This window comes from Dermochelys coriacea, chromosome 6, assembly GCF_009764565.3.
Source record: "Dermochelys coriacea isolate rDerCor1 chromosome 6, rDerCor1.pri.v4, whole genome shotgun sequence".
Classification (NCBI taxonomy): domain Eukaryota; kingdom Metazoa; phylum Chordata; order Testudines; family Dermochelyidae; genus Dermochelys; species Dermochelys coriacea.
Genome location: NC_050073.1, coordinates 111,716,399 through 112,004,756, shown reverse-complemented (window position 1 = coordinate 112,004,756; position 288,358 = coordinate 111,716,399). Strand labels below are relative to the sequence as shown.

General features: G+C 44.7%; 3 protein-coding genes and 2 long non-coding RNA genes across 9 annotated transcripts; 1 reads left to right on the top strand and 4 right to left on the bottom strand.

Moving 5' to 3' along the window:
- Window positions 1-52,235: 52,235 nt before the first annotated feature.
- Window positions 52,236-121,251, top strand: AHNAK2 (AHNAK nucleoprotein 2). Of its 3 annotated transcripts, none has more exons than XM_043517742.1 (8): window positions 52,236-52,410; window positions 92,971-93,035; window positions 93,855-93,950; window positions 96,024-96,086; window positions 99,211-99,352; window positions 99,963-100,144; window positions 101,246-102,412; window positions 104,720-121,251. In XM_043517742.1, the coding sequence occupies exons 4-8, from the start codon at window positions 96,072-96,074 to the stop codon at window positions 120,182-120,184; spliced, it is 16,971 nt and encodes a 5,656-aa protein (XP_043373677.1). In that variant the 5' UTR covers window positions 52,236-52,410; window positions 92,971-93,035; window positions 93,855-93,950; window positions 96,024-96,071; the 3' UTR covers window positions 120,185-121,251. The 3 variants fall into 3 exon arrangements, with proteins under 3 accessions (XP_043373677.1, XP_043373675.1, XP_043373676.1); XM_043517740.1 differs by having other exon boundaries at window positions 101,246-102,451; window positions 103,601-121,251; XM_043517741.1 differs by having other exon boundaries at window positions 52,249-52,410; window positions 93,855-93,966; window positions 101,246-102,451; window positions 103,601-121,251.
- Window positions 64,833-66,723, bottom strand: LOC122460847. Its single transcript, XR_006282406.1, has 2 exons — window positions 66,511-66,723; window positions 64,833-65,073 (listed from the first exon to the last, which is right to left on the bottom strand). It is a non-coding gene; the product is annotated as an uncharacterized LOC122460847 (long non-coding RNA).
- A 38,129-nt stretch (window positions 121,252-159,380) lies between the features above and the next one.
- PLD4 (phospholipase D family member 4) lies at window positions 159,381-177,059 on the bottom strand. Of its 2 annotated transcripts, none has more exons than XM_038405971.2 (11): window positions 176,907-177,059; window positions 172,531-172,620; window positions 170,219-170,427; window positions 169,691-169,874; window positions 168,393-168,513; window positions 167,833-167,960; window positions 167,393-167,593; window positions 166,569-166,708; window positions 163,498-163,663; window positions 161,333-161,429; window positions 159,381-159,837 (listed from the first exon to the last, which is right to left on the bottom strand). In XM_038405971.2, exons 1-11 carry the CDS (start codon window positions 176,907-176,909, stop codon window positions 159,620-159,622), a joined length of 1,557 nt encoding a protein of 518 aa, XP_038261899.1. In that variant the 5' UTR covers window positions 176,910-177,059; the 3' UTR covers window positions 159,381-159,619. The 2 variants fall into 2 exon arrangements, with proteins under 2 accessions (XP_038261899.1, XP_038261900.1); XM_038405972.2 differs by having other exon boundaries at window positions 170,219-170,421.
- A 4,336-nt stretch (window positions 177,060-181,395) lies between these two features.
- On the bottom strand, window positions 181,396-279,782 carry CEP170B (centrosomal protein 170B). Of its 2 annotated transcripts, XM_038404864.2 has the most exons (20): window positions 279,316-279,782; window positions 274,949-275,084; window positions 254,351-254,440; window positions 251,423-251,501; window positions 247,215-247,273; window positions 245,679-245,817; window positions 228,841-228,954; window positions 227,528-228,004; window positions 223,495-224,258; window positions 220,735-220,923; window positions 219,304-219,427; window positions 215,909-217,705; window positions 211,560-211,806; window positions 205,184-205,343; window positions 189,624-189,662; window positions 188,838-188,981; window positions 188,349-188,437; window positions 187,504-187,597; window positions 186,372-186,423; window positions 181,396-185,577 (listed from the first exon to the last, which is right to left on the bottom strand). In XM_038404864.2, exons 2-20 carry the CDS (start codon window positions 275,051-275,053, stop codon window positions 185,342-185,344), a joined length of 4,998 nt encoding a protein of 1,665 aa, XP_038260792.1. In that variant the 5' UTR covers window positions 275,054-275,084; window positions 279,316-279,782; the 3' UTR covers window positions 181,396-185,341. The 2 variants fall into 2 exon arrangements, with proteins under 2 accessions (XP_038260792.1, XP_038260793.1); XM_038404865.2 differs by lacking the exon at window positions 189,624-189,662.
- A 2,359-nt stretch (window positions 279,783-282,141) lies between these two features.
- LOC119856836 lies at window positions 282,142-286,515 on the bottom strand. Its single transcript, XR_005293436.2, has 3 exons — window positions 286,321-286,515; window positions 283,691-283,815; window positions 282,142-283,368 (listed from the first exon to the last, which is right to left on the bottom strand). It is a non-coding gene; the product is annotated as an uncharacterized LOC119856836 (long non-coding RNA).
- Window positions 286,516-288,358: the final 1,843 nt, after the last annotated feature.

Sequence of the window (288,358 nt, the reverse complement as noted above, 5' to 3'; positions counted from 1 at the left end):
ATGCATGGTAGATGATGAATGATAGCTTTAGCTCATTATACATCCATGGGTTCTGGCAAAATTAAGGCCCTCCCCCCACCCGTGTCTGATTTACATAATACACTGCACATGCTACACCATTGGCATTGAGTATAAACTTGTAATGCTATTTTCTCTAAGTGATAATAGTACCATCAAAGGCTACATCCTCATGTCCTTCCTAAGGACTGGATCATTCTCTCTAGGGGTGAAACCTATCTTTTTAGGGAAACTTAAACTTTGTGAGGCTGCTCTCATGGAGTTTCCTCCAGGATCTCCCATTCTCAAGGTGGGGTTTGCCTTCCTCATGGAAGAAGCAACATAGCTGTCTCCCAAGCCTTGCTGATTCCCCCACCAAAGTCCAAACAGATGTCAGAGTGTCTATCCAAGGTTAGGGTCATCCGTGTGCATACCCTATACCACTGTGCTAGTTCCCAGGTGTACTGCAGCTCCTCCAAACCCCTGGCTGGCTTCCAGGCCTTTTTCCATGAGTGGATGTCCCTTGAACCACACTCCTTCCAAAAGATGTTTTCATTGCACGTAGGTCTGGTGTATCACCTCAGTGGTTAAGTTCTCACTGGGTGGTGCTGCTGGTGGAAAAATATGCAGCCTCCTCGGTCCCTTCTCCATTTCTGGACCTGAAGAGGGAGCTCATTTCTGGGGTTTGGGGAAAGAGAGAGCTACAATCCCATAGCAGCACCCTTCTATGCAGGAGTGATGGCCTCCAGGCATGGAGGGTCCTCTCCATGAACAGATGTACAGGACTGACTTTCCTCCCTTAGCTTGTACGCAGGCCAAAGTCCCATTGACAACAAGTAGTGGCTTACTAGAGTAAAGGCTGAGTACAATCCATGTAAGGACTTCGGCTTTTGGCCCAACCTCTGTTATACAATGAACACTAAGAAGAACACTACCCATTATGAAAGGGGCTTTCCAAATAGTCAAGAAGTGGCAGCTTCTTCCCCAAAAGAGCTCATACGTTAAGAACAATATTTCAGTTCCTAAGTCAAAAAACTAAGGGACCAGTCTGGCAATATATTAAACTCTAGATAGAAAATATATAGAAGTCAATGGCAAAACTCTTTTCCAAATAAAATTCTGGATTTAGGAATGCAAAAGGGGTCCAGTGATTTGAATATCTAATCTCAAATGAGTCATATTTCTCCCCATTATGATGCAGAGCACATGCATGGGTTCAAACACGGGCATACTGCCTCCCCCCCACACCCAGTTCAGTCCTATGCTAAGGAAATGACAACTAACAAAATGAACTAGCAATTCAGACTTGGGTAACTGCATATAATAAGATCTATAAGCAGCTTTTTCTCTTTCTCTTAGCCCCAAAGAGTAATAAAGACCGGGCACTACTGTACAATGCAGTAATTCCCAGGCTTTGGCTGGAGATAAACACTTTGTGTAACTTGAGCTCTTGAAGATAGCTAATTAAAACAGTGTCTGCCTGTGCCTTTCGAAAGCGTAGATGCATTTCTTGGCAGTATTTCACATGTTTTTCAAGACAGATTTCCTGCACAGATTCAGGCACTGGCGGTCTGCCATGAATATAGCAGCTATAAAGTTACCTGTTCAGGAATCTATAAAAGGACCAAGCAAATGATTTTGTTTTTCAAACAGAGTAGCTGTAAAATCTGATCAAACAATATGGAAGTTGTTACTGTGTGATATGGAGAGGTATGAAAATCATAACGGGACAGACTCATGCTGGGCATGCAGTGGTTATGCAAAATTATGTGGCTTACATACCAAAGAGCAGAGGTATAGCAGCAGCAACTCAGAAGAGACTAGGATAACACGGTTGCACCTCCACCTTCTTCATGGGACTAAATTAAGTGCTGGTCTAGACAGGATCATTGACTTTAGTGGGAGATACACCTTCTTACCAGGGATCTATCCCTGCAGCAGAGTCATAGAATCATAGAATATCAGGATTGGAAGGGACCTCAGAAAGTCATCTAGTCCAACCCCCGTGCTCAAAGCAGGACCAATCCCCAACTAAATCATCCTAGCCAGGGCTTTGTCAAGCCTGACCTTAAAAACCTCAAAGGAAGGAGATTCTACCACCTCCCTAGATAACACATTCCAGTGCTTCACCACCCTCCTAGTGAAAAAGTTTTTCCTAATATCCAACCTAAACCTCCCCCACTGCAACTTGAGACCATTACTCCTTGTTCTGTCATCTGGTACCACTGAACAGTCTAGATCCATCCTCTTTGGAACCCCCTTTCAGGTAGTTGAAAGCAGCTATCAAATCTCCCCCCTCATTCTTTGCTTCTGCAGACTAAACAATCCCAGTTCCCTCAGCCTCTCCTGATAAGTCATGTGTTCCAGTCCCCTAATCATTTTTGTTGCCCTCCACTGGTCGCTTTCCAATTTTTCCACATCCTTCTTGTAGTCCATCAGATGATTTTTGTCCTCTAAATTTTTTTCAGTTTTTTCTCAGTAATTCCCCCAAACCAATCCAATTTTCCCCTTGATTCATACCTCCTCAACTCTTACACACCTTTCTTCTTGTTTCTTATGTGTTCCCTTACTCCTGAATCCGTGCCCCCTAACCCTCCAATTATATTCATATCTTTTCCTGTTTCCATTTTGAATAATTTAGCCTCTACAACCATTATAGTATTCTTATTCACTTTCCACCAATGCTCAGCCCTATCGAGTGTATCATTTAGATTACTGGGCAGAGGAGTATACTGATGCATGTCATCTTTACAACCCTCCAGCAGTACTTCAAGAACCGTATCCAGAAATGCTTGCTCCTCCTTTCCCCACTAGTTAGTCTGGACATTTCTTAAAGTTTGCCACCAGTATAACTGTTCAGCGAAGTCACTGGGAGATTCCTCATTAAGAGGCCGTAACGTAGTCGATTCTAAATGTACAGATGTTTTCCAATAAAATAAACATGTTAATCTACCAGCTGCCTCCCTAGTGGATCCTATGAATCCAACCATATGTGATCATAAGGGTCCAGTAGCATGACAGAGCATAATACCCCAATCTTCATTTGTTAATTAGACAGCCTCCCCTAGATCCAAGCCTCAAGTCATCCATTTAGTAAATTTATCCCAATTATCCCTAGGAAGGCGACCCCATTCTTTTATAAACATTTGCACATCAGAAAATTTAATATGCGTAGTGGCAGTGGTGCTGACTAAAATGCATTCCCCATTTGCTCCTGCACCATGATCATCAGTTTTAACAATCTGGGCATACACCTTCAAAGGTCCAATGGTCCCTCCCAAATAATTAGCCAATGAAAGGCTCAATATTCCTCTTCCCATTTTGGCAACAGACATTCAATTGATCCTGAATAGACACCACTTCATTTAAAATGCAATTACGTTCTCATGTTCCTCCATGCTGCCCAAGTAGCTATTACTGGCTGTTAGAGCATGTAATCCAGTGGTTCTCAAACTGTGGGTTGGGACCCCAAAGTGGGTTGCAACCCCATTTTAATGGGGTCATGAGGGCTGGTGTTAGACCAGCTTGGGCCAGGGCTGAAGCCCGAACACCACCACTGGGGTCAAAACCCAAGCCTCCCCACGCAGAGCCACAGCCTAAGTGTTTCAGCCCTGGGTGGCAGGGCTCAGATTACAGGCCCCCTGCCTGGGGCTGAAGCCTTGGGCTTTGGCTTTGCCCCTCCCTCAGGGCAGTGGGGCTCAGGCTTTCCCCCGCCCCCAGGGTCATGTAGTAATTTTTGTTGTCAGAAGTGGGTCACAGTGCAATGAAGTTTGAGAACCCCTGATACACTTCCTTTTGCTCAATATTGTCTGCTAACTGCTTCTTCAGTTTATCCTTCGCTGATCTAAGAGCATTATTTTCCCAAACTAAGGCTTGAATTCCCAACATATAAGGCCTTGTAGAAGAACTCCCCTAACCGAATGTGGCATATCAGGGCACAATCCAGACTAATGAGTAGCTGTGTCTACTCTAAGCTGGTATGCCCTTTACTATGGCCTCCAGCCTGAATGGTTCACAAACAGCCTCCAGCATGTAAGTCACTCTCAGCTATTTTTGTGTGCTGGCTGCGGCCGGCCGGCCAGCCAGCCAAGGCCTGGCTTTTACCAGCCTGGGTTATACCCCAAGGTGACCCCCAACACACCCCAGTCCCAGATCTTCCCTCAGAAATGTGTCATGTCCTGTGCTGCCCAGCCCTCTCCTGGACAGTACAAATATGTCAAAGCCATTATTCCTTTAAGGGAATAATATGCATAGAATTTGTTACCCCAAATGCAGCTACCCAGACACTCCAACTTAAACACACTGGACTAGATAAAACAAGTCTATTAACTATGGTAACTCCTCACTTAAAGTCATCCTGGTTAATGTTGTTTTGTTGTTAAGTTGCTGATAAATTAGGGAACACATTCGTTTAAAGTTGTGCAATGCTCCCTTATAACATTGTTTGGCAGCCGCCTGCTTTGTCCACTGCCTGCAGGAAGAGCAGCCTGTTGGAGCTAGCTGGGGGGCGGGCTTGGAACCAGGGTTGACTGGAAGCCCTCCCATCAGCTCCCCTCTCCTCTAAGTTCCCTGTGCGGCTGCCACCCCGCAGGCTATCAATTGTTCAGCTGTTCCTCCCACCATTGACGTGCTGCTCCTGCCCTCTGCCTTGGAGCTGCTTCTGGGAGCCTTCTGCTTCCTGTGCAGATGGGAGGGAAGAGGGGTGTTAATGTCAGGGTGTCCCCCTCCCTGCCGCTCCTGTACTTCCATCTCCTGTACCTTATATTCATGTGGGGGGGACACTACAGGGCTTAGGACTGAGGGAGCTTGCTGGCAGCAGCTGCTGTCTCAACTTGCTAATCTGCTTAAAAAGGCAGTGTACTTTCAGTGGAGTCAGCGTACTTAAAGGAGCAATGCGCATCTCTCTCACACAAGGTATATGTCTCTGTCTCCCTCTGCCATGCTGTCTCTTCCCCCCTCCATTCGTGCTGCCTTGTAGAGTGTGAGGCTACATTAACAACAATGTGTTAACCCTTGAGGGTTCAGACGAGTACCAGTTCATCATTTAGCAGTAAGGCATACCCTGGGAAATATCCCACCCCCTGACTCACTCCACCATCTCAACCAAGCTTCACAATCATCATTGCTGTGTTAAATTGTTTGTTTAAACCAGTATTAAATTGTGTGTGTGTGTGTGTGTGTGTGTGTGTGTATATGTATATATAGTCTTTTGTCTGGCAAAGATTTCCCTGGAACCTAATCCCCCCATTTACTTTAATTCTTATGGGGAAATTGGATTTGCTTAACATTTTGATTAAAATAGAATTTTTCAGGAACATAACTACAATGTTGAGTGAGGAGTTACTGTACAATGAGGTAGATTTTAAGTGAGCACAAGTAATGAGGCATGAAAGTCAGAAATGGTTACAAGAAAAATAAAGATAAAATGCTTATTGGTGTCTAACTTAACAAACTACATTAGATTTAAAGCAAGGTTTTCTCACCACATGCTTCAGCAGATTACTGGCTGAACTCTTTAGGTCAGGACCCTCAGGCCACCAACAGAAATTCTGGGCTTCAGGGCCAGGGCTGTCCCTGCAGTGGGTGGGGTCCAGGGCAGAAGTGATGAATCTGTGACCTCTGAGACTGCACATGCCAGCCCGTGGGGGCCCCCTCCAAAGTGCGGGGCCCAGAGTGGTCGCGCATGCCCAGGTGCCCTGTGGCCGGCCTGGGCAATTTAAAAAGGCTTGGGACTCCCGGCCGCCACTGTTACCATGGCAGCGGTGGTGGGTGGGGGCCCCTGGGCCCTTTTAAATCTCTCGGGGCCCTGGGCAATTGCTCCCTTTGCCCCTCCCTGTTGGCAGGCCTGAGGACCCTCCCCCAGAGTCCAACAGCTGCTTCCTTTGTCTCTTCAGGTGCAGTGAATGCAATGGGCAGGAAGAGAGAGAGGCGTGTTTTGGGGTGTCTGCCCCTTCTGTATATAGCCACCCCTTTAAGAACATTTCCAGCTGGGAGCAAGGTGATTGCGGCAGGAAACTTCATGTTGTTTCTTTGCTCAGATGTAGGTTTTTGCCCCTGCCCTCTGTCCTACCAAAGAATGATCACTTTACGGGTAACGGTCCATCATACTTCTTTACACGTGGATGAGGCATCAGCTTGCACTTTGCCTCTGAGAAACTGGTTTGGCCACTCTCCAGACTTATCTGGAAAACATATTTTTAGTCATGATCTCAGCTCATGTTTATAACTTTACATATAACACTGCTACGTGCATTTTGCCATGTTATTACTGAACAGCAAATTATGAGTTTTAAATGATGCCTCACAAGGCATACCTTATACCAGTGGTTCCCAAACTTGTTCCGCCGCTTGTGCAGGGAAAGGCCGGGCCGGGCCGGGCCAGTTTGTTTACTTGCCGCGTCCGCAGGTTCGGCTGATCGCGTCTCCCAGTGGCCGCGGTTCGCTGCTCCAGGCCAATGGGAACCGCTGGAAGCGGCGTGGGCCGAGGGACGTACTGGCTGCCGCTTCCAGCAGCTCCCATTGGCCTGGAGCAGCGAACCGCGGCCACTGGGAGCCGCGATCGGCCAAACCTGTGGACGCGGCAGGTAAACAAACTGGCCTGGCCGGGGCTTTCCCCGCACAAGCGGCAGAATAAGTTTGGGAACCACTAGCCTTATACAAACATTATTACAATAGTGTTTAGGGTGTATTCTGGTATATATGGGTATATTCTGTCACACCCAGTCCTTCTTTTGTTTCTTCTGTTTAAGAAACTTTTCAATATCACGCCAATCTGAGAAGGAGTGTCGAGGAAACCCAGAAGGACCTCCCTTTCATTGGACCCAACCTTGCAAAATTTAAACCCTTCCATCATTTCCTTACTAAAATGGAAAGTATTGGAAGACAGCATTGTCTGTCCTTCTGTCCCAAATTTGAACCCATCGTTGAGGTTTCCTTCCTTATGCTTGCTCCAGACAAGTGGGTCCCAGGTGTTTACATCAAGAAATGTTGGGGGAGTCTGGTTATTGCCATCTCTTTTCCTTTAAGTGGTAGTTATCCCCTCAGGTTTCATCTGCTACCCTCCTGATCCGTAGAGGAACTGACTCTTGGAACTCGGGTAAGTATTTAACAAATTCTTTATTAAAGATTTGAGGCTATGGACACCAGAGCTCTGCTGACCAGGCAGAGGCAAGGTGAGGTAACCTAACCAGCAAATAGCTCCAAAGAACTGATAACAGCATACAGTGTATGTATATTATATTATTCTAACATGTAATATAATTATATATGATGTGTTATATAAATATATAATATAATCGGTCAATTGTTAATGATTGGTTAATCTGTTTACCTAATGACAGCTCCCTCACGTGGCTCTTTATTGATTGGTCAATTGCCAATATATGGCAATTGACCAATCAATAAAGAGCCACGTGAGGGAGCTGTCGTTAGGTAAACAGATTACCTAAGAACAGTTATTGATTGATTGACTAGTTTAACCAATCAAGAACTGCTGTTTGGTGAACAGGTAAAGATTCTGAATTCTGTATATCTCAGGCCAGGTGTCTCTTCTGTACATATGCAGACCCACAAAGGTCACAAAATGGATACCTTAATTGACAGCTCTAGGCTGCACTTTCTCTACTGCCCACATCCTGTTAGCACAACCTACGGAGTGGTCAAGTGCTTGGAAAACAAGACACGGGATAGGAGCATGCACTTAAAAAAAACATTTTAAAAGGGCCATTGTAGGAACTATTTTGAGCTGTGCTCCTTAATTGCAACCACAAGAGTTAGTGCATCCATTTTTGCATCCAGATTTGCATGCACCATTAGCAGTTGTGCATGCCTGTAAATATTTTCAGAGGGCTGTTGAAAACTTCCTTCTCCATTCTGTTCTTGCAATATTGCTTAAAGCAGTGAGAGTACAATATGACTAAAATGAATGATGCATCCATTTGGCTCCAATGGACTTGGTTGCTTTTATATTCAAATGGCAGTTATGCCAGAAAAGGCTGGTATGTATGAATTCAGAACAGCCCTCTACGCAGCTTTTACCTGGTGATGCTAATATTGATTGATTGCTACAGGGCTAATATTACCTAGGCAGGAAAATGTGCATGGTAGCAAATGCCACTATCAGAGAAAAAATGAACCTTTCTGTGACACATGAAAAATAGGATACAAAATAGCTAATATCTCGTGTCTCCCCCTGAAACAACCAAAACCAAAAAAACCCAGAGATGCAGCAGAGTAATGCCCCAATTCAGTCAGTAATGCAGTGGACATCACTCTATCAGTCATATTGCCTCCTAATATTTCTGGCCTGGAGTTGCTAGTCTTAATATTAGCCAGAACACAAGTCTAACCAAAAAATAAGGATATTGACCATAAAGGCAAATATTCTGTCACTATCAGAAAGTTATCGGCAAAGTGAAGGGAAATCAGAGAAGGGCGAGAAATATTATTAGGGACTGGGGAGGCTTGGCTGATGCAACGAAAATGAAAGCACTAAGCACTGTGGGCCATATTGGGCCTGGCCCTATGTGGTGGTGCAAAGGGTGAGGGAAGGTGCAAGGAGTTCCCGGCTACTTTACCTCTACTGAACAGGGGGCAGGCACAGTTGTCTCTGGATTACAAGGATTGCTCCTTCTCTCTTGCCCAGCTTTCAAGCCACCCCAGAGGGAACACAGAAAAGGTGAGGCCACCATAGCAGAGTTGGTAGGTTGAGGCGGCGATGCACATTGCATCTTCCTAAGGGCATGGGGCAGTGGATGAGTTCCACACTGCCCCTAGTCGGCCTTAATGGCACATTCTAGTCCTGGGTATACAGCTTGGCTATGCATTTACTAAAGGTGTGTCATCACTAAGAGGAGAGAAGAATTGTTTAGGGTAGTAAAAAGTATGACTGGGAGAAAAGGGTGGAAACAAGAAAAGGAAGATGTAAAATGACTGAGGACAAAGTTGCTAAGACTGAGATTGTAGACAGGGAAGCCCTTTCACTTAAGAAATTAAAATCTAGAGCAGCTAAAGTGCTGGAAAATATATTGTAAGGGCCAATTTTGCACAGCCCCTTTGGAGCTGGAGTAGAATGGTCTGTTGGTTCTCCTCCACCTTTAAATTCAAAGGTCTAAAAATATTCCCAGTATAATTCCAGTGACTGCAATGAAATTACATTTGGGAGAAATTTAGCCCTGTGAGTCTCAGTAGTTTGAAAGTGATAAGGGTAAGAAGAGTGCTGGAATACTTTCTCCCTATAACATGATTCAAGTGTTGTGCCATGGGAAAGATACCATTCAAACACAGCATCAGTCCATGTACATTCTGTTGGGACACAGTGAGGCCTAAACCAGCTGAAATCACAACCTGTGGAGAGGTCACTTGTAACAATTCCAAAAAGCTGGTTTCTAGTGTGCCAATTCTACGCTGGTAGTTTTATTTTAAATGGGAGTTTGGTGTCGCTATTAAGCTTTATATCCCCTGGCTTCACTGTGAAATGGTTTTACATCTGCTCATAATTAATCTGCCATTCTTTGCTGTGATCTCACCTGGCCATTGTGCTGCTGCATATGGTGCCCTGTGAACACAATACAGAGGGAACTCGGCGTGCAGGGACAAAACTATAAATCAGACTGGAGGCATCCTACCTTATGCATGAAATGACAGCTCCTAGGCTAAATTGATTTGGAAATAGATGTTTAGCAACTAAGTATAATTACTGTTACCAGCCACTAAGGAGATCCAAGAATAGACACAAAACAAAACAAATTGAATGCCATAGCTTTGCAGTATCATTTCCCCAATGTGTTGCCACCACTTCACCTGAAGATGTCAGTCATCTCAACAGTTTCAGCCTTTCACTGCCAGAGTACAGCTCACCACCTGATAGTGGCAATCAGTGTGAATGGGTAAGTGACCAGACCTGTTTAGTAGATAGGGACGAAACACTTCATGACAACCTGGAGATGAAAGGGAAATGAAACATCCGCAGTATATATAGGTGGATACTGAGAGACTTTGAGATGGATCCAAACTTCCTCAAATCCAAGGGGAGAGGTTGATCTTGTGTTCTAGTTTAGCTTTTCGCTATTAAACACATTATCTGGTAACCGTTATCTGGTAACTAGGGCTTGAGCCCCCACCCACAGCTGGACTCCTACTTCTGGTTCTGATAAATTAAAATATAACCTCCCTGATCATCTCTGCAGGTGGGTCTTCCCCACTCTCAGTCACTCGCAGTCTGTGGGAACATGGGACCGCAAGTACCTTTTATTTGGGGGAAAGGGGAAAACCAAATAAAAGAACCATTATAACCCTACATATAGTTACAAATGAGCAAATGACCAAAACCCCGTCGGTGTATTATGAGTGTGGCCAACCCCAGAGGTCTAATGTAGTAATTGGCTGGCTTATTGAGGGCCAGAGCTCTTAGTCACAAACAGTCCCCACCCAACTACCACCTCACTCACAGATCCATTCAGACCAGTGGTTCTCAACCTGCGACCCAATTAGCACCCAGCTGTGTGCTTAAAAAAAAAAATTCAAAATTTGCAGTGCTAGTCTGGCAGGGAGCAGGTCTGGCTGAGTGGGAGAGAGAGAGTAAGGCAGCCTGCAGGAGCGCATCTGCCAGCAGGGGGATCTGGTGGGTGCGGCAGAGAGCGGGAGAATGGGTCTGCAGGTAGGTTTGTGGGGGGAGGGGGCTCTGTGCAGTGAGGAGGTAAGGGGAGCTGGGATCTAAAGTTTTGCACCACCCCAGGTTTTAAGCAGGGCTCCGCTCCAGGAGTTGGGTCTGTCTGCCCGGCCCCATACTGGGGCAGGGTCCAAGTCCGGCTGCCAGCTGCCTGGCCCCTCGTGGTAGGGTCCCAGGGTCTGGCTGTCTGTCTCTACACGGAGGATATCTGGCCGGGTACCAGGGTCCAGCTGCCCAGCTCTGAGCGGGGGTGTCCCACAGTCCGGCTGCCTGGCCACACGTGCGGGAGGCGGGAGGTCCAGCTGCCAGCCCTGTGCCAGGTGAAGGGTCTCGCAGTATGGCATGGAGGGTCCAGCATCTGGCCCCGCTGCAGGATCCAGGGTCCAGCTGCCTAGTCCCAGGCGGGGGTCCAGGTCCCGGCCCAGCACTCTGCTCCTAGCCCTGCTCTGGCGGGGAGGTTCTAATTATAGGGGATTGTGGAGGATGCCATGGTTCTCAGCCTACAGCACACATAACGAATCACTGATTTAGACACAGTGGTAGTTAGGGAGCAGATCTCTACTACTTGGTTCGGTTCTATGATATCTGCTACTGGTCCAGTCAGGCTTCACTGCAAAGTCAGCTCTGTGCTACTACTGCCAAGTCAGCCTGATCTACTCCTATAGAATTGCTCCAGACCAGGTTCAGAAGAATCTCCCAATGAGGAACTCAAAACATGGTCATTAGACAACACCCCTGGAATAGAACTCCTAATCTTTAGCATAGATTCTGCTAGCTGGTCCCTGAATCTTGTTCTCAAACCAGAGTCCATTCCTGTAAGGTCAGGGTGAACCACTCACTCTCGGGCACATCTTGCACAATTCATATGCTTTTTTGAAAGCAGAGTCCCAGTAACAATCTATTCTCATTTACACTGTCAGAACTTAGACAAATTCTAACTAAAGCAACAAAACACATAAGGTGGAACTAAGGGTAAGCAATGTTGTAATTTATGTAAATAAGGTCCAATATGGATTTTCCCCTAAAAAAAGGAGCAGAGAGTTCTATCCTTCTAAACTTTTTAGCTCTGGGGCTTACAGTATCATGAGGAAGGGTTCGCAAAAAGAAAAGGAGTACTTGTGGCACCTTAGAGACTAACAAATTTATTTGAGCATAGGCTTTTGTGAGCTACAGCTCACTTTTTCCTTGTCTATTCTTGTTTTCAATCTCAAAGGGAGCTTTACCACACAGAAATTGCTTTCTCTGTTCTTTTGTTATCTGTCAATTTTTCCATGATGCATATGTCCCAAAGCCTGAAGAACCAAGCTGTTAAGCCAGGGGGTTCTTTTGGTTCTGAACACCTCTCTGAGGTTAACAGGTGTGACACTAACATGATGTTTCCAGAGGGTATGGCAACACAAACAGAGGGTGCATGTATTATTATAAAAGTAACATTGTGTCTTTATTTACAGGTAAAATAATCTCCCGGTTGTACAGAAAGGTAGAAGAGCTGGGAATAGGCTAGAAAGTAGTAGCTCAGATTTTGAACCTGTGGAAATTGGATAGTAGATTTCTCTCTCTTGTTCTGTAGCAACTGAAGGTAGATTACTAAAAATCTCACTGCATCTGGCTGGCAAATACAAATTTCACTCCCAGGTGGCCTGTAAGAGCAGCTGTATGTGTGCAATACAGTTTCCAAGGCTTGTTCTCCTTCACTATTAACTCAGACAAATGCACGTGCCCACAATGGTGAAGTTTTGATAAGATGTAACAATGTCCTGTACATCAGAGGAGTAGAAGAAGAAGAAGATGGAGGAATAAGTTTGTATATTTCTGGAGAATAAAGATCAGTTTTTCACAAAAAAATAAAAGAATAAAGAAAAAAGAAATTGCTGCTACTCCCCCATGCAGAGACACTGCATGCTGGCTCAAAGGGGAAGGAATTGCTGACTTTTCACTAGGTCCTCTATAAAGGGACAGTCACTTCCCCTGTACATATGCAAGATCAGGCCTATCAGAAAGGGCTTTACCAGCAATGCAACAGGAACTCCCATCATCCTGCCAACAGCTGCAACTTCCGCTGAAGCGTGTAAGATGGCTGGTTTCCTAAAACCCTTCTGCGTTATTCTTTAGTCAGCTAGCAGAGGGATATGTTCAGTATCCAATGCACTAGCTTAAGTGGTCATTCATTTCAAATGATGTAACAGGTATGTAGCTCAGTGTCCCAACTGGTGCAGATTTTACAGATAGTTTTGGGTAACCTCATTTAGCTAATGATTTAGGGACATTAGACCAAATTAGCTACATAGCAGATATATCTAGAGCTGGATCAAAATCTCCAAGTTATGACTATGCTTCTGTTCCTCCCTACACAATTTATCAAGTAGAACAGTTATAGCCCAAGCATATACAGCTTCTGCTGACTTCAGAAGGAGTTTTTGGTATATGATACATCAGAAAATCAGGCCAATGAGGCCAGATTTTCACAACACCACAGTTCCACTTTAGGCACCTAAAAAAGGGCCAGATTGTCAAAGTGCTCAGCAACCAGCAGTTCCCATTGACGCTTACAGCCAGAGTTTCAAGAGCTCAGTATCCACTGTGCTGAATCTGTTTGAGATTTTGGCCGCTTGTTTAGATGCCTAAATGGAGAAATCAGGATCTTCTGAAAATCTGGCTGTAGTTGTCAGTGTGGAGCCCTTCCAGTTAATGATATCTCTTAGAGCTTGGCCTAAGCCAAAGCCTTAAATCCCAACAGCTCTGAACTCAGGGAAGTTTGTACCCAGATACAGCTCTGCACTTTGACTCAGGGGGTCCAGAATTGTGATCCCAGTGTGACAAAGTGGGAATTTTCTGTAAAATTTGTATGAAGCCCATATGTGCCTCAGTTTCTCCTCTATGCTGAATTGTTACCCAGTGGGTGGAAAAGGACTGATTGCTCTTAGTGCAGGTATGAATGTCACTTACTTGTCTGAGGGTTTGGCTACACTTGCGAGTTACAGCACAATAAAGGAGCCCTGGGCGCACTAGCTTACCACCCATCCACACTGGCAAGGCACGTAGAGCGCTCTGACCCTGCAGCTACAGCGTTGCTGGTACTCCTCCTCACGGAAAGAAATAATGTTTGCTGCACCCGCGCTGGAGCGCTGCGGTACCAGTGTGTACGAGGTGTTGCATTACTGCGCTCTGATTGACCTCCAGAAACGTCCCATAATCCCCTAAAGTCAAGTGGCCACTCTTGTCATTGTTTTTGAATCACTGCAGGAATGCGGATATGCCCTTTGAAAGCTCCAGTTCTGACAGCCGGCTGCTTATCTGCTCCGAGACAAAGCAACCATTACTGTGGAATGCTGTGTGTGAGAGAGAGGCGCAGGTGGGGCAGGGTGTCTGCTGCTGTCTGAACTTACAAGACAGCATACTGATATGCTCTCAGCCCCCCAAAAACCATCTCTCTCTCTCCCCCCACATACACACAACATACTCCCTGTCACACTCCACCCCACCCCCATTTGAAAAACACGTTGCAGCCACTTGCATGCTGGGACAGCTGCCCATAATGCACCTCTCCCAATGCCGCTGCAAGTGCCGCAGATGTGGCCACACCAGTGCGCTTGAAGCTGTCAGTGTGGACAGATTGCAGTGCTTTCCCTACTGCGCTCTCCGAAGGCGGGTTTAACTCAAAGCGCTTTGCATCTGCAAGTGCAGCCATGCCCTGAGGCAGGTTGGGTCATTAAAAAGGACTGGCCAATGTTGATGCCATATCCATGGAGAGTCTGAGAGGACAATGGCAAATCCAATCACCAGGACATTCACACCTAGCAACCAAAGACCCAGAGGCAGATAGATTTCCCCACCTAACAGCTGGGAAGCTGAGCAACATGCTTCAGCCGAAGAACAAAGAGCTGGAGAGGTGTGTGGTGGGGGATGAAAGTTGGCTGCTGGAAGAAGTCAGGGCTCTGGTCTGGAATCTGACTGTGATGTTATATGATTAAAATATGACCATGTAGATCCATGTTGCTATCGCTGTTATACAATTGCAACTATGCTTGTACAAAGCGTGTCATGTAAGGTGTCAATGAAAAAGTTATGGTTTGCTGAATGATTATCCTATTTGTATGCATGTTTCATTTTTGTATATGAAGTTATGAATATTGACTACGTATCTGTATTTCAAATGTGTTTGCTCCTGTGATAACATGCACAAGGTAGTTTGCATCCAGTCTAGCCAGTACATTGTGAATTGACTAGTCAAGTTGATGGCCCATTAATGAACACTATGGGCCATGGAAGTCAGGTTTATCCCAACCTGATGGACTACTTTGTGGATGCTTCAGCCAGAATATGGGTAATGGCTGCTATGACTCATCGAAGCATGCAAGGGCATGTGACTAGACCCTGTGACTCTAAACTGCATCTTTTCCACTGACTGTAGCAGCCCATCACATGGAAGAAGGTATAAAAGGTGCTGGAAGCATCTCCATTTTGCCTCGTCCTGGCTCTGATCTTTGGACTATGGACTTACACTAATAGGAGCATTACAACCAAAGGACTGAGGACCTTCCAATCTTTTGGATGTTACCAGAGACATTATAAACCATCAGTTTATTCCATCACTGCTACAAACCTGATACAAGAACTTTGCAATGAGTGTATGTATTTGATTCCTTTGACCATTTTAATGCTCTCCTCTTTATTTTCTCTTATAAATAAATCTTTAGATATTAGATACTTAAGGATTGGCAACAGCATGATTATTGGATAAGATCTGAGTTATATATTTACCTGCGTATGTGGCTGGTTCTTTGGGATCAGAAGAACCCTTTGATGAAATTGCTTTTAAATAACCACTCATCATTAAGTCTAGTGTCTGGGTGTTGAAAGGACTGGGATACCTAAGGAGGCTGCATTTCTGACTTCTTGTTAGGCAGTGTGGTGAGACAGAAGTTTTCTTTTGTAACTGGTATGGTATATTTTATGGAAGAGTAACCACCAGTTTGGGGTGAGTCTGCCCCATTTCTCAACAATTTGTCCTGGATCTGGTATTCTCAGTTGTGACCTACTGAGGCACGGCGACACTGACCAAGGAGGTCAGACTGAGAGACACACAGAGCTTAACAGTGGAGTTCCCAACAGCTTGGCTGGGTTTTGGGCTATGTTTAATCTTCAGTTCTCTATGCTAATCTAAGAATTTCCTAGGCTGTATTTCAGTTGAGTAATAAGCCCAACTGTTCTGACAACGCTGTTGGAGTGTCACTGCAAATGTTTGGTGAGGTGCATTAATCCCTGAAGAGTATACAAGTCCCTAGCAGGAGTCTATCTTAGTTGGACTCACTGAACAGAGCTCATGGTGCGAAGCAGGAGTGGAGTAAGCCCAAAGGTTCAGTCTAAGGAGATGGTGACTCTGGAGGAAGAGTGAGATCCCTAGGGAACACTGAAGGGGTTTCTCCAAGAGACTGTTTCAAAGCTGGGGGCTAGCACCAGTCCTGTGGCTCCATGATGCCTAGTTCTGTCACTTACATGCTACATAGTCTTGGGCAGATCACATCACCTCTCCATCTCTAAAACGGTTTCCTCCCCATGAGCTTGTTGTCCAGCTCAATGCTTTGAGCACATTACATATTGTGAAAGTTTGGTTATTATCTAAACACCCCCAAGCTTTGAAGAAGTTTGGATCTGGATTAGAACATTATAGCTCTTGCCCATCCAGAATATTTATTTGGAAATATTTATATATTCACAAGTAATACACATTTATTCATCCTGATCTTAGAATCATTGAAGTCCTTGCCTCATTTGCTTTCTGTATTGGATGGATGACAAAGAGGGGAACTGCACAAAAATGAGGACGCTAGTTAAATGGAAATTAAAGGGAACAATCAGAAGAGTGAAATGCCTGGAAACTGGATGGAAACTTTTTAAATATCATATTGCATCTATATAAATCCATAGTATATCCACATTTTGAATACTGCGTGCAGTTCTGGTGTTCTCATCTCAAAAAAGTTATATTAGAATTGGAAAAAGTACAGAAAAGGGCAACAAAAATGATGAGGGGTAGGGAACAGCTTCCCTAGGAGGAGAGATTAATAAGACTGGGACTTTTCAGCTTGGAAAAGAGACGACTACGGGAAGGGATAGGCTAGAGGTCTATAAAATCAGGACTGGTGTGGAGGAAGTAAATAAGGACGTGTTATTTACTCCTTCTCATAACACAAGGACTAGGGGCCACCAAATAAAATTAATTGGCAGCAGGTTTAAAACAAACAAAAGGAAGTATTTCTTCACACAACGCAAACCCAGCCTGAGGAACTTGTTGCCAGAGGCTGTTGTGAAGACCAAGACTATACCGGGTTCAAAAGAGAATTAGATAAGTTCATGGAGGGTGGGTTAATCAATGGCTAATAGCCAGGATGGGCAAGAGTGCAAAAACATGCTCTGAAGTTTCCCTAGCCCAGAAGCTGGGAATGGGCGACGGGATGGATCACTTGATGATTCCCTGTTCTGTTCATTCCCTCTGGGGCACCTGGCATTGGCCACTGTCGGAAGACAGGACACTGGGCTAGATGGATCACTGGTCTGACCCAGTGTGGCTGTTACAATAGATGCTCAAATTAAATGTATACCCCAAATTTTAAAAAATAGTAAGAGGACCAAAAAAAAAGCTAAACAACCCAGAGTAACAGAGGCAGTCAGAGACACAAAGGCACCCTTTAAACATTAGAAGTTAAATCCCAGTGAGGAATATAGACAGGAGCATAAACACTGGCAAGTCAAATGTAAAAGTATACTAGGCAGGCCAAAAAAAGAATCTGAAGAGCAACTAGCAAAAGATTCAAAAACTATCAACACCCAGCAGCTCCCATTGATGCTGATGGCCAGAAAATATCATAATGCCGCTATATGAATCCATGGTATGCCCACAACTTGAATGATATGTGACCCATCTCAGAAAAGATATATTAGAAATGGAAAAGGTACAGGGAAGGGCAACAAAAATGATTAAGGGTATAGAACAGCTGCCATGTGAGGAGAGATTAAAAGGACTGTGACTTCAGCGTGGAAAAGAGACGACTAAGGGGGACTCTGATAGAGATCTACAACATCATGAATGGTGTGGAGAAAGTGACTTAGGAAATGTTATTTACCCATTCACAGAACACAAGAACCAAGGGTCACCCAAGGAAATTAATAGGCAGCAGGTTTAAATCAAACAAAAGGAAGTACTTCTTCAGACAATGCACAATCAATCTGTGGAACTCATTGCCAAGGGATGTTGTGAAGGGCAAAACTATAACTGTGTTCAAAAAAAGATTAAATAAATTCCTGGTGGATAGGTTAATCAACTGCTATTAGCAATGAGTCAGGGATGCAACCCCCATCCTCTGACTGCCAGATGTTGGGAATGGATGAGAGGGGATGGATCACTTGCTGATTTCCTGTTCTGTTCATTCCTTTGAAGCCTCTGGTATTGGCCACTGTTGGAAGACAGGATACTGAGCTAGATGGACAACTGGGCTGACCCAGTATGGCTGTTCTTATGTTTTTATGATACAGTAGAACCTCAGAGCTACAGACAGCTCAGGAATGGAGTTTGTCCGTAACTCTGAAATGGTCCATAACTCTGAACAAGATGTTAGGGACTTTAGCCATGGGGGAGTTGGGTCTGCAGCCACAGGGTGGGGTTGGGGTGTCAGGGCTCTGGGCATGGGGGTGAGGGCCTCTGTCCCTAGGGACTGCCAGGGCTCCTGGTGCGGGGCTCAGGGCTTCTGCCACCTGGGAGCACCAGGACTCAGGACTTTAGACCTGGGGGGAGCACTGGGGCTTCAGCCCACGGCTCCATTCCTGGCTTCAGCCTCACAGGGGGTTGCCAGGGATTGGGGCTTCAGCCCCACAGCTCCATTCCTGGCTTCAGCCCTCACAGGGGGTTGCCAGGGATTGGGGCTTCAGTCCTGCCACTCCATACCAGGCTTCAGCCACACAGCCACTTCAGCCATACAGGGGCTCAGGGCTTTAGCTACAGGGGTGCGCTGGGACTAAAACCGACGCTCCCCTTTTACCTAATGCCCCAAATCCCGGAACCTCCCACTGGGCTGAAGCTGGGAGTGGAGCCACAGGGCTAATGCCCTGAGCCCCAGTACTCCCCCTAGTCTAAAGTCCTGAGCCCTGGTGCTCCCAAGGGTCAGAAGCCCCCAGACCCACCCCTGCCCGAGCCCTGAACGCTCCCCATGGGTGCAGCCCCAACCCCGCCATGGCTGAAGCCGTGAGTCCCAGGGCTAAAGCCTGGAGGCAGTACAATATTTGCTGGGTTGTAGGTATTTTTTCTCTCTGCTGCTGCCTGATTGATGACTTCTAGTTTCACATGGTGTCCGGTTGACCGGTAAGTCTGTAACTCTGATGTTTGTATCTTTGAGGTTCTACTGTATATATTCTGCTGTTATATCTCAAGCTTTTCATGCTGCACATATATACTGGCAGGCAAAAATAAATTGAACCAACAGGAACTTTCAACAAGCAAATATTTCAGGGTTGTGACTGAAACATGGTTGAAGCGAGTAAATAAACAGAGGGTTCCAGCTGAGCTGCCTTCCTGGGTTTGTTCTGCAACAGTTGTCATCTTAAACTCAATGTTAAGCTCAAAAGCAAATTCTGTGAATGATTGTCAACAGGGACGGTCATGGTTCTGTGTTTGTGTAGTGCCTACCACAAGGAGGCCCTAGTCTAGTAGTGGTCTCTATAGTTATTCAAATAATATATAATAATAATAAATAGGAAATAGCACTTGGATTTTTCTTTCCCTTCTCCACTAACACTAACCCATTTGTTGCATGCCACGTGCCTATTGCTCATACTCTCCAATCAGCTGTCTCTGCAAATATAGAGGATTCACATCAGATGCAACTGGAAAATCTGTGTGAGTCACTTCACTGTATTTTCTGATTCATATTTATAGTATTCAGGCTGTGAGGCTCAGAGCTTGGAATGGCCTGCCACTACAGGGCTGTGCTCAGTAAGGTTTTTGAGACAGAGAATCTTCTTGCCTCCTAATGGGACAGATGCATCACTGGGTTAAGGTTCTGGAACCTCTTGTGCAACATAAAATTGTGCAAATGTAATACACTGGCAAAGAGTGCGTTGTCTCCTCATCTAGTGGCTGGATCTCTAAAAGCTAGGAGCCTACTACTGCTCTCAGCTAAAGGAGCTACCCTTTTAGCTCAAGTGGTAGAGTTCTATGCTATGGTGTTCAGGCCCTGCTGATGATGCATGTGGATGTAGAGGAGGCATTGCAAAAACAGTTTGACTAGAACCTTACAACCACTCCCATATTAAGGTAAATTCAGATTCTGGTCCTCTCACGATCATCAGTCCAGAACCATGAATGTTTGTGAATCTGGGCTGATGTATTTCACATAACCTCTGGCCCCACAGTTCTGGACCTTTACTTGGCCTCCCCAGTCTCACTTTATCCTCAACATTTGGAGCCCCACAGACTTTGTAAAGAGAGCAAAAGCCTGATCCCACACATCCCATTTCGGTCAGTGAGCCCTCCCTGGAATCTTCGAGCGGTATCAAGTCTCCACTCTCCCATCTGGGTACTTCTATGTACTTTAAGTTGACTATAGTCTTCTTCACTTCCTGTCCTCTACTCTTGTCTATCACAGGTCTATCCGTTGTCATCCATCTTTAGTCTGAGACTCTGAACCTAGGACCTATCTTCTTATCGTCATTATGGATTCCATAGCAATGTTCCCAAGCAAGCAGCAGAGGTGACTTGGCTTGCTCTCTGATTTGCATAACTACAATCTGCCTTCCTAAATTACCCACATTTATATATTGTTCACATTCTGTGATACATTGTTTATTGCTCTTGGGCTCAATCCAGATTACACTGAGATCAGTGGAAAGACTTCCACTGATGTTAGTGGGTGTCAAATCAGACATTTTGCATTGCTGTTAAACAGCTGCCATGTTCTGCCACAGAGGTGGCTGCATTTGTGGTGAGCAATGTCATTCCTCTGGATCTTCTATAAACAATTAGTAAAGATTGTAAAGGGCTTTGGGATCCATCTGGCTGAAATGCACTGCATAAATCTGGCTGAAATGCACTGCATTATTATTATTCCATAGAACCAGCACTGTCATGTAATTCACACCCAACTGTATTTCACCCTTGATGGCTGTTAAAAGGGCCACATGTGAAATTAGTTCTCCTAATGCATTTCTCCTTCTTTTGTTAAGATACAGATGTTTAAACACATCAAACAGGTTTTAATTAGTCGAATGGCCCAATCGACAGGCCTACTGAAATCAATGAGAGTCTTTCCACTGACTTCAATGGGCTTTGGATCGTGCCCTAAATATCAAGGAGCACAAAGGCAGAACACTGGGGTGTCCATTCCCCTGCAATAATGTTTTTTTCAAGCTCCTGCTTCTCTACAGTGAGACTAGTGGGACCTTGACACTTGTAGATACACGACATGCCACCATCTCACTTTCAGGCTGTTCACTCACTTTCAGCTCTCACTACCTCACAGAAGCTGCTGCACTCCCTCTGTCAGTTTGCTCTCTCAGTTTCAGCTACAGGAAAGCAGTAGCGAATCAGGTGAGTGAAGCAGATTGGGTCTCTTCAATCAATTTCCCTAAGCCTCTTTGGTCCCTGAGAGGAGTATCTACATCACTCTCTTTTCTTTCTCTGCAATGACCTGAGACTCCAGCACTGCAAGCTGTGATCACTCAGGCACAATGCAAAGCAGGCCAGCCTGGAATAATTTGGTTGTTATCCAAGGAAATACATTTAGAGATGAGTAGGGAGTGTGTCAGCATTTAGTTTCAGTCTAGCTGCACTTTTCCTGCATCGCACAATCATAAAGTCTCCGTCTCCTCATCTGGAGTAGGATTGATTCAACATTCGGACCCTCTGAAAAGACAGAGTTTTCCTCTCTTATTATTGACGTGCCACTGCAATCTACCAAGATGTGTGACTGCTTTCATCTAGTTCTTCCTAACTGGCAAGGATCTCCAGCCAGTGGTGGGCTTACTTTTTCTATTCTTTGCTGTATTCTGCTTCTGCTTTACTGTGCTTTGCTATCTGCAATTCCTTCTCCTTTGAAGCAAAGCCTGCAGCTCCTAGGGTGTGGCTTTCTCTGATGCAGCATGAATTAGATAAGAAGGAATAGAATTAAGAGACTCCTGTAGTTATTCAGTCTAAACTTTCCTCAATTATGCTGGAGCCAAGTTTAAGGAACCCTCCAACACTGTGTATGATTAAATGAAATGCTTTCTAAATCAGATGTTTTCAGACTGCATGCCTTAAATGAAAGTTTGCCCTTCATTTCTCATAGCTCCTAGAAAGTAAACAGCAGGATGCAGTGCATGATGCAAACAAGCTGGCTTTTACTGTATCTAAAATCCATGTTGTATATTGTGATTTTTAACATTTCAAAGTGTCCTGTGCTTCGTATTTGATCTGATGAGTGAACAGTATGGCATTCCAGAAGGTTTTTCTCTCTATTTCTCTTCTACAGAGTGGAGAGAAATCAGAAATTTAAACTTTCTTTTGAAAGAAAGTATTGTACAAACTTTAGTGTAAAATAATTCTGAGACAGCACAGCAGTGACTGGATTTAGTCCAAAGACATTAAAAACTATAGAAAATATCAAAAACCAAATTCTAAACTGGCTGAAGCATGTTGATATATTAGAATTTTGTCCTCTAGTGTGTAGTTAGGTCAGTACTCTGACAAGCAACTAGTAGTCTTAAAGCTTTGCCTTCATTTCTTCCCAGGATCTCAGAGTCCTGTAGTACCTCCTTTTATCTTAAAGCATAAATAAACTGCATTTATCTATATGCTGCATTAAACTGACCTTTATTCATTCTGGGGGGAAGGCCATTTAAAGATTGTGTGTAAATGTTTTAAACAGATATAAAAGGGAGTGGTTTTTTTAAATTAACGTGCTTGAATGTTTCTGTTTTCTGTTTTGTACATATTTTAGTATTCTGTTTTCTGTTAGGGGGCTTATTCCTTCACCCACTTACTTCCCTGGTCCTTCTCGCATGAACAGAGAGCAACAATACCCGAAGTCCAAAGGTGCAAACAATTCGATGTTTATTGGGGTGAACTTCCAGCAAGCATGATTCCAGTTTCCTTCCTTAGTATCCCCCTTCCCAGCTCTGACACCACAGAGCCTTACAGCTGTGTCCCCGTTCCCATTTCCCCCTTTAGCAAATAATGATTCCAATTCCCCCCCGATTCCCTGTTCCCATCCCCCCCCACACACACTCACCCCCTTCCTGATTGACTGCAGACTACATAGTAAAACTTGAGTTCTGCTTTGTTATATCTTAACCAATCGTTTTCCTGAAATTTAACTAAGCAATCCTAACATATTGTAACATGATTATTTAACCAATTATTTAACCCACCACCTTAATTAGCTTACACCCAAAAAAATTAATTATACAGCAGACAGAAACAATCACAGAACCAGACAAAAAGAAAAGGAGTACTTGTGGCATCTTAGAGACTAACAAATTTATTTGAGCATAAGCTTTCGTGAGCTACAGCTCGCTTCATCGGATGCATTCAGTGGAAAATACTGTGGGGAGATTTATATACACACACAGAGAACATGAAACAATGGGTATTACCATACACACTGAAAGGAGGGTGATCACTTAAGATGAGCTATTACCATCAAGAGAGTGGGGGGAGGGAGAGAAGGGAGGAAGAAAACCTTTTGTGGTGATAATCAAGGTGGGCCATTTCCAGCAGTTGACAAGAACGTCTGAGGAACTGGGGGGGGGGGGGAATAAACATGGGGAACTAGTTTTACTTTGTGTAATGACCCATCCACTCCCAGTCTCTATTCAAGCCTAAGTTAATTGTATCCAATTGGCAAATTAATTCCAATTCAGCAGTCTCTCGCTGGAGTCTGTTTTTGAAGTGTTTTTGTTGAAGAATAGCCACTCTTAGGTCTGTAATCCAGTGACCAAAGAGATTGAAGTGTTCTCCGACTGGTTTTTGAATGTTATAATTCTTGACGTTTGATTTGTGTCCATTTATTCTTTTATGTAGAGACTGTCCAGTTTGACCAATGTACATGGCAGAGGGGCATTGGTGGCACCTGATGGCATATATCACATTAGTAGATGCGCAGGTGAACGAGCCTCTGATAGTGTGGCTGATGTGAGTAGGCCCTATGATGATGTCCCCTGAATAGATATGTGGACAGAGTTGGCAATGGGCTTTGTTGCAAGGATAGGTTCCTGAGTTAGTGGTTCTGTGGTGTGGTGTGTGGTTGCTGGTGAGTATTTGCTTCAGGTTGGGGGGCTGTCTGTAAGCAAGGACTGGCCTGACTCCCAAGATCTGTGAGAGTGATGGGTCGTCCTTCAGGAGAGGTTGTAGGTCTTTGATGATGCGTTGGAGAGGTTTTAGTTGGGGGCTGAAGGTGATGGCTAGTGGCGTTCTGTTATTTTCTTTGTTGGGCCTGTCCTGTAGTAGGTGACTTCTGGGTACTCTTCTGGCTCTGTCAATCTGTTTCTTCACTTCAGCAGGTGGTATTGTAGTTGTAAGAATACTTGATAGAGATCTTGTAGGTGTTTGTCTCTGTCTGAGGGGTTGGAGCAAATGCGGTTATATTGTAGAGCTTGGCTGTAGACAATGGATCGTGTGGTGTGATCTGGGTGAAAGCTGGAGGCATATAGGTAGGAATAGCAGTCAGTAGGTTTCCGGTATAGGGTGGTGTTTATGTGACCATCACTTATTAGCACCATAATGTCCTGGAAGTGGATCTCTTATGTGGACTAGTCCAGGCTGAGGTTGATGGTGGGATGGAAATTGTTGAAATCATGGTGGAATTCCTCAAGGGCTTCTTTTCCATGGGTCCGGATGATGAAGATGTCATCAATGTAGTGCTCTCCTTACAGTGTGTATGGTAACACCCATTGTTTCATGTTCTTTGTGTATATAAATCTCCCCACTGTATTTTCCACTGAATGCATTCGATGAAGTGAGCTGTAGCTCACGAAAGCTTATGCTCAAATAAATTTTTTAGTCTCTAACGTGCCACAAGTACTCCTTTTCTTATTTCAATGTGACTAGTTTGGAATGTGAGGATGTGACCGGTCACTTCCCAGCTTATGGCTGCCTCTGTTGCTTAGCCAGAGATCTCAGCCTAAGAACAGGGCCTCAGACTGTCACAGTAAGAGAAGGACCTTACACCGGCAGACAGTGATTTTGATTCTTTCTTTTATACCTCTATAACTAGCTAAGTGATAAGAATACACCTAAATTCTTAGAGTATAGGCCTTTACAGACAGGCCTGAATATCTATATCCTAACACTCCACCCCTTTTTTTTCTTTTTCTTTTGGGATCCTCCTGCCCAGGTATCCCTGGAAAAGCATATGGCGACACATTTCCTGATAGGGCCAGGCACCAAGGTGGAAGGTATTAATATTCCATTTGTCCCACTGCCCCTTGTGTAGTATAGTGCCCTGCACCTTCTCTCGTACAGGTATACCACACTTATTCCAATTAGTGTTCCAGACTTCCCATTAGAGTGGGCCCGAGAAGGTTGGGTCCGGGTTGTCTAGTACACTGCAGGGTTTGGAGGGTTTATTACTTATAGGTTATCTCCATATGCAACGTAACACAAGTACAGTTAACAATACAAAAACCACAGCAACACCGAGTCCTGACCACTGCAGTATGGTCCAACATCCGAGACACCCCCAAAACACTGCCTCTCCTCCTTCGACAGGGTCATGATCTTGTGTGTCCAGTTGCTGGCAGTTGCAACAAGCTGCCCCTGCAGGTTTTGCTTGCTTTTGTCCATATCATAAGTCCACTGAATGTTCACAGAGAAATGGGATATTGTCCAAACCAGGTTGACCACTTTGTATGGAATCAGGCAGTATGCCTTGGTTTGATTATTCACAGCAATAAGATTTACAGATCCATTTGTGCACCAAAGTCCAGATAGGGGCATATAGATGGGTATAGTTTGGTTATGGGCTGGTGTGTGCCCCAGTAATATGTACATTCCCAGCAAAACACCTTATACACAATACACCCAATTGTCCACCCCTTGCATAGGCCATTGATCCTGCTCCTCCATAGTCACAGGAGAGGGGCACATCCAAACATCTTCTGTTGATTTACACTATTTTATACACCCTTCCATTGATTCCCAGTGAGCTCCTCCCCTTCTCATTTTTTCCATAGGGCTTGTGGGGACCACCTTAGTTAAAATTCCATTTCCAGGTACCATGGTAGCTATTACACAGGTGCTGGCCTCCTAGTTGAGCATTTTGCATTGCCATACACATCTCCCCCCCGCAGGTTAGCCTTTTGAAGCCATCCCCCACTAACATCATGAGATTTTCTGTTCATTAAAACACAACAATGCTAGCAACAAGACAAACACCACAGACAAACACAAAACACAATCCATGGTATTGTGGGTTATTTTGCCCGCTGGCCTGAGCTTGCTTGTAGAGTGTCTGAAAAACAAAAGAAACAATTTCCACATCCCGGTGGGGACAGACTATTGCTTAATAATAATACCACTTTCTTTTACAAATTTCCTTGCTAATTGCAGGAAAAACAAAAGAATTACCTCCAGGCTGTCCTTATTTTGTTCTATAGTCAGGCTAGTAAATTACCCTTCTCACTGGTCCTTTATGAAATTCATGAGGTGGTGTACCTCAGTTTCCCCTCTTGTACAACAGACCATGTTTGCAATAGTTTCTCTGCTGTACCAAGCTTTAAGTTTATTCTCAGGTAATAGCTGAGACACAGTTTCAGATTTTAGCACTGTACACATCCTGGGGAAATGCACATTCCTTCCAGATAGTTTAACCTCCATAACATTATATTAGCCATATTAATTTTACACAAGGTGTAACTGCCTCCCCCATGCCCATAGAGTTTTCATGCACACCCACCAAAGCAACAATCTGATCCCCCAGAGCCACCACAAGGTTCAATGTTCCCATCATTCCTCCCCTTTTCCTTTTTTTTTACCTGTGCGCGCACACAAAATTCTTTTTTGCCTAATATCCCTTGCACTGTGATTACTCTTTTACACAACTGTACCCCGATTACACTTCCATCTTTTACAACTAGACACAACCAGGGGCAGCCAAGTTAAGTTCCAATAGAAACCCCTTACATCCTTTAGTGATTTTGATTACATTACCCAATAGTCAAATAATTTTGATCAGATTCTCTCTCCGCCTGCTGCCTGCAGAAGTCCCTTATAGACCATTTCTGTGGGAAAAGGGCCCATTTTCCCTCAGAATAGCGGTAAAGGCTTCTGGAGACAGAAGCATAGTGGTGGTAGTAGCCACTCTACCTCACCCGCTTGGATAGTTTAATTACCAAGCTTCCATCCAATGTGGCTGCACAGAGTTGCACATACAGTTACATTTATATAACTAAAAAGAAAAGGAGTACTTGTGGCACCTTAGAGACTAACAAATTTATTTGAGCATAAGCTTTCGTGAGCTACAGCTCACTTCATCGGATGCATGAGCTGTAGCTCATGAAAGCTTATGCTCAAATAAATTTGTTAGTCTCTAAGGTGCTACAAGTACTCCTTTTCTTTTTGCGAATACAGACTAACACGGCTGCTACTCTGAAACCTATCATTTATATAACTGGGTTTTATCATTAAACAAAAACATCCTTCTTGTAACACCACAACTGTTAGTCTTTTAACATCTTCACAACAGTTACCTTTTACCATTTCCACAACTCCTAAATGTTTACTTTCCTACAAACCCTGTATCATCAATTTTTGCAAAAGCTATTTGTAATTTTTCACTCACTTCTTTAAATCACTTACTCCTACATTTAGTTCTTTAAGGTAGTGCAATTTGTCTGTAACAACTTAGCCACCAAGTACAATTATTGCCACACAGCTGCCTTAACCTGTGCTGTGTTTACCTTGAGATTGTTCAAAGAGGCAGTGAAACATTTGTCTCCATGGATGCCCATGGATCATTTACTCCAAAAATTTCAGTGGAATACAGCAGACCTCCTTCATACTTTGTCCAAAACCCCCCCAAAACATCTCACATAAGTATCCAAAGAACCCTCTATTAAAACTTCAGAAAAACAAAAGTGTGGAAAGGCAGGGGGAAGAGGTGGAAATAAACCAATTAAGCCTGTCAGGACAGTTTAAAGTATAGGCTACCAGCAGCAAATTAAAAAACCGAGAAAAGGAAGAAGGAAAAGAAGAAAAGGACATAGTTAGCTCTGAGCCAAGAGTAGCCTCTGTGGGTTCAAACAGTTGGGAACCCTTATCCCCAGGTTCTCATTCTGGCTCTGGGAGAAGAGCGGGGGTTGTTACCTGCTCCTGCAAACCCTGCCATTTTGCACTTTGAAACTTTTTTTTTCCCCTTCTTTCTCTCCACTCCCCCAGGACCAAGTCCCAGCCCCAGTCTCTAAAGGTAGTCTGTTAACTCTGCTTTTGACTTTAAACCCTCTTGTGCCAAATCATCTTTAACCACCCCTAACTAATTTACAACCCGTCAGCAGCCCTTGCTGAAGCAGCACCAAACTTGAAAGATTACTGGCAGCTTCCCATAATGCTACCCTTACTTCAAACCTCTCACAAGCAGACTGAAGTGCCTCCTTTCCCTGGAAGGGATTCAGTCCCCATGGGCAGGGACCTTCTTCCACTACCCATATACCAAGGAGGGTGGGCTCATCAACCACCCTGCATCCCTCTGGGTCCCCTAATACTGCCTCCATTTCCGTTTTAATTTCATCCCAGGTTGACCCCTGCACCTGGTATGGGCCCTGGTTCTTCCTTATCCATTTATCCAAAAAAATCCTTTATCCTGGCTTGCCAGAACCCGCAACTACCATCACGAGAGTTCGCTATAGCCCCTCCAAGCAGCTGCGTGGACTGTTGGGGAAGGGGACTTACAGGCTGCCACTCACCTATCCGATGCGATGCATCTGAGTGAGTCACCGGCACCAAGATGTTAGGGGGCTTATTCCTTCACCCACTTACTTCCTTGGTCCTTCTTGCATGAACAGAGAGCAACAATACCCAAAGTGCAAAGGTGCAAACAATTCGATGTTTATTGGGGTGAACTTCCAGCACGCATGATTCCAGTTTCCTTCCTTAGTATCCCCCTTCCCAGCTCTGAGACCACAGAGCCTTACCTGTGTCCCTGTTCCCATTCCTGCCCTTAGCCAAACATGATTCTAATTTCCCCACCCCCGTTCCCTGTTCCCATTTCCCCCTTTAGCAAAACATGATTCCAATTTCCCCACAAGATATTAAGGAGTAGCTTGTCTTATCCTTATTTGTTGAACAAAGTAGTACATTACAGCTTGAGTAGTCCCATTAAAATCACTGGGATGGCTCAAGATGTAAATTATTCCTCAGCATGAGTAAGGGAATTACAATGTAGTCCTCTATTAACTCATTGATGTTTTGTTTAGACTGTTGAGTCAATAATTGAAGATTCTCTTTTAGAACTATGCACAAGCACTCATTTCATTTGGTTTACTTAAAATATACCGTACTTATGCTTCCAGAACATTGTTTGATGGCCTTTAAGGGAAGATTTTCCTTTCTAAATGTGACTTTTTCAAAGAACAACATTCTGTTGGTATTTGCTAATGTGTTTATCTCCTTAAACAGGGTCACTTATTTAACAAAGTCACCACCTTTGCGGGTATTAATATTTCCCACTGTCCAAAGAGTATTGATTGTGGTCTCTAGGTGCTATGTAATACAGCTAAATAGGAAAAAAAAAATACTAACACACCACTCTCACTTCACCATTTGGGCCTCACCCATAACTGATACTTCCCACAGCCATTACCCTAAGAGATTTTGTGTTAGCAAAACAATCATTCTGTTATGCCAATGGTGTAGTTTCCATAAAATTGCTATTCATGTACCTTAAAAATGAATGATCATCCATAAGGTAGAGGGGTCTCAAATTTGTATATGAGATTTGTATGGATTTCTTAGGCAAGCTATGTAATGTCATCTCCCCTGTCTAGGATATGACAAACCTTGCCAGATAAGGAAGGGAGGGGGAAGATAAGTGTGATTAGGGGCGAGCACATGTTGACCAGAGGGCAGGGAATTTCAGTGCAAATAAGGAACTTCTCAAGAAGAGCAAACAACACATATTCCTTCCTTTTAAAAAAATGTTGAAAATAGATAAGATTCATAGTTCTTAGTCTAGGTCATTGCATTTAGCTTCGCTGTATCATGATGATACCTAACCCAGGTGGCAAAAAGATAAACTAATGTTTTGCATGTTTCCTGTATCAGAAAGGGAAGGACACATTTGTGATCAGAGATCTGGGGGAGGGTTCGGGACACATGCTTGCTGCAGATTTTGGAAATGTTGATGAACATTGATGAAATGTTTTTCATTGATTAATTTTTTTTAAGTTTAAAAAATAATAGAAGAGAAATGCTGCTTCAGCAAAGCAGGGAAATCCCCAAACCCCCAAATCCCGACCGTTAAAGGGCTTCGCAACACAATGTTCTTTTAACTTCCCATCTCCGGGAACTTCTTTTGGGGCCTGAACCAAAGCCCACTGAAGTCAATGGGGGTCTTTCTAGGCCAGGATTCAACAAAGCATTTAGGCACATGCTTAACTTTGAGCGCGTGCATGTCAGTGGGATGTAACAAAGTGCTTACTGTGTCGCACATTCCGAACTTCAAGTGCTTTGCTTAACGGAGACTTCAGTTCTCAGTGTTGCTGCCTCTCGACAGCCAGCTTCATCTTTGCCCTGGATGGGAGGAACATGCAATTGGGTGTGCCAGTACACCATGTGGCTGATGTCCACAGCAACTATGAACAGGGCCAGAGACAGAATTCTAATGCAAGTAGTAAAAAACGAGGAATGACAAATAAAAACAGAATTTCCTTTCCCCTTTGGCCAGATTGTCTTTTCTGTTATATGATACCATTGGCCCACTGAATTTTTGGATATCCACTATGAGTAAGAAGCTGCTGACTATGGGCATCAACTTTGCCGATTTAAAAGTAAAATAATAAATACAGTTGATGGAATGCCCCTTTTCTCTGAAATTCCCTCTGCTTATGTTTGTCTATTAGAAGCAATGATTTAACATCATGTATTCCAGTACAGTTAGGAGGCAATGATAAGGAAAACATTTTATGCTATTGTAAACTGGCATAACTCCATTGACTTCAACCAGCTGAGCGTCTGTCCTTCTGCCATGTTTCCCTTTTCCTTATTTAATTCATTCAAAGTGAGTATACCTGTGAAAACAATACTGATCCTTTGCATTTTCAGCAGAAACGTTATTGAATCTCAACTCCCCATCTCTCCAATAAGCCGCCACAAATCCGTGCACACTTGTATTCATGTTGACACCAAAACAACTGAGTGTCAGCATTGTCTGCAAAATAATCGGATTCATTTTGGATTCATTTTGGCTTCTTGTATGGTGATGGTTGCCAGCTCAGTGGGGCAGCCTATTAAGTTATCTCCCTATGGGCTCTTTCCCCCTCCTTCCAGGGTCATCTCACCACCTTGTATGTTTTACTAATGATTTTATGTCTGTGTTTCCACTGGACACCCTCCGGTTCTTTTGTACATTGGTAAATGTATTAAATACCATGTGGAATGGAAACCTCAGCACCACAGAGGCTCATAATCAACAAGATGTTGTTTGTCTGTCATCGCTGTGCAGTAAACACTATTACTATTTTGTACTTAATTGGGCAAAAAAGGGATGGTATGTTCTAGTTAGTGGAATAATAGGTTGCCACTGCCAAGATTTCTGATTCATAAGGGAAATGAGCCTGATGTAGGAACCATTCCAAGCTGAATGAAAACGGGGATTCTCCTTAGCATGTTGTTTAGAAACTTCAAGAAAGGGGGACAATTTCTAGAGGATCCACAAGCAGTCTTCGTAGCAAATTTCCCCCAGAACAATTTGTCTTTGAGGTGGTAAATGCTCAGGCCTCATCTGCATCTCTCCAACCTGCTCATTATGGGAAACTGCCCTCTTAAATATTGTTGTTACTGCACAAGAAGTCTGCAAATGCAGGCCCAGGGCCAGGGTTAGGGTTTGCCAGCTAGACCGCTGGGGCTGTTGTGATTGCTACTTGTAATGGTGAAGGCTGTTGCTGAGTGAGATAACTGGTGCCCTTGATTCCCGTGACTATCTGCTATCAATGGAAATAATCACATTTGAAGTTCTTAGGGCCTGATCTCCAGCCCACTGAAGTGACAAGATTTCTTTCTGTTGACTTCAGTGGATTCTGGATCAGGCCCTTAAAACAGTGGTGCCCAAACTTTTCCTGTTGCACCTCCCCCACGTTTACCAGTAATGGAATCTGTTCTCCCCTCCCCCAATGCCGCAGAGTCAAGACTTCCTCAGCAGAGGAGCTTGGGCTGAAGGCAGAGCTGGGGAAAGAACTGGGGATAGGGAAGGAGCCTGGGGCTAGAGGTGGAGCTGGCCCGTGGGCGGAGAGGGAATGAGGGCAGAGCAGGACTGGGGGTGGAGCAGGGGGTAGAATAGAGCTGGGGGTGGAGCTGGGCTGGAGGTGGAGCAGGGCTTGGTGGCACTCCCTTCCTGCCCTTCGGGGGGGCTGGCCCGGGCCCCACCGCATGCCCCAACCCGAAAGTTTCTCTGTGCCCCTTTGTGGGGCATGCCCCTCAGTTTGGGGACCACTGCCCAAGTGAATGCTGCAGCTTTAACCCATGCCACAGAAAAAGTGACATCTTAAGAACATACCTTTGTTTCCCCCTTTAACATGGATGTTTATGTCATCTGATTTGGTTACTAGACACAGGCAGGTTTTGAAATATCCGTTTTGTCCTGATTTGATATTCTTACCCATAGAATACCAGGTAATGGAATAAACTGGTTTATGGGTACTGAACTATGTCTGAGACAGATAGTAACTGATCAAATTACTGTGTCTGAGGGCTTGCTTCAATGGGGAAATTTACTGGCAGAACTATAGTGATATAGCAATACCAGTATAAATCCCCATCTGGATGCTCTTATTCTGGAGTTATACCAGTACTGCTATAGCAGCATAAATAATTATAACTGTATGGTTCTGTTGATAAATTTCCCTGGGGAGACAAGCTCCCATATCTTATTGCTTAAGGGAAAACAATACGTCTCTTCAGTTGTCCTGTGTTATGGTGGGACTTTGTCTCACCTCTAAATGGATTCTCTCTCTTAAAACATGCAGTTGGCATGTTGGGTGCTGCCCTGATGCCTCAGCGTACTCATATGCAGATGTGCTAATTCGGGTTACGTTCAGATCACACTAAAAGGAAAAGAGAAAACAGCCCTGTCACCTTCATCATTCTTGGAAGCACAAATCAGCGGTGGCAGGTACTCTGAATAGTCTGGGAAGTTTTTCAGACTCATTTTTTAAAAAGAGAGCTCAACACAAGCAGCCCTAAACTGAGTGCTTGAGTCCAGAGCAGCACCATGAGTTGCATTGGAGATGTGCTCTGCATGATGGATGGATGAATGTAGAAGACAGTCTGAGGTGTCCACAGTCAAGATCACAGTTTCCATTACACAAAGGCATTCTCTGACACACGGCAACCTTTCTGCATGAAAATATTCTTCCACTCAGTCCAGGCTTCTTTTATTTCACGAGTATTTGCACTCCATTTTGGAATCAGACCAAATGTATCCCTATGGTCTACAGCATTTACTGTGTCTCAGAAGAGACACTAGCAGTTTTGCAGCAGCCATTGTTACCATGGCTGTTGACGTGTGCGAGTCGGTGTTGTATTTGGTTGGAATCGGGGACTGGGAGTAACGACTGCTAAATGCCATTGATTAATCTGCCACAAACCATGAGCCTGACCTTGCTTCCAGTAAAACCAATGGGAGTTTTACCATTGCCATCAATGAGAGCAGGACTGGGTCCTAGACATGGCTTTGGCAGTGTTGCCAACTCTTGCGATGTGATCAGGACTCTAACAATTTTGGTTCTTTTTTTCACTTGTCTCATAAAAAAAAATGATGAAAGGCGCCAGCTCACTCACCTTATTCAAAATGGCCACCATTTCCTGTCTCACCATCTCATGACAGTCTATGGGGCTGAAGCCAGCAAGAAGGCTACCATTTCCCTACGGTCTACCTGCATGTGGGAGTTAATAAAGTGGACTGCCAACTCCCACTGTTTTGAATGAGATTTAAGTCATGCTCACAAGCAACTCTATGGCTGCCACTCTACGGTTCAGGGGGCTAGATAAGACATTTTCACTGCCATTTTTAGTTGCGCGAGCTACATTAAAGCTGGTGTGGATGTGTCTCCTGAGCCGCAATCACGCCTCTGTTTGCAGTGTAGACATACCTTGGGAGAGGAATTTGTCACACAGTGAGATTTAGTGGGTGGGATGAAGTCAACAACTAGTAAAAAAGACTATTAGTCAAGGTAGCAAGAGCTGTATGTGTAAATTGGAATAAGCTGAAGTCAGTGGAGCGAAGTCAATTCACCACAGCCGAGGAGTTGGTCCAGTTAATTGTAATGGTATCTGTACATTCAGAAGCTGGTCTGTGAGTTACGAAAAAGAGCAGAGAATCTTGCTGGGGTGGGAGCAATGTTCCTTCTAAGTTTTGACAAGCCGTGTGCGCAAAAAATTTCTTCTGTGCAAATTTGTGTGTGCGTGTTGTTTTGCCAGGTGCATGGGGTTTAGGATCTGTGTGCGCGCGCACATGCACACAGCTTAGAGGGAACAGTGGGTGGGAGAGCAATGGCTTGGTCTCCAAGTCGAATGCAAAGGAAGGAGGGAAGCAAGAGAAAGCTTGAAATTCAGAGCTCTCAGATGATGAGCAGTGCAAATAAGGGAATAGTACAAAAGGAAATAAGAATAAACAAGTCCTAGGAAAGTTCTGTCATGGTCAATCATGCAATATATGTCAAACCACCTTAATGATTCGTAGTAAAGGGAAAGACGGCAGCTGCACTGACAAAAGACTAAGAACACAGCCTCTCTCCTTGTCTCTCTTCCATCCTCTCTGTGTTGTCTTTTGGCTTTGAGTCACATTAGTATAGCAACACAAGGATGCTGTAGCTCCACCTAGCCAACTCCCAAGGTGACTTACCTTCCCCATTCTATTTTCATGCCTCCACTTCTTCTTTACATGTGTGGTGTGCATCTCTGATGCTCTTTTCTACACCTTATGAGTGACAATAGAGAGTAGGGACAGGAAGATGCTTTAAACTTTCCCCAGCTGAACTGACCAGTAATGGGGGAGGTCTCACAATGCCTTTGCTTGATTAATTAATTTATTTGCTAATTAGAAGGAAGCCACCATTTGCACATGAATATGTTGTTAATCAGCAAAGATAGAAGAAAAACAGAAAACACCAGTCCAGCAGTGTTGTAGCAAAATATTTGCTGGGCTAGCTGTATAGCTAAGCATCAGGACTGCTTGTGAGGGGGTCACAATTTTCACCCCCCGAGTGGGTTTTGGTGTGGAAAGCAAGGATGGGCAATGCTCAAAAGGTTCAGAATCAGTCCCACTCAGGTAAACCCTTAAAATACTGGATATGCTTGAAAATCTTCTGGAATCTCTCTAAATTGTTGGTCTCTCCCTCTTCACCCTTCCCTCTGTGCTACCTGTTATTCTTTTCTCTTTCTTCTCACAGTGCTATGGACTGGCTTTGTGGGAACCAGTGGAGGCTAGGCAGTGAGGATGGGGAAAAGAACTAGAACTCCTGACTCCACATCTTGCTCTATCATTGACAAACCGTGTGACTTAGGCAAATCACTTGACCCCCTGAATGACTCAGTTTTCCCACCTTTCGCCTGTGGACAATACCACTTACTTACCCGTCCCACAGGGAGGATAAAAATTAATTAGTTAATATTTGTGCAGGACTTTAAAATATAAGGTGCTGAACCTTAATTTGCATTCACTGGAAGCCCAGCAGGATGTTTGAAATCAAGGAACAAGCAAACAAAACCCTGGCTTGTGTTCAGAGACAATACAGACACATCAGTGTTCTGTAGTCTTCTTACAAAAGCAGAAAAGCTCATCAAAGCCAAAATGATATTAAAAAAAACCTAGACAAACTGAAATGGCTTTTGAGAACTCTGTTAAATCTCAGATCGTTCACATGATGCAGGGTGTGGTTTCAAAACTAAAAGCACCTCACCCCATGTTATCATTGCAGGAAACTGCAGATGAATAGCTAAAACACCTAACCCATTGGGGTGGGAACATCTGGCAGACTGTGGCTAGAAAAGTATCTATATCTCCTCCTCAGGTAGATGGTCACTTTTCACCAGGACATGCTCAAACTTTGATGGACTGGTTCAGTCTTTTATGTTGTATTCACTCTTGTAGATAAAAGGGCTAGTCAGTAGCTCTTGAGAGACTCAGTTTCATGCCTTTCTGAGTGAACTGCATATTGGTTGGAGCACTAGTGATTCTGAGTGTTGGAGAACTCTTGATTTTTGTAATTCTTAATTCGTCTGCTGTCAGGTTGGCATATTTTGCTGGATATGTGCCCAGATTATGAGATTTTTTTTCTTTTTCTTTTCAATGACATTTCTGCAAGCTGTGGAAAGGATAATCCCACTGTTCTGATAGACAGAATCTACCCATTACTGTGTTATGTAAAAGTGCTCTCTGAAAGAAGAGAAAATGGAGACGAGCGTCTTTAATTGATTATGAATCATTGAACCTAACTGGCATCTAGCCCTACTCTAAAATGGGGAAAAGGTAGCTATTTTTAAAGACATTTGTACATTCCATTAAAAATACAAAGTACAAGTTATCACTACTTGTCTATTTGTATGGCCCAAATTCAGAAGCGAGTCTAAGCAAGTCTAAGAAAGTCAAGGGGAGTCAAACTTGGAGTAGCTCACATATTCTTTGGCTGTTGACAGTGAGTATGTGTTATAAATTTATACTCCCTCTGGACTTGCTTAGACAGCCTGTAACTTAATTACTTGTTTAGGCTTTCTTCAACTCACAGGGCCAAATGCATGAGTTGGATCCTAGTACACTAGTTTGGGGCTGGTGTACACTACAAAGTTAAGTCTGCTTAACTACATTGCTCAAGGCTATGAAAAATTTTACACCCTGTGTGATGTAATGAAGCCAACCTAAGCCCTGGTGTAGATACTGCAAGGTAACTGAAGAATTCTTCAGAGAGGTGGATTTACTACAGTGACAAGAGAACCCCTTCCCTGACTGTAGTCAGTGTCTACACTACCCCACTGCAGTCGTGCTGCTATAGTGTTTCTCTTGTAGAAGGGGTGGGGATTAATACTCTCACAGAGACAAAATGTGTGAAAAGCCTCTGAGAGAGGAAGTATGGTCTTGAGATTAGCCACATAACTAGAACACAGGAGGTCTAGGTTCTATTGCTTTGCCACACAATTCCCATATGATGGCACACACTTTGAAACGTGCCCACTGAATTTGGATACCCTCATTTTTTGAGGTACTTTACCTGCCAGAGGTTAGGCAAATGAAAATAGAGACACCCAAAGTTAGTGGACACTTTGGGAAATTCTGGCCCCCGTACTGCAGTCAGGTGTATGTAAGTGGACCGTGATCTGGGAAGCACAGGTGCTGTTCGCTTCTTTTTTTCCTCTGGGGAGGGAGGTTGCCAAAAGGGGCTTGGGTGGGGCAGGAATAAATTGGGGTCATGGTCCCTCTGAATCAGCCCCAGGAGAGTTTTCTGCTCCATCCCAATGGATCAGCCATGGAGAGGCTGCACAGTATGGGGAGGAGGTGAGCAGCCCTCAGTGGTGAAAGAGCAGGTTAAGGGCTACTTAGAAAAGCGGGACATGCACAAGTCCATGGGGCCAGATCTAATGCATCCAAGGGTTCTGAGGGAGTTGGCTGATGTGATTGCAGAGCCATTGGACATTATCTTTGAAAACTTGTGGTGACCAGGGAAGGTCCCGGACGATTGGAAAAAGGCAAATATAGTGCCCAACTTTAAAAAGGGAAGAAGGAGAATCTGGGGAACTACAGACTCACCTCAGAAGACGTGCAACCAGGAATATAACCCTCCTTGCCAGAGTTGGATTGGCTCTGCTGTGCTAACAGGAGTAAAAACTAGTAAAACCTATCCTTGTCCCTAAACTCATCAAATTGGACTGACAGGGCAGAACTGTTGATTTCATTTGCAAGCAGTGGCCCTGTACCATATTTACCAGGCCCTGTACCATATTTACCAAATTTATATTGTTCAGGTTAGAGCTCAGCTTTAAAGAGAAAGACAGGTATTTCTATTGATGGGGCCAATTGTCAGACGTTGTAAATCAATATAAATCCACTGAGACCAGTGGCACAACACTGATACCCGCTGAGGGTCAGGCACATTATTATCACCCACAAATTTCTTTTACTCACGAGTTTTACCTTTTAATTTTCCATTCCCCTGGTTTGCCTTATGCTGATGAGTAATGGACCATTTACAGTGCATCAAAATAGTACAGCTGCGTGATGACAGCTTCGTTCCATTTAATCTGTTCTGACAGCTCATACAGCAGCACACTTCCTTCGTTCGCCAGATTATACCCCTCTAATGTGAACCCATTGCCGAAAGCCACGTCCTATTTTTGCAAAGAGGACCCCAGCCTGGCAGCTTCTTCCCACAAGATCATGTCTAAAAACGATCCTCTGCCATTTTAACAGCTGGCAGTAGCTGATTAAATAAGAGGAGCCCGGGGTAATGAGAGATCCAGTAACTGATGCACAGCAATCAGCGGTATTAACAATTATAGAAGCAAGAAGGCTTCAGACACTAGACATCAGTTTATCATAAGGAGAACTGAGCAGACTCAACAACTGTAAATAATTGTGTGGATAATCTTTATTACATCAGAATAAATAAGCACCTGCTATATAGCTTTGTTCTCCTGCATTAGGTTGATACTGCTTCCACTGACTACTGTATGTAGTTCTGTTGGCTCTCATGGGGCTACATGCAGACATGCAGGACTGAATGCTAATTACTCATGTATCAAACTGAGTGAGATGACTTCAATGGTAGATGCTGGTAGATTTAGGTACCCTTAATGTTTATTTTGTTGTATCTATAATATGCTTCTCCTGATGCTTGTGAGTAGTCTTAAGGGCTAAAAGATTGTAGGATCAGATCTTTAATTCTTAAACTCACAGCACAGACTTATTATGGTTGTGCCTATAATGATAGGGTTTTCTTTTCAATCATAAAATTTCCCTCTTCTATATACTGGTTATTGCAGAAAAATGAGTATTTGCAAAAGGAAAATGTTTCTGTGAGTATAAGAATATTTCATGTAATGCAGGAGATTTTACTTAATATACTGCATCAAGGATTTTGCTTTTGGAAACATATGGTCTGATCCTCTAAACTCTTGCAAGAGGTGTTCAACACTTGTTAGAGTAAGGCCATAAATCATACTCATAGATGGCACAAAATGGGAAGAATTAGTTTTTGAATGTTGAGGTGTTATATCCTGAGTCATTCTGGGTCTCAAAAGCATAAGCTCTGATCCTACGTGTTTCTGCACAGGTGGACCTCTTGTTGCACCCATGTAGAGTCCTTTGGAAATCAATGGGCGCTGTGTAAGCAGGCAAGGCTTGTCTGTGAACAGCTCATTGCAGGATGGAGGCCATAAGGAGTACATGTGCACATTGGCTCTAAATTCATAAGTCATTAGAGCTCACTGAAAAAGGAAAAATCTGAAATTTTTGAAATAATTTGTGTTGTGTTAGTTTATGATCAGAGATGACTTCTCATGTTGTGACATTTTTCACATTTGTATTGATATTTTTATTTTTGAAAAAATTATGCATTTTTCATTTTTAAAATAGGAAATTTTTAAAAAAATGAAAAATATTCACCATGTGCCTAAGATGATTAATCAAAACTTTACACAGCAGTAAAGCAAAAAAAGTGGGGAGGTGGAGGAAAGTGAAATTCTCTCTTCTTTTCTCTGTGCTAGTGTATAATCTTTGATTGATTAGCTTAGACACATGGTTGAATTTTTAATAAATAAACATTTCTGAAAATTTCCTGTTTTGAAAATAATTAAAACATCAGAAAGATTTTAAAAATGATAAACACTATTAAGTTTTTTGAATATTTTTTTTTACAAAAATTTGATTACAATATTTGGAAAAAAATCATTTCCCTCTCGAAATGTTTTTTTGACAAAAAACAAAAGTTTGAAAAACTTCAACCAGCTCTAAAAGCCATAGATTATAAAAAAGAAAATCAGTAGCTATCCTGGATGATGGGCTCTGGTGACTGTATACCAGAAAGGGTTTGTTTCCCATTTTATGAGCCCTCCTCCTTTCAAAGTAAGAGCTCCCCTTTGTTTTTGACTTTCAGCCCTTTCTGTCTGTATGGTCTTTCCATTTAACACCACTTTGTTCACTGAGTTGATGTAAGAGACTGACATCAAACTTTTATGATGAATACTTCTGAAATGTTTAATCTCTTTTCCCAAAACAATATAAAGTCACTATCTCTTGTGGTTCATTGATTTCTGTCTATGAACAGCTGCAGACAATTGAACAGAACAGCATGCACTATAACTATTAAACATTAGCTCAGTGCACCACTTCCCTATATCATCAAATCATGTTTCATTAGTTATTAGCTCAAGAGTTTGTTCTAGGGTGGATAACAATGGCCATTCAAAAGTCACTTACAAGCAGTGGCCAATAGACAAACTGAAATACACCAAATGTAGAGAACTTTAAAACAAAACAGAGGACTTCTTGGGGCTGGCCGGGAGGGAGGAAGGGAAGGGAAGTGGGGAAGCAATGAGCAAAAGAGATTTCTCAATATGTCAGAATTATAAGCAGTCCCTCCTTTTGGTGAACACTACCTGACACAAGTTGTGCCACTGATAAGCATCCCACTTCAAACAACACAGATTCAGTTCAATCCACCAGACGCTATGATTGTTCTGTGGCTCTGGCAGATACCCAGTGCATTTTACTTATCACACATAATCATGTCTTAACTCTAGTCATAATCACATCCTGGACCTTCTACTTACCCTGTTTGAAGTGACTCTCATGGCAAGCAGCATCTAAAATCATTAGAATTTCTGGCTGCATACATAGCAACCAGATGTGCTTCAGTGCTAATCACAATAAGAATATTTTACTCTTCTATGGCACCTTCTTTCTGAGGATTTCAAAGAGATAAAAACATGAATGAGGTAGATAAGCATTGTTCTCCCCATTGTTCAGATGGAGAAGCTGAGGCAAAGAAAGCAGAGGGCTCCACTCTGCTCCCATTGAAGTTAAAGGCAAAACTCCCATTGACTTAAATGGGAGCAGACATGGGACTCTAAGAGCCTGGTCCTACAAGATGCTGAGCACATCCTGAGAGACTCAACTTCCATCAATTTCACTGGGACCTGAGGGTGCCTTAGAATCTCACAGGATCAAGTCAACATCAGCAAATCTGTTGCAGAGCAAGCAATCCTATCTGGACACTTTGTTGCAACTGCCATTTCCCACAGACTGGTCTCTAGGGCCCTCTCTTAGCCAGTCCAGTCAAACCAACAAACCAAACAAGCAGAAAGCAAGGAAATGTGTAGTTCTGAGCTATCTTGCACAGGATCCTATCATCCTGGCGTCTTCCTCCAAAAGTGAGTTCCTCGCCATCACAGGTCCTAGAGAGTTTATTTACAGTATGTCATATTCAGCCCATGCAGTGAGCCAGCCCAAGACCCAAAGGCGATGCGTGGGAGGGATATGGGGGGGGGTCAGGTGCTCTCCCCAGATTTGCTGCTTGGCTTGTACTGAGCATACTCAGTGACATTGCTGAAGCCGGTTGCCCTCACTCTGCCCCCCACCCCACACACACACACACTATTTGCAGGCTCGGTGGTCTCTGCCTTGGCCCATGTCAAGTCAAGTCCTATTTTGAGGGCTTAAGTGGGGCATGGGGCTTTGGGGTAAATTTCACTCCATTTGATTATAAATTTCAGCTCTCAGGAAATCAAGACACCTCCAATCCTCAAATCTAATTAATTAAAATCATATCCACATCCCAGGGATGTCGCATACACAGAGAATTAACATGAGCAGTGAATGCCAGATCTAAAACATCATGTTTCACCGACACATGAATCTAGCCAGTTCCATGAATACCAGGCGGACACTTGACACCGATGAGATGACTCATTTTATTAAGGCGTAAATCCTACCTGAACTACTGACTTCAGAACGGGAACAATAAGTCCTATTGTCACTTCCTGAATCTTTCCACCTGCCTAGGCCATGTTCACCCCCCCCCCAAAAGCATTGGATACAAAGCCCTTCTACTGGGTGAGCCTAGGGGGAGTCTCGCTCTGAACAAGCAAAATGGAGTTGTGTTAAGCTGTTCTCAGTTAGAAGGTGCTCCTTTAATTTCTCTCACTTTCTTTGCTTTCTAGAGCCCCTCTTCACTCAGGCACTAGTTCCTTCCTTGCCACCAATTGCCAAGTCTACCAACTTATGACTGCACACCCGAGCAAAACTATGACCCTTAGTGATCCAGTAATAAGTGAAGGCAAGGTTATGACCTCCTAGGTTCTGTGCTAAAGCTGTCTCTGAAAGTAGTCACTGTGGATGAAATTCACCCCGGTCAGAGAGCCACCACAACGGACCACTTAAAAAACCATGCAAGTCCAATTCTGATTGGACTTAGTGGTGCATAGGCCGAATCCACCGTGGTGTAATACCACATTACAAAATCCACTTCAAATAAAATAAAAGGCTACAGCCTGATGTTCGCCCTCTGCATGGGGATCAGCTTCACCCTTGTTGCATTTATAGCACCTATTCCACTGCTAATGCCATATCCAGATGAGGCCCCCATCTCAGGGTAACCCAATCGTTTTCTCTTTCTTTCCCAATTATTCCTTTGCCTTTCTCATGTCAGCATGTCCTCTATAGATTTCATGGGAACCCCAGTGTTTAGCCCTTCTTTGCTGAGATCTTTTGATTTAGGGAAAGGACTGAAGAAGGATTAATTCTGAATCACTTCCACTTCTGGTTATAGTCTTTGTCATATGAGCTGATTGCAGCCGTACCACTGTCAACAGCTTTACTTGTGCAAGAAGCAAAATGTTTAACTCTTTGTAAAGCCTGAAAAGGACAGGAGAGCTCAATCCCAACGTTTGATGCTTACCTTATTCCTGCTCCTCTAGCTACAGCTTCAATGGTTTATAAAAACAAAAAAAGGGTGGATTTTATTCATCAATTATTTTATTTATTGCATTTCCATAATAGGCTACTTAGACAAAGCTGTAAAATTCCATGGAAATTTGTTACATAAAATATGGTAGTTAATTTACCATATAAGATGTACCAGTGAGAAAACACAGATACATAGCGATGCAGATGTACAGAGCCCTCCCCTCCAATTACCGTACAGCATGGGTTCAGTTCCTCAGCAACTGTTCAGTTCAGCTGAGCTCAGAACTTAGTCAGGGTTTTTGTTTTGGTTGTATACGTAACACTAGAACTATATCTGTACGTAACAGTGAAATATGGACAGAGGGCTAATGACAGGTAGCATTAAGAAGAACACACCAAGTATCAGTAAGAAGACGAATAGGGGTACATGCACAGCTGGTAGATCTGGAAGGTGGTACGCAATAAGAAAAGTTTGGGAACCTCTGAACTAGAGCATATCTTTCGGAAGAACATTTAGTGTAGATTGAAGAATCATGGTTAAGCCACCAACATTCAAAACGTGTGTTTATTTAATTTGATTAACTCCTTAAATAATTATTTTTGTTTTGTTGAATACATCCATAATCTGGCTCCAGGTGGTTGCACCATGTTAAACATATTTTCAAAAGAAAAGCATCTCTCTCTCCTAGCTATGTTCTGTTCTACTTTGATATATGATCAGGGAATACCAGTGACAAAGTCCCTGGAACTGTCGATTTGATAGAAAAAGCCTGTTGGTCAAAAGCAGGGTTGGTTGGGAAAAAAAGCGGGAAAACATTTTTAAAAGAATTCTTACCCTTTTCTTGAAGAATCAAAACATTTCAAGCATTCAAGTGTAGTTGGTCAAAAAGAACAGAAAAAAATGAGAGTTTTATTTAAAAAATGTCTTGGTTTTTCCCCTCAAATTTCATTAAAATTTCAAAAATATTCACCAGCTCTAGTCAGGAACTGGTAGTAAGAAAAGAGCTGAGGCAGTCAAATGCTATATTGATTAATGACATTGTGCAAAACAGAGAAATCCTTTATCTTGCACCACTCTAATTTCAGTGGTTTGAACACTTCTGCTTAGGTCACTCTGGGCAGGGACATTTGTAGGGAGCCATCCCATTCTGGTCTGTTTCCTGCAAGAGAATGTTCTTTTTCCTGTGATGCCCTAAGTTCCTCATCAATTTTCTCTTCCCAGGTGCAAGTCTGCTTACATCTTCAGTTTGCCAGGATAGCTTTCAGGTGGGGATTCCAGGCAGCGAATCCTGAACCCAAGTTGCCTGAAGAATTAAGATAGATGGGACAAGTAGGGGAAACAGGAAAAAAATAATGACAGGTTTCAGAGTAGCAGCCATGTTAGTCTGTATTCGCAAAAAGAAAAGGAGTACTTGTGGCACCTTAGAGACTAACAAATTTATTTGAGCATAAGCTTTCGTGAGCTACAGCTCACTTCATCAGATGCATCCGATGAAATGAGCTGTAGCTCACGAAAGCTTATGCTCAAATAAATGGGTTAGCCTCTAAGGTGCCACAAGTACTCCTTTTCTTTTTAGGAAAAAAATACTATGGAATAAATTATGCCATTTAGTTGCAGCCTTTTACTGAGGGCAGTACAGGATCACATCACTACTGGGGGAGCTCCCTATGCTCCCAGGTGAGTATGGGGATTACATTTGGTACCATCTGGTGGTGTTCATGGCCTGCTCTACATTCAGGTGTGGAGAGTCACCACACTATAGCCCCACTTCCTCCTCTCCCTTTCCTGCCTCTTCTGGGACAATGTGCACCCCATGGGTGCACTGAGAAAGCAGCCCTGGCACTTCCATGAGCAATGGGACTTTGATTTGTTCCCTGATCCCTATCAGGAACTTGCAAGGCATTGGGAAGTTTCTTTAAATCAAGAGCTGATCTTCTCGAGCCTCTGGGCATCTACATAAGAGCCTGGAACAACTGGGCCATAGGCAGGGGGTTCGTTACTGAGCAGGAGCTTTAATCATAAACCAGAATAGTTTGTTGCCATGGTTGCAATGTCAGTTGATCCAGTTGTCCTCCTTTTTCTGGTTCACTCTGATCTGGTCTTTCTGGTTTCCTGAGGGTCTGTCCTGGTGCTCTAATGTCCAAGAATTCAGGAGAATCAGAGACCGAGAGTAAAAGAGAGAATCAGGACAGGACAAAGAGAGAGACTGTCCTATGTGAGATCAATTTTTCCTCTCTTCTCTTTCAGGATATTTCTGGCTCATTCCAGAAATTTTCACACTTTGTTGTTTCATTTCTAGTTAGCTGCTTTGTATACGCTATGTTTACATTGCTTAATAATCTGAATATTTGGGTTTTAGTTTTTTACTCATTAGTAAGGATAACACAACCAGCACCAAACATATATTTTGGGTTTAGTTTATTCCAGAAAAGGACTTTTGACTGTCTTATGATACAGGTATGCAGTATAATTGTAACCATGTTGGTCCCAGGAGATGAAAGACAAGGTGGGTGAAGGAACATCTTTTGTTGGACCAACTTCTGTGTGGTTTGAAAGCTTGTCTCTCTCACCAACAGAAGTTTGTCCAATAAAATATATCATCTTGTCTCTTTCCGATACAGGTGTCTGTTTTTATTTATTTTAATTAAGCTCTTAATGCTTAAAGTTGTGTACTGTGGACTTCTTGATGTTAGTTTATCTTTCCCAGAGATCTGAATATCTGTGGCTTTATCTGACTGGCAGAGCAGTGAGTGATTAGATGAGATTATAGAGATTTTAGTCTCACTTGAGAGACATATATAAAGGAGAGGACATGCAAGAAGATTTGGGACCAGATTCTGATCTCAGTGACACCACTGTCATTGAATGATATACCCATTAATTACACTGGAATTACTCTGAGTTTACCAGCATCAGAATCATGCCCTTGATCTCTAACAATAAGACTTCTTGAGGGAGACAGCATTGAAACCTAACTTGCTATACACAAACACTCATGGTTTGTGAGATTATATGTCTACATGCCATCAGGTTGATTTTATACAAGAAAGGCTGATATGGAGACATTAGTATTGTAGCAATAAGTGTGTGTGTTGTATAGTGGTTATTAGTATTAAAATTAATAAGTTTTTTTAAATGTAACATGCACAGTAAACTAGGACCATTCTTGTTCATGGGTAAAATTTTCAAAAGCACCTAAGTGACTTCCTAAGTCCAATTTTCAAAACTGCCTGATGCATTTGGTGTCCTAAATCCCATTGACTTTCAGTTAGGGCTTGTCTCCATTGCCCACTGGATTGACGGGCAACGATCGATCCAGCGGGGGTCGATTTATCGCGTCTAGTCTAGATGCAATAAATCGACCGCCGAGCGCTCTCCAGTCAACTTTGGTACAGTTTACCTGACGCCTGAGAATTGTACTCTTGTTAGTCAGTAGCCTTAAAAGTTGTATATGCATTCACTATAGAGACTAATTTCTATTTCCTCAAAGCAGCCTGCAGAATGGCTTCTGGTTTTTCCTTCCTATCTATCTGTGACAGAAGTGGAGTTGCTTTGTAGTAGTTCATGAAGACTGCATGTTGACCCAGTATTTGGGATCTTTAGTGTATAGATATATTGATCTAGTTTAATTGAGGGCTGTAAGGAAAAAGCGGCAGGAAAAGAATGGCTCAAGATAAGCCACTCCTCAGCAAACATTGAGGGTTGTTAAGGGATAATGGCAGAACCACTGGCTCTGAGGACTGTGATCAATCTTCTGCTGAGCCTACCAGATTAGTTTTGTCTAGAAGGACCATAGCCAGGGACACAGAAGAACAAAGGGACTATAACGTTTTTAAAAGGGGTTCGCTCTCAAGAGCAGGGAAAGTTGTTCAAGGGCATCCTGGTTGAAATAGAGGCATCCGCTGAGACATCTGAAGAAGCTAGGCCTACCTAGATTACCATCAGGGGCTAGTAAGCCTTTAGGTATGATAGATGAGTGTAGACTGTTTTCTAAAATCCTTTTTTCTCTAAATTCTTTGGTCCTACTGTTAAAATGAACAATACACTGGTTGTCTAATCACTGTACACCTCTGGTCACAGACTACCAAAGGAAAGAACCTCAGACCTGCTGGCTAAGCACAGTTGATGCATAGGGCACTACAGTCCAGGACTGGTCTAAGACATTGGAGAATTGTGAAATTCCACTCCAGACAGATAAAGGCACAAGGCCTGATGACTGAGGGTATGCAGAGAGACCAGGAAAGGGACAGAAATATAGCTAGCCCTGTAAGCGTGACACTGTCTATCTATCTAGGTTTTCAGAGTTTTCTCATCTTTTCTATCCAAATGTCCACAGTTCTGAAAAGAATGAATCAAACATTCACATACTTCACATGACATTATGTTTACTTAGAAATTGAATGTGGTATATTTTGTTATCTCTCTGACCATGTTGTTTCCATTTTTTTGCAAATATCTAACAGGTTATTTTATTATAATTTCTATTTATTTAGTTAGTTACAGAAAAAGATAATTGGAGAAACTTCCCATTGGGTCTAGTGTAAATCCAAGGGCATCGGTGAAGTTACACATATCTGACACCTGATCAGCCCATGAGGGGTTTGGTATTATAATGAAATTTACGTATAGAATGTTGGTCATTCTTTTACATATTCCAGTTTTCCCATGAAACCTGAGTGAAGAGAACAAATCTGTAAGAGTGAGCCATGAAAATGCTATTGGAGTTGGGGCAGAGAAGGGGAGAGGAAAGATCAGATCATGTAACAAATCTCACTGGCATGTAAATGCAGAATCCAAGAACTTTCATCATTGCCTCTGCATGCTGCAAAGAGTTTCTCTTTAATTTTGAGACATCTGTCAAGAAAATGCAAAGAGACATTTTAAAAGCTTTATCTAGAATCCAACCCTAAATTAGAGCAGCTTGACAAAGTAAACTCAGAAGAATAGGCCACTTCTATAGAATTGGAATCATTAAGGGAATTAGTTGTGACCAATTTGAAGTAATCATGACTCAGTAGGGAAGTTATTGATTACATAAACCTATGCTGCTTCATCACTTGAAGTCTCCTTTTCTTAAGGCTCCTATGCTTTAGCGATAATATAAAATGGCTTAGTACCAATAGAACAATGCAATATAGACTGAGATTCTACTGTAGCATAGTCCTGCCTGTAGCTAGAGCTACGAATACCTTGGAATGGAGGTTGTTCGTAATTCTGAAATGTTCGTAACAACAAAACGCTATGGTTGTTCTTTCAAAATTTACAACTGAACATTGACTTAATACAGCTTTGAAACTTTACAATGCTGAAGAAAAATGTTGCTTTTAACCATCTTAACTTAAAGGAAACAAGCACAGAAAGTTTCCCTACCTTGTCAAATCGTTTTTTTAAACTTTCCCTTTTTATTTAATAGTTTACATTTAACACAGCACTGTACTGTATTTGCTTTTTTTAATCTCTGCTGCCTGATTGTGTACTTCCAGTTCCAAATGAGGTGTGTGGTTGACTGGTCAATTCGTAACTCTGAGGTTCTACTGCATCTATTAAACCAGTGCAATAAACTAATTGAAGTAGTGGGATTATCTGCATAGCACTGATGGCCATCTGTTTAACTCTGAAATCAAGTTAGAAACAAGATACTAATTGATGTGTACACACACACACACACACACACATCTATATCTATATCTATATCTCCCCAAATATCCTTAATACAGAACATGTTCATCCCCCCCAAGTTCATTTGTGTTTTGGAGAAGCAGCCTGCTTCTGTAAACAGAGCTGTCAATCTCTTTTTCTGTGTTCAGTAGGAAATCTACCCCACAACAAAATATTTAGTAAATGTTGTTGGAATAGACTGTTAAATGGGAAAGCATGCACACTGCTGCTTTTACAAATGCCATCAGGGCCCTGCTAGAATACTGTGAATATATGTGTGTGTATATATGTGTGTGTATTATGATCTGGGTTAATCCTTGTTATGGGTTGACTTAAAACCATATTGAAACTGATGTGTGAACACGCCCTTCATTTAAGATAGTTGTAGGAGTTAAAGGGCCATACCTAAAACAAGACTTAACAGAGTCCCCAGAAACCAGCATCATGTGGGCACGGGGAGTGGGGTGGGTGTGTCAGGGAGAGAGAGAGAGAGAGAAGCAGCAACCTGTAAGCACATTGTGACCCTGGAAAAAAAACTAGAGAAAGAGCTTTTGGGTCTGGCATTGGCTAAAGAGACTTGGGGCTGTAAGGTAAGAAATTACTTCTTTTGCTTTTGGTTCCTCCTGCACTAAGAGAAGCAGGAATTTTGTACATTCCTTGTTAATAAACAAGACAGCATCAAAGAACATACTATCCATTTTACTCCCACCTAGAACATCCCCAGGGCCTTGAAATTTGACTAGCCAGTCAGGTCAAAAATAGGCAACATATAATGGTTGGCTCCAAAGAGTCAAATGTCTGAATCCAGCTGAGCCACCTTTGACTTCTGTCAGTTTGCGGTTCTTAGTTTTGCAGTCTGATGTGAGAAATCTGTCACATGCTATCATCCTCCTGACTGACTAGTCAGAAAGGCTGCACCAGATGTTACATTTTCATATTTCAAACAGCGAGTGCCAAGGATTGAAATGCCCAGCTCAGCCTGTGATACCGACAAGTAACCATATTATCTGATTCACCCACCAATAAGAAAAGGCTGGGTGCATGGTATCCAGACAAAGGGATATTTCTGTGGGAATTGGGCTGGGCTCATGACACAGTACAAATGCTCTTCCTTGGGTTTTGGACATGGAGAGGAAGGAAACTAGCTAGTTATTAAAGAGCCCTTGTTCAATTTCTCATCTTCCAGAGTTCACTCCTGTTATTTCTGCTAACTTCACCGAAACTCTGTTGCCCAGATCTTCAAAGGTATTAGGTGCCTAACTCTTATCGAGTTCAATAGGAGTTAGGCAACTAAATACGGATTCAAATCTGGCTCATTTGGTAAACTGGGTACAAGCAAACGATCTGTGTTTTAATATAGCGAAATGTAAACGTGTACATATGGGAACAAAGAATGTAGCCACACTTACAGGATGGGGGACTCTATCCTGGGAAGCAGTGACTCTGAAAAAGATTTGGGGATGGTAGTATAGAATCAGAGGAATACGAGCTCCCACTGTGACACTGTGGCCAAAAAAGCTAATGCAATCCTGGTCTGCATAAACAGGGGAATCTCAGGTAGGAGTAAAGAAGTTATTTTACCTCTATATTTGGCACTGGCTCAACTGCTGCTGGAATCCTGTACCCAGTTCTGGTATCCACAATTCAAAAAGAATGTTGATAAATTGTAGAGGGTTCAGAGAAGAGCCATGAGAATGATTAAAGGGTTAGAAAACTTGCCTTATAGTAATAGACTCAAGAATCTCAAGCTACTTAGCTTAAGAAAGACTAAGTCAGGGGTGACTGGACTATAATCTACAAGTACCTACCCGGGGAACAAATATTTAATAATGGGCTTTTCAGTCCAGAAAAGGTATAATAGTACCCAGTGGCTGGAAGTTGAAGCTAGACAAATTCAGACAGGAAATAAGGTATACATTTTAACAGTGAGAGTAATTAATAATTGAAACAATTTACGAAGGGTCGTGGAGGATTCTCCATCACTGACAATTTTTAAATCAAGATTGGATTATTTTTCCTCTAGAAATTATTCTGGGGAAGTTCTATGGCCTGTGTTATAAAGGAGGTCAGACTAGATGATCACAATGGTTCCTTCTGGCCCAGGATTCTGTGAATACCTTCAAAGATTTTGGGCCCATGCTCTTTTTCCCAATGCCTGAGACCATCTTCATGCTGCCTCTGTACCATAGGCCTCACATAAAAACACATTACTTTAGGGAGGCTTATAAATCATAGCAATATACCCTATATAATAGACAGGTGTGACTGACAGGCGCACTGCTTGCTCAAGCATCCACCTAACCTCACCCTTGGTCTTCCCCTCTCAAACTCTTCCTGCATTTGCTACCTGCACCTTCTGTATTTGTCTTGGTTTCAATGGTAAATTTGTTAGGACAGGGATTCTTGGTCCATAAATACCTTTAACATAACCATATAACCTTAACCTTTACCTTTAACTTGGCACTCTGCCTTTATTTGATTTATAAAGTGCCACTTGCGGTGTTATATAAACAACATAATTGGTCTTATCCTATACACATTTCAGTGTTTGGCACCTGATTTTTATAAAATAAAATAAAAGCACAAAATAAAGCACAATTATACAGCTGGATTTTCATGAGCAAGTACCTGTTTGCCACATGAGATGCAATAAATGTGTGCGCAGATTAGGCACACCTCTGTTTTATAAACTCAGGTCCAAAGAATATTTAGTATATCGAATTCCTCATGTTTAAACATCTTTAAAGCTCTAAAAATGCCAAACTGTACAACAACTGCCCTGATGTGAAATGAAGCTACCCGGCAAACAAAGCATTTCCCCCTCGCTAGCATATTTTTCACCTATTCCAGTTCTGATCTGGCGTGTTGGTAAAGTAGCTGGACACATTGTGGGACACTCCCAACTCTCTCTTTGTTTCCAGTTTTCATTTTGCAGTATCCCCATGGCCCGTACATGTTTTAGAGAATGCAAAAATTAGTACAAATCTTTGGAGGAAACAATGATGCATTGCATTTCTTTTGCCCTGATTTCTGGCAGCGTAATAGTCGCTGTCATGTTATCAAAGACTTCTCTTAGGGAGAGGGGAATTAGAAAACAGGAGGAGAGGGGAGGAACTCTGAACTTGAGCAAACCAGTTTTTGCCAATGCTAAGCAATTTTTCTCATGTATTAGTATCCGGACACATTGCCAAGACAGCAGTAAGAACATAATGCCACTCCCTAGCTTTAAGTCACAGTACCACATAAGGGGGGTAAGCAAATGGTGCAGCCAGATCTGTTCGTTTCAGTGTTCAATTTTTAAGAGTAATAAGCTGTTGACAATAAAAAAAAATCAAAAGAATTGTGTGTTTGAACTGAGCTGGTGTGAGAAGCTATATCCAGTACAAATATATTGTTAATGACGCAGTTATGCCTGGGAACGGATCGCAGGAAGAGAGATGTTTGATTTGCTTTCTCTCTCCTACCCAATGTGTTTTCAGTCACAAGGAAGTTGTGCTGTCTCTCCACCCTGTATGCATACAAGTGCTTGCAGTCGTAGGCTCACAGTGGTACAAAGACAGAGCATGTATTGAAACCCACACACCACTTTCCTTCTACACCCCAGTGTGAGTTCCTAGCAAGGAACAAGCACAGAGTTCAGTCCTGCCCTAAATGAAGCATTACAGCTGTTGCTTCAGTACAGCGGGTATTGAATTTCACAGGCTGCAACTGCACTCTTTGGCTTGGGGTATGGCAACAAGCCTCACCGGGGCTCAGCCACTCCCTTTCTGACTGTAGAGAAACGCCTCAGTCTACATAGAAGGAAAATTGTTTTGCTGGATTTCTGCACTGCCCTTATTCCAAATGCAATAGAGAGACAGGGAGAAAGAGCAAGAGCTTGGGAGAAGGCTCTGGATTGGTGTTCTGGGCTATTTCAACTTCAGGGCAACTTTTGAGAACTTCAGTTATTTTTGGTAAGTTTGTTTAAACATCCTCTCTCTTTCGATGAGGCAGTTTGCTCAAGTTTGCAATAAATGAAGGGGATCTTAAATTAGAATTGTAGCTGTGTGTGCTTTGATATAATGAGGGTCATAAAGGTGCCATGCTACCAGCTACGCACTTGATCAGTGAAACATACACAGAAATGCACATTACCGACCATCGGAAATCTGCTGATACTGAGGGAGGAAAATAGCTGAGACTTAAAATAAGATGCACCCAAATATAACACATGAGGCTGCATGGAGAGTTAAACGCTTTCACATCTCATTTGTCTTGTTCTTGCATTTGGAGAAGCCGTGCTACAAATTAGCAAGCCAGTTCATAGCACGATTGAGAATGTTCTGATCTGATTTCTTGATACAGGTGACTTTGCACTCATGCATATAGATATCAAAAGCTTTCAGTGCATGATCAGCTTTGAGTCTTGCACACATCTTAAGATTCAACAACTTGTCTATTTCAGTCACATTTCTGTCCCTCCTCCCCACTTTATATACTTTACAGTGAAACCCCTCATAGTGAACAAGGACATAGTGAAATTGTTTATACCGAGTTAAAATCCTACTCCCAAATTGTTTCAGTGCACCACAATTTGCAATTTGCTTGCAAGTGAAGTTGTCTTATCATAAAGATGATTCTTCTATATCTGGTTTCCACTGTATGCATACAGTTGAGTTTTACAGTAGATAATATGCTCCCACAAGAGGGATACTGTTATATGTGCACTATATATAATAAATACCATATGCATAGAATCATAATATATGTGCATGGCACTAAGCACCCTATATATTGGTAGTACATGAGGCTAGAATCAACCTCAAAGCTTTTAAGACAGAGATGCACAACCTTGTTGGTGCAAATGGGATCTCAGATATCTTTCCTATGGGAGATTGGTCCAGCAAAACCTGCAAATAAAACCTGCCTAAGAGCTGTCTGTCTACCTATTTAGGTTCTTATATAGTCCCATCAACACAGTTACTGTGCATCTTAAAGATCTTTGATCAGATTAACAATGTTAAATTCAATGCCAGGGGATTTGAAGTGGGGCAGCATTGCATCTGTGGCTACTGGTAGAAAGATCTGGCAGTTTTAAAGTCTTTGATAGAAAAGAGAAAATATTCAAATTAGAAAACACCAGATGGATGGGTCTGTACCACAGAAGTAACAGTTCTTCTCTATGATTTGTGAAACAAGACACTCTGAAGATTTAATTTTACTCCATATAATCATCATGATTGGTGTCATGATAACTGTAATTGTTTTTCTTGTACAGGTTGTTATACTAAAGAATAACGGTATAGAAATTATTCACAGCCCTAAAGAGAATTTCCTCCCAAAACTTTATGCTAGCATACTCCTTGTATATACAGTGTTTTAGGAATTTAAATCAGCACCACAAAAATGCATCATGCTTGATGACTTTATTGGGCTGCTAATTTTTTTTTCTTTTTAAACTGACAAGTGGGATTGAAACATTTATTTGCAATAACCTTAAAAGTTAAACTATAAAACAGCACTAGTCCTGCTACAGTGTTCATAAATTCTATGCTGGCTTTAGCTTCTCTGTTGGATAATGTAGATTTTTAGCTGAAATAGCATAAACAAACTTTCTTTGATCTCGTCATTTTACTATTTTTGGTGTGGCACTCTTGTAAAGTACACTCAACGATTAGGTTTGTGTAAATCTTATTAAAGTAAAGTCAGTTTGACTGTATACTCTGCACTTAAAAGTAATTCTCTGAAGATGGCTAAATTCCAATCCACTGTACAGCTGTGTTTAGTATGAAAGATGGCAAAGTCTTTCAATCAGAAGGGGTGCCTGTAAGGTTGTTAGAGATAATTCTCCAGGTTTTGAGACAGTGAATATTTTAGGTTATCAATCATCTTGAGAGATCAACCTGAATTCCCCCAAATGAGGTCAACATGCCTTTATTCACTTTTGGCTGAACATGGAGCTCAACACTGCAATGAAATCCAGCTGTCTGTCTATAATGTAGCATCAAAAAGAAAAAGGAGTACTTGTGGCACCTTAGAGACTAACAAATTTATTTGAGCATAAGCTTTCGTGAGCTACAGCTCACTTCATCGGATTCATGCAGTGGAAAATACAGTGGGGAGATGTATATACACAGAGAACATGAAACAATGGGTGTTACCATACACACTGTAACAAGAGTGATCAGGTAAGGTGAGCCATTACCATCAGGAGAGCGGGGATGGAAGGGGAACGTTTTGTAGTGATAATCAAGGTGGGCCATTTCCAGCAGTTGACAAGAACGTCTGAGGAACAGTGGTGGTGGGGAAATAAACATGGGGAAATAGTTTTACTTTGTGTAATGACCCATCCACTCCCCATCTTTATTCAAGCCTAAGTTAACTGTATCCAGTTTGCAAATTAATTCCAATTCAGCAATCTCTCGTTGGAGTCTGTTTTTGAAGTTTTCCTCCTTTCCTTTTTGCGGCTACAGACTGACACGGCTGCTACTCTGAAAAATGGCTTTAATGGTTGCTGAAAATAATCCAGACTGGTTCATATGCAGAAGCAATAGAGGATGGAACTGGTGCAAGGCCTTATCTTGTTCCCCATGGCAAAACTCCCATTGACGATTAGCAGAGCAAGTTCAGGCCCACGATGACAGCGCGTGATCGCAAGCCAAACTTGAGAGAGCAGAAACATAAACACGTGACACAGTAGGTGCATCAAAGAGATTGGTTTCATCTGCCAAGTAAAGACTTCTCGGTCTCTGTAGAAAGTAAATCTTTTTGCCCAATTGCAAATAAAAGTAATCAGATTAATATAATTGCCAAGCCAACTGAAAAACACTCAACATTAGAAAATGGTCCAAGGGGATTGTAAATATCCAGTCTGCTGTCCACACAGCAGAATGAATATGCCCTCCACTTAACTTGGGTAGCATTAGGCTGTAACTTTAGTATACAAAGAACGTAACTGTAACTGCCATGTCATCACTGCAGCTGTCTGGTTTTAAAGTACAGCTTTACCTCGCTTCTGCCTTCGTCCTTGTTCCACATGCTGAGAGCTAAGGACCCTCCTGTTGAGAGGTGAATCCTCTGAGGTGCCTGCTGATTGTGGTTCTAGCTTGGCTTCCCTCTGCTCCAGAGTTAGGGATCAATCTGCTAAACTTTTCTCTCTCCTTGTTCAGTACCAGGCAATCTGGCCACCTCCCCTAAGCTTCCTAAATTAGCTTAATGAAGTAAAGACAGTTCCCATGGCCATCAGTATTACCTGCTGTACCAGAGCACCTTGCAAGCTGCAGTCACAATTCCAGAAATCTGATGTATTCAACTAGTCCAGCTACCCATTTCCCCGCCCACTCCCTATCCCTGTGGTTCTGCACTAGTCCTGGAAGGGCAGCCTCATTCAGCTTCTCCTTAAGAATCTCCCTGAACCCCTCACATGCTCTCTTTCCAACTGTCATAGAATATCAGGGTTGGAAGAGACCTCAGAAGGTCATCTAGTCCAACCCCCTGCTCAAAGCAGGGCCAATCCCCAACTAAATCCCTTTCTCCCAAAACTTTCACCCTAAGCCAGTGCTGATCTAAAGTTCTTTACCATTCCACCAATGCCCAGATGCCCAGTCTTTCCTTGCCTCTGCCATGTCTGGATCTCCTGCTGCTCCAGCCATCCAGCCCCACCAGAATTATTTGGAGGGCGGTGGTGAAGAATATGAGTCTTAGACTAAAGCGAATTCTCCAAGTACATGTGCAAGAACTGAAATCCTGTGGGAACTGTGATATTCCCTTACCTGCATTGTGAGGACTATTTAATTAATAGCTGTACAGCATTCTGAAGATGAAAAGTGAATTAGAAGTAGTAGTTAAATCATTTTTAAGTATTGGTTTTATCCAACAAATGTTAATAACAAAGGTTAAAACTAGTTGAAAGTGAACCTCAAGAAGGTTTGAAGTGTTCATTTAGTTCAGATAAGCATCCAAAAATATCTGTATGTGAAATGTACCCAAGTTTATTAGAAAGTCCAAGGTCAGAAAAAAAAAACAGTCCAGAAATTTCAAAAGAAGCAGCTTTCTCATGAGATGGCTAACATTTTCTGGTTCTGACTGAGCCTTTCCTGTATTATTTCTGCTTCTAATATCAACTGTAGGCAGATTAGAGAAGCATGCAAAAATGTCATTAAACATTTTCAAAGCTCAGGCAAGGTCAGATTTTGGTGTGGTTCATGTTTTAGGTGAAAGTTTGAGTTGATTATTATTTCATCTGAACTGTGTCTCCTATCACTAGTTAAAGTTGACATCTTGCACATTATGGGCCTGATTATGAAAAAAATAAGGCATGTAATTGTGCAGAGAAATGTGCATACAATTCTGTGCCTAACTAAAGTAAACAGTTACTCTGCCCCCATTGTATTGGCAGACTGAGTAATTACATGACTAATAACACAGTTGTGGTAGTGGTGTACAAATTAGGTGTGCCATTGTGAACCTAACTTTTTATAAATCAGGTTTCATATTGACAGCTATTCATCGCTAGAAAAAATAAGAGCGGCTAGTGAGTGGTGACATGTCTCTATTAAACTCTTAACACATGATTGCATTGGGGCATAATATGACCATTAATTAACTATTATAATAGGGTAAGCAGTCGAAAACACGATGTTTTTTAGAAATGTTTCACACAAAATATTCATAGAGGGAGATTTCAGTTACTTTGGTGATTTGCAGAGAACTGGATGGAAACATTGCATGGAACAATTGTGGAAGGCATAAATGTAGGGATACCACTTAGTAAACCAGTGTTAAGTTAGATCCATATTTGGGTTGTATATCCATAGTGGATTTAACAACTGCTTCAGTCAGTCTGGCAGGAATTTATGAACAAAATGGATTGGATAAAGTTTACTCAGGAGTGATCAACCTTCACTTTAAAAACTGTCCCTCTTTAGAGGTTTAAGAGAAGCTGATTGGCATAATTGTAAAGGCGGATGCAAGGAAATCAATGTCTCAAATGTTATGAGACCAGTTACAAATTAAATGGTAAATTTTATGTTTTATGAGCCAAATATGTAAACCCTGTTTACCCAAAAGAAAACCAAAAAGCCACAAAAGGAAGCCTGGCGCTTGCAGATTAGTTTCAGGGGTGGGTAATCTCCTGCGTATACTGATTTGTTTTTAGGAAAGTAAATAGAGACTCTACTGTATGCAGCTACTAACGGTGTGACTCTTGTAAGAGGAGGTTACTGCAGAAAGTGACTCTGTAATAGCCAGTTATTTACAGCAAATATCACTGGGCATGCCAAGCCTTTTGTTTGCAAAGGAGCTCTCTGCCTTGTTTCTCTCCTCCTCCCGACCTAGGACTATTAATCCCGAATCAGCAGAATTGCCCATTTCACAGCTGCACAAGTCCATTTTAGTCCACAGGACTCCTCCTGCAGAAGACCGGAGCAACATTTTCATACTATTACCAATGAGAAGCACAGTATGGATGGGAGCATGGACATTCAAAGAGTATTCTATTAGACGGTCCTGTTATACAGGGAATGTTAGAATATAAAAAAACATATAGTGGAAATGAGAGGTTACATTTAAATATAGGAAGGAGAGGAAGGACAGCGGCACAGATGGCTGTAGAATAGCAGTGATTTGTAGGTTCCTAAGACTGAATTCTAAGGAGAAGTACTTACAATCTATGACATTTCCCATAGCAGGGGCTACCAAATGTGGCTGATGACAGATGCAGTAGCATGTAGGTACTGTCATTTACTGTAGGTCTGCACAGTGTCTGGCACAATGACATCCCAACTTAGTTAAATCTCCTGGGCACTACTGCAATTTAAATGTGAATGCAGCAAGGTACACATCTGCCGATTAAAAAACGAAACACTCCTTCCTGCTAAAGGGTGGGCCACAAACACTATGAGAAACAATTTCACAGCAAAGTATCAAGCAGCAGCAGTGAAGGACGCTGGATGGCAGATGTATTTTCAGCTGTGTTACCAACAGGAAGAATTCACTATGTATGCAAATGTGTGATGCAGGAATCTCATAGATAGCAGGATTAGATGGTAAGATTAGATGCCTCTGAAATAGATTAAATTAGATAGATAAGGGGGATTTGAGGCAAGGTGGTTTTGGGGGGAGAAGTTGTTCAATTTTTTTCCAGTTCTGACAATGCTCTTGTCAGAGATTTCAAACTCATGCAACGTCTGAAAAGAAGGTTATTATGGGCCCAATCCAGCAAGTTCTGCACACAGAACTCCCGAGTCAAAGACAGCTAACCCTGGATACAGAAGAGCGTACCAGGAAACCAGAAGAGAATAAGCATTGCAGTAAGAATGCCAAATAGTTACGCCCATTGAAAGTTGGCAAGCATGTTCGCTTTCAAACAGAGAAGCATCTGGCGCCCTGCCAAAGTAGCAGCTATGTCATGCACACCAAGGTCACATATCATAACTACTTGTGAGGAGCACTCCCAGAAGAACAGAAAACATCTAAACCCAGCCAAAGATAACTCTGTTCTCTTTTTCTTGAGGACGGTGAGAATGCTGACAGGAGTAACACATCCCAGTCAGTGACACTGGAAAAGCCTGCAGGCAGCAGTCTATGGGCAATGGATCCACCTCAGCAGTCAGACAAGCCATTGCAGAAGGAACTGTGTTGAGAGGTGGCCATGTGATCAGAGAGCTTTTGAGGTTCATAGACCATATGTACTAACACATGGCCAATAAGAAGCAACATAATTCTCTCATCAGTCAGGAAGTTCAGGTCATTTGCCCTGACATCTCCATTTGTGTTTGATTAATTGTCCACGTTTGCTGTGCTTGGACTTTTTGGCTGGTTTACAATTGATTTATTTTTTTAAATGGCAGCTGTAACAGTTATCACTGGAGCCTGCAGATACTGACCCCTGCCACATGACGGGTGCGTGGTCCTTTTGTAACGCTGACTGAGACATACGACTTGGACAAGGAAACAAAGTTCTGTCTCTTACCAGCACTCCTGTGGGGGGGGGGGGGGGAGAATACAAGTAAATTCAGGTGCTTTAACACACCAACTGACAGCTTTATTGGTGCTTTAAAGCACAGCCTCAGAGTAGGTTGGATAGAGAACTGCAAAGCCCCAGTGAGTGCTCCCAGAGATACACACAATGTGTCAGATTCTCCCCTGCCCTGCACCTTGCAGGGTACTTTACCTGCTGCAAAGTGAGTGCAAAACAGGTGCCACCAAATCAATCAAAATTTGACTCCCCCACCTTTTTCTCTTTTAAAAATGTATATTAGTGAACAAACACCATTCCTTCCAAAACTGGGCTACAAATGGCTGTAACAGCCCAGCACCTGGGCTGGCTGACATGCCAACAACAAGCAGGCTGTGCTGACTCTGTTCTTCTGAGATTAGCAGTGATCAGATTTTGATGCACTTGCTTGCTTGGAGACACACATGAGTCTAGTCAGTTTCAAGCACACCAGGCTCACAGAGAAGGGAACCTAGGCATCATGAGTTCGTAGTGGGAGAGCCTGCCTATGTACTAATTATACTACCTACCTCTGACCTAGTGCTCTTCATCATCCGATCTCAAAGAGCTTCACAAAATTAGGTCAGTATCATATTTTACAGATAGGTAAACTGAGGCACAGAGCAGGCACATAACTTACCCAAGGTTACTGTTCAGGCTAGGGGCAGAGCCAGGACTAGAATTCAGGTCTGCTGACTCCCACCCCAGTGCTCTGTCCACTGAGCCAGGACTGTAGCCCTATTTCTGAAGGAAGGACTAATAAAGACTCTTCAAAGGGTTAAAAATCTAAGATAGAAAATGTCCCTGTGAGGAAGGAGGAGTCAAATCTGGGGTCTAGTAAGCTTGTTATTGTTTACAGAAGAGCAATAGTCAGATTGCTTATAGTCTTATTCCGATTACATCTTTCTACTGATTATTTATATTATGATGGCACCTCTCAGAACCCCAAACAAGGATCAAGGCCTTCATGCTGTTAGATGCTGTACAGACATATAACAAGACAGTGTCTGCCCCACAGAACTTACCATTCAAGTATCAGAAAGGTGGATAAAACAGACAAATGGGTGGTGGAGGAGAGGGTGATTATATATATATATATATACATAAAAGCAAATAGAGGTTTAGCAGAAAAAAATCTTTTCTGGAGGTGTTGGGTTTGTTTTACTATCTGTGGGGCTTCCAAGAACGCTCAGTGATTTCTAATCATCATTGGCCCCTGCTGCTTGGGGGAAAGCGACAGCTTCACTTATTCAGTAAATCCCTTAGTGCAAGTTTTTCCTCTCAGAGCCACACAGTAGAAGTTAGGTTTCAGAGTAGCAGCCGTGTTAGTCTGTATTCGCAAAAAGAAAAGGAGTACTTGTGGCACCTTAGAGACTAACAAATTGTTAGTCTCTAAGGTGCCACAAGTACTCCTTTTCTTTTTACAGTAGAAGTTAGCATCAGTGTTCTGATCCTGCTACACGGGGGGCTGTCATATAGAAGAGCAGAATGTCAGACCCGAGGGCTACCTTTGCAGCACTGACTTCTCTGTTCAAGAGAAATCAGGAGTGCAGGATTTTTGTAAAGAAAGCATTTTACGTGATCTGCAGCTTTCCGTGTCAAGTGTTTTTGTCAACACCAGCAAAAAGGTGGGGGTCATAAAATGCCTGTTACCTGCATCTTCCCTTTTAACTACTGACCAGCTCCTCTGAAATAGCCTTTTGCCAGAGCTACAGGCAATGAAGTTACAGCAGCAGCACCACCAAACCTGCCTGTCCAGCATTTCTTGATTCTTATAGTGACTGGCAATAACAGTGAAATGGCATTTGCCCTGAAAGGAAAAAAGGAAGGCAAGTAATAGAATACCCTAGCTGATGATCACCCAGATATCCAGGCTTACCCAGACAGGAATATATTGGGGATCTTGTACGGCGCTGAAGAAGCAATAGATACCAACACGTCTCAATAGAAATACACATCTGTAGCTCCTGGGAAGGCTGTGAGAGTGACCCCCTAGACAGATACTGTGTCGTATGCTGTATTTTAAAGGGGATGTGAAATTAACACTGATCGGATCATCAGTTTTTAAGGAGAACTCCTCACTGAGGTCAATGCCAGTGCCCCACTGCTGTGGCCCACCTCCCCTGCCAGCACAACACAAATGCATTGAAGATTTTTTATGATTGTATATAATAAATCCTAGGGCATAGTTACCAAATCTTGATCCAATAGGATTTGAAAGAAAGGGAGCTAGATCAATCATATCATAGAATATCAGGGCTGGAAGGGACCTCAGGAGGTCCTCTAGTCCAGCCCCCTGCTCAAAGCAGGACCAATCCCCAACTAAATCATCCCAGCCAGGGCTTTGTTAAGCCTGAGCTTAAAAATCTCTAAGGAAGGAGATTCCACCACCTCCCTAGGTAACCCATTCCAGTGCTTCACCACCCTCTTAGTGAAGGTTATCTTTTATCATTGTTATTATTACTGTCACACCGAGGGGCCCTCATTATATTCCAGGACTCCAGCGTATTAGGCGCTGCACAAACTCATCAAATCTCCACAAGAATGTTTTAATAGTAATGGAGACAGTGTGGTCAGCTGGACTGAGCACTATACTAGGACTCAGAATACCCAGGTTCTATACCTGGCTCTACTACTGGCTAACCTTTGGCAAGATATGCCCGTGCCTCAGTTTCCCCATCTCTAAAATAGGGATAATGATACTAACCTCCTTTGTAAAGTGCTTTGTGATCTATTCAGGAAAAGTACTATATAACAGTTAGGTATTCATTATTATTTGAGTAAATACATTGTTTTCAGTTTTTTATATAATTAGAGGACTCTTTCTATAGCTGGAAAAGAGATGGTTTCCTAGCTCTCTATTAGGGCTGGATTCAATAAAAATGCTAGCTGACTTCCTTGCCAGTGTTGGAAATAATTGTGTTCTCAAGGCTTGGTTGGTACAGTTTCTGTTGACAAAGGGAGAGCGCGGAAGACATGGAAGAGTGAATATGAAGCATTTCCTTTCCCCAGTGAGCTGAGGGAGAAAGTGTGGTCCTTTGGAGCTAGCCATGAGCTCCAACACAGCTGGCTCTGCCACTGATTTCTTGCTAGTCACTTCACTACGCTGCCTCAGTTTCCATCACTGTGAAATAGAGATAGTGATACTTATCTTCCTTTGTAAAGCCCTTTGAGAGCTATGAATGAAAAGTGCCCTATAAGATCTAAGGAACAATAATAATAATAGTGATGTTAGGTTAGTTGCTTGCACTTTTCTCTCCAGGAGGGAACAAGAGTGTGTTTTGCGGACCACCTGTCACCCATTCACAAGTGGACCACCTCTACCCCCTTTTTGATTGCACAGACTATCTCCCCTCCTAGACCTGACTATATGGCATCCCTCCATCAACCATAGCAGTTGTTGATGTGGATAAATAAACAGCATTAGGATATTGAGCTATTTTTAATTGTTATGCTGGTAGCTTCAGTACCTGAAGGTGCTTTCAGATTCTTGTTCACAGCATGGAGCCTGCTAGGCTGGTACTTTTTCAGACATTTAATGAAAAGCCTGAGCATCTGTAGAAGCAGCTGAAAGCGGAGAGATTGGGCCAGCATCCTATGACCTATCAGCTCTCCACAGACCACCAGTAAGTGCTCCAGAGTCCTGTAGTGAGCGACAGTCCACAATTCGATAAACCACTGCCTTATAGCTATTGGTGTTTGGTCTTTATTTTGTACCTGACTCAGATGCCTCATGTTAGTTGCCCTATAAATAGGGCCCTACCAAATTCTTGGCCGTGAAAAACGTGTCACAGACTGAAATCTGGCGTCCCCCGTGAAATCTGCTATTGTAGGGGTGGCCACAGTATTACCACCCTTACTTTTGTGCTGCCTTCAGAGGTGGGCAGCTGGACAGTGGTGGCTGCTGGCCAGGCACTGAGCCCAGAAAGCAGTGCTGCCACCAGAAGTATGGTATTGCCACTCTTACTTCTGTACTGCTGCTGGTGGTAGTGCTGCCTTCAGAGCTGAGTGCCTGGCCAACAGCTGCCACTCTCCAGCCGCCCAGCTCTGAAGGCAGTGCTGAAGTAAGGGTGGCAATACCGCGAAGCCTCCTACACTACCCAAGGATAGCCTTGCAACCCCCCAGTCTCTTTTGGGTTGGGACCCCCACAGTTACAATACTATAAAATTTAAGTTTTTAAATTTAAGTTTATCTGAAACCATGAGATTCAAGATTTTTAAAAATGCTATTTTTTAAATGGACAGTGAATTTGGTAGGACCCTACCTATAAATGAATTCAATTAAGAGTTAAGGAACAAAGTACTTTAACTTTGAATTTTTGTGAAAATATTTAACAGATTCAAAAGCTAGCCTTAAACAAATTCAGTAGTTATTACTGGGTACAGGATGGAAATGATCATGTAGCTTCCCCTTAGTATTTAACGTGTCATAATATCAGTTCCACAGGAGTCCAGTGAAGCTTTGCTCGACAGAATGAAATCTGGGTAGTGGAGGATTTGGTCCTATGTAATTAAATGATCAGCAGCTACCATAGAAGTCCCATGAAATGTACATTTCAAATTCTAGCACTACCCTGTATCCCAGCCATTTATCTTGTGTTCACTAGTAAAAAAAAACAGACACTTCCAAATGTCTACAGGGAAGTCAATGGCCATTTGGTATCAGACTTTGTTGGAATCTCTCTCAACAGAGCTATACATGGAGCTCAGATCATTTTCCACCAAATGATGAGACCCTTTGTTTTGATAACGGAAACATTCTGGACAAAGAGGCAGCATGCAGGCAGGGGTCAGATATCTAATGTCAATAGAAAATATTGATTTTTTCTATAGACAATAATACCTCACCCTGACATTTATATAGCCTGGAAGAAAAGGAAAGGAGGACTTGTGGCACCTTAGAGACTAACAAATTTATTTGAGCATAAGCTTTCATGAGCTACAGCTCACTTCATTGGATGCATTCACTGAACTGTGACGCAGGGCACCAGGGTTCTGTCCCTGACTCTACCGCTGAGCTGCTGTGTTGAGCAAGTCACATCAGCTCCGTTTCCTCTCCTGCGTGTGCCTCGTCCATTTCGATGGTAAGCTCTTTGGGAGCAGAGGCTGTCTTTCACTTTGTGTTTGCACAGCGCCTAGCACAATGGGACTCTGATCTTGGTAGAGGTTTCTCGATGCTACCAAAATACAAATAATAATAATAATAGAAACTGAGAAAATTAAAACCATTGGCTTAAGTGTCATTGAATCAGATAAAAGGATTTTGAGTGAGCAGGCTGTGAATGCCTTGGGGCCTAATCCCAATCGGCCATTGATTTCAAAAGGCTTTGGATCCATCCCGTAATGCCTGGTGAGAGCTCCCAGTACTGCTCCCTGCACAAATAAGACAACTTTCTAGGATTCATTTTAGACAGAGGCTCTGTTTGGATCACTGTAGGTTAAAGTCAACTCAGCCACACAGTTCCCCATTTCCTAATGTTTTCCACTCTCAGTATTCTTTTTAATGTTGGGGATCCTGTGCCAAAAAAGGTGTTTCCTCCCACAGTCTCCTCAGATTGTTTTATAATTCCATTTTGCAGCCCCCAGAGAGTAAAGGTTAGTCATAAGAATGCTTTTGGCTATCAGATTCATGTGTGGTTCGCTATAGCAACAAACAAAAGCATTAGTCAGAAACTGGCAGGGAGCTATAAACACATATTTTTAGAGATATTACCCAGAGTTTGCTTAATTTATGTGGTACTCCGTTGCCACACAACAGCACCCTTGTGGGGCTGTTTATGCTTTTTGAGTAAAAACCTTAAAGAAAATTTGCAAAAACATTCTACAGTGAAAATAAAGGGGTTTTAATTGATGCTGTAATTTAAAGATCACAGGCCAAATTCTGCCATTATACCCATGTAAATTCAACCCTGTTATACTAAAATCAGTGGAGTTGGTCTGAATTTACACCATAGTACCAGAATATGGTCCTAGACACATTAAACGAGAGAGGCATAATGAGTTAAATTAATCCTACTTCTTTGCTGTATTCTCCTCCCTAATTTGACTGCAGCCGGATTAGGTATAAAGGAAAGTGGTTTGCAATCTGTGGTTTAATCTCACTGCAGACATGCTTGGAAAAGAGCATCTTCAGCCTTGCGGTGAGAAGCGAAGAATGATGAGCTGCAGGGGCAGCATGACTTAGCAGAGACTGTCTCTCTGGTCATGCTGCAGCCCAACCATTTATCTTCTCTTTAGCTCCACTACTTCTGGAATCTAAACCTTTACCTTTTTCTGACAGCTTCACTTAATAAGAAACACATGCATGTCAAATGTATCTTCCAGCATCCTTGGGCTGGAACTGTTCAGCAGGGAGATTCGCATGTTAACTAGAAGCCAGATGGGTACATTTTCAAATGGCTCCCTTCCTACAAGTGGTTGCACAAGTGTGCATGCATCTACATGGGGAAAACATCTCTGCATGGAATTTCAACAGCTTAACAGCTACCGGTTCCCTTTTGTTAGAATTTGCACTTATAAAACTCATTGAGCCCGCTTGCACCTGCAGTAGACTATTCAAAGTGTGCGCACAGATGTTAACGTTTTTCAAGCATGTGTGTAGGTGTTGTACATGTATATGTACAACATGCATTGCACACACACATGAAGGCTGTAGGAAGGCCCACTGGAAAGTTTACTTCTAAGTAAGGTGACCATATTTCCCTATGCTGAATACAGGACAAAGGGTAAAATTACTCATATTTAAGTGAGTTCAATGGCAAACGATCAGAACTATGAAGTACAAACGTTCAAATTAACATCAAGTTGACTGAGCCCCCATTAAAAAGAAATACCGCGTAGCTGGATTCTTTTTATTTACCTTCTTATCTTTAAGGATTTAGGGTTCACACAGGGACACACAAATTCCTATTCCTCCCCCCCACACACACACACACAGACAGGGAGAGGGGTGTGTGTGTGTGTGACACCTCTCTCATACAGGTGGGGGAGTATGACCAACTGACCCGACCCTCCCTGCCCGGCGATCTCTGCCCTCATACCTGGCTGGGACCCAGGACAGACCCACCTCTCCCAGTACCTGGTGCTGCATCTTCCTGAGGCAACATGTGGGGGGTGGGGAGTATGCAAGGTCACATGCTCCCCCTCCCCAGATTTCTGCTAGGGTTCGCAGCAGAATGTGGCCAGCAGCAGCCTTTCGGCACTGTGCAGGAGGGAAAGGACGTGAGCTACTTCCAGCTGCAAGGGAAGACAGTGAGGTGCTGGGGGAGAAGATGACCTGGCCTGTGTCTTTGCAGAGCTTATCTCTTCTGCACACCCCACCCCCATCCCCACCCCATGGCTGGAAGCAGCTTATCCCTTCCTGCCCGCACACTTGCACAGTGTCAAAAGGCAGCCAACACCTCCAGGATGCTGCTGGCCACCGACATAACCCAACTGCTTCCTGTCTCCCAGCTACAGCGTGGGCAGGAAGGGGTTAAGCACTAAGGATGCATTGTGCATCAGGGAACCTGATTGCGGGGTCTTCAATGAACCCAGACAGAGAGCTGGCTCAGCAGTGGAGGGTGTCTAGGAGACAGAGCAGGCCCCTCCCCCCGCTCTCTGGGGGCAGGACCCATGGTGGGGGAGTGGCATGAGGGGGTTAAGAGGGCCCAGGAGGCTGTTGTGGAGCCTGCAGGTTCAGGGCATGAACAGGCTGGAAATCCCCACCCCACCCCCCTAGAGCTTATCTGAGGGGTAGAGAGGCTTCCTCATGTCAGCTCTGTGCGGGGTTTTGGCACATGCAGGGCTTGGGTCCTCCTGGCCAGCCCAGCCAGAAAAGAAGGAGGGAAAGAAGGAGCCTGCTGGCCAGGCTGTTGGTGAACTGAGTGCTCTGACCAGGGGCTGGTGCTCCTGAGAGCACTGGGAGCGGGACATGCCCTACCAATGTGGATATGGAGGAGCAGCAGGACTGGGGGGTGAAGGGGCAAAGCAGGGAGAGGACAGCGAGAGGGGGAGCATGTAAGGGGTGGATGAGTGGGCAGCAGAGACAACATGTAACTGGTTTCTGCCTGGCACATGCCCACACTCACCGGCCACTGCAGCTCACACTGCGCAGCAAGTGCCGGCCAGAAACAGGACGGGGGGGGGGGGAGGGGGAAAAAGCCCTGCTGGCCAAGAGCTGGCACGCAGCAGGGGCTGCGCTGATGACCAGCAGAGGAGTGTCTGGCCCCATGCACTGCATCTTCGCCCCACCACAGCTTTGCAAACCCACCCGCATCGTTGGCCACTAGACCCCCACCCCCACCCCTGCAATCACTGCTGGTGGCAGGGCGTCTGGCAAGCGGGGATCTGGTCAGCAGCAAGACCCACCAGTACTGATTGGGGGCGGAGGGGAGGAGACAGAAAATATGGGACAATTTGCCTGTTTTTAAGAAAAAGTCAGAACGCCTGCAGGAGGGCTTAAATATGGGACTGTCCCTTTAAAAACGGGACATCTGGTCACACTACTTCTAAGACTCCAGCCATGCAGAATAGAGAATCTGCCAAGTAATCATGGTCAAAAACAAGTTTCAGAAGTAATTAACTCTTTTCTCAAACTGAATCCACTAAAATGCATCACAAGTCAGTGCTGACAGATCAGTGTGGTCTGAGCGCAGGAATGAGGATCAGGAAATCCTGAGTGCTAGTCCCAGCTCTGTTCTCATTCCTTGAGAAAGTCATTTATTGTGTGTAGAGCACTTGAAAATCTGCCCCCTTTGATTCGATATTCGAGTGCTGAGCACTTGCCACTTTTACTTAAGGCAGTGAGAGTTCAGCTTTTCTGAATATCAGGCCACTACTATCTCAGTCTCAGTTTTCCCATAAGTAAAATGGGCATATAACATAGTCAGATGATGATTAGGTAATGTTTCAAATGTGCTTTAAAGATGAAGGGCCAAATTTTATTCTCAGTGACATTTACATAAATCTGGAGTGACACTTGAATCTGGCCCAAAGCATACAATATACAACAAAATATTTTAATTATTGGTAGAAATGTTAAAATGCTATTAAAATTACAGTTGAAGTAGGAATCCTAAAATTGCTGCGTCTAAAAATGCAACAAGGGTTCAAATTTCAGATAATTTTTTCCTCCCTTATGAAAAGCAGATTGGACAATATCAAGCTAAGTGGTGCAATCATTTTTGTTAGTTTTTGTTGTTGTTTTATTGACCGGGAGCCTAGTCTTGTAAACACTTGCTACTGGGCCTAGTGCTTAATATTGGATGTAGTCCCATGGAAATCAATGAGGCTTTTCACTGTACAGAGCATTATGCCTGACAGTAAATGCATGTAGGATCAGGCCCTCATTTTACCAAGCATTTTTAACCTGTTTCTTTTCTTGATTTTATTATTTCCATAATATCTAATGCCCAATGTTTTGTATTGTTTTTTTAAACAAATGGAACTGAGAAGAGATGCATTGATTCTTATCTGCTGACCCTGGCCAGGAAGCCTGGAACCTTTGGCTCACTAGAATTTAGCGCCAGTTGTGTCATCCTAAAGGCAGGATAGCAGTTTCTGTAGGATTAAGTACAGTCTGCCTTTGCAGTCCTAAGAATAAAAGAAAATAGAAACATAGGACTGAAAGGGATCTCTTCAGTCACTAAGTCCAATCTCCTGCTATCGCAGGCAACCCTTTCATATAACACCTGTCACAAACTTATCAGGCTCCATACTAAAACCAGTTAGGTTTCTTGCCCCCACTACTTCTATTAGGAGGCTATTCCAGAATTATGCGCCTCTGATAAGAAACCTTCTAATTTCCAGCCTAAATTTACTCATGGGAAGTTTATATCCATTTGTTCTTGTGCCAACATAGTCTGTTAGCTTACATAGCTCTTCTTCCTCTCTGGTGTTTAATCCCCTATGATAGAGAGCAATCAGCTCCCCTCTCAAGCATTGTTTTGCAAGAGTGAACAAGCCAAACTTTGTCCCTTCTCAGAAGACGGGCCCTCTATCCCTCTGCTCATCCTAGTAGCTGGGCTCTGTTCCAGTTTGAATTCATCTTGCTTGAACATGGGTGACTAGAATCCTACCCAGTATTCCAGTTGAGATTTTATAACCAGTGCCTTGTAAAATGGTATCAGTACCTCCCTATCTCCACTGGAAATACCTCACTATCATTCTCTTCCTCATCCCCACTCAGAGACTGCTCCTCCTCTACTTCCTTAAGGGAGCAGCTCAAGGCTGACTTCTGGATGGACTGTTTTTCCCCTCCATCAGTTGCAGGTTGAGAACAGAGGAGCAATGCTGGTGACAGGAGGGTGTCAGACCTCTTGCCATCACTGTGCAGGCTGGCAGCGAGGACCTCTAGTGCATGTTGCTGCTCCTTTGTGAGGGACCAGCATGTGCCTCGCTTTAAAAAGGAGCTGTTCACTGCAGTTAATGAACAGGAAGCTGGGGTCGTGGCTATGTTCGCATGCTTGCCAATCATGCCTCCTTGAAACCAGGGACTAAGGCAGGGTGGAAGAAGGCATAAGTTAAAGTAGGCCACCCTCTCCTATAACCTACACCTTACAGTTCCTTGGTGAGTATATTACCCACTCTTCCACTCAAAGGACCTGATTTTCCACTGCCTTGCGGTGAAGTGTAGTCATTACAACTGTGTACAGTGGGTGTAAATCTGTTTTGAACTGGGGTAAATGACTACATAAAGTGCAAGGTAGTGGAAACTCCAGCCCACACACTGTTAAATAGGAGTCTAAAGGAGTCTGAGTCTAAGTGGGTCAGATTCTCCTTTCACTTACATTGGTGTGACTCCATTGACTTCAGTGGAGTCAATCTTGATTTACAATGAGATCAGAATCAGGACAAGGAGTCTAATTTACAGTCCTGGTTGAGCTCCCCCTGCTCACCAGGAGGTTGTGTTTGGGTCCCAACACACCAGCCCCCTGTTCTTTAAGCTGCCTGAGGGCTTGTCTACACTTAAAAGACTACAGGGGCACAGCTCCACTGCTGTAGTACTTCAGTGTAGACACTATGAACTCCAACAGGAGGGGTTCTCCTATCGATGTAGGTAACCCACCTCACTGAGAGGTGGTAGCTAGGTCAATGGAAAAATTCTTCCTGTCTAAACCATGTTGTTCAGGGCACACCCTGAGCAACATAGCTGGGTTGACCTAACTTTTTAGTGTAGACCAGGCCTGAGGCTGGTAGGCTCCAGCACTGTCTCTTTCTTTGACTTTTCTAACACACTCCCTGGGTGCAGGCTCTCTGTCTGTTACCCCTTCAAGGAAATTGGGCCACACAGTCCAGCTGTCCTAGGCTCTCAGGGTGAGTGCTGAGCCCCAGAAGACTCCATAGTGTCTTACACACACTCTCTCCCAGAGCACCAAACCTTGTGGATGTGCTAGTTTACCATTTAACTCGTCAGGGACATGCGATAATTGTTCTTATGTTCACATAACCCAACAGGTTTGCAAAAAGGGAATCTAAAACAATTACTCTTTACATTAGATAGCAGAAAAAAGATGCAGATTCACGCAAACTGAGAAATGTCCACACATATTTCCATGCCTCAGTTTCCTTACCACTTTGGAGAGTTCATTGGGATTAAGGCAGAGTTCTCTAGAGAGTGTCCAGATACCCACTCCTGCAGCTCATGGCTTCTCTGAATCATGGAGTCTCCCTCTCCTTCTTTTCCGAATCAGTTTCCTTTGGTCTTGCCCTGGGCTGAATTGATCCCTCAGTCAGAAAAGTCCCTCTGCTACAAAAAAAATGCACCTTTGTTCCACCCTCATAGAATCATAGAATCATAGAATCATAGAATATCAGGGTTGGAAGGGACCCCAGAAGGTCATCTAGTCCAACCCCCTGCTCAAAGCAGGACCAAGTCCCAGTTAAATCATCCCAGCCAGGGCTTTGTCAAGCCCGACCTTAAAAACCTCTAAGGAAGGAGATTCTACCACCTCCCTAGGTAACGCATTCCAGTGTTTCACCACCCTCTTAGTGAAAAAGTTTTTCCTAATATCCAATCTAAACCTCCCCCATTGCAACTTGAGACCATTACTCCTCGTTCTGTCATCTGCTACCATTGAGAACAGTCTAGAGCCATCCTCTTTGAAACCCCCTTTCAGGTAGTTGAAAGCAGCTATCAAATCCCCCCTCATTCTTCTCTTCTGCAGACTAAACAATCCCAGCTCCCTCAGCCTCTCCTCATAAGTCATGTGCTCTAGACCCCTAATCATTTTCGTTGCCCTTCGTTGTACTCTTTCCAATTTATCCACATCCTTCCTGTAGTGTGGGGCCCAAAACTGGACACAGTACTCCAGATGAGGCCTCACCAGTGTCGAATAGAGGGGAACGATCACGTCCCTCGATCTGCTCGCTATGCCCCTACTTATACATCCCAAAATGCCATTGGCCTTCTTGGCAACAAGGGCACACTGCTGACTCATATCCAGCTTCTCGTCCACTGTCACCCCTAGGTCCTTTTCCGCAGAACTGCTGCCGAGCCATTCGGTCCCTAGTCTGTAGCGGTGCATTGGATTCTTCCATCCTAAGTGCAGGACCCTGCACTTATCCTTATTGAACCTCATTAGATTTCTTTTGGCCCAATCCTCCAATTTGTCTAGGTCCTTCTGTATCCTATCCCTCCCCTCCAGCGTATCTACCACTCCTCCCAGTTTAGTATCATCCGCAAATTTGCTGAGAGTGCAATCCACACCATCCTCCAGATCATTTATGAACATATTGAACAAAACGGGCCCCAGGACCGACCCCTGGGGCACTCCACTTGACACCGGCTGCCAACTAGACATGGAGCCATTGATCACTACCCGTTGAGCCCGACAATCTAGCCAGCTTTCTACCCACCTTATAGTGCATTCATCCAGCCCATACTTCCTTAACTTGCTGACAAGAATGCTGTGGGAGACCGTGTCAAAAGCTTTGCTAAAGTCAAGAAACAATACATCCACTGCTTTCCCTTCATCCACAGAACCAGTAATCTCATCATAAAAGGCGATTAGATTAGTCAGGCATGACCTTCCCTTGGTGAATCCATGCTGACTGTTCCTGATCACTTTCCTCTCCTCTAAGTGCTTCAGGATTGATTCTTTGAGGACCTGCTCCATGATTTTTCCAGGGACTGAGGTGAGGCTGACCGGCCTGTAGTTCCCAGGATCCTCCTTCTTCCCTTTTTTAAAGATGGGCACTACATTAGCCTTTTTCCAGTCATCCGGGACTTCCCCCGTTCGCCACGAGTTTTCAAAGATAATGGCCAAGGGCTCTGCAATCACAGCCGCCAATTTCTTCAGCACTCTCGGATGCAATTCGTCCGGCCCCATGGACTTGTGCACGTCCAGCTTTTCTAAATAGTCCCTAACCACCTCTATCTCTACAGAGGGCTGGCCATCTCTTCCCCATTTTGTGTTGCCCAGCACAGCAGTCTGGGAGCTGACCTTGTTAGTGAAAACAGAGGCAAAAAAAGCATTGAGTACATTAGCTTTTTCCACATCCTCTGTCACTAGCTTGCCTCCCTCATTCAGTAAGGGGCCCACACTTTCCTTGGCTTTCTTCTTGTTGCCAACATACCTGAAGAAACCCTTCTTGTTACTCTTGACATCTCTTGCTAGCTGCAGCTCCAGGTGCGATTTGGCCCTCCTGATATCTTTCCTACATGCCCGAGCAATATTTTTATACTCTTCCCTGGTCATATGTCCAACCTTCCACTTCTTGTAAGCTTCTTTTTTATGTTTAAGATCCGCTAGGATTTCACCATTAAGCCAAGCTGGTCGCCTGCCATATTTACTATTCTTTCGACTCATCGGGATGGTTTGTCCCTGTAACCTCAACAGGGATTCCTTGAAATACAGCCAGCTCTCCTGGACTCCCTTCCCTTTCATGTTAGTCCCCCAGGGGATCCTGGCCATCTGTTCCCTGAGGGAGTCAAAGTCTGCTTTCCTGAAGTCCAGGGTCCGTATCCTGCTGCTTACCTTTCTTCCCTGCGTCAGGATCCTGAACTCAACCAACTCATGGTCACTGCCTCCCAGATTCCCATCCACTTTTGCTTCCCCCACTAATTCTACCCGGTTTGTGAGCAGCAGGTCAAGAAAAGCGCTCCCCCTAGTTGGCTCCCCTAGCACTTGCACCAGGAAATTGTCCCCTACGCTTTCCAAAAACTTCCTGGATTGTCTATGCACCGCTGTATTGCTCTCCCAGCAGATATCAGGAAAGTTAAAGTCACCCATGAGAATCAGGGCATGCGATCTAGTAGCTTCCGTGAGTTGCCGGAAGAAAGCCTCATCCACCTCATCCCCCTGGTCCGGTGGTCTATAGCAGACTCCCACCATGACATCACTCTTGTTGCACACACTTCTAAACTTAATCCAGAGACACTCAGGTTTTTCCACAGTTTCATACCGGAGCTCTGAGCAGTCATACTGCTCCCTTACATACAGTGCTACTCCCCCACCTTTTCTGCCCTGCCTGTCCTTCCTGAACAGTTTATAACCATCCATGACTGTACTCCAGTCATGTGAGTTATCCCACCAAGTCTCTGTTATTCCAATCACGTCATAATTCCTTGACATCACCAGGACCTCCAGTTCTCCCTGCTTGTTTCCAAGGCTTTGTGCATTTGTATATAAGCACTTGAGATAACCTGTTGATCGCCCCTCATTCCCAGTATGAGGCAGGAGCCCTCCCCTCACAGACATTCCTGCCTGTGCTTCCTCCCGGTATCCCGCTTTCCCACTTACCTCAGGGCTTTGGTCTCCTTCCCCCGGTGAACCTAGTTTAAAGCCCTCCTCACTAGGTTAGCCAGCCTGCTGGCAAAGATGTTCTTCCCTCTCTTCGTAAGATGGAGCCCGTCTCTGCCCAGCACTCCTCCTTCATGGAACACCATCCCATGGTCAAAGAATCCAAAGCCTTCTCTCCGACACCACCTGCGTAGCCATTCGTTGACCTCCACAATTCGACGGTCCCTACCCAGGCCTTTTCCTTCCACGGGGAGGATGGACGAGAACACCACTTGCGCCTCCAACTCCTTTATCCTTCTTCCCAGAGCCACGTAGTCCGCAGTGATCCGCTCAAGGTCATTCTTGGCAGTGTCATTGGTGCCCACGTGGAGAAGCAGGAAGGGGTAGCGATCCGAGGGCTTGATGAGTCTCGGCAGTCTCTCCGTCACATCACGAATCTTAGCCCCTGGCAAGCAGCAGACTTCTCGGTTTTCCCGGTCAGGGCGGCAGATAGATGACTCAGTCCCCCCTCTTGCCCCAAGCTTACTTTTTTTTTGATTCTGAGAGTGTTTGTGCTTATAAGTAGGGCCCTACCAAATTCACGGCCATAAAAAATGCATCACGGACCATGAAACCTGGTCTCCCCCATAAAATCTGGTCATGTGTACTTTTATCTTATACTATAAATATACCCGATAACAGAGGGTAAAAGTACACAGCATTTCTTAAACTGGGGGTCCTGACCCAAAAGGAGGGATCTCAAGGTTATTGTTGGGGGGGCAGGAGAGGGTCACAATATTGCCACCTTTACTTCTGTACTGCTGCTGGTGGCAGCGCTACTTTCAAAGCTAGGTACCCAGCCTGCAGCTGCTGCTCTCCAGCCGCCCAGCTCTGAAAGCAGCCTTGTAACCCCCCTTTTGGGTCAGGACCCAGTTTGAGAAACGCTGAGTCTTAAGGGCTTTACATGTTTATATTTTGCCATTTTTAAATACAAATTCATGTTTTGTTACAACACCATGAAATTTAAGATTTAAATATCTGAAACTATGAAATTAAAGATTTAAAAAATGCTGTGACTATGACATTTACAAAAATGGACCATGAATTTGATCGGGTCCTATTTACAAGGTCCTACCACTAACCCTGGTTTCTTTGTTTCCCCTTTTCTGCTCCCAACCCAAACTTCCTTCAGAGAAGCTGGAGAAAACTAGTTCTAGTTTCAGCCACCCTGTTGTATTAAGGTGCTTCCATCCGAATGGGAGCCATTCAGGTTAACGACTCTCCATTGTCCCCAGTCTGGGAGAGACATGCCACAGCCCTGGTAGCAGAGGGTGTCATTCAGTAATGTAAAATCAACCAGAATTCATAAATAGTACATAGATTCCCCAAATCATCACAGCTCTTGTATATATTACGTCTGAACACGGCACTACATTTTTTTGTGAAGAAAATGTTAACTATGTAGCTCCAGGAAGAATGCACTCTGAAGTTATTTTAATTCACAAAATATGTTTAACCTTTACATGCAAATAGTCCTCCATGCCAAGCTACATGATAAAAAGACAGCAATGCATTTTGATAAAGATGCCATTATTTTCTACTTAATAGAACTGCTTTGTACAGCTGGAACTATTATACATCAGTGTTACGATTAGTAATGCAAGGCAAGACATGATGTTTTTTAGATTTTTGAAACAACCCCATCCCTTTCAGTTCATTCACCGCCTGCTGGAGCTAGAAAGTACAGTGCAATTATGTTCTCTACTATATGAGACTTAAAAGGAAACCCAAGACCTATCAAGGAGATATTTTTTCATAGCTTTAAAAATTATTTTCACTATTTTTATAATAACCCTTGCGAAACATACAACTGAAGTCTGATTCCTTAACTAAACCATATTTTTCTCCGTTGGGTGTGAACATTGGTTTATTATTTTTGGGTGCCCCAGCTGTGCTGGATTGATGGCACTGACACTGCTTCCAGGGAGCAGGGAGGGAGAGGTGCAGGGTGAATAACATTAAATTATTTACAATACCCACACAATGTTTCACATGGACTTTGCAAAAAACTATAATAAACTGATAAATTAAATTTGTGATCTTCAAGCTCAAGCACTGTCTGTCCCTCTGTAACAGCCATGATCTTATGATCCTAAATGTACTTTCTAATCACTTGAAGATAACTATCTAATTTCCAACAATGTAACTGCAAGTTCAGAAAACAGATTATGATTATTTAACAAATACAAAAAGGTAAGTTTGTCAAACTACGTCCTTGCGTGGTTAGAACATAGTGGGCCAAGTTTACCCCCTGTGTAACTAGGCCAGATTTTCAAAAGAGATCAGCTCTCATTTAGGAACTGAAATAAATGGTCAAGATTTTTCAGGAGAGCTATGTTTTGAGTGCTTTCCTTTTTTGACAATGTGGTGCTTATTTAGGTGCCTAAATACTAGCTGAGGTTTTTTGAAGATTGGTGTCACTTGGGGGTTCTGAGTATTTGCAAATCTGTCTCCCTTCAGGTCAACCCAACCAAACTTCAATTTTGTTTAAGTCAGCAGAATTGCACCAGGGATGAATCTGGATGCATCTAGATTTATCCGTAAATCTGGATTCCCTTTTGTGAACCCAGAGTTTGCAGTTTCCGGAAACTTTCTGAATTTAAAAGTGTTTCCTTCCCTTGAAGCGCATACAAATAAAGCAAGGTGTTCTGTGCCAAATATTATGTTGCTACAGCTTTGGTCTCTTGGCAGAAAAGATTTTTATCTAACTTAAATTTAGGAAACTAATAACTTTGTCAGCGATATAAAATATTTTCCTATAAAAAATTTCTGTTGCATTCCCCCCCACACTCAGACTCTCTCATTATTGCTCTTAAAATTGAGTAATTTAAGTTACAAGTCTTTTCTTTTGTAATGTTTAAGATCAAAACAAGTTGCTTTCCTCAAATAACAAAGCGGTTTCCAAGGGCAGATATTTATGAGTCTTTACAAATGGTTGTACAAAAGCTACAATGTTTTGATTGCATTCCTGTTTTGAAAGGGAATGTTCCTAGATACCACAATGGTGTGCAAAGTATCATCACCTGACTAATGTTCAAATCCAGAGTTATGGGTGGCTGTGATGTAGAGTCCATATGTGCTACATTTGCTTTTATATGCAATATGAATTGATGCTGTCAGTATTATTCCTACTGGACAAATGTCCACGCCTCAGCAATCACCATTAGAACTGGTATTAACTGGTGTGTGTGTGGGGGGGGGTGTTTGGTTGGTTGGGTTTGGTTTTATGGCCATAGAGAGGACAAGAATGAGTTGCATTACCTTGTTGCCTCTCCAGGTCAATGCTGAATCACATTTAAGAGGACCGTGGAAGCTTAAAGCTATGCTCATACGGTACTTGTTCTCTGGTTAGACAGAAAACTGCCACCTCTAGGGCTGCCAATCTAGTACGCTTCAAGCAATACATTCATTTTTTATTTGATCGGTATTTAAATTGGAACTAGGCTGAGCTTTGACATTGAAACAGGAAATCTATTGTAGAAAAAGCTTGGTTCTTTGGCTCAGTGGGTTGGAGATGCACAACAATGCAGTATATACAACTTGCTTAAGCTTGAGGGATCTTATTTCACATTAGATACCCACCTGCCTGCCTTTCTAGAGGAGTAATGCTGAATTCATGGCTATCTAGAAGGCAGTATATTAGGGAATTATTCCACTACATTGTGGAGGAAAGGCAGAGACTCAGTTTTACCTGAATAGACTGTTTTGTGATACAGATCAAGGATTAGCTTAATGAGAATCAGTTTAACAAAAAAAGGCTGCAATTTAATTAACCAAAATAACTAGACAGTCAGTTTTGTGACAAGTTATAACTCCCTTGTAATTCCAAAATTCCCAAGCCTGGTGAGACAGTAAGCTCATACACAAGGTACATAGCCCTGGAGGGCCTGCCTAACATACAAAAATCTCAATAGGGTACTGCCACAGAGTTCCACTCACCATTGGGCACCTCCTTGTGGCCACATCTGGTGATTAACTCCACTCAGGTCCCATATCCCTTTCCTCGCCCCATGTGTGTCTCTCTCTCTCTAGGACTTGGTGTATTCCTTCTTTGTGACTCAGCCCTCCAGCCAGGTCACTATAATCCTCCCTTCCAAGGTATCAAAATCCCATTGGACAACTGTCTCAGGCAGTCTTTGGCTCCACTGCCCAGTCTGTGCCACTTCTCCAGCAGCTGGTAGGGGATCCTAGGCCTGGCCTGCGCTCTGGGTTCCGATCCTATGTCCAGCAACTGCAGTCTGCTTGTGCCCTGACCTTGTTGCTATTATCCCTGGACTCCTTCCTACTTCTCTGCTCTTATCTTCTGGCCCCCACAGGTTTATCAGCCCAAACTCCCTCCTCTCAGGGAATAACTGCAGACTACCTAATACCATAGCCCTGAACACATCTCCCTTCTTCCAGGCAGTGACTGCAGACTACTTCCCTATCACTCCTTTCTGCTGCCAACTTCTGGCTTTATACCAGCCCAGCCTTCACCTGCACAGCTGAGCTTCATCTTCCATCAGTCTTTCAATCCCTGGCTCTCCCTCAGTTGCAGTCAATAAAGTTAATTAACCTTACTTAACCTACTCTGCCTTGTGTGCGATGGATATCCCATCACAGGTATAAATTCCAAGGGCAGAAGGGACCATTGTGATCATCTAGACTGACCTCCTATAGGCCATAAAACTTCCCCAAAATAATTCCTAGAGCAGATCTTTTAGAAGAACCTCCACATCTTGATTTAACAATTGTCAGTGTTGGATAATCCACCATGACCCTTCATAAATTGTTCCAATGATTAATTACTCTCACCATTAAAACTTCATGCCTTATTTCCAGTCTGAATTTGTCTAGCTTCATCTTCCAGCCACTGGATCTTGTTACACTTTTTCTCTGCCAGATTGAAGAGCCCTTTATTAAATATTTGTTCCCCATGTAGGTACTTACAAACTGTTATCAAGTCACCCCTTAATCTTCTCTTTGTTAAACTAACTAGATTGAGCTCCTTGAGTGTCTTACTAAAGGCAGGTTTTCTAATTCTTTAATAATTCTCGTGGCTCTTCTCTAAACCCTTTCCAATTTAACAACTTTCTTCTTGAATTATGGGCACCAGAACTGGACACAGCATTCCAGCAGCAAGCACACAAGTGCCAAATACAGCAGTAAAATACATTCTTCAGTGCTACTTGAGATTCCCTGTTTATGCATCCCAAAATTGCATTAGATCTTTTGGCCATACTGGGAGCTCATGTTCAACTGATTATCCACTACAACTCCCAAATCTTTTTCAGAGTTGCTGTTTCCCAGAATAGAGTCCCCTGTAAGCGTGGGCTACATTTTTTGTTCCCAGATGTATACATTTATATTTAGCTGTATTAAAACGCATATGGTTTGCTTGCACCTAGTTTATTAAGCAATCTAAATTGATTTGAATCAGAGACCTGTCCTTTTCATTATTTACCACTCCCCCAATTTTTGTGTCATTTGCAAACTTTCTTAGTGTTGATTTTATATTTTCTTCTAAGTCATTTATAAAGATCTTAAATAGTGTAGGGCCAAGAACTGATTCCTGCAGGACGCCCACTGTAAACAGACCTGCTCAATGACAATTCTCCATTTATAGTTATATTTTGAGACCCGTCAGTTAGCCAGTATTTAATCCATTTAATGTGTGACATGTTAATTTTATATTGTTCGAGTTGATATAGGCTTGATTTCCTGCAAGAAATGAGCCATCTCCCAGACATGGCCATTAAAAACACAAAAACATTGGGTAGATTGACTCCATCCTACCACTCCCAGCTGTATTCAAACCAATGGAGAAGGGGAAGAACCAGAAGAGACATATTCAAAGACTTACTATGACTGAGTGGTCTTTATGTATCTTGGGATATTACTCCTCATTCATTGGTTATAGCCTCCTGATGGTCCTGCAAACGTGGGGATATTCCCTTAATAAACTTTTGCTGAAGTACTTGTTGCCAAAGGCTACATTACCTCTGGAAAACAATTTTAGTTTTGGGTGTTAGCCTGAAAATGTTCTATTAATAACAGAGATTTCATCCTGGCAAACACAAGAGTTTTGTGGGCCGCACCAAACTGCATTTCCTATAGAGATCAGGAGAGAAAGTGTAATCATGCTGCAGTATTCCTCAGCCAGGTGATGAGGAATGGACGTTCTAGAGGTTGTTTGATGAAACACTTTAACCCAGGACCTGGGAAACTTAATTTTGACAATAAAGAAAAAAAGGGGTTGGAAAAAACTCCTACTAGCATACTGTCCTTGTTTAAAATATGACTCATGCTGAGAAAGCCTGTGTATAGCCCAGCCTGAGAACATTAATTCTCGTGCTCCGAAATATCCTCTAAGTCTGTCAAGTTTATCTTCCAAAATACAGTATAGATGTGCCACTGTGCCAGGAAACAGCTCATTCCTGAGTGAGCGTGTTAAATTCCTGGTTCCCATTGTAAATGATAGTTCTTTTCATGAGCAATATGCCTTGTCTGGGGATTTTATTTGTTAAGAAGACATATCAGTTAAAACATAATCATTAATAAAATCATCCACCCCCCCTTTCCACCCTTGGTTCGTTAGATCTTGTACTTAGAGTAGTGTGAATATCCATCCTGCTTTGACTTCCATGTTTCTATCCCTCACCTTTCACTGATAGTTGGTTAAGCCCAAAGAAAATGTTTTACAAGCTGTACGTTCTTTGGGATAAGAACTGTCTTTTTGTTCTGTTAAAAGCACCTAGCACAAAGGGGTCCTGACTGGATGTCCTAGGTGAATTGGTCATAAATAAATAAATAAATTAAATAATAAAAGATCCTCCAGAGGTCAGTCCAACCCAGTGGTCCCCAAACTGGAGCACAGAGGAATGTCCAAGGGAGTGGCAGGGCCCAGGCCAGCCCCCACAGAGGATGGGACGGGAGAACCACCTAGCCCCGCTCTGCACCCTCCCTGCTCCAGCCCCCACTTTCCGTCTCAAGGTCATTAATAATCACTTCCCCTCCCCCCACTTTTAAAAAAAATCCTATTCTCCAGTCACACAGTACATGGGATGTTCTAGGAAATCTCTACTGAAAATGAGTCTCACAGTTCTTGGCAGATATTTCCAGAGCTTTCCTAGAGATGCATATTACAATATTCGATTAACCTGTCAGCATTCAGTTTCAGGCATACACTTACCACATGAAAGCCAGGTAAGCATACGTGCCTTACAGCTCATTGTAGTTTTATCACGAAAAGCCAATTATTGTTGTTGTTTTTTTCACAAATACATTTTACCTTCAGCAAGTGAATCTAGAAAGATGTTTCCCTAACAGCTGAGATTGCTGATTGTCTCAGGAGGGGCACCTGACCAACCAAGACACCTCCAACCCAAACATGTATCCAAACAGCCTAGAACTTTGGGGAAATTCATACTGGAATGTCATAGGCTCATGCCAGTGCATAGCCACTAGCACCGCTAATGAAAGTGGGAATGACACCCGTGGTAAGCAGGAAGTTCTCCCGGTTTCTCTTTCAAGCAAAATATCCCACTGGGAAGAGGAAATACTAACAGGCAGGCGCTGAATTACCCTGTGGTTGTAGATTGTATTGTTCGTGTTTCTGTGTTCAAACAACATTGTCCTTTAAATAAAAAAGGCTCTCAGCTGAATGGTAGCTAAGATGTTTTAGTATCAGTTGAATCAGATGCACTAATCAGTCATGTCATGGCCCTTCAAGACTGCAGTATCATTAAGTGAATCTACAGGGGTTTTCTTTTATAACAATAGATCTGGAAGCTTATGAAAAAGTGTTGGCTTTTTTACTCTTCAGTGTAGCAATGGGCCATCATTTCATTTGAAACCTGAGCAAAAAGAAAGAGGGCAACCAGGAGGAATATTGGAATATTTTAGGCACCTGATTACAATGAGTACAATAACTATTTTTATGCTGTACATACCATTTGCACAGCACATTTAGCAGATGGACTGGCAAATGCTGACTAGTCCAGCCACATGATGCAATTAGGAAAGAGAAAGTGATTCTGCTTATTGATTCATGAATCTTTATTACAGTAGATTTTGGAAAGTGCAGAAAAGGAACCCAAAGAGCTGAGAGTAGTTTAAATACTGCAGATTCACGCTTTTGCTCAGAAAATGGTAGAGTAGGAGAGATGATGAGGTTGGTCTGTTTCACTATTGTTTTAACATTGGTTTGGTTTGTTTGTGATGCTTTTTAATTAATTAAAAGTTCCAATTTAGGCAACTTTCAATTATGAGAACTTCAGGGAGACCAAACCCAAGAATTCACTAGTTTAGTAGAGGCTGGTGGTTGACTGACTGTCCAAAGCACTGTTGTGATTGGCCACATGAACCTTTTGGAGGATGGCTCAGCTATTCACCAACTCCCCAAAGGACATTCTGCGAGGATCTCACCATTGAAACACAAACAATCCCTAAGCCTATTAAGTTAATGGGGAATAAAGATAAGGGCAGTGGAAGGGAATGCTGGAGGAATGGGTGAAAAGATACAGCTAAGGGGCTGGTGAAGGGCTGAAAGAGAAAAAGTAGCAAATTTGAACTGCCCTTATCACCACTTCCACCACAAAATGCCCTTTCAGCTACAGTTAACCCTCTTACTATTGTACAAACAAAAAGCCCAGATTCAGGACAACCTGCCTATCCAAGAAGGGCTCTTACGCATGTGTTTAAATCCCATTGACAATAGTGAAACTCAAGCACATGCTTAAAGTTCAGCATGGGCACAAGTGTTTTCCTGAATCAGAAGCTAACCTAGGAACTGTTTCATATCCTAAATTTAGATTTCGTCAGAGAAAGTGAATTGAAATTGGCCGTTGGGCCATAAACCGCAGCTGCAAGTGCAACTGGGCTTCTGAGGCTTCTAGAAGGAAGAGTTCACATAGGAAGGACACTTTAAAGAAAGAGAAAATGGGCTGAGAAAAAACAACAAATAGCTCATATACTAAAAATAATGGAGAAAAGGTCTTAAAAACATTTCTTAATTGTTCCTACTTGTGCTTTTAACAGACACTACTCCTCAGAGCGGAGGAATACATTGCACTGATTGCCACAATATCATATTTTGAAAAAGGGTTTTCAAATAAAAAAAATACATAGAATTACAGAATTGTTCACTGACAGCAATCAACCCCTCAAGTGTGTGAGTTAATAGGCACACATCTGGGGTAACTAAAGGCATGGAGCTAAATGCATGTGAGGTGCTTGCACCAGCGTACTACTAATGCACACCTTGAAATGGCTTATCGATACAAGAGCTTGTTTAAAACCTTCAAAGATGCTAATTATGCAGGTCTTCTGTCACAGGCTCTACTCACTGCCAGTGGCACCTCCTGCTGGCAATCCTGGGGATTAGCTCTGGCCAGGCATTGCACCCTGGTAGTGTCTCTCCCACCATCCTCTCACCCTGCAGACCTCTCTCACTCCAGGAACTGCAGCCTCCTCTTCATGATTCGGCTCTTCGGCCAGGTCACCATACGTATTCCCTACTTCCGGGGTATCAGAGTACTTCTTGGCAAATGGGCTCAGGCAGTCTTCCTGCTCACTGCCCTGCTGGTGCCACTTCATCAGCTGCTAGTAAGAGGACCTGGGCCCATCCTCTACTCCGGGGTCTGGCTCAGGGGCTCTCTCATCAGCAGCCAAGGTTTGACCTACCTCATACCTTGCTGCTCTTTCCCCTGAGCCCTGCCTACTTCATAGATTCATAGATACTAAGGTCAGAAGGGACCATTCTGATCATCTAGTCCAACCTCCTGCACAACGCAGGCCACAGAATCTCACCCACCCACTCCTACGAAAAACCTCACCTATGTCTGAGCTATTGAAATCCTCAAATCGTGGTTTAAAGACTTCAAGGAGCAGAGAATCCTCCCTCAAGTGACCCATGCCCCATGCTACAGAGGAAGGCGAAAAACCTCCAGGACCTCTTCCAATCTGCCCTGGAGGAAAATTCCTTCCCGACCCCAAATACGGCAATCAGCTAAACCCTGAGCATATGGGCAAGATTCACCAGCCAGATACTACAGAAAATTCTTTCGTGGGTAACTCAGATCCCATCCATCTAATATCCCATCTCAGGGGATTAGGCCTATTTACCCTGAATAGTTAAAGATCAATTAATTACCAAAATCCCATTATCCCATCATACCATCTCCTCCATAAATTTATCGAGTAGAATCTTAAAGCCAGATAGATCTTTTGCCCCCACTGCTTCCCTTGGAAGGCTATTCCAAAACTTCACTCCTCTGATGGTTTGAAACCTTTATCTAATTTCAAGTCTAAACTTCCTGGTGCCCCGTTTATACCCATTTGTTCTTGTGTCCACATTGGTGCTGAGCTTAAATAATTCCTCTCCCTCTCCTGTATTTATCCCTCTGATATATTTATAGAGAGCAATCATATCTCCTCATAACCTTCTTTTAGTTAGGCTAAACAAGCCAAGCTCCTTCAGTCTCCTTTCATAAGACAAGTTTTCCATTCCTCGGATCATCCTAGTAGCCCTTCTCTGTACCTGCTCCAGTTTGAATTCATCCTTTTTAAACACGGGAGACCAGAACTGCACACAGTATTCCAGGTGAGGTCTCACCAGTGCTGCGTATAATGGTACTAAAACTTCCTTATCCCTACTGGAAATACCTCTCCTGATGCATCCCAAAACCGCATTAGCTTTTTTCACAGCCATATCACATTAGCAGCTCATAGTCATCCTATGATCAACCAATACTCCAAGGTCCTTCTCCTCTTCCGTTACTTCTAATTGATGCGTCCCCAGCTTATAACTAAAATTCTTGTTATTAATCCCTAAATGCATAACCTTACACTTCTCACTATTAAATTAAATTTCATCCTATTACTATTACTCCAGTTTACAAGGTCATCCAGATCCTCCTGTATAATATCCCGATCCTTCTCCGAATTGGCAATACCTCCCAGCTTTGTATCATCTGCAAACTTTATTAGCACACTCCCACTTTTTGTGCCAAGGTCAGTAATAAAAAGATTAAATAAGATTGGTCCCAAAACTGATCCCTGAGGAACTCCACTCGTAACCTCCCACCAGCCTGACAGTTCGCCTTTCAGTAGGACCCGTTGTAGTCTCCCCTTTAACCAATTCCTTATCCACCTTTTGATGTTCATATTGATCCCCATCTTTTCCAATTTAACTAATAATTCCCCATGTGGCACGGTATCAAACGCCATACTGAAATCTAGGTAAATTAGATCCACTGCATTTCCTTTGTCTAAAAAATCTGATACTTTCTCAAAGAAGGAGATCAGGTTGGTTTGGCACGATCTACCTTTTGTAAAACCATGTTGTATTTTGTCCCATTTACCATTGACTTCAATGTCCTTAACTAATTTCTCCTTCAAAATTTTTTCCAGGACCTTGCATACTACAGATGTCAAACTAACTGGTCTGTAGTTACCCGGATCACCTTTTTTCCTTTCTTAAAAATAAGAACTATATTAGCAATTCTCCAATCATTCGGTACAACTCCTGAGTTTACAGATTCATTAAAAATTCTTGCTAATGGGCTTGCAATTTCAGGTGCCAATTCCTTTAATATTCTTGGATGAAGATTATCTGGGCCCCCAGAAATTATCTGGGCCCACCTTTGTGCTTTGGATTAGAACAGTTCTTAGCTGCAAGCATCCTTATTTCTAGTAATGTCTCCTCTACCTCCCTGATAGGTTGTCCTCTCCTCACCTACTGAGTGCAGCTCAAATATTTGAAAGTTGACTCTGGGGACATTAGTCCTACCAACCTGACAAGTGATTCCAAAGCGGTATAAGATTCTTAAAGCAGAGGAAAAAAATTGGAAACTTCAGTCTGTTCCTAGTATGAGGTCAGGTCTCAAAATGCAATTCCCCATCCCACAACGTATCAACACTACCCAGAGAAAAAAGGAATTAGCTTAACTTGAAGTCTTTATTGAGACAGGTTTCAGAGTAGCAGCCGTGTTAGTCTGTATCCGCAAAAAGAAAAGGAGGACTTGTGGCACCCCAGAGACCAACAAATCCACCTGAGCACAAGCTTTCGTGCTTACTTCTCTGGCTTTCCCCCTTCTCTGGGTTTGCAAGTCCAAACTCTCCCCTCCCAGAGAGTAACCTAGGCTACATGCCTCTAGCCCCTGACACCTCCGTTCTCCCAGGGAGTGACTACAGAAGCCTTTGCTGCAGCCCCTTTCTGTTGCCAGCTACCTGACTTTATATAGGCCTCTCCTGTTCCTGTTCAGTAGAGGATTAATCTGATTAATCAATTCCTGCTTCCTGGCTTTTCCTCCCGGTGCAACCTGGAAAGTTAATTGGGCCTAGCTGGCCACTTTAACCCCTTCCAGTCCTGGGTGGAATGGACATCCCATCACATCCTCCTTATACTGTGAAATTATTTATGTGCGCTAATTTACACTAGCTGAGGATAAATACATATTATGGCTCCCATCCTGCAAAGGCTTACACAAATGCTTATATTTAAACATGAGAGAAAAGGTGGGGGAGGTAACAGAAGCTGATCCAAAAAAAGCTATTACCTCCCCCACCTTTTCTCTCTAATATCCTGGAACCAACATGGCTACAACAACACTGCATGCATACATTTAAGCATGTGAGTAGATCCAGTGACGTCACTTGACATTTATTTATACTGTTCATGATTTGCAAAATTGCTCTGAAAATCCAGCCCAGGCTCAAAAATATGCTAACTATTATTATTTTCATTATTGTATTATATGCTCAAAATGTGTTAGACCCTGTATAATATGCAATATAGGAAAACACAGTCCTTGCCCTAAAGAGATTGCAATTTATGACTGTATCCTGCAAACACAATGCACAATGTACTCCATCTGAACTCAAAGTTAATCCCATGAGTAAGACTGCATCCACATCATGAAAAGGGGTGTTTTCTTAGGGTGTTCCCTAACATGTAAAAAAAAATCACAGTGAAGACAAAGCAGTTTGTAGTTTTCACACATTAACAAGTTGAGGTAAACATGAGAGGGGAGCGTAGCATTTATCTGCTAATATGCTTTAAAACTACAACAGCCTTGTCTTTACTTGTGTTAGGTGCCACATGCTAGGGAACACATGGTAAGAACACACTTTTTTTCCTGGTGAAGACAAGGCTTGAGTGTTAGCTTGATTCAGGCTAAGGCTACACTAGGAAAAAGGTGAATTTTTACCCCTTGTTAAACTAACCCCTGTTAATCAACCCATATTAAAATCCTAGTGAAGACAAGAGAATTGAAGTTTTAACTCATGGTAGTGAGGTTTTTTACCATGAGTAGCCACAGGCTATGTCTTCACTGCTCAACAAAAGTGTGTATTTACCACGGGATAATTACCATGCATTAGCTATAACGCTGTAAAAACATAGTGGTGACAAGGCACTGTTAAACGAGGTGAAGTCAGCCACACACAGGGAGTATAGTATTGACATCACCTACCTACCTCATCATAAAAACTACAGATGCCTTGTCTCCATTAGGATTTTACAGTGAGATAACGATCACACATTTGTTATCTTGTGGTAAAAATACCTTTATGTCAGTGAAGACAAAGCCTAAGAGGCTGATTGTACAAACTTTTATGCACATGTGTAACTTTAACCCTGTGAGTAGACATAAATGGAACTACTTAAATGAGCAAAATTACTCGCATACATAAAGTGTTTTCAGGATCAGGCCCTAAAAAGACAAGACAACAGAACAGGATTGGGAGAAGAGATACAACATGCAAGCAAAACAGAGAGGATGATGACTGGTACACATGCAATTCATTCAAGTTTTTAAAATATACCTTTAATGACATTTTATATGAATTTTCTTGTTTTTTCTTATTTTCTTTAAAAATACGTACATATTATTGTAAATTAATTTCCCAGTCTCCAAATTAAATCTAGATTTTAATTAAATGTAAATGACAAATTCAAGCATGACTGACTGTTAGATTAGCTGATATTGTCACACTTTAATTTGACATTTAAATATTGCTTTTTTAGAAATTGTTACATCGGTAGATTTGAACATTGAAATAGTTACCTGGTTTTAAATTTTTGCTTTTTTTTTTCCCCCTTCCCAAAACAGGCAAATTGAGCTGGCCACACTAGAAAGAAATTATCAGAAAAACATATTTTAAAAAGCTAATGTGATTTTGAGTCTTATGATATGAATTTGTTCTGTTCAATACAACTCCTACTCCCTACTTTAAAAAAAAATTCCTCTGTTCTGAAATCAGTCCAGTAGCTATTGGAAGTGGTTACATATATGAATTCCATTTTGTTTATGAAAACATTTTGGACAAAGCAATGATTGTCAAGGATTTATGCAAAGAATTAAAACCTATGAAATGTTGGCATAACTGCTATTTAGAGCATGAAAATGACATGCACACAAATCACAGTTTCTTGGCACAGTTATTTATATATATTAAAAAAAGCTTTGCTTAAGACAAAATTAATCAGCGTAGTTCTCATTTTTATAAGTTTGCATTTAGTGACTTGTGAAATAAGAAAAATTTGGGCCAAATCTTGGGGCTAGTTTTACTGTGTCAGAAAGGGACGCATTAGCCCCAGATGGCTGCATAAGGAGGCTGGATACAAGGCTAACTGATCTGGAGGGCAACTGGCCTATGAGTAGGCAGAGGGCAGCAAGGACAGATTCATATTCACTCAGTGGCAGGATGTCCAGAGTTTATTGAGAGGTAGGATATTTGTGCAGGAGACCTCCTCTCTCCATCACCCAAGTCATTTCTATATGGGTAAGATGAGATTGGGTTTCCTAATTTTTTCATGAAGTAAAAGTAAATAATTTTAGCAGTACTTCAGGAAGAGATGCACAGGGGTACTCCCTCCCTCACTAACCAAAACTGAAGAAAGAGGTCTTTTTACTCTTGGGGATGGATTTGCTCCTTAAAATACATGGCTGCATTTTGGTGTATCTTTTGATGAATCTCTAAACACCTCTATGTTCAGAGAAAGATGAGGGTTTTGCCTGTCAGATGTACAATACCCCTGAATGAGTCAGAATGATGGGAGATATCTACTATCTGTAGAAAGAAAACTTTTATGCTCCTTTTAAGTACTCCTTTTCTTTTTGTGAATACAGACTAACACGGCTGCTACTCTAATACTATCTGTAGGTTGGTCAGGTATTTGAAAAATACCTGTGGGTATCAGGTTTCCCCACCCAGTTGACCCATCGCTGGCAAAATGCAGGAATCTCCTTTTGCTCCATCACTGCTACAATCCACCTACCTGCTTGTGCTTACCCTGGAGAAGAGATGAACTGAGAATTCAGTCACAGACAGTTCACATCAGAATTAAAAATAGCAGTCAAGGTTGGGAGTTAAGTGCCCAACTGTCACTGAAAAGCAGTAGGAATGAGGTGCCTAATTCCCTTGGGCCTTTTGAACATCCCAGTCTTAGTGCCTAGTCCTCTAAGGATTAGGCTAGACTTGCAGGTGATAAAAACCTATAGTAATTATAGGTTTCCTTTGTTTAAAGCATGTGGTTTAACATGTTTTGTATAGTTTCATTGTACCTTAGTCAGAACTTCTAGTGTAAATGCATCCAGTCACCACATAGGACAAAAAAAGGTGTGGCTTTCTGCCCAGCAAACCAAGCCAATCAGGTATAGTTTATAGGGCCATTCTGGTTTTGGAAACGGAGGGCTTGATTCCCAACTGCATTGATCCTTTCTGATAAAGGGGTAATTTCACTGAAATCACTAATGTCATACCGGGGTAAAACAGGAGGAACAGCAGGGTGAATCAGCCCTACAAACTGTACAGAGAATTTCTTCCTTTCTGTCTTCCAGTAGCAAATGACAACATTATTGCCAACTACCCACACTCAACACTATAATTAACCTAGCCATGGCAGGACTTCAAGTGCTACATTTGACATCTCTGAGGAGCAAGTGAGTGAAGAGACTGAAATGATAGTCTCTGAAATCACTTTGCTGGCCACCTGTGCTTGTGGGTGTGATTTTGTTTTTGTTTTCTAAGTGAAAACACAATAATACAAAATGTCCAAGAAAACAGTGAAGACTTGGGCTTACGGTAACCACCATAAGACTAGGTATCTGCAGCTGCATCTTTAGAAGAACCAACCAAACTAAACGCTCTGGGCTAAGGCCTATAGCCATGACACACACAAAACTCTCATTGAATTACAGGTGGGTAAAAGCTCCCACACCCCTGGCCCTCCCAGGTCAAAATTTTCAAACTTCAGTGCCCACATTTAGGCTCCTAAACACACATTTAGGCTTCTAAACAGAATTGTATTGATTTTCAAAGATGCTGAACCTTTGCAATGCTCATTAACTTTCACGAGATTGATAATGGCTCAGCACCTTTGAAAAATCAGGCCCATATAAATGATATAGGCTCTTAGGAGCCCAACCTGCGTACCCGCTTTCTTTGAAAACTTTAGCCCAGAATTGTTTTGGATATTTATATTTGAAGAACTCTGTTCTCTTCATTTAAGTGACGCTTTTAATCCTTGATCAGATTGTTTAGCTGTTTTTGAGTATTATTATTTTATACCAATAATATTATCTAAATAATTTTTCACATGCAAAGAAAAAACAGATTAGGAAAAATGAAACAATAGCGGGAAGAGCCCTATGAAGATGAGCTACCAACAACAACAAAAAAGTCATCTTAGAAAACAGATTAGCAATATAGAGGGTTAAACATACATAAGTAGGGCTGGCCTGTTCACACATCCCGGTTATCATTCATCAGACTGTACATAGGAGATTCTTCACTCAGAATGGTCAGTAAGTTGGACCATTCTGCTTGTGGGTCTCTTTGCCATTGTCTGAACTGCTCATAAATTTATTTGACATTAATAGGATCATTTGTGAGTGAGAACTACTCACATGAATGACAATTGGACCCTAAATGTGGCATAAAAACACAAAGTAAAAAAAAAAATATAGAGCATGAGGTTTGATGGGGGGGGTGGGGCAAGAGGAGTGACTAGAAAGGACAAGAAGAAAAGGAATATTTGCTCATGGGGGAGTATTAGTGGAACAATGTGCACATCAGAGAATATGCAATTCTATCACACCATCATAGATTAGGCCTACATTTTCAAAAGTGACTAGTGATTTTGGAAAAAGAAAAGGAGTACTTGTGGCACCTTAGAGACTAACAAATTTATTAGAGCATAAGCTTTCGTGAGCTACAGCTCACTTCATCGGATGCATTTATGCTCTAATTTATGCTCTAATTTATGCTCTAATAAATTTGTTAGTCTCTAAGGTGCCACAAGTACTCCTTTTCTTTTTGCGAATACAGACTAACACGGCTGCTACTCTGAAACTAGTGATTTTGGGTATCTCAATTTTTGGGTGTCCAACCTAAGGCACCTAAAAGGGGTCTGGTTTTCAGGAAGTGACAACAAACAACCCAGCCTCTGAAAATCAAGTTTTTTAGAGATGTTTCAGTTTGGGCACCCAAAACTGAGGGGTTCAAAATCCCCAGTCACTTCTGAACATCTGGTGTCCTTAGATAAGTGATGGAAAGCCTTCAAACGTTAGGAAATTTGGTTCCACCAGACAAAGATTTAGTTTGCTTTTTATTTTGTCTAGATAAGTTCAGCTATCCCTGCCATGGCTATCAGATACTGACCAAGAACAGCTGAGTCTTTTTGGTTATCATGGCCCTAAGCACTCTGCACAAAGCTAGACCTATATTCCACAGCAAGGCCCCCTGGTTCTCTGATATATCCCAGCACTGAATTTGGAGCACTTTGTAAATTCTCTGGCAGCTTCAAGTAAATTCAAACTCTTATGCTTTTATTGTATCATATTTGAAAAATAAATCTTGCAACCAGCATAATATTCCATGTGCTAATGATTTAGGTACTAGAGTCACCTGATTTTATACTGCCCCCAAATTTTCCATTCACAGCAGATTTTTATATCGCCAGTGCATAACTGCATCAGAATGGTGGTGGCTTTGGTAGAAAGAGAATTTTAACCCTTGAGAATCTGTAGGCAGCAGTTTCAGATTTCATATCCACAAGGCAGTTGAATCTGTTGTCAGTAAGGAAGTTCTGGACTTCCTCTTTCATTCACCCTGAGAGGACAAGGTTAGAGGTGACTTGAACACCTTGGAAAGTGGAACTCCAAGTTTCCTACTCCAGCAACCAACCCCAACCCCCATCTCCAAGTCTCAATATCCTCCAATGCACCAAACAATTATGAATAAGCACATTAGCTAGATGCTTCAGCTAAAATGATTTGTGAAAAATAGTTAATGTTGATATTTAAAATGCCATCATTAAGCTTCAGCATTAACACCCACGACATGAGGCAATTCCCACATTTCAGGAACTATTATTTCAGGCTACCTGACTGCTGTATGCTTTCCTGTCTCTTTGAGTGTGCAAGTCAATTGAAGAGCTTGGAATAGAACTCAGAGGTCCTGATGCTTAGTGCCTGTCTCGAGCCATTAGGCCACAATCCTTCCCATTAATTTAAAAGATTCCTGCCAGCTTGTAATGTATTTTTCTAGGGTTCTTTCTTCTTTTTTCTTTACATAGTTTTCATCAGTGGAGGTGTGACTATTTTTTGTACCTTTGGGAAGACTAGCAGGATGAAATTTGAGAAACCGTGCCATAAAGATTGGATATCAGGCCATTCTGTGACTTTCCATAACCATACTGCTCTGTAAACTTTATATTTGTAAAACTCACTGCCTTGTGCACTGAGTTGATGGAGCGGCACCTAGATTGATGGCTCATATGTTGTTTCCAGGTTCTGGCATACAGCTGAGACCAGGGGAGCCTGAGGTTGAGGCTGATGCAGAAGAAGACGATTCTGTGAGTAATGTTACTGTTTACTTCTGAAAGCTTGAGAATTAATATTTTATTTACAATTTTTTTTCACAAAGATGTGTCTATTATTATTTCTGTTAAGGAGACATCCTGACAGCCAGACTGGCCTTCTGATAAACTGATTTTCAGATATACAGAATTTCAAAGGACAGAATTTGGGGCAATGTAACATGCATTAGAGTGGGGCTCTTTGCATTAAAGGGAGGGCTTTTCCCTCTCAGAGATTTCTAACATGCCAGTAAAAGTTATATTCTATGATATAGCAAATTCTCGTTTTCATAGTGGTTGAATTTTTGTTTCAAGGATGGTCTAACTTGTCCACTGGCATGAGCTTCTTCAGAGACCCCAGAAGGAATTTTGCTGAATCAGCCAGAATTCCTCCTAGGAATTCTAACTGCTATGAGGCTCCACTGCACATCTGAGGTTACTGATAATTAAATTATCTGTACATCTGCACATCTGATAATTTAGCCCCAAAACAAGGGGAGAAAGTCGTCATAAGCTCTTGTGATCATTATTTCTGTCTAATCTGTCTGGATTTCAAATTATCCTTAGTTCAGAAAGACATTGTGAAAGCATCATTTCTGTTTCCAAGAACTATATCCTCTGTTATTTACATCAAATTCTTAAACAGGAATTATGTTTGCCCCAAAAGGAAATAACGAACGGCCATTCTGCAGCTACCATCACTGGTATCAAGCTTGCACAGAGAGGAATTTTATATTAAATTCATTGCCTCCCAACCAATAGGGATTACTGTTTGCTAAATGATGACCATTATTTCCCCTCATTTCTTTCTCGCAGGTCAATGAAGTGACAATAGAAAACATACGGCCAAGGCCACAAGGATCCTCTCCAGTTTATGAGTATTCCATAGAAGAAGAATATTTTAACAAAAAGGCAAGACATAGATAAGGTTTTCATGTTACACCCAATTCATTTTTAGCTAAATTCTCATCTTTTGGGGCTTATTAGCAAAAATCCCATTGACTTCTGTAGGACTAGGATTTGGACCTTTATGGAAAAGTACTTTGAAATCCACATCCTCACCTTGTCAATCCTTTCCTAGCCCGTTTAGTTTACCAAATAGTGCATATTACTTGTATTTATGGGCAGGAGAGTTTCAGGATTCAGCTGACATTTCATTATGAAGAAAAAGCATGATCAGTAATATATACATTACATTAAGAAAATATTTGGTTTTCTATATGAAAATGTAAAGCATTAAAGGATTTTTTCCTCATTCTTTCCTGATTGGAGGTGGGGTGGAGAGTATCAGGAAACAACTTTCTGGAAGATATAACCTGTAAATAAAAAGCCTAAAATCAAGTTTATATAATATAGTCGTTGGAATTATCTGTATTTCTTGGATAATTAAAGGGTAAAGATTTAATTAGTGTGATGCTGTACAAGTGTGACTCACCACTGAAGCAACCTCTTGTGGCTACATGAAATGCCACAGGATCCTCCCTCTCTTGCCTCTGACAAATGGCTATTTAGGTGCACCACCTCTTCTTGTGACTCAGCCCTGTGGCTGGAGCATAGATAGTCCGACCCTCTTTGGGGTAACCCAAGAGTCCAACAAACAACAGTTCACCAACCTCATGTTGGGTTTTCAGCCCAACTCCAGATTCATTAGCCTGAACCCTGGGGTAAGGGGGCTTTCCACACACCTTCCTCAACCTTCCCTTACCCTCTGGGTTCCAGTCCAGGAACCCTTTAATAAGCAGCCAAGGTGTGTCTACACAGACCCCTTGCTTCCTCCTTGGATCACTTCCTTCCTCCACCTGTCTTGAGCCTTTCCCACAGCCTTGTCCAAGGCTCATTGTCTGTCAGCCTCTCTCTCTCTCTCTAGACCCCTTTCACAAGCTCACTGCAGAGCTTTAGCACTTTCTGCCACTCATGTGGCTTTGCTGCAGGAGAGTTTCTCTACTCCCCTAGCAGGGTAGTTCCTGACCCTGAGGGAGTTTTCCTGTCCCACCACCAGCATGCAGAAGCCTGGGAAACTCACTTCCTCCATCTTGCCTTCACAACTGCTTTGTACTCCCAGTTGCAAGCTAGCCTGCCTTCCTTCAGGGAGGCTCTATCTACCAGCAGGCCAACACAACTACCTGGATGCAGACAGTCTCCTGCCCCTGAATCAGAGCCAGATATCTGCTCTCCTTTCTGGTCAGTACCCCACTGAGCTTTTAGCTCCTCCCTCTAAGTTTGACAGCTACTGCAGGTGTAGTGGGGCGGAGCTGATTGAGCCCACATCCTTCTTGCTCGTTGTGGGGTTATACACAATGCCCAGGGTTTCCCAGGATTGTCCCTTTTTTGAGGTAGCTGTCCCAGATAAAATGGTTAGATATCCCCCCCCCTTTTTTTTTACCTCAGACATGCATGTTTAGACGAGCATGATGGATCCACAGCGTGACTGACGTACAGTTTGTTCCGGCAAAAAAAAGTGAAATCAAAATATTTGGGAATTCTTGTTGGTTTCATCTAAATGGCTTGGTTGTAAAAATATTCTGTAAAATGATTTCTCATTTTGAAATGTCTTTTAATTTTATTTACAATATTTAAAAATGTTAAAAATGCTCAAAACCAAAATGAAGCATTGTGTGTTTTGACTGAGCTGAAATGATTTTTTTTTTGGCTTTTTAAGTCACCAAAAATTCAAAAAAATTTGTTTTCAGTTTGAACTGAAACTATTTTCTTTAATTGCCAGCAAACCGAACAAACTGCACAGCTCCTATCATGTGGTTAAATCCACACACACTGAAGTGAAAATTAATATTATAGACTCTAATGGAGACATCCGCTACTGGTTTTTAAAACAGTAATAGACTTCAGTGTGAATTATGAATTTTAGCTCTCACCAAAATATAGGCTAGAGCCCTGTTTTGAGCAAGGCAGAGGCCATATAATCTCTGTGTGAACTTTACAGTACTATCTTAGCCGAACACTAAATAATTACAATTGCTTTTCCAGCTACAAGAAGATACAGAGAACAAAAAATATTCTACAGAAAAACAAAAAATGAGTCATTCACAGGTGAGTTTAAAAGGTTACACAGAAAGCAAATTTCATTAGAAAGTACAAATATGGCAGGAGTAAATAGAGGAGAAAGAGCAATGGATTCAGATGAGTTTTGGCAACCTGCTAAATAAATAAGATTCCTATTGTATACTTTTGCATATTGTATACCATGTAAATCACAAGAAATTACTGCGTCATGAAAATGTATGCACCACTGATATTTTCCCCTTCCCAATGGAAAGAACTTCGTTATAATGTAAAGCTCCTGCCTTAATGGGGTGGGGTAAAGAGAGAGTATGATCTTACATACCACACCTCTGTAAAAACCCCAGAGCAATTTTTTACAGTTAGGCTCATTGTTTTCTACAGTATAAAAGCTTCACAGGTGTGTGTGACACACCAGGGTACAATCCAGACTAATGAGCAGCTGTATCACCCCTGCCCTGCAACCTTGGGTGCCTTACAATGCCTTGCTAAAGTAGCTCCCACCTGGCTGCTCACAGTCTTCCAGCATGCAAGCCACACTCTGAGTGTATGTAACTGTAGCCTGCTAGCTACATGTGGGTGACACTCTGGTTCGCACCAGCTTTGACAATACTGCAGAGTAACCCCAACACGCCCACCCCCATCTTAGATTTTCCCCAGAAATGTATGTCCTGTACTTGCCAGCATTCTCCTGGACAATACAAGTTATATTAAGTCCATTATTCCTTTATGAGACTAATATGCACACAACTTGAACCAAATGGAGTTATTCCCAGACACTTCAATTTAAATACACTGGATTACATAAAACAGCAAAACAAGTTTATTGACTACAAAGGAATAGATTTAAAGTAAGTACACCTAATGAAGCATAAAAGTCAGACAGGTTACAAGAAAAATAAAGATAAGATGTTTACTAATGCCTAACGTAACAAACTATGTCAGAGTCAAGCAAAGTTTCTCACCACATGCTTTCAGCAATCTTACCGACCAAAACCTGTAAATCAGGACCCCTCTCCCAGAGTCCAACAGGTGCTTTGTTGTCGCTTCAGGTGCAGAGAATGTGATGGGTAGGGAGAGAGAGGGGTGTATTGGGGTGTTTGTCCCTCCTCTTTACAGTTTCAGTCCCTCTCCTGAAAAACCTTTCCAGCTGGCACTAGGAGGCCAAGAGTCTATGTGGAAGGATGTTCCCTGCTGTTTTTTCCACCTGTTTGAACTTCCGTTATATTCCTTTCCTGCGTGAAGACTGTTTACAGCTTACATGCAAATTAAGCAGAGCACATATTCCTTTGTTTAGGACAGACCTGTTTGCCAATGTCTGCTTGGGCAGGACTGTGGGGTTTGGAAATGTACACCATACAGGGAAATCTTATAAACTTACATACAATGTTGCCACACATATTTTATCAGGACAATACTGACCAGCAAATTATGAGTTTTCAAATGATGCCTAATAAGACATACTTTGTACATGTAGTGTGTAGGGTGCAAATACAGGGGTACATTCTGTCACTGCGAGTACGTGAGGTGATGGAGATGAACACACAGAATAAAGAAAAGGAAATAAGATGACAACAACACTGCAAATAACCTTATATTTTGAAAAGTGTCTAATTCCATCTCTGTCATTTGACAGCTGACACTTGCTTTCAGATGTGCCCTCTAATCCCTAGCTGGGAATACAGGTACACACTCTTCTGCGATACCCCCCTCTCTTTTATTTGCTCGGCTGATCTCAGGATTGCAGTATTCTAAGAAGAGTGAGTGACCTCCCACATTTCTTATAGGTTGCTGCCATACATAGACACATAAAAGCCAATTTTCTTGGTATGATTGTCATCAGACCCTACCATTATTTTATCTATTTGGGGGAAGTTTAATATACAGCCTTTTTAAAATAAGAGTCTACATTTTTATACACTCAAAACTCACACTTGGGCAGATCATCAGCTGATATAAATGGAGCTATGGTGACTTACCCCGGTCAAGGATCTGGCCCATTCAAGGAAATACAGGGCCAGAAACTGACAATGGAAGATCTGAATGGCAATAAAAGAAGGATTCATTAACAAATTAATATAATTGTTATCTATTGCTCACTTCTGACCAATCATATAGAGGAGCCAACATAATCTGATGTCTGACACATTCCTGAAAGTGCATTATTATTTACTATTTGTATTATCGTAGTACTTAGGAGCCCTTGTCATGAACCAGGACCGCACTGTGCTAGATGATGTACAAATACAGAACAAAAAAACATTCCCTGCCTCAAAAACCCAACAGCAAAGAACTGTGGAGAAGGCCAAACTCCTGTCAAAGGGTGCTGTGAGAGCAGGAAGACAGACCCTCAGGTACTCAGCCCAGCTTGGCATAGGCGCCGACTCCATGGGTGCTCTGGGGCTGGACCACCCATGGGGAAAAAATGATGGGTTTTGAGCACCCACTGGGAGCCCCCCATCAGCTCTCCCCACCTACCCAGTGCCTCCTGCCCATTGGTGGGACCCGCTGTTCAGCAGCTCCCCCTCTGTCTCCGCACCTCCCACCTGCCATGATCAGCTGTTTCACGGCATGCAGGAGTCTCTGGGGGGGAGGGGGAAGAAGCGAGGGTGTGGCGCGCTTGGGAGAGGGGGTGGAAAAGGGCGGGAAGAGGCGAGGTGGGGGTGGAGTGAGGGCAGAAAGAGATGGAGCCTTGGGGGAAGGGATGAGTGGGGCGGGGGGCGGGGCCCAGGCAGAGCCAGGGGTCCACCACCCCCCCAGCACATTGGAAAGTTGGTGCCTGTACAGCTTGGGCCTGGGGCAAATGAAATGAACTTTAAAGAGAGGACCCAGCCCTTCCTCCCTGAAGCTCTGTCTTTCTGCTCCCCCAGCAAGACTTGAGCTGAGCAATCTGCCCCCTATCCAACACAATACTTAAGCATCTGCTTAACTTTAAATATTTGCACAGTCCCACTGGAATGGAGTCAAGGTGTTCAGCACTTTGCCCATATTGTACATATAAGTTCCCATTTTTAAGCAATCTTTCTTGAGTGAGATATGGTAAGTATGTCCGAAAGTGCTCATTTTTTGTGTGAGAGGAAGATTTCAGTATAGTTTCAAGTGGTCGGTGTGAATTAACAATGAATTTAAACATGACATCTTTCTGGGCATCTAGGCGTCTATGGAGGTGACCATGAAAACAGAAGTGGCATCTGGTGCTAGTGGTTTTAGTGTGACTGGTGGAGGAAGTGAAGGAATATTTGTAAAACAAGTGGTCAAGGGATCCCCTGCTTCGAAAATATTCAGTTTGAGAGAAGGTACAGTCTGATATTCAGGATTTTTTAAAAACAGTATTATCTAGAAATTTGATAAAAAATAAAAATCACAAAGTTTGTGTATAAGTACACACACACAATCATATTTTCAGATACTAGTAAAAATAGGTCCCTGTCCTGCAAACACCAATACACATGTTTAACTTTACTCCCATGAGCAGTTTGCAGACTCAGAACCTGAAATAATAATGAAATATGGATTTCCTATAAATCATGGAATACACTACTCTTCACTAGAACTAGTCAGTAATTTTAGTCAATTTAGTAAATTTATATATATATAAAATACAATTAATTCATTAAATTTCAAAGGTAAAAGTAACTTACATCTATGAAGACTGTGGCCCAATATGCAGTAAGCCTTTTATGAACTATTATGTGCATGAATACACAATAATACAATAAATAATACTATTTAAACAAATAAAACTCCAAAGCATACGTATTAAAACAAATCATGATATGCTTTATATAATCATCATATGTTTATGACCCTTCATGTTTATATGATCATCAAGAACAATGTGATTTGAAAAACCGCATGATATAGCAAACTGATATTTTAAAATAAAATGTCTGGTACCATTTGCAGGTGATCAGCTATTAAGTGCCACAATATTTTTTGATAATATCAAATATGAAGATGCACTCAAGATTCTTCAATATTCCGAACCATACAAAGTACAATTCAGTCTCCAAAGAAAATTTGGTGGGAAAGAAGAGCTAGAAAAAATACATTCTACAGAACAACCCAAGAAGGAAAAAATAAGTCAGGTAAAATTATTTCTGTATCATGTTAGAAAGTATAGGAAAATACTACAAACGTCCATTATATAATACCATTGGAGATGGGAAAATACAGGCCCTTGTCCTGCAAACACACACATGCTTCACTTTACTACCTTTATGATACTGTTGGACAAAACCTACAGTGCTCACTCAGGGTGAAATCCACTCCTATGCAGAAAGCCAGCACAAAAAGTATGCACTTCTTCAGTCCAAATTAAGTCCTGTCTACAAGGGAGTATTTCACTTAAGTCCTTAATCAAGCTAAACTTACATTGAATATGATGGGTTTCAGAGTAGCAACCTTGTTAGTCTGTATTCGCGAAAAAGAAAAGGAGTACTTGTGGCACTTTAGAGACTAACAAATACATTTGTTAGTCTCTAAGGTGCCACAAGTACTCCTTTTCTTTATTGAATATGATGGTAGTTTAGTTTTGTTGAAGGTAGGACTCAGAGCCTGACCCAGCTTCCATTACAGTGAATGGAAACAAGAACAGATCCAGAGTGTGAAAGGGATTTGGTTCTTCGACTATAAACTAGTGATAGAGAAAATATAAAATCATCAAACGGTAAGGACAAATTTTTAGAACATATTTTTAGTCACAATGTTTTAGAGTTCAACTAGGTATCCTAGGGATCTGAGCCTGCTCCAAATGAAGTCAGTATTAGCCATGGTTGGAATATTTCAACATATAAAATGTCAACAAAAAATGGCTGTTCTTTTGAGCACCTATAGTCAATACTGATTTAGTCATTGACATCTGTCACAACAGAATCTAATCATGGGTCTCCATCTGATTAAAATGTATCTTATTTCTCACTTTGCAAATTGAATAATCTCAGAATAAAATATATTTAGGAGTTGCTGTTGACTACAAGCCAGGATGTTTTATATAGAATCTAGACTTCGGTAGCTATATACATCTATTAACTTAATATAATAATTTCATTTCATGTAACTTTTGATTGTATTGCACCCACTATTTTTAGTGTGTTTATATGTCCAAAAAGTAGCTGATTTTAAACAAAAGAAGATGAACATTATACACATTTTATATTCATATTTACAAAAAACAACCTCTTCTTCAGGAAAAAGAGCTTAATGAAAAAATTTGTGGAACAACACTGGAAATTTCAGAAAAGATTATTTCAAAAGAAGACAAGGAAAAGGAAATTGTAAAACAAAGGTTGGGAAGAACAAAACAACCCAGAAAAGAGAGATTGTCATGGCCCAAATTCCAGTCAATGAAAAATAAAAAGATTTTGGGGCACAGAAGATCTCATAGTACATCAGATGCATATGAGCATGCTATACAAGATATTTCCCCAACAAGCACTGACACTGAGTCACAATTACAACAAGAAGAATTCTGTGCTAAAGAGAAAAAAGGAAGCCAAAAGAAACAGAAGTTCCCTAATATTGGATTCAAAATGCATAGAACAAAAGCAGAAACAGAAGAGAAGCAGAGATTAGAAATAAAAACCGTGACACCAACAAAAAAGGATAAAATACGGAAAGAAGATATCAGCATGGAAACTCCAGAAATACTAACTGTACAATATACTATGTCTTCTGCATATGAAACAAAAGCAGGTGAAATACAAGAAAATGTCAAAAAAGACTTAAAAGACATGGAAAATGGCTTACCAATCTATACAAAGAAGTGCCCTGAAGTTGAAATTAACATTAAAAAACAAAAGGACCAGATAGCAACATCTAAATCTACTACTAAAACAACACCAATAACAAAACAAATATCAAAATCTACATCAGAAATACAAAAACCTAGTCTCAAAGACACACAAAGCAAACAAATACCGCAAGCATTACCAAGGACCAGAAAAAAGAAACAAAAAGGTTCATCAGAACAAAAACCTACCAAAATTCTTCTACAATATCCTGAAGAAGGAATAACAAATAAAGAAATGAGGGATCACCTAGAATACGGTTCGATTCAAATAAAAGGTCTAGAAATAAAAACAACAACAAAAGAAACAGGAAAAACAAAACAAGAAAAAGAGAAAAATGAAGAATGTGAGCAGGATAAGATTCAAATATCAGATATACAACAAGAAAAGTTTGGAATTTGCATCAATAAGGGAAAGCAGCCAGAAAGTGAAATCACATTACACAAACTGGAAACTGACATACACGAGAAAACTATAAAAATGGAAGGACTGGAAACTGACAAGAAGGTCCCAAAAGCACCAGTGCAAATTAATCCTGTGACAGAAGGCTCAGGCAGGAAAATCCAAATGCCATTACTCAAAATGCCCAAAATGCCTAAAGCAGACATTCAAGTACCAAAGATGGAAATCACCCTCCCATCAGTAGACGTTTCTCTTCCAAAGACAGAGGTGGACATTCAAGGCCCAGAAGCAACAGCTAAAGCGGTAAAGATAGAAGGTGAAATAAAAGCCACTGATAAAGATGCTAAAGGAAAAGAAAGTAAGTTCAAAATGCCAAAATTCGGCATGCCTTCATTTGGCTGGTCCACCACAAAAGAGACCAGTGGTGGAGCAGCAGGTGTTGAAGCAAGCGTGAAAGAGCCACAGGTGACAGTGCCATCAGCTGGGGCAGAAGGAGAGATAACAGTGTCAGGACCTGCCCTCCAGGCTCCAAGTGCTGAACTGGAAATCGGGACTTCTGCAGGAAAAGATGGTGAGAAGGGGAAAATTAAAATACCTGACGTTAAGCTGCCGAGTGTGAAGCTTCCCAAAGTCAAGGCTCCCCAGGTACAGGTTGGTCTTCCAAAGGTAGAGGCAGATATTTGCCTTCCCAAATCACAAGGCGAAAGGAAAGAGGGGGGATTTGAAGTGAAAGTTCCCAACATGGAAAGCAGTATTGAAGTTGAGACAGGGAAAGCAGAGGCAAGAGGGATGAAAATACACATGCCAAAAGTCAAGGTGCCTTCTATGGGATTTTCTAAACCAGAAATCAAAGCTCCCAAGGTAGACGAAGATGTTACCTTAGCCAAAGTCGATGTCTCACTTCCCACGTGTGACGTCAGTCTTCACGAAGCTGACCTGAAAGCAGCCTCCGTTCCCGGAGATGTCAAAATCTCGGCACCTGGAGTCAAGATTCCCAAAATAGAAGGTTCCATTGAGCTGAAGAGTCCAGGAATTGAAGCAGAAGCACCATCCGCTGAAATTGCGGCGGAGGGACCAGAGGTGAAAACTGCCGGTTTGGAAGGGAAAATTCAAATGCCTAAATTTGAAAAGCCAAAGTTTGGAGTTTCACTTCCAAAAGGCAAAGTGCCAGAGGGCGAGATCAGCTTACCCAAAATGGAAGCTGACATTCCCAAGCCAAAAGTCAAGGGCCAAGTGGGTGCATTCGACGTGGAAACCTCGACACTAGCAGTGGAAGCTGATGTTCCTGACGTAGAGACTGAAGCTTCCGGCTGGCAAATACAAATGCCATCAGTCAAAATGCCTAAAGCAGATCTTCAAGCACCAAAGGTAGACATGACCCTCCCATCAGTAGATGTTTCTCTTCCAAAGGCCGAGGTGGACATTCAAGGCGCAGAAGCAACAGCTAAAGCGGTAAAGATAGAAGCTGAAATAAAAGCCACAGATAAAGATGCTAAAGGAAAAGAAAGTAAGTTCAAAATCCCAAAATTCAGTATGCCTTCATTTGGCTGGTCCACCACAAAAGAGACCAGTGGTGGAGTAGCAGGTGTTGAAGCAAGCGTGAAAGAGCCTCAGGTGACAGTGCCATCCGCTAGGGCAGAAGGAGAGATAACACTGTCAGGACCTGCCATTCAGGCTCCAAGTGCTGAACTGGAAATCGGGACTTCTGCAACAAATGATGGTGAGAAGGGGAAAATTAAAATACCTGATGTTAAGCTGCCAAGTGTGAAGCTTCCCAAAGTCAAGGCTCCCCAGGTACAGGTCAGTCTGTCAAAGGTAGAGGCAGATATTTGCCTTCCCAAATCACAAGGCGAAAGGAAAGAGGGGGGATTTGAAGTGAAAGTTCCCGACAAGGAAAGCAGTACTGAAGTTAAGACAGGGAAAGCAGAGGCAAGAGGGATGAAAATACACATGCCAAAAGTCAAAATGCTTTCTATGGGATTTTCCAAACCAGAAATCAAAGCTCCCAAAGTAGACGTGGATGTTACTTTACCCAAAGTCGATGTCTCACTTCCCACGTGTGACGTCAGTCTTCACGAAGCTGACCTGAAAGCAGCCTCCGTTCCCGGAGATGTCAAAATCTCGGCACCTGAAGTCAAGATTCCCAAAATAGAAGGTTCCATTGAACTGAAGAGTCCAGGAATTGAAGCGAAAGCACCATCCGCTGAAATTGCGGCGGAGGAACCAGAGGTGAAAACTGCCGGTTTAGAAGAGAAAATTCAAATGCCTAAATTTGAAAAGCCAAAGTTTGGAGTTTCACTTCCAAAAGGCAAAGTGCCAGAAGGCGAGATCAGCTTATTTAAAATGGAAGCTGACATTCCCAAGCCAAAAGTCAAGGGCCAAGTGGGTGCAATCGACGTGGAAACCTCGACACTAGCAGTGGAAGCTGATTTTCCTGACGTAGAGACTGAAGCTTCCGGCTGGGAAATACAAATGCCATCACTCAAAATGCCCAAAATGCCTAAAGCAGACCTTCAAGCACCAAAGGTGGACATCACCCTCCCATCAGTAGACGTTTCTCTTCCAAAGACAGAGGTGGACATTCAAGGCCCAGAAGCAACAGCTAAAGCGGTAAGGATAGAAGGTGAAATAAAAGCCACAGATAAAGATGCTAAGGGCAAAGAAAGTAAGTTCAAAATGCCAAAATTCGGCATGCCTTCATTTGGCTGGTCCACCACAAAAGAGACCAGTGGTGGAGTAGCAGGTGTTGAAGGAAGCGTGAAAGAGCCCCAGGTGACAGTGCCATCAGCTGGGGCAGAAGGAGAGATAACAGTGTCAGGACCTGCCATCCAGGCTCCAAGTGCTGAACTGGAAATCGGGACTTCTGCAGGAAAAGATGGTGAGAAGGGGAAAATTAAAATACCTGACGTTAAGCTGGCGAGTGTGAAGCTTCCCAAAGTCAAGGCTCCCCATGTACAGGTCGGTCTGTCAAAGGTAGAGGCAGATATTTGCCTTCCCAAATCACAAGGCGAAAGGAAAGAGGGGGGATTTGAAGTGAAAGTTCCCGACATGGAAAGCAGTATTGAAGTTGAGACAGGGAAAGCAGAGGCAAGAGGGATGAAAATACACATGCCAAAAGTCAAGGTGCCTTCTATGGGATTTTCTAAACCAGAAATCAAAGCTCCCAAGGTAGACGTGGATGTTACCTTATCCAAAGTCGATGTCTCACTTCCCACGTGTGACGTCAATCTTCACGAAGCTGACCTGAAAGCAGCCTCCGTTCCCGGAGATGTCAAAATCTCGGCACCTGGAGTCAAGATTCCCAAAATAGAAGGTTCCATTGAGCTGAAGAGTCCAGGAATTGACGCGAAAGCACCATCCGCTGAAATTGCGGCGGAGGGACCAGAGGTGAAAACTGCCGGTTTGGAAGGGAAAATTCAAATGCCTAAATTTGAAAAGCCAAAGTTTGGAGTTTCACTTCCAAAAGGCAAAGTGCCAGAAGGCGAGATCAGCTTATTTAAAATGGAAGCTGACATTCCCAAGCCAAAAGTCAAGGGCCAAGTGGGTGCAATCGACGTGGAAACCTCGACACTAGCAGTGGAAGCTGATGTTCCTGACGTAGAGACTGAAGCTTCCGGCTGGCAAATACAAATGCCATCACTCAAAATGCCCAAAATGCCTAAAGCAGACCTTCAAGCACCAAAGGTGGACATCACCCTCCCATCAGTAGACGTTTCTCTTCCAAAGACAGAGGTGGACATTCAAGGCCCAGAAGCAACAGCTAAAGCAGTAAAGATAGAAGGTGAAATAAAAGCCACAGATAAAGATGCTAAGGGCAAAGAAAGTAAGTTCAAAATGCCAAAATTCGGCATGCCTTCATTTGGCTGGTCCACCACAAAAGAGACCAGTGGTGGAGTAGCAGGTGTTGAAGGAAGCGTGAAAGAGCCCCAGGTGACAGTGCCATCAGCTGGGGCAGAAGGAGAGATGACAGTGTCAGGACTTGCCATCCAGGCTCCAAGTGCTGAACTGGAAATCGGGACTTCTGCAGGAAAAGATGGTGAGAAGGGGAAAATTAAAATACCTGACGTTAAGCTGCCGAGTGCGAAGCTTCCCAAAGTCAAGGCTCCCCAGGTACAGGTCAGTCTGTCAAAGGTAGAGGCAGATATTTGCCTTCCCAAATCACAAGGCGAAAGGAAAGAGGGGGGATTTGAAGTGAAAGTTCCCGACAAGGAAAGCAGTACTGAAGTTAAGACAGGGAAAGCAGAGGCAAGAGGGATGAAAATACACATGCCAAAAGTCAAAATGCTTTCTATGGGATTTTCCAAACCAGAAATCAAAGCTCCCAAAGTAGACGTGGATGTTACTTTACCCAAAGTCGATGTCTCACTTCCCACGTGTGACGTCAGTCTTCACGAAGCTGACCTGAAAGCAGCCTCCGTTCCCGGAGATGTCAAAATCTCGGCACCTGAAGTCAAGATTCCCAAAATAGAAGGTTCCATTGAACTGAAGAGTCCAGGAATTGAAGCGAAAGCACCATCCGCTGAAATTGCGGCGGAGGAACCAGAGGTGAAAACTGCCGGTTTAGAAGAGAAAATTCAAATGCCTAAATTTGAAAAGCCAAAGTTTGGAGTTTCACTTCCAAAAGGCAAAGTGCCAGAAGGCGAGATCAGCTTATTTAAAATGGAAGCTGACATTCCCAAGCCAAAAGTCAAGGGCCAAGTGGGTGCAATCGACGTGGAAACCTCGACACTAGCAGTGGAAGCTGATTTTCCTGACGTAGAGACTGAAGCTTCCGGCTGGGAAATACAAATGCCATCACTCAAAATGCCCAAAATGCCTAAAGCAGACCTTCAAGCACCAAAGGTGGACATCACCCTCCCATCAGTAGACGTTTCTCTTCCAAAGACAGAGGTGGACATTCAAGGCCCAGAAGCAACAGCTAAAGCGGTAAGGATAGAAGGTGAAATAAAAGCCACAGATAAAGATGCTAAGGGCAAAGAAAGTAAGTTCAAAATGCCAAAATTCGGCATGCCTTCATTTGGCTGGTCCACCACAAAAGAGACCAGTGGTGGAGTAGCAGGTGTTGAAGGAAGCGTGAAAGAGCCCCAGGTGACAGTGCCATCAGCTGGGGCAGAAGGAGAGATAACAGTGTCAGGACCTGCCATCCAGGCTCCAAGTGCTGAACTGGAAATCGGGACTTCTGCAGGAAAAGATGGTGAGAAGGGGAAAATTAAAATACCTGACGTTAAGCTGGCGAGTGTGAAGCTTCCCAAAGTCAAGGCTCCCCATGTACAGGTCGGTCTGTCAAAGGTAGAGGCAGATATTTGCCTTCCCAAATCACAAGGCGAAAGGAAAGAGGGGGGATTTGAAGTGAAAGTTCCCGACATGGAAAGCAGTATTGAAGTTGAGACAGGGAAAGCAGAGGCAAGAGGGATGAAAATACACATGCCAAAAGTCAAGGTGCCTTCTATGGGATTTTCTAAACCAGAAATCAAAGCTCCCAAGGTAGACGTGGATGTTACCTTATCCAAAGTCGATGTCTCACTTCCCACGTGTGACGTCAATCTTCACGAAGCTGACCTGAAAGCAGCCTCCGTTCCCGGAGATGTCAAAATCTCGGCACCTGGAGTCAAGATTCCCAAAATAGAAGGTTCCATTGAGCTGAAGAGTCCAGGAATTGACGCGAAAGCACCATCCGCTGAAATTGCGGCGGAGGGACCAGAGGTGAAAACTGCCGGTTTGGAAGGGAAAATTCAAATGCCTAAATTTGAAAAGCCAAAGTTTGGAGTTTCACTTCCAAAAGGCAAAGTGCCAGAAGGCGAGATCAGCTTATTTAAAATGGAAGCTGACATTCCCAAGCCAAAAGTCAAGGGCCAAGTGGGTGCAATCGACGTGGAAACCTCGACACTAGCAGTGGAAGCTGATGTTCCTGACGTAGAGACTGAAGCTTCCGGCTGGCAAATACAAATGCCATCACTCAAAATGCCCAAAATGCCTAAAGCAGACCTTCAAGCACCAAAGGTGGACATCACCCTCCCATCAGTAGACGTTTCTCTTCCAAAGACAGAGGTGGACATTCAAGGCCCAGAAGCAACAGCTAAAGCAGTAAAGATAGAAGGTGAAATAAAAGCCACAGATAAAGATGCTAAGGGCAAAGAAAGTAAGTTCAAAATGCCAAAATTCGGCATGCCTTCATTTGGCTGGTCCACCACAAAAGAGACCAGTGGTGGAGTAGCAGGTGTTGAAGGAAGCGTGAAAGAGCCCCAGGTGACAGTGCCATCAGCTGGGGCAGAAGGAGAGATGACAGTGTCAGGACTTGCCATCCAGGCTCCAAGTGCTGAACTGGAAATCGGGACTTCTGCAGGAAAAGATGGTGAGAAGGGGAAAATTAAAATACCTGACGTTAAGCTGCCGAGTGCGAAGCTTCCCAAACTCAAGGCTCCCCAGGTACAGGTCGGTCTGCCAAAGGTAGAGGCAGATATTTGCCTTCCCCAATCACAAGGCGAAAGGAAAGAGGGGGGATTTGAAGTGAAAGTTCCCGACATGGAAAGCAGTATTGAAGTTGAGACAGGGAAAGCAGAGGCAAGAGGGATGAAAATACACATGCCAAAAGTCAAGGTGCCTTCTATGGGATTTTCTAAACCAGAAATCAAAGCTCCCAAGGTAGACGTGGATGTTACCTTATCCAAAGTCGATGTCTCACTTCCCACGTGTGACGTCTGTCTTCACGAAGCTGACCTGAAAGCAGCCTCCGTTCCCGGAGATGTCAAAATCTCGGCACCTGGAGTCAAGATTCCCAAAATAGAAGGTTCCATTGAGCTGAAGAGTCCAGGAATTGACGCGAAAGCACCATCAGCTGAAATTGTGGCGGAGGGACCAGAGGTGAAAACTGCCGGTTTGGAAGGGAAAATTCAAATGCCTAAATTTGAAAAGCCAAAGTTTGGAGTTTCACTTCCAAAAGGCAAAGTGCCAGAAGGCGAGATCAGCTTATTTAAAATGGAAGCTGACATTCCCAAGCCAAAAGTCAAGGGCCAAGTGGGTGCAATCGACGTGGAAACCTCGACACTAGCAGTGGAAGCTGATGTTCCTGACGTAGAGACTGAAGCTTCCGGCTGGGAAATACAAATGCCATCACTCAAAATGCCCAAAATGCCTAAAGCAGACCTTCAAGCACCAAAGGTGGACATCACCCTCCCATCAGTAGACGTTTCTCTTCCAAAGACAGAGGTGGACATTCAAGGCCCAGAAGCAACAGCTAAAGCGGTAAAGATAGAAGGTGAAATAAAAGCCACAGATAAAGATGCTAAGGGCAAAGAAAGTAAGTTCAAAATGCCAAAATTCGGCATGCCTTCATTTGGCTGGTCCACCACAAAAGAGACCAGTGGTGGAGTAGCAGGTGTTGAAGGAAGCGTGAAAGAGCCCCAGGTGACAGTGCCATCAGCTGGGGCAGAAGGAGAGATGACAGTGTCAGGACCTGCCATCCAGGCTCCAAGTGCTGAACTGGAAATCGGGACTTCTGCAGGAAAAGATGGTGAGAAGGGGAAAATTAAAATACCTGACGTTAAGCTGCCGAGTGTGAAGCTTCCCAAAGTCAAGGCTCCCCAGGTACAGGTCGGTCTGCCAAAGGTAGAGGCAGATATTTGCCTTCCCAAATCACAAGGCGAAAGGAAAGAGGGGGGATTTGAAGTGAAAGTTCCCGACATGGAAAGCAGTATTGAAGTTGAGACAGGGAAAGCAGAGGCAAGAGGGATGAAAATACACATGCCAAAAGTCAAGGTGCCTTCTATGGGATTTTCTAAACCAGAAATCAAAGCTCCCAAGGTAGACGTGGATGTTACCTTATCCAAAGTCGATGTCTCACTTCCCACGTGTGACGTCAGTCTTCACGAAGCTGACCTGAAAGCAGCCTCCGTTCCTGGAGATGTCAAAATCTCGGCACCTGGAGTCAAGATTCCCAAAATAGAAGGTTCCATTGAGCTGAAGAGTCCAGGAATTGACGCGAAAGCACCATCTGCTGAAATTGCGGCGGAGGGACCAGAGGTGAAAACTGCCGGTTTGGAAGGGAAAATTCAAATGCCTAAATTTGAAAAGCCAAAGTTTGGAGTTTCACTTCCAAAAGGCAAAGTGCCAGAAGGCGAGATCAGCTTATTTAAAATGGAAGCTGACATTCCCAAGCCAAAAGTCAAGGGCCAAGTGGGTGCAATTGACGTGGAAACCTCGACACTAGCAGTGGAAGCTGATGTTCCTGACGTAGAGACTGAAGCTTCCGGCTGGGAAATACAAATGCCATCACTCAAAATGCCCAAAATGCCTAAAGCAGACCTTCAAGCACCAAAGGTGGACATCACCCTCCCATCAGTAGACGTTTCTCTTCCAAAGACAGAGGTGGACATTCAAGGCCCAGAAGCAACAGCTAAAGCGGTAAAGATAGAAGGTGAAATAAAAGCCACAGATAAAGATGCTAAGGGCAAAGAAAGTAAGTTCAAAATGCCAAAATTCGGCATGCCTTCATTTGGCTGGTCCACCACAAAAGAGACCAGTGGTGGAGTAGCAGGTGTTGAAGGAAGCGTGAAAGAGCCCCAGGTGACAGTGCCATCAGCTGGGGCAGAAGGAGAGATGACAGTGTCAGGACCTGCCATCCAGGCTCCAAGTGCTGAACTGGAAATCGGGACTTCTGCAGGAAAAGATGGTGAGAAGGGGAAAATTAAAATACCTGACGTTAAGCTGCCGAGTGTGAAGCTTCCCAAAGTCAAGGCTCCCCAGGTACAGGTCGGTCTGCCAAAGGTAGAGGCAGATATTTGCCTTCCCAAATCACAAGGCGAAAGGAAAGAGGGGGGATTTGAAGTGAAAGTTCCCGACATGGAAAGCAGTATTGAAGTTGAGACAGGGAAAGCAGAGGCAAGAGGGATGAAAATACACATGCCAAAAGTCAAGGTGCCTTCTATGGGATTTTCTAAACCAGAAATCAAAGCTCCCAAGGTAGACGTGGATGTTACCTTATCCAAAGTCGATGTCTCACTTCCCACGTGTGACGTCAGTCTTCACGAAGCTGACCTGAAAGCAGCCTCCGTTCCCGGAGATGTCAAAATCTCGGCACCTGGAGTCAAGATTCCCAAAATAGAAGGTTCCATTGAGCTGAAGAGTCCAGGAATTGACGCGAAAGCACCATCCGCTGAAATTGCGGCGGAGGGACCAGAGGTGAAAACTGCCGGTTTGGAAGGGAAAATTCAAATGCCTAAATTTGAAAAGCCAAAGTTTGGAGTTTCACTTCCAAAAGGCAAAGTGCCAGAAGGCGAGATCAGCTTATTTAAAATGGAAGCTGACATTCCCAAGCCAAAAGTCAAGGGCCAAGTGGGTGCAATCGACGTGGAAACCTCGACACTAGCAGTGGAAGCTGATGTTCCTGACGTAGAGACTGAAGCTTCCGGCTGGGAAATACAAATGCCATCACTCAAAATGCCCAAAATGCCTAAAGCAGACCTTCAAGCACCAAAGGTGGACATCACCCTCCCATCAGTAGACGTTTCTCTTCCAAAGACAGAGGTGGACATTCAAGGCGCAGAAGCAACAGCTAAAGCGGTAAAGATAGAAGGTGAAATAAAAGCCACAGATAAAGATGCTAAGGGCAAAGAAAGTAAGTTCAAAATGCCAAAATTCGGCATGCCTTCATTTGGCTGGTCCACCACAAAAGAGACCAGTGGTGGAGTAGCAGGTGTTGAAGGAAGCGTGAAAGAGCCCCAGGTGACAGTGCCATCAGCTGGGGCAGAAGGAGAGATGACAGTGTCAAGACTTGCCATCCAGGCTCCAAGTGCTGAACTGGAAATCGGGACTTCTGCAGGAAAAGATGGTGAGAAGGGGAAAATTAAAATACCTGACGTTAAGCTGCCGAGTGTGAAGCTTCCCAAAGTCAAGGCTCCCCAGGTACAGGTCGGTCTGCCAAAGGTAGAGGCAGATATTTGCCTTCCCAAATCACAAGGCGAAAGGAAAGAGGGGGGATTTGAAGTGAAAGTTCCCGACATGGAAAGAAGTATTGAAGTTGAGACAGGGAAAGCAGAGGCAAGAGGGATGAAAATACACATGCCAAAAGTCAAGGTGCCTTCTATGGGATTTTCTAAACCAGAAATCAAAGCTCCCAAGGTAGACGTGGATGTTACCTTATCCAAAGTCGATGTCTCACTTCCCACGTGTGACGTCAGTCTTCACGAAGCTGACCTGAAAGCAGCCTCCGTTCCCGGAGATGTCAAAATCTCGGCACCTGGAGTCAAGATTCCCAAAATAGAAGGTTCCATTGAGCTGAAGAGTCCAGGAATTGAAGCGAAAGCACCATCCGCTGAAATTGCGGCGGAGGGACCAGAGGTGAAAACTGCCGGTTTGGAAGGGAAAATTCAAATGCCTAAATTTGAAAAGCCAAAGTTTGGAGTTTCACTTCCAAAAGGCAAAGTGCCAGAAGGCGAGATCAGCTTACCCAAAATGGAAGCTGACATTGCCAAGCCAAAAGTCAAGGGCCAAGTGGGTGCAATCGACGTGGAAACCTCGACACTAGCAGTGGAAGCTGATGTTCCTGACGTAGAGACTGAAGCTTCCGGCTGGGAAATACAAATGCCATCACTCAAAATGCCCAAAATGCCTAAAGCAGACCTTCAAGCACCAAAGGTGGACATTACCCTCCCATCAGTAGACGTTTCTCTTCCAAAGACAGAGGTGGACATTCAAGGCCCAGAAGCAACAGCTAAAGCGGTAAAGATAGAAGGTGAAATAAAAGCCACAGATAAAGATGCTAAGGGCAAAGAAAGTAAGTTCAAAATGCCAAAATTCGGCATGCCTTCATTTGGCTGGTCCACCACAAAAGAGACCAGTGGTGGAGTAGCAGGTGTTGAAGGAAGCGTGAAAGAGCCCCAGGTGACAGTGCCATCAGCTGGGGCAGAAGGAGAGATGACAGTGTCAGGACCTGCCATCCAGGCTCCAAGTGCTGAACTGGAAATCGGGACTTCTGCAGGAAAAGATGGTGAGAAGGGGAAAATTAAAATACCTGACGTTAAGCTGCCAAGTGTGAAGCTTCCCAAAGTCAAGGCTCCCCAGGTACAGGTCGGTCTGTCAAAGGTAGAGGCAGATATTTGCCTTCCCAAATCACAAGGCGAAAGGAAAGAGGGGGGATTTGAAGTGAAAGTTCCCGACATGGAAAGCAGTATTGAAGTTGAGACAGGGAAAGCAGAGGCAAGAGGGATGAAAATACACATGCCAAAAGTCAAGGTGCCGTCTATGGGATTTTCTAAACCAGAAATCAAAGCTCCCAAGGTAGACATGGATGTTACCTTATCCAAAGTCGATGTCTCACTTCCCACGTGTGACGTCAGTCTTCACGAAGCTGACCTGAAAGCAGCCTCCGTTCCCGGAGATGTCAAAATCTCGGCACCTGGAGTCAAGATTCCCAAAATAGAAGGTTCCATTGAGCTGAAGAGTCCAGGAATTGAAGCGAAAGCACCATCCGCTGAAATTGCGGCGGAGGGACCAGAGGTGAAAACTGCCGGTTTGGAAGGGAAAATTCAAATGCCTAAATTTGAAAAGCCAAAGTTTGGAGTTTCACTTCCAAAAGGCAAAGTGCCAGAAGGCGAGATCAGCTTACCCAAATTGGAAGTTGACATTCCCAAGCCAAAAGTCGAGGGCCAAGTGAGTGCAATCGACGTGGAAACCTCGACACTAGCAGTGGAAGCTGATGTTCCTGACGTAGAGACTGAAGATTCTGGCAGGAAAATACAAATGCCATCACTCAAAATGCCCAAAATGCCTAAAGCAGACCTTCAAGCACCAAAGGTGGACATCACCCTCCCATCAGTAGACGTTTCTCTTCCAAAGACAGAGGTGGACATTCAAGGCCCAGAAGCAACAGCTAAAGCGGTAAAGATAGAAGGTGAAATAAAAGCCACAGATAAAGATGCTAAAGGAAAAGAAAGTAAGTTCAAAATGCCAAAATTCGGCATGCCTTCATTTGGCTGGTCCACCACAAAAGAGACCAGTGGTGGAGTAGCAGGTGTTGAAGCAAGCGTGAAAGAGCTCCAGGTGACAGTGCCATCAGCTGGGGCAGAAGGAGAGATAACAGTGTCAGGACCTGAAATCCAGGCTCCAAGTGTTGGACTTGAAATTCTAAGTAGTTCTGTAAAAGATAGTGTTAAGCGGACATCTAAAATGCCTCTTTTTAAAATTCAAAAGGTTTCTATTTCTAAGATACCTAAATCTGATATTAGTGATCCCAACTTGCAGGCTGATGTTTTTCACCCTATAACTGAAGCTAATGTAATAGCTGAAGGAATACCATTGAGGTTTTCAGGCCCTGAGAGTAGCGTGAATCTTCCTGAGTGTGGAGAAGATGCAAGGGCCAAACGTGTTAATTTACCAAAATTTCGGATTCCTGATTTGGGGTTTTCCAAAGTTGATATCAGTACCCATATAGCTGACCAGGATGCAAACTTACTGAAAGATGATGTCACTCTTACTAAGTATCACATGAGTGTTCAAGAACCCAAAGTGATATCTGGGTCTGCTATTGGTGATGTAAGCATTGCAGAGACAGATATTAAATTTGCATTGACAGAAAGTTCCTCTGAGCTGAAGAGTACAGATATAGTTGCTAAAATACCATCAGTTGACGTTGCTATAGATAGAGGAGAAGTGAAGCTTGAAGGTTTCGAAGTGAAGTCTAAAATGCCTAAATTCCAAAAGATGAAGTTTGGAATTTCACTGCCTAAGGGAAAAATTCCAGAGAGTGAGATCAGCCTACCTCAAATGGAAGGTGACATTTCCAAACCAAAAGTAACAGCTGAAGTTACTGAGATTGCTATTGAAACTTCATCTTTAGATGTTAAACGTGAAGTCTCTGATGCAGGAACAGAAGTGTCAGGCTTAAAAATGCAACTGCCATCACTCAAAATGTCTCATATACCTAAAGCTGATGGAGCACCAAAGGTGGACTTCAGCCTCCCATCAGTTGATGTTACCATCCCAACAACAAAGGTAGACATTCGAGGCCCAGATTTAGAAAGTAAAGTGGTAAAGACTGAGAGTGAAATAAAATCTGCAGAAAAAGACATTGAAGGGAAAGAAAGCAAATTCAAAATGCCAAAATTCAAACTCTCATCATTTCGTTGGTCACCAAAGAAAGAAGCAGTTGTTACATGTGATACTGAAGCAACCCTTGAGGAGCCTACTTTGGCCTCTTCATTAGGAGAAACAGAAGCTGGATTAACATTAACTGTAGCTGAGGTTCGGTGCCCAAGTGTGGATCTCGAAAGTGACATGCCTATAGGTGAGAAGGAGAAAATTAAAAAGCCTCAGTTCAGCATGCCAAAGTTATCACTTCCTAAAATGAAGGGTCACAAAGCACAGGTCTCTCTGCCAAAATTGGAAAGTGATGTTAGTGGTCCTAAACCAGAAAATGAAGGAGATGTTTCACTGCAGATATCAGAGAAAGGAAGCAGTGGAGATGGAGAAGGAATTGCCATAAAAATGCCAAAGGTTAAGATCTCTACTTCAGAATTTTCAAAAACAGAAATCAAAGCTCCCAAAATGGATGTGGACGTTCGCTTACCTACGGATGATGTCAAGCTTCCTACATATGATGTGACTATTCAACAAGCTGACTTGAAACTGATGTCTGCTGGTGCTGATGTCAACCTGTCAGCCCCAGATATTAAGATTCCAACATCGGAAGGGTCCATAGAGTTGCAAAGTCCAGAAACAGGAGTTGAAGGAATATCAGCTGGAATTGTTGTGGATGGAGCAGAGCTGAAAGCTGAAGGTCTTGAAGGGAAGATTAAAATGCCTGAATTCCAAAAGCCAAAGTTTGGAATTTCACATCCTAAAGGGAAAGTGCCAGAAAGTGAGATCAGCTTACCCAAAATGGAAGCTGATATTCCCCAGCTAAAAGCGATGACAGATATTATTGACGTTTCTCTGAAAGCACCAACAGTAGAAGTTGAATCTGCCATCCCTAATGCAGAAACAGAATCTTCAGTCTGGAAAATCAAAATGCCCAAAATACCTGAAGCTGATATTAAGACACCCGAAGTTGACTTTAACCTCCAATCCAGTGTTTCTGTTCCAATGGTAGAGATTGGTATTCAAGATTCAAATATGGCATCTAAAGCAACAATGGTTGAGGGAGAAATAAAACCTGGAGATACGGATATGGAAGGGAAAGAAGGACATTTCAAGTTGCCAAAATTCAAATTGCCATCATTTAGTTGGTCATCAAAAAAAGAAGCAAGCATTAAAGCCGATTTTGAAGAACCTCTGGAAGAGCCTAAAATTACTGTATCATCAGGCAAAACAGACACAAAACTAGTAGAAATTGTAACTGAGGATCAGGGTCCAAGCATGGATCTTGCTATTGAAATATCTACAGGAAAAAAAGAACAAAAAAGCCAAATTAAAAAGCCTCCATTTATCATACCTAAAATTTCATTCTCCAAAATTAAGGTTCCTAAAGCTCAGGTGAATCTGCCAAAAGTGGAAGCTGATGTTACTGTTTCTAAACCAGAAAGAGGCGGAGAAGACTTAGTGCAGATACCTGATATAGAAAGCAGTCATAGCAAAAGTATAGAAGAGGGAGCACAAATAAGCATAAAAATGCCAAAAGTTCAGATTTCTACTTTGGAATTTTCCAAACCAGAAATCAAAGTTCCCGAATCAGACATGGACATTAGCCTACCTAAGGTTGATGCCACCTTTCCTACAGATGATGTGAGTCTTCAACAAGCTGACCTCAAATCAGGGTCTGCTGGTGATGATGTCAACTTGTCCATGGGTATTAAATTTCCCACAGCAGAAGCTTCCATTGAGCTGAAGAGTCCAGAAACAGGAATCGAAGGACCATTGGCGGTGGATGGAGCAGAAGTGAAAGTTGAAGGTGTTGAAGGAAAGATGAAAATGCCTAAATTCCAAAAGCCAAAGTTTGGAATTTCACTTCCAAAAGGAAAAAGACCAGAAAGTGAGATCAGCTTACTCAAAATGGAAGCTGGAGTTCCCCAGATATTGCTGACAACAGATATTGCTGACATTGCTGTGGAAGCTCCAATACTAGAAGTTAAATCTGATGTCTCTGATGCAGAAATAGAGGTTTCAGCTGGGAAAATGAAAATGCCTCAAGTTTCTATCACTGACATTAAAGCTCCAGAGATGGATGTTAGTCTCCCATCCGTTTCTGTTTCAACCACAGAGGTGGCCTTTCAAAGCCCTGAAGTGGAGATTATGAAAGTGCAAGGAGAACATGAAATGAAGTCTGGAGAAATTCAGACTGAAGAACATCAGGGCTGGTTTAAAATGCCAAAATTTAGAATGCCAACATTTGGTCGGTCATCTTCTAAGGAAAAAAGAGATGACATTGATAGTGAAGGGAGCCTGGAAAAGCCGCAAGTAAGTGCTCCTTCTGCTGAAATGCAAACAGAAATAGAAGCTCCTGAATATGCAACATCATTGCCACATGTGGACACTGAATCTGCTGCTGGAAAGGATGTTTTGGAAGGTAAAATCAAATCTGCTAAAGCAGAGATTCCAAAAGTGGGAGTTTCTCTCCACAAAGGTAAAAGTTCTGATGTTACCTCACCAAAGTTTGAAGCAGAAATTTCACTACCTCCAGAAAAAGCAGTCATTAAAGTGAGCATTCCTGAAATGGAAACTTATGCTGACATAGTTAAACGCGGTACTGAAGGACAACAATTGAAAACACATACTCCAAAAGTCATGTTACCTAAGGTAGAACTCTCTACATCAGAAATTAGTGCTTCAAAAACTGGGGTGGACATCAGCTTACCAAAAGCTGACATTACATTCCCTAAATGTGATCTGACCCTTCAAGAACAAAAAGCCAAATCAGAGTGTGCAGAGGTTTCAACAGCAGAACATTCCATTGAGCTAAAGAGTCCAGAAATAGGAGACAAAGCACCATCTGTTGAAATTGCTTTGGATGGAACACAGAAGAAATTAGATGTCCTCCCAAAAGTAGAGTTGGACATTCTACACCCAGGTGCAGGAGTTAAAACTGAAAAGCTAGGGGGTGTGATAAAATCTACAGGAAGGGATGTTCAAGGAAGAGAAAGTAAATTAAAAATGCCAAAATTCAGTGTACCCTCATTTGGATGGCCTGCCACAAAGGGAACAGGAGATGTTGCTGATGTTAAAACCAACCTTGAAGATACCAAGATAGGTGCTCTGGGAATTAAAATGGATACTGAAATAAGTGTTGTAGACCATGAAATAGAATTTCCAGCTGAAAGTGTTGAAAAGACTATTTCTGCAGGAGTCAGGGTGAAAGCGGAAGATGAAGATGAAGCAAGCAAAATGAAAACATCTAAATTTAAGATGCCAAAGTTTGGAGTGTTACATTCAAAAGCAAAGGGTTTTGAAGTTGATGTATTTCTCCCAGAGTTAGAGGCTGATGTTTCACTGCCTAAAACTGAACTAGGCATAGTGGAAATCCAGTTTAAAAAAGCAGATGACTCCACTGACCTGCAAAGTCCAAGTTCAGACGTTATGGAATCATCAACCAGGATTTCAGAGGACAAGCCAGACAAACAAACTGAAAGTGTAGAGGTAAATATTAAAATTCCCAAGTTAAAAATACCAGCATTCACTTACAATGCACCCACAGCTGAAACTGACGTTTCAACATCAAAAGTGGCAACGGACTTGAAAGGTGCTGGTACTGACATTGAAGCATCAAAACTGGAAGTAAGCACTAAGATCCCTAAAGAAAGACCGGAGTTTGCGGGTGGTAATATCCAAAGGCCATCAGTCAAAATGCCAACATTGGCTGAACGTGACATTAAAAACCCACAGGTATATGTTAAGCTCCCATCCACAGACTCTTCGGTTTCAAAAGCAGCACTACAAATTCAGGGACCACTTGCAGAGGGTAAAGAAATAAAGACACAAGATGAAGTTGAATCTGGACATGTTGATATCGAAACGCATGAGACTTACTTCTCTCAGATAGTGAAAGAATCTGAGATTCCTTCATCAGAAATTAAAACTGCTAGTTTTGGATTTTCACTTCTCAAAGTGAAGATACCTGAGTCACATGTTAAACTAGACATGCCAGTCAAACTGCAGTCTTATTCAGAATATAAACATGAGGTGTCTGAGAGTGAAGTTCACCAACCTAAACTTTCTGATGAAAATTTAGGGGTAGCAATACAAAAGAGTGACACTGCTGAGTTTAAATTATCTGGCAAACCACAAAGTGAAACTGATGAATCTAACGATGTTGTATCTTCCAGTGTCAGTTTGCCAAAACTGAAAACGTTTACAGTTGAAGTACAGTCTTCCAGTAAACTTGGAGACACTCAATCTGATAAGCAACCAGAGGAAATAGCTGTATCTCCTCTCTCTAAAGATGGTGAAATAGCTAAAATACCAGAAAATGAAGAAAAAGATATGAAGGATCAAAAAGAAAAAACTGATAGTAAAAGTTCTTCTGGCAGATTCAAGTTTTGGCTTCCAAGTATTGGGTTTTCTTCCTCCATTGATGACACAGGCTCAGATTCCAAACCTGAAGTCCAAAAATCAATTCCAGAAGAAATCCAACGTGTTGACTCTTCTGCATCAGATACTGACTCTTCTAAACAAACTGAAAAAACTGGATGGTTTAGATTTCCCAAATTAGGCTTCTCATCCCCATCAAAAAAGGCTAAGAACATTGACAAAGAAGAAGGGACAAATCTAAAAGAAATGAAAACTTCAGATGATGAAAGTCCATCAGAGAAACCTGAAACATTTTTTGATGCAGAAGAAAACTTATCACCTAAAGAAGAAACAATTAAGGGTGAAGAAAATGAAACTACAGGGACCTCATCTAATGTCCAAGTTTCTGGTGCTTTAGTGACATCATCAGCAAGAACTGAATTAATCTTGTTGGAGAGGGAAAGAGCTAGCCAGCAAAGTATTCTTGAAAAGACCACCAAATGAGTATTTTTTTCTGATCTATGCATATATGGAAAATCTGAAGGTAGAACAAACTAAGAGAAAAACATATGCCGAAAAATGCTGTCTTCCCAGAGAGTTTTCCTGAAGAAATGAAAGTGGAACAGAACTTAAAACTGACATTGATGAAAACAGTCTGTGGATCATTCCTCACCACACTGGCATTTGCAAGCATGTGAACATACTGTAGGACCTAATGAAACATTTGTTTCATGAGATGTACCCAAGAAGAAACACACAACTACAGAGGAAAAGGAGGCATTCACACTTTTAACAAAGTCTGATAAAATTCTCCTAACCATGCAAAATAAAGTGTTGAATGGAGCAAAGATAGTGAAAAGATTTTATTAAATATAATTCTCTAAAACATGCCAGTTGTGTTTAGATTATAGATTATTTGCAAAAATGAATATAAAGCTAGAGCTATGAGGACTAGAGATATACATAACTGTTTAGATTTTATTTTATTAAATATATTTCTGCCTTGATGTTGCTTTCTTATAAAAATATATTTTCTTTTTTCTTAGATAGAGCAATATTTGTATTCCATGATCATTTTAAAATGTAGAACAAACAGAAATAATACTGTAGATATGACAATCCTTCCTCCCCCACCCCCGCCCCAGTTAGTAGGGTGGATAATATTTAGCCTTAAAAAAAAATAAAAACTTCAGGAAATGCTCCAGATTCCTGAAAAATATATACTGCTGATTCACATATTCAAAATAAAAAAATAAAATATGGCAACTGAGAAGAAGAATAAAAAAAATTGGGGTAAGAAAGTTCACTATGTATATATTTATCCGAATAGTTAATGCATAGAATGGGGCATATGTCAGTGAAATCGCTGGAAAGGTTTTTCCAGAGAAATAAGATGTAAATAGTTATTTACCTTTTGTTTATATCAATGCTTCTCTTCAGTACATGACCAAAAAGGTAATACCATATATGTTAGCCATCACTGTACATGTATTACTAGAATGTTGAATGTATTCTCAATTCACAGTACAGTCACTGTATCGATAATAAATGCAACAACATTATTATTGTAATCATTTTTTGATTATGAAAACTACAATACAAAGTCGCATGAACATTGCTTGAAAGGTTGGGGTAAGTCTAACTCTCTGATGAAGCTAATGTAGCTGCAACTTCAGTTAGAGCGGGGAGAACTTTTTTTTAAAGAGACATTGGTACTGGCCAATGACGAATCACCATTGTAATTCTGCATATTGTATTTTCACATATTCACTCACACATCTTTATCCCAGTTTCTTTATATATTTTTTTGTTCCCACCTATTCAGTTTAGTAGGGGCTAAGCAAATGCATCAGAAGGAAAAGCTGGAATGTACTAGAGTGTATTTGGTGATTCCCAAGTCATATCTTGCTAAATTAACATATTCTTCATCCCCTCCTCCTCGAGTTCTCAACTGTCCCAAAGGAGAATTCCACACAAACTGCAGTCATCAATACAAAGTCCATCATTTCTCAACAGTTTCCACACAGAGGTACTGGACAACCCATATTATTTCAGGCCAAGCTGGACCTCCTTGGGGCTTCTCTAAGTTGTGGCTGGCTGCTCACAGCCCCAACGGGCCATTCAAGCTGCTTTCTTCAGTGATCCCTGGCTGATGGAATGGCCGTAGGCAGGGGCGCACAGCTTAGAACAGAGCTAAGGAAGAGTAGCATGCACAGACCAGAGAATCAGTAATGATGACCACTGTGATGCTGGAAAACAAGGACATCCTGCTTTATAGCAATTCAAATAGAAGGAGACAATGATCTCAAGGCTTATTTCAAGCTCACAGAGAATTATAGTTAACAATAAATACATTAAAAATACTCTCAGGGTTGTATGCACTCTTTTAGCCCCACAAAATGAAATGCTCTAAGCAGCCCCCATGGGAATTGGATAGCACTACACATGAGACTGTTAGAAAGCAGAGAGTGAAATCCTTGAAAATGCAGTATAGAATCATAGAATATCAGGGTTGGAAGGGACCTCAGGAGTCATCTAGTCCAACCCCCTACTCAAAGCAGGACCAATCCCCAACTAAATCATCCCAGCCAGGGCTTTGTCAAGCCTGACCTTAAAAACTTCTAAAGGAAGGAGATTCCACCACATTCCTAGATAACGCATTCCAGTGTTTCCCCACCCTCCTAGTGAAAAAGTTTTTTCCTAATATCCAACCTAAACCTTCCCCACTGCAACTTGAGACCATTACTCCTCGTTCCGTCATCTGCTACCATTGAGAACAGTCTAGAAAATCCATCATCTTTGGAACCCCCTTTCAGGTAGTTGAAAGCAGCTATCAAATCCCCTCTCATTCTTCTCTTTCCCAGACTAAATAATCCCAGTTCCCTCAGCCTCTCCTCATAAATCATGTGTTCCAGTCCCCTAATCATTTTTGTTGCCCTCCGCTGGACGTTTTCCAATTTTTCCACATCCTTCTTGTAGTGTGGGGCCCAAAACTGGACACAGTACTCCAGATGAGGCCTCACCAATGTTGAATAGAGGGGAACGATCATGTGCCTCGATCTGCTGGCAATGCCCCTACTTATACAGCCCAAAATGCCATTGGCCTTCTTGGCAACAACAGCACACTGTTGACTCATATCCAGCTTTTCGTCCACAGTAACCCCTAGGTCCTTTTCTGCAGAACTCCTGCCTAGCTATTCGGTCCCTAGTCTGTAGCTGTGCATGGGATTCTTCCATCCTAAGTTCAGGACTCTGCATTTGTCCTTGTTGAACCTCATCAGATTTCTTTTGGCCCAATCCTCTAATTTGTCTAGGGCCCTCTGTATCCTATCCCTACCCTCCAGCGTATCTACCTCTCCTCCCAGTTTAGTGTCATCTGCAAACTTGCTGAGGCTGCAATCCACACCATCCTCCAGATCATTAATGAAGATATTGAACAAAACCAGTTTGAGGACCGACCCTTGGGGCACTCCACTTGATATTGGCTGCTGTGATGGGGCAAGGCCAGATGGCTATGGAAGAGTAGTCTTATTGGGATCCGGGAAGTGGGCGGGCAAAGCCCGTCCACCGCTAAAGGATCCCCCCCAGCCTAAAAGGGGGATCCACAGGACCTAGATACCCAAAAAATTCCAGGGGACAATAATAAAATAACAAGGACAGGAGTGTAGTCAAAGGGTCAAACAAAGGGAACCGGACGGGGACACCGAGCAGAGAACCCTAGACAGCGCCCACTGCTCCTCAAAGGCGACAAGGGAGTCAGAGGACGCCGCCCAGAGGAACTCTGCCCGGATACGTGAACGGACCGAGGATCGGAAATAGGCCCCACAGTCACAGGAGACTCCATCGGCCAACCTCCTCACTCTGGTTTTGTAGATGGCCATTTTAGCTAGGGCCAGGAGGAGGTTGACCAGGAGATCCCGTGACTTTTTGGGGCCACGGATAGGGAGTGCATAAATGAGAAGGTGAGGGGAGAAGTGCAACCAAAAACGTAATAAAATATTGGTGAGGAGCCGGAATAGGGACTGCAGCCTGGCACACTCCAGGTATACATGTGCCAGGGTATCCCTCACGCCGCAAAAGGGGCAGGTGTCTCGGATTGAAGTGAACCGCGCCAAGTACACACCTGTGCTCACGGCTCCATGAATGAGCCGCCAACTGACATCCCCAGCGGGCCCTGGGACTAAGGTGGAATATAGGCTGGCCCACCGGGGCTCCTCACGCTCCAAAGGTGGCAGAAGGTCCCGCCATTTTGTATCGGGGCGGGACACGAGGGTGCGGGAGTGAAGGGTGTGGAGCACGAGCGTGTAGAGATGTTTTCTAGGCGCGGTTTGAAAGCAGACCGGCTGCATCTCGTGCAGCCGGCTTCTAGTGAAGGGGTGAAGGGGTCGGTTGGGTCCACGGGGCAGGGGTCCAATTAAAAGGACCGGCGGGCCTGGGGTAGCGGGTGGGCGGGGCGTGCCCTCATGCAGGACCCAGTCGAGATAAACCCGAGCAGCGGGCGGCAAAGCGGCCTTCACCTCCTGAAGTATGCGCCGGGGAGTATGCAAAGCCCCATGCGCTGAGCGAAGGTTAGGGGATCCAGCCAGTCTCCCCGGTCATAGTCCAGGAGGTCTCCGACTCTTGTGACCTCTGCCAGGACCAACCTCTGGCGCACCGAGCGGGACTCCGCCACCTGCACACGGAGCTGGGGGTTGTGTAGCAGGGGCTCCGCGAGGAGATCTGCCCCCTCGGTGGCCACCACGAACCTGGTCGTTGAAAAGAGTTTCCAGGTCCGGAGGAGGTCCTGGTAGAACGGCAGCCCGGAGAGGTCTCACGGAAGACCTCTCGGATGGAGATAAAGGAGCTGCTGGTCGCATCGGAGCCCTCGGAAGCGGCGCAGGATGACGTGCACCAGTATGCTCCATGCCGGACTACCTGCACCATAAAGGAGACTCTGCAGGGTCTGGAGACAGAAGACATGGACCTGATTAAGCAGATCGTCGGGAGTTCCTCCCAGAACACTCTGCAAGCGTTAGGATCGGTCGGATCCGGGGAGAAAAGGCTTGCGTAGAAGGCTCTCGCCCTCCCGCACATCTCCGGATCCGTGAGGGGGGTGCCATCTTCTGCCAGTAGGCAGATGACATATTTTTTAGCCCCCCTCTTTTTCTCCAGGGCGTAGAAGAAGCGGAAGCCGCGATCCATCTCCCAAAGGAGACGGATGCGGGATCGAACAAAGGCACCCCGGGCCCGATGGTCCTCAAGGGTCCGGAGCTCCTCCCGTTTCTCCCAGCACGCTCCGCAGAGGGGTGAATCCTCGGGGCTGGCAGACAGACGCCTCTTCAGCTCTAAGACCTCCCGTTCCAACTGCTCTATCGCCGCATCCCTCCGTCAGCTGGCGCCCCGGGTGTAGTCACGGCAGAAGAGCCTGGCCCGCGCCTTCCCTAAGTCCCACCACCGCTGCGCCGAGGGAAAGGCACACCGCTGCCCTCGCCAGGCCAGCCAGAACTCCCAGAAGGACACCACGAAGCCCGCATCCTCCAGCAAGCTGTTGTTAAAATGCCAATAGGCCGGCCCCGGCCTCTCCGCGCAAAGGGAGGCTGTCACGGTGGCTATATGATGGTCAGAAAATGGGGAGGGCCGGATGCTGGAGGAGTGGGCTCGTGAAAGATGAAAGCGTGATAAATAAATGCGGTCCAACTAGGAGTGGCGCGACCGATCGGCCTCCACCTGGACAAAGGTGAACGTGGAAGTGTCATCCGGGTGGTGGTCGCGCCAGACGTCCACCAGGGAGCGTTTTTCGACTATCTTCTGGAGGACGGCAACGGCGGCCGGGCTCTGCTCAGTCCCCGAGCGATCCCGCTCCTCAAGGGTGATGTTAAAGTCCCCTCCCAGGACCAGGCACTCCTGAGGATCCAAGGTGCTGAGGAAGGCGGACGCCTGCTGACAGAATTGCAGCCACTCCGGGCTCGCTGCTGGGGCATAGATGTTGACGAGGTTGACTACGAGCCCCTCCATGCGGACCCGGAGCTGCAGCAGGCGGCCCGGCACAGTCTCGGCGATCCCCAGCACCTCGGGCCATAGGTCGGGGGAGAACAGGGTCGCCACTCCACCCGTACGAACTGTGAGGTGGCTAAAGTAGACCCTGTCCCCCCAATCCAGCCACCAGCTGTCTTCGGCGGTCGGATCCATATGGGTCTCCTGCAGGAAAACCACAGAGTACCTCCCCTCTCGAAGGAAGGAGAGCACCTGGGACCTGCGGAGACCCATCCTACAGCTGCGGGTGTTCAATGTTGCAATGGTAAAGGGTGCCATGAGGAGGGCTGGGGGGGATCCTCGCCGGCAGGGATGCTCGTGGCTCCCGGCGGGCCGCGCAGCAGTCCGTGACCCACCCCATAGGTGAGTAAGGAGTCACGGAAGTGGCGGACCCTCTGGTAGGCCGCGGCGCCCTGTCTCCCGGTCCTTTTCCCCTCCCCCATGAGGGCCCTTGCGGCCCGGACGATTTGATTAAAGTCCCCCCATCGCTGGAGGGCAAGCTGGACTTTGTTGCGGGAGCCACGGACGTCTTCTAGGAACTCCCGCAACTCCTCTCGCAGCGCATGGGGGGCTGGGGTTATGGTCTGGTTACTCCCCGACGGGGCCCTTGCTACAGCCCCGTGGCCCAGCGAGATGGGCAGACAGGGTGCGGACCCCCGACGGGGCTCCTGATGGGTTGACCTGAATGCTGGGGCGATAGGGGGCGGCGGAGGGACGATAGCAGCCCCTGGTGGGCTGGGACGGGTAAACACAAAGTCCACTCCCTGGGAGTCATCTGTTAGAAAGGGGAAGGAGACAGTCCCAGGGGTGGCAATAACATCTCGGGAGGTGGACGGGATAAGGGCAGGGGCAGGGGTAGAGGTGAGAGTCTGGGTCGGGAGAGGGCTCTCACTGATGCCGGGCGCAAGCTCTCTGGTGCATTTGGCAGCCACGGCATCAGGAGGTGGACTTTCTTCTGTAGGGTCCTCTCCCGGAAAGGAGGTCGAATGCTCCTCACCAGCAAGGGATACCCCTGGTGGCTCAGGTTCCAGCCGCGTGGCACTGGCCGTCGCCTCAACTGGCTCGGTGGCTCTCAGCAGGGTGCCCTCTGCCGCCGGGTTGATGGAGGAGTCCAGGGGCTCCTCGGAGGTGGGAGCAGAAGCAACGGTTAGGGGGAGGGAGTATGGGGAAAGGGGGGCTGGAAAGAAGTCGCCCAGATCGAGGCCCGCTGGCATAGGATCATCCTCCCCCTAGGTGACCGGGGTCAGACCCAGGGCCTCGATCTCCTCATATATAGAGGGGAAATTATTTTCCGCTACCCCGGGATTCTCCCCGCCGGCACCTGACGCGATGGTTACTCCGGGGCACACTGGGGTTTCAGATGGTGCCTCGGGGGTCTTGGAGGGGAGGGACTCCCGTGGAGGGGAGATACCACCTTCCAGTGCTGCCACGTCTTCCCCAGCCGGCTCTGGTGGGTGGAACACACCCGTGGGTAGAGCGGAAGGCTCGGCATCGGTGCCCCCCTTCCTGGTCTTCCGGGGGGCCTCCGCGTCAGATGGGAGGAGCGGAGCTCGAGCCTTCCGCTTGCCTCGCTTCCCCTGGACTAGGGCCCAGCCCTCCATGGCATCATCCGGGGGCTGGCTAGCAGGGGTTGTGTCAGGGGGCAGAGGCGATGGCTCAGGGACTCGAGGGGGTAACGGTGGGGCAGCACAAGGGAGGGAAAATTCCCCTTGGGGTGGGCCCTCTCCCGTACTTGGCGATGTCCCTGCCGCACCCTCCTCCACAGGCCCCGCCAGATTGCAAGCAGCGGGGGCGGGGTTCTCCCGCTCGTTTGGGCATAGTGGGGGAGGTACCCCTTGGGCCCGAGCGGGAGCAATGGTGGACTGGGAAGGAGGAGGGGCCGTTTCGGGTGCCGGGCAGCCAGGGGCGTCGGCGATGACGGGGCCGGTGTCCTGCCAGGGCTCGGGTGTCCTGGATGCCCCTTCTTCCCGGGCCAGGGGGCAGTCCCTCCGGACGTGCCCCATCGCCCGGCAGAGGTAGCACCGGGCCTCCCCCGTGGAATAATGCACCCTGTAAGGGGTCCCCTGGTAGGGGACTAGGAAGGACCCCTCGAGTGCCTCTCCGTCGCGCGCCGCCGGCGGCAGTTGAAGCTGCACTTGCCGGCGGAAGGAGAGGACGTGACGGAGGGCGGGGTCTTTGCAGCCCAACGGGAGAGGGCTGATGACAGAGATGGGCTTTCCCAAGGTAGAAAGGGCGGGTAACAGGGCGGCATTGGGGAGAAAGGGAGGGACGGAGGTCAGGACCAGGCGGACGCCCAGGTCCTCTAGCGGCTCTAAGGGGACGAACACGCCCCCCACCGCCAGGCCCTTCTCCACCGCCTCCTGGGCGGCGGCCTCCGATGCTAAGAAGAAGACGACCTTGCCATACATTTTGGAGGCCGCCACAATGGCCGTGGGCCCCACCACCCTCGCCAATGCCCGCACATAGGTCTCCACGTGGGGCGAGGCGGGCACCAGGAGGCAACGGACGCCATGCTTCCTGGTCATGGTGGGAAAGGGGCCCCGGCCGCTATAGATGGTAGCGGAGGCGGGGGGCTGGAGAAATGATGTAGCGGCAGGCGGGGGAGCTGCCGCCACCTGGGCGTATGCTCTAGGGGCCGGGGGAGGGACACCTGCAGAGCTGGTGGAGGGAACAGCGGGGAGGGGCGCCTCAGCTGGAGATGGGGCCGGGGCATTGGGGGCAGCTCCTGCCATGGAAGGCCTGGTCTTTTTAGCGGGGCCCTTCCCCTTCTTCTTCCCCTGGCCCTTCCCGCCGGCTGGGAGGACTCCCCGCAAATCTGAGGGGGTGATAGACGTGGCAGCAGTGGAGGTCACCCCGGTGCCCGTCGCTGCTGGTGCCCCAACGGGGGCGATGGCAGATGGTTTGGCAGCAGAGGTAGAAGCTTGGGGGGGTGACAGAGGGGCAGGCGAGGGAGGGGGAGCTCGGGCTACTGGAGAGGTCTCACCCGTCTCATCCCCCGCCATCATGAGCAAGGAGGAAAGGGAGGACATCAAAAGGAGGAGGGGAGAGGGGAAGCAGGTCGACCACTCCTCCCCGCTAGGCTGCAGGCAGGGGAGGAGGGCGCCAAAAGGGGCGGGCTGGACGGGAGGCAATCAGGGGTTGGGGTCAGTCACCGACACAAGGTGGAAATTCCGGCTCCTCTTGGTGCACAATGGGGGGCAGGATTCAACAACATTGAAGGTGCAGTTAAGAGGGTTGCAACTGAAATGGGGAGTTGCACAAGCGCATGGGAGGGGCATGGGCACATGGAATGAGGGGCTAAGCTGTCTGGGGGTAGAACAGGGAAACCAAGGGGCTAGCTTCAGAGGCTGGGGCGGGGCAAACAAACAAAGGCTGCAGAAGGAAATGGGCGGGGCAGGCAAACAAACTGAAGCTAGTAAGGGGGGCTGGAGCAAAAGAGGAGGCAAAGCAAGTGGCAAATGGGGCAGGTAGTAAAGGGCAAAGCTGGGGGTTAGGCAGTCCGGGGGGGCACATGTGCCCATGTGCACTTGTACAAGTCTTTTTTTAGCTGGCTGCTGCTTCTGGCCCAAAGGGTGGAAATAGGGCGTGGCAAACCAAGCAAGCAGCTGAGTCCAGAGGCAGGAGCTGAGGCAGATGGTATACAGCCAGTGGGGGTGGTGGAGGGGGCAGCGGTGGTAGTAATAGTGGTGGGGGTTGGGGGGGACACACAGATGGATCGGGGGGCAGCTCCACGCCACACCCCCAGTGTCCCTACAAACACAGTCAAAACCCCCACCACAAGAGCACAGTTTGAAAATTACTCAGTCTTAGGCCCCCTCCACGGTGGTCTGCAAAGTCTCTAGGTGCTCCCCCACTGGCAGATGATCCTCTTCTTCTCCTCCTCGGGCTTCAGCAGCTCCAGGCAGCGGCCTCTGCAGCAGCAGCAGCAGCTCCAGGAACTCCAGGTGGTGATCCAGGCAGGCAGAAAGGACCCCTCTCAGGTGGTGGTGCTGGTGGTGGTATCCACAACAGCAGTGGCTGGGGTCCCTCACTCCTCCTCTCTGGGGAGTGGGCTAGCAGCCCCCTCCCCACCCCAGGGTTGCAGTTGCAGCAGTAGCAGCACCCAAGAGTGGGGGGTCCAGCAACCAAGTAGCAGAGAATGGGGTGGGGGGTGTCTGGCCCAGCCAGGGGAGCAGCTGGAGCAGCAGGGAGAATCATAGAATCATAGAATATCAGGGTTGGAAGGGACCCCAGAAGGTCATCTAGTCCAACCCCCTGCTCAAAGAAGGACCAAGTCCCAGTTAAATCATCCCAGCCAGGGCTTTGTCAAGCCTGACCTTAAAAACCTCTAAGGAAGGAGATTCTACCACCTCCCTAGGTAACGCATTCCAGTGTTTCACCACCCTCTTAGTGAAAAAGTTTTTCCTAATATCCAATCTAAACCTCCCCCATTGCAACTTGAGACCATTACTCCTCGTTCTGTCATCTGCTACCATTGAGAACAGTCTAGAGCCATCCTCTTTGAAACCCCCTTTCAGGTAGTTGAAAGCAGCTATCAAATCCCCCCTCATTCTTCTCTTCTGCAGACTAAACAATCCCAGCTCCCTCAGCCTCTCCTCATAAGTCATGTGCTCTAGACCCCTAATCATTTTTGTTGCCCTTCGCTGTACTCTTTCCAATTTATCCACATCCTTCCTGTAGTGTGGGGCCCAAAACTGGACACAGTACTCCAGATGAGGCCTCACCAGTGTCGAATAGAGGGGAACGATCACGTCCCTCGATCTGCTCGCTATGCCCCTACTTATACATCCCAAAATGCCATTGGCCTTCTTGGCAACAAGGGCACACTGCTGACTCATATCCAGCTTCTCGTCCACTGTCACCCCTAGGTCCTTTTCCGCAGAACTGCTGCCGAGCCATTCGGTCCCTAGTCTGTAGCGGTGCATTGGATTCTTCCATCCTAAGTGCAGGACCCTGCATTTATCCTTATTGAACCTCATTAGATTTCTTTTGGCCCAATCCTCCAATTTGTCTAGGTCCTTCTGTATCCTATCCCTCCCCTCCAGCGTATCTACCACTCCTCCCAGTTTAGTATCATCCGCAAATTTGCTGAGAGTGCAATCCACACCATCCTCCAGATCATTTATGAAGATATTGAACAAAACGGGCCCCAGGACCGACCCCTGGGGCACTCCACTTGACACCGGCTGCCAACTAGACATGGAGCCATTGATCACTACCCGTTGAGCCCGACAATCTAGCCAGCTTTCTACCCACCTTATAGTGCATTCATCCAGCCCATACTTCCTTAACTTGCTGACAAGAATGCTGTGGGAGACCGTGTCAAAAGCTTTGCTAAAGTCAAGAGAGCTTAGGGCCTAGCAGCAGAAGCAGGAGGAGTCTTATTGGGATCCGGGAAGTGGGCGGGCGAAGCCCGTCCACTGCTAAAGGATCCCCCCCAGCCTAAAAGGGGGATCCACAGGACCTAGATACCCAAAAAATTCCGGGGGACAACTAATAAAGTAACAGGGACAGGAGTGCGGTCAAAGGGTCAAAAGAAGGGAACCGGACGGGGACACCGAGCAGAGAACCCCGGACAGAGCCCACTGCTCCTCAAAGGCGTCAAGGGAGTCAGAGGACGCCGCTCAGAGGAACTCTGCCCTGACACGTGAACGGACCGAGGATCGGAAATAGGCCCTACAGTCACAGGAGACTCCATCGGCCAACCTCCTCACTCTGGTTTTGTAGATGGCTATTTTAGCTAGGGCCAGGAGGAGGTTGACCAGGAGATCCCGTGACTTTGTGGGGCCACGGATAGGGAGTGCATAAATGAGAAGGTGAGGGGAGAAGTGCAACCAAAAACGTAATAAGATATTGGTGAGGAGCCGGAATAGGGGCTGCAGCCTGGCACACTCCAAGTAGACATGTGCCAGGGTATCCCTCACGCCGCAAAAGGGGCAGGTGTCTGGGATTGTGGTGAACCGCGCCAAGTACACGCCCGTGCTCACGGCTCCGTGAAGGAGCCGCCAACTGACATCCCCGGCGGGCTTTGGGACTAAGATGGAATATAGGCTGGCCCACCGGGGCTCTTCACCCTCCAAAGGTGGCAGGAGGTCCCGCCATTTTGTATTGGGGCGGGACACGAGGGTGCGGGCGTGAAGAGTGTGAAGCAAGAGCGTGTAGAGATGTTTTCTTGGCGCGGTTTGAAAACAGACCGGCTGCATCTCGTGCAGCCGGCTTCTAGTGAAGGGGTGAAGGGATCTGTTGGGTCCACGGGCACGGGTCCAATTAAAAGGACCGGCGGGCCTGGGGTAGTGTGTGGGCGGGGCGTGCCCTCGTGCAGGACCCGGTCGAGATAAACCCGAGCAGCGGGCGGCAAAGCGGTCTTCACCTCCTGAAGTATGCGTCGGGGAGTACAAGGTCTGGAAAGCCCCATGCACTGAGCGAAGGTTAGGGGATCCAGCCAGTCTCCCCGGTCATAGTCCAGGAGGTCTCCGACTCTCGTGACCTCTGCCAGGACCAACCTCTGGCGCACCGAGCAGGACTCCGCCACCTGCAAACGGAGCTGGGGGTTGTGTAGCAGGGGCTCCGCGAGGAGATCTGCCCCCTCGGTGGCCGCCACGGACCTGCTCGTTGTAAAGAGTTTCCAGGTCCGGAGGAGGTCCTGGTAGAAGACCGGCAGCCCGGAGTGGTTTTGCGGAAGACCTCTCGGATGGAGATAAAGGAGCTGCCGGTCGTATCGGAGCCCTCGGAGCGGCGCAGGAAGGCGTGCGCCAGTATGCTCCACGCCGGACTACCTGCACCATAAAGGAGCCTCTGCAGGGTCTGGAGGCGGAAGACATGGACCTGAGTAAGCAGACATTTGAGGCCCTACCCTCCCTCCTCCACAGGTAGATGGAGAACCCCTGCAGGGACCCAGTGCAGTCCTGACCAAAAGAACTCCAGAATCGATGTCCGCAGGTTGGTCAGGAAAGCCGGGGCCGGGACCAGGGTGTTGAGCCGGTACCAAAGCATGGACAGGATTAGTTGATTAAGCACTAATGCTCTCCCTCGAAGGGAGAGGCACCGGAGTAGTCCTGTCCATTTCCGGAGCCGCTCTATCACCCCGCCCTCTAAATTCTGCCAGTTCTCCGGCGGAGAGGGATGCGTGGCAGAAAGGTAAACGCCCAGATAGAGCAGTGGACCCGTGCTCCACCGGATGGCTTGAAGCACGGGTGGGCGGGGGCTCGCCTGCCGCCAGTCCCCTACCACCAAGCCAGAGCTCTTGACCCAGTTGACCCGCGCAGAGGAGGCTGCTGAATAGATGGCCTGGCAAGCCTCCACTCGCACCAAGTCGCCCGGGTCCTGGACCATGAGGAGCACGTCATCAGCGTATGCCGACAGGACCAGCCGCAGCTCCGGCTCCCTCAGCACCAACCCTGTCAACCTCCTTCGGAGGAGACAGAGGAAGGGCTCGATCGCCAGAGCGTAGAGCTGGCCTGAGAGGGGGCACCCCTGCCGTACCCCTCGCCCGAAGTTGACCGGTTCGGTCAGGGTCCAGTTGAGTCTTACCAGACACTCTGCGGAAGCGTACAGCACCCGGAGAAAGTTCACAAACCTGGGTCCGAAGCCAAATGCCTGCAGAGTGCTCAGGAGATACCCGTGATCCATCCTGTCGAACGCCTTCTCCTGATCTAAAGACAGGAGGGCGAACGACAGACCATCCCTACACCCAAGTTCCAATAGGTCCCGGACCAGATATAGGTTGTCGAAGATACTGCGGCCCGGGACGGTGTAGGTCTGGTCTGGGTGGACCACGTCCGCCAGCACGGACCCTAGCCTCAGGGAGATGGCTTTTGCCACGATTTTGTAGTCCGTGCTGAGGAGCGAGACGGGACGCCAATTTCGTAAATCGCAGAGGTCCCCCTTCTTCGGCAATAAGGCGAGCACGGCTCGCCTGCACGAAAGAGGGAGGACCCCGCTCTGCAAAGACTCGGCCCAGACGGTGACTAGGTCTGGGCCCAGGACGTCCCAGAACACGCGGTAGAACTCCACGGTCAGCCCGTCCATGCCCGGAGATTTATTGGTGGGCATGCGATGGAAGGCTTCCGAGAACTCGGCCAGAGTGAGAGGCAGCTCTAGCCGGTCTCGGTCGCCCACGCTGACCGTCGGGAGCTCCTCGCACAGCACTCTGCAAGCGTTAGGATCGGTCGGCTCTGGGGAGAATAGGCTTGCGTAGAAGGCTCTCGCCCTCTCGCACATCTCCGCCGGATCCGTGAGGGGGGTGCCATCTTCTGCCAGTAGGCAGATGATATGTTTCTTAGCCCCCCTCTTTTTTTCCAGGGCATAGAAGAAGCGGGAGCCGCAATCCATCTCCCGAAGGAGACGGATGCGGGATCGAACAAAGGCACCCCGGGCCCGATGGTCCTCGAGGCTCCGGAGCTCCTCCCGCTTCTCGCCACATGCTCCGCAGAGGGGTGGATCCTCGGGGCTGGCGGCCAGACGCCTCTCCAGCTCTAAGACCTCCCGTTCCAACTGCTCTATCGCTGCATCCCTCCGTCGGCTGGTGCCCCGGGTGTAGTCATGGCAGAAGAGCCGGGCGCGCACCTTCCCTACGTCCCACCACCGCCGTGCCGAGGGAAAGGCACGCCGCTGCCCTCGCCAGGCCAGCCAGAACTCCCGGAAGGACGCCACGAAGCCCGCATCCTCCAGCAAGCTGTTGTTAAAATGCCAATAGGCCGGCCCCGGCCTCTCGGCGCAGAGGGAGGCTGTCACGGTGGCTATGTGATGGTCAGAAAATGGGGCCGGCCGGATGCTGGAGGAGTGGGCTCGTGTAAGATGAAAGCGTGATAAATAAATGCGGTCCAACCGGGAGTGGCGCGACCGATGGGCCTCCACCCGGACAAAGGTGAACGTGGAAGTGTCATCCGGGTGGTGGTCGCGCCAGACGTCCACCAGGGAGTGGTGTTCGACTATCTCCTGGAGGACGGCCACGGCGGCCGGGCTCTGCTCGGTTCCCAAGCGGTCCCGTTCCTCAAGGGTGATGTTAAAGTCCCCTCCCAGGACCAGGCACTCCTGAGGATCCAAGGTGCCGAGGAAGGCGGATGCCTGCTGATAGAATTGCAGCCGCTCTGGGCTCGCTGCTGGGGCATAGATGTTGACGAGGTTGACTACGAGCCCCTCCATTTGGACCCGGAGGTGCAGCAGGCGACCCGGCACAGCCTCGGCGACCCCCAGCACCTCGGGCCGTAGGTCGGGGGAGAACAGGGTCGCCACTCCACCCGTATGAACTGTGAGGTGGCTAAAGTAGACCCTGTCCCCCCAATCCAGCCGCCAGCTGTCTTCGGCGGTCGGATCCGTATGGGTCTCCTGCAGGAAAACCACAGAGTACCTCCCTCTCGAAGGAAGGAGAGCACCTGGGACCTGCGGAGACCCATCTTACAGCCACGGGTGTTCAATGTTGCGATGGTAAAGGGTGCCATGAGGAGGGCTGGGGGGGATCCTCGCCGGCAGGGATGCTCGTGGCTCCCGGCGGGCCGCGTAGCAGTCCGTGACCCACCCCGTAGGTGAGTAAGGAGTCACAGAATTGGCGGACCCGCTGGTAGGCCGCGGCGCCCTGTCTCCCGGTCCTTTTCCCCTCCCCCATGAGGGCCCTTGCGGCCCGGACGATTTGATTAAAGTCCCCCCATCGCTGGAGGGCAAGCTGGATTTGTTGCGGGAGCCACGGACGTCTTCTAGGAACTCCCGCAACTCCTCTCGCAGCGCATGGGGGGCTGGGGTTATGGTCTGGTTGCTCCCCGATGGGGCCCTTGGTACAGACCCCTGGCCCAGCGAGATGGGCAGACAGGGTGCGGACCCCCGACGTGGCTCTTGATGGGTTGACCTGAATGCTGGGGCGATAGGGGGCGGCGGAGGGAGAATAGCAGCCCCTGGTGGGTCGGGACGGGCAAACACAAAGGCCATTCCCTGGGAGTCATCTGTTGAAAAGGGGAAGGAGACAGTCCCAGGGGTGGCAATAATATCTCGGGAGGTGGGCGGGAGAAGGGCAGGGGCAGGGGTGGAGGTGAGAGTCTGGGTCAGGAGAGGGCTCTCACTGATGCCGGGCGCAAGCTCTCTGGTGGATTTGGCAGCCACGGCATCAGGAGGTGGACTTTCTTCTGTAGGGTCCTCTCCCGCAAAGGAGGTCGAATGCTCCTCACCAGCAAGGGATGCCCCTGGTGGCTCAGGTTCCAGCCGCGTGGCACTGGCCGTCGCCTCAACTGGCTCGGTGGCTCTCAGCAGGGTGCCCTCTGCAGCCGGGTTGATGGAGGAGTCCAGGGGCTCCTCGGAGGTGGGAGCAGAAGCAACGGTTAGGGGGAGGGAGTATGAGGAAAGGGGGGCTGGAAAGAAGTCGCCCAGATCGAGGCCCGCTGGCATAGGATCGTCCTCCCCCTGGGTGACCGGGGTCAGACCCAGGGCCTCGATCTCCTCATATATAGAGGGGAAATTGTTTTCCGCTACCCCGGGATTCTCCCCGCCGGCACCTGACGCGACGGTTACTTCGGGGCACACTGGGGTTTCAGATGGTGCCTCGGGGGTCTTGGAGGGGAGGGATTCCCGTGGAGGGGAGATACCACCTTCCAGTGCTGCCACGTCTTCCCCAGCCGGCTCTGGTGGGTGGAACACACCCGTGGGTAGAGCGGAAGGCTCGGCATCGGTGCCCCCCTTCCTGGTCTTCCGGGGGGCCTCCACGTCAGATGGGAGGAGCGGAGCTCGAGCCTTCCACTTGCCCCGCTTCCCCTGGACTAGGGCCCAGCCCTCCATGGCATCATCCGGGGGCTGGCTAGCAGGGGTTGTGTCAGGGGGCAGAGGCGATGGCTCAGGGACTCGAGGGGGTAACGGTGGGGCAGCACAAGGGAGGGAAAATTCCCCTTGGGGTGGGCCCTCTCCCATGCTTGGCGCTGTCCCTGCCGCACCCTCCTCCACAGGCCCCGCCAGATTGCAAACAGCGGGGGCGGGGTTCTCCCGCTTGTTTGGGCATAGTGGGGGAGGTACCCCTTGGGCCCGAGCGGGAACAATGGTGGACTGGGAAGGAGGAGGGGCAGTTTCGGTTGCCGGGCAGCCAGGGGCGTCGGCGATGACGGGGCCGGTGTCCTGCTGGGGCTCGGGTGTCCTGGATGCCCCTCCTTCCCGGGCCAGGGGGCAGTCCCTCCGGACGTGCCCCATCGCCCGGCAGAGGTAGCACCGGGCCTCCCCCGTGGAATAATGCACCCTGTAAGGGGTCCCCTGGTAGGGGACTAGGAAGGACCCCTCCAGTGCCTCTCCGTCGCGCGCCGCCGGCGGCAGTTGAAGCTGCACTTGCCGGCGGAAGAAGAAGGACGTGACGGAGGGCGGGGTCTTTGCAGCCCAACGGGAGAGGGCTGATGACAGAGATGGGCTTTCCCAAGGTAGAAAGGGCGGGTAACAGGGCGGCATTGGGGAGAAAGGGAGGGACGGAGGTCAGGACCAGGCGGACGCCCAGGTCCTCTAACGGCTCTAAAGGGACGAACACGCCCCCCACCGCCAGGCCCTTCTCCACCGCCTCCTGGGCGGCGGCCTCCGATGCTAGGAAGAAGACGACCTTGCCATACATTTTGGAGGCCGCCACAATGGCCGTGGGCCCCACTACCCTCGCCAACGCCCGCACATAGGTCTCCACGTGGGGTGAGGCGGGCACCAGGAGGCAACGGACGCCGTGCTTCCTAGTCATGGTGGGAAAGGGGCCCCGGCCGCTATAGATGGTAGCGGAGGCGGTGGGCTGGAGAAATGATGTAGCGGCAGGCGGGGGGGCTGCCGCCACCTGGGCGTATGCTCTGGGGGCCGGGGGAGGGACACCTGCAGAGCTGGTGGAGGGAACAGCGGGGAGGGGCGCCCCAGCTGGAGATGGGGCCGGGGCATCGGGGGCAGCCCCTGCCATGGAGGGCCTGGTCTTTTTAGCGGGGCCCTTCCCCTTCTTCTTCCCCTGGCCCTTCCCGCCGGCTGGGGGGACTCCCCCCAAATCTGAGGGGGGGAGAGACGTGGCAGCAGTGGAGGTCACCCCGGTGCCCGTCGCTTCTGGTGCCCCAGCAGGGGCGATGGCAGATGGTTTGGCAGCAGAGGTAGAAGCTTGGGGGGGTGACAGAGGGGCAGGCGGGGGAGGGAGAGCTCGGGCTACTGGAGAGGTCTCACCCGTCTCATCCCCCGCCATCATGAGCAAGGAGGAAAGGGGGATACCAAAAGGAGGAGGGGAGAGGGGTAACAGGTCGACCACTCCTCCCCGCTAGGCTGCAGGCAGGGGAGGAGGGCGCCAAAAGGGGTGGGCTGGACGGGGGGCAATCAGGGGTTAGGGGTCAGTCACCGACACAAGGTGGAATTCCGGCTCCTCTTGGTGCACTATGGGGGGGGATTCAACAATATTGAAGGTGCAGTGAAGAGGGTTGCAACTGAAATGAGGAGTTGCACAAGTGCATGGGAGGGGCATGGGCACACGGAGCGAGGGGCTAAGCGGTCTGGGGGTAGAACAGGGAAACCAAGGGGCTAGCTTCAGAGGCTGGGGCAGGGCAAACAAACAAAGGCTGCAGAAGGAAATGGGCGGGGCAGGCAAACAAACTGAAGCTAGTAAGGGGGGCTGGAGCAAAAGAGGAGGCAAAGCAAGTGGCAAATGGGGCAGGTAGTAAAGGGCAAAGCTGGGGGGTAGGCAGTCCAGGGGGGGCACGTGCCCATGTGCACTTGCACAAGTCTTTTTTAGCTGGCTGCTGCTTCTGGCCCAAAGGGTGGAAATAGGGCGTGGCAAGCCAAGCAAGCAGCTGAGTCCAGAGGCAGGAGCTGAGGCAGATGGTATACAGCCAGTGGAGGTGGTGGAGGGGGCAGTGGTGGTGGTAGTAGTGGTGGGGGTTGGGGGGAGACACAGATGGATTGGGGGGCAGCTCCACGCCACACCCCCTATGTCCCTGATAACACTGTCAAGACCCCCACCACAAGAGCACAGTTTGAAAATTACTCAGTCTTAGGCCCCCTCCATGGTGGTCTGTAAAGTCTCTAGGTGCGCCCCCACTGGCAGATGGTCCTCTTCTTCTCCTCCTCGGGCTTCAGCAGCTCCAGGTAGCAGACTCCACAGCAGCAGTAGCAGCTCCAGGAACTCCAGGTGGTAGTCCAGGCAAGCAGAAAGGACCCCTCTCAGGTGGTGGTGGTGGTGGTTGTGGTATCCACAACAGCAGTGGCTGGGGTCCCTCACTCCTCCTCTCTGGGGAGTGGGCTAGCAGCCCCCCCACTCCAGGGCTGCAGCTGCAGCAGTAGCAGCACCCAAGAGTGGGGGGTCCAGCAGCCAAGTAGCAGAGAATAGGCGGATGGTGTCTGGCCCAGCCAGGGGAGCAGCTGGAGCAGCAGGGAGAGCTCAGGGCCCAGCAGCAGGAGTAGCAGCTTCCCACCTCCCTCCAAGCTAGAAGGCTATGAAAGAGTAGTCTTATTGGGATCCGGGAAGTGGGCGGGCGAAGCCCGTCCACTGCTGAAGGATCCCCCCCAGCCTAAAAGGGGGATCCACAGGACCTAGATACCCAAAAAATTCCGGGGGACAACTAATAAAATAACAGGGACAGGAGTGCGGTCAAAGGGTCAAAAGAAGGGAACCGGACGGGGACACCGAGCAGAGAACCCCGGACAGCGCCCACTGCTCCTCAAAGGCGTCAAGGGAGTCAGAGGACGCCGCCCAGAGGAACTCTGCCCGGATACGTGAACGGACCGAGGATCGGAAATAGGCCCCACAGTCACAGGAGACTCCATCGGCCAACCTCCTCACTCTGGTTTTGTAGATGGCCATTTTAGCTAGGGCCAGGAGGAGGTTGACCAGGAGATCCCGGGACTTTGTGGGGCCACGGATAGGGAGTGCATAAATGAGAAGGTGAGGGGAGAAGTGCAACCAAAAACGTAATAAGATATTGGTGAGGAGCCGGAATAGGGGCTGCAGCCTGGCACACTCCAGGTAGACATGTGCCAGGGTATCCCTCACGCCGCAAAAGGGGCAGGTGTCTGGGATTGTGGTGAACCGCGCCAAGTACACGCCCGTGCTCAGGGCTCCGTGAAGGAGCCGCCAACTGACATCCCCGGCGGGCTTTGGGACTAAGATGGAATATAGGCTGGCCCACCGGGGCTCTTCACCCTCCAAAGGTGGCAGGAGGTCCCGCCATTTTGTATCGGGGCGGGACACGAGGGTGCGGGCGTGAAGGGTGTGGAACACGAGCGTGTAGAGATGTTTTCTTGGCGCGGTTTGAAAACAGACCGGCTGCATCTTGTGCAGCCGGCTTGTAGTGAAGGGATCGGTTGGGTCCACGGGGGAGGGGTCCAATTAAAAGGTCCGGCGGGCCTGGGGTAGTGGGTGGGCGGGGCGTGCCCTCGTGCAGGACCCGGTCGAGATAAACCCGAGCAGCGGGCGGCAAAGCGGCCTTCACCTCCTGAAGTATGCATCGGGGAGTACAAGGTCTGGAAAGCCCCATGCGCTGAGCGAAGGTTAGGGGATCCAGCCAGTCTCCCCGGTCATAGTCCAGGAGGTCTCCGACTCTTGTGACCTCTGCCAGGACCAACCTCTGGCGCACCGAGCGGGACTCCGCCACCTGCAAACGGAGCTGGGGGTTATGTAGCAGGGGCTCCGCGAGGAGATCTGCCCCCTCGGTGGCCGCCACGGACCTGCTCGTTGTAAAGAGTTTCCAGGTCCGGAGGAGGTCCTGGTAGAAGACCGGCAGCCCGGAGAGGTCTCGCGGAAGACCTCTCGGATGGAGATAAAGGAGCTGTCGGTCGTATCGGAGCCCTCGGAAGCGGCGCAGGAAGGCGTGCGCCAGTATGCTCCACGCCGGACTACCTGCACCATAAAGGAGCCTCTGCAGGGTCTGGAGGCGGAAGACATGGACCTGAGTAAGCAGACATTTGAGGCCCTGCCCTCCCTCCTCCACAGGTAGATGGAGAACCCCTGCAGGGACCCAGTGCAGTCCTGACCAAAAGAACTCCAGAATCTATGTCCGCAGGTTGGTCAGGAAAGCCGGGGCTGGGACCAGGGTGTTGAGCCGGTACCAAAGCATGGACAGGACTAGTTGATTAAGCACTAACGCTCTCCCTCGAAGGGAGAGGCACCGGAGCAGTCCTGTCCATTTCCGGAGCCGCTCTATCACCCCGCCCTCTAAATTCTGCCAGTTCTCCGGCGGAGAGGGATGCGTGGCAGAAAGGTAAACGCCCAGATAGAGCAGCGGACCCGTGCTCCACCGGATGGCTTGAAGCGCGGGTGGGCGGGGGCTCGCCTGCCGCCAGTCCCCTACCACCAAGCCAGAGCTCTTGACCCAGTTGACCGGCGCGGAGGAGGCTGCTGAATAGATGGCCTGGCAAGCCTCCACTCGCACCAAGTCGCCCGGGTCCTGGACCATGAGGAGCACGTCATCAGCGTATGCCGACAGGACCAGCCGCAGCTCCGGCTCCTTCAGCACCAACCCTGTCAACCTCCTTCGGAGGAGACAGAGGAAGGGCTCGATCGCCAGAGCGTAGAGCTGGCCTGAGAGGGGGCACCCCTGCCGTACTCCTCGCCCGAAGTTGACCGGTTCGGTCAGGGTCCAGTTGAGTCTTACCAGACACTCTGCGGAAGCGTACAGCACCCGGAGAAAGTTCACAAACCTGCGTCCGAAACCAAATGCCTGCAGAGTGCTCATTAGATACCCGTGATCCATCCTGTCGAACGCCTTCTCCTGATCTAAGGACAGGAGGGCGAACGACAGACCATCCCTACACCCAAGTTCCAATAGGTCCCGGACCAGATATAGGTTGTCGAAGATACTGCGGCCCGGGACGGTGTAGGTCTGGTCTGGATGGACCACGTCTGCCAGCGCGGACCCTAGCCTCAGGGAGATGGCTTTTGCCACGATTTTGTAGTCCGTGCTGAGGAGCGAGACGGGACGCCAATTTCGTAAATCGCGGAGGTCCCCCTTCTTCGGCAATAAGGCGAGCACAGCTCGCCTGCACGAAAGAGGGAGGACCCCGCTCTGCAAAGACTCGGCCCAGACGGTGACTAGGTCTGGGCCCAGGATGTCCCAGAACACGCGGTAGAACTCCACGGTCAGCCCGTCCATGCCCGGAGATTTATTGGTGGGCATGCGACGGAGGGCTTCCGAGAACTCGGCCAGAGTGAGAGGCAGCTCTAGCCGGTCTCGGTCGCCCACGCTGACCGTCGGGAGCTCCTCCCACAGCACTCTGCAAGCGTTAGGATCGGTCGGCTCCGGGGAGAAAAGGCTTGCGTAGAAGGCTCTCGCCCTCTCGCACATCTCCACCGGATCCGTGAGGGGGGTGCCATCCTCAGTCAGTAGGCAGATGATATGTTTCTTAGCCCCCCTCTTTTTTTCCAGGGCGTAGAAGAAGCGGGAGCCGCAATCCATCTCCCGAAGGAGACGGATGCGGGATCGAACAAAGGCACCCCGGGCCCGATGGTCCTCGAGGCTCCGGAGCTCCTCCCACTTCTCCCGGCACGCTCCGCAGAGGGGTGGATCCTCGGGGCTGGCGGCCAGACGCCTCTCCAGCTCTAAGACCTCCCGTTCCAACTGCTCTATCGCTGCATCCCTCTGTCGGCTGGTGCCCCGGGTGTAGTCACGGCAGAAGAGCCGAGCGCGCACCTTCCCTACGTCCCACCACCGCCGTGCCGAGGGAAAGGCACGCCGCTGCCCTCGCCAGGCCAGCCAGAACTCCCGGAAGGACGCCACGAAGCCCGCATCCTCCAGCAAGCTGTTGTTAAAATGCCAATAGGCCGGCCCCGGCCTCTCCGCGCAGAGGGAGGCTGTCACGGTGGCTATGTGATGGTCAGAAAATGGGGCCGGCCGGATGCTGGAGGAGTGGGCTCGTGTAAGATGAAAGCGTGATAAATAAATGCGGTCCAACCGGGAGTGGCGCGACCGATGGGCCTCCACCCGGACAAAGGTGAACGTGGAAGTGTCATCCGGGTGGTGGTCGCGCCAGACGTCCACCAGGGAGTGGTGTTCGACTATCTCCTGGAGGACGGCGACGGCGGCCGGGCTCTTCTCGGTCCCCGAGCGGTCCCGTTCCTCAAGGGTGATGTTAAAGTCCCCTCCCAGGACCAGGCACTCCTGAGGATCCAAGGTGCCGAGGAAGGCGGATGCCTGCTGATAGAATTGCAGCCGCTCCGGGCTCGCTGCTGGGGCATAGATGTTGACGAGGTTGACTACGAGCCCCTCCATTTGGACCCGGAGGTGCAGCAGGCGACCCGGCACAGCCTCGGCGACCCCCAGCACCTCGGGCCATAGGTCGGGGGAGAACAGGGTCGCCACTCCACCCGTATGAACTGTGAGGTGGCTAAAGTAGACCCTGTCCCCCCAATCCAGCCGCCAGCTGTCTTCGGCGGTCGGATCCGTATGGGTCTCCTGCAGGAAAACCACAGAGTACCTCCCCTCTCGAAGGAAGGAGAGCACCTGGGACCTGCGGAGACCCATCTTACAGCCACGGGTGTTCAATGTTGCGATGGTAAAGGGTGCCATGAGGAGGGCTGGGGGGGATCCTCGCCGGCAGGAATGCTCGTGGCTCCCGGCGGGCCGCGTAGCAGTCCGTGACCCACCCCGTAGGTGAGTAAGGAGTCACGGAAGTGGCGGACCCGCTGGTAGGCCGCGGCGCCCTGTCTCCCGGTCCTTTTCCCCTCCCCCATGAGGGCCCTTGCGGCCCGGAGGATTTGATTAAAGTCCCCCCATCGCTGGAGGGCAAGCTGGACTTTGTTGCGGGAGCCACGGACGTCTTCTAGGAACTCCCGCAACTCCTCTCGCAGCGCATGGGGGGCTGGGGTTATGGTCTGGTTGCTTCCCGATGGGGCCCTTGGTACAGCCCCCTGGCCCAGCGGGACGGGCAGACAGGGTGCGGACCCCCGACGGGGCTCTTGATGGGTTGACCTGAGTGCTGGGGCGATAGGGGGCGGCGGAGGGAGGATAGCAGCCCCTGGTGGGTCGGGACGGGCAAACACAAAGGCCATTCCCTGGGAGTCATCTGTTGGAAAGGGGAAGGAGACTGTCCCAGGGGTGGTAATAATATCTCGGGAGGTGGGCGGGAGAAGGGCAGGGGCAGGGGTAGAGGTGAGAGTCTGGGTCGGGAGAGGGCTCTCACCGATGCCGGGCGCAAGCTGTCTGGTGGATTTGGCAGCTACGGCATCAGGAGGTGGACTTTCTTCTGTAGGGTCCTCTCCCGGAAAGGAGGTCGAATGCTCCTCACCAGCGAGGGATGCCCCTGGTGGCTCAGGTTCCAGCCGCGTGGCACTGGCCGTCGCCTCAACTGGCTCGGTGGCTCTCAGCAGGGTGCCTTCTGCAGCCGGGTTGATGGAGGAGTCCAGGGGCTCCTCGGAGGTGGGAGCAGAAGCAACGGTTAGGGGGAGGGAGTATGGGGAAAGGGGGGCTGGAAAGAAGTCGCCCAGATCGAGGCCCGCTGGCATAGGATCATCCTCCCCTTGGGTGACTGGGGTCAGACCCAGGGCCTCGATCTCCTCATATATAGAGGGGAAATTGTTTTCCGCTACCCCGGGATTCTCCCCGCCGGCACCTGACGCGACGGTTACTTCGGGGCACACTGGGGTTTCAGATGGTGCCTCGGGGGTCTTGGAGGGGAGGGACTCCCGTGGAGGGGAGATACCGTCTTCCAGTGCTGCCACGTCTTCCCCAGCCGGCTCTAGTGGGTGGAACACACCCGTGGGTAGAGCGGAAGGCTCGGCATCGGTGCCCCCCTTCCTGGTCTTCCGGGGGGCCTCCGCGTCACATGGGAGGAGCGGAGCTCGAGCCTTCCGCTTGCCCCGCTTCCCCTGGACTAGGGCCCAGCCCTCCATGGCATCATCCGGGGGCTGGCTAGCAGGGGTTGTGTCAGGGGGCAGAGGCCATGGCTCAGGGACTCGAGGGGGTAACGGTGGGGCAGCACAAGGGAGGGAAGATTCCCCTTGGGGCGGGTCCTCTCCCATGCAGGGCGGTGTCCCTGCCGCACCCTCCTCCACAGGCCCCGCCAGATTGCAAACAGCGGGGGAGGGGTTCTCCCGCTCGTTTGGGCATAGTGGGGGAGGTACCCCTTGGGCCCGAGCGGGAGCAATGGTGGACTGGGAAGGAGGAGGGGCAGTTTCTGGTGCCGGGCAGCCAGGGGCGTCGGCGATGACGGGGCCGGTGCCCTGCCGGGGCTCGGGGGTTCTGAGTGCCCCTTCTTCCCGGGCCAGGGGGCAGTCCCTCCGGACGTGCCCCATCGCCCGGCAGAGGTAGCACCGGGCCTCCCCGGTGGAATAATGCACCCTGTAACGGGCCCCCTGGTAGGGGACTAGGAAGGACCCCTCGAGTGCCTCTCCGTCGCGCGCCGCCGGCGGCAGTTGAAGCTGCACTTGCCGGCGGAAGGAGAGGACATGACGGAGGGCGGGGTCTTTGCAGCCCAACGGGAGAGGGCTGATGACAGAGATGGGCTTTCCCAAGGTAGAAAGGGCGGGTAACAGGGCGGCATTGGGGAGAAAGGGAGGGACGGAGGTCAGAACCAGGCGGACGCCCAGGTCCTCTAGTGGCTCTAAGGGGACGAACACGCCCCCCACCGCCAGGCCCTTCTCCACCGCCTCCTGGGCGGCGGCCTCCGATGCTAGGAAGAAGACGACCTTGCCATACATTTTGGAGGCCGCCACAATGGCCGTGGGCCCCACCACCCTCGCCAACGCCCGCACATAGGTCTCCACGTGGGGTGAGGCGGGCACCAGGAGGCAACGGACGCCGTGCTTCCTGGTCATGGTGGGAAAGGGGCCCCGGCCGCTATAGATGGTAGCGGAGGCGGTGGGCTGGAGAAATGATGTAGCGGCAGGCGGGGGGGCTGCCGCCACCTGGGCGTATGCTCTGGGGGCCGGGGGAGGGACATCTGCAGAGCTGGTGGAGGGAACAGCGGGGAGGGGCGCCCCAGCTGGAGATGGGGCCGGGGCATCGGGGACAGCCCCTGCCATGGAGGGCCTGGTCTTTTTAGCGGGGCCCTTCCCCTTCTTCTTCCCCTGGCCCTTCCCGCCGGCTGGGAGGACTCCCCCCAAATCTGAGGGGGTGATAGACGTGGCAGCAGTGGAGGTCACCCCGGTGCCCGTCGCTGCTGGTGCCCCAGCGGGGGCGATGGCAGATGGTTTGGCAGCGGAGGTAGAAGCTTGGGGGGGTGACGGAGGGGCAGGCGGGGGAGGGGGAGCTCGGGCTACTGGAGAGGTCTCACCCGTCTCATCCCCCGCCATCATGAGCAAGGAGGAAAGGGAGGCCATCAAAAGGAGGAGGGGAGAGGGGAAGCAGGTCGACCACTCCTCCCCGCTAGGCTGCAGGCAGGGGAGGAGGGCGCCAAAAGGGGTGGGCTGGACGGGGGCAATCAGGGGTTAGGGGTCAGTCACCGACACAAGGTGGAAATTCCGGCTCCTCTTGGTGCACTATGGGGGGCGGGATTCAACAACATTGAAGGTGCAGTGAAGAAGGTTGCAACTGAAATGGGGAGTTGCACAAGCGCATGGGAGGGGGCATGGGCACACGGAGCGAGGGGCTAAGCGGTCTGGGGGTAGAACAGGGAAACCAAGGGGCTAGCTTCAGAGGCTGGGGCGGGGCAAACAAACAAAGGCTGCAGAAGGAAATGGGCGGGGCAGGCAAACAAACTGAAGCTAGTAAGGGGGGCTGGAGCAAAAGAGGAGGCAAAGCAAGTGGCAAATGGGGCAGGTAGTAAAGGGCAAAGCTGGGGGGTAGGCAGTCCAGGGGGGGCACATGTGCCCATGTGCACTTGCACAAGTCTTTTTTAGCTTGCTGCTGCTTCTGGCCCAAAGGGTGGAAATAGGGCGTGGCAAGCCAAGCAAGCAGCTGAGTCCAGAGGCAGGAGCTGAGGCAGATGGTATACAGCCAGTGGGGGTGGTGGAGGGGGCAGCGGTGGTGGTAACAGTGGTGGGGGTTGGGGGGGACACACAGATGGATCAGGGGGCAGCTCCACGCCACACCCCCCGTGTCCCTACAAACACAGTCAAAACCCCCACCACAAGAGCACAGTTTGAAATTACTCAGTCTTAGGTCCCCTCCACGGTGGTCTGCAAAGTCTCTAGGTGCTGCCCCACTGGCAGATGATCCTCTTCTTCTCCTCCTTGGGCTTCAGCAGCTCCAGGCAGCGGCCTCTGCAGCAGCAGCAGTTCCAGGAACTCCAGGTGGTGGTCCAGGCAGGCAGAAAGGACCCCTCTCAGGTGGTGGTGGTGGTATCCACAACAGCAGTGGCTGGGGTCCCTCACTCCTCCTCTCTGGGGAGTGGGCTAGCAGCCCCCCCCCGGGGCTGCAGTTGCAGCAGTAGCAGCACCCAAGAGTGGGGGGTCCAGCAGCCAAGTAGCAGAGAATAGGCGGATGGTGTCTGGCCCAGCCAGGGGAGCAGCTGGAGCAGCAGGGAGAGCTCAGGGCCCAGCAGCAGGAGTAGCAGCTTCCCACCTCCCTCCAAGCTAGAAGGCTATGAAAGAGTAGTAGGAGATAGATTAGCTCCAGGCTAAACAAATCCCCGGTACCAGGGTAAGTGAAATGGCAGCTGCTCCAGGTTAATTAAGACACCTGGTGCCAATTAAGAACTTTCCAGAAGGCAGAGAGAAGGCTAGGTTGATTGGGACACCTGAAGCCAATCAGGGGCTGGCTGAAACTAGTTAAAAGCCTCCCAGTTAGTCAGGTGGGTGTGCGTGTCAGGAGCTGTGGGAAGAAGTTGTGCTGTTGGAGAGGCTGAGTAGTACACACCATATCAGGCATAAGGAAGGAGAACCTGAGGTAAGGGTGAAGTGGAGCTTGAGGAAGTGAGGGCTGCTGTGGGGGAAGTAGCCCAGGGAATTGTACATGTCATGTTTCTAAAAGGTCAGCTACCATAGCTGATACTATTAGGGTTCCTGGGCTGGAGCCCGGAGTAGAGGCTCCCCTCCCGGGCTCTCCCCCCCCCCCCCCGCACCTTTGCCCTCTGATTAATCACTGACTGGGAGACAACAGAGACTGTGCAAGGAAGGATAACTTCTCCTCACCTCCCTCGCTGGCTTATGATGAAAATGGCTCAGTAAACTGTGACCCCTCTAGAGAAAGAAGGGTTAAGTGGAGGGTTACAGTGAGCCTCTGAGGCTAGTGAAATCCGCCAGGAAACGCGGGACCCATGGAGGCAAGGACAGAGCTTTGTCACACTGCCAACTAGACATGGAGCCATTGATCACTACCCGTTGAGCCCAACGATCTAACCAGCTTTCTATTCACCTTATCGTCCATTCCTCCAGCCCATACTTTAACTTGCTGGCAAGAATGCTGTGGGAGACCATGTCAAAAGCTTTGCTAAAGTCAAGGAACAACATGTCCACCTCTTTCCCCTCATCCACAGAGCCAGTTATCTCATCATAGAAGGCAATTAGATTAGTCAGGCATGACTTGCCCTTGGTGAATCCATGCTGACTGTTCCTGATCACTTTCCTCTCCTCTAAGTGCTTCAGAATTGATTCCTTGAGGACCTGCTCCATGATTTTTCCAGGGACTGAGTTTCCACCCCACTGAGGGGAGGCTGAATGGCCTGTAGTTCCCAGGATCCTCCTTCTTCCTTTTTTTAAAGATGGGCACTACATTAGCCTTTTTCCAGTCATCTGGGACCTCCCCCGATCGCCATGAGTTTTCAAAGTAATAGCCAATGGCTCTGCAATCACATCCGCCAACTCCTTTAGCACTCTTGGATGCAGCGCATCCGGCCCCATGGACTTGTGTTCGTCCAGCTTTTCTAAATAGTCCTGAACCACTTCTTTCTTCACAGAGGGCTGGTCACCTCCTCCCCATGTTGTGCTGCCCAGTGCAGCAGTCTGGGAGCTGACCTTGTTCGTGAAGACAGAGGCAAAAAAAGCATTGAGTACATTAGCTTTTTCCACATCCTCTGTCACTAGGTTGCCTCCCTCATTCGGTAAGGGGCCCACACTTTCCTTGACTTTCTTCTTGTTGCTAACATACCTGAAGAAACCCTTTTTGTTACTCTTAACATCTCTTGCTAGCTGCACTCCAAGTGTGATTTGGCCTTCCTGATTTCACTCCTGCACACCCGAGCAATATTTTTATACTCCTCCCTGCTCATTTGTCCAATCTTCCACTTCTTGTAAGCTTCTTTTTTGTGTTTAAGATCAGCAAGGATTTCACTGTTAAGCCAAGCTGGTCGCCTGCCATATTTACTATTCTTTCTACACATCAAGATGGTTTGTCTCTGTAACCTCAATAAGGATTCTTTAAAATACAGCCAGGTCTCCTTGACTCCTTTCCCACTCATGTTATTCTCCCAGGGGATCCTGCCCAGCAGATCCCTGAGGTTGTCAAAGTCTGCTTTTCTGAAGTCCAGGGTCTGTATTCTGCTGCTCTCCTTTCTTCCCTGTGTCAGGATCCCAAACTTGACCATCTCATGGTCACTTCCTCCCAGGTTCCCATCCACTTTTGCTTCCCCTACTAATTCTTCCTGGTTTATGAGCAGCAGGTCAAGAAGAGCTCTGCCCCTAGTTGATTCCTCCAACACTTGCACCAGGAAATTGTCCCCTACACTTTCCAAAAACTTCCTAGATTGTCTGTGCACCGCTGTATTGCTCTCCCAGCAGATATCAGGGTGATTGAAGTCTCCCATGAGAACCAGGGCCTACGATCTAGTAACTTCCATTAGTTGCCAGAAGAAAGCCTCGTCCACCGCATCCCCCTGATCCGGTGGTCTATAGCAGACTCCCACCACGATATCACCCTTGTTGCTCACGCTTCTAAACTTAATCCAGAGACTCTCAGGTTTTTCTGCAGTTTCATACCGGAGCTCTGAGCAGTCATACTGCTCTCTTACATACAATGCAACTTCCCCACCTTTTCTGCCCTGCCTGTCCTTCCTGAATAGTTTATATCCATCCATGACAGTACTCCAGTCATGTGAGTTATCCCACCAAGTCTCTGTTATTCCAATCACATCATAATTCCTTGACTGTGCCAGGACTTCCAGTTCTCCCTGCTTGTTTCCCAGGCTTCTTGCATTTGTATATAGGCACTCGAGATAACTTGCTGTTTGTCCTGCTTTCTTAGTGTGAGGCAGGAGCCTTCCCCTTTCGCGTTCTCCTGCTCCAGCTTCCTTCTGATATCCCACGTCCCCACTTACCTCAGGGCTTTGGTCTCCTTCCCCCAGTGAACATAGTTTAAAGCCCTCCTCACTAGGTTAGCCAGCCTGCTTGCGAAGATGCTCTTCCCTCTCTTCGTTAGGTGAGGCCATCTTTCTTCCTAGCACTCCTCCTTCTTGGAACAACATCTCATGGTCAAAGAATCCAAAGCCTTATCTCCGACTCCACCTGCGTAGCCATTTGTTGATTTCCACGATTTGACGGTCTCTGCCCAGGCCTTTTCCTTCCACGGGGAGGATGGACGAGAAGACCACTTGCACCTCAAACTCCTTTATCCTTCTTCCTAGAGCCACATAGTCCACAGTGATCCGCTCAAGGTCATTCTTGGCAGTATCATTGGTGCCCACGTGGAGAAGCAGGAAGGGGTAGTGATCTGAGGGCTTGATGAGTCTCGGCAGTCTCTCTGTCACATTGTGAATCCTAGCTCCTAGCAAGCAGCAGACTTCTCGGTTTTTTCGGTCAGACTCAGTCCGCCTGAGAAGAGAGTCCCCAACCACCACCACCCGCCTCCTCCTCTTTGGAGCAGTGGTCGTAGAACCCTCATCCCTAGGATAGTGCATCTCGTGCCTTCCAATCAGCGGAGTCTCCTTCTGTTCCCTTCCTTCAGATGTATCATCTAGTCCGCTCTCCACATTAGTACCTGTGGAGAAAATGGTTGCTTACCTGTATCTGCACTGGTGGTACATGGACGCTCCCCTTTCTTCTTCTGGAGGTCACATGCTGCCAAATTTCTTCACCGTCCACCTGTCCCCGCTGCACAGCCTGCTCTGAATCTTCAGAACGTTGTGCCCGTAGAAGCATATCCTGACATCTATCCAGGAAATCTTCAGTTTCTCTTATGCAATGCAGGGTCGATACTTGTTTCTCCAGACGTTGAACCTTCTCTTCCAATATGAGGCAGTACTGGCTGCAGAGCAAAAATGAATATATTGGATTTCAGAAGAACAGTCTTGAAGTGTAAAGAAAAGAAAAGCCCACAGAGAGTCTCACCAAAAAGTCTACTGTCAATACTGGGAAAATGAGAGAAAAGCAGAGAGAAAGCAGTTAGATTAATGTGAAAGTCTAAAGGAGACTGAAAATGGGAATGGCCAGCATAAGAGTTCATTAGGCGGTGTACAGAAGAGGGGCACAAACCTAGAGAGCACAAAGATACTGTCTAAACAATAAAGAGGCAAAAGAGATTGTCCATCTGGAAGGTTTGAGAAGGCTGTTTCAGCTCCAGTGCAAGCCACATACTGATTCCGACTCTACAGTTGTTATTAAAATCATGGTCTTTTTCAGTTATTATCTGAAAGACCCCAAAAAGTTCTAGGCAAAACAAGAGAAAATGCAATCTTCCCTGAAGAACCTACAACCTTGATTTGACACCCCACAGTGAATGAGAGTCATAAACACACAGAAAAGCGAAGAGAGAGGAAATGGGAGTCTTTCCCAAAAAATCACACAGTCACTCAGTAAGACATGCACACCTCTGTATGGTTAGATTATTGTGCTGTTTTAATGGTTTAACCTTACCCCCTGACTTCTCGTCGGCAAGGCAGCAGAAATTAATATTTAGGTGGGCTTTGAATGAGGCCATGAAGAGGTTTGGGGCAGGTATCCCAGCCCTCAGGGGCTGCCTGCAGGAAAACATGGAGATATTTGGAATGTCAAGGCTAGCATTATTGACAGGTGGGAAGCTTTCTCAACGCCAGTGCAAAATCAATACCTGCATGAATTATTATTTATAGTAGAGGCCCTCAAAGCGCCAGTTGCAATAATGGCCGTGGCCCCACTGTTCCAAGCACTGCACATACACATAGTGAGTGACACTTCCTGCCCTGAGGAGATCACAATCTAAATGGAGAAGACAGACAAAGGGTGGGAGAAAGGATTATTATCCTCACCTCCATCTCACCAATGGGGGATTCAGGCAGAGATTAAGGGCCCAATTTTCTTTTTACACCAAGGTCACTCTATCCTGCTTTTGCATGGCAAAGGAACCTTAGTGTAAACGAGACCCAAGCCCGATGTAATATGTCAAAGATCACATAGGGAGTGCATGGCAGAGCTGCAAAACAAACCCAGATCCACTGAGACCCAAGCCATTGTCTTAATCACAAAACCATCTTTCCTCTTGGCTAAAAAGCAGAGGGCAAAAGCTAAACCCTGTTAAGGCACTGGCAATGCTGGCAGAGAAAAGGGTAGTGCCTTCTCTAGAACATCCGCCGTTATCATTAGCACTTCTGTCATTAAATGAATCTGCAGCCTCAGCAACCTTTGGGAGCCCTGGCCCCTAAATAGCTGCACTGGCAAAAGACTCTCACTTCTTTATGGGAGTTGCTGAATGGTTATTCCCTATCCCACTACACACAGATCTGGCAAGAGTGAGATATGCAGTCATGGCCTTCAAGCTTGAGTAGTACAGCTACTTCTGTCTAGAAATGAAGCAACACCCTTAAAAAGCTCTGGTACAAAGCGCAGGAACTTTTCTGGTTAGCAACACCAGTGGCTGTGAACATATCACCCTGGTGAATCTGCTTTCTGCACTGGTTCCCCAGTGAAGAGAATCCAGTTCAGGGTCTGCCCTGATATTTCAAATCGTCCAGAGATTGGCCCAAGAGATCGCTTCTTTCTTTGTGACCGTGACTTCCTAGAGCAGTTTGATTCTACTGGCACAATAAAACTGATAACCAATAGGGGCAGGTTCACAAGTAAAAGAGACAGTGTTCCTGTTCTTATTTCTGCTAATCCAATAAAAATAATGTATTTCAAGGAATTAAAATTTAGTTTTGGGTGCTACCTAGTGGAGCAAATACAGGGGATAAAATACGCTTGTCCATTAAACTTATGGCCCGGGGTGGGCAAACTTTTTGGCCCGAGGGACACCTCAGGGAAAAGAAATTGTATGGCAGAATATGAATAGTCACAAAATTGGGGTTGGGGTTATGGTGCTTGAGGGGGTGCAGGCTCTGGGGTGGGGCTGGGGATGAGGAGTTTGGGGTATAGGAGGGTGGTCTGGGCTGGGACCGAGGGGTTTTGAGGGAGGGAAAGAAGGAGGGGGATCAGGGCTGGGATAGGTGTGCAGGAAGGGGTGCAGGTTTTAGCTGGGGGTGTGGACTCTGGGGTGGGGCCGGGGATGAGAGGTTTGGGGTGCAGGAGAGTGCTCCAGGCTGGGATTGAGGGGTTTGTAGAATGGGAGGGGGATCAGGGCTGGGGCAGAGGGTTGGGGCATATGGAGAGGCTCAGGGGTGCAGGCTTCGGGAGGTGTTTACCTCAAGCAGCTCCGGGAAGCAGTGGCATGTCCCTTCTCCAGCTCCTATGCGGCAGCGCGGCCCATGCGTCTCTGCACATTGCTCCATCCGCAGGCGCTGCCCCTGCAGCTTCCATTGGAGCGCTGGATGGGGTCATTGAAGCACGTAGGAGCTGGAGCAGTGCCATGCTGCGGCTTCTGGGAGCCGCATGGTGCATCCCCCGACCCAGCGCCCTGGCCAGGGTGGGGCCGAGCCGCTGGTGCAGTCTCCGACCCAGCGCCCCCGCTGGAGCGGGGCCGAGCCACGTGGTGCAGCCCCCAACCCAGTGCCCTGGCCAGAGCAGGGCCGAACCGCATGGTGCAGCTTGCGAGCCAGCTTAAAACAGCTTGCGGGCTGTATTTTGCCCACCCCTGCTATGGACCCATATCTTCAAAGGAGCTCTTCTCCTTTTTAGGGAAGTTCAGTAAAAAAAAAACCTCAGCACCCAAAAGCTCCCATTCAGAAAGCTGCTGCTGAGCATTTTTGAAAACCAGGCCAATAGAGAATTCAGCATAGTTGCTCCTACACGCGCCAGACCCGAGTCTGTCCCATGGTCAAATGCAGTGGTTGGCTAGGGAAAACAAAACACATCTGCAATGTGACAGCATTTGAGAGTTAGAGCTCGGGGAAGCCAATGAAGTCTGGTGTCTGCTTTGTGAGAAACGTATGACCCAGTGATAAATGAAATGCAGTTTCAGGGGTTAAAACAAACAAACAGAAAAGAAGAGTGTGTGGTTCAGCAAAAATTAAAAGGAAATGGAGGAACACAAGCCCAAATATGAAATATATTACATCAAAACCAGAGCAGGTGCAGCTTCAACAGCCATGCTGCACTCCCCCAAACTGTTAAATCCAGAAGAAACTGTATCCCTTCCCTTCCACGTTAAAATTGGTGTATTCCAGTACAATTGTGTAGCTCAAAAGACAGGTTTACAGACAGACAATGCCCTGGAAATATTTTAAAATTGAGTAAGAAACTGCAGCGAGAGGTGATTATAAGTCACTTCAATAGTGACCATTCTAGCAAGAGGCAAAGAAAAGCATCTTTTCAGTATAGTGAAGATTTCCCATAATTGTTAAGATGACTGTTTTCAATATGCTCATATATAACTGCAGCAGTAGCAGCAGCAAAAGTTGGAGTGAAACCTGGTTGAAGTCGTTTATCTGTGTGGCTCTTATTTTCTAAGGAATCTACATAAATTTTTACATGACACTAAAGCTTCCTCACATTTATTAAACACAAGCTTGTATTTCAAAATAAAGTTGTAAAGAAAAATGAGGGTCTTCAAAGTTACTCGATGGCCCAGAGGGTTGGGTAATGAGTTATGGAGCGCTTTACCTTCAAGCATCTGATTGAAAGTGACTGAAAAATGTACCACGCAATGCTGTTTGGTAGCTTATCTGAAGTGAGTTAGGGGTCTCATTCTTGTGCAAATGGAAGAGCGTTTAGACAAAAACCACCGTCATAACTGGTCCCTTTGTTGGCATTATCAGCAGAGGTCAAGGCCTGAATAGCAATAGAAAATGAACTACCTTGCCTCTCCAGGGCTTTTTGGGGAAGCTCTCATTGTTTCTGTCCAAGCAGTGCCTTGTCTGTGGATAGAGGACTTCAGTTTCCTGGACACTCAATCAGCACAAACACTAAAATACTGTTTTAAAGGATTGGAGCATTTTCCACTGGTGCCCTTTCAGCCTTGCTGAAAGCTGGACTCGTGTGACACTGACAGTACTGTCATCTAGCAGACCAGTTTCCCTCATTTCACAATATGAAACGTTTGACTGCAGTTTGGCAAGGAAAGTGAACTTTTATGGATTCAGCACAATTACCTATAGGTTTATATGAAGCTGCTGTATAGTGTGTGTGATGACAGACAGTGCTGGAATTTTGCCAAGTTCAAGGAGCTTTCATGCTGGGAGGGGAGGCTAAATTAAATTGGAGCCTTCTCAGTTTCTGACAGGTGGATCCCAAAAGCTATAAACAAGTTAAATTCTTGATTCAACCCACACTTATTTGAACAACTAACCTTTTATCACATCTTCACTCTCTGTGTTGTATCACCATTAACCTCACCATAAATCCCTTATGAACAAAGCTCTGATAGCATAACCATTAACATGTAGCCTTCTGAGGGCAGAAGTATTATTCTCGAACACTGTCACCTTGTGGTACGTTGGAGCTACAATATAATCCTTTACTACAGCGGCAGAATTAGCTTTTGGGATCTATGGCCAGCCATACAGGGCAAAATTCTGCAGTCACTTTCACTGTGCAATGCCTGTGATACGTAATGAAGGGTAGAACTTAGCCCATAGATTCCACTGCAAAAATAGAATCTCAGCTGGAGTTAATTCCCTTATCTCTTGTCCCTTGTCTCTGAAATCATCTACCATACCTATATATAAGACACTTCAGAGAATTTATGCCATATCATTCACGTTGTTCAAAATCAAGCTTAAACAAGATGTTCTGGGATGACGTTAATTTGGCCCTAAAGGAACCATTATTCATGTGACGTGGGATGGTCCAATCACAGAGCTGCCAAGTTTTGTGCTGTTCCATGTGTGGCATTACCAAATGGTGGGGAAAAGCCACTGGGGACCCCTTCAGGGTGTCAGTTGGAATGAGAAGGCAGGGTCCTATTCCCTGAACAGGGCCAGATTAATCTTTTCTGGGCCCAGCGCCAAACATATTCATGGGCATGGCGCTGTTTACAAACTGGCAGTAGCCAGAAGCACACTGGCCTGCCCTTCCCCTTGGGGATGGGCCCATGCCATGCCACACAGCCCCCATGCCCAACACCCCCTGACTCCATTGCTCCTTGTTCTGTCATCTACCACCACTGAGAAGAGCCAGCCTCTTTGGAACCCCCTTCAGACAGTTGAAGGCTGCTATCAAATTACCCCTCACTCTTCTCTTCTGCAGACTAAATAAACCCAGTTCCCTCAGCCTCTCCTTGTAAGTCATGTGCCCCAGCCCCCTAATCATTTTTGTTGCCCTCCGCTAGACTCTCTCCAAAGAACCTATTTCAGGGCCTAATCCTGTGGGGTTCTGGGTACTTTCAGTTCCCACTGATGTCAAGAGGTGGGAATCAACAGGGATTGTGGGTGCCCTGCACCTTCTAGTCTAGGCTGAAGCCTTGAAAAAGAATATCAATTCACCTTTTGTTTGAATCACAACTGTTAACACATACAACACAATCAAGGAGCACATCAGTAACTTTCTGACAAGCAAATATTTCTAGTTATGGGGTGTAAAGTCTCAAGACTGCCATTAGACAGTAATATAAAAATCAGCTGCCAGGTGGTTCCTTTGATATAAAAGAGTGTTAAACCTGGGGAGGATACTTTTGTTTGTTTAGAGTCTGGTCGTTTGAAACCTTAATCATTAGCTGGAATTTAATAACTGGATTATTAATAATTTGGTTGGCAGATTCTCACTCAGCCATGCAGTAGGGTGGCCAAGTGTCACCCTAACATGTGCTTGCCTGCATCCAAGCTACTATCTGCCAGATGAATTGTAGGGAGGCAACTGCACTTTTTAATGGCATTGCAAGTTTGTTTGATAAAAGTAATAGTGTTGATGTAATATACTTAGACTTCTGTAGGGCATTTGACATAGTATCGCACAATATTTTCATTAAAAAACTAGAACAATATAAAATTAACATGGCAGACATTAACCAGATTAAAAAATGGCTAACTGATATGTCTCAAAATGTAATCGAAAATGGGTAATCATCATTGAGCATGTGTGTTTTTACTAGGGACCTCCAGGGATCTGTTCTTGGCCCTACTCTATTTAACATCTTTATCAATGACCTGAAAGAAAACAAAATCATCACTGATAAAGTTTGCAGATGACACAAAAATTGGAGGAGTGATAAATAATTTAGAGGACAGGTCACAAATTCTGAGTGATCTGGATCACTTGGTAAACTGGGCATGTCAAGGCTGATTCCCCACTCTGGCACTTCGAGTGCAGAAGGTGGGGGCCCGCAAGGATTCTAAAAATTAATATTGGCCACTTCAGTCTTGTATTAAACTCCCAAGGTTACAGCTTTTCTCTGACCTTGGGTGGCTAGATGCTGCCACCACCCAAGTGCAAAACCCCTTTGAGAACCCTGGAAGGTGCACTTGGGAATTCTTTCCTGCGGAGTACCCTCAAGCCCTTTCATCCTCCCCTGCCGGAAGAGCTAAGAAAGAAAAAGCAAAGGAAATCAGTTGTTGCCACCAGCTAATTAAACAATCTGTGCAAAAACCTCTTAGGACACAAAAATTCAATCCTGTTCTTAAAAAAGATAAATTTTATTAAAAACAAAAAGAAAGAAAATACATCTGAAAACTTTGGCTATTGCTAGATTTTAAAAGACCAAATACAAGAATTAAGCATCAAGAATGGTTTTCTTGAGGGTTCAGCTTAAAGGTTACAAGCAAAACAAAGGTTTCAGAGTAGCAGCTGTGTTAGTCTGTATTCGCAAAAAGAAAAGGAGTACTTGTGGCACCTTAGAGACTAACAAATTTATTAGAGCATAAGCTTTCGTGAGCTACAGCTCACTTCATCGGATGCATTTGGTGGAAAAAACAGAGGAGAGATTTATATACACACACACAGAGAACATGAAACAATGGGTTTATCACCCATTGATAAACCCATTGTTTCATGTTCTCTGTGTGTGTGTATATAAATCTCTCCTCTGTTTTTTCCACCAAATGCATCCGATGAAGTGAGCTGTAGCTCACGAAAGCTTATGCTCTAATAAATTTGTTAGTCTCTAAGGTGCCACAAGTACTCCTTTTCTTTAAGCAAAACAAAAGCATTTAGGGTTAGCACAGAGGAGTCTACAAGCCATAAAGGTTTTTAAGGTCAGGCTTGACAAAGCCCTGGCTGGGATGATTTAGTTGGGGATTGGTCCTGCTTATAGCAGGGGGTTGGACTAGATGATCTCCTGAGGTCCCTTCCAACCCTGATATTCTATGATTCTAAAGAAATAAAAGAAGGTAAACCTGATTGCGTCTTCCCAGACATTTCCTGATCTACTTACATATATGGAGGTTTCAGATGAGTAGTTTCTCGGTATGATCCAAATGATTTTTCATATCTGACCCAAAGCTTCTTACAGCATAGTTGCTGCCCTGTTCCGTCTTTCCAGAGAACAACACACACAGACAGACAAAGGGGAAGTTGTTTTCCCAATTTTAAAAAGTTCTAGCCTTCCTATTGGCTCTTTTGGTCAGGTGCCCACTCCCTTCCTTTTACCTATGCAGGGAGACTTTTTAACCCTTTACAGGTAAAGCAAGTAGAGAACAACCACTAAGAGGGATTTTATAGCTAACTGGCTGGCTGGGTGTCCATAAAAGGGAGCTACCCCCCTTTCATTTATCACAGGGTGTAAGCAAACAATATGTATTTTAAAAAAGAAAAGGAGTACTTGTGGCACCTTACAGACTAACAAATTTATTTGAGCATGATGCTCAAAATTATTTATTTAATAATGGGCTCTTCAAACTATCAGAGAAAAGGTATAACAGGATCCAGTGGCTGGAAGTTGAAGCTAGACAAATTCAGAATGGAAATATGGTGTAAAATTTTAACGGTAAGAGTAATTAATCATTGCAACAATTTATGAAGGGTCTTGGGGGATTCTCCATCACTGACAATTTTAAAATAAAGATTGGATATTTTTCTAAAACTTCTACTCTACGAATTATTTTGACGAAGCTCTGTGGCCTGTGTGATATAGGAGGTCAGACTAGATGATCACAATGGTCCCTTCTGACCTTGTAATCTATGAATCTGCATCTTTAGGTGATTAAATCTGGTCCTTATTGTGTCCTGGGTTGCTGTTTATGTGGCCCATGCCTAATACTGCCCAGACTTTAATATAAATATTTAAACACATACAAGAAAACGATATATTAATGACAGGTTTCAGAGTAGCAGCCGTGTTAGTCTGTATTCGCAAAAAGAAAAGGAGGACTTGTGGCACCTTAGAGACTAACAAATTTATTAGAGCATAAGCTTTCGTGAGCTACAGCTCACTTCATCGGATGCATCCGATGAAGTGAGCTGTAGCTCACGAAAGCTTATGCTCTAATAAATTTGTTAGTCTCTAAGGTGCCACAAGTCCTCCTTTTCTTTTTGCGATATATTAATGGAACATTAATGTTCACGTGTAAAACCTCCAACAGTCAGGCAACTCAGAGTTAAAGATCCCATGGAAACATAACTGTCTCCCTTTGCATCTCTACTATTAGGATCTGGTTATTTCTTTCACAATCACTCACAATACTGGACAGTCTCACATAAAACTGGGTAAATATTTATTTGACAAAGATGGATTAACTGTGTGCAGCATACACATAATTCACATATTAACTGCCACAAATTATTTGATTATACAGGTACATTGAACTATGCTCCCAGAACTGGTATAGCCCATTAAGTAGTGGGCTATACCAGTAAGAAATTATTTCTTTGACAAATAATAAAAAATAAACTATGTATTCATGTATATTAGCAAACAGAAAGAAAAATGTTGAACTTTATAAGTAACTTAATCCCTCTTCCCCGGGACAGTCTTTCTGCCCATGCAGATCTTCCATATTTACTGAATATTTGGAATTCCAGTCTCGTTCAAAAAGATTTTTTAATTGTTCCTGTATAACTGGCTTCTTTCTTTGAGGATCTGTTGAAGTCTGGTTGACAATCAACCCAACTCCAGCTGTATTAGTAAAGTAATCTTTTGACCAATTGGAAGTCCCTACAGGAAAGAAACATTGATGGTTAACAAGGAAGAACAATTTTATGTCAAATATCTTGTTGGGCAGAGATGCAAATGGGAAACATGACGTTGGATGAATTTTCAGGCCTGGGGCCTGATGTTAGACTCTTCAATACATATTTAAGGCACCTAAATATAAGTGGACTGATTTTCAGAAATGTGGTACAACCACAAATGCCATTAAACTCAATGGGAGCTGCAAGTCATCAGCATCTTTGAAAATCAGGCCAGTTGTTTCTCATCTGAGGGCTCCAATGTAGACGAGCAACTTTAAGTGTCAACTGGAGGCTTTTTAGGAGTGTAATACAATGGAGGTTGTGGCACAGATGTACTGAATGTACCCATTATAGAAATAGGAGCAAGCCACAAAGTTTGGATGGAGGGCGGGGGAGGGATTTCCAGTCTGATATTTTGGTTCAGGTCCATATCTAGTAAATTTACTTCACTCTGCACTCTCTCTCTCCCTCAGTTTTCTGGGTGGCAGTGCCTTAGCTACCTCAGTGACAATGCAATCTTTGCAAAGCTTTTAAACTATCAGAAGAAAAAGACTAAACAAAAATAAGGTTTGAAGCTGAACTTTACTTGTTACAAGAAAACAGGGTCTAGATGAATACAACACCTACAACCACTGTGTCCTATACTTGCAAGTGTCATTGCTATTAACTAGATGTCCCACATCAAGGTAGGGATCTACCTGAATGTGATTTCTGAAGCTCTGTCAACGGCTACCGTAACACAAAGCATTGAGCACTGTGAATAAATCCAAATTTTAGCACGTAGGGTTTCTGTGGCAGGTGGTCTCACTCAGACAAATCTCCCATTCATTCCAACAGGTATGGGTAGAAAATAAATTATCTTTGTAACTAACTGCACCTCTATCTTCTGAAGATAATTCAATAGGACACAAACCCACACTGACAGGGTGGTGAACTTGGTGACCTCTTCCATCACTTACTCTCATCTAGGATTCTAATACGAGAATGAGACATCAGTGCCAACATGGTGGTTAATAATTTGGGGTGTCTGAGGCCCCTATATCCTGAAATACTGCTTAACAAAAAACTGGTCAATGATTTCTCACATTATTTTGCTTTAACAAAAGCTTAATGTTTTTTCCCCCTGGAATACTAGTGTCGTTGCATGAATCTAAACACACAATTTATGAGATTACTGCAAGTGCTTGACGATAATACTAATCTCCGCTCATTCAGAGCCGTGTACTTCATTGTTAATGGTTCACAATCCAACAAAATAATCTCTTGCTGAATTTGCCCTACATTATTTTTCCCCATCATGTCTTTACTCTTCTATCCAGTGCAAATATTTTGCTAAAGCTATCCACTATATGTTTCTGCCCTCTTCATGGTAAATTTAGCCAATATTTGATATGACACCTAATTCCATTTCAGCTCTGTCCCAACCCTGTAGTCCTGATCATGTCTTAAACTATACATATTCAAAATAGGACACTTACCAATATACGCCACTTTATCAGTGACCATATATTTGTTGTGGTTCACTCTCCCGAAAGGGATGTTTGTGTGATTCAGAACTGGAACAATGAAGATTTTCTGGATGGAAAATAATTACAAAGCATACACAGAATTACTGGAGTGAAGCATAGATTATATTATTGGATGCTGCAAACTTTCTTTGTTTTCAAATAAAAGTCTATATAGAATAGAATAGGACAATGTTTTCAAAAGCTCCAGCTTTAGATGGTTTATAGATGGTTTATGGTTTCACTACCTGAAAGGGGGTTTCAAAGAGGATGGCTCTAGACTGTTCTCAATGGTAGCAGATGACAGAACGAGGAGTAATGGTCTCAAGTTGCAATGGGGGAGGTTTAGATTGGATATTAGGAAAAACTTTTTCACTAAGAGGGTGGTGAAACACTGGAATGCGTTACCTAGGGAGGTGGTAGAATCTCCTTCCTTAGAGGTTTTTAAGGTCAGGCTTGACAAAGCCCTGGCTGGGATGATTTAACTGGGACTTGGTCCTGCTTTGAGCAGGGGGTTGGACTAGATGACCTTCTGGGGTCCCTTCCAACCCTGATATTCTATGATTCTATGATTCTATGATAAGACATATTTTGCTATTAGTCAAGAAAACTAGCTTGGACAAACTGGTGATTCCACTGCGAGCAAAACTGGATAAAACAGCGTGATCAGGGAAGGATAATATGTACTTCACAACTTTCCATCTGTGAAAGAGCGATCATATTACACTAAATACAGTTTTAGACAGATGTTTAATAGTCTTATTATTCTGCATTCATCATTGATTGTTGAGCATTACTGTACAGTTGAATGGGCTGATCCCAGACAGGGAGTTGTATTGCAAAGAGCAACAGTGCCTTACAATTTTTTTACTTTAATTAAAAATTACATTTCAAATAATTATTTTTTATCTTCCCTGCTAAAAATCCATCCATCTTGATTCTGTTATTCTCCTCTATCCATCTATCTGAACTAAGATGGGCACCCCCCTCACTCCGCCAGGAGTTTCACCCTACTAACCACCTGGGTGTATTTGCAGAGAAGTCACTAGCAAGGAGTCCCATTCATAAAAGTAAAGGAGGACTTGTGGCACCTTAGAGACTAACAAACTTATTTGAGCATAAGCTTTTGTGAGCTACAGCTCACTTCATTGGATGCATAAATTTGTTAGTCTCTAAGGTGCCACAAGTCCTCCTTTTCTTTTTGCGGATACAGACTAACACGGCTGCTACTCTGAAACCATTCATAAAAGTGTAAGTGGTGCTACTAATCAGACAAAGTGTAATTTCTTAACCATGCCACACCAGAAAGATGATGCTGTGAAAGTTGTTAGAAGGTGTGAAGTAGAGCTTGTCAATTAAATTACCACAACAATTGTAATGAGTCAGCTATCCTCCTTGTAGATTTCTTTGCTTGTGCACTAATATTGCAAACTGCTTAAGATAAGTACAGCCATTGCTTCCTAGAAGAATACCATCATCATCATCATGATGACAAATCCCACAGAGAAGTAGATTCCTTGCAGATCAAGTGCCAGCTGGCTCAGTCTTTAGCTAGGTTTCAGAGTAGCAGCCGTGTTAGTCTGTATTCGCAAAAAGAAAAGGAGTACTTGTGGCACCTTAGAGACTAACAAATTTATTTGAGCATAAGCTTTCGTGAGCTTCCGATGAAGTGAGCTGTAGCTCACGAAAGCTTATGCTCAAATAAATTTGTTAGTCTTTAGCTAGGTTCTTAAGATGGTCCAGCTGTATATTCAGTTTACATCTATCACTGGCAATCACATCACACCACCAAAGCTTTTGGCAACTACGTAATCACTATCCATATAGTGGCATTCCTTAATAAATATGCTTCAAAATTCACTGGTTTTCCACCCGAATAATATGTCCAAGAAAGCTGCTGAAATCAAACCAGTGCTGATGGAAGAGGTTGCTGGGTTCAGTTAAGAATAATGTTGAATAACATCACTTAGGCCCAAATTTCAAAGGGATATTGCTTCAAGGTCTATAATCAAATATGTATGCACATTCAATTGAGTATACAGCTCTACATTTATACACACAAGTAGCTGTGATGCCTGTTTGAAAGCTGCCTTTTTTAAAGGATGGCCCATTATGTCAAAAGAGATTTCTTATCTTACCACATCAATGGTGATGTTGGTATGTGGATCACTGAGATCACGAAGTGACTGCAAGTAATGGAACATGGATGAGTCAGTGTGGAGCCAGCAGCTGATCAAAAGCCTGATTTGTACATTGTGGTTGAATGCCACACCTCTCAGAGCATTGTCAATGTCTGGCCAGTATCTATAGGAATGAAAGTAAATGAAAAGAAAAATACATTCAGAGAAAATTGAGACAAGAAATATCTACCACCACATTGATAACAAAATAACCATAGCAATAATAATGTAGGGCTGGATCATTCCTTTGAAGGTACTACCTGGAGTCAAAGGCAATGGGGAGCCCTGGGGATAAACTAGGAGACATTTTGCAGAATGACTCCTGGATGTGTCGTGTGCACAGAGGCTACTCCCACTGTATACATTGGTCCCACTCCATCAGCCAGCGCAGCTGGAGGAAAGGGCACGGCACCACCTTTTCTCCACCCCTGCCTGTCCCTGTTAGTATGCTGTAAGACCACAAAGGAGTAGAAACCCTGCTCTGAGTGCAGGGACTGCTGTTCTTTCTGGCACTTGTATGAGCCACGCTGTGGGGGAAGGCTGATGACAACTTCCATGGAGACAGAATATGGCCCATAATTACTAACTCTTAACACCTGTGTAGCACTTTCATCTGCTATATTATAAAGCACTTTACAGAGGAGAGGGAGCATTAGTAGCCCTGTTATACCGATGGGGAAACTGGCACACAGAAACTTGCCCAAGGTTCCCCAGGAAGACTGTGGTAGGTTAATTTCCTTAACCTATTCCCCTGCCACTGGGAGATATCTGAGTGCTGCCAAAGGGAATTATTAACCAATAAAACAAAGACCTATGGCTTTGTTTACACACACACACACACACACACACACACACACACACACACACACACACACACACGTCATCCCACTAAAGGCAACAGAGCTACTCATGTGTTTTCAGAATCACGTCCATGAGCCATAATAGACTTGGAAGTCTTTGGAAAACATTCTGTTTAGGGACTATTCTCCATTGTTTTAGTAGTTTTTAATTAATTAACCCCTCGGTATGAAAACAGAAGCTTTGTTCCTTCTGAGTTCAGCTGCCTCAGCTGCTTCTTTCTGCCCAACCTGAACTAATCAGCCGCAGTTTGTAACATCACAGCTGGTTGCTGTGGAGCTGTCCAAGGGCTCAATCCTGCATTCCCTGGACCCTCAAACTTCCATTTGCATCAGATAGAGCCCTAGAGAACATAAACGGGGGATTAAGGCCTCAAATGGAGAATGCGCAACATTAATAAATGGACCCCTAAGGGGAAAAAGAGCCTTTTTTCATGCAAATATTCTTAGTGAAAAAGAATGGGAGAAGAGAAAGACAGAAAATCAAATATATGACATAGAAACAGAATTTCCTCCGAACTGTCTGATTTGCAAAATTATCCATCAGGTGGCAGCTGGTCGATGAGTGATTGCATAATACTTTGATATTGGGGGAAACTTTCTAAATAAAAGGATAGTTAAGCACTGGAATAAGCTTCCAAGGGAGGTTGTGGACTCCCCGTCATTGTTGGTTTTAAGAATAAGTTAGACAAACACGTGTCAGAAATGGTCCAGGTTTACTTGGTCCTGCTTCATTGCTGGGGGGCTGGACTAGATGACCTCTCAAGATCCTTTTCAGCCCTACATTTCTATGATTCTATAACTCATCTCTCTATATAGATGCCTAGGGCTGCAGGTAATACACACTGCCATGCGTTCATTGTGGAACAATGATCATTCCTGAGCACATGTAGTGTGATATGACTGTTGATAGATGCATAAACTAAATGGCAACACATGACTCTATCTCTTCCTTCCAGGAGACTTGAAGGAACACACACATATGTAATTATATATGATCTCTATCAAAGATAACCCAGAAGTGCTAGATACAGATATAATTTAAAATACTCAGAAAGGTTGGCTGCATATAAACTTCCTAATTCAAGTGCAGCTGAGGGTTTTTGAGGCTTTTTTAAAAACACCTAAGACTCAACTGATTTCTGTATTACTCAGAGCAAAGCTTATGGTCATTTTATAATTCTAAACCCAGAGAGAATTTGCTAGTGGTCCACAGACCATAATAGTGTCAGCTACTTCCCTTCTTTTATAGCTCCTTCTGCAGGCATTCACAGCTTCAGTGAAGAGTCTGAATGCCCACAGAAGTAGTTCGCAAAAAGAAAAGGAGTACTTGTGGCACCTTAGAGACTAACAAATATATTAGAGCATGCTCTAATTTGTTAGTCTCTAAGGTGCCACAAGTACTCCTTTTCTTTTTGCGAATACAGACTAACACGGCTGCTACTCTGAAACTTGTCATAGAAGTAGTTGTAAAGTAGGAGGAAAAAGCAAAGAATCTTCAGCTAATACTGCAACCATAATGGGAGGAAATAGGGGAGACCAGAGACCATTGAGAGATATCAAGAGGAGCAACATTTTCTTTTGAAAATTTTACCCCAAACATATTTCTGCTAATCTACTCTCCCTAGGTTCTTGTAACTGCTATACTTTTGCCTTGAGTAAAGTTTGGAGGGAAAGGGCCTGATCCTTCATTGCCTTGCAGCCTGTGTAATTACTTACAGTAAACTTTCTAACAATAAGAGTAGTTAAGCACAACTAGGATTCCACCGGAGACTGTGGAATCCCCATGACTGAAAGATTTTAAGAACAGGTTAAATGAACACCTGTCAGGGCGGGTCTATGTTTAGTTGGTCCTGCCTAACCACAGGGGACTGGACTTCATGACTCCTTGAGTTCCCTTCCAGCCCTACATACATTTCTATGAAATTATGAAGTGAGAACAAAGTCAATGTGAAATGCTACCAAAACAGAAGGGTAGTGTTTTACACACACTTTGTAATGGCATAACTGCAGAATGTCCAAAGTCTCAGTTCACTCCATGGGTGAAAAAACAATATTAATATTTCTAAAGGGGGAAAATGCTGCATTTTTGGTAAGAACAAATTTCTGCAAAAGCAAAGGACATTTAGTTATGAATACAGTTGACTGACAGATCAAGGTTTAACCTCCTACTTTGTTGGGTGTCTGAAGCGGGTTGTAGGAAAATACTCCATGACTGAGACATACACATATTCTTCTGCATCATTTATAACATCAATAATAGAAATGAGGTCGTGAGTACGACCCTTTGGGCAAAACGCAGGAGGAGAGGCCTGTAAAGGAGGGAAACAAAGTCCGATGATCATCATACATTTCTCTGTTCCTGTCCTACTATTTAAATTTTCTTTCAACAAACTTTGATTGATTGATTTATATTAACCTCTACTCAGTTTTCATTACTCATACAGAATTTCTTGAGTTGTATTCATTTACAGGTTCAGGAACGGTGTAAACAATTTTTAGGTTTGAAAACTGGGCCCAAAATCCCAGAATATACTCAATGTGTCCATCAGATAGCTAATATAATAAGGAATTTCAAATCTACTAGCCATTACAAGGTAATAAAAGAAAGATTAAAAACCTTCATGGGCTAGAATTGCAACACACTATTTACTACAGGCCAGATTTTCCCACTCTTATTCACACTGAGTAATGCATTAATCCTAAAGTAGTTTCATTCAAATGAATGGGAAGACCTGAGCAGTAAGTTATTATATAACGTGAGTGACCTATGGCAAGATCTGTCCCTATGTTTCCATCTGAAGATACAGGGCCTGGTTCTATATCCCTTACTCATGTTGCGTTGGACCTTATTCCATGAGTAGGCTCACTGAAACTTGTGGAATAAGGTGCTACTCAACCTGAGTAGGGCGTAACTGAGCCCCAGTAAAGAGAAAAAATACAGAATAAGACATTTCCTGCAAATAGTTTACCAAAAAATATTTTAAACTGCTTACAGAAAAATAGGCAGTTGTCAAGGTTCCAGTAAACTGCACTTCCAGCGGCCTATACTTGTTAATTTTGGTGGAATAATTGCTCGGCCATGGGGAGGGAATGGTGGCTTTAGCGTGCCCAAGATCCCAGTATGTTCTAAACGTTTTCCATAGATCGCTGGCTAAGCAGCTGCAGTTGTATATCACAGCACCAACTTCTTTCACCTGCAGAGAGAGTAAACATATGTCAAAACCCGCTCTCTTACACCTCAAAGGCTTTCTTCACCCCACATTGTTTTTCTGATGTGCCCATATTTTATATTATTGTCATGTGCTTGCATTGAGAAATATAATAAAATATGTGAATGATAAATCTTTTTCTCACATGGCACTGAAATGTATCCCATGTATCTACCATGTGTATCGAGGTGAGTTTATGTTTAGCAGTATAAAGTACATCTGACCTGAGAAAATGACCTCCAGTCCATATTTGCACTGCCAATATACATGTGTTTCATGTCTACAATCCAGAATTTGGAATGCAGCACACCTTTGGTCAAATGTCCAAAATTGACCCTTCTCACATGAGCCCCTAAGGAAAGATATTGAGTAAGTCGGGCGGGAAACAAATATGATTTAGCTAAAGTAATTCCCAACACACTTTTTAATTTTAATATTAACATGAACATGGAGTGTAATCTGTATCATTCTTGTTGTGACCAGAACCTGTATGGATTTCTAGTACTTGTATAATATGGATTTCTAGTATTTGTATAATATATGTATACTTGCTAAAGTTTAACTTTCAGAAAAGTACCTTAAATGTATATCAATATACACAAAGGACCCAATCCAGCAAAGCACTTAAACTCATGCTTACCTTTAACCTTGTGAGTAGTCTCATTGATTGCAAATTAAACATGAGCTGGATTGGATCCTTGGGTCCTTGTTTACAACATTGTTTACTTGAGCCCATGTTTACAACACTGCAGAACTGTAGAGGCCTTGTGAATTACATAGTTACCTTTTTTCTTCAAAACCTTAAGATCAGTTGAATTTACAGCTAAAGTTGGCAGGCTTGTTGCAATATACACTGAGACATTCTCCATAAGTAAACTTTCAAACTTCTTCAGAATATCTTCACCCTGCATATAATGAACCACTCATTATGCTGGACTATGACAACAAACAGCATGGAACTTCTAAAAATAGGTACTTCATTTGAAAGAAACACACACAATACAAGGATGGGAATGTTTTATCTTTAAGTGAGTTTCAGCTAGAGATGGACTAAAGACACAAAATAAAGATCTTGAACCAATTTATAAATACAACTTTGCTTCCTATTAATATCATTTGCTGTAAGATCATTACAGCCAAACACAGAAAACACTAGAACTGAAATATTTCTGGAGTTCAAAGATGAAATGCAAACAGCAACAAAATCTATTGGCTGCTGATACATCGAATTGATTTTCTGAATCCTTTTTATTTGAGGATGAAAGTAGTAGGGATAATAACAGGATGAGCTGGCCCTTTAAGAGGGTAGGGGCTCAGCTGCACCTCTGCCCCACTTGTCTCTTCTCCCATGTGAAGCAAATGAGCAAAATCATATGACAGGAAGGTCATAGGAGGGAGGGATAAGAGCAGCCTGTGGGTCATGAGGAGAGAGAGAGAAGTACTGGGATGGCAGATAGTATAGGAAGAGGACATGGGAAGGAGTGGCAGGGCAGCCGAGATAGTGGAAAGCCCTGTTGTGTCGGGTTATGAAGGCTGGAAACCCATAGAAGAGGGTGAGCAAGGGTTTCTCCTACACTGCCACCTAGTGAGGTGAGGCAGTGATCCCTGCAAACAAGGGCAAGCACATAAAGACTGAATAGAGCAGTGCTACTCAAAGTGGTGGTCTGCAGACCGGTGCCGGTCCATGAGCCATTGGCTGCTGGTCTGTGGGCACATTGGAAAAAAAAATTGCTGGTCCCCCATATCAGATAGCTTGAGAAGCACTGGAATAGAGGACAGGAGAGGGCAGAGCTGAACCCAGGGGAAGGGCAGCTTTGGAAGAGAAGAGAGACTCTTGGAAAGGAAGATCAGGGTGGAAGTCTCTTTTGGTTTTGTGTTTGCTTGGACTTTGGTACCCCAGAAGGCGTGTCTTTCTTGTGATTTGGCTGGAGGGCTAAGCCACCTCTGTCATGTCAAGCTCCAAAGGCCAAGAGAATGGTATGAGTTGAGGGTAAACTGTGGCAATGGAGGGTCCTGGAGCCAGACCGGGTAGGTGAACAGCTCCATTGATCATATGTGAGCTTATTCCCGTTTTTCTCTTACCGGTTCAGATGATGAATCATTTACATTTATATCTTCTCCTGTGAGAGACCAGTAGTAAGAAGCCACATGAATTCTTTCCTGTGCCATGTTGAGGAGACCCATCCAGGCTTGGTACAAGGGTTTCACAGTGGTGCTATTTGTTTCATAAGACATGTCATAAGGAATACTTTCCACAAGTTCAAAACTGCAATGGAAATTGCATATCATGAGCCAAACATTCATGAACTGAGAGTCATTCATGCAGGACACTGAAGAATATTCCACTCTATATGCTGTAATGGACAATTCTAAATTAGAACCCCAAGGGCTGGGCAAGATGACCAGAGAGTGTTTGCTTGCTCTAGTTTCTGTAATCCTATGAGATGTGTAATCAGAAGGTTTAATTATCTTCCCAAATTAGTGATGCTTTATAAATGGTTACATTATGTTGCTTTGCTATCTTCCTCCTTTTGAGGTTGTTAACATTAAAACTATTTCTCTATCAGTTAATTAACTCTCTCTTTCTACAAACCATCAGATCTGGCTTACTTGCATGAATCATTACATCTATTGACATTGTCTTCATTAATCATCTTGTCTTCCAAGATATCTCCAAAGAGTCCTTGCTCCTTCATCTGCTGGTAACTGCCGATAATGGTTTCTTTCTCCTCTGGAAAATCTATGGTGACTGGTTTTATGATGTAAATAGCCATCAGGACAACAAACCCAACTATTGAAATCACCAGTACGAACTGAAACTTGAAGAGAGTTCATGTTAGAGATGGTTTGTCATAGCTGAAAAGCCTTCCAAGAGCCATTAATATTGTACTGGGTACCTATCACTTTCCAAACAAGTACCTAAATATTAATTCTGCTTTCAGCTACTATCAAACAGTTCATTTGCACCACATATGTCATTCAGACCAAGGACCCCGAGCTTGGGGCTGATTTTACTTTTTAAATTTTATTTTATACCAATACACCAAAAATCTTCTCTTTACCCAAACTTTATTTGACATGTTTTATTTTTCTTTAATTAACACAAGAATAGCAGATTTTTATCTGTAATGCAGCCTGAAATATGGAGTCATAATCATAATTTGTATATTTACAAACTTGGAAAAAAACCCAACAGGCAGTTTTGCAGTTATATAAATACAAGTCAGAAACATAAAGCTATTTTTTGGTTTCAGGCAGTTGTTTGTTTTTAGACTTCTATACCTCAAATGTCACTTTGAAAAGTGGAACTTAGCAAACCATTAGCACATGAGATTGTTAGTGTTCCTCTTTATGGTTTCATTTTGGTCTAACAGCTTGGTGTTTCCCGTTTTCTGTGTCTTTCATAACCAGAATGTCTGGAGAACTTATTTATATACAGGTAGAGTCCTTGCACTCGTTATGAAACTTACAACATAATACTGACCTCTATATGACTTTCCTATATTAAGGAGATCGAGTAATGAAGCAATAATTATAAATGCTAGGATCATTTTTACCTAGTCATGTCCAGACCCCCAAAGGTATTTAGGCACCTAACGCCCACTGATTTCAACTTTAGAGAGTACCTCTTGCAACTCTTAGGAGCTTGGAGTGTTTGGCACCTTGTGGAAGGCACTCAACATCTCTGGGCTCTAAAACCTCCAGGGTGTGGACCTTCCTTTCTTATTCATTTGAAAATGCCTGATAAGCCCTAGGTATAAATGTGAACAAACAAAAATAATTGTAAATAATAGAAATGAGCACAATTACTAAACTTCCATCTTAGATTTTAAACACTCTAAGAAAACAGCTAAAAATATCACTTGTATGTAAATATCTGTTTGGTTTTAATTTTTGTGTAAATTCTCTAATGTTTGTGACGCTACCATCAGTTGAAGGGTGAACCTCTGTATAAAACAAACCACCTAAAATGAGCATTTTGGCCTGTAACAACGCTAACAGATTAGAGACGGATCATCTAATTAAGGAATGGTGTGACTCACAGTCCATTCCCACTCTCATTGAAGTCAGTTGCAAAATTCCCATTGATTTGAACAGGGTGAGGATTTCACCCTATGAATGTGAATGGCATGGGTTATATTGTAATATGGGTTTGCAAGGGAAGAAATCCACACTGAAGACAACCTGGGCTTAGCACCCCTATGCCACAATGCTGGGAGCAAGCTTGGGTTGATAAAATAATTCTAATGGATTGTTACTTGGTGACAGGGGGAACATAAATCAGGGGGAACATTCACCCCAGTGTAGATAATACTTAGTCCTGTCATGAGTGCAGGACTAGACTATGATTCTAAGATACATGTACACACAAGGCTCTATGAATTGCTTAATCCCTTAAAATAGTATCCAAGTGGTACATCAGCCTTGCGGATGAATTTCATCCGCTGTATTACATAGGCCATTTTAAAGGGTAAATCCACAGTAATTTCACTGAAGTCAGTGGCCCAGATCCTCAGCTGGTGGGTAAACTGACAGGGCTCCATTTACTTCAGTGAAGCCAGGCTGATATATACCAGCTGGAGATGTGGCCCACTGTCTGTTTATCTATTTGCCTCCTGTCACTGTCGGATCTGAGCACCAATGAAGTACATGGCACTGCTTGCACGAGTGGGCATTACTCTCACAAGCAAAGGCTGCAGGACTGGTCTCTATATTGTCACACACTGTGGGGCCGATCTGGGCCTCGGTTAAATCAATGAGGATTTTGGCCACTGACTTTGCTGCAAACAGGCTCAAAGCCAACTTGGAATTCTAATCCATATAATAAAAATATTAAATTGCTATTTTTTCCAGTGATCTTGATATAAGGCTAAGTATTCTCAGTTCTCATTCACTACACCACAGTGTGCTTGAATACCTACCGCTTTGATGCCTTTTTGGTCATTTGAGTTTAATTTCACATAGGAATACTCATTTAACAGCAGGGATTTTTTAAAAGCATTTTTTCCAATCTGCAAAACAGAAACATATGTATGGGTGTGGGGGGGAGGAAATAAGAAACTGAATTAAGTACTATGGCAACATTTTTATAAAGCCTGTTACGCACAGAAAACCAGGTTACTGTAGTTGTACTTTATGGAGTTCTGGAAATGACAAGTGTACAGAACAATCATTGTATTATGGAACTTTGGTGACATTACCAAAATGACATGGCCCAGTCTTTGCACATGGAATGCATTCCCTGTCACTAATTTGCATCTCTCATTCTTCAGATCTCTCCTCAAGACCCACTTCTACCATGGTGCCTACAAATAAATTGGCCAACTAATAATGCCAAAGTACAGAAGCTAGAGGGGACAGTGGATCTTTTTCAAATCTAAATTGTCTAACATTTTGACTGTAGATTTTGTCTTTCTTCCCTACCTTGTGCACTGGGGTTGTCTTCTTAGATTGTAAACTCTTCAAGTCAGAGACTGGGACACGGACCAAGTAGGTCTGCTGAAATCTGCAAGTCTCTGCTCTCCATTGCAGCCATGCTCCAGGAAACTAGCTAACCCTACTGCTCAGGCTATGCTGTCCCCAGATGCAAGTGTCATCAAGGTCTCCAGCCACAGAGTGTCTCTGCTGTAGTGCTGTTTCCAGCCTAGCAGAGGCAACCCCCAGGAGTTACGGAAAGGAGTGAAAACATGGGTGAGTACCTGAAGCTTTGGTAACAGAACCATATCCCCTAGACTCACTGAAGCTCACACCAGAGGGCGGGGTAAGAATCGTTAGTGGCTACACTGGAAGTTGCTTTTCCACCTAGGTGCTTTAGCATGGGCTCAACTGCACCCACAGAACATATAGTGCTGCTCAGGTTTGGTCTGGCAGTGGCTGGCGTGCAATCTGGTTGCAGCGCCACTGTCAGTAGTGTGGGGAGTGACTCACCCACCTCAACGGGGGCCAGCTCCAACAATTGCTGCAGTTGGCATCATCGTGCGGGGGCTGGAGCTCAGGAAGAGGCAGGACCGGGAACAGTGCCCTGTCTGCACTCAGGACAGCCCTCCCCATCCCTGCAGGAGGGCAGTGACCCCAGAGGCTTGAGCCCTCTGTGAGCCCCCATCCCATTCCCAGCTCCTAATCCCCATGAGGAAGGCAGCAAGCCCACAGGCCTGAGTCCTCTTTGCCCTCCCCACTCAGTATAGTGCACCCATGGAGTTGGGAGACCACATCCACCGTGGCCTTTCCAATCACTTCACATGCCTAAGGGTCAAACTCATTCCTGAGGTCACTGTAGTTACCCCAGGGATGAATTTGGCTTTCAGGGGGATATTAGGCATTTGTATGCATTCAGAAGCAAAGAGCACATTCTGAGGAAGGGCAAAAAAGAAAAGGAGGACTTGTGGCACCTTAGAGACTAACAAATTTATTTGAGCATAAGCTTTCGTGAGCTACAGCTCACTTCATCGGATGCTGTAGCTCACAAAAGCTTATGCTCAAATAAATTTGTTAGTCTCTAAGGTGCCACAAGTCCTCCTTTTCTTTTTTGCGAATACAGACTAACATGGCTGCTACTCTGAAACCTGAGGAAGGGCAGATTCAGCTATGATAGTGGCAAGGGGGGCCAGTATGGCATGAGCACCTATCCTGGTCTGTATCTCCTTTCTACACCTCTGCCTCTGTCCCTAAGCCATAATGTATCTGCAACACTAATTGCTTGTAGGGACTGATTCACAAGAGCTGGATGGAGTGAAGGAAAGAGGAGGAGAAGATCTCAGGAAGCAGTGGGAAATCAAGGAGCAATGATGCTGAAATGTAGATATGGGGAAGGAAGAGACTCACACGAAAGAAGAGAATGCAAGATGAAAGGGTAGAGAAGCTAGAGCAAGAAACACAGAAGAGGAAGAAAAGATGACAGGATAAAATGAGTGAATACAGCCATGCATAATAAACAACAGCCCACACATGCACAGGAGAGAAAGCTGTGATTCCATCTATGGGACTGGTTATTATTATTTTTAATCATGTTTATTACAGTAGCAGCTAAAGATCAACCAAGAATGGGGCCCCTTTGGGCTAGGCACTGTACAAACAGAGTATTGAGCAATCTCTGCCCTGATGAGCTTACAGTCTAAATAGACAAGACAGACACCGGGTCGGGGAAGGGATATAGAGTGACCAGTGTGATGATGGCAAATGCCATCTTAGTTCCACCACATTGTTTGGGATGTGGGTTTAGTTAGGAGGCGATCACCGAAGTGGAAAGAAAAGGGAAAGGGGACATTGAAAGGAAGGGTAGAGTGGGGGACAGGCCAGATGAAAAGAGGGTAAGCAGGCCGGCGTGGAGTGAGGCTGAAAGGAAGAGATTGTGAAGCATAAGCTGCGAAGCTGTGGGAGGGGCACTGCCTAGGCTACGGCCTCACCATTTGTAAGTAGGTACATGGAAAAAAAGGTTGCCACCTGGCTGGTTTTCTATTCTCGTGCCGGTTGCCAGTCAAGAGCTATAATCTGCTGGGGATTTAGCTGCGCGCACGTGCAGCCATGTGCGTGGAGGCTCTCGTAACAAGTGGCTGTGCACATCACGGTTGGGAGCGCGCTGCAGCTGGCACCTACGTCCCAATCTGCATGCACAGTGGGCAGTGTGCCGCATGCCTGGCCCTCCCCTGCCAGCTGCTGAAACCATGCAGGTCTGCCTAGTGCTGGGCGCGGGACTGGAAGAGGGAGGGACCTGTTACCCGAAGGCGAGGACCGCCATCAGGGTGGGGTAAAGTAAGGAGTGGAGTGAGGGTAACAGGGGCTCTTGGGAGGGGACAGTCAGGAGAATCCCCCAAGGGCTCAGGCTCCGGCTCCTGGTAGGTGATGGTTGTAGGGGCTCATTGGCCTGAGGGAAGGGATGGGCAGGCTGATGGTGGGGTAGGTGATGTACCTGAGAGGGGAAGAAGAGGTTCAGGTGGGGTAGGGAGGGAGAGAGAAAGTGCAATGTCTCCCCCCTCTTTAAATGGCACTCCATAGCCCCTGCTGAAACAGTGGAGGAGCCCTGGAGCAAGCAGCCAGTCAGCACAGGGCAAAGAAAGTCAGTCAAACATGTAGAAAGTTCTCAATGTCCAGAGGTCCCTGCTGTGGCAGCTTTCGCAGCTGCACATGCGGGAGGCACCACCTGGGCCTTAGTCCCTCCAAAATGGGGGGGGGGCTCCCTTGCACAGTTCTGGGTCTGGGATGGGGTATTGGGGAGAGGGGCTGCCCTGGCTAGGCCCCATTTTCCCCCTCTACCCAGTACAGCAATCCCAGCAGCTGCTGCTTCTGGCTAGAGCACTTGGTGAGAAACCTTCCATTCTGAGTGCACTTGGTGGAATCAGAGAACTCAGATATAGGAAAGCCCTTTGAGGTGCCATCTAGCACATCCCACTCCCCATGTTCAATCCTTCTTTGCCGCATGTTGTCTGATGCTGGCAGGATGCCTTGAAAGAACTGCAGCCCTGTTATATGCGCCTACAGATACATTATGCCTTAGCATCTAGAACTTGCAAAAGCAGTAACCATCATGTTTCACTTCTCTTTTCCAGTAACAGTTACAAAATGGGTTTGGATAGCAGCATTTCTCTTTTACATATTATCATGAACAGCCTCCCACTCGCCATAAAAAGCACATGGAATAAAAACCCCATTTCGTTCAAATTAGGGAATTCTATGTACCACTGACTCGGATGCATTGAAGTCAATCGAACTATACCTACTTACACAAGCTGAGGATGTGGCCCCAAAGTTTAATTAAAAAAAAAAAGAATACACTGTGGAATCAAACAGAACTCTTAAAAGAAAAGCAGAAGTAATAGTCCAATAAGGAACCACAACTTGTTAATAGCTTTGTTTGACTTTGGTGGGCTTTAGTCACTGAAAGTAACTGACAAAGTGTAAAGAACAAAAGTCTTATTTAATTTTGCTCATCAGATTTCAACAGGTAGGCTAATATTAGACTACCTAGATATACATAGGTTGGGGCATTTAATCGTCATATAGAGGTGGGTCGGGTTTTCCCCCTCAAAAATCCCTTTTGATGGTGTCGTATTAAGGGATTGTTAAATAGTAACAGCAACAAAAGAGCCTCAACTTGGGCTTCTGGTGAGTTTTTTCTCCATGAGAAATGAACTGTTTCAGATTCCGAATTTCAAACATTTACAAAGATGAGTCTCTAGAATAAAACACCCTCCCCAGATAAAACAGATAGAAGCTGTTTTATGTGCCTCAAATTAGTAAGATGCATTCATCTCCCAGTTTCCCAAAAGTACAAGATGACAGCATAATCCTTCAAAGTACTTACCATCTTGGCACACTGTCTCTGCTGTGAAAATGCTCTGCCTTCTTTTGATCAGGCTCACAGCTGCTGTTCTGGCAGCCAGTAGACAAAATCTCCTGCAACACATTTGTCCCCCCAGCTCCCTTTCACATTTGCTTTTTGCTGTAGCTAACTTCCTCTTCAGGGCGGGAGTTTCACAAAGCTCATAAATAGATAGAGATCCCAAGTCACTGTCTGGCTCTGCCTATCCGAGTGATACCTCGAGTTTGGGTGCCCAATCCTCAACTGGTGTAAATTAGCATAGCTTCCACTGAAGTTGCTTTCCAAACAACCCTTAGGGCCCTGCTGCTGTTGAACTAAATGGCAAATTTCCACTGGCTTCAGTGGTGTGGGATCAAATCCTAGATCAGCACTGAAAGGCTACAGAGAAAGACTATGTGAGGGGGAGTAATCAATCTTCAGTGCAGTGTCCACGTGAGATGTTCCAGCAGGTTTACTTCAATAATGTCAACTCTTATTGCACTTAGCACAAGCTCTGAGGGCCCAACCCTGCAAGGTGCGCTGAGTACCCTGAACTCCCATTGACTTCAATGGGTGCTGAGAGGGCTTAGTATATCCAGGAATTGCTTGCATCTTGCAGGATTGAGCCCATAATGCACTAAGGTTTTAAAAACACTAGGCAAAATCCTGGCCCCATTGCAGTCAAGGCAGGACTTCCATACCCCATCATTGGGCCCATCCCCTAGTCCACCACTCGCCTCCCAGATTAGGTGTTTCTATCACAATAGAGATAACAGAGGCTGAACCGAAGGCACAGAGTCAGTGCCACACATGGCAGCAGATTTAACAGCCAGTGATGCTGCTTTGACTATATACCAGGGGTAATACCTTGGCCCCACAGAAGTCTATGACTAAACTCCCATTGATTTCGACAGGGTCTGGGATTTCTCCCCAGGTGTAGCACCACCCACTACTGAGTGCTTTATACAAGGCTTAATTCTGGCCCCCTCTAGCACTACATCATGCCCGTTTATTAGCATCCTCTCTCATTTATTAAAAATGATGCTGGAGCCTGTGGCAGCAGAGATTCCTACTGTCTGCATGAGGCTAAAGATTCAGGACTCTGAAATTGCACAAGGCAACAATGAACAGTTTAGTTAAAAGCAAACACTCCTTTCAAATCCAGATTGCCCGGTTCACCACCCTGTAATTAGGTTGCCCCTTTTGTCAACGAATCGAGCATGATCGGAAAAATCTCTAGCCCAGATTTTACAGAGGCACCATTTTCAGAAAGCGCTGAGCACCCTCAGGCCCCTTTGAGGCATTCTCAAGCCGAGGTTTCCAAAAGCACTAGTCACATTTGGAAAATCCTCTCCATAATGATCTTACCTGCACATGCACCAATCCTCCGGGAATCTGGAACGTTGCCGCCAGAATCCAGGAAATGGAGACATTTCTCCTCCCCATGGTTGGCTCACTGTCCAGCCGAAATTCTGAGGTAAATGTGCCCTCCTGCTTTTCAGCCCTCTGTGGTCTAGCTGCCCCCTATTTGTCTGATCTCACATTCACTTCCTCTGCCAGCTCTGCATTTCTAATCTTAGCCTTCTCTCTATCCCCTCCTCCCTTCGCAGCTCGGGCTCCCTCTAGCATTTGCTCTGCGGGCAGCCAGCTGGGACTCTCTCACCTGCCTCCTACAGAGAGCAAACCCCTCTCACTTAAAAAACCCTTCCTCTTCACTTTGGCCTGGCTGGACTGACACACGCTCTCCCTCTGCCAAACAAGTTAGGACCCTATTTTTTGGTGAGAAGGACAATATATTACAAGACATTGCACTCGTAGACATGAGAGGTTTGTTAGAAGCTGCTGGATTAAAATGCTTTCATTGCCAGAGTTAATAATAGATCAGGGTGTTGCAGTTATTTCAGATTACCACAAAAAAAATTCAGTTTGGTTTATGGTGGTACCTGAATGACACCACAAGGATCATGGGTGAGAGGGGAAGATCCTGGTTCCAGCACTCTGCTTTCCACTCCCATCAGTGATGGGGCAGGACCCCTCTTGTGCAGTGAGCATAATTTATCAAGGGCCAGAGTATGCATGAAGCTCACTAGATGTTGTTGGAAGCCTCCTGCATCTTCTTTCCCACTTTAACAGTAGCTGTTTTAAGTGGGGCATGCTACAGTCTGCTCCTTGAGTTGCCCACGGCCTAACAGCAGAGATATACAGTGAAAAGGCCTGACCCCTGCTCACTGTAGCCTCCTGAAAGCAAAGAACAAAGTGTCATTCTTCTCACTTCCTTCAAAAACAACAAACAAGTTCCCCCTCCAAGGTTTGCTTGTCACAAAGCAACATGCTATAGCTCAGCAGAGCAGATTAGGAGGGGGTTTGTGTGAAAGAAAGACCTTTTCTCCATGGGGGCTGTACCTCAATTCCCTCAGTCAATGGCCAGCCCCGTACGTGTAGCAGTCCCAGTGCAAGCATAAATAAGTAAAGCTGTGATTTGTGCCTGTGGAGCTTTCCCCGGCTTGAAACCAGGGTGTGCTTTACTCATGCAAACTGCAGCTTTCTTTGTCGACAACCAGGGTTTGGAGAGGGACAACTACCTACATGGCTGCCAGAATTGGGACATATTGCCACTGGAAACAAACTTCCACTGGAGTCAGAGCGTGAATACTTCTCCTTCCAACTACAAGTGTGCACGTATGGATGGGTATGTCTATACTAGAAATGTATGGTGGCACAGCTATGCTGCTGTAGGATAGACCTGTACTACAGTGACTGAATGGGTTCTTCCGTTGCTCTAGTCACTCCACCCCTCCAAGAGGCAGTAGCTAGGTCAACAGAAGAAATCTTCCATTGGCCTAGCGGTGTCTACACCAGAGCTGAGTTTTACATTTTATTACACAGGGCGTGAACTTTTTTCTTGCCCAGAGTTCTGTGGTTGAGCGAGAGAGCACACACCGTTTGCGCTTTGGTAACAAGGTTGTTTGTTTTTGTTTTTTACATACAAATAAAAAAGGCATTTCTTGTAAAAAAGGAGGGAGTGATGGTGGCTACACACTTTTTTTTAGCTTCCCTTGCTCTTCCTCTGCTATTCAGAAATTGATCTCATTTTACATTAAAAATATCAGGTCTTGCTTTCCCTGTTAGTTCTGGAGGTTGTGATCCTGAGACACCAACACTTGGGGTCTCTCAAACAGTCTGAGCTCTCTGACAGACCCCTGACTTTCATTTCTGAATCCTTCAGCTCCCGCCTAAAACAGGCAACTGGCCATCAGCAGGCAGCTGGGCTTGGTGCTGCTGCCTGTTGTTCTCTCTCTTGGTTCACTCCGAGCTCCAGATGAGCTCTATCTGACCATGGAACTGGGGTCACAAGGATCCTGCTTTCAGCCATGAATACAATATTTCACTCAAGCTGGTTAAAAAAAAAAAAAAAGGAAAAAAAGACAAGACTATGCATTGGCTCCCCTACATCCTCCCCATCTTTATTGGCAAGGTCCAGTGTAAGTGATTAGGCCCACGTATAAATTGCATTTCTGTAAGAGACCGACAGTTCGGAATCGGAGATCAATGATGAGTTTAGGGAGTTACTTTTGCAAATATGGACGGATGCTGCAACCCCTTAAAGATGGGAGTAATCCCCAATCCCACTGGGCTACTCTTGTAAGATTATGGGGGAATCAGGCCATGTATTTGTCTTATACCGGCCAGGAAAGGTTGAAAGAGCACGGCAGGATTTCAACTGACTGCTGTACTCAGTGGTAAGCAGTAGTGATAGCTGCTTCTGCCTTTCCTCGGGTAAGATTTAAAAGTGAACGATAATTGCCTTCATCACTGAGTGAGTAGTTTTGGCAGCAGTTTTACCACATCTTATTTTTATTCAGCCAAGACTTATTAAAAATGAATGAAATGGCTGCCCCTTTGGTTTCAAAGGGCATTTTGCATGGCATTTAAAACACTCAGAAACATTGCTCAGTGTTGCTAAGTCAGGGTGTGGAGAGTGTCACAATAAGGATAGGTTTCAGAGTAGCAGCCGTGTTAGTCTGTATTCTCAAAAAGAAAAGGAGTACTTGTGGCACCTTAGAGACTAACAAATTTATTAGAGCATAAGCTTTCGTGAGCTACAGCTCACTTCATCGGATGCATTACAGTGCCATATTTTAGGGGATGTAAGGGTGTCTCTATCTCTCTCTCTCTCTCTGTGTCTCTGTAAAAGATTACACTAGCCAGTGGTGCTCGAACAGAAGTAAGAAAAGGGCCTCAGAACAGAAGGTGCTTTTCAGGCCCCCATCCTGCAACTGAATCCACATGGGTGAATCCATGTGCATTAAATGGGCGCTCTATGTAGGCAAAAATACGGTAGTTGTAAGAGACTCCAATCGTGTTTGTTACTATGTAGCAATATGATCCTTCATGCCATTATAAGGGGCAGTGTAAGATCAATAGTTTAATTCTCCAAATATTTTCCCATATCATAAAATTTACTCTCAAAAAAACCCCAGAATCATATTTGTCACTTGATAAAAGAATGATTTATTAAAGAAATTTTATGATAAAATTATATAAAATAACAATTTATTTTTAAAGACAGCCACAATATCACCTTGGAACAAAATGTACAGATACTGTCTATCATCAAAACAAAATAAATTACCATTCAAAAAACAAGAGAAAGAAATACGGTGGGAGAAATAGGAATCAAAATTATACACAATATTTCAAGAAAAGGGCGTGGAAAAAAAGAGAGACAGTCATTAATCAATTCAAGTTATACAAACGTGTTTCAGCTTCAACTCTCATACAGCTTGCATTTGTGTTGCATGCAAATGGAATGATCCAGTGAAGAGTTTAGAACAGCAGAATCGGCAGCATAACAGCAGAAGATAGTCAGATAGGCACAATTCAGCACAGGGCACATCCAAAGTAAACAGGTAGTTAACTTTTTTTTGTTGTTGCAAAATCATTACACATATTTACTGAATTTTAAAAATATCTAGTGTGATCTGCAAAAATGAAGAAAAAACTAGTAGAATCTTGCACTTATATATTTTAAACACTTTTTTTTCAGTAGGCTGCATGTAAACATTCTGTAAGGTTTTTCTTTATTAAAATATTCAAGGATGACTTAGGCTTTATTCGCACTCACAGCATGACCACAACACGACAGTACTGTAGACACACTTAGGCTCTTGCTCACAAAGCACTGATGCATTCTCCCAGGAATTTACATTCATTACATATTCATGAAGTCTCAAGAGTTTAACATTTGAAAACAATCTAAATGAGAGCACAGGTTTCAAGTATAGTAAAAGAACAAGCACTGGGATTTTCAAAGGTGCCTAAGGGTGTTAGCAACCATGTCCCGGAGAGGTTTAATCAGAGCTGGGTGCTTAACTCTCTTAGATTTGTTCGAAAATGCCAGCCTAATTTTTTAAATATAAATACACCAAATATGAAAAAAATATACTGTATGAATGACTGTTGGGTCAGTGGAGCACACATCAAGCTCATTGAAAGTTAACCAACTAAAGGTTGACCCAATGCCCATTAAAGTCAATAGGAATCTTTCCACTGTCTCTAATAGCCATTGGATCAGACCCCAAATGCTTATGATACTCACATCAGAACTGTACACAGACTTTTTATTGTTGTCACAGAATACTGCTTATAAGACCAAACCTTGGCTAATGGTTTACAATTATGTGGCTTGCTCTTTGGTTTAATTATAACAGACAAATGCAGAATGAGGTATACTTCAGATTAACTAAGTACCTCAAATATATTTGTTACATTTCAGCACCAAAACGATTACATAACAGGACTGCAATTAAAATAGTCTTGAAATTTTCTCAGTAAGAACTTTATGCTGGGAAACAGGTGGGTTTTTTATATCACGCTGAACAAAATGAAACAAAATCATGTGCTTTTCCGTACCCCCAGACTAAAACTTTTAGAGATTCATTATTTCTAAGTGTTTCTTAAAGGTACCATATTTCTGGGTTTACGTAACTGGCAACGAAGATATTTGAGTACCAAGAGCAGAGGAACAGCAAAGGAAGAAAATTCATCTCTGATGGGTAACTTCATGAAAGTAGAAACTAGTAAGTTCTCAAGTGAAAGTAAATGGAAGTCACATCAAGGGTACATTGTCAAGAACCAAAACCACTAGAGCATAGCCACGAGGATGGGAAAATGTAGTAAAAACAAATAATAAAATCTGATCTTGATGAGTAACTCAAACACACACCTGTCTACTGCAAAACTGTAACTAGTGGACTGATCCCTTATGTTGCTGAAGCCCTTCAACTCCCAGTGATTCGGAGTCAGCACCTTGCTAGATCAGACCCTCACTGAGGAGACTTTTGAAAACGAATTACCATGTGTCAAGAGCCATACCACTATTTCTGATATTAACTAAGGACACAGGCAAGTATTTCAAAAGGATACACTGGAACAATCAGACAGCATTAATATAACAGGCAGTCAGAGAAACACAAAGGCCGAGTTCCTAGTTATTCTGCAAAGTAAATTTTACTTCCATCATCATAGTGTTCATATGAAGTCCAGTATATTTCTCCAAATCTCCACAGTAGCGGACAAGCCAAGTTCTCTGTTGGATACATTGGCAGCAAAACTGCACTATTTTCCCCCATGCAAAACCCTGCAGGCATGCAAGACACACTAGCATGGCAAACCGGCAAACTCTTCCTTTGGGATTGCTCTTGTTGAAATCAATGGAAAACTCCCACTGGTGGCACTTGAAGCAGAATCCTGCCATTTGCTAGTACACGAAACACTGTGTGAGCAGCCCAGTTATTTAATTATACTTATTTAATTGATACTTTAGCGAAATCCTAGAAGAAAAGGTCAATTAACTGACCCAATTATGAAACCAACCCACCCCAAATATGAAGTCAGCACATAAAGAGCAATTGAGCTTGGGAAGCTATTTTCATTAGCAAAATTATACATTGTATGAGTGCGTAGCAGAATTTAGTTTGCTTACCTCCATCAGTAAGTGTATTTCCCACAACTCTGCTGATACATTTTTTTTTCCTGATCACTGTTTTCAGTCAAGAGGTATTAATGCAACAGGGACAGATTCCAGTTTGCACACTGCATGCATCAAACAGACTCTCCAAAAAGCCACTCAAATACTTTGTTTAGAATTTGGCAGCTCACTTGACAGATGGGATATAAAAAGCTAATTTTACAGTATCCAGTATACTATTCAATGATGCTGCTGCAAAATAATCCTTAGCATTCCTAAGATTATAATGGACCAAAAAGAGTCATACCAATGTTGCATTGTAAAACCAGCAGCTTTACACTGTTGGGTAGGTTCTCAAGAATATAAACAGGATTCTGTGTATTCATGCATAACTGGATACGAAAAATCTTATGACAACACTACCAGTAAAGGCAGAGCCACACTTAAGCCGTTATTTTGAGTGCTGTAGAATGAATATTAGTTCACAATCATTGTGTAATTAAGTTTATTACATGAGCCAATGGAACAGATGTTTTTCTTAGTAATTGGCTGATCACAGACAACTTGCTCTTTAGCCTATTCAGGAGAATTTGCAGCTCAATATGAAAGACTATTATATTATTATTATTATTATTATTATATTTTCAAAAAAACGTTTCAGACAGCGATTATACTGAAATAATGAGAATTTGGCAAGCTCAACTATAAAAACTGACCTTCTCATTTATAAGGCTAATCTACATCTGTATACTTGAAGCTCTGTGCCTGAAATATGTTCAGAATCTACAACTACGTTAGAAAGTTTACACCTTCTCAATGGAAAAACAAAGGTTTTGGATTGAAAGCATGATGCACATAGATTCAAAGTGGTTTCTTCTTTGATTTTTTTTTTTACCCCTGCAAACACTGAAAACATTTTTCATACAACTAAAACAGAGTTTCTTATGGAAACCCACTGTATTGCACCATTATACTGGTGGGTATGCAAGTTGATTCCAACAGAATTATAATGCTCTTTTTAAAATCAGTCCCAAATGTAGCGCCAATCAAAAAAAGTACACTTCTTTTTTAAACAGAGCCTTGTTACAACTGAACTACCAGTAACTGAGAATTATAAACAGGCTAATCCAAGAACACTTTAGAGCTTCGGTAGTAGCAAATGTAGGATATGCAAAACCTGTTTCTTATGGCACATTGGAAGAATTTAAGTGAATCGTATTGTAAAAATCAGAGTTTGCCTCAGTGCTGAATATGTGCTGCTCCACAGTGCTAGTCTTGTTCAAAAGGGATACACAGACTTGCCATTCACCCATACAGCATAGTGTGTGTGTGTGTGTGTGCGCGCGCGTGCGTGTGTGTAATGTGTTAGCAATCTAAACAACTGCTCCATACGAACTGTCCACAACCACTCGGACACAAAACTAACGCCACAGTAAATGACAGTATGATAGCAGTATAAAATATTGTATCAGATCACGTATTTCTCTCCATCTGGAATGAAATTAGCATCTTGTAGGCTAGAAGATCCACAGTTCGATTTCTGGATGTAATTTCTCATCTGTACTGGTGACAAAATCTCCAACGTGGAGCCAGAATGGTTAGCAGTCCTGACTTTAGTGGCTGTAGACTGTGTAGCAGTGGAGGGCGCTTTGTTAGTGGCAACTACATCCAAGTTCCCACTGGGGTCAATGATAGCATTTATAACTGGGGAAGGAGAAAAGAGATAGACAGAGGTGTATTAGCTGTACTCAGCAGCATTTCTACACAGAAACTCTCTTACCTTCAGAATTCTAGACTACTCTTGTGCCCAGTTTAGTCACAATTTGTTCGCCCCTCCCCATGACTGCACTCCACCTTCTTTATAATTATCCTTGGGTCCAAGCAATTTTAATAAGCAAAAAAATAAAAACCCCTCCAAAATTGACCTTTACCATTAGGACTTGACGTTTGCTGTTTAAATTGGAAAAAGAGAAACACCTACCAAACTCCAATCACTCACCAATAAGACATTTTTACATTTTCTTAACTATTAAAATGAAACAAGGGTCAGGCATTGAGCTCATATTGTTATCCCTGTAGCATGGCACCTTCCATAATGGATTCAAGTCCACACAAACACTTGCTTAAAAGTAGTACGAAAATATGGCATGACTTATTGGCTGAATAGGGCTGTCAGCCATGTGGTTGAGCAACAGAAGCCTTGGCTTGTCCATCTTGTGGTGAAGTCCTAATTATTGTGAATAAACCATTTCCACGGCAATAACTTCAGCATTTCAGAAGTCAGTAACTTTCTTATTTTTGCAACACGAGAAAATCCATCACTTATACATCTTCTGTTTGTATATATTGAGGAGCAATGCTCAAATAAATGAATGAGTGCTTTACATTTACAAAGTTTAAATTGACAAAGCAAACCACAACGAGTTACAATGGTACTTTATTTTGTTCTAGTCATCTACATTTAGGAGAGAAATTGAGAACATTTTAAAATTACCAACCTTCCAGCTGTTTCTGAACTCTTCTTAGCTCCTTTAGGATAGAGCTGATTTCCTAGAAACAAATACACCAAAAAGATCGGTTAACTAACCAACCAACCAAACGTTCAGCTACTTTGGGAAGCAAGCCTACATAGAATACCTTGTTATTCTACCTTTTTCTGATTAGGTAAATTCTGTTCTCGAACATCAAAATAACATGTTTATCTGGGCAAACACCAGCGGGATTTGGTCTGCCATATCTGGAAAAATACTACCAAGCCAGTCAGTAAAAATATGCATTCGACTAGATTTTTTATTTGAGATTCCAGCTGTTGGTCAGACATTTGTGGCCCAATAATGCAAAGGGGTCTGCAAGTGCAGACACTTAGACCCTGATCTTGTAAATACTTGTGCACATCCTTAGCTTTAAACATGAGGGATTTCACTGAGCCCAATAATTAAGCATGTTCTTAGATCTTTACATTGCTCCCATTAAAGTCTGTGCAGGAGTACAGATAACGTTCACGGGGGCACCAACATTTTTACCACTCTCTTGTTTAACCCTGGTAAATGAAGAGAACACGATGGTGAAAACACCTATTCTCCATCTATTCTCGTCCTATTATCAATGGAGCTGCATTGGTGGGAGACACTGAGAAGAATGGTAGTAAGACAAGAATCTGTGTTTGTGCCTCCCTTAGCAAGACTGAGTCCTTGAAGATTAACAAAGGGGAGACATAAGTGAAATTGACATTAAAATAGCAATATAAGAATATATAATAGACACACTGTAAAACAGAAGGAGGAGGAAGTTCAATAGATACATTTGGACTAAACAATTTAGAAAATAGGTTTGGTTGGTTCTGAAGCTCACTGCTTTGGTTTCTTAATTTTTTTTTTTTTTTTTTTGCTTACAATGGAAAATTCTTTTACAGTGACAATGTAAACATAAAAGTGACACACACAAAGTTGAGGCTGGGACTTTCAGAAGAGTCTAAAGAAGTTAGGCAACCAAAACCCATTAAAATTCAATGCTAGCTGCGCATCTAACTACTCTGAAAGTCTCAGCCTAAGTCCATAAATTGTTAGGCAAAGCCTTGTCTTAAGCAAGCTTCTTGGCACCTTGTTTATTTCTTAAGCACAAACACGTTACCTTGTTTGAGGTCTTTAAAATTGGCACTTCGTTTTCTGAGTTAATTTTGGCCTCCATCTCCTCCCAGGTCCTTTCGGTGTTCTGAAACACAATTCTGAAGCACACAAGATTGGACCTTTTACAAAATATCCACCCAAAATATATCCTTTACATTTGTTTACAGTGTACAACAGACACAAAACATAGCAACAAAAGAGGTTCTGTAGATTAGTGATGAGATAAAGGGCCTTTCATCTCCACTTTGAATCTAGCTCACAAGCAACCAAAAGTCATTCCCACCTACTGCCTGTTCTAAGGCCTAGGAGCTGACAATCTTGTTCCAAGAGGGCATCACAACAAATACCATCACAAACTGCATATGTGCTGAGAGTTTTGGAATGGGGGGGGGTCCATGGACTGAACAGAATGGAGAATGAGTTCCCCTTCTTCTCATAGGCGAGACTCCTCCAGCGAAGGCTAAGATGCATCAGGAAGGCAGTACAGAGTAGACACATACTCCGAGTTGCCATCATTTGGGCACTGTCCTCCATAACAAAGTTAGTTGTGCCATGTACAGTAAACTTTACATTTTTATGCAAACATACTGACATTGCGCTACAAAGCTGGGTCTAGGCTTCAGTTGTCTAGGGACAGACTATGCTACAGGACAAGCCTATGAAACGGAGGTGGGAAGTAAAAACCTTTTTCTACTTTTGCAGTCTGTGCTCTTCCCCTTCCATGTACCAGCAACCACAGTTTCCAGGGATGACAATCCAGTACCTTTCATGAGTAATAAATTAATCACGCCCTTCCTCGGAACAACTCCACGGGCAAGAGAACATTCCAGATTAGAGCTAAAAGCTTACTTCATTTTTTCAGCCAGGTTTTCTGTATTTTCACGGATTGCATGGGATAATTGAGACACTGGGTTCAACATCAGGTTGTCAAAGATGACCTAAAATGTAACAGATCAGATCGTATTGAAAATGTGCTCTCATAGCTACCATTTTTATATTATACTGGTTGTGTCAAAATAGTTTATTTCTTCAACTGGAGATGGTAGCATTTCAGTTGAGGCTTCCTGAATCTGGATGACATTTAAAACTCAACAGGATTTTCAGAAGTGACTAGCGGTTGTGGGTGCTGAATTTGATGCACCTTTCAAAAATGACCCAACTTTCAGAGAGTGCTGAAAACAAGGCCTCTAAGAAGTTTCAGATTGGGCACCCAAAAAGTGAGGCACTGGAGTTCTTTGAATTCCCTCAGCTAGCTAGCTAGTTAGGAAGTACAGACATATGGGTTACAACGTACAGTATTATATACAAGCTTATAAAGTACAGGAGAAAAAAACCTGCCTCCTCTCGGTTTCTTGCCCTCGTTTTTCTCGAGAGATCCTCTTCTCTATTGTCGTTCATATTTTGATCAAAATCCTCGATTCCCGTTGACCCAGGTGGCACCTTCTGGTAGTTCAGACTTGCTTCTGGAATGTGCTGCACCAACTTAAAAATAATAAGCAATGAGTTAGTTGCAATTAACTGTGTTGCAGATTAAAAAAAAAAACAAGGCGGGCAAATGGGCCCGTTTCCAAAGGTATTATAGATTTCGAGGCAAGCCCAAGAAGAGTGCTCCACAGTTCAGGTTCTACTCAAGCAGGAATGCGTTCTGAAACAAATCATTTGGGCCCCAATCCTGCAAATATTTATATATGGGGGCTGTCCCATGAAACTCAATGTAACTACTCATGTGCATGTTTGAAACACTGGTACCACAGCAAGTACTTACAAACTAAATCCCTGCCTAATATGAATTCATGGTTGAATTCAAAAGAAAAAGGATTGTTTCCAGATAAGACCTGCTCACACATATGCGTTTTATGTTTTCATTTATCAAAGTCTGAAAAATTAATGCAATCTTAAAGTGACATTAAAATTAAGCAAAACCAATCTCTATTAATACATGGAAAAGATGAAAAAGCAATTAAAACATGTAAATAATACTAGAAAGAATAAACACAATAAGCAAGACAACTAATCTGTTAGGTTAAAATTGATAACACTCATTAGACAAAACATTAGGAGGATGTAAGGAAAACCACAACATTAAAGACACAGAGATACAAAGCAATGGGATGAAAAGTGCACCTGAGATGGATATGCCGGCTGTAAAGATGTACGAGCAATCTGTGTTAAAACAGAAACAAATGAGATAAAGATATCAATGCTGACCACATGACTCAGACTGTAGTTATCAAAGGAAGCACACATACAAGATAAACCATAATGGGTGACATTCCAAAAAAAGCGCATTCCAGGGAACAATAATTAAAAACACCAACATAATTCCATGGGAAATTCCCAAACATGGACATGCATAGTGGCATCTCGAGAATTTGTTCACACACCAATTCCTCAGAGATGATTTGTGGCATTTGACATTGATTTGTGGCCCTGATGACATTGAAAAGAAACGAACTGCAGTAATATGGACTATCTTTAATGAAATCAGACAAGCCATGCAACAGAGACTGTGGAACTGTTAAGAGAGTGCAGTGGGCTTTTGCTGGATAACACACAACTCTCATAAGCAAAATGAAGAGAAACTGGGGATCCTGGGGTAAGGTTTGCATACTCAAGATCGCACAACAGAGCATTAGTAAAAGCAATCAGAAAGCAAGAGACACTGGGTTAAATACACACATCCAAAATGTTCAATTACGGTGGATTATATCCACAATTCTGCCCTCTATTGTTCATTTTTTAAAATGTCCTTTCAGAACTTTGGAAATGCTTTTAGTGCATTATGCTGGAAGGGTGGTGGAAGATTCACTAAAAATCAATGGTAACAAATGAGACATTCCTACCATGGTGTATATCCAATATTCAGGGACTTATAACCTGTGAAATACTGTCTCATGATAAACTTATACTCATTCACAGTTCTATCATGTCTGCAAGTATTGGCCCATGTCATACCAACAAGCATTCTTAATACCTTACACACACCATAACAATACTGAAGGAGACTTAAAAGTTTTTCACGTCATGTCTTTTTTTTTTTTTTTTTTAAACACAGACCTAAATTTTCAAAAGTGACTAGTGATTCACCAGGCCCTGCTGGAGACACCTTAAACTGGCCTGATTTTCAGAGGGTGGGTGCTCAGCACTTCTGAATACTTTAAAAGATGTCTCAGGTTGGGCATCCAGTAACTGACGAACTCAAAATCACAAGTCATGCAAATGAAAATGCAAGCCATGTAGTTTGTACTCTTTGCTGTAAACTCACAGTAGTGCACGAGTCAGCCTTTTGGGGAACCGTACAATCCATACACAATATGGGGGCCACTAAAATCCTCACTAAATGTGCACTTGGAAACTTGAAAACCATCCTGGTTTAGATCCAAGCCAATCCTGTACTGGTAAGGACAAAATATCAGGAATAAAGCACAAAAACTCAGTTTTATGGCCCCATTTTTATCTCCTAAAAGGGCACAGCTAATTTTAAATTTTTAATCAAGTGTGGTAATAAAAGACATTAAAAAATCAATTTGTTTAGGGCGCCAAACTGTTGTGCCAAGTACGAGTCCAGAGTGAATATTTATGGTCATTATTATAAACCCCTGAAAACAGCAGCATAGGCTGAAAACACGGACACTGAATTACAGTGAGGTACTTCTAGCTGGGGCCATCCGAATACTATTTTGTATTGTAAAATATTTTTTTCCTCTACCAGACTCTGGATTAGTCCCCTCTGACCAAGCTTGAAAAACATCATAGAAGTTGCTACTACTCTTCCTACTGTGGCTGGGGGAATCAAGAACAAATTGAGCCCCTGAATTCTTCCCTTTGTCACTTTGGCCATTATTGTGCGATGGAGTGGGCCTCTAGGTAGACCTCCCCATCTCTTGCCCTTGGGTTGCCAAAGAAATGCTCATTTGGGTAGCCTATTATCAGACATCCTTAAAAGTAAGTCCCATCTCTTCTTCCATACTCCTTGCATTGTTGTAGGTAATTGTGCCCATTCTAGGTTCTCTTCATTACTTCTTCTATAAGTCCGGTTTACTTGGAATATTCTGCAGAGACACCTGCACTGAAAGCAGTTCAATTTGTGTTGAATGGCCTTTTATTTTCCCAAAGCTCTGTTTCATATAGGAGGACACTTAGGACATTTAATATAAAGCTGTTGAATAAACGCTCACTGATTAACATTACTTGGCATCCCTCTCTTATGATCTTTGAACATCTCTTATTTGTCTTCTCTGCATTAATCTACAATAATCATTTTAGCATGGATTTAGCATATAACGTCACTTTAATGCCTCTGTCTCTGTAGGCACATTGCTATTGATTTTAATCCAATGTCATACAGATTTTATGCACTTTTATCAAATCCCATATCAGTGCATATTTAGTGCCATTAATAACACAGTTCAAGGATGTGAAGCTCAGCATCTCAAGCCACTCATCATTAAGGGCTTGACCTAACTTTCAGTGAAGTCATTAGAAAATCTCATTGACTTAGCCTATTTCCCACTATTGTTAACACCAGTATGGCTCCACCAGTGTTAGTTATGTTAGGCGCCCTAATACAGATGGTCCACCAGCTGCTAAGCATTGTACCATCTAACTGTGTCTGGAGCAATCTAATCAACATAATTCTTAAAATGGTGTCAGCCATTACTGGCCACACACACTGGAACTAACAGAGCTGGATGAAAGGTGGGAACATGAAAGATGAGGATTAGGGCTGTCAATTAATTGCAGTTAACTCACGTGATTAACTCAAAAAAATTAATCGTGATTAATCGCACTGTTGAATCGCACAAACAATTGAATACCAATGGAAATGTATTAAATATTTTTGTATGTTTTTCTACATTTTCAAATATATTGATTTCTATTACAACACAGAATACAAAGTATACAGCTCACTTTATATTATTTTTATTACAAATATTTGCATTGTAAAACTATAAACAAAAGAAATAGTATTTTTCAATTCACCTCATACAAGTACTGTAGTGCAATCTCTTTATCGTGAAAGTGTAACTTACAAATGTAGATTTTTTTTTGTTACATAACTGCACTCAAAAACAAAATAATGTAAAACTTTAGAGCCTACAAGTCCACTCAGTCCTACTTCTTGTTCAGCCAATTTCTAAGACAAACAAGCTTGTATACATTTACGGGAGATAATGCTGCCTGATTCTTATTTACAATGTCACCTGAAAGTGAGAACAGGCGTTCGCATGGCACTTTTGTAGCCAATGGTGCAAGGTATTTACGTGCCAGACACGCTAAACATTTGTATAGCCCTTCATGCTTGGGCCACCATTCCAGAGGACATGCTTCCATGCTGATGATGCTTGTTTAAAAATAATGCATTAATTAAATTTATGACTGAACTCCTTGGGGGAGAATTGTATGTCTCCTGCTCTGTGTTTTACACACATTCTCCCATATATTTTATGTTATTGCAGTCTCAGATGATGACCCAGCACGTGTTCATTTTAAGAACAGTTTCAAAGCAGATTTGACAAAACGCAAAGAAGGTACCAATGTGAGATTTCTAAAAATAGCTACAGCACTTGACCCAAGGTTTAAGAAACTGAAGTGCCATCCAAAATCTGAGAGGGACAAGGTGTGGAGCATGCTTTCAGAAGTCTTAAAAGAGCAACACTCCGATGCGGAAACTACAGAACCCGAATCACCAAAAAAGAAAATCAACCATCTGCTGGTGGCATCTGACTCAGATGATGAAAATGAACATGTGTCGATCCACTCTGATTTGAATCGTTATCAAGCAGAACCCGTTATCAGCATGGACACGTCCTCTGGAATGGTGGTTGAAGAATGAAAGGACACATGAATCTTTAGCACATCTGGCACATAAATATCTTGTGACACCGGCTACAACAGTGCCATGCGAACATCTGTTCTCACTTTCAGGTGACGTTGTAAACAAGAAGCGGGCAGCATTATCTCCTGCAAATTGTAACCAAACTTGTTTGTCTGAGTGATTGGTTGAACAAGGAGTAGGACTGAGTGGACTTGTAGGCTCTAAAGTTTCACTTTGTTTTATTTTTGAATGCAGTTATTTTTTGTACATAAAATTCTACATTTATAAGTTCAACTTTTATGATAAAGAGATTGCACTACCGTACTTTTATTAGGTGAAGTGAAAAATACTATGTCTTTTGGTTTTTACAATGCAGGTATTTGTAATCGAAAATAAACATAAAGTGAGCACTGTACACTTTGCATTCTGTGTTGTAACTGAAATCAACATATTTGAAATTGTAGAAAACATCCAATATTCTATTAATGTTTAACAGCGCGATGAATCATGCAGTTAATTTTTTTAATCCCTTGACAGCCCTAATGGAGATATATCCAAAACTCAAGACTTGGTATTAATGGGGGATTAAACTATCCAGACATCTACTGGAAAAGTAATATAGCAAAACATAAAATGACTAGTAAGATCTTGGAATGTAATTGGGACAACTTCTGCTTTCAGAAGTTGAAGGAAGTAACCAGGGATACAGACATTTTAGCCCTGATTCTGACCAACAGGGAGGAATTGGTTGCAAATGTGAAGAATGAAGGCAATCTCAGTGAAAGATTGATAGATTTAATGATTCTAAGGAAAGGAAGCAGTAAGAGCTTCAGAATAAGGACAGCAGACTTCAAAAAAGCAGACTTCAACAAACTCAAAGAACTGGTAGGTAAGGTCCCATAGGAAGAAAATCTAAAGGAAACAGAGCTTAAAAGAGCTGGCAGTTTCTCAAAGAGATAATATTAAAAGCACAACAGCAAACTATCCTGATACAAAAGAAAGATAGGAAGAGGCCAAGATGGCTCTTCAATGACCTGAAAATCGAGCAGGAATCCTACAAAAAGGTGAAACAAGGACAAATTGCTAAGGAAGAGTACAAAAAACAGCACAGGGATGTAGGGAGAAAATCAGAAAGGTTAAGGCACAAAATGAGTTTCACCTAGCAAGGGACATTAAGGGCTCTAAGAAGAGGTTCTAGAAATACATGAAGAGCAAGAGAAAGATGAAGGAAAGTGTAGGTCAAGGGTGGTGAACCTGTGGCTCTGGAGCCACATCTGGCTCTTCAGAACTTAATATGCGGTTCCTTGTATAGGCACCAACTCCGGGGCTGGAGCTACAGGTGCCAACTTTCCAGTGGGCCAGGGGCTGTTCACTGCTCGATCCCTGGCTCTGCCATAGGCCCTGCCCCTACTCCAGGCCTTCCCTCCCCCTCCCCATAGCCTGCCATGCCCTCGCTCCTCCCTCTCCTTCTCAGAGTCTACTGCATGCCACGAAACAGCTGATCGGGAGGTGCGGGGAGGGAGAGGGAGGCACTGATCAGCGGGGCTGCCGGTGGCGGGAGGCGCTGGGAGCGGGGAGAGCTGAAGAGGGGCTGCTGACGTATTACTGTGGCTCTTTGGCAATGTACATTGGAAAACTCTGGCTCCTTCTCAGGCTCAGGTTGACCACCCCTGGTGTAGGTCCTCTACTTAATGGGGAAGGTGAACTAAAATCAGAAGACAACAAGAAGACTGAGGAGTTTAATTCCCTTTGTACTTCAGTCTTCATTAAAAAGGATAGTTGGGATCCTTTGCTTAATATAATTAATATTAACAAGGGGGAAGAAACAGAAGCCAGAACAAGGAAAGAACATATTAAAGAATTTTTAGGTAAGTTAGGCTATGTCTACACTTATGACAGCTTGTAGAGTTTAGGCAACACACGTGTAGCTACATGCAATGAAAGGCTCCAGCAATGGCTCCAGCTGCCGGTCAAAGAAAGGCTCTAGTGTGGGGAGGCAGTGGGGAAAGGCTCTGGCAGCTGTAAAGGAAAGGCTCAGGCAACAGGACACCACACTGCTAAAAATACAAGTACAGACATGGAGACATAGTTGGTCATGTAGAGAGCCATGTAGGGTATGTACCCTGGGGTTCAGGCATGCAGGGCACTCTGCTTTACTCACCTAAGCCACATCCCACCATCCACACTGCTATTTATACCCATGCTGGCTAATGTTCAGTGTCTGGACTCTAAACTCTGCCATAAGTGTAGATGTAGTGTAAGATGTAGTCAAGTCATCAGGGCCTGATAAAATTCATCCCAAGGGATTTAAGGAAGTAGCTGAAGCAATCTTGGACCCATGAGCAATTATCTTTGAGAAATCATGTAGAACAGGTGAGGTCCCAGAGAACTGGAGAAGGGCAGAACTAGTACCTATCTTTAAAAAGGGGAACAATGATGATCAGAGAATTATAGCCTAACTTGGATACCCGGAAAGGCTCTGGAACAAATGATTAAACAATCAGTATGTAAGCACCAAGAGAATAATAATGTGATAAGTAATAGACAACATGAATTCGTCAAGAACAAATCATGCCAAACCAACTTCATTTCCTTCTTTGACAAGGTAATTGTCCTAGTGAATAGGGAGGAGGTAAAATATGTGATATATCTTGATTTTAGTAAGGCTTTTGACATAGTACCACATGACTTTCTCATAAGCAACTACAGAAATCTGGTCTAGATTAAATTAGCATGAGGTAAATGCATAATTGTTTGAAAGATGTACCCAAAGGGTAGTTATCAATGGTTCACTGTCAGACAGGGAGGACATATCTAGTAGAGTCCTTCACGTGTCTGTCCTGGGTTCTGTGGCATTCAGTATTTTCATTAGTAACTTGGATAGTGGAGTGGAGAGTAGGATTATAAAATCTGTGGATAACACTAAGCTTGGAGGGGTTGCTAGCGCTTTGGAGGGCAGGATTAGAATTCAAAACAACCTTGACAAATTGGAGAACTGGTCTGAAATCAACAAGATGAAATTCAATAAAAACAAGTGTAAAGTATTATACTTAGGAAGGAAAAATCCAATGAACAACTATAAAATGGGGAATAGCTTGCTAGGTAGTCGTACTGCAGAAATGAATCTGGGGGTTATAGCGGATCACAAATTAAGTATACCGGTAAATCAACAATGTGATGCAGTTGGGAAAATGGCTAATTTCATTCTGGGATGGATTAACAGGAGTGTCACTTTCTGCTCAGCACTGTTAAGGCCTCAGCTGAAGTACTGTGGCCAGTTTTGGGTGCCATTCTTTAGGACAGATGTGGACAAAGTGAAGAGAGCCAAGAGGAGAGCAACAAAAAAGACGAAAGTTTAAGAAACCTGACCTCTGAGGAAAGGTTAAAAAAACTGGGTGTGTTCAGTCCTGAGAAAAAGAAGATTCATGGGAGAATTGGGGACACACACTGAAGAAGAGTCTTCAAATAGGTAAAAAGAAAAGGAGTACTTGTGGCACCTTAGAGACTAACAAATTTATTAGAGCATAAGCTTTCGTGAGCTACAGCTCACTTCATCGGATGCATTTGGTGGAAAAAACAGAAGTGAGCTGTAGCTCATGAAAGCTTATGCTCTAATAAATTTGTTAGTCTCTAAGGTGCCACAAGTACTCCTTTTCTTTTTGCGAATACAGACTAACACGGCTGCTACTCTAAAACCTTTCAAATAGGTAGGGGCTGTTTTAAATGAGGACAGCGATCAATTCTTCTCCATGTCCCCTAAAGGTAGGACAAGAGGTAATCAGGTTTATCTGCAGCAAGGGCGATTTAGGTTCGACATTAAGAAAAACTTTCTAACTATAAAGATAATTAAGCCCTAGAAAAGGCTTTCAAGGGAGGTTGTGGAATCCCCATCATTGAGATTTGCAACAACAGGTTAGATAAACACCCGTCAGGGATGGTCTAGGTTTACTCAGTCCTGCATTAGCGCAGGGGGTGGGGCTAGATGATCTCTTGAGGTCCCTTCCAGCCCTGCCTTTTTATGATTCTGTGTTTTGCAAAATATTTTGTCCTCTTTTTTTCATTGGGAAATTTTTCAGCCTGCTCTGCTCACACTGTTGTTGACAGTGGTGGAGATTAAATGGCATTAGCAATAGTGGGATGTTTCGGAAAAGTTTTTCAGTGTAGTTCGACCCTCCGTCTTCTTACAATCACTTCTTATGCCCCTCCTGGGCCCCTAAAACCTTCTAATTGAACTCACAAACCGTGTCCCAAAACCGTGACTAAAAACCTTGGATCTAAGAAGACGTCAGCTAAGCACAGTCATTCAGACACTTTGCTTCTAGGTCAGTGGGTCCTCAAACTTTTCCAGGTCATGCCCACCCCTTACCCCATCTGCAGGGCCGTGGCTCCTGGGGAGGTTGGGGAGATGCGGACAAGGGTAAGCGTGCTAAGGCTGAGGCCACAGCTGGGGGCAGGTCTGGGGCCGGGAAGGGAGCCAAGGCTGGGAGTGGGGCCGGGGCCAGGTCCGGAGCCACGGCTGGGCCACAGTCGTGCACCAAGGCTGCGGGTGGGGCCAGGGCCAGAGGTAGGGGTAGGGCCAGAATAGAGCTGGGAGCAGAGCAGGGCTGGATGGTGCTCCCTCCCCGCAGACCCTGCCATGCCCGCACTGAATGTCCCTCTGTGCCTCCTGAGGGGGAGGCACCCCCCAGTTTGGGGATATAAGAACATAAGAATGGCCCTACTGCGTCATAGAATCATAGAATCATAGAATATCAGGGTTGGAAGGGACCCCAGAAGGTCATCTAGTCCAACCCCCTGCTCAAAGCAGGACCAAGGCAGTTAAATCATCCCAGCCATGATATTTTCTGTTCTATTATCTATCCCTTTCTAAATTATTCCCAGCATTCTGTTTGCTTTTTTGACTGCCACTGCACATTGAGTGGATGTTTTCAGAGAACTATCCACAATGACCCCAAGATCTCTTTCCTGAGTGGTAACAGCTAATTTAGACCCCATCATTTTATATGTATAGTTGAGATTATGTTTTCTAAAGTGAATTACATTGCATTTATCAACATTAAATTTTATCTGCCATTTTGTTGCCCAGTCACCCAGTTTTGTGAGACCCTTTTGTAGCTCTTCGCAGTCTGCCTGGGTCTTAACTATCTTGAGTAATTTTGTATCATCTGCAAATTTTGCCACCTCACTGTTTACCTCTTTTTCCAGATCATTTAGGAATATGTTGAATAGGACTGGTCCCAGAACAGGCCTCTGGGGGACATCACTATTTACCTCTCTCCATTCTGAAAACTGACCATTATACCTACCCTTTGTTTCCGATCTTTTAACTGTTACCAACCCATGAAAGCACCTTCCTTCTTATCCCGTGGCAGCTTACTTTGCTTCAGAGCCTTTGGTGAAAATCTAAGTAAACTATATCCACCGGATCCCCTTGGTCCATATGCTTGTTGACTCCCTCAAAGAATTCTAGTAGATTGGTGAGGCATGATTTCCCTTTACTAAAACCATGTTGACTCTTCCGCAACAAATTATGTTCATCTATATGTCTGACAATATTGTTCTTTATTATAGTTTCAACCAGTTTGCCCACTACTGAAGTCAGGTTTACACACCTGTAATTGCCAGGATCACCTCTGGAGCCCTTTTTAAAAATTGGCGTCACATTAGCTATCTTCCAGTCATCTGGTACACAAGTTGATTTAAATGATAGGGTACAGACCAGAGTTAGCAGTTCTGCAATTTCACATTTGAGTTCCTTCAGAACTCTTGGGTGAATGCCATCTGGTCCTGGTGACTTATTGCTGTTTAATTTATCAATTTGTTCCAAAACCTCTAATGATACCTCAATCTGGGACAGTTCCTCAGATCTGTCACCTAAAAAGAATGGTTCAGGTTTGGAAATCTCCCTCACATCCTCGGCCCTGAAGACCGATGCAAAGAATTCATTTAGTTTCTCCGCAATGGCCTTATCGTCCTTGAGTGCTCCTTTAGCACCTCGATCGTCCAGTGGCCCAACTGATTGTTTAGCAGGATTCCTGCTTCTGATGTACTTAAAAAAAAATTTGCTATTACTTTTTGAATCTTTGGCTAACTGTTCCTCAGATTCTTTTTTGGCCTTCCTAGTTGTATTTTTACACTTTTTTTGCCAGTCTTTATGCTCCTTTCTATTTTCCTCACTATGATTTAACTTCCACTTTTTAAAGGATGCCTTTTTGCCTCTCACTGCCTCTTTTACTTTGTTGTTTAGCCATGGTGGCTCTTTTTTGGTTCTCTTACTATGTTTTTTTAATTTGGGGTACACATTTAAGTTGAGCCTCTATTATGATGTCTTTAAAAAGTATCCACCAGCTTGCAGATATTTCACTTTTGGCACTCTACCCTTTAATTTCTGTTTAACTAACCTCCTCATTTTTGCGTAGTTCCCCTTTCTGAAATTAAATTCCTTAGTGTTGGACCACTGAGGTGTTTTTCCTGCAACAGGGATATTAAATTTAATTATATTATGGTCACTATTACCAAATAGTCCAGCTATATTCACCTCTTGGACCAGATCCTGTGCTCCACTTAGGCCTAAATCAAGAATTGCCTCTCCTCTGGTGGGTTCCAGGACTAGCTGCGCCAAGAAGCAGTCATTTAAGGTGTCAAGAAACTTTATCTCTGCATCCCGTCCTGAGGTGACATGTTCCCAGACAATATGGGGATAATTGAAATCCCCATTATTATTACTGGGTTTTTTATTTTAATAGCTTCTCTAATTTTCCTGAGCATTTCACAGTCACTATCACCATCCTGGTCAGATGGTCAGTAATATATCCCTACCGCTATATTCTTATTAGTAGAGCATGGAACAGTTTGATTCAGTTATGATTTTTACTTCATTTGACTCTATGCTTTCTTTCACATATAATGCTACTCCCCCACCAGTATGACCTGTTCTGTCCTTCCAATATATTTTGTACCCTGGTATTACTGTATTCCATTGATTATCCTCATTCCACCAAGTTTCTGTGATGCCTATTATATCAACATCCTCATTTAATACGAAGCACTCTAGTTCACCCATTTTATTATTTAGACTTCCAGCATTAGTATATAAGCACTTTAAAAACTTGTCTCCTTTTAGCTGTCTGCCATTAGATGATGTAATTGAATGGGACTCTTTTTTATTTGATTGTTTCTGATCAGACCCTGCCTGCATTTTATCATTTTCCATCCTCTTGTCCTCACTAGGACATAAAGATTCTCTATTAATAGATCCTTCCCTAAGGGATGTCCAAACCAGGTGTTCCTCCACACCTGCCAGCTTTCCCCCATCCCTTAGTTTAAAAACTGCTCTACGACTTTTTTAATGTTAAAGTGCCAGCAATCTGGTTCCATTGTGGTTTAGGTGGAGCCCATCCTTCCTGTATAGGCTCCCCCTTTCCCAAAAGTTTTCCCAGTTCCTAATAAATCTAAATCCCTCTTCCCTACACCATCGTCTCATCCACGCATTGAGACTCTGCAGTTCTGCCTGTCTAAATGGTCCTGCGCATGGAACTGGGAGCATCTCAGAGAATGCTATCATGGAGGTCCTGGACTTCAATCTCTTACCTAGCAGCCTAAATTTGGCCTCCAGGACCTCTCTCCTATCCTTCCCTATGTCATTGGTACCTACGTGTACCACGACCACCGGCTCCTCCCCAGCACTACACATAAGTCTATCTAGACATCTCGAGAGATCCGCAACCTTCGCCCCAGTCAGGCAAGTCACCATGTGGTTCTCCCAATCATCGAAAACTCAGATATCTATGTTTCTAATGATCAAATTGCCCATTACTAATACCTGTCTCTTTCTTATAGCTAGAGTTCCCTCCCCCAGAGAGGTATCCTCAGTGTGAGAGAATACCACAACAACATTTGGAAGGAGAGTCCCAACTATGAGAATGTTTCCATCTGCTCCAGTTAGACGCTCTCCTTCCCTGGGACTTTCATCCTCCTCAACAGCAGACAGGCCAAACAAAGACCAGGGGTGGGACCATTCTACTGTGTCCCAGAAAGTCTCATCTATGTACCTCTCTGTCTCCCTCAGCTCCTCCAGTTCGGGCAATGTGGTTTCCAAAGCCTGTACGCAGTCTCTGAGGGCCAGAAGCTCCTGGCACCAAATGCACACATACACTACCTACCCATAGGGCAGGTAATCGAACATGCTGCATTTGGTGCAATAAACTGGGTAGCCCCCACTTTGTTGCTAGACTTCTGCCTGCATTCTCTTTCTACTCCTGCAGCTGGTTCCTTTGTTGTTGTTTTGTTTATATAAAGGGGGTGGTTTTGGCTTTTAAGTTTAAAGAATGTTGAGTTCTAGCCCTTGCTCACACTCCCCCTGTAAATTCCCTCACAAAACTCCTCTGGTCGCTTAGGAGAAGGCTTTTTAAAGCCCTGATCTCCCTGAGTAGCCCCGCCCCCTGGTTAAGGGTTGATGGGTGCTAAAAGGCTTAGGGATCACAGCCTGGTTAAGAAGCTCTCAGCCTTGCCGCTGGGCTCAGCACACACATAGAATCATAGAATCATAGAATATCAGGGTTGGAAGGGACCCCAGAAGGTCATCTAGTCCAACCCCCTGCTCAAAGCAGGACCAAGTCCCAGTTAAATCATCCCAGCCAGGGCTTTGTCAAGCCTGACCTTAAAAACCTCTAAGGAAGGAGATTCTACCACCTCCCTAGGTAACGCATTCCAGTGTTTCACCACCCTCTTAGTGAAAAAGATTTTCCTAATATCCAATCTAAACCTCCCCCATTGCAACTTGAGACCATTACTCCTCGTTCTGTCATCTGCTACCATTGAGAACAGTCTAGAGCCATCCTCTTTGAAACCCCCTTTCAGGTAGTTGAAAGCAGCTATCAAATCCCCCCTCATTCTTCTCTTCTGCAGACTAAACAATCCCAGCTCCCTCAGCCTCTCCTCATAAGTCATGTGCTCTAGACCCCTAATCATTTTCGTTGCCCTTCGTTGTACTCTTTCCAATTTATCCACATCCTTCCTGTAGTGTGGGGCCCAAAACTGGACACAGTACTCCAGATGAGGCCTCACCAGTGTCGAATAGAGGGGAACGATCACGTCCCTCGATCTGCTCGCTATGCCCCTACTTATACATCCCAAAATGCCATTGGCCTTCTTGGCAACAAGGGCACACTGCTGACTCATATCCAGCTTCTCGTCCACTGTCACCCCTAGGTCCTTTTCCGCAGAACTGCTGCCGAGCCATTCGGTCCCTAGTCTGTAGCGGTGCATTGGATTCTTCCATCCTAAGTGCAGGACCCTGCACTTATCCTTATTGAACCTCATTAGATTTCTTTCGGCCCAATCCTCCAATTTGTCTAGGTCCTTCTGTATCCTATCCCTCCCCTCCAGCGTATCTACCACTCCTCCCAGTTTAGTATCATCCGCAAATTTGCTGAGAGTGCAATCCACACCATCCTCCAGATCATTTATGAAGATATTGAACAAAACGGGCCCCAGGACCGACCCCTGGGGCACTCCACTTGACACCGGCTGCCAACTAGACATGGAGCCATGGAGCCATTGATCAGCCATTGATCACATGGCAGCACACGGTCCCCCAAACAAACAAACGAACAAAACAGAGCACATAGTATATTTCAGTCAAGTAACAAGCACATCACAAACACAGATACACACACTACAGACAACAAACTTACCCCAAGGGTCATGTAATCGCTCCTCCTTCACCTGGAGAACTCCCTCGCAAAACTCCCCTGTTAGCTGCTCCTGTTCGCTAGCTCCTCTGGTCGCTTAGGAGCAGGCTTTTTAAAGCCCTGGTCTCCCTGAGTAGCCCCACCCCCTGGTTAAAGGTTGATGGGTGCTAAAAGGCTTAGAGACGACAGCCTCGTTAAGAAGCTCTCAGCATTGCCTTGCAAGCCGCTAGGCTCAGCACACACACAGTCAGCAAACGGTCCCCCAACCAAACATTCTGCCCATGTCCCTCGTATTTCACCTAGATAGGAAGCAGTCTTCAACAGCAGGGAACCTGTCTTTCTTGCATGTCTACAAAGTACCACAATCCCAGTGGCACTATATAAATAGAAATAAGTATGTTTCTCTGTGATTTCTATTAACAGGCATTAAAAAAAGTCATTGGAAGCTGGGAAGTAAAGGGTAAATTTTTTATCTAGCTGCTCAAAATAGCAGTGTTGAAGGTGTGGCACTCGGATTCAAGGAAAGCAATAAAAGAAACTTTATCATCTCACCGCTTGAAGCTATTGTAAATCAGCTGTACTTTGCACAATAGAAACACATGCCCAGTCTACAGGAGGAAAATACCATTTTCTGACGGGGTGCAGCTGAATCTAGTTTAACCACAAGTGGAAAGCAGGATAAACTGTGTTCAGTTTTATTTCAGGAACTCTGTTAAAACTCCATTCTGAGGCTCCAGGAATAAAAACAATGGGTCCCCCTATTGAGGCCTTTAGGTCATAGAATATCATAGAATATCAGGGTTGGAAGGGACCTCAGGAAGTCATCTAGTCCAGCCCCCTGCTCAAAGCAGCACCAATCCCCAACTAAATCATCCAATTTTTTTTTTCCTTTTTGCCCCTGATCCCTAAATGGCCCCCTCAAGGGCTGAAATCACAACCCTGGGTTTAGCAGGCCAATGCTCAAACCACTGAGCTATCTCTCCCCTCCGCCTAACCTAACCTAACTCAAATAATACATAAGGATCATTCAACTTTTCCCATATCTTTGGATTTATTTTATAGTATGCACAAAATCATATAACTATACAGCAAGTGGAGACACATAGACAGGTTATATCAAAGGCCCTGTGAGTTACTTCACTTGGGAAGGGCAGGAGAAGCCAATCTGAAGGGGAACATCTAAAACTAGTGTGATGGGTGCTACCAACAGCCAGGCAGGAAAGAAGTTAAGTCCCTTCAAAGGGAACAAATTAGAGGGCCAGATTTGCCCTACAGAATCTGCTCTGCTCAGCTGCTGGCTGGAAAGAGCAGAGTCCTCTGTGGGCTCATCTGTGTGAACGTAGCAAACATCTGTAAACCTTTTGAGAGCCTTGGAGGAGGGGTGCTGTAGAAGTGCAAAATATGGTGTGTGACATGTGGCCAGAGTGCCCACAGCCAATGTCCTTGCTTTAAAGTTTAAAGGGTGGAAGAATTCCTTCTCTCTCCTCAACACTCCAGGGCCTAGCGAAGTCACAGAGCCAGGAGACCCCTGAGTTAAGCCCAAACCAAGCAGCATATAAACTATGGGAAACTGATTTCCCCAAGAAGACTATACTTCTCCTAATCCAGGGAGACTCCCTGAGCAGAAGGCATCAAGTCCTAGGGGAGTTGACTATTTTACCCTCACCATAGAGCTCTATTGCTTGCTGAAGACTCTAAATAAAATGAAAAGGAGTACTTGTGGCACCTTAGAGACTAACAAATTTATTAGAGCATAAACTTTCGTGAGCTACAGCTGAAGTGAGCTGTAGCTCACAAAAGTTTATGCTCTAATGAATTTGTTAGTCTCTAAGGTGCCACAAGTACTCCTTTTCATTTTACAGATACAGACTAACACGGCTGCTACTCTGAAACCTAATTCCTCACTCCCTGGCTGAGCAAGCCTACCACCATCTGGCAAGGGAAGACTCCTCCCTTTGAACCAAGATGAGCAAAATCTTGGTTCCACCTCTGTGTAAACTGGCCACAGATAAAAGCTGTGTGCACTAAAGAAACAGTGTTCCTTTGGCTGCATTCCCCGACCCTCCTGATAGTAACTGGAGACTGGCACTGCAGCCCTCCCCTTGCCACGGCTGGATAGATGAACACTTGCTTCAGTTTTGTGGCCCAGATTTTTGCCTCAACAGCAATCTTACCTCTTCCCTTGCTGATATGGTAGAAGCAGGGGTGTTGGGTACAGAGCTGAGGGAGGTGCTTGGCCCGGTTCCTGATGAACTCTGGGAATCCCCATCACCTGCGACATCATGAATCTCTCGAGCAAGGATGGCTACATCTTTCACCAAGGTTTGGCTTAATCTAGAGCACACAGCACAGCACAAGGCAGATCCATTAGACCGCACAGCCTCTGACAATAAACCTCACACTGATCCTTAAAAGGCTGTTAAAAGTCCCTTGAATACGACAGCAGAAAGAGCCCTGACTGGAACTATTCTTTAATCCCTCTCTGCTATTATGGCAGTGGGCATGGTGGGACCCCAGTCCTGCTGGAGGGCTCTAAAGTGTCATTGTCCCATGGCCACGAAGGAGTCTTTATTGGGCCAGATGCACTAAAGCTATATGAATTACACTTCTCTGCAGAGGCTGTAGAAGCCCTGTGGGATTCAGCCTGAGAGAGAGTAGCCACTGCTGCTTCGAGTGTCCCAGGGAACTCTGCCATCAAGAGTTGCTAAGAGAAGGTGCTGATTTAATCAGCACCCCCGCAGATCACACTCCCTCCTCACACTGGATTCCCACGCCTCTAAACTCTGATAAAAGGAAGTTTGCAACCGTGTTGCATCAGCACCACCATCTCTTTTGCTGCCCTTTCCACTGCCAGGGACCTGGGCCATGGTTTTCACTGGTAGAAGCTCACATAAACCAGGGTTGAATCTGGTCCATTTTCTTTAGAGTGGAGCCGGAGTGGTTTCAAAAATTGTGATGTTTTAATCAGAGGCTAATTCTATGGCTCTACCATAACATCAGGAAATGTTATATTATATGGGCAACCCAGAAACAAAATTTGTTTTGTTGTTTTTTTTTTAAAAAGAAAAACTTTCTTTAGACTTCAAATTTTAAAATTCCTTTCCCTTAAAAACCACACATAAAAAAGGACAATGACAAAACCTAACAGGAAAAGAAATAGTTTCATGGATGCTTTTCAGATGTTAATGATTTTTTTTTTAATTTGACATTCCCTAGCTGCATAGGAAACTCAGTCTCCCGGATACTGTGGTAATAAAAGTCCAAAAACCTAGGTAGATAAACAACATTGTTCTTAGGTATGAAAACCGCAAAAGTGAAACTGACCAGTTCAGTTTCACCGTCCAACCCGAGTGAGATGCAAAAATGAAAAGGCTTGCAAAAGTAAGCGCCCAGATTGAGATACTTTAAAGGGATCTAATACCTAAGCCCCTTTAAAGAATCAAGTTAAAACCAAAAATTTCAGGTACCCAAACCAACAAGTCACTTTTTAAAAATCTTGGTCTAGTTTTTTTAAAGGCTGAGGTGATTTCTTCAAAGCTGTTTCTCAGCCAGTTAGTATTGTTTTAATGTTTTTTTTTTTTACTGGAGTAATCAAGTTATTTATTAAACCATGAGGCCACCAAAATATTTTGAAGTGATTTCTTCAGAAACAAGATGTATAGCTGAACTAATGAAATAATATTTAGATCTGCATGTCTCATGCACCATCTATACTTGTCTGTTTCAGATACAGTTGTCACAGACTGCATCAATTATGTTATTATCCTCTTTGTAAACAAGTGGAATTTTCGCCTTTAACTCTCACTTACTATTCTAAACCACACCCAGTTAATTCTGGAGCAGGAGCAGAAGCGGAAAAATCAGAGCAGCAATTATGAACCAGACTACTTGACCGAGTTCTGCAGAGTGCTCAGTGTGCAATGCTAGACAAATCTGATGTAACCATTTATTTATAGCTTTTGCAATCTAAAGTGCTCTCTCTTTTAGGGAATCCTACTATGAAGCAAAAAGAAAAGGAGTACTTGTGGCACCTTAAAGACTAACGAATTTATTGCTTTCGTGAGCTACAGCTCACTTCATCGGATTCATTGCATCGGATTCATCGGATGAAGTGAGCTGTAGCTCACGAAAGCTTATGCTCTAATAAATTTGTTAGTCTTTAAGGTGCCACAAGTACTCCTTTTCTTTTTGCGAATACAGACTAACACGGCTGCTACTCTGAAAGCTACTATGAAGCAAAGTCAATAATTGTTTCTACTTTGATTGGAGGTTTTAACCTTGAAATTGGAACATTTGTAAAAGAAAAAAGAAAAGGAGTACTTGTGGCACCTTAGAGACTAACAAATTTATTAGAGCATAAGCTTTCGTGAGCTACAGCTCACTTCATCGGATGCATTAAAAGAAAAAAACCTTTAGGAAATCCATACTGTGGACAATGTGGAAAGATGGACTGACTGTAGGTAAGAGCTGGCTTCTTAAACTGAAAGTATGGAAAGAATGGCAGGCACTACAGAATTCTTATACTCAAGAAAGCTAGTATTTCTTTCCTATCCAACTGTGCTGTGTTACACATGACACAACTTTAAAAACCGATGCACTCCCACAGGGCCAATTACCAGACTCTTCCAAACATGCAAAATAACCCATTATATAACAGACACTCTGGCTAGAGAACCTACTGCACACGAGCTCATCAGTGGCTTCAAAGCCTGTTTATTGAGATTAAATTTTGAAAGAAAAGGACAATGCTTTAGTGATTAGAGCAGAGGACTGTGAGTGAGGATTCCTAGGTTCTATTCCACATGTGCCACGGGCTGTGTGAATGTGGGGTAAATCACAGCCTCTCCGTACCTCGGCAGGCCTTCAAAGGAAGGGAACAATCCCACCTACCTATCTTACATGTGCTGTGAGGCTTAATCAATCACTTCAAACCGGATTTTTTTAATTTTCAGGTGTGAAGGGGGGAAAATATTAGCAGGGCAAAAATCAGATAAGTCGCTGCTGGCAGACAGGTCAGGTTGTTAGCTGGAGATGGGAGACTCTGGTGGGAGAGATGGTAAAGTGCTAGAGAGACAGGGAGCTAGCTGGACAGTTTTGCGGTTGGAAAGTAGGTAGCAGGGTGAGTGCATGATACTGGAAACAGGCAATGTACAGCCCACCAAGGGAGGAGGAGTAGAACTGCTAGGTAGTCACTGGAAAGTGTCCAAATGGTGGGAACTGCTAAGATACCGTGGCAAGAACAGGTGCTGAGAGCCAGCCAGAAAGCAAGTGCTCTCATGATGCTGGTGAAAGAGCAAGGGGTTGCTGGGCTCCGGGAGAGCTGTAAACCTTTGTGCATGGCAGCAGTTCTCAAACTTTAGCAACCCGAGGACTCCCATTTTGATTTAAAAATTTTCAGGGACTCCCCACACTCAGCAGGGCCGTCTCTAGGGGGATGCGGGGCCCGGGACAAATCGGCATAGGCGTGGGAACTAGGGCTGTGGGGGGGGGGGGTGCTGCAGTGCACACGGGGTCCCAGATGGTGGCCCTGTGTGCCCGGAGTCCAAGCTGCCAGTCCCACGCCTGGGGCTTTTCTCCCGGCCTCAGCTTGGGGGTGGACGGGGTGAGGGGGCTAGCTTTCAGCACCCCCGCTATTAAAAATGTTCCAGTGCCACTGCAAATCAGCCCCTGCCAGCTTGGAGCCCCCGCTGTGCATCGGTGGCTGGGCCGGTGGGATGGATCCAGCCTGGTTCTGGGCAGCCTGCTGCTGCTGGCAGTGCCGGCGGCTACCGCGGGGCTATTGTTGACCATGGCTGCTCAGGGCTCTGGCTGGGGGACTTGCTACACCAGGTCTTCCGTGACCGACTGCGCTGGCCAATCATACCAGCTTGCGGGCCCCCCAAAAGTGCGGGGCCCAGAGCGGTCGCCCCGATTCACTCTACCCAAGGGACGGCTCTGCCGCTCAGCCGCAGGCCCCGCCTCCACTCCACCCCTTCCCCCAATGCCCCACCCTCACCCCACCTCTTCCTACCCCCCGCGGGAGGGAGTGCAGGGTGAGGTCTCTGGGAGGGAGTTTGGGTACAGGAGGGGGTGAGGGCTGCAGGCTCTGGGAAGGAGTTTGGGTGCAGGCTGTGGGCTCTGGGCTGGGGGTTATGGTGCGAGAGGATGTGACAGGTGCAGGCTCTGGATGGGCGGAACTTACCTTTGGCAGCTCCCAAAAGCAACCGGTACATTCCTCTGGCAGCAGCTCTTAGACGGGAGGGGGCGGGGGGACTCTGCACGCTGCCCCTGCCCACAGGCACCACCCCCGCAGCTCCCATTGGCCTCAGTTCCTGGCCAATAGGAGCTGCGGAGTTGGCGCTCGGGACAGGGGCAGCGCACGGAGACCCCCTGCCTCCTCCAAGGGCCGCAGGGATGTGCCAGCTGCTTCTGGGAGCAGCACAGAGCCAGGGCAGGCAGGGAGCCAGCCTTAGCCCCACTGGACTTTTAGCACCTAAAATCTCCCGGTTCGGCATTAGTAGCCTCCAGGTGATAGAGCCCAATTCCGGGAGACTCCCAGTGAAACCGGGAGCATTGGCAACCCTACCTGATCAGCGGGGCCGGCTGATCATTCCACCCCCTCCCCTAATTGCGCACCGTCCCCGCTCCTCCCCATTCATACCAGCACTTCCTGCATGCTGGGGAACATCCCTGGGAGGGAGGGGAAGGAGTTGATCAGTGGGCCCGCGGACCCCCTGGAGTACCCTCGGGATCAACGAACCCCAGTTTGAGAAATGCTGATGTAGGGGGTTTCATACTGTCACAGTGCAGAACATATTTTAGTAAGGAAATTTCCCTGTGGCTTGCTTAACCTTACAGTCTCAATTGCACTGCCCCCCCTTCCATTCACACCTCTCCCTCACCTCTGAAGTGCAAACATGTGACAATCCAAAGGCAACTACAGCCAGGGGTGAAAGCAAGTCGAGTGACTTACCGGTACTCTGGGGCCAGCTCTGGCCCCCAGAAGGGGCGGGGCCTAGGGCGGAAGGGGAGGGGTTGCGGGGGTCAGAGCCAGCCCCAGCCCACCCTGTAAGGTAAGTGCCCCCCCCACCAGGGTAGCAGCAGCAGCCCGGGGTTCCGGGGGCTATTTAAAGGGCTCGGGGCTCCCCTCTTCTACCACCCTGGCCCTTTAAATAGCCGCCAGAGCCCTGGGGAAGAGGCGGGGCTCCAGCGGCTATTTAAAGGACCGGGACAGCAGAGGCAGCTGGAGCCCTGGCCCTTTAAATAGCTGCCGGAGCCCTGCAGCTGCTACCCCAGGGCTCCAGCAGCGGGGCTCTGGAGGCAGTTTAAAGGGCCTAGGGCTCCAGCCACTGCTGGGAGCCCCAGGACCTTTAAATTGCCCTCTGGGGAAGTTGGGCTGCCCCAGTACAGTGCACCGGCTCTTGCCGGTACACTGTATCGGGGCGTACCGGCTTACTTTCACCTCTGACTACAGCAACTGGTAACAGGGAAGGGGAAGAGTATTTGTTGCTCTCTAACTGTAATAGGTAACTGTCTTTTAATAAAAGGGAATCACGCTGCCAGCTTCTACTCTTTCCCGAAGAACTTACAATCTAAACAGACAGGTAAGAGAACAGGTGGAAGAAATGAGGTGGTTTTATTCCCATTTTACGGATGGGGAATTGAGGCACAGTGAGATTAAGTGACTTGGTCAAGGTCACACACAAAGTCGGTGGCAAAGCCAGTAACTGGATTCATATCTCTTGGGTTTCAGTCCAGTGCCTTTACTACAGGGGCACCCTTTCCTTCCCTCTGCTCCATCAGTCCTCAGATCACTACTTCAAATGCCCATTGCCCTTTACACATGAAGTCTTGTTAAAGACAAATGTGCCTCTGCATAGATACAATTCATCACAGCACATCTGTCAGTGCAACTGTCGTCCTTATCACCACTCCTGTGTTTTCCTCCCTGACTCCATATGGCCCAATCATTTAAACCAACAGTAACATAAAATAAACTCACAGGCTGGGCCACAGAGAAGTTTTATGACCTAGTTATAAACCCCTATGAGCTGGGGAGTTACAGGGGTGTAAATGGGACTGCTAAAGTAAATAGGAGGGTACAGACAATCATATATTTTAGGTTTGCTGCTAAAGCAGGAAGAGAAGCAGTCAAAACACAATGGGCCCTCACTGAAGGCAATAGAAAATGGGAGCTGGATCAGGCCCTAACACCAGAACGGTGTCTAACTGGGGGAGGGGGAGAATGAATGGATAAAGCAAAAGAAGTGATAGAATTTCTGTTGAAGGAGTAAACATACAACCAGCTCATGTCATTATATTACTCAAGGATCCTCCAAGTAAGGAGGAAAGGACTATGTAACTAATATTTGGCAGCATGACAGGCTGTACTGTGTCACTCCACAGCTCACAAGTACCCCTAGAGAGTATCCTTTATTTTCTAACTACATTCTTTGTTACAATACTGGATTCTCTCTCCCCATGCTCCCTCCTTCCAGTTTGGTTTGAACTCTGAGCTAACACAGGAGATCAGCTTTCCTAGAACGGCTTGGCACTGTGATTCCCGCTCACCTGGCTATCTCGGCTATCTCAGCTGTTTGCGCAATGAAGTTGAAGGGGTCAGGTTCATCGTAGTCTTCGTCGTCGTCCGTTTCTCTTCCCCTGTGCTTCTGTCGGCTCAGCACCGAACCGTGCGGCCTAGGTGTCTGTGTGGCTGTTGAAGCATGGGAGCGTTTGTGTTTAGGGGAGCTGTGATTTGAGCCATACTCCTCCTCCGAAGTAGAAGTGTAATCTGAACCCTGCTGTCTCCGCCTTGAAGCTTATAAAAAATGAATTGGTTTCAGATGAAGAAGAAGAGAAGAGATTTAAGTCTAACTACAGTGGGCAAAACAAGGAGTAATACAAATTAGCCCACAAAACACAAAGAAAGGCCTGGGGAGTTTCTGTGCATCTTTTCAGTTAAAAGAAAAGGAGTACTTGTGGCACCTTAGAGACTAACAAATTTATTAGAGCATAAGCTTTCGTGAGCTACAGCTCACTTCATCGGATGCTGATGAAATGAGCTGTAGCTCACGAAAACTTATGCTCTAATAAATTTGTTAGTCTCTAAGGTGCCACAAGTACTCCTTTTCTTTTGCGAATACAGACTAACACGGCTGCCACTCTGAAACTTTTCAGTTAAAGGAAACTTTGGTAGAGCTTATTTTAAAACGGCTCACTGTTTTAACGGATCTGCCACAAGTGATACGAATTTGAAGTTATAAATTCCAGTGGAAAAGCATATTGACTGTGTTTTCAACTAAATATACACAATTATTATTGGCAGACTTGATTTTCCATACACAGAAGCCCCATCTATAAGTAGTACACAAGTTAGATTCCTAGAAGTCCCCAAGGCCCAATTTTCAAGTGTGCCGAGCATCTTAAGGGTGAGCTGGAAGTAAAAAATAAAAAAATTTAAAAAGGGGGTGGTTTGAATGAAGCATAGATTTTCATGCTCCATTTTATTTGTGAAAATCTGCATTCCCTTTTAACAGGATTTCAAACGCCTCAGGAAAGTATTCAAATGAGTACTTAGGGCTTGCTCCAAAGTCTCCTAAAGTCAATGAGAGTCTTTTCCTTCATTTCCCTGTGCTCTGAAGCCAGTCCTTAAGCACTTAGATACCCATTTTTAGGCATCTACATATCAACATCAGGCCAACTCAGTGCCTACATTTGAAACTTGGGCTCCCAATATTTGTTTGTTTAATATCCCATTATATTACTTAATAATTAATGGTTTCACTGCTTACATTCTGCCATGATAATCTATAAAAGACAGAATTAGCCACTTTATTTAAAACTAAAGTATGACTTGAATACACTTAAAAGCTTCACTGTGTCACCAAGGTTATCACAATACTAAACCACGGCAATCAAGTAAAGCTAGTGACAAAAGTAATGGACATAGGTGGTATCAAACAAATGAAAATATTGCATTTGGCATATAAAATGTGGAGAGCAACTGTCTATAGACATGCAGTTACCCCTTAACTATGAACAGAACACTCCTAGCCACATTACTAGCTTGGTTACAGCTTTCTAAGAGCCTTGGCTCATGACAAAGTTACCAGAAAAATTAATCTGTTCGTAATTCAGCTGAGAGGGAGTTTAAAAAAAAAATAGCAACTAAAAAGCCATTCAACTTTCAGAATCAAGAGGTCACTCTTGCATTCAGTGGACATTTCAAAATTAAGGGCTTGATCACCACTCATCTCAGCTAGTGTAAATCAGAATTAAGTCCACTGAAGCCAATGACATAACGCTGCATAAATCCAGCATAGGTGAGAGCTTTCAAAGCATTCTGATAATAACCTGACATCTCAGTGCAATTGCTTAAGATAGTCTGACAACATCCTGGCATCTCATATCCCATGGCCATGTATTTATTCCGTTTCTCTATTGGTAGGATTATGTTTTCACTGGCATGAAAAGAGGTAATGGCTTTTAGCTAACTATTTTAATAAATCCATGAATAAGGCAGCCGGATCTACCTCACTGCTCTCTCCCAGTCCTCACATCACCCAGAATCTCTGGTTCCAGTGTCAAAGTACATCACTTTCAAATTGTTACTATATAATGTTAAAAAAAGCCTTGATACCACAGTGAAATATTTAAGCTTATTCAAGTTTATTTTTTGCTCTTATAAGGGGGTACTAGCTGTTTGTTCATTAGTGCAGGAACACGTATCAAACACTATCTACAGTACAACAAAGCATATTGAAGTACCCCAGTCTATGTAGAACTTGTGCAAGGTCCAGAATTCTATCAAGAAATTAGAAGATTAGTATCTTAATAGAAAACGATTTAACAGAAAGAATTATAATTCTCTGCTGTAATTCTACACAAGAAACATTGTTAGTGTGTTGTAACAAAGTACTGGAAGCCAAAACCCAATTCATTTAGAAAAAGAACTGGACATGAATTTGTTTTAACATTCGAAGTCTGTGGTCCAATGCAAGGGAAGAACCTATTTAGAAAACTCTGAAATGTAAGGCTGGAAGGAACCTCAAGAGGTCACCTAGTCCAATCCCCTGCACTTTGAATTTGTCAATATTCTAACACAAGAGAATCTAAATAGGAACACCGTCTCAGAAAACACAAGGGAAATATTGTACATATTCCCTTAGCTTGTTCATACTCTATACTGATTTCTTTGCATATCAGTGTGTAAAAAAAACCCAACAAAATAAAAGAAGATTAGATCATTTAAAAAGTCAAAATTAAAACAACAGCAGTGAATAACAATTCCAGCATGCAATAGGAAGCTGAATACCACAACATTTATAAAAGTATAGAAAAGAGGCACTTGTCTAGCACTCTAAGGGCTGGTCTTGATCCACGCTGCTGCAATTGATGCAGCAGGGGTCGATTTATTGGGTCTAATGAAGACCCACTAAATCAATGGCAGAGCACTCTCTGGTTGACCCCGGTAGTCCACCTCTCCAAAAAGAGTAAGGGAAGTCAACCGGAGAGCATCTCCCGTTGACGCAGCACAGTGAAGACCCTGGGGTAAGTCGACCTAAGCTATGTGGACTCCAGCTATGTTATTCATAAAAAGAAAAGGAGTACTTGTGGCACCTTAGAGACTAACAAATTAAAATCTCTAAGGTGCCACAAGTACTCCTTTTCTTTTTGTGAATACAGACTAACACGGCTGCTACTCTGAAACCTATGTTATTCATGTAGCTGGAGTAGCGTAATTTAGGTTGACTTACCGCGGTAGCGAGGACAAGCCCTAAAGGCCTTTGACGCAAGTTACAAAAAACAGATCGGCTGAAACTAGCCACGGTCCCAACAGCCCCAGTGAAACTCAGCAAGACACAGAATTCCTCACCCTCTTCATTCCCCTCTTTCTCTAAAAACCTAAGTGAATTGATATGACTTGCTGCATACCCCGAAGGCCAAGGAACCAGGATATCAGACCAAATGATGTTCAGAACCATCTCTGATTACTGTGCAGTATCTGTCATATGCATCTTCCCCATCTATTAATTTAAGTACAAGGCTCTGTACAGGTAAACAGCAGAATAATCTGCATCATATTCCTCAATGAGACATTTAAATATGCAGCTACAGTAACTATGGCACATTTTGGAGGCTGCAGGCCAAACAATAAAAAGGGGCAGAGGCAATTTCCCCCCATGGGCTATCAGAGTTCAACACCAATTGTCCAATCATGCAATGTTTTGAAATTGCTGCAAGCAGCAGAGCAGCTTCCAATTTATTTGCTCACTTGCTTATTCCTTGTTTTGCCTTCTCCAATGCCTTCAAATTTATCACTCTGACCTCAAACCATCATTGACACAGCTGTAAATTCTCTGTTGGGCCAACGTGCATGTTTTGTGGCTCTTCAAAACCAAAGACAAGCAGCAAATTTCCACATGATACTGGAAAGTCAAGAAGTTCTATCTTTGTGATCTTCATGTGAGTAGTGATTTTGGGTGCCCAACTCAAGACACTTCAGAAAGGCCTCTGATTTTTAGAAAGTGCTGAATACCCACCCTCTGAAAGTCATCCCCTATTAAAGCATCTCAGGTTGAGCATGCAATAACTGAGGCACTCAAAAATCACTAACAATTTATGAAATCCTTCTGGTTGATCAAACAATCTCAATTGGGTATGAAAAAATTGGGTGTACGTGCTATTTCTATACCTTGATGTGTCAAGTTGTGTTTTTCATGAATTGCTCCAACATGCTTATTTGTGCACACCTCTCCCTTTGTCCCTGTTTCTTGTTCCCTTTCCTCTGTTCTTCCTCATTGCACACACACTGCCGTACTTTTGTTATTCCTAGGAGAACTACACCTGGAGCCCACATAGAGAATCTGTATATTATAAAAGAGTGGAACTAAGGAGAATCATAAAACGTAAGCACTTACTGGAAGTGGATGAATACCTGACACTGCTAGAACGAGTTCTACTGAAAGGTTGCTTTGTAGTAGCAGCAGCTGCAGTTTTTCTAGCTGCAGTTCTAGCCTCTGACACAGGTGGCTTCCGATTTGCATAGTACGACTCCACACTGCGTCCTGAAAACCCAGTTCTTGGCTGCGTAGTTTCAGAGTCGCTTGGCACTGTAAACGAACCTGCCCGTTTCCTTGGCATGGCAAGGATGTCAAGCCTGGACAGCTTTTTAGACTCCGCGGATTGTTTAGAAGACGCAGTTGTGGCTTCGAGGTTGGAGGTTGTTTTCTCTGTGTCGGCACATTCATTATCTGATGCATCTCCCAACCGGGCGCGACGGAGTTTGGAGGCCCTTGTGGGTCTGGGGGTTGATAAACTGTTGGACCTGGTGAGAACTTGCTGGATCTTTTGCATGTTTGCAGTCACTTTGCTGCGCTCCTCTTTCACAGCCTGAGTAAAGGGTTTCCTTCTGGGGACGGATTTTGACACAGAATGCTCGTGATCAGAGGAGGCCGTTTCAGTTACCGGGATGTAAGGAAGACTAGAGCTTCTTTCGTCATCCGTAAAATCCAGTGACCCACGAGCCCCAGCACTACGCTTGATTTGGAAACGTTTGGCGGTTTCTCCTCTGTTTCCCGCCTCGAGCGGAAGCATCCTGCGTTTTTCTGACAGCCTTTCGCGAGCGCTGGGCTGGCTGCACTGGTCCTGGATAGAGGGAGTGGAGGAGGATTTCTCTTTCTGCAAGCTGCTCGTAACTTGGCGTTTCGGTGTGCTGCTTGGGACGTTTTTACCGCTAACCAAGCTGACTGTGCTTGCCGTGTCCACATCAGAGTCCCCAGATAAGGAGTCTTCTAGCTGCCCGGGAATAGTTTCTGAAGGGTCCAGCTGGTGGTTTTGACAGAGTAATTTGGCTTCCAGTGCTGCCAATGCAGTTTCAGTGTCTTTAAGGATAAGATGAGTATCTTGATTATAGTCCATACGGCTTGACCGTGCAACATCTAAATCTTTAAGCAGAGGGTGACTTGAAATATGAGGAAGTTTATTCTGAGGAACAACACCGCTTGATTTATCTTTGGTAAAACTTTCCTGCCTAATGAAGGAGGATATTTCTTTTGTGGCTATGTTTTCTTGCTCTTGAGAAAGACTCTGATGAAGGGAAATAACCATTTTCCCCGATGCACTAACGTAAGTGCTGTTAATGTCTTTCACCACTGGCTTTCCAGAAGCAGCTGCACTAGGTGACTTGACAGCCAACTCTTGATCTTTGCATTCTTTGTCTGCTTGAGAATGAGACATGTTTAGAGAAAGCTTGGAGGGAACCCCGACCTCATTAGTTTCATCACCAATGTAGAAGGAAGTAGATACTGGCTCACTTACAGCTGTGATACTTGAAATCCCTGGAGCTGCCGGCTGTCGGACCTCAGATTTTAAGTCTTCCCCCCTTCGCCGTTCTTGCTCAGGCATTTTACTGTTTTCTTTGCATTTCTTACCTTTTCCCAAACCAAAGCCATCGTCAGACTTGCTGGCATCACTCAGGCTATCGGGATCCAAGTCCTCTTGGATGAACAATCGGGTGCTGGGATCAGCACAGGTTTCTTTACCCTGTTCCTTTACAACGTTTCTCTTGGATACTTCAGGATAGGAGTCTTGACAAATTAAACCTGCGGGTGTTGGGCTGTCAGATTTATCACTTGGTGGGAGCTGGGGAAGAAGCCTTCTTGTTCTTGAGGGCACAATGGTCTCTGGTTCCCCCAGTTTATGAGCTGTGCCACTTTCTAAGAAAGATTAAAAGACACCCATTAAATGCTGTTTACATGCTGGACTAGAACACTGCATTTATTCACCAGGGGCTTGAAACTGCAAGGCGCAGATCCAGAAAGCCAATTAAGTACGTGCTTAATCTTAAGCACTGACATCAATAGGTCCCATACATATGCTTAAAGCTAAGCATGTGCTTAAGTCCCAGGCTTGATCAGGGCCAGAGTGATCATCACCTGGCAGAATCAAGTCCTAAATATGATTTAATAACCTTGACAATCAAACATCCCAGCCGTGTAGCACTCTTGTCACAGTTATATAAATCTAAAAGACCATACAAATATACAAGAGACCCTGAAACTATATCTTCTTCCTGCCAAAGGAAAAGCTGTCAATCACGTAGCCGTATGTTTGGACCAGAGATGCACCATTGTAAGAACTGTGCTAGATGATGTAGCTTACTTCACTAAAGAGATTTCCACTAGTACAGACCTTAGCAGATTGTATTCACATCAAAGTCTCCATATAGAAATCCTACTGTTTAAACCGGTTTAGGAATTAGCAGCCAATGATATTCTACATGTTATTAAGGACACACTTTACTAGAAGAGTTTTATTATTTCACCCCATGTCACAGCTCAGTATTTCATATCTTCCATCATTTTTAGTTTAAATAATAAATGACTTGTAACTTGACTGGCATTGTAAGATAAAAACCCAATTGTCCAGGAGAATTCAAGTACAATGTGCCACATTATGGAAATAATCTCTGGAACAAAGTAATTGCTTTCTGCAGCATTTTAGCTGATGGAGAGAGGACATATGGCTCCTTATCTAGAGAGAGGGGGCATGATTATCTTCTGGATTACAACATTTCCTCCTCTCTCCCACTCCCATTCTCAATATCAGGTCTTAGGGCCCTTTTAGTTTTTTAGCTCCTATCTCTGACATGATTCTAAGACTTCACTTTGTTTTTTCTTCTCTTGTACTTCGTTCTACACCTCAGGCCCCCTACAATCACTTCAAATACTGCTACCTAGTGCTACCAAACCCAAGGATAGTCTGATATGCTCAGCACAGCTTGAGAACATAGGAGAAGTGCAACAAAACCACAGCTAAAGAGGGCTGGTCAGTGCTTGCTTTTATAAATGACTTGCAAAGGAAAAATTGAGGTTCTATCTTTCCTTTTTGCTTCATAAATGAGGTACAAACAATTCCTGATGGATGGTTATTTCCAATCCTGCCCCCGGAAGTGTTATTGTTCCCTATGCCACCTTAAGAAACATCAGGAATGTCAAGTATGGTCTTCACTTTTCTAGTTGGAGGACTTCTTAGATGACTCAAATGTGCACTGGCTGCATTCGTAACCCTTAACTAAAGGGACGAGGCAGCTAATCCTAAACAAAGAAAGATTTCTTTCCAAATACATTAGTTAAAACAGAAAATAAACTGTAAGAAAATTTAAGAGCATTTCAAGCTTTCTCTAGGTCCGTCAGAAAGCAACAAAAAAAGAGCATAAGCACATCTCCCTCCCACCCCACCCCATACACACTTTTCATGTCACTTTTAAATAAACTGTCTAGCATCCTGAAGATGGCATCAGTACAGTACTTACCGGTATGGCCCTCAGATACTAATTCCTGCTGTTGAACATCACAAACCCCTGAGTCTGTGTAGCTGTCAGCAAGACTTGCCCACCTAGACACCCACTTCTGACCACCCTGAGATGCTGGAGGCACCTATAAAGAGACAAATGTTATACATTTTTTTAACCAAAGTCTTGTCACAAAACCCCCTGTACCCATATGACACCTTGTACCCCATGTTCACCCCTTTATATGATTATGATATATTCTGTACCAAGTATGCTATGTGAGGTATCTTTTGAAAACTCAATCTGCAGAACATCACTGTCCTGTTAAGACGTGTATAACAACACTACGTGTAAAATTGAGATTTTGCTATATGATTGTTTCTGAAACATGTTGTAGTCTTGGGTAATGCCAACAAACCCATTTTTCAGAGGCAAAGACACACTGGCAACCCCAGACAGATACCAACAAAGTCAAGTGAGTTGTCACTTACTTAAGCAGCCATTCTTCAGCAACGGGAAAACGTAAAGAAGAAATTTACATTTCCTTCCAGCCACGGTGCATATCTGACATACAGAAGAGACTGTTTGTCTACACCCCGGTGGGGCGGTAATCCTCAGAGAGAGGAGGAGGGTATAAAAATAAAGGACAGTGACCTCCACAGGACACCTCTCTCCTCCTTCCATTTCTCTGCTTATGGCAGCAACAACTCTCAAAGAACTGAATAAGGGAAGGAGTGGTCCCAGGCTGGAAAGGGACGCAGCCTGTGAAATGTATTGCAGCTCCTGGTGAGACAAACCTTTTGCTTTTAAGCCTATTAGTCTGATAAAGTTTAGGAATTAGCTTGCGTGTTTAACCTTTTATTTCTTTAGTAACCAATGCTGACTTTTATGGCTTACCATTTATAATCACTTAAAATCTATCTATCTTTCTCTAGTTGTTAAACTTGTTTTATTGCATTATCTAAATCACTGTGTTTGATTGAGGTGTTTAAAAAATCTTTACTAGGTCAACAGGACTGGTGCATATTCATTACCCACTGCTGGAATGATGGGACTATTTATGAGCTTGTACGAGCTTGTATGAGCAGTGGGTACTGAACAGTACAAGACCCCCATTTCTAGGGGACAAGACTGGGATTCAGGGATATGCGGTTATTGCCCTGTATGTAATTTATGGATGGCTGGGCACAGCATTCATGTACTCAGCTGGGAGTGACTTTACTTGCTAGGGGCTGTCTGAGAGCAGAGGTTTGCTATTCACCAGCAAAGCAGTGTTAAAGGCATCCCAGTCTGAAGAGCTAAAGGGACACAGCAGTTCAGGTTTCACCCTAGGGAATGTCACACCCTCCTGAGAGCCTCTTGCACACACAGACTCGTCTCCCAAAGGTGAAATCAAATCAATACATTCCCACCTAGGCCGAAAAGCACATAAATCATCCCCGTTCTCTGTACCTGCATCTCAGCCTGGGACCCACTAGTGGGTTTTGAAGGGAACGCCTGGAGCAGAAGTGTCTTCTGACTGGTGCCATTTTCAGTGATTAGATGCTGGTGAGAGCTTGATTCTTCCTTTTCGCCTTTTATAATAGGTCTGTAGGCTGAAGATAATCTGGAAAACTCTGGAGATTCAAACACTCCGAAAACCTAAAAAAGTGTGTGGCGGGGGAGGGGAGGGGAGAGATTAAAACAGTGTTACCATGAAAGCCAAATCCAAAAAATGCTAATCACACTGAAACTGTGGTCCCAAATGGTCAGCTATAAACCAGTTCTTATATACCACGTAAATTGTTCTACTCGCCACTCTTCAAAAACTATTTCTAAGGCTATGTCCACACTAGCACTTTTGTCGGTAAAACTTTTATCCGTCAGGGGCATGAAAAAACCACAGATCCTCACCTGACAAAAGCGCCAGGGTGGACAATGCTATGTTGGTGGGAGACGCTTTCCTGCTGACATAGACTTGTTGGGGGTGGTTTAATTATGCCGCTGTAAGGTCTGTAGTGTAGACAAAGTATAAAACACTTTATACAGACATTTCCAAATTCGTACGGTATTTCAGTACATTCCCTATAAAATTAATCATCTGCCCTGCTAAATCCTTTTTCATCCAAGTAAAATTTAGTGTGACTATCAGGAAAAATTCGGATGGTAACGTGAATTAAGCTGTGGAAGAGTCTCTCCAGGGAAGCGATGGAAGATCCATCACTAGGGACTTTTAAAACCAGACTGGGCAGAGGACTCGATAACATACTGGCGAGAACAGCCCTGCACCATCAGAGAGATGGACCTGATGACCTAACAGGTCCTCTCCATCTCTCACTGCTATAATTTATCTCAAAGCACTTTACAATTAAGACACAAAACACCCCTGTGAGGATGAAATTATCATTATCTCTATTTTACAAAGCGGGAAAACTGCAGCACAGAGCAGTTTAGTGATGTGGTCAAGGCCTCTGGAAGTCGGTGGCAGAATCAAAATAAGAATCAAGTCATTTGACTCCCAAACTGCAGTGCTCTAACCATGAGAACATCCTTCTCCTTAGTGCCAAGATCTATTTAATTGGGGTATTTTTATACTGTTGCATTACGATTGATTATATATCAGGATCAAGGCCTCATTGAGCTGCATGCTGTTCAAACATTGACCCAACATTGCCCCTAAGAGCTTCCAATCTAGTTTAAGGGCTTATTTTTTACAGAGAAATAGCCCAGAAGAGATATTGCAGAATAGTTATTCTGTACTCGCTCTTCATGTGGACAATCTTATTAGTCTTTGGAAGTGGACTAAGCTAATCCCCAAAGAGGCACTCAATGAGGAATAAGCGTGTCCATGTGTGGCGCTAGTGCAGAATAGCTCCTGCGCTTTAAATTCACATCCTCACTTATTTCACACTAGCTTCCCCATGTAGACAATTCCTAAAATAACTTGCAGCGAGTGGGTGTAATAAACCATCGGAAGGAGGCGAAAAGGAGGATGAATGTGGAGTAGCAGAGATAAAATCACATGGATACATGGGCCAGCTAGTGCAGAGCTTCAGAGTCTGACTCAATTACAGGATTTTTTTTTCAAACTAGTTACTTTACCCTTTGCCTACATTTCTGTTATTTTTCACGTGCCTGTTTTACTTGAACCTCTGCCTGCTGCCTCTGTTGTTAAACCTGGAAATAGGCCAAGCTTTACAAAATAACTGGTTGTTTGGGGTGGTTGGGTTTTTTTGAGTTATCATTCATTTTACATTTTTTAAATTAAAACAGATACAACCATTTCCATGACCAACCCCACCCGGACACTCCCTTCCCTACAGCAATTAGTTGCTGTCTGCCTGGACAAGTCCCCTTAAACAAAACCAAATCACCCCCAACTAGGAGTTGGGGATGTCACTGGGACTCCTGAGTTAAAGAAAATCTGTCTTCCAGTTCAGCTTCTTTTGGCCTGCCAGGGAGAGCCTGCCAGGCAGAGTATATATGTCCCATATATTATTAACAGCAGGGCTGGAGGAAGTGGTGTAAAGAGCACGATGCATAATTAGATCCTGAACTTGCAAAGACTTGTGCATTCAAGCAGTCCTGTTGTGTAAAGTTACTCATGTGAACAAATCTTTGCAGAATCGACCCCTTCATTATTTTGAGCATCATGTTGCTCTTTGCTGGTACATTTGCAAGGCCATTCTTGTACCTTTGCATGAAAATCCTCTTCGGACACAAAGATGTGAGTTGCTGTAAAGTCCCCCGCCCCTTTTCAGATGGGTTTTTAATGGATATTTAACCACCATTTACGGTGCCCGTGTAACCCACTGACGAGTGTGAGACAGGATCCTGCCTGTGCCAGCTCCACAGAGGACAGGAATCCCTTAGAGCTCCCATCCAACTCACGCTCTTTAGCTGAAGCCTTCGCAGCTCGTATTTTTGGCTCAAGGGATATGTCAACACTGCACATGGCAGTGTTTCAGAGCCCAGGTCTACAGACAAGGCTAAGTGCTAAAATGGATGTATAGACATTCAGGCTCAGGGTCTGATGCCTAGGGATGGGGGTGGGCTGTTTGGCGCTCTAGCATAAGCCCATTGCCTTGAGTCTTTAGACCTGGGCTCTGAGACTAGCTGCCGCAGGCTGCCACCTTGCAGTGTAGACGTACCCTAGAGGTCCCTTGGTCAACCCCTGGTTTGTCAGCCAACAGTGATCACATTTATAAGAGGTGTTCCCTGGAGTGATTTTACCTGATCAATCATTTTCCGAGCTTCTTCTACTTCTTTATCTTGTGACTCCGTCTCAATGGTGTATGTGCCCGTTTCACTTAAACTGTCCTCCTCATCGTGCTTCCTAGCCTTGACCAATTTTGGGTCGGTAGGTGGTCCAGTGACAGGGTCTGGTGCAGACGATATTACTACCCGTGGAGCCACTGGCATCTGCAGAGGTGCTGGCTTCTCAGCGCTTGGCTTTCCAGCTTGAGAGTTCTCCCTCAGAAACTCAGCAGCAAAATCCTGAGCCATTTTAGACTTCCTCCCAATGCTGCCATAGTTCTTTGCAGACGGCCTTGAAGCAGAGGATGATGAGGAGCTGATCCGATCTTCTGTCTTCTCTCTCTTAAAGGAGCTGGATCTCTGTGTCCCCAAGGAGTTGCTGGCTGGCTTGCCTGCCTGGGCAGCCAGATGAGGAGGTGGCACTGTGCTACCAAGCTTCTCAGCGGGCATGGCAGCTTTGCGCTTTTCCACCTTGGTTTTCGGCATGGGATCCGTGTCGCTCTGGGAGGAGTGTGCGCTGTGTGTGAAAGACTGTGACCTCTTTTTACGAGGCGTGTCATCATCAAAGAACTCAATGACGAAGGCCTGCTGGTTATGCAGCATTTCCTGGGGGTCGCGTCTGATCTGGCGCTGAAGCCTGGCTTGCTCAGCTGCATGGTCACTGCTGGTGGTCTCCTTTTCTGCTGTGGGTGCAACGGGGTCTTCGGAATCGCTCTGTGTCCCATCTTCATGTCTGTTACCTGCAAATGATTACACGCAATTGAGTCCTACACTAATATTTCCCTGGAACCCTAATAACCACCTCCCAGCACGGTCAATCCTGAATTTTTCTCTTTGTAAAGGAATAGTTCATAGTGGGCACGCTGCAAAAGACACCTGTTTGATCTGGTGTTTAAAGAGAGCTGACGGTTTGAGTCCAAGAATGATGAAAGAGTGGGAAGTAGGGGAAGAGGTTGTAGGGAGCTGGCTGATGGAGTTCCTTTTTGAACACGGTTGGGGTTTTGCTTTTGTTGTTATTGTAAAATTAATTATGCGTCTAGAGCTTTTTATGTGCATCTTTTTTACCATTTAGATCAAAATAAATACATGTAATTATTTTACTATTCTGTGCAATTTCACTAGTCTCAAAGATTATCTTGTTTATGCATCATTTGTTGCGGGACAAAAATTACCCTGCAGAGCAGGGAAACAAAAAACAAGACAAAACAAAAGCCCTGTAGATTGCATTCCATGGACTCAAATCAAGATGATCAAAGAGCAGCAGGCTGATGGAATTCATAGCTAAAGCGCCTCTGAACTTCTATTTTCTCTCCCCCTTAGGACTTGCAGAATTTTCAGTTTTGTCTGAAGGATTAAGGTCATAAAATTCCAAACGTTATGTATATGGCTTCCACATCATTTCTTCACCATCCTGGCAAGGTTTATGGAAGGTTCTTGCTCATTAAGCTCTGTTTTGCACCAACAGTAGTAACATTTTTTAGTACAGAATCTCTGTAACATTTAATATCCCCCCCCCCCGCATTTAACCAACAGGGCATCCAAGGTGTGGGTGACTTGCCCAAGGACTTACAGTCATCAGGAGAACTGGGAAAAGACCTCTGTACTCTAGACCATACCCATGCGTGGTAAGAAGAGATGAGGTTTAACACCACGCAATTGAAAGGAAAACTGCACCTGTTTTGCAAATCCAAGTGGCCCAAGCACACTGGTAAAGAGCATTATGATATAACACTCAATCCCTGATGTAGCCTTTCAAAGATCTCACTAGCTCCTTCCTCAAGAAAAAGGCTGAGCAAGTAAATGGACCTTGCATTGTGCCCTGAAGGTCAATAAACTTGGTCTCTCTTGGACTGAGGTGAGCAGTAAGTTCTCAAGTTAAGGGCTGGGAACCCTGCTCTCAACGTTAAAATCTTGGGGTTGTGAGAAGAAGCTCCCTGGCTGATTTCAGATGTTATGACAGCACAGTAAGAGACTACATCTCTCCTCTGGTGGCCAGGACCCAAACCACAGAGTATTTACATCCGAGTGTCAAGACACCTGAACTGTTCCCAAAAGCAAAGAAGCAGCCAGTGAAGACCTCAGAAAACTGGTGTAAAATGTTCCTTGGGGCCAACAATGCTCATTAAGGAGGTGGCCAACTGTAGCTTCCAAGTGTTCTTCAAAGAGAGCCCCACATAGGAACGTGTTACACAGGAATCTGGAGGTAAAAAAGGCGTGGATAAACTTTGCAAAGTTCTCATCAGAGAATTGTCTGCCTACACACAGATGGACAAAAGACACTAACTAGGTATTTGATGAAAAGGAGACAATTATATGCATCAAATGCATAGTGAAACTTCACATTATCTCACACTCTCCCCTAACCTCATTTATACACTGAGCGGGGAGACACACACAGGGAGCTGTACAGAACACCATATGGGAAAATCCTAGGGACAGATGAGCAAATGCCTGCCACCAGCCCCTGGCATCTCTCTGAAAAGAGCACTATTCCAGTGCATTCCCATACACTACAGCCGGGGTTCACATCCGAATCAATAAAACCCAGTTGCATAGGGTACATCTACACTGCAGTTAGAAACCCATGGCTGGCCCATGCCAGCTAACTCGGGCTAAGGGGCTATTTAATCATGGTGTAGACGTTTGGGCTCTACCTGCAGCCCGATCTCTGAGACCTCCCACCTCTCAAGGTCCCAGAGCTCAGCCGCCGGCTAAGCCCGAATGTCTACACCACAATTACACAGCCCCTTAGCCCGAGCCAGCTGTGAGTTTTTAATTGCAGCGTAGACATACCCTTGAAGACACCAGAGCTCCTTCGCTATACAACCTTCTCAAACACTACATAACATGGCAGATTACGCCAAAGGTAAGCGAGACTGTCAACATCAGGAAATGGTTTCTTGGACAAGGGCCTAGCGACTTCTCCTATGAGGGAAGCTGGTGTCTTGCCATCCCGTAAAGGGCCATTAATCTCACCACTGGTGGACCTGAGAGTCCCCCTCCTTGACTTTATCAGACAGGAAGATTACAAACTGTAGCTCCTCCAGCACTTGCAAGGCCTCCATGAGCAAACTGGTGAAAATTCACAAGATGTTGCCTTTTCCCCATTTGACAGTGAATTGGGCTGATAGAGGTGGCCAAACTAGCTCAGGGCAAATAGATCGTGGGGAGAATTTTCAAAGGCACAGATGGACATTAGATGCCCAACTGTCAGAGACTGCCAGTAGCAAAGGGACACTGAACTATTTCCAGCCTTTGAAAATCTTCCCCTCCTTGTCTGCAAGAGATGACAGAAAACACCTCACAGTGACAGACTCTTCCCAAAGGCAGGTGACCTGGATTCACCTGGAACAGTTAGTTAAACAGTGGGGGAGGGAGGTTTCAGATACATTTTGGTTAAGGAAAAGAAACCTCTCTCACAGCCATGGCACAGAATTTCAGTAACCTCTGTCCCCACACCTCAGACTCTGCTCCTGGAGCTCTGGCCCCCACCCCATGTCCTTCCACTGTCATGGGATTGTGACTGTCCACTCTATACCAAGGTCAAGGGCAATTAGCTACATTTAGCAATTGTGAACCTAGTGCTAGAAAAGCAAACATCATTCCTACCATAACAGGAGGCCAAGAGAAGAGATTAACTAACGGTTAAACTTGTTTCTAACCTGCCTTAATGGCATGACGAAGAACTTGAACATCTGAAACGGAAACTCTGTTTGAGATGAGTATGTCTGACGACTTGCCGTGATAAAGCCAGGTGGGAACCAGGTTAGAACATTCCACTGCCAGCATCACAAGTGGCTTCTATGTCCAGCAGGTGGGCCGTCTGCCAGCTGAACTAGGCTTAGAAGTGTCGATAGTGATTATAAAAATACCTGTCACAGATAAGTGGTTCTTACCCTGTGAACTTTGGGCTGAGAAAAAGGGTAACATTTTCCCCCCACCCCCCTTACTTATGCTGTACTTGGAAGGCAAGCACACGGACTAGTCAGCATGAAAAACAACAGCTTACCTTTCAGTGTCCTCACATGAACCGGCAGATCACTCTTTGTACTATACACATCATCTCCCGGAGACTGCCTTCTCATCAAACTTGGGTCATTCTGAACCAGCCAATCAGCCACCTTGCTCTCCGCTGACATCATCTCTGTGTGACCCGCATCCTTACTGAAGGGTCTTCTCTGTCTGAGTGAAAACTTAGTTACATGATCTTTTATCTTTATTTTACCAGGGGTACAGTCATCAAATTCAATGGTAAAAGAGGCATGGCTTTGCACAACGGGTGGCACCACAGCATCAATGTCCTTCGTCGGGATTTCGTAGACCTGCGTTTCAGGAGATTTTGCCAGCTGTTGGAAATCCTTCGTTGGGATTTCGAAATAACTAGGTTCTCTTCTGAATGCATACACAGACTGTTCCTGGGAATCTCTATAAGCAATAACATTACCATTGATCTCCCCTTCATGCTGGGATATCTCCTTCGTTCTTTCTACAGATACAAAAATATGGAAGAACACACTTTACAGGCACCACATCACTGTTAGATTAAAAGCCTAAATTACTGGTACTGTACTGTATAGTCTGATTGTTTGTATACCACCCTCATCGCTGTAGTACCTGAGAACTTCAGTAAGCAATGTGACTAACATCTGTTATGTGTAGTTTTTTTATTCTCTCACTCCCCAGAAGAAGAATTGTGTGTGCAGTGGAATATTTATTTGGGTAGGTTTTTTGTTTTATTTTGGGAGGTTGTTGGGTTGGCTCCCCTCTAAATTTGTAGGTTGCTCAGTGTTTATGTTAGAGAATGCAGGATGATGAAGTGGACCTTGAACATGGAGCAGAAGGTGGTGGGGTTTGGGATGGTCCTTAGGTTCCTTTGCGACTTTATCCCAGAGTTAATAACTACAGCCAATTTATTCTTCAGTGTAATTTCTTAAGCCCAGATCCTGCATGACCACATCAGCATCTACTTAACTTTAGACACATAAGTGCTTGACTACCTGCGGATGTGAAGCGGGTATCAGAGCTTGATTTCTTAATGTATTAGTGTCCTCCATGGTGTTAACAGAAATCAAGAGGACCTGTTGGGGTAGTGTTCTTGGTATTTATTTATCTGGATTTAAAAGTGTATTACCAAGGCAACTTTCATTATTTGTCATTTCACACAATGTCAGGTAAAACGCATGTTATTTTATATCCCCTTATTCCCATTTTGGACAAATTTAAAGAGCACATGGAATTTTAGCCATTACAATTCTGAAAGAGGGTGTTGTGCAGCAGGAAATAAAAAGCATCAGTTTTCCCCCAAAAGACCATCTCCATTACCTGAATAATGTTCTTCTTGCCTTCTGTCCTCCTGCCTTTCTAGTTTGTTATTTGCATCATCTTCTCCCCACCATGAAGGCTGACCATAAAGGGGTGTGCGATAAGTAGCTGTCTCTGGGAAGGGAAAACAAGAAGTTACCATGACAGCAAATATCAGTAGGCGTTGGCTATCAGATTCATAAAGGCAACAGAGTACAGAGTCTGCTAACAGGAAGGTGCAAGTGGACTGATTGAGTCTCAATGGTCTTTCTTATACTTGCACTGTTTTCCAGCATTTCACTACAAAATATCATTGGCTCAAACTGCCAGTGTCTCCCCCCAATTTAGTTCAGACCCCAAGTTTTGTTGGGTGAGGGGAGCAGCGAAAAAGAAAGAAGGGGCAAAAAAAAAGGAGAGAAATTCCAATGAACACTTGTTTGCTTTTGGATTTTAAGTATTCCCTGCTGAGCTGCAAACCCAAACGTTAGCATTATATTATTGCCTAGAAATCAAAGAGCAACTCTACCACAATTCATTGTCCCAGCTGAGCAAAACGCAAAATAAATGTGAAAAAAGTGTAATGTTGAAAATCTGGAAGAATTTAAAGACATGGACGTCTTAATGGGGGATTTAACCTATTCCTTTAATCTTACAGTTCTCAATCCTGCAGTTCTACTGGATGCAAACCTCCAGGTGAAAATCATGGGAGCTTTGTCTTTGACAGATTGCAGGACTGGGCTTAGTATGGAAATACAAAGTAGTAAAGGTGAAGGGAGGTATAAATAAGAGGAGGTCTGCAGTAAAGGCCACATCCTGCCTATGACCCCAATCCTGAACAACACGATTGGGCTGGCAATTTCTTATGGTGACTTTTCACTGCAAAGTTAAGTGAGCTGCATTCAAGTTACTTCTCTCGCATTAGCTCAGCATGAGAGAGAGCAGCCACCCTGTGAAACGACACTCAAGCTGCTGCAAGATCCTGCATCTACACCAGTGCTACCAGGGCACATCTCACGGTTCCTAGTGCTGGGAATGCACTGAGCCTCATTACAAATCCTTTCTCAGTGTCCTATGGGAGACCTTCTCTCCTCGCTAGGCACATGGGTGTAAGTGGTGTGAGCTCGGCAACTCTTTACATTTAAACCAGTTTCGGCTGGGCACGCTCCAGATTTCTGTTAGCGACCTTCATTCCAACCCATGGCAAGCAGGGATCCTACCCTGAGCAATGACCTGTGCTGAATGTTGGTGCTGATCCGAACCATGCAACGTTTATACTGGAAAGAGGAGACTGATACAGCGCACGGGTTGGAAGAAATCCTTTCCACCATTACTTTCCCAAGACCAGAGGGATAGAGGCAGTGGATCCTCTGTGCGGCCACCACGTTATCTTCAGCCAACAAAGCCACAGAAAGTAATGTTGCTTGCCAAAGGCAACTCAGACTCATTATGGGCTGAGCACACTATACACCAAACTTCACTCCCTCATTCCCTCTCCAATGAAAAGCTGGATTGGCATTTATGAATTACAGAAGATGACTCTCAGGTTGATACATAAATATTGTCATGAGCAAATCTGCCCAACCTTGTTACGACCCTGCAGAATGATTGTGTCTAAAATCAGGGCCCCATCACACTGGCCATCTGCCCTCACGCCACACACACAAAACAGAGAGATGGTCCCTGCCCCAAAGAGTGAAAAAAACCTAGAGTTCTAGAGTTGCTGGATAACACCATGTAACCCATATGATGCAAAGTACAACTCACACAACTCATACAGTTACTTGTAGCCACTTTCTACACTACGAAATTAGATCGAATTTATAGAAGTTGGTTTTGTAGAAAGCGTTTTTATACAGTCGAGTGTGTGTCCCCACACAAATGCTCTAAGTGCATGTAGTCGGCGGAGTGTGTCCACAGTACCGAGGCAACCGTCGACTTCTGGAGTGTCGCACTGTGGGTAGCTATCCCACAGTTCCCGCAGTCTCCGCCGCCCATTTGAATTCTGGGTAGAAATCCCAGTGCCTGATGGGGCTAAAACATTGTCACGGGTGGTTCTGGGTACATATCATCAGGCACCCCTTCCCTCCTTCCTTCCGTGAAAGCAAGGGCAGACAATCGTTTTGCGCCTTTGTGCAGACGCCATACCATGGCAGGCATGGAGCCTGCTCAGCTAACCATCACCATCTGTCTTCTGGGTGCTGGCAGACGCGATACTGCATTGCTACACAGCAGCAGTTTATTGCCTTTGGCAGCAGACAGTGCAATATGATAGGTAGCCGCCGTCGATGTAGTCCTGGGTGCTCTTTTAATCGACCTCAATGAGGTCAGGGGCACCTGGGCAAACATGGGAGAGACTCAGCCAGGTCATTTCCCTTTTAAGTTTAGTCTCATGGCGATTGAGTCCTACTAGCAGTGCACAGTCTTTTAATCAGCAGCCAGCAGAAGACAATGGGCAGAAATCATACTGCACCGTCTTCCGCCGAGCACAAAGGAGATGACGATGGCTAGCGGTCGTACTGTACAGTCTGCTGCCAGCAAGATGTATAAAGATAGATGAAGTGGCTCAAAACAAGAAATAGACCAGATTTGTTTTGTATTCATTTTCTCCTCCCTCCTCCATGAAATCAACGGCCTGCTAAACCCAGTTTTGAGTTCTATCCTCAAGGTTTTGAGTTCTATCCTTGAGGGGGCCATTCAGTTTCTTGCAACGCCACTCCCTTTGTTGATTTTAATTCCCTGTAAGCCATGTCGTCAGTCGCCCCTCCCTACGTCAGGGCAACGGCAGACAATCGTTCCGCGCCTTTTTTCTGTGCAGGCGCCATACCACGGCAAGCATGGAGCCTGCTCAGATCACTTTGGCAATTAGGAGCACATTAAACACCACATGCATTATCCAGCAGTATATGCAGCACCAGAACCTGGAAAAGCGAAACCGAGCGAGTAGGCAACGTCAGCACGGTGATGAGAGTGATGAGGACATGGACACAGACTTCTCTCAAAGCACGGGCCCTGGCAATGTGGGCATCATGGTGCTAATGGGGCAGGTTCATGTGGTGGAATACCGATTCTGGGCTCAGGAAACAAGCACAGACTGGTGGGACCGCGTAGTGTTGCGGGTCTGGGACGATTCCCAGTGGCTGCGAAACTTCCGCATGCATAAGGGCACTTTTATGGAACTTTGTGACTTGCTTTCCCCTGCCCTGAGGCGCAAGAATACCAAGATGAGAGCAGCCCTCACAGTTGAGAAGCGAGTGGCAATAGCCCTGTGGAAGCTTGCAATGCCCGGTCAGTCGGGAATCAATTTGGAGTGGGCAAATCTACTGTGGGAGATGCTGTGATGCAAGTAGCCAATGCAATCAAAGATTTGCTGATATCAAGGGTAGTGACCCTGGGAAATATGCAGGTCATAGTGGATGGCTTTGCTGCAATGGGATTCCCTAACTGTGGTGGGGCAATAGACAGAACACATATCCCTATCTTGGCACCGGAGCACCAAGCCAGCGAGTACATAAACCGCAAGGGGTACTTTTCAGTAGTGCTGCAAGCACTGGTGAATCACAAGGCACATTTCACCAACATCAACGTGGGATGGCCGGGAAAGGTACATGATGCTCGCATCTTCAGGAACTCTGGTCTGTTTCAAAAGCTGCAGGAAGGGACTTTCTTCCCAGACCAGAAAATAACCACTGGGGATGTTGAAATGCCTATACTTATTCTTGGGGACTCAGCCTACCCCTTAATGACATGACTCATGAAGCTGTACACAGGCAGCCTGGAGAGTAGTCAGGAGCTGTTCAACTACAGGCTGAGCAAGTGCAGAATGGTGGTAGAATGTGCATTTGGACGTTTAAAAGCGCGCTGGCACAGTTTACTGACTCGGTTAGACCTCAGCAAAACCAATATTCCCACTGTTATTACTGCTTGCTGTGCGCGCCACAATATCTGTGAGAGTAAGGGGGAGATGTTTATGGTGGGGTGGGAGGTTGAAGCAAATCGCCTGGCTGCTGGTTACGCACAGCCAGACACCAAGGCAGTTAGAAGAGCACAGGAGGGTACGGTGCGCATCAGAGAAGCTTTGAAAACCAGTTTCATGACTGGCCAGGCTACGGTGTGAAAGTTCTCTTTGTTTCTCCTTGATGAAACCCCCCCGCCCCTTGGTTCACTCTACTTCCCTGTAAGCTAACCACCCTCCCCTCCTCCCTGCGATCACCGCTTGCAGAGGCAATAAAGTCATTGTTGCTTCACATTCATGCATTCTTTATTAATTCATCACACAACTAGAGGGATAACTACCAAGGTAGCCCAGGAGGGGTGGTGGAGGAGAGAAGCACCAGGAGGGGTAGTGGAGGAGGGAAGGACAAGGCCACACAGCACTTTAAAAATTTAAAACTTATTGAATGCCAGCCTTCTGTTACTTGGGCAATCCTCTGGGGTGGAGTGGCTGGGTGACCAGAGGCCCGCCCACCGCGTTCTTGGGCGTCTGGGTGAGGAGGCTATGGAAGTTGGAGGAGGGTGGTTGGTTACACACAGGCTGTAGCGGCTGTCTGTGGTCCTGCTGCCTTTCCTGCAGCTCAACCATACGCTGGAGCATACTAGTTTGATCCTCCAGCAGCCTCAGCATTGAGTCCTGCCTCCTCTCATCACGCTGCCGCCACCTTTCAGCTTCAGCCCTCTCTTCAGCCCGCCACCTCTCCTCCCGGTCATTTTGTGCTTTCCTGCACTCTGACATTGTCTGCCTCCATGCATTCGTCTGTGCTCTGTCAGTGTGGGAGGACAGCATGAGCTCAGAGAACATTTCATCGCGAATGCGTTTTTTTCGCCTTCTGATCTTCACTAGCCTCTGGGAAGGAGAAGATCCTGTGATCCTTGAAACACATGCAGCTGGTGGAGAAAAAAAAAGGGACAGTGGTATTTAAAAAGACACATTTTATAGAACAATGGGTACACTCTTTCACGGTAAACCTTGCTGTTAACATTACATACATAGCACATGTGCTTTCGTTCCAAGGTTGCATTTTGCCTCCCCCCAGCCTGTGGCTAGCCCCTCCACCCTCTCCGTGGCTAACAGCAGCGAACATTTCTGTTCAGCCACAGGCAAACAGCCCATCAGGAAAGGGCACCTCTGAATGTCCCCTTAAGAAAAGCATCCTATTTCAACCAGGTGACCATGAATGATATCACTCTCCTGAGGATAACACAGAGAGATAAAGAACGGATGTTGTTTGAACGCCAGCAAACATACACTGCAATGCTTTGTTCTACAATGATTCCCGAGTACATGCTACTGGTCTGGAGTGGTAAAGTGTCCTACCATGGTGGATGGAATAAGGCTGCCCTCACCAGAAACCTTTTGCAAAGGCTTTGGGAGTACATCCAGGAGAGCCGCGAATGCCACGGCAAATTAATCATTAAACATGCTTGCTTTTAAACCATGTACAGTATTTTAAAAGGTACACTCACCAGAGGTCCCTTCTCTTCTTGGCGGGTCTGGGAGACAGCCTTGGGTGGGTTTGGGGGATACTGGCTCCAGGTCCAGGGTGAGAAACAGTTCCTGGCTGTCGAGAAAACCGGCTTCTCCATTTGCTTGCTGTGAGCTATCTTTCTCGTCCCCAAAACCTGCTTCCGCGTTGCCTCCATCTCCACTGAAGGAGTCAAACAACACGGCTGGGGTAGTGGTGGCTGAACCCCCTAAAATGGCATGCAGATCATCATAGAAGCAGCATGTTTTGGGCTCTGACCCGGAGCTGCCGTTCGCCTCTCTGGTTTTCTGGTAGGCTTGCCTCAGCTCCTTAAGTTTCACACGGCACTGCTTCGGGTCCCTGTTATGGCCTCTGTCCTTCATGCCCTGGGAGATTCTGACAAATGTTTTTGCATTTTGAAAACTGGAACGTAGTTCTGATAGCACGGATTCCTCTCCCCATACAGCGATCAGATCCCGTACCTCCCGTTCGGTCCATGCTCGAGCTCTTTTGCGATTCTGGGACTCCATCATGATCACCTCTGCTGATAAGCTCTGCATGGTCACCTCTGCTGATGAGCTCTGCATGGTCACCTACAGCTTGCCACACTGGCCAAAACAGGAAATTGAAATTCAAAAGTTCGCGGGCCTTTTTCTGTCTACCTGGCCAGTGCATCTGAGTTGAAAGTGCTGTCAAGAGCGGTCACAATGGAGCACTCTGGGATAGTTCACGGAGGCCAATACTGTCTAATTGTATCCACAGTACCCCAAATTCGACCCAGCAAGGCCGGGGGTGGAGCAAGGAAATCGATTTTAAGAGCCTTTTAAGTCGAAAAAAGGGCTTCGTCATGTGGAGGGGTGCAGGGTGAAATCGATTTAACGCTGCTAAGTTTGACCTCAACTCCTAGTGTAGACCAGAGCTTAGCCTTTATCAGGCAGTAACCTCTACTCAGGCAGACGTCTCCTGCGTTGGGATTCAATGAAGCGCTATGCGATTTCAGGGATTCAGTCAAATCGATCTCAGTGCAATATCAGGTCTTTGTAATGAGAAAACGATGGCTAATGGAACTGATCAAAAAGTTTCATTCAAAAACACTGCCCCCATGAAATCTGGCCACGCGGGGAAAAAACCCAAACATTTTCATGAACATAACCAGACTTTTCTAGAAATGTTCTCTATTCCCCCGCCGCGGGAAACGGTTATCATTTATTATTCATTTTCCGATGGTGTCTTGGCAATGCCAGTTTTGATTGGTCAGCTGAGTCACATGGTGCAAATTCCCCACTAAAGTTAATTGAGATGAGGGTCCTAGGTATTCAGGGCATTTTTTCACACGTTTGCAAAACATTTAGCTGATCCTGATTAGGGCCTCTGGGTGCTACTGTAGTATAAAGAGTAAAGATTATACCCCCTAGCTTGCCCGAGACAAGATTTTCATTGCTTATTTAAAGAGGCATGTAAAATAACTTTCATTTGTCATTCTCAGCACGGTGAGGGACCAAGAGCGGATGGCACACTTGGGCTAGCAGATGTTCATAGCAATTTTGCAAGGATGCATATCTGTACTCTTGAGCCCCTCATACCTATGCATTAGATGTTTCCAGCAATGACAGCTATCAGCATGTCCATTATTGGACATATTTTAAATCCTGTTTTCTTCTATCGCATCATATTCAAGTTACAACTGCCTAGACAGCCGTTACTTGACTTGTGCTTTCAAACCACACACTGAGCTGCTTGAAAAGAATCGTCGGATTGCCCTGCACTGATCTATCCTGCCAGCTTAGTGTGGAAAGGGTGGGAATTAGTTTTTATTGCTATGGCAGCAATAGGATATACAGTTAAAAAGTACGCCTGAAGTAAGAGTTAACCCTCCTCTCCCCACAAACCTAACAACCACCGATTGGAATATTTTAGAAGAAATCTAATTGAGAAACTAACAAATCCGGAATGCTGGCTTTGAAAATGACAGTCCAAATATAGTAATTTTGTTTTAAAAATACAGCATTTACTGACCACAGGCCCTGCTCAAGGGCTTTTCTTCATGTATGGAAATTATAAACATATGATCTCTCGTAGGACTACAGATCAAGTGAGGTTGAAAACTTATTTTATGTACTTTCTCCCCACAGCATTTAAAAGAAAGCTACATTCACAGTGCTCCTGTGACCTTTTAAAATTCAAAGGAGAAAGATTTCTCACTATGAATAAATTGTAACTGCTAAGTGAAAGGTATCAAAAATAGGGACCGGCAAACCATTTAAAAAAAGGAGTAAGAAGTGACCAAAACCTTTAAGAACATAAGAATGGCCTTACTGGGTTAGAGCAGTGGTCTATCTAGCTCACTAGCCTGTCTTCCGACAGTAGCCGATGCCAGTGCTTCAGAGAAAATGAACAGAACAGGTAATCACCAGGTGATCCATCCTGTGTTGCCCATTCTGGCAAACACAGGCTAGGGACACTTCAGAGCATGGTTTTCAATCTCTGCCCATCCTGGCTAATAGCCATTGACGGACCTATCTTCCAGGAACTTATCTTGTTCTTTTTTGAACCCTGTTATAAAAGTCTTAGCCTTCACAACATCCTCCGACAAAGAGTTCCACAAGTTGATTGTGCATTTTGTGAAGAAATATCTCCTTTTGTTTGTTTTAAACCTGCTGCCTATTAATTTCATTTGGTGACCCCTAGTTCTTGTATTATGAGAAGGAGTAAATAACATTTCCTTATTTACTTGCTCCACACAGGCATGATTTTATAGACTTCTATCATATTCCCCTTAGTCGTCTCTTAGTTCTGACAGAATTTCAGGGTCTCAATGTGTGGATGAGATGATGGTGTAGGGAGCAGGGGTTCAGATTTATTAGGAACTGGAGAACTTTTTGGGAAAGAGGGAGTCTATACAGGAAGGATGGGTTCCAACCAAACCAAAATGCAACCAGATTGCTGGCATGTAAAAATTAAAAAGGTCATACAGCAGTTTTTAAACTAAGAGCTGAGGGAAGGCCGACAGCTGCAGAGGAGCACGTGGTTCGGACAAGGACATCCCTGAGGGGAGGATTTGCTTGAAACTATAGTAAAGAACAGAATCATCAGATGCATAGATGAACATGATTTGTTGGGGAAGGGTCAATGTGGCTTTTGTAAAGGGAAATCATGCTTCACCAATCTACTAGAATTCTTTGAGGGGTGAACAAGTATATTGTAACAAAGTTCCTCCTCTGCCTTGGTGGGTCCTGCGCTTATTGGCGGATTTTCTTGCCTCAGAGGTTCACGGCAGCCCCTCAGTTTGGCCACTTTCGTGGCTCAAATCTGCCGTTCACGCAGTTAGACTCATCACTGGCCAGCATGGGAAAAGGAAGAAGAACGATCCCTGCAGTGTCTGCTGATGCACCTAGTGGATCGGGGAACAGGCCAGAGACCTTCCCCTCTGGTGGAACCCACAGCCCAGTTCAACTCCTCCAGTATCAAGTAGGGAGTTGGAGGGATGGGGGGAACCGGACCCACCTTCTATTCTGGGATCCAGCCCAGGGCCCTATGGATTTCAGCTGTCTACAGTGGCTCCTGGAACAGCTGTGCGACAGCTACAACTCCCCGGGCTACTTCCCCATGGCCTCTTCCCAGCACCTTCTTTATCCTCACCACAGGATCTTCCTCCTGGTGTCTGATAATGCTTGTACTCCTCAGTTCTCCAGCAGTCCGCCTTCTTACTCTCAGCTCCTAATGCCTCTTGCTCCCAGCTCCTCACACGCGCACCACAAACTGAAGTGAACTCCTTTTTAAACCCAGGTGCCCTGATTAGCCTGCCTTAATTGATTCTAGCAGCTTCTTGATTGGCTGCAGGTGTTCTAATCAGCCTGTATGCCTTAATTGTTTCCAGAAAGTTTCTGATTGTTCTGGAACCTTCTCTGTTACCTTACCCAAGGAAAAGGGACCTACTTAACCTAATACTGGGGCTAATATATCTGCCTTCTATCAGTTTTCTGTAGCCATCTGGCCCGATCCAGTCACAATATGGACAAGGGGGATTCAGTGGATATAGATTGCTTGGACTTTCAGAAAGCCTTTGACAGAGTCCCTTATGAAAAGCTCTTAAGTAAAGTAAGCAATCATGGGATTAGAGGATCAGTAACTGCTTAAAAGACAGGAAATAAAGGGTAGGACTAAAGGGTCAGTTTTTAGATTGGAGAGAGGTAAATAATGGTGTCCCCCAGGGGTCTGTACAGGGACAAGTACTGTTCAACATATTCGTATATGATCCGGAAAAAGGTGTAAACAGTGAGATGGCAAAATTTGCAGATGATACAAAACTACGCAAGATAGTTAAGTCCAAAGCAGGCTGCAAAGAGTTACAAAGGGATCTCACAAAACTAGGGGACCGGAGAACAAAATGGAAGATGAAATTCAATGTTGATGAACGCAAAGTAATGCACATTAGAAAACATAATCCCAACTATATATACAAAATGATGGGGTCTAATTTAGCAGTTACCACTCAAGAAAGGGATCTAGGAGTCACTGTGGATAGTTCTCTGAAAACATCCACTCAATGTGCAGCAGCAGTCAAAAAAGCTGAAAGAATGTTAGGAACCATGAGGAAAGGGATAGATAATAAAACAGAAAATATCGTCATGCCACTATATATATTTATGGTATGCTCACATCTTGAATACTGTGTACAGTTCTGGTTGCCCAATCTCAAAAAAGTTATATTAGAATTGGAAAAGGCACAGAGCAGGGCAACAAAAATGATTAAGGGTATGGAACAGCTTGCATTTGAGGAGAGATTAAAAAGCCTGGGACTTTTCAGCTTGGAAAAGAGATGACTAATGGGGGATATGATAGATATCTGAACAGTGTGGAGAAATTGACTAGAGAAGTGTTATTTACTCTTTCACAGAACACAAGAATCAGGGGTCACCCAATGAAATTAATTGGCAGATGGTTTAAAGCAAACAAAAGGAAGTACTTCCCCACATAACACAGAGTTAACCTGTGGAACTCATTGTCAGGGGATGTTGTGAAGGCCAAAACTATAAGAAGGTTCAAAAAAGAATTAGATAAGTTCCTGGAGGATAGGTCCATCAATGGCTATTAGCCAAAGTGTTCAGGAATGCAACCCCATGGTCTGGGTGTCACTAAACCTCTGACTGCCAGAAGCTGGGAGTGGACAATAGGGGATGGATCACTTGATATTTGCCAGTTTGATTCATTCCCTTTGAAGCAGCTGGCATTGGCCAGAGTCAGATGACAGGATATTGGACTAGATGGACCGTTGGTCTGACCCAGTATGGCCATTCTTATATAACTGTGAAGACAGAATGAAAACTGGGGTGGAGGGAAGCCAAAAAAAAGAAAACAAAACAAAAATTGACTAGTTGTATCCTCAGCCCCTCTTTCCAGCTGCTTTAAGCTGCTCCAGCAGCCATAGAAGGGCAACTGGGTATTCCCCTTGTGTAATGGATCCATGAGTGACAAAGATGGCCCAATGCCCAATGTAAGGAGCATATCAAAGTTGGAAGAGGCATGGTCAGAGTGCATTGCTCTCAGTGACCATTCTAGCCAGCACGCATTAGAGCAGCCTAAAGCCTGCTCTAACTTACACTGCCAGGACTGAAAGCCAATTAATGCCCTCCTCCTCCTCGGGGGCACCGAACAGCACACAGAGTCTGCCCACGTGGCTTTGTCAGCAAGATCAGATTGTATGTAGTATGTTAAAAAGTATCAGTATTGTAAGATTAAATATTTGGGGAGGGGGGAAGAGAAGAGAACTTCATTTGTTTTGCGGTCATTCTGCTGTCCCTGATCATCCTATAAGGATAAGGGAATAAATTACAACTTCATTCCACTCAACTTCCAAGTTGAATGCAAAGGGCACAGCTAGAAGGGGAGGGGACTGCATTTCTCTCTTTTTATGTCTGGCTAAAATATTTTAGGAACCATTAATTTTCCATCACATTTTAGCTTCTAAATTAAACCTGATTTGAAATAAGCAATTATATTAAGTGAGCGGAGCTTGCTAACTTTCAACTCTAACCCAAAGGGCCAGATCCTCAGCTGATGTAAATCTGCATAGGTCCACTGACTTCAGCAGAGCTATACTGGTTTACACCAACTGAGGATCTGGCCCCAAAAGGAGAATTTCTTACAATCTGTGGGGAATTATGGATGATAAGATTTTGCCCGCCCTATTATACACACCAACCACCTTAGACACAAGTTGCCTTAAATCCACAGGGCTGTTGGGAATGCACAGAAACATGGAAACTGCCCAAACTGCTGGTGCCAGGAGGAGCATAAATGAAAAATAACTACTCAGTCATTTAAATCATATTACGGTCCGCCTGATTGATAGCAGCTCATTACCATCCCTCCCAACGTCATGCCAATCTGTCCAGATGTTACCAAATTATTCAAACATATTTCTTGGCTCATCAATTCAGGCAGAAAGTCTGAAAACTATTCTTGTAGATGACAGAACTGAGATCAGCATGAGCATTCAGCTAGACAAATATTGAATGATTGGTGACAGTGTCATACAGAGAAGGCTACTGACATGCATGTGTTCTGTTCAGCAATTTACTCCTGTAATGGGGGATGGGTAGTTTTTTTTTTTTTTTTAAAACAAAAGTGATAAGGCAACAAAGGTCCGGACCAAAAATGCAGTCCAGCTGCACAAGGAAAAGAGGAAACTATGCATTAATGCAGCCACTCTAACAGCTTCCTGAGAGAAAGCTCTCACTTTAAACATGCAGCTTTGATCATGACGGGGTTCCATTTCTTTGATAATATAACTGATGGGGTTCCTGGCAGCCTCCTGATTTAGTGCTAAAGGCTGGTACTTACCCAGTAGCCCAAACGAGGTTAAAATTACAAAGGAAAAGAGACAATAATGGTAAGTTCCTTTGCTGACGAGAACATAATCAGGTTTTGAAGCTTGCTATTCACAACAAAAGCATCAGAAACCTACACTCTCTCAATCAAGCATTTTTTGATTAATTATTAATCGCACAACTTCCATCTTCAGAAGATGTAGTATAGCAGGCTCATTAAGGAGTAGGCCTGGGGAGGGGGGAAGAGGGAAAAGATCCAATTTTAATAGTTTTAAGTCAAGTAATTCCTAAAACCTCTGTCATTTTTTCTAATAGTAGATTACAATTTAGCTGGGGGGGAGGGGGGAACTAAAGAAATCCTTGGCCGTTTTTATCTGTAAGTTGTTGTTTTTTAAAGTGGGGTAAACCTATACCATGGTCTCTTGTAATTGATGTGAGTATACATTAATATTGGAGGGTTTTGCATTGGAATGGCCAAAACTTATTTGTATCAATTTTTTAGTCAGTATTTGATGTGCTGTAGGTTCCTTCAAACTGGATCAGATGAGATATAGATAGCTGCATATCTAAGATGGTGGTTTCTCCTATCCTCTAATGCAGATGTTATGACCTCAGGGTGAAAGTAGCCAAAGGGCTAAATCCACCACTACAAAAGCAGCAACAGCTCAAACTGACTCCACGTGAGCTGCACCAGCTCACTCCAGTGACGGATTTGGCCCCAAGACTTGAAAGCTGCCCATTTCATTTACAGTACACCATAATTTAACTACACAGAACTGTTAGAAGCAAGGACTCCAGCGAATCAGTTACAAATGTTATAGTTCCTCATCCTCAATAGTAGGTTTAAACTTTTATCAATATTATTATTTGTATTATGGTAGCGCCTAGAACCCAGTAGAGATCAGAGCTCCATTGTTCTAGGCGCTGTTCAAACCCAGGGTACGAGACAGCCCCTCTCCCGAAGAGCTTCCAATCTAGACAGAGAAGACAGACACAAAGGAAGTATTATCCCCATTTTACAGATGGGAAATGGAAACCCAAATGACTAGTCCAAGGAACTCTTTGGCAGAGGCAGAAACTGAAACCAGATCTCCGGAGTCCCAATCAAGTGCCTCAAGCACAAGACCCTCTGTCCTCTCCAGCGCCCAGGAATATAGTTAACCAATTGTCACTTGTATGCAGACTGTTTCACAGAATTCGAAGGAAATTAAATTAAAGGGTGGAAAATCATGGCCCTGTTTACAAAGGTGCCAATTTCAAATGGGAGCTCTGGGCATGCCACACTTCTGAAAAATCAAGCCATCAGTGTTTATTTTGATCTGCCAGCACTGTAAGGTTCTGGATACTAAAGGATTTAAAAAACAACAACAACGCACCACACTGTTTTTAAGCTACAACAATAGTATGTTTAAATTGCTATACACTAGACTGCACAAGTATTGCAGGATGCTTACACACACACACACACACACACACACACACACACACACACACACACACACAGACTACCCCTTGTATGACCAATCTATAATTATGCAGAGACCAAGGGAGCCGTCATGTCAAAACCTACCTATGGTCCATCTAGCCCAATATGCCATGGCCAATGGCAAGTGCTCCACTGTCTTCAAATCTGCATAATGCAAAGTAATTGTGCAACACCATCTATGTGGGGAGTTATGTCTCCCTAATCCAGCCAGTGATCAGCTTATCCCATAAAGCATGAGAACTAATACTGCTTATTTTTAACACTAGCTAGTCAAACTGTGGCTGCTTTTCTTATTCATAAGAATTTCTAATCCTCACTTAATTTAAGCTACTTGCCTCAATAACATCCTGTAGGAGCAAGCTCCAATGGTTGATTATATGTTGCACTTTAAAGGCAATGCACTTAAAAAAGTCACAAGGATTCTTTTTTTAATAGTATAAAGATTTATTGGGTATTATGGGAAAGAACAAACAGAAAAGCACAGTTGAGACCCCTCTTTCCAATTCATTGTTTTTGATATCATCCCCCATTCCTAACCTGCTCTAGCATTTTTTTAAACCTGCCCTCCTATAAAAGCCCTGCCTCCTTGCTCCTTTTCCTCCCCTTGGAACTATAATGATTTTTAAAGGCCATTGTCACCACAGATCGTGCTTTAAATTGCTACAAGCAAATTACTAAATACCTACAGGCTTAGCAGAACGGTTCTTTCTCCAAAGCCTCTTTCTCACTGCCACTATATAAACCTACTTGCTGTAAAGATATTAATGGAAGAAAGAACAATGATTTTAAACCACTGCCAATCCTCAAAAAACACAGAGTAAAAATGCATGTATAACTGAAGATAAAGTGAATGAGTCAAAACTTGGACACAGGCTAAGCATGATCTCTGCTAGTTCATCTTCCAAAGGGTTGGGGGCCTGATCCAAAGCCCATCAAGCTCTTTCCATTGACTTAGGTGGGCTGTGGGTGAGTCCACTGGGTCCCATCCTGCTGAGTGCCTCCTTCAAAATACTCAGCACTCTCAACACCCACTTCTTTAATGCGATTAACAGGAGCTCAGCACTTTGCAGAGGACACTCAACCTCTTGCCTGACTGGACACTGAGCAGTGGGAGCAAGCAACAGAATCCTTAAAATTCACCCCTCCGAGGCAATCTGAATCTTTATGAATTCAACTAAGTTTTGTTCTGGCAAGTGAACATTAAATATGTGTTAGCAGGAGTTACACACCAGGAAAGTAGGTCACCGTGTTTGAGGGATCACATTAGATGCTGCATTTGCAGATATTTCCAAGTATCAACTGCCTACATTACATGGGTTCAATTGGAAAACAACAACAAAAAAGCCCTGCTTATTTTGCAAGGTGACAAGTGATAAAAAGAACCAAAGTAGGAAAGCACCTGCATAATCTCTGCATGCTGCCAAGATATCAGCCAGTGGGTGACAAATGTAAATTAATTACATTTGGAGCTTACAAACTCGATATTTGCAACTCGTTTCAAGAATCTGGCTCATGTCACTCTAGGGTTAGACAGGTTTCAGACAAGTACTCCTTTTCTTTTAGGGCTAGACAGTTTTCCCCAAAGCCAAGATAAAGTTCACCTCCTTTCACCCTCCTCTGTGTCACAGCTAATCACAGCCAAGTCCATCCCTCTAACTGAGCGCTTGTGAATGATTCTCGAGGAGGCAAGACGGAATGCAACACATCTACTGTATTCATTACAAGTAAGAGTGACACACGGACACGTGGAAAGCGCCAGGGAAAGAGTTTCTGTGGGGCAGAAATGATAATCAGGAGCAGGAACACATGTGCTTTCACACACAGGAGTGAAGAACAGGGGAAAACACAGAAGAGAAATGCTATGCTACTTTAATATGCTCTCCCAGCTTAGTGGGATTTTCGCAAGGGCAATACACAATTTGGGAGATTAAGGTCACCACATTCAGGCTGGCGAGGATTAGCGATAGATCCACCCAAGTACCTAAACAGACAGATGCTTCTACAAAGATTTTGTACCAAATCCACACACCTCTCTCATCCCTCTCCTGCAACCCAGCCCCTGACTTCCCTCCCTTAACCACACAATGCTCCCCCACCCTCTTCCCTCTTGCCACCTGCCTCTCCTTCCTTTGCTGGTCTACGGGGCCCATTCAGTATGTCTGACAGCCTCTCTGCTAGCCATAGGTTATTGTTTACTTCAACTTTCCTGACACTTTGGGGCTTCTAGAATGCATGGCAGGCAACAAGCCACCAGAGTGCATTATAAATGATCGTTGCTCATCTAACACCTCTGAAGCTCCAAAGGTAAGTGATGCCCTTTGGGCACAACTGAAGGGGACGCATCATGATTCTGATGAGCGTAAAGTAAATGAAGAGAGGCTGCTATATCCGTTAACACCACAGGAGTAGGGAAGAAGCAGGAGGCATCTTGGTTGGGATTAGACACGGGGAAGAAGAGCACAGAGGTGCGGGGGGGACAGGAACAACAGACAAAGAGAATGGGGGAGAAGGTATTGGAAGGGGCTCAGCTGAACTGAAAAGGTTTACTATGGTTCTTATGTTTCCTGCAGCAATCCACCCATCCCAAAATACAACAGAGGTCAATCCCCCCATCACGTTAGGAAGTGCAGTTACTTAAGAACACGAAGGGCTTTTGCAGTGAATTCAATGCTGCCGCCATCCCCTGCAGGTTGGCGCTCATCCATGGAAGCCTTGCATTTTCTAAGCTGAGTCACTGGCACCATTCGTATGCCTGTTCCCGTGTAAGAAATTGAAAATAAACTAGACCGGTGCCAAGAATTAGCCAGACCTGCTCTGCCCACATGCCACTGCAAATACCATTGCAATAGCACAGCGCTCTTGTAATGTCAGACTGGCAAATTTCTTCTGAAGACTGCATCAGAGAAAGCCAGGCTCATTGTCTGAAACAAGAATACTTAAATGAGAAGTTTAGAAAGAGGACCTCTGTAATTGCTTCTAAAAGTAGCCTGTGTTACTGAAATTCTATTCTGAATCAGCAAAGAACTCAAGAGGCATTGTAAGTGACTGTTTTGCACCTTGACTAACTGGTTTCTGAGCAAGTACCTGTAATTGCTTTCTTCTCTCCTCTCTCCAGTTTTGCTTGCGGGGATTCGGTATAACCACCATGTTCCACCGGCTGCTCCACCCTTTTCCTCACAGTGCCCTTGAAACTCATCTGAAGTTGACTAGTATACTTTTCGTGCTGCAGACACATAAGCAAAAACGTGGACAAGGCTATGTGGTGCCATACAACAGGCAATGAAAAGAGCAAACTATCTCCCCATGTGATCACATAAGAACAAATATTGTGGCTGTGCTCTAGGAACAAGAATAAAATACATACCTGAACAAAGGCTATGGAGTCATATAAATATGAGCTGAGAAGCTTTCAAATACCTCATTTAGAAGGATATTAAGTGACATTGCCCCCAAGAAACCTCTCATTAGGAGACGCTTTAAAAAATAAACTAAGGACAACTAGAATGAATGCCCCTTCCATTCAGGATTCAAATACTGACCCCCTCACCGCTCTTTATTCTCACAACAGTATGATGAAGTCTTCCAAAACCACCCTTTTATCTACCTTCTCTTAAGGCTTCAGTGACACCTCAACATATTTTATCATGAATTGTCTCACCTCTGGACCGAAGGGCCAGAAAGCTATATTGCATAAAATTAGGTTCCCCTTAAAGCTGGGTAGTGTTCAATGATCTAATTGGATCTACAGAAAAGGGCATTTCCACAAAAATCAGGTCTGAGTAAGTTCAATTAAAGAGTCACCCTGTCCTACCCTCCTACACAAGTAGATTTAAATATGGAACCAGGGGCGTGAGACTATAACTGTCAATTGAAGGTAGACATTTGGTATTGGTATTTCTTGTTCTAAATGCTTGGCAGCGTTACTGTGAGTTGTGAAACACCTATGGCACTCCACCCCAGACGGGACTGACTTTCTGTCATGGGTGAAGTGAGTCTGGTATGTTTTGTGCCTGATCCTGCAGCTCATGCTTAGGGGAGCCATTTCACTGAAGTGAAACTGCTCTGTAAGGAAAGTCATAAAGAATATCTAGGATCTTTGGAGAGAAAAAAAGGCTATTGAAATTGAGACTGTTAGCAAGAGTAAATTGAGCCTACGTTGGGTTGTTGGAGGAAGTATTAAGGAGCTGACATAAGCCACAGCACCCAGAGAAAGGTATTCACCGTTCATTGCTCACTTTCTAGAAGGACATTGATTTCCTGCTGAAGAAAAGTTTAATGTGCTGAGAGTTCATCTTTATACACTAAAGCTTTAGTGCCCTTTGTTTAGCTGGCAGTCATGAAATCATAAATAATTTCAGTTAGATGCTAGTGTTGGGAAGGAAGAGAGTAGATCTGGGCTAGCTGGGAGATATATTTATCCTCAAGGTGAGGTCCTCCCAAGCACATATTGAAGGGAAACCTTAAGTGTGGTTGTTTCCACAATTCATTATCAAAGCTGTCACCGGTGTGCCGAAAAATGTAGGACGTTGTTTAAGAACACGCTGTAGGGTTTTGCTCTTTAATGCTGTCATCGCTTCACAAGTACCAGTATCTCCATACAAAAATAACATATGTGCTTACCTTTAATGCTTCCTCTGGTACTTTGTGTTGAATTTGTTCCAAGACATACATGTTAGAATGTACGGCACTTGTTAAGGAAGCAGGGAAGGAATTAAAGACACAGTGATACTGTAACTGAAACAGATGTGATTATACAACTGGAAATGCCTAAAAAGAAAAAACTGATGAAGAAACTGAAAGTAGTCATCATTCTACCAGAGCTAAATGGTCCAATATAATTATTGCCTTAAAACAACACTGTGCGTATTTTGCAACATTATCTATCAATTTCTATAGGCTATATTTAGCCTTTAGGCACAGCACTGTGTGATACACAGCTGGACTGGACCAGGAGGAGCCGTGGGAAGGAATTCAGAGCCATGACTGTTCACTCCCAGCTCCTCCTACTCTTCCCCCTCAATGCCCAAGTCATAACTGGAATAGTCCCATATGATTGTGCAAGAGAAGGAAGAGTAGCTTTAGCTCCCTGCATAGCCACATAGGACCAGGGGACAATCCTGCTCTGCACTAACAAGTTTTTGATCAATATTAGCTTCTTGTGTGGAGAGTAACTCGGGGGGGGGGGGTGAATTGCTATAACCTCTCAAAAAGGGAAATATTCATGTGTTTGGGCTCAGATAATTTCTGCTGCACAGAAAATGTATAAAGGAAGCATTCAGCAATGTTGTCAAAAGCAGCCTTATAAAGATAACACAGAGCAGAGGGGAAAAAGAAACAGGATGGGAAATGTTAAACTAAAAATAGACACAAGTGGCATGAGCATAGCAGGGAAACCTCACTCTCAATGGAAAAAGAGCTGTACGCCCTTATGCAACAGAGCTCAGCTGACTCATAGCATATAATAGATGCTGCCTTTGGTAAAGGGCTGAATAAGAGAGGCAAAGAAAGCATTCTTTAAAACATCATGGCAAAGAATGGGTAGAAATTATATTTGGTGCAGTTTGTGCTTAATGGGAACTGACCCTGCAGCCCTCACTCTCGGAAGTCTTCTCACTGAGGGGCAACATAAAGATGCCTAGTCATTTGCAGTATTTCATTTCAAAAGGAATATCCACAAGTAACGGCTGTATGATTAGGCCCTTTGAGTAAGACGTACAATGCCCAGAGCTACTGGAAAAGTTTAGATCTGTATCACAGTCATTAAAATCTACCTGCACTCTAGCCATTGGCTTAACACCTTGGATGCATTCAAGTTTACAATAGTCGTCTTCAAGTTCCTGTATATTTGAAATCAGAGATCCCAAGAGGAGATATTGGAGTATTATTAATAATATGCCAACATATTAGCCATATAAGTCACAATTCAGCAAGGCACTTGAACATATGCCTCACCTTAAGTACGCAAGTAGTCCTGTTGATGTCACTCGGACGCTCAAGATGGGGCACATGTGTAAGCACCTTGCTGGATCAGTGCCTTATACTGCAGTGCGGAGAGACCTCCACTAGGTTGGGGCCCCATCATGCCACACACACTGTACAGACATCTAGTAATTGACAGGTCCCTGCAGCAAAGAGCTTACGGCCTAAAAGACAAGATGTGACAGATGGATGGAACAAACCAGTAAGCGGGTTGGAAGGGGGAGAATGCAGATATCAAAGATCAAAGGATGTTTCAGCATAGACTGGCTGTCTACACATTTCATAAGCAAACAGTAGCCACATGTCCAGTGTCTGGCCTCCCTCATGAAGGTACAGTTTGCAGCTGCACATATTTAGTGCCAGCAGCGATTTGCAGGAGCAAATCAAAAGCTAGACATTTAACTACTAAGGTTTGCATACACAAATCACCTGCAGGCAAAGCAACAAAGGCACATTTTTTTCAGACAAGTTTTTCCTTCAAATAATGGGGTTGGCTTCAGTATAGCAGAAAATCTGCACTGTGAAGGGGTAAAAAATAAAATCCTAGGAAGATGTTGTGCGAGCTCTCCCACTCCCTCTCCCTCTCCCTCACACACAACATAATTTCATGTCTGCCCCCAGACTGGTGCCTAGTGAAGTGCAACATCCAGGGTTCCATGTTAAAAAAACAAACAAACAAACCTAGACTCATAGACTTTAAGGTCAGAAGGGATCATCTAGTCTGACCTCCTGCATATTGCAGGCCAGAGATCCTTACCCATCCACTACTGTAATAGACCCCTAACCTCTGGCCGAGTTACTGAAGTCCTGAAATCATGATTTAAAGACTTCATGTTACAGAGAATCCACCATTTATTCTAGTTTAAACCTGCAAGTGACCTATGCCCCATGCTGCCAACCTGACCCATGGGAAAATTTCTTCCTGACCCCCAAATATAGTGATCAGTTAGACCCTGAACATGTGGGCAAGACCCACCAGTCAGACACCTGGGAAAGAATTCTCTGTAGTAACTCAAGAGTCTTCCCCATCTAGTGGCCCATCACCAGCCACTGAAGGTATTTGCTGCTAGCAGTCGCAGATTGCCTACAATGGCATGTAGCCAGTCTCATCATCCCACACCCTCCATAAACTTATCAAACTTAGTCTTGAAGCCAGTTAGGTTTTTTGCCCCACTGCTCCCCTTGGAAGGCAGTTCCAGAACTTCACTCCTCTGATGGTTAGAAACCTTCAACTAATTCCAAGCATAAACTTGTTGATGGCCAGTTTATATCCATTTGTTCTTGTGGCCACATCAGTGCTAAACTTAAATAACTCTTCTCCCTTCCTGGTATTTCCTTTGATATTTTAATAGAGGGCAACCGTACCTCCCCTCAGCCTTCATTTGATTCAGCTAAACAAGCCAAGCTCTTTGAGTCTCCTTTCATAAGGTAGGTTTTCCATTCCTCGGATCATCCTAGCAGCCTTTCTTTGACCCATTGCCAGTTTGAATTCATCTTTCTTAAACATGGGAGACCAGAATTGCACATGATATTCCACATGAGATCTCACCAGTGCCTTGTGTAATGGTATTAACACTTCTCGGTCTCTACTGGAAATACCTTGTCTGATGCATCCTAGGACTTTTTCATGGCCACATCACATCGGCAACTCATAGTCATCCTGTGATCAATCAATACACCCAGGTCTTTCTCCTCCTCTGTCTCTTCCAACTGATAAGTCCCCAGCTTATAACAAAAATTTTTGTTGCTAGTCCTTAAGTGCATGACCTTGCACTTTCTACTATTAAATTTCATCCCATTTCTATTACTCCAGTTTTCAAGGTCGACCAAATCTTCTTGTATGATATTTCGGTCTTCATCTGTATGAGAGGAACTTTGTGTCATCTGCAAATTTCATTAGCACACTTCCACTTTTTGTATCAAGGTCAATAATAAAAATGTTAAATAAGATTGATCCCAAGACTAATCCCTGAGGAACTCCACTAGTAACCTCTCTCCAGCCTGACAGTTCATCTTTCAGAATGGCCCTTTGTAGTCGCTTTCCCCTTTTAGCAGTTCCTTATCCACCTTTTAGTTCTCATATTAATCCCCATCTTCTCCAATTTAACTAATAATTTCCCCCACAGAACTGTATCAAACGCCTTACTGAAAGCCAGGTAGCGTAGATCTACTGAATTTCCGTTGTCTAAAATATCAGTTATCTTCTCAAAGAAGGAGATCAGGTTGTCCTAGCACGATCTATCTTTTGTAAAATCATGTTGTATTTTATCCCAATTATCATTTACCTCTACGTTCTTAACTACTTTCTCTTCCAAAATTTGTTCTAAGACCTTGCCTACAATTGAGGTCAAATTTACAAGCCTGTAATTTCCAAGATCACTTCCCCCCACCCCCACTTCTTAAATATAGGAACTATATTAGCAATTCTCCAGTCATAAGGTATGCACCTCCCTCCCATGTTTACAGAATCATTTAAAATCCTTGCTATTGGACTTGCAATTTCACGTGTCAGTTTCTTTAATATTCTTTGATGGAGATTATCCGGGACCACTTATTTAGTCCCATTAAGTTGAGAGAGCTAGAGATGGCACCTATGATGAATGCAGCTATTGCCAACATAAGGCCTGATCCAAAGCCCAGTAAAATCAAAGGGAGCTGACATTTGCATGTTTTGGATCAAGCCCACAGTGCAGAAATTCTAAGCTGATGAGCCATCCAGAGGCTCTGAAAGGCAATATCAACACACTTAGTCATTAGCCATAATTAAGGATATTTAACCCTCAACATAACACACAGAGAACTTAAAAACAAAAACAGCGTGTAATACTGTGCTCAGGCAATAAGGATATCGTAGCCAAAGCGAATCACATCGTTCAGTTTTAGTGTGATGTATTTCTGGTCAGGTATCCGGACGTCGTTCACAAAAGTCTGCAAGACAGAAGCATAGACCCTGTTTTGATGAAAGGCATATTGTTTACATAATGTTTACATATTTAGCCAGGCAACCCAATGGAACACATGTTTACAACTCTGAAAACACCTAGCTCCACCTAAAAACCAGTGAAAACAAAATACAATTCAACAGTCACTAGAACTATTCATATTCAGTGTACTGGATTTAATTTTCTTTAGCTATTACAGTAACATCCACATGCCCCTGTGGAGATCAGTACTAGGCTTACAATGTAAATAAACCGGAGAGACCGGGGGGGAGGAAGGGGAGGCAGGGCATGCATGAAAGGAAGCATCATTATTATTTGTACTGAAGTGATACCTAAGGCCACATCGTGGTTGGTGCTGTACAAACACAGAACTAAAAGATGCCCCCCTACCCCAAAGAGTTTACAAACTAATTATTCCCATTTTACAGAGGGGGATTAATAGATTTGCCCAAGGTCACACAAGAAGTGTGCAGCAGAGCTGGAAATTGACTCCAGGCCTCCTAATAGAAAAGAAATCAATCAATTTGTGAGAATCAGGCAATTGTGTGTACGTGCTTTTTGTATGTCCAGTTCAAAAATAAAAAAAGAGATCACAAACTTATGCGAACAAATGCTGGCACGCTGCTGGGGGCTAGGCACACAGCTGCACTTAGATCAGGAGATGGACACTGGCAAACATTGGGAATTATCACATGCTCGGAGGTGGAATTCTACATAGATAGGAAACGAGCGGCAGCTGCCAGTTGTTGGGTTTTCAGAGCTGCAGTGTAATTCCTTCCCTGGGTGGATAAGAGCGGAGTCACTGCTTGCGAAACACAACAAAAAAATCACTCTCTCAAAAGTGACTTTGAAGAAACAGGTTTACAAAGGAAAATGAGCAAATATGCTTTCAGTGCTGGGGCATCACTTTCCCCTCCTAATCCTTTCACAATGGCCCAGGTTAAGCATGCGTGACAAGACCAAGTATTAAATCCAGTGAAATATAGTTTAGAACAGGGATTGGCAACCTTTGGCAGGCAGCCCGTCAGGGAAATCCGCTGGTGGGCCGGGACAGTTTGTTTACCTGCAATGTCCACAGGTTCAGCAGACCGTAGCTCCCGCTGGCCGTTGTTCACTGTGCCAGGCCAGTGGGGGCTGTGGGAAGAGGCGGCGAGCACATCCCTCAGCCCGCGCCGCTTCCTGCGGTCCCCATTGGCCTGGCACGGCAAACTGCGGCCAGTGGGAGCTGTGATTGGCCGAACCTGTGGATGCTGCAGGTAAACAAACCGACCCAGCCTGTCAGCGGATTTCCCTGGAGGGCCCAGTGCCAAAGGTTGCTGATCCCTGGTTTAGAACATAGGGCAAGATCCTCAGCTGGAGTAAAACCAGCAAAACTCCATGGACTTCAGAGCTGCAGTGATTTATACCTGCTAAGGACCTGGCCTATAGTTTCAGAACAAAAATAGGTACAGAGGTCGGGGGGAGGATGTCTCCCCTTTATGGTATACAAACGTCCCTACGCAGAGCTTACCTCTTCTAATGAATTCTGGTTTGTTATATTTACAACTACTAAATATTAATATCTATTTAAAGCAAGAGCACAGCAGCCTGCATCATCTCTGCCATCACCTATCAGTCCCTTTCAGCTGCTGCTGCTTTGCCACAGTGACTTACCTGACTCACAAGTTCTGAGCTAGTGAGCCATCTACAGTATTTATGTAACAAAATAATAATACACAGCACTTCTGCAGAGCTTTCCATTTTCAAATCACCTCACCAACAATTAGTTACCCTTCACACAACACCTCCGTGAGGTACATAATGACGGATTTTGTAGATGACAACGCTGGCAGAGCCCAAGGCCTGGTCTACATACAGTTTTTGTACCAGTATACTATTTAGGGTGGATGATTTTTTTTTAAATCAAACTAGTTATAGTAATACAACCCCTAATGTGGGCACAGTTATAAAGGTACATTATACGGATACAGTGTATTCTCCTTTCCCTACAGAAATAGCTATACCAGTATAAAGCACCTTTATCCCAATATAACTGCATCCACAGTAGGGGTCAGTACTGCTTTAACTACACAGCTTTAGCTAAAGCAGTACAACTTGTGTGTGTAGAAAAGCCCTAAGAGACTTGCCTGACGCCACACAGTGAGTCAGTGCCAGAGCAGAGATTAAAACTCAAGAGTGCCTGTCTCCCAGCTTCATGCTGAATTCATTAAGCAATACTGCCCCTCAATCTTAATAACAGAAACAGAGCGGGAGAGGGGCTAGTCTCATTATTTAAAATGCAATTTTTAAATGGTTTATCTCAGAGAAATTAAATGGCATTCCATACTGTACATTGTTAATTAGTAAGACAGTTGGCTTGTCCCAAGGTCACCCGGCTTAGCAGGAACAGCTGACTGAAGAATCTTTACTAGTTTTGCAGTTTTATAAAGCCAGTCAGAAAATTTCAATGCAAAACAGAGACAAAATTTCAACCCATTTTGGGGGGGATTGAATTCTCCTCTTTTCTAACCAGCTCTACAATTTTATTAGCAACTGAAGAGTTCAGCTGGGCTGAGGTTGAGGCGGGCAGAGGGGTGGGGAGAGAAGGAGCACCAAAATAAAAGAAAATAACTTCAATGGATGAATGTTTATCTTCTAGTTAAACAACTCATTACTCAAACCAGCCATGCAAACACTTATGCAGGCGTTACTCATGTAAGTGAAGCCTAAGACCCATTGACTCAAAATGGGTCTACTTTCACAAGTAAAGTTAAGCATGCTCATAAATGTTGTACGATTAGCACCTAGACCTACACAGAATATACATTTTAGCTAGCTGAAGAATTTATAACTTACCCCATTTAAGCTCCCAAGATCCTTCACCCTGTGCTCATCTTTGTCCTTGTCATAGTTGATTACAGCATGCTGCTTATCCACACTGCGGGACTGGGAACAAAGGCATAATGAATTTGAGACTGGCCAGACACAAGAGGTTATGTTAATCAGAACAAAATGGTGATATTACGCTCACCTGGTATGGGGGTGGCTGGAAGATTACACATTATTAATTCTATAAATAGCCAGAGGCTAAACAGGAAAAGCTGACACTAAATATCCCATTGAAGTCATTACGACTATTCGTGTGCTGAAAGTTTAGTACAAGGGTAAAAGTTTGCAAGATCGGTGCATACCATCCCACCTCAGTTAAACACACAAACCTACCTATCAATTTTCTTCTAACATTTATTACCAAGTTATTTTTAAAAGGAAAAACTCATTTAAAGCCGCAGAGATTTTAAGTCCAGGATTTCAATATATTATAGCAGTACACATTCAAACCAAACTAATCAAACTTAAAACTTGGGACAGATTCCAGGTTTTTTGTTTAAACACAGTAAAGATGACATCTTTTGAGGTGGATATGCACATTTCCCACTCAATCCATGTAATACATTTCCATCCAAGTTTCTTCTTGATTAGGAGAAAGGTGCTTGCTTCCTTTTCAATAACAAATGTTACTTTATTATTTAAGAATTCTGTTCTGGAAATACCTACACATGGATAACTTTATTCGAATTAGTAGTCCCAGTGACGTCACATGATGTTACAAGCACTCAGTAAATTTAATCTTCAAAATGCCTGAATTAACTACAGATAAAATAAATTTTTTCTGTGTTCAATTTTTTATATGATCTTTATAGTTTTGAAAAATTTAATGAGGTCACTGACACCCTCTGCTCTATATTTAGGATTATTTTCAATTTCCCAATATGACCTGAATTCTAACTGGAAAAACTAGACCAGTCAATGAAAAGCACATCAATATAAACCTCTGTAGTATCTCTGGGTATCTCTAAAAATGAACAAACCACCAAAGTAAGGAGGCAAAGCTATACTTTTTCTGAATATCTATCAATCAGCTGTTGGAAGAGAGGAGTAGCTTCCCTTTTCCTGGTATATACACACTGGCTTCCACAACACTATTCTAAAAATGGCTCTACCAACTTGCTTGTAGGCAAAGAGAGGCCAGCACTGTTTCATGAGAATTCCAGGATCAAAACAAAAGAATGGCTTTTTTTGTGACAAATATTGTAACAGTTTGCTAGAATTTTTTCTCCCTTGCTGATGTCAAACATGTTGTTAATGTTCCTGGCAGCAGATAAATCCTCAGCTTTTTCTTCTTCTTTTTCCAGACAAGTTTCAACCACAGAAATGTGTCCTCCAGAATGACCCCAATGGGTTGATTAGAAACAAATTATATTCCATTTGGAGGTTATGTTTATATATCATGGGACATCCTACATCATTTGCATCCTGCTTCAGAAAGCAGAAGTTACTGCTTAGCTATATTGTGGTATCTCATGAAAAAAAAATCTATAAGTAAAGTGGGTCACCATTCTATGTAAATACAGTCAGTTCCAAATGAAAAGTCAACTTTACTGCTGAGGCAATTCTAACTGCCATGCCATCCAACAGGTGTCATTACTCTAGCAGTCGAGCCAGGAAGTGACCATGATAGTTAAAACTGTACAACAGTTTCCATATGAAAATGTCTTCTGGACAACTGATACCGCACGCAGAGAAGTAACATTCAAGAGTACCCGCCAGATTCCAACACATTTATGGCAACCCCCTACTAATACCACCACCATCTTCTAGCTCTCACATAGTGCTTTTTCCATCACTCTATCTCAAAGTACTTCACAATCAGGGTGGATAAAAATCAATGATTTAAAAAAAAAAAATAACCAGATTTTTAATTTAAATTGGTTTTTTTGATAAAATGCTTTTTGAGGGGAAAAAAAACTATCCAAAGATACTTTTAATTAAGATACATTATAGCTCAAAGACATCTCATCATGGAAGAGGGATTATACATTCTAATTCTATAGTATGAGACAATATAGTCATGTAATGTTTAAGAAAAGTTTTGTAAATGAGTTCCAATAGTTCATGGATTAGGGACCCAATCGTATGGGTTTCCAGGGGCTTCTGTATAGATTATTTAGGTTAATCTTTCTATCTACCCAATGGGACTCAGTGATCAATCTAGAAAATACCATCAGAAATGCTTAGTTTTGCAGTTTGCAAACTGTGGATTTGTCTCTCCAGAGGTAACATGCTTGTTAACAGCAAAAATGTTTTAAAATAAATAAATAAATATATAGATGTGAGAAACAACAGACCTCAACTCTATTGTCCCTCTTCAAATTTGCGTACACAGAGTCAATCTCTCTCTAAAAGTGAAAAGTTTCAAAAATCCAATAGAAGATTTTTGGAGGTGGAATAGATCTGGACAAGGAGAAGAAGTCTGGAGATAAATGTGAGAAGCGAGGGACATATGTTTGTTTTGTTAAAATATTATACATTTGCTGTTGAAGAAAAAAATCCAGAATACTTAACGTTATTGTTTTAGTTAAATAAAACAATTTAAACGTCTGTCTGGCGATGTTCTCCTCCTCATACAGCATAGCATGAAAATCCTCCAAATATTAAATGATTAACCTGTTGAATTGGAGATAGTTATGAAGTCATTGGGAGGTGAACTATCTGCTTCAATTACCTTTGGTAAATGAAATAACCAAACAATCATTCATTTTCTGATATAGCTGTAAAACTAATCAGAAAAGTTTTCAAAATAAATCACTGTTTAAAAATGTATAGTGTGTACCTTCTAAAAATGAAACCTACATCTATCTCTGAGTTGTGAAGAATATGTATTAAGGTTATAACAACCAATAAGAATGCATTTTTATGTAGAAAACCATGATTAAATCTAGTCTTCCTGACTAGTGATTTAAATCAAATCCACCCTGTTCACAATCATTAACATATTAATCCTCACAACACCTCTGAGGGAGGACAGTGCTATTATCCCCATTGTACAGATGAGGCGCAGAGAAGTTAAGTGACTTGCTCAGGGTCATACAGGAAGTCTGTAGCAAAGCAGGGAATTGAACCCCACTCTCAAGTCCTAGGCTTTTGCCCTAGCAATTGGATCACATAGTGTGTGACAAAGACCCAAGATGAGAAATGGACGGACACAGATAGGAACACACAGGGCTACTCACATAGGAAGTGAAATATGTTCATTTTTAGTTTTTATTTGTATTGCAGTAGCACCTAGGAGACCCAGTCATTGGCCAGTGTCTCATCTTGCTGGGTGCTGTACAAAGAGAACAACAACAAAAAATGGTCCCTGCCTCAAAGAGGTTGTGGGCTTCATCCCTTTATTGTAAGTAATTCTTTCTGTAACCTCGGTTTCATGACTCTACCTCTGATGTAAATAACTTGAAATGACAGACGAAAGTCCTGTCAAATGTGTATGGAATGTGGGCAACTTTGGGCCTAAAACAAGGGACCATCTGAGAGGGTTGCATGTGCCTCAGGACCATGAGTGTTTTTGATACAGACTTCATCTCCCTCCAAAAGCTGTCACTAAAGCCATCCTGCCCTGCCCTCCAGGATAATACAATCTCTTATGTGGTTTCACAATGCCAAAAGATGACCCAACGATGCAAGCAGGATATACCGCTGTCGTAATGGGAGACGACCAAGGAACCTGCCCTTCAAGGTGTCAAGTGCTCACTACCCATTAGGTTACCTCCACTAGGATTTAAAGGTTTGTTGCTGTTGGAAGGCATTGGCTAACAAGTCCTCCTATTCTCGTGTGGCAAAGCAGGGAAGCAGTTGCTAAGCTAGTCCAGTTGAAGCCTAGCGGCAACTCAATCTTCTTAGCGCTTGTTAAAAGTCTACACTGCCTTGGCTAGACTGGAGTTTTAGGACATTAACTCATCTTCTAACAGCAACACAGCCTTGAATCCTAGTCAAAACAAACCCGCTGCCATCGATGGAAGCTGTGGTTGCTCAACACCATGCAGAACTGGACCGGGAAGGGGAATGATGGACCAAAATCAAGATGCAGGAAAAAGCTTTACTACTGCTCTGAGTTATTGCCCCTTTGATACAGGTTCTTGGCTGGACCATTCATACTGAAAGGTCTCGTACCACCCATGAGACACAGAGAAGCAGATCAGCAAGGTTCTGACTGGATGACCCAGTAGCTAACACTACCAGGGACTCCCTGGTTCCTGGGCTAGCTGACGCTTGGAGCATCACAGTCACCAGTGGTGTCTGCAGAAATGGAGAACTCTGGGCACAATGCCTGTTAATAAACATTTGTGGTACAGCCAGCTGGCACTTCTGGTGTGCCACACAGAAATTAACGCAGCAAACGTGTGATGATTCCCCAGCCACTACAAAAAAAAAAAAAAGATTTATGAAAGACAGACTCTCTGTTGCACCAAGTTATAGAGGTCCTGATTCTCTCTTGCACCAAGATACAGTCTGTGTAGAAGGGGGACACAGGGAGTGTGGACATCAGGGGTTTGGTTATGTTTCCCTGATTCTCAAGCTTCCCTGGTCATGGCCTTGATGTACATTAGTGTAGCCTTGGGGCTACTGGAACTTACGACAGCTGGGTACAGTCCCCTAGGGCCCATGTGCTAGCTGAGAATTGCCATAGGGGAACAGAGATCGGCTCCACTCCCATCGCAGCTCCTACACCAAGAGTGGGTAGGTTGGTTTAGGAGCTGACTCAGAACCGAAAAGTCTTCTCCATGGAGGAATTTTCAGCTGTAACCAAATTGCATCCTTCTTGCACCACACTGGTGATGCACAAGGACCAGAAATAGGGTGAAGAATCTGGCCCACAGTCTTGAAACTACTTGGCAGCATCTCTTTAAAGAAAGCATTAACAAAAGTTCATATTTTAACCATTATACATCTAACACGGATGCAAAATGCTATGCTCCCCAGCAGAAAAGGGGAATTTTATTGCTTTCACTTGTATCAACAAACGCACGCCATAAGAATCAGCAACAGGAGCTCCTGAGGGCTTGTCTACATGGAAACTAGAAGCAAAATAACTAAAATGAGTTGTAATTCACACCTTTACTTATTTCCATGCAAATCTGCCCGTGCTCACTCTTATTTGGGAACAGGAGTGGCCTATTATGACATCACTTAAGTTTAAGGGAAATAGCTCTCACTTTCAGTGTAACAGTAACCTCAAGGGCTGGAGGCTGATCAACCTTTGTTCTTCTGGTTTCGAGCAGAATGCTTCATATCCTACTCATGAACAAGACGGACTGTGATCACCTTCAAGATTGTTAGACTAGAGCCTGATCCAACTCCTATTGAAGTCAGAGTCTTCTCACTGACCTCACTGGGAGTTAGTCAGGCCCCTAGAGGATAAAGTCACACAGAGTAAAAACAGCCACATTTACATCAATATTTTTGGAACCATCAGCTTATTAAGCATTTTGACTCATTCAGGCTGATGAAGGTGTTAGAGTGAGAAACATGTTCAATTGCATCCTCCATCACAAAAATACGACAGTACTCTATGTAACGGGATGGGGCGGGACACACAGTTAAAATGGAAATGCCGCTATCTGAATTTCTCATGTGCTTCTTTTTAAAAAACCCACAACAATAATAATTATTAAAGCAAAAAACAAGTGAAACAAACTAATAGCTGTAAGTATTTTACAGGAGGAACAAAATCAGAGATAAACAGAGTGCTAAGCATTCCAACATTAATACAAGTATCACTTCTATTCCACTTGGAAACACCAAAAACAGGGTTTCATCTTCTCAAATGAGGGGGGTAGGGGAACAACTGTTTGTATGGAAGCCTAGAGCTAGAAAGAGCCAGACAGAAGGTTAATCCTCGGGGGGGGGGAAGAAGGAGAAATTGGAAGTTTCTACAGTTCTAGTACAGAGCCTACTATCAGTTCGAATGATCACATCTTGTAGACAAGAAGTGTGCTTTTCCTGAACACTCAATAACAGCGTTTTCTATATTTTCTGAAGGGTAACATGGAACAATACAATATTGCCTTACACAGTATTAATTTACCAGAAATACAATCACTTCTTAATAATGTCACGTTGCTCTGTTTCTCCATCACAGTCTATAATACACCATGTTTTAACTCCCTAGAACTTACCATTTGCCTCAAATTAACAAAGTTATCCAAAGGGAGAGATACTGTACACTTTGATAACCCCCTAAAGCCTACATTAGATGGGGGCATATTTCCAAATACACCTACCTAAATCTCTGTGTGCCAATCTGAAAACCTCCACCAGCACCCTGCATCAGCCCTTTCATATACTGTGACTACCCATGCATCCAAGTGGCATGTCTGTGGTCCTTGAAAATACTCTCACCACATTGGTCACATAGCCTCAAATCCTGAGCCTGCTGGGTTAGAACCATAAGCAGCTTAAAAATGTGGCTCTGTAGTGCAGGAATCCAAAGTAGTGGAGTCCCCATGGAGGGAGAGCCCATACCACAGAGAACAGATAGTGTGTGGCAGGTTTCCATGGCTCTATGTATAGAGAGCAGGGAGAGCTCCAGGAATGATGCAGGGAAGAGAGAGGGAAGAAAACAGTGGGCCGCAGACAGATTCAAAGTGAGATCCACAGGGTCAGAAAGCTGCCTGGGGGGAAGAATCAAGCAGTCTCTTACATTTCCCCATACAGTTTAGTAGCAGTCAGAGCCCAGGTCTCTAGGTAGATCCAGATTCCGTTTCTCCCCAGGTTCAGCACAGGGCCCACAGGCAAAGCCCTTCTGCTCCAGCTTTATGCACAGGATCAAGATGTGGAACTCAACCTTGCCAATGCCAGGAGGGATCGTGTTACTGGAGATAAATACGGCTGTCAGAAAGTTGTGATTTTAGGCTCAAAGGTTGCGGCCACAGTGCGTTAAACTACGGTTTTATCAAAGGAAGTTGCGGCTGGGCCAAATTTAAGTGGCATTGAAGTAGGGACATGATTTCAGTGATGGAGACAGCTTTCCGTGGGCAGTCCAGGGGCCACTTAGGCCCAATGTGGGCACACAGTGCAGGGACCAAGCCCTCCAGTGTGGGCACCATGTGTTGGGGGAAAGTAATGTAGGGTCTTCCCTCTCTGACCCACATCCATCCCTGCCCTCGCCCCCTCCCCAGCCCCTGGAGTTCCTAGGTGGGAGTTGTGATCATAGCCCAGAGTGCGCAGGAATGCAGGGACCAGGCCCCCCATCCCAGCACAGGCTCCTACTCCCCATACCCCCCCTCCTCTATGCTGCAGCTCCCTGCCAGGCCTGGCTTCCAGAGGCTCATTTCAGCACCTCCAGCCCTTGGATGCTGCCACCAGCCGCAGGGGTCAGCCTCTCCACAGCTGGCTCCATGCACCTCACTCGCTGCCCCAGGACGGGACCACAAATAGCCTCCCCCTAACAAGGAGAACAGTCCAGCTTGAGTTATGTGAAGGCTAAGCACAGAAGGGTCAGCTCCCTGGCCCACCCTACCTAAATGGTGCCTCTGCTTGACGCCCTGAAATTCAGCCCAGCTGCCCCTCCATCATGACAGAGGGCAGCCAGGCCACATTTGCGAGTGGCATTGTGAAAAAGCCGCCGTGAATGCAGAAAGTTGCTGTTTCCACAATAAAGTTGCAGTCTGCAACTTCCGAACAGCCTCTGAGATCAAATAAATATAGGATGGCAGTTGCTGTATTCTGTATATTAATGATAGTCTGATGTGTGTCACTGGCACTCAGATAACTGCAGCGCTCTGGCAGCAACCTGCAGCAACATTCATTCTAAGTCAAATACTTTCCATGCCGAGCAGGTTACACTTCTGTCAGTAACAATTATTACTAGCACTCTGGGAAATGCTCAGAGCGAGCCACAGTGCAAAACAGCGACTGTCCTAGTAAGGAAATTTAAACCTCCTGGTGCCAGCCTTTTAAAAGGGATCACCGGATCAATTTAAAAACCACATACTCTGATTTGACATTTGTTCACTTATTATTGTTACAAGTAACACCCAAAATTCACATCACCAAGAGAGATTACCCAGATGGATTTATTTTTCCTCGTTTGTCTACTTTGTGCATTTGACAGCATTTTGTGTACAGTCCATTTCACTATTTCTCCAGCACAATCAGTTAAGCCCTGCAACAGATCTGTTACAATGGATATGTGTCAGAGTAGGGCATGCCTTGTCTTCAATGGGACTCTGCGTAAGTGTAGGGTATGTGCCAGAGTTGCCCACTGGTGGGTGTGTTATGCATCTCCACTTCGTGCCCAATCCACAGGGGATATGAGTTTATTACAGTCCCAGGAATAGAGCCAGGCCTCAAAATGGCAGAGGTTGATGCTTTTAGTCCCATCACACCCAAGATGGTGAACACGAATAGATTCCAATGCAGGACTGGGGCCTTGGTATAGCAATCGGGAGCAAAAAAATATTTAAAAACACACACACAACCCAAATACAAAACTCTCAGCAATTGGCCAGGGGATTCAGAGGTGGGTGCAGTGCTGGAGACTACTTAATCCATTATTTTGAAATAGACTAGATTTGCAGCTAACCAGCATTTTTATGGGTTTATATCCGTGGCGCTCTCACCACAAGAGCTCCAAGGGAAGACTCTAGACAGGGGAAGGAAACAAACCTATAATTCAGCAGGTCAGGATCTAGAATCTTCCAGGAGTATAAGTCTTAACCAGAACATACATTGAATTTTCTCACCCAGTTTGAAATAATATGTCTATAACTCATCGTTAATCATCTCTCGACCCAGCTACTGCAGCTTCCTCCTCTCTGGCTTCCCCGATTCTTTGTGCCATTCTGCAATCCGTCCAGAAGGCAGCCACAAAAAAGTCTGGCTTGAATGCATCCTAGGAGCAATGAAAGGCTAATGCCCCTTTTCCCAAACACACATACAAACCAAATAGTCCAGTCACATCCAGCCCTCTTCTGGTCCCCTTTGCTCACTGCCTCGTGTCCTTCAATTCCAGCCCATGCTACATTCTTCAAGGCTCTGCGCAGCTTAGCACCTACATAACACTCTACTCTTCTTTTTGCTTAAGACCTCACGACCTTTCCTCTGCTCAAGCTGCCGGACTTCACGTCACACTATTCATCCCTGTTCCTCCCTCCCCATTGCTTGCTGCACGAGAACCACCTCCGGGCCTTTCCCCGCAGGGTCTACCATGCCTCCAGCCCCCTCAAGACCTGCTTCTTGGGTGAGTTGGATAAGCCTTAACCCACCTCTCCATTAAGTATTAGCAAAACAGACACGGGAAAACACAGAACCAAAATAGCAGGGCTATACTCAGACGTCATGAAACTAGGAGACATGTGCTAACCCCACAGCTCATTCACTTGCCTGCTGTTACAGCACAGCCCCCATTCATATGGGGTCTGTAAAGCTGTAGGCGCCTCCGAGCAGGGACTTTTGTTTTCAGACTAGGGCTGTCAAGTGATTAAAAAAATTAATCTCGATTAATCGCACTGTTAATAGAATACCATTTATTTAAATATTTGTGGGTGTTTTCTACATTTTTAAATATATTGATTTCAATTACAACACAGAATACAAAGTGTACATTGCTCACTTTATATTTTTTTTATTACAAATATTTGCACTGTAAAAAACAAAAGAAATATTTTTCAATTCACCTAATACAAGTACTGTAGTGCAATCACTTTATCATGAAAGTTGAACTTACAAATGTAGAATTAGGTATAAAAAATAACTGTATTCAAAAATAAAACAAGGTAAAACTTTAGAGCTTACAAGTCCACCCATTCCTACTTCAGCCAATCGTGCAGACAAACAAGTTTGGTTAAAATTTGCAGGCGATAAAGCTGCCCACTTCTTGTTTACAATGTCATCTGAAAGTTAGAACAGGCATTCACAGGGCACTGGTGTAGCCGGCGTCACAAGATATTTACATGCCAGATGCACTAAAGATTCATGTCCCTTAATGCTTCAACCCCATTCCAGAGGACTTGTCTATGCTGATGACAGGTTCTGCTCAATAATGATCCAAAGTAGAGCGAACCGACACATGTTCGTTTTCATCATCTGAGTCAGATGCCACCAGCAGAAGGTTGATTTTCTTCTTTGACAGTTCAGGTTCTGTAGTTTCCGCATCTGAGTGTTGCTCTTTTAGGACTTCTAAAAGCATGCTCCACACCTCGTCCCTCTCAGATTTTGGACAGCACTTCAGATTCTTAAACCTTGGGTCGAGCGCTGTAGCTATTTTTAGAAATCTCACATGGGTACCTTCTTTGCATTTTGTCAAATCTGCAGTGAAAGTGTTCTTAAAACAAACATGTACTGGGGGTCATCATCCGAGATGGCTATACCATGAAATATATGGCAGAATGGGGGTAAAACAGAGCAGGAGACATACAATTCTCCCCCAAGGAGTTCAGTCACAAATTTAATTAACTGTTATTTTTTAATGAGCATCATCAGCATGGAAGCACGTCCTCCGGAATGGTGGCCGAAGCCTGAAGCGGCATACTTATGTTTAGCATATCTGGCATGTAAATACCTTGCAACACTAGCTACAAAAGTGCCATGCGAACACCTGTTCTCACTTTCAGGTGACATTGTAAAAAGCAGCACACAGCAGCATCTCCTGTAAATGTAAATAAACTTGTTTGTCTTAGCGATTGGCTGAACAAGAAGCAGGACTAGGTGGACTTGTAGGCTCTAAAATTTTACACTGTTTTGTTGTTGAGTGAAGTTATGTAACAAAAAAAATCTACATTTGTAAGAGATTGCACTACAGTACTTGTATGAGGTGAATTGAAAAATACTATTTCTTTGATCATATTTACATATTTAAGTGCAAATATTTGTAATAAAAATAATATAAAGTGAGCACTATATACTTTGTATTCTGTGTTGTAAATGAAATCAATATATTTGAAAATGTAGAAAAATATTTAATAAATTTCAGTTGGTATTCAATTGTTTAACAGTGCAATTAATTGCAATACATTTTTTTAAGTTAACTGTGATTCATCGACGGGCCTACTTCAGACATGTCTGTGAGGCACCTAGCCCTCTTAATGAACAAATAAATAGTTTAGGATAATCTGAGACCTGAGGTCAGATCTATCCTTCCAGCACTGGTGCTAAAGTCAGCCCTAGGACAGAGGGGAGGCAGCTTCTGCCTCCTGTAATGAAGGGCTGGTTCAGACCCTATGGCCCCTGAAATGGTACAGTAAGGCTGGAGCACAGGATTGCCCTGGCCTCTCCTGCTTCCACCCCAGACAACACCAGCACCAATGCCTCCACAAGAGGGACGGAGGGGCATTAGAACCAGTGGAGCCGGCTCTGCAGAACCCAGAGAGTCTCCAGAGCCCGGGTATTCCGGAAGGGGCTACAGCACAAGATGAATTCACCCAAAGAGCAGTGGCTAGAGTGAAAATGTAGCCAAGTAGATTAAAAAGTTCATGTCAATTTCCTTGAAGCCACAGCTTTGTATGATTAGTATACGCTCTACATACGAGACCAAAAAAACATGGTAAAAGAACACTATTAGGTTGCAAATTCAAACACTCAGAAGTTAGGAAACATCAGAAGTAAAGTTGCCTGTGCAATCTTAATTCAGACACATTGGACCTATGCGTTATGAGACCGTATTTAATTACATAACCACATAGGGATCTGGTGGGAAAAATGCTCTCTCATTCAGTGCACAGGGTAGACAGTGCTCACTTAATGAGCAGCTGTTCAATATTTTATTTTCTCTTCATTATTCTATATGAGGTTCCTTATTTACTGCACATTGTTCAACCCCTGCTCTGAAGACAAAATTATTAATTTCCTCATAGGCTTTTCTGTGGTGCTCATCACTACAGAATCATAGAAATGTAGGGCAAGAAGGGACCTCAAGAGGTTATCAAGCCCATTCCCCTGCACTCAGGCAGGACCAAGTAAACTTGGACCATCCCTGACAGGTGTCTGACTAACCTGTTATTAAAAACCTCCAATGATGGGGATTCCACAACCTCCCTTGGTAACCTATTTCAGAGCCAATGGCCTAGCAAGGCCACAGAAGGCCCCTGTGCAAGAATAAATTAGAGGCCCCCTTCCCAATTCTGAAATCCACCCCAATACAGCCCCCACCCATTCACTTGCTCCTGCCTAGCTCCCCATAGCCCCAGTCCAGCTCTCCTGTCCCACAGCTCCTGCCTAGGTTCCCTCCAGCTCCCTCACAGCTTCCCTACAGACCCCCAGCTCTCCCAACCCCAATCCAATCACCCGTTCAGGCCCTTTTAGTTCCCCTTCTACCCCTCCAACTTTCCTGATCCCCCTCCCAGCCCCATTTCAGGCCCCCACAAGCCCTCCCTCAGATTCCCCGCTCAGTCCCCTCCAGCTCTGCTCCAACCCCAGTCTCCCACACGCTGCAGCTCCCCAGCTGTGATCCAGACCCACCAAGCTGCGTGCCAACCCTCTTCCCCCATCCTCAATAGCTGTAATCAAGCACCCCAGCTCTACCCAGTTCTGCTCCATCTCCCTATCTCCCCAGCTCTGATCTAGCCCCCCAGCTCCCTTCTTCTAGTCCTACAGTCCCCCTCCCCCAACCCTTCCTAGTCCCCACCCATACAAAGTGGTTTTTACCTTGCACGCTCTCTCTAGGGCCACATCTCCCATCTTCAGGCAACCCCTGTCCCTGCACACCCCCAAGCACTTTGACCCCCACCCCCATGCCTTCTCCATGTGTCTTTGTCAGCTGCTCATGCCCAGGGTTACCCCAGCAAGAGGGACCCTCCATTCCAGCCTCGCCCATTGCCCTGTGGGGCCAGTGGGCTTCACTTTTCCATGGTCATCCAGTTCAGCTTCAGTGATGATTGAGCCCCATAATCTCATGGGCCCTGGTACAACTGCACCATTTGCACTACTGTAGCTATGCCACTGTCCAATGCTTAATTATCCTTAGATTATTAGAAAGATTTTCCTAATATCTTAGGCCTGGTCTAAGTCAGTCAGTGTCTACACTACGATGTTGCTCCCACCGATGTAAGTTGCCCACTACACCGACCTAATAACTCCACCTCTGCGAGAGGCATAGCACATAGGTCGACATAGTTAGGTCGATGGAATGTCTGTGGAGACACTGCATTATTTACTTCACCTGTTGGCTGTCAATCCTGCATGCAGCTGACAGCCAGAGGGCCCCCCACCCCCGGGGCCAACAGCCATAGCCCCATAGTCCTGTGGGGGTGGGCTCCAGATGTCAGTGCCCAACAACGCCCCACACAGTTAAGTCGATGGAAGCGCTCCTAGTGAGGACATGCACCACCAACAGAGGGGACATAATGTGGACATGTGCATTGATATAACTTTGGTCTACCCCTGTCTACACTACAAAATTAAGTTAACCTAAACCTCCCTTGCTACAGATAAAACCAATTACTTCTTGTGCTACCTTCAGTGGACATGGAGAACAATTGATCGCAGTCCTCTTCATAACAGCCCTTAACATATCTGAAGACTTATCCAGTCTCCCCTCTCCTTCCCCCCCCCCCCCCGCAGTTTTCTTTTCTCAAGACTAAACATGCCCAGTTATTTTTAACTCTTTCTCAGAGGTCAGGTTTTCTAAACATTTTATAATATTTTGTTGCTCTCCTCTGGTCGCTCTCCAGTTCTTCACCTTTTTCCTAAAATGTGGCACCCAACACTGGACACAGTACTCCCGCTGAGAAGAGTGGGACAATTACCTCCCGTATCTTTCATACGACACTCTTGTTAATACATCCCACAATATTAGCCTTTTTTTTCAACTGCTGCACATTGTTGGCTAATATTCAATTTGTGGTTCACTATAACCCCCCCGATCCCTTTCTGCAGTACTCTGCCTACCCAGTTATTCCCCATTTTGTAGCCGTGCATTTGATTTTTAATTCCTAAGTGAAGTACTTTGCACTTGTCTTTATTGAATTTCATCTTGTTGATTTCAGCCTAATTTTCCAATTTGTCAAGGTCATTTTGAATTCTAACCCATCCCCCAAAGTGCTTGCAACCCCTCCAGCTTGGTGTCATCAGCAAATTTTATAAGCATACTCTCCACTCCATTAACAAAATCATTCATGAAAATACTGAATAGTACATGGTCTGGAACTGACCCCTACAGGACCTCATTAGATACTTCCCCCCCGAACTTGACAGTGAACCATTGATAACTACTCGTTGACAGTCTTTCAAACAGTTGTAAACCCATCTCATAGTAATTTAATCTAGAACACATTTTCCTAGTTTGCTTATGAGAACGTCTTGTGGGACTGGGTCAAAAGCCTTACTAAAATCAACATCCACTTCTTCCCCCTATCCACTAGGCCAGTAACCCTTTCAAAGAAGGAAATTTAAGTTGGTTTGGCATGACTTGTTCTTGACAAATCTATACTGGCTATTACTCTTTACCCTACTATCTTCTAGGTGCTTACAAACTGATAGCCTAATAATTTGTTTCGGTATCTTTCAAGGTATTGAAGTTAGGTTGACTGCCTCGTCTATAATTCCCCGGGTCCTCTTTATTTCCTCTCTAAAGACAGGTACTATGTTTGCCCTTCTCCATTCCTCTGGGACCTCACCCACCCTCCATGAATTCTCAAAGATAACTGCTAAGGGTTCTGAGATTGCTTCAGCTAGTTCCTTAAGTAGAGCCTTGCATGGATATAACATCTGTATCCGCATCCGATCCATGAGCCACACAAATGGTCCACGGATATAAAGCAGATCTCCACAGATTTGCAGGGCTCTCAATATAAAATCTGTAATAGCATCTGATCTGCAATTTGCAAAAAGGGTCTGGGAATATCCACGGATTTGCAGGGCTCTATCCTCAAGTACCCTAGGATAATAATTTCATCAGGCCCTGCTGACTTGAATCCTTCTAACTTACCTAAATAGTCTTTTACCTGTTCTTCCCTATTCTGGCTTGTGTTCCTTCCCCCGGTTAATATTAATTGTGTTAAGCATCTGGTCACAATTAATCTTTTTAGTGAAGGCTAAAGCAAAATAGGCATTAAACAACTCAGCCTTATTGATGTCATCCGTTATTAGCTCTCCTTCCCCATTAAATAGAGGACCTAAACTTTCCTTCATCTTGCTCCTAATATATTTATAGAACCTCTTCTGAATGCATTTTATGCCCCTTGCTAGGTGTAATGCCTGGTGTGCATTAGAAGTTCTGAATTTGTGTCTACAGGCAAAACATGAGTACAAAAGAACAACACAAGCAAGTTGTCCATATTTCCACTTTTTGATTTTCAGGTCATTGAACAGCTCATGATGGAGCCACAATGGCCGCTTACTATTCTTCCTATCTTTTCTTCATATGGGGATAGTTTGCTGTTGTTGCTGTTGGCCTTTAAAAACAGCCAGCTGTCCTGAACTCCTTTATCCTTTAGATTTTCTTCCCATGAAGAGTTCTGTGAGTTAGTAGCTAAGTGTTTCATAAACATTAATGAATTTATCTTCCTAACACCCCTGCAAGGGTATTATCCCCATTTTACAGATGGGGAGCTGAGGCACAAAATGATTTAGGTCAAAAGTTTCCACTAATTTTGGGTGCCCAGTTTTAGACACCTCGGACCTGATTTATCAGAGTATTTACCATCCTACACCAGTCCCCGTTTCCTTCCCCAACCAGCCTCAGTTCCCATTCACAGCCCCTCATGCGATTTGACTCTTCCCTAACCCTCCCCACACACCCCAGCTCCCACTCCTAACGTATCCCTCTTTGGGCTCCTCATCCAATCTCAATCTACCACCCACACCCTCCCAGGTTCTGGCCCAGTCTCCCCTCTTCCTGGCTTCTTTTCCCAGTCTCTTTGCCTGGCCAGTTCCAGTCCTCCCCTGCATCCCAGGGCCTTATCAGGGCCTCTCTTCCCCCTCCCCCATCACATTGGTTCTTAAACCCCGACCCCTTGGTGCCCAACCAATTCCAGCTTCCTCTTTCCTGCTCACAGCTCCGAGTGCCAGTCTTGTTTTTTTAGTGGTTAGTTTTCAGTAAGAATTTTCAGTTTATGAAAACTTAATTCTCTTCATTTTTGTTAAAACCCCAAATACAAAAAAGATTAAAAAGAAGGTCAGAGTTGATTAAAAATGCCAATTATATTTTTCAGGAAAGTTTGAAAAAAGTTGTTGTTGTTTTTCCCCTAAGTTCCCCCCGGGGGGAAAAAATGGTTTTGACCAAAACCGAAACATATTAATGGGAAATATCTTTTTAAAATTGATTTTTCCCCCCAAAAGGTCATGCAAAATTGGCATTTTTTAACTATGTTATTAAGAGGTGGATCTTGAAACCCTTACTCCTGTTGAATAATACCTTGGATAATCTCATTGGAATCAAGAGGTCTGCTTGAAGAGCAAAGTACAACTCAATGAGAGAATGGCAGAACTGAGCCCCTAACTATTTATACTAATCCAGGCTGCACTTCAAAATACAAGTTATACCCAGTTTTTCCCTTTTACCAACGTTCAGAACCAAAACATGCCTCACAACTACTTGCACTAAAAAGCCTGACAACACTGCAGAAGTATTTTAAATATTTCTAATCCTCTAAGTAGGTGTAGAAGATTTCCAGAAAGATTAAGTTCCTGCCTCCAATTTAGTTTCAAGCTTTAAGGCTACAATCTTCTTCAACAGTAAATCCAGTCCTTTGGATGAAATAAGCAAACCCAGGTCAAAATAAAGCATATAGCATCCCTTTATAATTCTGTAAGGGAACAGTAAAGCATTTTAATTGTTTAGAAATCTATTGTTACCTGGAAGCAGCTCAACTAAAGAAACTTAAAAATAAGAATCTATTCCCTCCTCACCCCACAAAATAATTCCTAGAGCAGCAGAACAGATAGTGTGCTCTCTGGGGCAGGGACTGTCTTTTGCATCACATGAGGCCCCGATCAGGTCCTTCGTCATTACCACAGTACAACTACTAAATAATCATAATAGTAGAGACCTATTAGGTTATACATTCCATTCCCCTGACAACAACAGTCTGTTGTATGTGTACTAGGAATAATTTATTGCTAATGGCTCGATCCCCGAAAACACACTTACAAACAAAATAACTTTACAGTAAGCATGCTGACCCAGAAGTTATAAACAAAGGTTCCAGTAAACTAGTAGTACGGTCTCCACACAAGAGCTTTGCCAATACACCTCTATGCAATGCAGCATGCAACGTCCCCACTTCTTATGCCCCTCCAAAGACAAACTGTCATGCCAGTCTGCACAGCGGTTTTGTGATAAAGTCGTTGTAGCAAGAGGTCTATTTTTAGAACCCAACCTCCATCTGCTCACATGCAACTTTGCAAACACATACGTGACGTGAAAATTCTATAATCTGCCTTAGATTACTGTAAACTCATTTCATCTGGAACCTAAGACCGCTCTGAAGAACATCTCTAGAAGTGAATAGCTAGTACAATAATCCACTATGCTGCTCAAAATGAGAAATTAAATATCATCTAAAGCAGTGGCGCCCAACCTTATTACACAGGAGGGCCACACAAACCTAAGCACAACCTTGTGTGGACCAAACACATTCTCTGCCTGGGGCAGACAACCCGAGGCCTGACACCTTATGAAATGCTCTGGTGGGCTATGTATGTATCCCGCGGGCCATAGGTTGTATGTATCCCGCAGGCTGAGCAAGGAGTAAGACTTATTACTGAGGACAGCAAAGAAATGCATTCAAAAAGGGTCACGTTTGATGTGTCACATGAACATCAACCAACTGGCCTCAAGAAGCAATCCACAGCTTTCAGTCTGGGTGAGCAGTTAAACCTGCCTCCCTTCACTCTTTCTCCCAGACTCCAAACCACAATCACATCCTCCTCACAACTTCTACTGGCGCATACTTCATTTTCCCCAACCTGTGACCCACCAAAAAGAACCAGATTGGAATTTAAAAGGATCGCTGCTGCTAGGCTTTGATGCTGATGGCATGAGTCTGTTAGTCCAGGAGCAGCACGGCGCTGAATCAGCGCTCAGCCTCACAGAGCAGCTCCTCAGCCGGAAATACTGCACCAGAGGAATGGGGAGGGTCCAGTCTGCTAGCTCCGCAATGTGCTAACACTGAAAGAAACAGCGACCAAGATTTTTAAGAGTGTCTACTGATTTGGGGTCTCCATTTTTGAGTGTCCAACTAGAGTCATCTAATTTTCAGAAAGTGCCAAGCACCCACCCTATGAAATCAGGTTCCTTTAAAAGGCCTCAAGTTGGTCATTTAAAAACTCAAGCCCTTTGGAACAATCAGGTTGTTTGAACAGTCAGATACAGCCCTACAGAAGATATTAGGACATTTTTAACCTCTGCACGTCTTACTTCCCACTCCCAAACATAGAAATATAAGAAGAGAATCCAAGAAAGCATGATCAAGGGAATCCCCAACAAATGAAACAATACGATGCTTGAGTGGCAAACTCTGGAAAACCTAGTCTAGCCATTTCATTCATTGCAAATCAATGCCCCCAAAACATCAAGTTTTCCTTTTGAGTAGAGGTTTCTCCCAATCTCTTCCCTCCCATCCGTAATCACACAAAGTCCCTGCAGCAGCTACAAAAATTGTTTGCACCGGGAAAACAATATTAGAAAATCATTTATGACATGTCTTTACACTATTTAGCAGGTGGAAACTGCGAAGAGAGCACCACTGCACAACAGCCAGCTTTCTGCCAATCACCACTAAATTCTGCAACCAGTGATCTGGGGCTGAGTGTACAGGAAACTCTGCTTTAGACAGTGCAAGACAAAGCTGTTTCCTTCTTTGCAGTCCAGTTCATTTGTAACTAAAAAAACAACCACCCCACAATGAAGATCCCTCTGCATCTAAATATTAATGTTTCTGCTAGGCCAAATCCAAGAATTTTGGTCCTGAATTTCCACGAAACCCTTAGGCGAAGGGCTCCTGGTTAATGTTCTTCTCCAGTTTGTACATCTGTATGTTCAACAATATGTAGCATTGTTTAGCTGAAACATCTGACCATCAAGGCCAAGACTGCAAACAAACTGGATTATTCCACAGGGGGGTGGGAGAAAATCATCTTTATGTACAAGTAACACAGTAACTTTTTGGGACAGAAGGATGCCATCTAGTTCATACCACCACATCAGCTAAAGTTTCTGCACTGAACGTGAGTGTTTCCTTTAAGTCCCTGGCTTCAATCTTTACTCTGAAAGCGCTAACAATGTAATTAAATGTTAAGTTAGCAAAAACCAAAATCACAAGCATCAATGGATGGTATATGCAGTAAAATATATAGAAAAAATAGCCTAACCACTCAGCATGACAGGACAGAATCGTGTTTCTTTTGTGTAGTGTCTGTATGAGCATCAGTAATGTTACTCCGGAGGAAATTCTGCAGCACTGCACAAGTGCAGAATTAACGTTCCCTGCAGATTTTACTCTTTCCCTGCAGAATAACTGATTCACACGCCCCATGCGGGTCCATTTGGTTTGGCCACTGGGATCAGGCAGGGGAAACGTAAATCACCGCACAGGTGGGCGCGGTGGACCGTGTACACAAGATTCTGTCCCTCCCGCTTGCTATCGTGTTGCGCCTGGAGCCAGAGAGGGGCAGGACTGGGGAGGCCCCAGCCGATGGTTCCTACCATGTGCTGAGCTCCAGCTGTTAGTCGGGTGCTGAACTATCTGTACATGTTTCAGTGCTGTGCCAGATCAGGGCCTAAATTCATTCCTAAGGATGTCCTGCCCTTTAGGATATGTCTATACAGCAAAGAAAAACCTCTGGCTAGCTTGTGCCAGCCAACTCAAGCTCGCGGTGCGTGGGTTGCAGGGCCGATTCATTGCTGTGTAGACTTCTGGACTGGGGCTGGAGCCCAGGCTCTAGGACCCTTCAAGGTGGGAGGGTCCTAGACCTTTGGTTCTAGTCTGAGCCTATAATTCTGCATAGCAATGAAACAGCCCCACAGACCAGCCACAGGTTTTCCTTTGCTGTGTAGACATGCCCTTGAAGTCTTCTGTGCTTGACATACATGGAAATATTAGTATTGCCCTCTACTCTGTGGAGCCATATAAATGTGCTAATATGTTGAGTAAGGAATCTGTCAAAACAAATTTTCTGACTCTTTTTTTGTTGTCTGTATTGTTACAGACATACTTGTTGACAGGTATTTTGAAATAAATGATCAAAATAATTGAAAATGGCATAATTATATTGTGTTGACAAATAAAAAATGCAGAATTTTGCTGAATTTTAAAATATTGTGCACAGAATTTTTAAAATTTTGGCACAGAATTTTTATTTTTTTGGCTCAGAATTCCCTCAAGAGTAGCACTGTTAATCTGTTCCAGTCAGTTATCTTACAGCTAATGAAGCCCCGACTCTCAGACTAATCACTGGGCCATCTGAGAAAGCTCACTGTCACTTTCACAAGTCCATTAAACCTCTGTGGATATTGTAAATTTAGCCTCAAATCAAGTTCTTATGAACTAGGGGATTTATTTAAAAGCAACATTTAGGTCTGCAACAGCATCTAAACCCCTAACTTCACAGTCAAGGCATCTACTACATCTTCAAGGGATATTTACCAGATCAGAAATTTTTTTATGAAAATATATTTACCTGGAGCATTAGTTCACAGTCATCTCTACCAACAAATATCATCTCCCGAGGGAGCCGGTGGCGAATGCCAGTGCTGCTCACCAGGAACCACGAAGTCACACTCATTTTGGTGTTTGGCACTTAACCTTTAAACATCCTGAACAAATAAAACAACACATATGTAGTTTCTTATTACTTATTGGCCAGTAACAGAAGCAAGTTAATTGACAGCATTGAAATTAATCAGAATGCATTAAGCAATTTTTGTGGGAATTTATAAACAGATTAAAATACATGGCTACCGGAATCCAATGGCTACAAAGCCGACAGGTGGTATAGAAGCAGAAGTATTTATTCACACAACGCACAGTCAACCTGTGGAACTCTTTGCCAGAGGATGTTGTGAAGGCCAAGACTATAACAAGGTTCAAAAAAGAACTAGATAAATTAATGGAGGATAGGTCGGTCACTGGCTATTAGCCAGCATGGGCAGGAATGGTGTCCCTAGCCTCTGTTCGCCAGAAGCTGGCAATGGGCAACAGAGGATAGATCACTTGATGATTACCTGTTCTGTTCATTCCCTCTGGGCCCCTGGCATTGGCCACTGTCAGAAGACAGGATATTGATCTAGAGCAATGGTTCCCAAATTTGTTCTGCCACTTGTGCAGGGAAAGCCCCTGGTGGGCTGAGCCAGTTTGTTTACCTGCCGCGTCCGCGGTTCACTGCTCCAGGCCAATGGGAGCTGTGGGAAGCAGCATGGGCCGAGGGACGTACTGTCACCGCTTCCAGCAGCTCCCATTGGCCTGAAGCAGCGAACCGTGGCCACTGAGAGCCACGATCAGCTGAACCTGCAGACGTGGCAAGTAAACAAACCGGCCCAGCCCGCCAGAGGCTTTCCCTTCACAAGTGGCAGAACAAGTTTGGGGACCACTGGTCTAGATGGACCATTGGTCTGAACCAGTATGGCCATTTTTGTTCTTAAGCATGGAGGCTCTCTGGACCAGGCATTCTCTGGGCACTGGCAACCTGCTGCATCCTCCAGATTGGCAAGGAGCATAGTGCATGCTTCCTCCATATTCAAACAGTCAAGCTGGTTCATAACAACTGGCCATACCAACTCGGGGAGTAAGGAGACATAACGTGCCCTCTTATTCTCCTTTGTGGGGTACCCGCATCGCAGGCACAACACAAGACATGGAGAGGGGAAGAGCAGGTGGGTGGGGAATGGCCATGTAGGGCAGGGAGTGGACAGAGCCTTGCATCCCCCCCCATCTCAAAGCCACAGGAGCTCAGCTGGTACATGGTGGGGGATGCAACCTGCTACTGTTCATATTAGTAGCTCTTAACTTCCCCACCCCACCCCCACAGCAAGTGGGAAGAAACAGGGAACAGACTGTGGCTATCAGAGGTGTATCACAATTTGCTCTCCAGTCTGCTCCAGGACAGTGCAGCTCCCAGGCACACTGTTAAATCACAGTCTAACTCTAAGGTAGGAATGGTCAGAGATCAGCAATGCTAATGCATAAAGGAGGAGCATGACTTCTGCAGGCAACTGTTCCAGCAAACCTGTTCACTGCATGTGCGCTCCCATTAGGTTTCTGATGTTCTTGGGCAAGGGTGGATAGGGAAGAAAACCATTTGTTTTGGGGGGAAGAGGCGGGTTTCTCTCTCTCTCTCTTCACCTTCCCGCCCCCTCCCCATCCCCGAAGAAAATAAGAATGTATCGCTAATTAGACTCCCTTCTTTTTTCTATCCATTTGATTTCCCCCACATCTTCCTCTTCCCAAAGTTCTGTTTCTAGCTATAGGAGAGAGTGTGTGTGATGTCCATCTAACAAAGCAGGATGGATCAACAACACTAATCAGCAAGAAGGGGAAAGAGACCATTTATCATAACACATGCCCCCATGATCTCTGCATTACAGAATCTTCCTTTTGAGGATCTCAAAGCAGATTTCAAACATAAAGTAAACTTCATAAACCCCGAGGCAAGTATTACTATCCCCTTTTTACTGTGTGTAAACAAAGTCACATGACACTAAGTTCACATGAAAAGATATCCCTAGTTATTGAGCAATTTGGGCTATGCACCTTTGGCTTTACATCCTCTTCTCAGGCAAGTGCCTAACTTGGCTTTTGGGCTGATATGGAACTACTAACTCCTGGGACATGGGCCTGTAACTGCGATAAGACTACAAACACTATCCTGCATCAGAAAAAATGCCATCATCCACCCAAGGGACATTGAAATGAGTTCCAAGATAGTGCTTGCCTTGGGAGGCTCAGAAAGAGGTTCTGGATGTGAAAAGAAAAGGAGTACGTGTGGCACCTTAGAGACTAACAAATTTATTAGAGCATAAGCTTTCGTGAGCTACAGCTCACTTCATCGAATGCATCCGATGAAGTGAGCTGTAGCTCACGAAAGCTTATGCTCTAATAAATTTGTTAGTCTCTAAGGTGCCACACGTACTCCTTTTCTTTTTGCGAATACAGACTAACACGGCTGCTACTCTGAAACCTGTGGTTCTGGATGTGGTCTGTCTAGGATTATTAACTCCTTGGGGCACGGATTCTGACTTCATCTGTATCCCATACAACACCAAGCAGTCAGTGGTTAGAACACGACTGAGTATCCCTAACACATACTACTGGACTTCCTTTATTTTCCTTTTTTAGCATCTGTGAGTGCCCCCGAGTTTCTCTGGTTCCTTCCATCCCTTCTTAGGTATTCCTTGTTGGGAACATAAAAGTACCAAGATGGGAACAATCACAGAAAGCCACCTGGCACCAGTGCCCCAGGAGCCGACATAAGGGAAGGACTTCTCCTGCAGAAAGGATGTCACTGTAAATCCACTCCCCTGTCACCGCTAGCCTATTCAAAACAGCCTCACCGACATGTGAGTGGGCACAATGCCATTCAAACGCCTGGGCACACTGTAAGTGCAAGAAGCCGGAGGCCTTGTATTCGTACCAAAAACTATTTGTGAAGGGCAGGGACCCAGACAGAAAGGTCTGCACTGTTACACTGTTAGTCCTACAGAAATGCTCGGGGATAAAGCAACTCAGTCCACCTCTTGACACTACATTTTGCTTCTAATGCCATGCAGTGTGTCCATGTTGGCATTTGTTGCTAGGAGGAAGGGAATAAACAATCCATAAAGCGGCTATTGGCCCACAATACAGAAAGTCAGTGAAGGAATTGAAGCTGCCACCCTTAGCTAGATTCAGTGGAGAGAGGCTGTATCTTTAAACAGCTCTCACTCCTAGCAGCAGACAGCACTGAAACTAATGCTTATTATGGACATCTCTAGGAGGAGAGGAGGGTTATTTAGACACGAAGCAAAAAAAAAAAAAAAAAAAAAAAGGCAGAACATAGCCATTTAATCCCATTGAATATACAAGTGTTTTTGTTTTTAAAGGAAGACGGGTGGGGAGAAGGGATTTACCAAGCCGCCCATTGGATGTTAACGTGATCAAATCCACCACGATGGAGGGGCAGAGATTGAGAACAAAACCCGCTAGGGGATGTTTAAGATGCTGATTGCATGTGTGGTGGGCCACCGATGCCAATGAACCGGCAAGCTTGCATATTCCTCCATGATCCGCCACCATTAGAAAGCTGCTGCCAGCCATCCACACCCAGGGCAAACACCAACCAAACAAGGTGCGACAACAAACCCTCCAGCCTGCGGGACCAAGGAGCGGGGGGATGGACCCCATTAGTCATGGGGGAGGCAGACCGGGGCTCTTTGTCTCGAGAGGACCGGGCAGAAGAAAGGGGAGGGGGAGGATCAGGGGATAAGATGGTTTAAAGCACATTGTCTATTTCCCTGCCCAAAATCATCATGTGGGGGTGGAGGCCGGAACAGAGCCGAGCCGGGGGAGGGGAGCTCTGCCCCCCCTCCCCGCCAGCCCTAGACTGGAGAGCGTACGAACAGCTCCCCGGGCGCCCCCTCCCAGCGATCAATCGCCGCCACCAGGACTTGGAAAGGGGCCCAGCCGCCTTCCCCCGGGGCCCCCAGCCGGGCCCATCTCTCTCGGTCCCGGCGCCCTGCGCCTCCGCCCCTGCCCCGCTCTCGACATTGTACCCCAGATCCGCCGCATTTCTCTACCCCGAGCCCCTGCGGCCCCTGCCCGGGGGCAGCCGGCTCCCCACCGCACCTCACAGCCCCGATCCCCAGCTGCCCCCTCGGCAAGGCACCGAGCGGGCAGCGGCCCCGCTTCCCCCCACTCCGCCCGCAGGCCCGGGCCGGCTGGTGCATCGCAATCCAGCCAGGTGCTGCTGTGGCGGAGGCCGCAGGCCAGAGCCGCGGAGGATCAGCTGTTTCCTGTCGGCTGCCGATCCATCCCCCTCGCTCCCCGGCCCGGCCCGGCCCGGCCTCCCGGTACCTGCTCCGGCCCGCCGCGGCTGCCTGCCCTGCCCTGCCCCTCCGCCAGGTGCGGGTGGCGGCAGGTACCGGCTCAGCGCCTGCCTCTAGCCGGCTCTGCCTGCCCGACTGGCCGCTCCTCTGGCATTGCACATTGTCAGCGGCGGCCGGGCTCCTTCCCTCTCCTGCCGGGGGAAGGCAGCGCCGCCTGCACTCGCAGGGCAGGTTCTAGACGTCAGGAGGCGGCTCCTACCCCTGCCGCCACCCCCGATCCCGTCTCGCCTGCGGCCGCCCTCTCCGGAGCAGACTAGCCAGGTTAGGTCAGGTGACAGCCTGGTTTAAACATTAAAGCTGCCCGCAGCCTCGGCTCTGCTGTGACCCCAGTCACGGCGAAGTTGGCTGCAACGCGCTTGGGTGTGCTCTGCAAGGAGCAGAGTTAGCACGAGTTAGGACCTGATAATGGGCAGGGCTTTTCCCTCCAGCCCCCATCGGATTTAGGAGCTGCACTCGTAGCTGTGCATCAGGCTTCACAGTTCAATGCACCTGCTCAATGCAATGTGCCCACACTGTCAAAAGCGCGGGTGCAAAAATGGGTGGGCATTTTTGCTTGCAGGCACGTTACCCAATGTGCATAAGAAGATGGCCAGATGCTTATGTGCAACCCCAGCTTCTGCGAGCACGCCCATTCCTTGCGTATGCACAAGTCGGCGCATGCCAGGGTGTACATCTACTTTCACCCATTTATTAAGGAAAATGTTGGCGAAGGCCTTGAAAGCCCTTAACCCCTGGCAGGCTAGTAGCTGGTTGTGGTGCCAAATTTAGTTGATGTTGCAGGAAAGATCTATCTAGCGATCACTAATATTTCAAAGGTGCCTCTCATCCTGGTATCTAAACACCCAATGAAGAGCCACAGAAGGCAGATCCTAATTTGATTGGTGGGTACTTGACTTTTCCATTCATAATGAACATTAATAATAAGAGTAAGGTATTTCTTTTTTATAGTGTCTTTCATTCAAAGGGCTTTGTAAACATTAATGAAGCTTTGCAACACTTCTGTGATTATGTATTCTGTATTATCTCCAGTTCACAAGGCTATAAAATTAATGCAGCAAATTCAGTGTCAGAATTAAGAATGGAGTTCTGCTCCTGATCCTCCAGGTTTTCCCAAGGAACTCTGGGATACATCCAGAAGACTTCCAGGACCCAAGTCAAGCCGGGGCCACATGCACATTGGAAAGCAATAGGGCTCGGACCCTGGGTCCCAGCTTAACACGTGCTTGGATCTTCCAGCCCTGGAGGGGCCTGGGACCTTAGGTCTGAGCCCTAGGTTAACACAATTGGTGTGTGGATGCAAGGGGGGTTAGGCATGAGGCCAGGGTCAAGCCTGGGATACATTGCTGTGTAGACATACCCCCTTTGGCTTAGTGGAGTAGGCTGAAATTCCATTCAGCATGCATTTTTAAAGCATGCTTATCCTACTTAACGTCCTTAGCTGCTACTCCTTGAAGGAACATATCTAAGAGCAACAAGGGATTGGAGTAATCTGGAGAGTTTGTGAATGGAATAAGAGATTGTTAAGGGAACAAGTTCAGGAAAACACGTCATTGATAGTGATTTATGAAGGTAACTAGAAAATCACTGATGCTCACTAGTATGGATAGCAGTCAGCCAGCTTTTTTCTGTTGAAGGAAAACTGGAGCCACTGAGTTTTATTATAATGCATCCAGTGCTTAATTTGTAATGAAGGAGGTGCCGGGGCTCAAGCAACTTGTTTTACTTTCGTAACTGACACGGCAAGCCCAGAGGTGGTAGAGCTATGAACTGCCAAGCCTAGAAGTGCTGGGACTCAGCCCTGGCACAAATTAAGTACTGAATGTGTCTAGCTGTGTGCTGAGTCTGGTAGAGAGAAGGATCTGATTTTTAGAAGTGCTGAGTGCCCACAACTCCAGATGAAGTCAATAAGAGCAGTGGCTGCTTAGGACCTACCTCAGAAAACCAGGAACTAATGTGGTCTCCAGGAACCGACATAGGCATCTTTATTATGTTTAAGAATTTGGATTAGGGACATAACCAACTATTTACAGTAGCAGATGGTGGCACAGGTTACAGCGGATACTCACTTCTACCAATGTTATGTCAATATAACTCCATTGACTTCAGTGGAGCTACCCTGATTTACACTGGTCACAACTGAATTCAGAATCCATTCTCATGTCTTTATGTCTAGATAATACAGTGATTAGCACTCTAATCACTATACTAGTACTAGTAGGTATCATAGTTACCAGGAGCAAAGGCCCTTGATTGTAAGTCCCTGCGTTCAGGAGAGATAAATAAGCTACAGCACAACTGAGAGAGGAGACTGCATGTCTTCTCTTCCTCCCCTACTCTAAAAGTCGTAGTTATTAATAGCTTGCGTTATGATTACCCACTTTAATCAATGTTTGAGTTCTTCTCTGGGAAATGCCTTGTGTCCAAATGTAATTCAATGTATTGATTTTCTTCCAAGACCTAAATCACCTAAAATCCAGCTATGCCTGAGACGGCCTCTCCTGCAGGAGTGGTGCTTGGCTAGGATTCTCTTCTTCTTGTCTGCTCCAGCATTGCGCTCCATGGGACTGACAATAGGACTTTCTCAGTGGCAAGCCCTTGCCTTTGGTGTTCTTTCAGATCTTGTGCAAGGCACATCTATTTAGTCTAGCACTTTAGCCAGCAGTAGATTCTCTGTAAGTGGACAAGGTGGAGAACTGTCTCCTTTCTGGGGCCATTTTCATGGGCCCTTTAAATCTGCTTGTGCATTTTTTGGGATATTGGTATAATTATAGGGCCTTTATAAATAAATGTGAAATTTACTACATTATTTAGCTTAGTCTTTTATTGTGGTGTGCAGTTATGAGATAAACTATGCAATAGTGAAATCAACCATAAGTATCATCACTTCTTGTTGATCTACACTTAAGAAGTTTCTCTATTAGCCTAATCACCCAATAGGACCATACTGGTACAATGTATTTCTCTACATGAGCTTAACCATCTTCTAGACATCTTTGTTCATAGGTACCTGTAAAAAAGTTTTAGTCACTCTCTCTATACAGTTAGTACCTTTGAGATTGATACTATTTTGTGTGGGTGCACACATCCAGCAGTAAGTACTGTCAGTGTGGTCGGTACTGTACAAAATACAGATGGCACTTCAGTCCCTGCTCCTTGGACCTTTCCTTCTAACTTAAGTCAGACAGACACACAGGGCCTAACTATACATTGTGTTACAGCCCCTTTATGCTGCTCCAATGATGTAATGGAAGCAAAAAGTTAGGAGATACAGACTCTGGAGAATAATTCTAGCAGATTTTTGAATGGTTTAAAAGCTCTGGCACTGCTGCAGTCTGGCTATCTTTGGCTTCTAGAACAGCTCCTCAGGGTTATTGCTGGCAGCCACATTTAAACAAACTGCTCTAATTTACACTGGTACAGCTGATGTCCTGAACGCAATGTATAAAGCCATAATGGATTTCACTACAACTACCTCAGATTCCCCCCTTCAGGAAAATTGTTCTCTGCAACAATGCTAAGGCCATAGCAACCCAGGCTCCATAGTGACCTTTTATAAATAAACTAGATAGAAAAATGTTACTGTGCACTCTTTAAAGTTTGCCACAATCTACCCCACAGCACGTGGGCTGAGGTGAGCTCTGTGTACACATGCAGTTTGTAAATTTGCTGAGCACTCTGGGACCTTTGGATGAAAAGCACTATATAAATGTTAGCCATTCACCAATCCCCCAGGTTCTTTCATTCACTTTTGAATAACTTCTTTTCAGATGCATTAGTAAACTCTCCCAAGAGGTCATGGAGTCTGACATGAATTTTAACCCACTCCACACAGCTGCATTCTGCTACCCAGTGGGCACAGTTCTATTAGGGTAATCACCTGTCTCTCAGAAAACAAGGATTTCTTAATTGCAGGAGGGCCATTTCTTCAGAGTCTTGCTACCTGCAGCGGCTGCTGCATACAGTCTTGATTAGTTTGTGCCTGGAGCTCTCATGTCACCTCACGCTGGGATTCCCAGACTTCCTGTCAGAGGTAGGAGAAAGAATCTGTGGGTATTTAGAAGATGGCATAAAAGGCCTGACCCGGCATTCCTCATATATCCAAAAACATTCATTGTCTTCCAGCAGGGAGTGCACAGTTGAGCCCTACACCAAGGTTTTCATAAGGCTTCCCCCAAAATTACAAGTCAATTGATTTTTTTAAACTTTTTATTAAGGCAAGGTTACAATAAAACATTAAAAATACTTCATCATACATTACTTATTTAGGATCAGATTAATACTCAAAGAACCTGGCTAAAGATTCTCTCCTCCTCCAAGTACTGTAAAAAGGGTGACCAAATTACCTCTTTGGGGCACTTCTCTTGCTTCCATTCTTGATGTAAAGCTTTTCCATCACAAGGACAGTCCATATTTTGCCACAATTCTACAGAAGTCACATTTTTCAAGGGATAAGCAATACAAGGCCTTACTGTTAACAATAAAAAAAGTTAATTTGTTCTGTTTAAAATGTAGACCTTTTACTCATTGGAGCATTAAGCAAGCAGGTCAGGCAATCTCTGGGAAGCCAGCATTTTTTGTTACAAGATTAATCTCTTTAATAATTTCCTCCCCAGATGGTCCAATTCCTGCAACACAACCACCACATATGCCAGTATGTTCTCCACAATCCTGTCAACAGAGTGCCTTCCTAGTAGCAAAAACTTGATGGATCTTAACTGGAGTCAAATGCCATCGAGACAATAGTTTATAAAGTTTTCTTTGTGAGCAGTGCAAACTGAAGATGTCTATCCCCTTTCCCATGGAGGCACCCACTTATCTAGATCAGTTTCTTTGTCCACATTCCCCTCCCATTTTTTCATGGGGGTAGTTTTCCTATCAAAATCTTTTTCAAACAGAATTGTAGGAGGGCCTTGTTTTTTTGAGGTGTCCAACCTGAGATGCCTTAGAGGGGCCTGATGTTCAAAAAATGCGGTGCACCTGCCCTCTGCAAACCGGAGCCCTTTAAAGGGGTCTCAATTTGCCCCCCACCCCCAAATCACTAGCTGTTTTTGAAAGCCTGACCTCTGTCCCTTTAAATGGTTAATAGGGCTTCTTGGTCATTGTATTTCAATTATAAATCGTTCTACAGCTTATGGGTCTGGTTCTCCTTTCACTTACTCTGGTTCTATACTGCTGTAACCACATTGCCTCTGCTGTAAATCAGAGCCGGCAACGAGGAGAATCAGGTCCTCCTTTCACACTAAGTATTATCTCCAGCCCTGCAGAATATTCCGGCAGTGTTGTTTGCCAACATTTACATTACATCCCAGTCTATTTTACATCTAGCAAAAGGCCCCAATCCTGCAAACACTTAAGGCACGAGGCATCCCATTGAACTAAAGAGGACAGCTCACAGCCATAGTTAGTCAGTAGCATAAGCATTTGCTGCATTGGGGGCTGAAGGGTGGGATCCACAAAGGTATTTAGGCACTTAAGTCCCAGTTTTGGCTCCCGCTGAGCCCTGTAGCTACCTAAACTCTTACAACGCCTAAGCTTTTCAGAGTAAAACTTCCCTGAGCACCTCTGTTTCTGAGCACCCCCACTGCTGTCTCCCTCAAAGCATCCAGGTGTCTATCTCCTACCTAAGCCCCAGAGCAATCCACAAACTGAGGGAAGACAAGCATTCAGCTGCCCGAGTTGGTAGGCGTGCTCAGAGCCCAACCTCCAAAAGAGGAGCCCATCATATAGCATTTAGCCCAGAGGTTAGAGCACCGAGCTGGGAATGGGAGACTTTGGGTCAGTTCCCCGCTCTCTGCCAGAGCAACAGGATATTCTGATGTGGGACACCCTCTTTCTCTCTCCCAATGACTATTCTAAGTATGGGGGTGAGGGAGAGAGACTGGGAATGGCTCTGCAGCCCAGTGAGGACCACCTACCAGGGAGAGGGAGATCCTGGCTCCAGTTCCCCCTGCTCTAACCCCTCATTATTTATCAAGAGGGCAACAGCTTCAATAGGAGAGACTGAAGGAACCTGGCGTCAAAACCTCCCACGGCTCAGTGGTTAGGATACAATCCCAAGATTGCAGGGGGGTAGGAAGATCCCTGTTCAAATCTCCCTCCTCCTCTGGCAAAGCTGCAGAGAAGGGGTGAATTCAACCTGGGTATCTCCCACATCCCAGCCGAGTGCTCGAACCACTGAGCTAGAAGTTATAAGGTGGGTAGTAGCACCTCAACAATGCACAGTGGGCCACTGCCTATTCCTGTGTTGTGTAGAGTCAGGCAGGTGCCCCACTCACACTCCTCTAGTCAGCATCTAGTTTAGGCAGGGAGCCACCCAACATGCTGGCTTGTGTGGACACTTTCTTAGGGGCCTTTCTCTCCCTTCTCCTAAGGGTGACTGTAAATGAGTCTACGCAGCTAGGCACCCCCACTCCCGAGTGGATGTGGCCTAGGAACACCTCATGTGGCGAGTGCCCCCTATTAACAGTCCCAAGTTCCTCTTGTGGTGGTTTCCTCTGCCTAATAAGTGGAGGGCTGAGTCACTGGATGAGTTAAGTCAGTGTTTAGTCCACCCTTTCCAGGATCAGTGTCATTTAACCTAGGAATCAAAACTTGCCTTTAACAGAAACAAAAATCATTCCCCCAGCCTCTTTCTGGGGCTCTTCCTCAGTTCAGCCTGCTGCCCCCTTGCTGGGCTCAACAGCTGCTGTAGAGGATTTGTGTACCCCCTCCTTGGGGTCATTAGGGGAACCCAAGTCCAACCCTCTACTCAGGGTTCTGGCCCAAACACGCTGTGCTGTACTGCACAGCTAGGACAGCATCTTTACCCCATTCAGGGGTTGTGCAACAATCCCTATAGAGCGGGTGCTGAGCACCATTAAGCCAAACTGTAAACCCTGCATATGATGGAAACCACTTCAAGCCAGGTGATGCAGCAGCAGCACCCCCAGCTCCAGCCTTTATGCCAGTTTCCCTAGGCCACTTCCTGCCTCACCTCTTTACTTCCCCTCTGGGTCTCCAGTCTCTTCTTTGCTTTATCAGGCTCTCTCTCCGGCCTTCCTACCTGAACAGCTTTTCTTACTTACTTTCTTCCCAGCAGTTGCCTTTCCTACTCTGAGCTTTTCTCTACAGCTACAGGCACGATAGATAGATTTGATCTCATCTCACTAGTTCTTTCCCAGAGCAAGCTTTCTTCAGCCTTACCCCTAGCTCCTTTTATACGGAAATCCTAATTCCTCTCAGGTGGGACTCATCCTGTAATCAGGGTTGGCTTAGCCCACGCTCTCCAGGCCCTGGGGCAAGCTGTCCTGTACAGCGCCTAAGTCAGCTTTGTGGATTGCACTGTTGTTCCTGTGATTTTCTTGGCACCTAAAAGGTAAGTGTTGTGATGGTCAGGCATTGCAATGCCTAAATCCCTTTGTGAATACCATTCTGTCTGGTTAATATTTTTAAGCTCCATGATTTAAAAACTGTAGGACCAGATCTTCAGCTGGATATTGGCCTATGAAGCAGCATTAGTTTATAGCAACTGAGGCTCTGGCCCTATATCTTCTCGCTTTACAATTCACTGTATTTTTATAGTGACTTCATATCCCTATTATACCAGCCTGACATTTAATGTTAGCACTATGAAATTCATTAAAATAAAATCTAATTTGCATTAGCAGTTTTTGTGAGGATACACATGCCATTCTTTGTTGAATTCGTTCTCCCAAATATGCCATGAAAGAGTTAGCATAATGATTTTCTTTTTATTATGTAGTCTAAATCATAAAGCTATTTTTAATGTAAGCCTTTCATACCCTCAGTAAAATCAAGAAATATCAGTACCAGAGTGGTGATGATTCATTGTTATAATGTTTCACCTAGGATGTGTGCAGTATAAATCTTTGCTGGAAAAGAATTTAAAAGGTGTGTTTTAATTATTGGTGTTGGGTAGCTGTAATTAGTAAGCGCAGTAATGGAGATACCAAGCTGCCTGATGAGATTAGGTCAAGGATATATGGTTATATCATGTGGTTTGTTAAATAGGAGCCACCTATTGTAAGCCAGAGCTATTTCAATTCTCTGTTTAAAGAAATCATTCTTCATGGAAAGTTGATTGGCTTCATAAGGGAAGCAGCAGGGTTTTGCTGTTTCCTACATGGGAGGATGGAAAGGACAGGCAGTCAGCAGCCCAAGTTGTTGTTCTCTCTACTGTGACGAGTTTACTTTCTGTTTGGTTTGTAAGTGCATGTAATTGATAAAATTCTCTCACCCAGTCTGGATAAGCAGCTGCAGTGTATGCCAGGGAGTGAAGGGTCACAAATTAATCTCCAGCCTATGGTTCTGCTGTTCCCCCTCAGATGCAGGACTTCCTAGGTACTGGATTTGAATTAATGCTGCTCAAATAATCCCTCCACTAGTCCAGCACCAATTCTTCCCTCAATTCAGAGCCAACCAGCATAGATCTTGCTTTGGCAGGTTGTGAGTTGTAGAGGTCCCAACACCTAGCCACTCCACCCATTTTCTGGGGTAGCAGCGTGGCTAGTATGGATCCATTATCACTTGGTAAATTTCACCAAGCCTTTAGAATATTGGGGGCAAATTGTTTTGCTGTTTAACATTTGTGAGAAAAAACTTGACAATCAACCCTTCTAAATGTACTAATGATTATGATTTGGATATAAATCTCAATTTAAGATGAAGATAAATTCACATTGTTCTTGTTATTAATACTGTCCCAGCAGGGATTGGGGTCTTGTTGTATTAGGTACTGTACAAATAAATAACACAAAGAGTCCTTGTCTAAGAGCTCACACTCCAAGATTTAGACAATGTTTGATAGATGAACAATACGGGGGGAGGGCTGTAATTTTTATGAAAACCTTCACCAAAATTTCATTCTGGTTTTTTAATCAAAATCAAAGTTTTGTTAAGATTGTGAAAGTTTTTGCCCAGCTCTTGTTAATAAACAGGCAAATAGGGAGGGTGAGGTGAGGTTAAGGTTATAGCAGAGACAGGTGTTTCCATAAATGAATCATAACTGTGGT

Excerpts from the sequence above, each read along its gene's own strand:
- CEP170B (XM_038404864.2), bottom strand. The coding sequence starts at position 275,053 with ATGAGTGTGACTTCGTGGTTCCTGGTGAGCAGCACTGGCATTCGCCAC. Across the intron at positions 219,428-220,734 it reads GGTCCCAGGCTGAGATGCAG|GTGCCTCCAGCATCTCAGGG; the intron begins GTACAGAGAACG and ends GTCTCTTTATAG. Across the intron at positions 187,598-188,348 it reads AACCTGGCTGAAAAAATGAA|AATTGTGTTTCAGAACACCG; the intron begins GTAAGCTTTTAG and ends TGTGTGCTTCAG.
- AHNAK2 (XM_043517740.1), top strand. Across the intron at positions 99,353-99,962 it reads AATATTCAGTTTGAGAGAAG|GTGATCAGCTATTAAGTGCC; the intron begins GTACAGTCTGAT and ends TACCATTTGCAG. Across the intron at positions 102,452-103,600 it reads CCAAAATGCCTAAAGCAGAC|CTTCAAGCACCAAAGGTAGA; the intron begins ATTCAAGTACCA and ends CCTAAAGCAGAT.
- PLD4 (XM_038405971.2), bottom strand. Across the intron at positions 167,961-168,392 it reads TAAGGTTTTGAAGAAAAAAG|GGGCTCATGTGAGAAGGGTC; the intron begins GTAACTATGTAA and ends ATCTTTCCTTAG. Across the intron at positions 166,709-167,392 it reads TGACAACTGCCTATTTTTCT|GCCTCTCCTCCTGCGTTTTG; the intron begins GTAAGCAGTTTA and ends CCTCCTTTACAG.